A 288,358-nucleotide genomic window follows, 5' to 3' on the forward strand; every position below is an offset into this window, starting at 1 on the left:
TTATTGAAGGGCTTAAAGCCACATGCCGGAACAAATTTAAAAAAATCTGCCATATACTGTTATAGATAGTGTTGGTTTTTCTTTTCTGGGGAGAAACAAAAGAAAAATGTGTAGGCTGTTGCATTTGTGTTTGTTTCTTTTAAAACTTTTTAGGGGGATCCCCAGGTGGCTCAGTGGTTTAGCGCCTGCTGTTGGCCCAGGGTGTGATCCTGGAGACCCGGGATTGAGACCCATGTCGGGCTCCCTGCATGGAGCCTGCTTCTCCCTCTGCCTGTGTCTCTGCCTCTCTCTCTCTCTCTCTCCCTCTCTCTCTCTCTCTTTGTGTCTCTCATGAATAAATAAATAAAATCTTTTAAAATAAATAAATAAATAAATAAAATGAATAAAATCTTTTTAAATGGGAAAATATGTTAAAGATCAAAATAATGAACAGTGTCTTGTTTCTTCTTTTTACCATACTTTTCCAAAATAAATATGACTAGTACAGGACTCGTTAAAATTATTTTTGTTAAATAGAAACAGCTCCTTTTAGTGAGAGTCCTACTGATACAAAAGCCACGAAGAAGCAGCAAATTCAGTTTTTAGCCAAATACACAGTTAAAATTATGCTTCTTATATTTCCAGAAGCTTTTAACAATCATATTTTCTATGGTCATTTTACTCAACAGATTGGGTTACTAAGAATAGTAGACCTATCAGCAGATTAGAAGAAAAACCTGCATTATCTTGTCATTTTTAACATTTGGAATGTAGCACCTACACCTATGTTTTTGAAAAGCATTTAAAGAATTTTTGAATTATTTTTATTTTTTCCTAATAGTATATTCTTTTCTCTAGAGAAGATAACATTTGAATTTAAGTACTTATCTCGAAAAAATGTCTCTATTTCATTTTTAAATCAATTTACCATTTACTAAGCTCCCAACTATTTCAGAAAACTTTACCAGTCAGTCATTCAGTCAATCAACAAATGTTTAGTACACACCTGGTATGTACCAGGCACTGTTCTAGGCACTGCAGTGGGACACAGCAGCAGACATAGCAAAGTTCCTGACCTGAAGGGGGTTACATTGTAGTTAGAGCCTATGGACAACTAACAAGCAAGCCAAAAAAACGCTAGTAAATAAAGAAACAAACAAATTATTTTAGTCGCTAGTTAAGAGTTGTATTGTGACAAACATTTAGGAAGACACTGAGTTGAAGAGTGACTGAGCAGGAAGTGGGAATGCAGTGTGACTCCTTGAATTAATCATTTTCCCCCTTTGAGACTGCTTGGTCCTGTTACTGCTGCTGCACACCATTGAACTCTTTGAAAACAACATGCTTTCTTTGTACTGCAGAGCAATATAACATCACAAACAGAGTCATTTTCTCAAGGAGAAGTGAATGGAAATACACTAACTAGTTCAATCATATTTTCTGCCCCTTCCCTTATGCATCGCTCACTAGAGTTAAAGATGAAACTTCCCACCTGTTCGCCACCACCACTTACACAATGTGGTATGCCCTAAGGCATGTAAGGAGAATCAGATGCTGGGCAGAAAAAAAAAACAAAAATCATGTGTCCTCTATAGGTACTAAATAGAGACATGTGTAGGTGACACCATGTTTAAATGGATAAGAGAAAAAAAAGTATTAAGTTTTCCATTACAGGGGGTGCCTGAGTAGCTCAGTGGATGAGCATCTGCCTTTGGCTCTGGTCGTGATGCTGGGGTTCTGGGATCAAATCCTGTATCGGGCTCCTCGCAGGGAGCCTGCTTCTCCCTCTGCCTATGTCTCTGCCTCTCTCTCTGTGTCTCTCATGAATGAATAAATAAAATCTTAAAACCAGAAGTTTTCCATTACTGGTAGATTATAAGTGTAAAGCTGTCCTATAATTTGGTTCAAGTTGATTTCTACTTTATATATTTTATACATCTATGTACCTATATATATAGACATAATATATACTTATAATCATTTATATGCAAATGATAGTATTACCTAAAAACCAATCTCTTGCAGTATATCTAGGGAGTAAAGAATATAAGAATCTAATATATCTAGTATGGAGGTTCCTCAAAAAGTTAAAAATAGAACTGCCAAAAAATAAAAATAAAATAAAAAATAAAAAAAGAACTGCTTTATGATCCAGCAGTGGCACTACTGGATATTTACCCAAAAAATACGAGAACACTAATCCAAAAGGATACATGCACCCCTATGTTTATAGCAGCATTATTTACAATAGCCAAAATATGAAAGCAATCCAAATGTCCACCAAATGATGAATGGATAAAGAAAACGTGGTGTGTGTATATATATATATATACAATGGAATATTTTTCAGCTATAAAAAAGAATGAAGTCTTGCCATTTACAACAACATGAAAGGAGCTAGAGAGTATAAAGCTTAGAGAAACAAGTCAGTCAGAGAAAGACAAATACCGTATGATTTCACTCATATATGAGATTTAAGAAACAAAACAGGGTGCTGGGTGGCTCAGTCAGTTAAGCATCTGACTCCTGATTTTGGCTCAGGTCATGATTTCAGGGTTGTGAGATCGAGCCTCACATCAGGCTCTGCACTGGGAGCCTGCTTGGGATTCTTTTTCTCCCTCTCCCTCTTCCTCTGCCTCTCCCATCCCCCACTCAAGCTCTCTCACTGACTCACTCTCTCTCTCTCTAAAAAAAAAAAAAAAGAAAAAAGAAAAAAGTAAGAGAGAGAGCAGAGGCAAACCAAGAAACAGACACTTAAGTGTAGAGGACAAACTGACAGTTACTGGGGCGGGGAGGGGTATAGAGGAAATAGGTGATAGGAATTAAGGAGGGCACCTGTCATGATGAGCACCATCATGTATGGAAGTGTGGAATCGCGTATAACAAAACTAATAGGACAGTGTATGTTAACTAACTGAAATTAAAATAAAAACTTTTTTAAAACCCTCATGTCTGAATATTAGTTTTTCAGGTTAATATTTCCATTCAATATTAGTATTAATGGAAATTATTATTTCCATTTAGAAGGTGCTTTAGAATGTATAAAATACTTTCATTATATCATGGAGTCTTCAATAACAGTGATGTGAAATAGATACTATTATTATCTTCATTTTATGTGTAAAGAAACTGAGACTCAGCCTGGTGATTTGCTAGGAAGTGTTAGAACCGGGTGCCCAGGAGTTATGACTGAGGCCGCCGTGCTTTCTGCTGCACTGTAGCTACAAATAGATATTTCAAGAGGAAGCAGACACAAAAAGAAGTAGAAAGTTGATAGGATTGTGAATCTGATGCTATGGCTAACACATCAATGAGAAAGTAATCAACAGTGTCTTTTAGCAACAGAAGGCTGCAGGGATAAGACTGAAAAATGGGTCTCAGATTCAGTCAGAAAACTAATCAATGATTTTTTTTTTTTAAGCCAAGTTTCTAAACAGCAAAGTGGTGATAATAAAGTTTTGCATTTATCAAGGAGGAACTGATTTTTTTTTAATGGAGGGTTCCCATGCCAAGAACATGTTCAACTAATTCTGTGAACAAATAGACACAACAGTTCAATAGGTAGTCAAGATAGGTAATAAATTTGGGGAAACTCAAGAATGCTAAAAGGAACAAGGACAGTACAATAGAAATATAATGATAACAAGGAAAGGAAAAATACATTTTTCATGTGATGTTCCAACAAGCATTCTAAGGTAGAAAGTACCTTTCCGTGATCTGTTGGGAAAGAAGTATAGACACATAGAAGAGAAGGTATCTCAAGCTAAGAGTTCTAGACACCATAGCAAATGTTCCCCCAGCACTTATCTTTACTGGCTGGTGTATTTTTAGTGACTGAATGAACATAGGAAGGACCACAGGCTTCACCACAGGAAAGGTTCTTCAGATTTTCACTCTTATAGGAAACCCTTGCCATGGTCACCATAAACTCTCTGCTGGTGGACCTCTGGGGGAACTTGATGCTAAAAAGCATTTTGAGGAGGTCACTACCATAGAAAACTACTCAGAATCACTAGTTTTCTTTATTTTTTTCCTATTTTCGGACTCTCGGAATACCACTAGATAATATGCTTTTCAAGGACAGAACCAGAAGTCTCAGTCACACCTGGCACAGTGTCTAGCATATAGGAGCAAGTCAATAAATGTTTATTGAACTGAACTACATTATTCTAAAATGCAAACTCAGAGCACCCTGAGTCACTCATTTATTCGGATACTCAACAAAAGCCAAAAACGTGTGAGCCTAGATGCCGCTGCTTGCCAGTTCTGTGACTTTAGGTAGTTCACAATTTAACCTCTCCAAGCCTCAGTTTCCATGTCCATGATTTATTTAGAGATAACAGTTTCCTCCCTACTAACCCCACTGGTTTATTAGAAGGATAGAATCTGATAGTACATGTGAAGATAAACTAGAAGTTACCAAGTGCTGTACAAAAAAAAAAAAAAAAAAAAAAAAAACTTTACCTGTGGAAACAATAGTACCAAAATGCTCCAGTGGTCAGCAGGTTTCTTGGTCAAGCCTAAAGGCTGGGTTCCATAAAGGTAAGCAGGCTTCTTTTGAGCAGGTCTTCTTGATGTCTTTCACTTAGAAGTTAGTACTGTGAAAGTAGGAGAAAGGGTTAAAATGGGAATGAATAGCTTTTTTGCTATGTAATCAAAAGAAAGCCTCCAGTTCATATAGGTGGTACCAAAATATTCCAATAATACTAGTCACCCTCATTTTTCAAGCAGGACCATATGGCAGATACTACACTTGCAGTTTACCTATGTCATCTTCAGTTCTCATCACAAATTGCAAAGTAGATACTATTGCTCTTAGTCCCATTCTTACAGATTAAAGAAAGAAATGGGATTAAATAACTTGCCCAAGATTACAGCTAGTAAACAGCATTTTACAGTTAAGGAAATGAGCACTGAGAAACAAGTAACCTAAAACAGTATTTGCTCTTTCGTACTTTTCTCTCCTTTTTTTCAGCCTGCTACAACTCTAGCTGATACCTGTATTTCCTCTAAACTAAAATTTTCCAAAATGTGTTTTCTGAAATAGAAGTCCAGAAAACTGTCCCAAGAAAACTCACTGGTCAAATATGTTTGGGAGATGGTACACATTGAAATCCTCCCTTGTGGCGTGCCTGGCTGGCTCCATCAGTGGAACATGGGACTCTTGATCTCTTGTGAGTTCAAGCCCCATGTAGAGATTAAAAATAAAATCGTTTAAAAAAAAGAAAAAGAAAAAGAAGTCTTCCCTTCTGTGTGTCACAGTGCATGTTAGCACACAGATACCTCCAAGAAAGGCTGCAATAAGGAGCTTTCCTTTGAACATACCCTTGAGTCAACAGCTGTTGGTATCCCACAAAGCCAGAGGCCCACAGAATAAACTTTAAGAAAAGTTAAACGTTGAATAAGCTTAACAGTAAGTGCAGTAATCATTATGCCAGTCTTTATGCCACTATCCCAATAGACATGGAACACAATCCTCTCCATAAAATATATATAAAATTATTGGAAATATACAGTCAGTCTGATAATTTTCCTAGATGTGTTCAACCAATTTCCTAGAGATTCTTCAAGGTAATTTTTTCCTAACCCTGACATCAACTGATAATAATGAAAGACAACAGAAATTCAGGTCATTTTCTCATGTAAGAAATTGTACTGTGAAAAATGATTGAATTTATTTTATGGCACTGAAAATGATTATCCTAATAATTAAATATTAGTTTAAATTGGTGTTTTTAAACCTGTGTAATAAGCATTTCTACTTGGAGGAGAAGGTGATGTTGATCAAAACTACTTCTTTCCATTTCCTCTTCTAAAAACCAGGAGAAAAATGAAGAACATTAATTCATTTAGTCCTATCAGATAGGATTCTCCAGTTACTTAAGAGTTATTTAAAACTTCTTCCCAAAAAAAAATAAAAATAAAAATAAAAAAATAAAACTTCTTCCCAGTTTGGTACCGAACTATATCTGAACTTCAAATACTTTTTGAATCAACTCAAATAAAAAATACTACATTTTCTCCTTTTATTCTTGTAAAACATTAGGTACATTGCCTGTTTTTGTTACTTCATTGTCATATATTTTGTTAAAATGCCAGAGTTTAAATTATTATTATATGCCCATTAGTTCTGCTGCCTTGGGATGTAATGACTCATATTAGTAGTCTATGTAATAAAAAGGGTTGGTGAATTTTTACTGAACTGTCCTTTTGGGACTATAATTTTTAACACTCTCTAGAAGCTTTGCAAACCCTTTAGTGATAAAGTGCTCTTACTGTACTGTCTTTATCATTGACAAGTTGTTAAGAACCAGAACTGCCTATTACCTGTAAATGTTGAGCATGACACCATGTTGATCTGACAGGTTCCTTACTTGGAGAGTCACCAAGAATACATGATTAGAATGTCACCATCTTATAAGCAAATAAGGTGATTTTGTAATCTTGTGAGCAGTAATTTTAGACTGTTCTCTGCAATTTAGTAGATGAGTTCATCTTTTTGAGATAGAGTTACCAAACACTATCCAATTAATACAGACATATTCTTTTGCTAGGTTTTAAATCATTGAGGACTGTGGAAGAAAAGAAAGAACTGGTGTAGGCTAATAAGCTAGTACTTTCAGGAGGTTTTAATTCCTGATTTTGTCCAGAGATGAAAAATACGTCCTAAGCAAAAAATTTTATTCAGTGACACAAATTAAATATTATTATATTCTTTTATTAAGTATGGTGCTTTTATTATTATATTTCTATCTGAGGTATATTTTGAAGTATATTAAAGTTTATTTCTTTTTTAAATATGAATGTTGCATATAGTGAAATGATCAGATCTTCAGTATAAAAACTGTTGAAGTTTGAAAGATGTATATACCCGTTGTAACCACTACCCTGTTAAGGATATATAGAACATTTCCCTCACCTCCAAAATTTTATTCTTCCTTCCAGTCAGTTCTCCTTGCCCTCCCACCTCACCCCTGAAACCTCTGTTCTAACCTATCTCCATAGGTTTTTGTTTTTGTTTTTGTTTTGCCTCTTCTTAAACTTCACATAAATGCCATTTAGAGCTTATACTTTTTTGTATTTGGCTTCTTTCACCTGAGATTCATCCAAATTGTTTTATGTATCAGTAGTTCTTTTCAATTACCAAGTAGTATCAGTTTGATGAATATATCACAATTTATGTATCCATTCATCTTTCTCCTGTTGATGGACATTTTGACTGTGTCTAATTTTTAGCTATTATGAATAAAGCTTCTGTGAACATTTTTCTTACATGCCTTTTTGTAGAAATTTGTTTTGTTACCTATTAGATCAATAGCTAGTAGTAGGAGTGCTAAGTCATGAGGTAGATATATCTGTATTATTAAAATCTGTCAAAATTTTTACCAAAGTGATTGTACCATTTTGCACTCTTATGACAGTTCTAATTGAGTTTCTGTACATCCTTACCAACATTTGTGTTGTAGCCTTTCAAATTTTAGTTTGAATTGGAGTAAGCAGTCCATTTAAATTTCATGTAATTATTGATATCATTGTTTATGTCTCTCTGTATGTTATTTGCATTCTGTTTGTCTGGGTTTTGTGGGGGGGGTTGTATTTTATTTTAATTGCTCTAAAAGTCTTTTAGTATGCATTTTTGTGTTATTTTTTAATGGTTGCTCTAGGGATTAAAGGTTGATCTCTGCATCCTTATCATTGTCTACTCAGAGTTAACATTGTACATTGTCATGTAAAGTAAGGAGTTTACAACATTGTAATTCCATTTATCCTCTACCCTTTTATTTTTATACTTAAATGTATTTTAAAAGTTTTATTTATTTATGTAATGTGTACACCCAAAGTAGGGCTCCAACTCACAACCCCTAAATCAGGAGTCAGGTGCCTCTCTTGGCATATATTTTAAATCCATGTTCACTAAAACCACAGAATACATTGTTATAAATTTTGCATTAAAGATTCCTTTGGGGGATCCCTGGGTGGCGCAGCGGTTTGGTGCCTGCCTTTGGCCCAGGGCGCGATCCTGGAGACCCGGGATCAAATCCCATGTCGGGCTCCCGGTGCATGGAGCCTGCTTCTCCCTCTGCCTGTGTCTCTGCCTCTCTCTCTCTCTGTGACTATCATTAAAAAAAAAAAAGAAGAAGAAAAGAAAAGAAAAAAAGATTCCTTTGTAAAAATAAATGAAAAATAAGGTTCCATTGTATTTTTTTTGTAGTAGAAGAGAATATGGTCTTTATTTTTGCCCTTAGGTTTACCATTTCCATTACTGGGCATATCTTGTAGATTGAAGTTTTGCCAAGTATTATTTCTCTCTAACCTAAAGAACTTCCTCTGGCATGTCCCATAGTGCAGATCTGCTGACCACAAATTCTCCCTTTTATTGTTTACCTGAAAATATCTTTATTTTGCCTTTTTTCTCTTTTTTTATATTTTAATTCCAGCAGAGTTAACATTATTTCATCTTAATTTTTAAAACAATTTTTTTTTCTGTTTGGAAATAGAGTTCTGGGTTGATGAGGAGTTTTTTTCTTTCATTTTTTTAAGTTGTAATTTCCTTGTCTTTGACCTCTGTTGTTCGTGATGAGAAGTCAGCAGTCCCCTGTATCATTATTCTGCTGTATGTACTAATGTCTTTTTCACCCCTCCTACTTTCAAGATTTTTTATCTTTGAGTTGTAGTAGTCTTACTATGATGTGTCTATGTGCTTTTCTTTTTATTCATCCTGTTCACCATTTGCTGGACTTCCTTGACTCATAAATTAATGTTTTTCACCTAATTTATGATTCATGGATATTATTCATTCGAATGTTTTTGCTTCCCTATTCCTTTTTTCTTCTCCTCTGGGACTCCAATTACACAAAAGCTAGGTGGCTTTATGTTGTCTCACAGGTCACTCAGACCTTCTTTCTTTTTTTTTAACTATCTTTTTTCTTCGTTGGCTTGGATGATTCCTGTTCATCAGTTTTCAAGTTCACTGAAGCTTTTTTTCCGCTTTGTCCAGTTGGGTATTAGTCCAGCCAGTGAATTTTCCCTTCAGATATTATACTTTACAGTTCTTGTATTTCTAGTTGGCTTTTTTTTTTTTAAGGTTTTTATTTGTCTGTTAAAATATCTTTCACTCATTAGAGCCATTTCTTTAAGTTCTTGGACATATTTATAACAATTGCTTTCAAGTTTTGGTTTGCTAATTCTAATGCCTGGGTCATCTTTTTTTTTTTTTAAGATTTTATTTATTTATTAATGAGAGACAAAGAGAGAGAGAGGCAGACATAGGCAGAGAAATAAGCAGGCTCCGTGCCGGGAACCTGATGTGGGACTCGATCCCAAGACCCCAGGATCATGTAGGCAGACTCTCAGCCACTGAGCCAGCCAGGCCCTCTGTCTGGGTCATCTTTAGGTCCATTTCTATTGTTTTGTCCTGCCATCCCCACCCCTTCACTTCGGATCACTGTTTACTCTTTTTTTTCCTGCCTATCTAGTAAGTTTTTGTTATATGGACATTATGGTGGTGAGTCGTTGAGTTTTTTCGATTCTGTCAATGACCTTGAGTTTCTTCAGATGTAGTTTGACACTTTGTTATGGTGAGTTTTTCCCTTAGGTTTAGGTGAAAACTTTGGACCTGACAGATTATCTTTACTCCTTCTGGGTTTCACAGTGGAAAGACCAAGGGGTTAGTTAATCCAGCCTCTCTAAACTGACAGCCTTCTACCAGTTCCTTGGAGTCTTCTCCCTGCGAACACAGTTCAGAATTCAACTGAAAACAACTTGTACGTGGATTTCGAACTTCCCCTCTGTGGTAGGGTAGCAGTTCTGGTATCCCCCAGTTCCATCTCTGGATATGGCAGGCCAATAACTGCAGCCTTTTGCTTGGGTTCTAACCATTCTGTACCTTGAAGAAAAAAATTCTTTGGGGTGAAGAGCTACCCAGTGTAGATCCCCTAATTGAAAGGTTTAATCCCCTTCAGTATCTATCTGCTTTAGGTGGTTCTTCCATGTGTTACATTTTGTCCAGAGTTTATCATTATTACCAACGGTTAACTGACTAGTAGAACAAGAACCTTCAGTATAGTATTTTTAATGTACTTGTGTTGAACTATGGTTTTTTATGTTCTGAAAGTAATGCATTTTGAAAACAAGCAAACATGTGCTTATGTATAGGGGAAAAATGAGTAAAATAATCTATTCCAGGCTGTTATTTGTGGTTGGTAGAATGCCTGGTGATTTCTGGTTTTTTTCTTTCATGTTTTCTACTTTTTCTTAAAACAAACATAGGTTTAAGCAGTAAAATCCTTTCTTTGCTCTCCCAGGCATAGTTTATTTATCATTACTCTTTGTAATATTTATCATGATTCTTTGTAACCTTTGATATATTTAATATTATGATTTCACTAGAGTGACTGAAAACCTAGCAATATATCTGTATGGCAGATTATTTTTCTGCTTTTAGGAATAGAGAATTTGGGACAAATCAAAGTTAAATGGCTTATCTAGAATTTCATGCATATTGATAGAGTAGCCAGAAATAGATCTTAAATTTTAAGTCCCTCAGTTCAGCTGTGTAAACTATTTCTAGGCCATCAGCAACCATGTATGTAGTTAATTCTGTATTTTCTAATGGGTATGGAAGAAAATTGTCATAGTTGAATATAAGCCTCAAATATTTTAGAAACTTGACTTTAGACACTGATTTCAGTCTCCTCTCCATCAAATAAATATTTTACTAGAATTTCTAGCAAATAGAATACTTGACTGATTTTAAATTTTAATTCAAATAACCTTCCAAGAGCTAGCAAGGAAATCCCAGGAAGGCATGCCTTGAAATAGTCAGGAATTTTCTTCTTTCTGAATTGCAAGCTTCTTTATAAAATAGAGTCAAATGGATATTTGTTAGTCGCTGGCAGATATTCCTTAAACAGGAATATTTTCATCATATTCTTATGTTTTTATGCAGATAATTGACTAAAACTATCATAGAACATAGTGATAGAATTTGTGTTGTCATTCTGAAGTTTCAAATTGAAACCAAATGAAACTATCTTTTTAAAGATCTATAAAAGGGGCACCTGGGTGGCTCAGTGGTTGAGTATCTGCCTTCAGCCCAGAACATGATCCTGGAGACCCGGGATCGAGTCCCACATCGGGCTCCCTGCATGGAGCCTGCTTCTCCCTCTGCTTGTGTCTCTGCCTCTCTCTCTGTGTCTCATGAATAAATAAATAAAATCTTTAAAAAAAAAAATAAATAAAGATCTATAAAAAAAAAACAGAAATAAAAGGAAATAATTATTAAACCTTCATAGTTTTCTAAAAATAAATATATAAATAAAAATAAACCTTCATAGTTTTCACTATGTGATCCTGGACTCTATTCTGTGCTAGACAAAATGCCTTATGTACAACTGGCAAAATCGGCATACAAATGGTAGAGTAAAAAATATATCCTATCAGTGTAAAATCTGAATTTGATAACATAACAGAATTTCATTGTTGGTAGGAAATACATACTAAAGGATGTGATATTTATACCCTACTCTCAAATAGTTCAGAAAAAAATAGTATTTGTGTATATACATATGTATATATGTACACAAAGTGAAAAAGTAAATAATAAAACAAATGTCACAAATATTTTTAAAAATTGGAAATCTGGGTTAGAGATATGTAGGAGTCAACTGTATTATTTTTGCAACTTTTTGTGAGTTTGAAGTTTATTTTTAAAATAAAATTTATTTTTAAATTTAATACTTCTGGGTTCGTTTTCTTAGAATACATTCAAATCAGTGCTTTTCATTTCTCAGTCTAAAACCTCAGAATCACATCACTATACATAATTTATCACTAAATTTTATATTTTTAATAAAAGAAAATTTGGAACTTGAATTGCTAACCAAAAGAATATCCTCATGTTTGAATTTACTTGCAAAAATTGTGATGAATTTAGGTAAGTAGAAATAAAAAAAAAAAAAATACTGACTAAGCAGAACAATTTTATTAAGAATGACATAGTCACAAATGAATTTTATTTCCAAAGTTGTTTTAAATGATAATTGTTCATAAAAATATCCACTCAAATTGTGTATGTTTTCCACCATATGTAACACTGTAATTAAGCATCTGTCAACATTTCTAGTGGTTTTAAATTTGTATAGTCTTGCTCTGGGGCCTAAAACTTCACTATTTAAATTGTTTAACCAGAGACCTCATTAAAAAGTAAGATTTTTTCTTTTTCTTTTTCTTTTCCTTTTTGATAGGTTATTGAATAATACAAGAATAGTTAGATTAAGAAATATAAAGATTCTTATTTTTCCCCTTGTGAAAACCTAAAGTAATTTTAATCCAGAAGTTTTAATTTGCCTTGTAAGATTAATCCAGTTATTTTTAGGGGTAATTTTTCAAAGTGCAGAGTTACTATACTTCATAATGATACATCTTATTTGTCTTATTATATAATTTGATAGTTTTTAAGTACATAATCCTCTTTTTAAATATGTAATTATGAGCTGGTATCACTGTCCACAAGGCTGTCTGAACTATGAGAAAAGAATTTTTTAAATCCAGAGTTATGAATAGTAATACTGACTTTTAATGAAATTCTTTTTTATAGAACTGCTTTCTTTAATTACAACTTTAATTTGTAAGATACTCACTTTTCTGAATAAGTTGGATATTTTCTCTGTGGTCATAAAACTTGAACTGTTATAATTTAGGTAGGTCCACGGTAAATCTAAAATAAAGCACAAAGTACTATCAGTTATAAAGTAAATGCAGTGTTTTGACTTGCATATATATAAAATATAAGTTTAAATTTTAAGCAAAAATCATTCCCAGAATTTCAAAAAATGTTCTCTAATAATTACTGTGGGTACTACATTTCAGTGTCTTGGGAATTATGTCATCCCAGATTCTTAACATTTTCACTATTTCACCTTTAAAGACGAGAATCAAGATTTTTACAATTCAGCATATTTCACTGAGGCCATGCTGCCCTTCATCCTTTTAGCTGCTCTTTCATGTGAGGAAGAGACGTGAGTTATATGAAAGTGAAAATGTTGCTTTCTCTTACAAGATTTCTTTTACAACATTCTGAAAATGTTGTAAGTCTACAACAAGCTTATTGCACTATGTTGGAAGAAAACTATTCTTTTTAAAAATACTGATCTGGAGTGGATGCACAGAAGCCTCATGTTTAGGAAATGACCTATTGATTAGCTGTCTAAAGTTAGAAGCACTGACCTTGAGGCTTTTTCTTCAATAGGCTTGCATTTATGGTTTATGAAAGATTGCTGTCCATAGTCAGCTGAGAGCAAGTGCTCACTTCCCTCAGTCAGGACACATACGAGTTGCTTTTTTAGCAAAAACGATAGTGATATGAATCTAAAGAAAGAACAGGGACACAGATTTCTTAGGAATATTGAGCTAACCAATGACATTAAGAGTTATTTTCTTTTCTTTTTTTTTTTAAAGATTTTATTTATTTATGAGAGACACAGAGAGAGGCAGAGACATAGAAGGAAAAGCAGGCTCCATGCAGCGAGCCTGAAGTGGACCTCGATCCCGGGACTCCAGGATCACGCCCTGGGCTGAAGGCAGTGCTAAACCGCTAAGCCACCCAGGCTGCCCAGCCCCTATTTTTTATAGAAAGAGGAATCATCTATTGGGCACATACCCTGGTTAGGCTTCATAACCTCTGGAGTAGATATTAAAGCATATTGATGGCCCCAAAATAGAAAAAATAATGTCATCCAAGTTCTGCCAGATAATGTAACCTCAGACTTTCTGTTGCTCAAATCTTATTGGGCAAAAATATAAGTAATACAACTATCTAAAAAATAACCGAGTTGGGGGATCCCTGGGTGGCCAGCAGTTTGGCACCTGCCTTTGGCCCGGGGTGCGATCCTGGAGTCCCGGGATCGAGTCCCCTGTCGGGCTCCCGGCATGGAGCCTGCTTCTCCCTCCTTCCGTGTCTCTCCCTCTTTCTCTGTGTGTGTGTGTGTGTCTATCATAAATAAAAATAAGTAAATAAATCTTTAAACAAAAAATCGTTAAAAAAATAACCAAGTTGTATAAAGGAGCTACAGTCCATCCATTCCTTTAGACATGATTAATTTTTCTCCTGAACAAGCCAAGCTATTACACACTATCAGGTCACCTAAAACACATCATTTGGATCTCCTCTGATTTACTTCTCCCAAGTTGCTTTGTAGTGTTGTGTTGTAAGTCCTCACCAAGGACACCAGTATAAAAAACAGGTGTTCCCCACAACTGGTTTGCTTTTACCACCTAAATACAGTGCATCGTGATCAGTTGTATAACCTTCTTTGTATTGGTTAATAGGAAGCTCAGTCAAATTTTGGTCATGGTAACAAAGGGTTGCAGAAGGGGAGGTGGGCAGGAGGACAGGGTAACTGGGTGACAGGCACTAAGGAAGGCACATGATGAGATGAACACTGGGTGTTATACATGTTGGCAAATTGAATTTAAATAATCTTTTTTAAATTGGTCATCATCCATCAATTTTACAGGTCTTTGTATTAGTCAGCCTTATGAATTAGTCTCACCTTATGCTTGCCATTATCTGATTTCTCTTACTCCTTTTGTTCTTTACTCCTTTTTCTTCTGCCCTATTATTTATATATATATATATATATATATATATATATATATGTCATCTCAGATGCTTTTTTCAATAGCAGATATGGATAAGTAACTATTAAACAAGCAAAAGTAATTCTGCTACTATTTTCTTACATAATATTATTAAATTTTTTCACTATTAAATCACCATAAAGGTATATGGTGATTTAATAGTGTGTAAGTATAGTGTAAAAGTATATAGCTTTTAGCCCCCCTTTTCACAACTTGTAAATATATTTTTTCTAGTATATGGGTTATAGCATTCTTTAATAATGGAACTACTAAAGTGCTTTTGTCTTAATAATCTAGGTTTTCCTTCATTTGCAACTTCTTTTAGGCAAATTTTCCACAGTCCTCATTTTTCTACTAATGGATATAATTGTTGACCCAGAAACATTGAAATCTGACTAACTGAAGACATCTTTTTTTCAATAATCAACATCTTTCTTTTTTACTGTGCAGATGAATCCTCCACCTTAGTTAATCTTGTAAGTTGATTCATGGACTTTCCCATCAGTATGACTTTTTAAGTTTTGTCTGTAGGGACACCTGGGTGGCTCAGCGGCTTAGCATCTGCCTTCGGCCCAGGGCGTGATCCTGGAGTCCTGGGATCAAGTCCCACATCGGGCTCCCTGCATGGAGCCTGCTTCTCCCTCTGCCTATATCTCTGCCTCTCTCTGTCTCTCATGAATAGATAAATAAAATCTTTTTAAAAATTTGTCTGTGGAGTAGAAATAAAATAATAGATTCTACCCACCGATCAGTGATACCAAAGGATATATGTGAGATTATTTGGGAAATCAAGCCTATCCATTGCTACTTTAACAAGATCCAAGTAACAATTCTCACTGGGATTTGAAAATACTTCAGGGATGGGGCACCTGGGTAGCTCAGTTGGTTAAGCACCCAACTCTTGGTTTTGGTTCAGGTCGTGATACCAGGGTCCTAGGATCAAGCCCCATGTTTGATCAATGTGGAGTCGGCTTAGGATGCTCTCTCACTCTCTGCCCCTCCCCCTTCTCACACACTCTCTCTCTAAAATAAATAGATAAAATATTTTAATTAAAAAGTAAAAAATAAAATACTTGGGGGGAAGTACCTTTTAATTATATTTATAATTAAATGATAATTACATTTATAATGTTACTTAGAGCCAGTATGCAAAACAAAGAAGTGAGAATAACAGGTACTTGCCGAATTTTGTAACTCATGAAAAATATACTTTCCATCCATTACAGCATCTCAAACCTCAATGAAAAGTTTTTACAAACCTAGGGGTATCTGGGAGGTTCATTCAGCCAAGTGTCCAACTCTTGATTTCAGCTCAGGTCGTGATCTCAAGTCGAGATCAAGCCCCAAGTTGGGCTCTGCACTGGGCATAGAGCCTGCTTAAGATTCTCTCTCCCCTCTCCCTCTCCTACTCTCTCTCTCTCTCTCTCATAAAAAGAGGGAAGGAAGGAAGGAAGGAAGGAAGGAAGGAAGGAAGGAAGGAAGGAAGGAAGGGAGGGAGGGAGGGGAAGGAGAAGGAGAGAAGGAGAGGAGGGGAGAGGAGGACAGGAGAGGAGAGGAAAGGAATTTACAAACCCACAAGTATGTAATTCCTGAGAAGAAATTCCTTGAGCAATAATGAAAAATTTCAGCCTACAATTCTTCTGGACAGTTGTAGAAGAAAGAATCTGTCTGGAAAACCCAATTAGAGTTTTGGATTTTTTTTAAATGAAATTCAGTATAAACGCATTAAGGATTATAAATGTAAATAATTTTCATAACTGTTTCTAGTAACTATTTAGCCATATCTGATTCTGTTCAATCTTTGTTGTAAATCAGTCCCTAGTGGAACTTAATGTTAATTTAAGTGCTCATGAATTTTTCCTATTTGAAATATTATGTGGTCTTTAGTAATCAGTTCTGTCCAATATGTTTTTGTGTCATTTTCTAAACTAGTCCATAGTAGGAATTTACTATGTTTATATATTTGTAAATATATATGAGTAAAAATCAATGCATCTTTATCTGAATGGAAGATGTTATTCTTTCTGTACTAATGCTGTTGTAAAATAAGTTCAGGATCCTTTAGAGATTCTTGCCATGTGCAAGGCAGTTGCATCCTGGGATTTTTTTTTTTTTTTCCACTTACGATACTCAGAGAGGAAATCATTGGGAGAGAGAACTGGTAAGGAAATTAAAGTATTACCAGACAGCGTGAGGGCAACTCTAGGCTTGGAGGCTGAAGGGAACAAAAAGAGTCTATTTCTCCATTACTAACTAGTATGAAAAGAAATTACAGTGTAGGAGAGTAACTGACACTCCAGAAGCTGTCAGTGTCTGTTTTAAGGTAACAGAGAGCTTTCATGACCAACAGTCAGCAACTAGATGACATTACCTGACAGAGCTAGGTCTTTTTTTAAGTCTAACATCAAGAAATCAATCAAAATAGAAAACTTGGTCTTTTCATTGCCAGTTTTATGTTATTTATAATAATTTGCTTTTGTGTGATGTTTTACCCATTTCAATAATTAATGGCATAAATACAGTTGAGGCCATTTTAAAAGTTTTCCTTAAGTTATAGCTGGAGGAAACAAAAGCTCTAAGAATTAGAAAAAAAAAAAAACCTGTAGTTTTTTCAAATGATATTATTGTTTATTTAGAAAATTCAAAATCTGTAGATAAATCTTTTGGAGAAAGGTATAATTTAGCAAGGCTGCTGGATACTAAATCATCATACAAAAGTCAATTGTATTTCCATATGCCAACGACAAGCTGTTAAAGATCCAGTTATAGTAGCGTCACCAAATATGCAGCGCTAAAAAGCTAAGATATATCATGTTTGAAGGTGCAACCACTCAACATAGTAAAGATGTTATTTCTCTCCAAATTGATGTACAGGTATAACATAATTCCTGTCAAAAATCCCAGTGAGATTTTTTTGTTGATATCAATTTCTAGAGTCCCAAGACCACTGTCACTTCTGATACCAACTGCAACGAGATGTCCCTAAGACTACCTTCAGGTTTGATCATTTGCCAGAAGTACTCACAGAACTCACTGAAAGCTGTTACAATCACAGTGACAGTCTAGTATAGCAAAAGGGTATATATTAAAATCAGTCGAGGAAGAGACATGAAAGTCACAGTGTAGGAAAGTTCCAAGGATGAGTTTCCAATGGTCCTCATCCAGTCAAGTCACGAAGAGTGCTGTCTTCTTTCAACAACAGTGTGTGAGAATACACATGGAGTATTGCAAACCGGGGAAGCTCACCTGAGCCTTCGTGTCCAGGTTTTTCCTGGAACTCAGTTACATTGACATGGTTGGCCATCTGGTGGTACAGTGACTCTGGAAAATAGTGTGGCAGTATCTTTAAAAACTAAGCATAGAACTAATATTTAGCCAGCAGTTGCAGTCTTGGGCATTTATCCCAGAAAAATGAAGATTATCTCACACAAAAATTTGTGCGTGAATGTTTATAGCAGCTTTAAGCATAATAGCCAAAAAACTGGAAACAACCCAGACGTCCTTCAACAGGTGAATGGTTAAACAAACTAGTACATCCATAGCATGGAATAGTACTCAGTAATAAAAAGGAACAAGCTATCGATACAAAACAACCTGGATAAATCTCCAAAGAACTAGGATGAGTGAAAAAGCCAATCCCGAAAGGTTACATATTGTATAATTCCATTTATGTACCTTCTTGAAATGACAAAATTAGAGAAAATGGAAAATAGATTAGTGGTTGCCAGGGGTGTGAGAGGGGCAAGCAGGCATGGCTATAAAAGGGCTACATGAGTTATATTTGTGGCGATGGAAATGTTCTGTATCTTAACTAGAGCACTATCATATTCTAATACAGTTTTACAAGATATTATTTTTGAGGAAAGGTATAAAAGGGACACAGGATGAATCTGTTATTGCTTACAAGTACATATGAATCTACAATTATCTCAAAATAAAAAGTGTAATTATAGCTTAATCTAAAAATGAAGTTCAAATTCTCTAATAGAGAAAATGATAAAAACCTCATTAAAAAGCATTAAAGATGATCTAAGTAAATGGCAAAATAGGTCATGTTCATTGATTGGAAAGTTCAGTATTGTAAATATATCAGTTCTCCCCAGATTGGCCTATAGGCTTTAGTATAATTCCAAATAATTTAAGTGACGTGGGCAATCTATAATAACTACTACGTCCTCCGTCCTCTCTGCTTTCTTCCTCCTTCTGTTGCCTGCAAAACAAACATGTCTGCTTTTGAAAGCCTGACGCAGCAGTACAAATGATGGTGTGGTTACAAAAGTTCATACAGTGGTTTATCTCTGTAATTCAGAATGCCAGTAGCACTTTGCTTTCGAAATTCACAAGCTTTTACTGCCATGATCTTCTGTATGCCTCCTTTTCCTTAAATTCAAAATGGGAATGATCATTATGATAGTGCAAAAACCACAGAAAAGGTTCATGATCCTTTGCCATATTATATTTTTAATAGCATTTAATAAGCATCAGTTTTCTGGTGAATTCTGTTCCAGACTGTTGTTTATATAACAAACATCTATTAATCTTCAACCATGATTCCTGGAATAAAATGTTTTGAAGCATTACCCTCCACCAAAGGTTTTGGAGATAAAGCAAAGTATTTTTCATATATGAAAAACTAGGTAAGCAAAACAGGCATATGATAATAGAGTGTACACTATATACAAAATACTGAAACATAAAGAAAGGGAGTGGCTAGTATGGGGTAAAGCTAACCAAAGACAGCTTATTAGGGGAATTAAATATTGAACTTGATCTCTCTTTTTTTTTTTTTTTAAGATTTTATTTACTTATTCATGAGAGAGACAGAGAGAAAGAGGCAGAGACGCAGGCAGAGGAAGAAACAGGCTCCATGCAGGGAGCCCGACGTGGGCCCTCCATCCCGGGTCTCCAGGATCACGCCCTGGGCTGAAGGCAGCGCTAAACTGCTGCGCCACCCGGGCTGCCCTGAACTTGATCTTAAAGCAATCAGGCATACATCTTCTGAATTTTTTTATTATTCTAATGTTTTACTGATTTGTAAATCCTAGCTATATTTATAGCAAAATGTCTGTGTGCCTTTGGCCTATCACAGCCTCTCTTAACTTTAGATTTCTTACCTGTGAAATGAAACTGTTGGATAAGATTTTATCTACGGTTCTTTCTACGTCTTTACTCTTTTATATTTGGTTTGTTTCTCTCTGCATCTAAATTGAGACCAAGCCAATGACATCTTGGGAATACAAGCTCTTGAACAACTGCAGTTAAAGTCTTCTAAGAGTTCCCAGTCCTAACACTCCTCTAAACCTCCTTTGATGCTAGCAAATTGTATTTCCTAGATAAGCACATTTTAGCTAAAGAGATCTAGAAGATATTTGAGTATTTGTCAGTGCTTATCAGCTAGTCACTAATGGACTGTGGATCATCGCCTCATCAGTTTTTTAGAGTGAGTAAGAAAAACATTCTACTTCCTTCAGCTTCAGTTATAGAGTATCCAACTGTCATTATATTCCAATCTTAGAGGAATTTGTTTCTTAACTCCAGAAGCTAACATATATACTTCAACATAAAGGTATATTTATCAATCTGCATTTGACCCGTCTCTTCAGAACTTTACCGTGATAATTTCTTCTTTGGCTGAACTTCAGAATCACAGGTGTCCAGTCCCTGAGATTTTGAAAAAGTTTAAAAATGTCAATTGAGTGGGGCCTGGGGAGACAGGGGGATACTTACAGAAGAATTGAGAAATAAACTCAGAAAAGAAGGCTGGAGCCAGAGAGTGGAGAACTTTAAACCATATTAAGGAATTTCTACTTAATTTAACAGATCATGGAGAGCTACTGGATATTTTTGAACAGAGGAAGAGGCACATGACACAAATGATTCTTTAGAATTTTTCATCTGATAGCAAGCAGGGTACAAGATAGAGGAGAAGAGGTTGAATGCAATGAAATTAGGAGGAAGTTTCTGGATTCTAAATGATAGGTCATTAAATCTAGAGTGAAAACAGAGGAATTAGAAGGGACGATAGGGATTGGGAACACTTTGCTAAGGTCTAATTGTCAGGATTTGGTAACTGATTGGATCAGAAGGCTGGCCACAAACAAGGGGGGAGAAAAATCAAAGGTGGCTGAGAGGCTTTGAGCTGGAATAGCTGTGTCCGTTCACAGAAATGAAGAACTGGGTGGAAAAGCCTACACGGAGAGTAAGCCCAGCAGTTTCCTCTGGACTGCTTGCAGAAATGAAATGCCATGACGGCATATTCCCCATCCCAGTACCTCCTCACCCAGAGCCACAGTGCTAGGAAAATGCTTTTCCTAGTTCAACTCCATTTTGTATTCAGCTCTTGGAAATGGCATTTTATTGATCTCTTTCAACTCATACTGCATATTACTATTACTATATCATTAACTTCTTTATGTGAACTAGCAGTAAGTGGATTTTATACTCCGAAGTATGTAGAGGAGTGAGTCTGGAGAATGCTCTAGAGGTGGGTGGAGTCAGTAAATGCAATCAGGAAGGATTAAATCCTCATTTTAACTCCCCATAATCCATTCACCTTTCACCACATACCAACCCGTATTCTTTTTAAAAATACAAGTCAGATTTAATTCTCCTTTGCTCAAAACTCTACAAAACAACCCTTTCACTGCACTTGGAATAAAATCCAACCCTTTCGAGATGCCGGGATGCCGGATGCCGGGGTAGCTCAGCACTTGAGCGTCTGCCTTCGGCTCAGGGCCTAATCCTGGGATCCAGGATCCAGTTCCCTGTCGGGCTCCCCATAAGGAGCCTGCTTCTCTTTCTTTCTGCCTGTGTCTATGTCTCTCATGAATAAAATAAAATGAAATCATTTAAATAAATTAATTAAATCCAACCCTTCCACCATGGCCTTGGATAACTCCCCTGGCTTGGAGGCGGCCTACTATGAATCCTCTTCTACCACCACCCCCTCAATGCTCCAGTCACCCTAGCCTTTCAGCCCCTCAACTGTGACAAGCTTTTTCCCTCCTCAGCACGCCTGCTCTTGTTGCTCCAGAGCTCAGCCTATGGTAGTCTGGCCCCAGACCTTTGGCTGGCTGGCCATTCAGGTCTCAGGTCAGAAGTCTTCACCCAGTCTAAACTGATGACCACCTCTCCTCATCCCCCCCACCATCTTCCTCCATCTTTCTCCTCACATCCCCTTGCTGTGTTTTCTTCACAGCATTCTGACTCCGAAATTACCATGTTCGCCAGTCTACTTGTTTATTGTCTGTCTCGTGCACCAGCACATATGCCATGAGAGTGGAACCTTACATATCTTGCTCACCACTGCATCCTCAGCCCCAAGTGCCTGGGATACAATACATACATGTCTGAAGGTATAAATTAACCCCAGAACCTCTGGAAAAACCATCTGCCCCCAAAAAATATCATTTAGAGTAGACTCCACGGTTGAGAGAAGAGGACCACAGAAGATTTGGATATTTGAACGAGTAAATGGTTTGGTTTGGTTTTAGTTTGTTGTTGTTGTTGTTTAAGATTTTATTTGTTTATTCATGAGAGACACAGAGAGAGAGGCAGAGACACAGGCAGAGGGAGAAGCAGGCCCCCTGTGGGGGGATCCCGGGATCATGCCCTGACCAAAGGCAGACGCTCAACCACTGAGCCACCCAGGTGCCCCATGGTTTGGTTTTAAAATAAGGAAAGTATTTTGCAGTTCATTCTCTCTCTCACTCTCTCTCTCTCTCTCTCTCTCTCCCCCCCCCCAACTCCTCCCCTTCCCTTGATACATGCAGAGTCAAACTAGCAGCCGTTAGTCAAAGCTAGTAACAGAGAAGCCAGGAGAAAGAAGCCTGTCCAGTTTTCCCAGCCCTGTTGGGCAGAGCACTATTTGAAAATGGAGCCCAGCAAAGCCGTTTGCTGATGATTGTGTTGGGAATAATAGGATTAGGAACCTGTACTTATGGAAATAACTATTTTTTGGTTCTTTGCATTCCCTTGTTCAGGGTTCTACCATCTTACAATCCCTTAGTAAAGTTACTTTGGAAAATGACAAACGGAAACTGGAAAAGGGAGCCTTTGCCCACACCAAGGCTCAGATTTTTAAAGGGAAACAGCATCCCGGGAGGTCAGGCCTTGTGGCCACAGTAGGAGTAGTACATGAGACAAGAATGAAAAAGAAAGCACTTCTACACCAGCTGTGTGAGTTTGACAGGCAATTGAAACAATAAAAATGTGCCATTTTTGGTCGGTTAGGAGGTTGATTCGAGAGAGAGGTCTTCCAGGTTCCGTGTCAGGGACCCACGACCCACAGCTCCCGCAGGCTGTCTCTACCCTGCCTAAGAGTAAGTTTGCTTCCCAGAGTTGTCTTCCTGGGTCTTAAGATGCCCTGTGCCGCACCCCCACCCCACCCCTGACTCCCCTTCCATAGATGAGAGATCTAGAAAAGAAGCTGCAGGAGAGGACAGGATGCCGGAAGCTGCAAATGACCCAAAGTTTCTACCACTGAGCTTCTGCCTTTGTTTCAGCCTCTTACTTCTGGTCAAGCTTGACAACTTGCCCTCAGGTCTCAACACTATTTCAGCTTCGACCAGCATTGCGTTTTCCATGCAGTGGAAGGAGACCTGCCCATTTCTTACACAAGTAATTTGACACAGCAGTGCCCCATGTTAGCTCAGCTGTTCTTGGCATTTCCCTCACACAGTCCTAATGACCAGCTCACCCAATCCACTATCCCCAACAGGGGCTGAGTCTCACACTTGCCCCTTCTAACTTGGGAGAGACTCCATTAGGAACCCTTCTCTGTTCAAATATTGGTAAGTTGTGTGTGGAGGGGGTGGGGGAGGATTTCTAATGATGTTCTCCATTGAAGCTCTAGAATTCATTTCAAAATGAATTTTAGTAGTTAGATTTTATTTCTTTTGAGAAGGCACATTATTTTTCAGTGCTCTAGTATTTCTCTAATTCTTTATAACTCTCTAAAAATAACTGCTGCTGAGCTCATAAGTTCATTAGTTAATCCCAGTGGGACTCAATAATGCATATTACAGACCTCTTGATTTTTATAAATTAGATTTTCTCAAGAATTCCCTTACCTGTTATTATCAACATAGCTATATTGACAGGGTCTTCATTACTTACTAATTGCCCATATTTCTTTTTCTTGTTAAAGATCAATTTTTAAAATCAAACCTTGTCATTTTGAAGGTATCATAGACATGTTATCTTGTTAATATTAATGTTTCATATCTTTCTAGGATTTTTACCCCCCTTTATCTTAGGAAACAAAATTTATTCATTACCTTTTGTTTTAAAAACAAATTATTTTTTGTGGGGGGAAGGGGATTGGGGAATGTCAGTGAGAGGGTAGGGGCACATGCTAGTTTCCCGTGCCCTGAAACAAAGACATAAAAATTATATTTTGTATTCAAAAGTGACTCTGTCATCAGTTATATTCCCTATTCTAAACCAGCCATAAAATGTAAATTATGCATAGATTGTTGAAATTATTCCATGACCTTTTGGTCTATGACCATGTAGAATAAGGCGACTAGCAATAATTAGAATAGCGAATAGCTGACCAAGAAATTCTTCTAAATTATCTCTTTGGTGAGAACTTAGACTGTCCATCATTATACTAGTAAGCCTCGTTTCTGGCAAATTTGATGTGGTGTGTGTGTATGTGTGTGTGTAATATCACTTGAAGAATGATTATTTGCTTTCCCAGACATTTCTTCACTTTATTAAAAGATTCGTTGAAAAGGTAAATAACCCACTTCTTCCTTTAAAGAAATTCTATTTACAGAAATTATATTTACATATAAGTTTTTAAGACATCTACTGCATAAAATGAGGTACAGCTTCAGGCTAGGCTACATCTGCCAAAGTAAACATCAGGATTTTGGCTGCTAACTCACTAGCATATTTTGGCATAGTTTTTGCCCAAAAAAATGTAAGCACTAAGATCAAGTGAAAGAGGAGTGTGGACAAGGCAGACTTGTAAGAAACACTTGGATTGAAGTCATCCCAGGAAAAAGTAAACGGAATAGGCAAGAAGACACAGCAATGTTTTCTCCTTTCTTACTTAACCCTGTTCTTTGAGCATTCCATTCTCAGTGCTATTCCAGCCATTTTTTGTTTAATTTCTAAATGCTATTATATAAATGTAGCCTCCCTCTTTCTCAGTTCCATTACAAGACACTTTTTAAAAATATATAGTCTTTGGGGAAAACAAATGACACATTTTAGCAGTTTGATCTCTCTCATATCATTTACAGTCTCATACTTCATACTTAAAGTTTCTAATCCTTTTGACCATTTGTGCTATCTTTACCACTTTGAAATTTGCTACAGCTCACTTTTTTAAAAACAAGTGTAGATAAAGGATAAATATTCAGCATAGTATTTTATTGAAGATCTTCTGTCTCCTGCCTTTTGGTTATTTCACGGTGAATAACATCATTGACAAACCATATTTATGGAAGAAACATTAAGAAAGATAAAAGACATTTTCTACTTCATATAGGATAAAAGGTAGTAGAGTGTAGGGTTCAGATTTTAGGGAAAATTAATCTCTAATATAATAAAAAAAAAAAGAATTAACTTCATTTTTATTTAAGCTGACACTTGACCATCTAAATACCTCCCATTAAAACAAATATTATGCAGTGCTTTTACTATCTTGAATGAATTCTAAAGATAACATTATCCACCTACTTATAAGATAGCTAAATTATTATAATGCTCTAGTTAACACATAGAAGGAATAAAAGAAAAGTAACTCATAATAAAAATAATATTCATATCAATATTTTAAGTGCTCTAGAAAATCTACATAAGAAGGTAAGAAGGCATGATATAGTAGTCCTGTACATAAAATCACCATGGATTTACAGCTACAAATGCAAGCTGATGCAGATGTGCTGATCCACAACTCAAGCTTCATGGGCAGCAATGCCATCAGCGATGAGGTTTTCCTCAAATGGTAAACCACTCTTGGTAATTATATAAACCACTTTTGCTTATTAATATTCTGGGCAACATAAAGTACAGCATTCCTTCAATTTACATGGTAGTCAGATTCCTCAAAAATTCTGTATGTTAAAAAGATGCCAAAAGTACTTAGAGATTATTTGTTAAACACATCTAAATTCTAAGCCCATATAATTATAAGCAGGGTTTTCAACTACAGGAATAGCTGGTGGAACATTTGAAAACCATGTCCCTGGGTGGCTCAGTTAAACATCTGCCTTCAGCTCAGGTCATGATCCCAGCTTTGTATCAGGCTCCCTCTTCAGCAGGGGAGTCTGCTTCTCCCTCTCCCTCTGCCCCTCTCCCCTGCTTCTGCGCACACACTCTCTCTCTCAAATAAATAAATACAATCAGGAAGGAAGGAAGGTAGGAAGGAAGGAAGGAAAAAGAAAAGAAAAAAAAAACATGTGAATTGCAAAACAATTCATCATGCTCTATTGCCCTGCAAATTGCAGGATTTCCAGCTTCCCTGGCCTTCTTCTGCTAACTGCCAGTAGTTCTTAAAATCATTTTGACCACCAAAAATATCCCTACAATTTCGAAAATGCCCCACAGGCAACTACCATGCCCATTAAGAATCACTTATTGAAACTGGACAAAGGCACTTTTTTGTAATGAAGCACTGAGACCCTGTACTTTTTGATACTGAATTGATTCTATAGATTAGGAAACTGAATTCACCAAAGGTGAATTATCCAGAAAGAACAAGCCTGCCAATTCAAAACGATACACAAATCTTTTCCTGTAAACCTGGTGGGTATTTAATATGGGAAACCTTTTACTCCCTGTACTGTGGGAACCTCTCTAGATTAGGACAGTGGGGGTCTGAAAAGTTCATAGTCCCTAACAATAGGAGCTTTTGATTAAGGTAATACTGTGCTAGAAGAAATACTAGGAACCATATTTATATCCTTCAAATAACATGGTTATTTCTGAATAATTTTCCATATTACACATCATTGCAGCTTATCAATAATGGCTGCTTTTTTGATTGGCCAAAATTTTCCATTTTTATATCCTTTTATGAATAGATATAGTGTTTCTGCCCTGATGGAATAATTTTTCCTAAAGTAGTGTATTCTTCAACTACTAGAAAGCTGCTCTGAAAGTTTCCATTCTCCAAGCATTGCTTAGATAGAGGGTACTCATATCAATTTGTAAATATTGCCATTGAACTTTGGCTCGGACTTTTAAAAAATGGTCTCCAAACATGTTCTTGAAATGTGTACATGCAGCCCTAGGTGGATACACAATAACCTAATTTTCAAATGCTATTTTAATAAAATTATTAAAAACCGACTTCAAAAACTTTTGAAAAGAAAGCCATTTTTGTGTAAAATATTCACTTTACTACTCCATTTAGGGAGAACTCTCCCTCTCCCACTTGGTTCTCTATAATTCCGTTTCTAAGCCACTTTTGCTTATTACCTTTACTCCTAGCAATTTCCCTTCCTCTGACAGAGCACACATTCTCATTATTTATACTCTTAAATTGCAGGGGTAAATGTTGAGAGCCAGTGCAGGTACTCAGTTATCTCAGGGACTTTGGTCTTTTCAGCCCAGGACTAATCAAGCAGAGAGTCATCATAAGCTAAAACTAAAAAGCCTTTATAGTGATTTTATCACCAGGGAAATTTGTTCATCCTTCAGAAAGATTGTCACCAGGAAAGAAAAAAATAAAGGAGTTAAAATTGCTTCAGACCATTGACTCCTTAGGTCCCTCTAGATTCCTAGATTGAATTGGTTTTCAAGGGGTGGGAGGAATTATGAGAAGAATTCCCTGAGAAAGCTTACAAATTGATCATAGCCTTGGTAACACTAGTAAGTGTAAGTGTGATCACTATGAAGGAAATGCCAAATGAGTCTGGAAGCATGGGAAATGAGAAGGAAAAGAAGACAATTAACACCTCTTTTTCCTTTCTTTCTTCCTTATTGTTTTTGGGGATGGGTGTTGCCCTGTAGTATGTATCTGAGAATAGTCTTTCAAAAGGAACAAATACAATGGATTTTAAAGTATTTTATCATTGGAAGTGCAATTAGTTATTACTATAACGAAACTAGATTTGCAAGCACCCATAGAAATAGGAATAGGAATTTCATAAACCTAGCCAGAAACTAGGCCCCTTGCAAATGTATCTACAGTAGGTTCGTCTGAGCATATTTAGAACTGCTTGCTTGGGTTTGGAGAATATAAATGCCTCCAAATTCAAAAGAATTCAGTAAGATTGTCATATGAATAAATCAGCGAAAATCATAATAATAAATGTCTGGATGTTACATTTATTTTAAAGAACTTGAAAGTTTACACACCTATTGATGTGGGCAGGCATATATATATAACCCGCCCCCCCCCCTCAAGAATTCTTTTAAGACTTGTCAAAAATCAAGTCCGGCACTTTAAGGTTTGCCAGGATGAACCTACACTTGTCTCTCTCTCCCTCTCCCTCTCTCTCTCTTCCACTGAGTAACACTGAAATTTGCCCAAAATGAGTAAGCAGACAGAGAAATGACCTCATTTTTTAATATGAATATAGTAGTGTTGGAGGACGTTTGTCAAGGATAGGACTTCAATACTGGATCATCGTTCCCAGGGCAGGTTCAATAGGCCAAATCGCAGAGGACAAGGGGAAGGAGCATCCTTGTGAGGCCTATAAAGAGAGGGCTTCCCTACTAGGACCAGCTCCCACACCTAAGTCCCATGCACAGACTGTAGCTTTCTGCTCTCTGTCGACTGCAGCCATAGCATCCTTATTGTTGTAACTCCCAGATTGTGATACTGTCACAAAACTGTTGCTAGGCAACAAATGTGGTTACCAGGTCTCAGCGAATAGCTGAAGGGGAAAGCAAAGTGTTGCACCATTGTAGAGTAACCATAGCAATGACCTACTATTACAGACTAAAGAATTATCATTAACAATGTTAAAGTATCAGACGGAGGCCCTGAATCCCAAGACTTCCAGGCAGTATCTCTGCATAATTGAGCGATCTAGGAAGAGATTTCAACTGTTTCAAAGCTGTTCACTCATTATTTCTACGGTAGAGTCTTCGCTATTATTTTTACTTTTTAATTAAAAAAAAAAATTGTTAGGAAGAGACGGGTACAATGGTATCGCCAGGAGCCGGAGCCGGTGAATCTCGTCATCTGTGCTTCGGACTCCGTCGCCGGTACCTGTTTGCCCGGGCGGGTCCCCCTTGAAAACCAGTGTCCGTTATTAAGTCATCAGAGTGAAGCCACCGAGAGCAGCTGTACAGTAACATCAGGCTGTAGGGGACAGGCTCAGCCCGTGTCCTCCTGACCCAGCAGGAGGCCTCGATGCTCCTTTCGCAGTCAGTGCTCTGAAGCACTTTTTCAGCTTTTCTAAGACTGTCCCCGAAAAAAAAAAAATTTTTTTTTTAAATGGGGGAGCCTCCGGGACAGCGGCAGGCCCGCCCGTTCGGGGTCTGACCCTTCAGGAAGCGGTTCGGGTCGCGGGGACCCCGCGGAGAGGGGGCGGCAGGCGGGCGCGGCGGGCTGCGCGGGGGACCCCACGGGCGCGCGCGGGGCCGGGGCGGCGGGGGGCTCGGGGGGGGAGGGCGGGGGAGGGCGTGGCCCCGGCCTTCGGGCGCCTCGATTGGGCCGCGGGCCCGGGCCCCGGGGCGGGCCGGGGGGCGGGAAGGGAGCCGGGGCGGGGGGGGGGGGGGGGGCGCGGGGGCACAGGTGCGGCCTGCGGAGGCGGCGCGCGGCCGGGGGGGCTGGAGCTGGGGCGCGGGGCTGCGCGGGGCGGCCGGGGAGCTGGGGCGGGGGCGGGGGAGCCGGGGCGGGGGCGGGGGCGCGGGGCGGCCGGGGAGCTGGGGCGCGGGCGGGGGAGCCGGGGCGGGGACGGGGGCGCGGGGCGGCCGGGGAGCTGGGGCGCGGGCGGGGGAGCCGGGGCGGGGACGGGGGCGCGGGGCGGCCGGGGAGCGGGGGCGCGGGCGGGGGCGCGGGGCTGCGCGGGGCGGCCGGGGAGCTGGGGCGCGGGCGGGGGCGCGGGGCCCGGCCGCCTCGTCACCGGCTCCGCGGCGGTGTCCGCTTTGTTCTGTGTTGCAGGCACCGACCGTCACGAGCTGACGTCCTGGAAGAGCTTCCCGTCCATCTTCAAGTTCTTCAGCGAAGCGTCGGAGGCGAAGGGCGGCTCCCCGAGGCCGGCCCCGACGCGGCGCTCCCACCGGCTAAAGCACGAGGAGCTGTGAGGGGCGGCGGGCGCGGAGCGGGGGCGCGGCCGGGCGGGCCCCGGGCCCTCATTAGCTCGCTTTCCTCCCGGAGCGGGGGTCGTGAGACGGTCGGCTGCGGAGCGCGGTGCGTTATTTCTAGATGAGCGCACCTGCCCCAGTGAGGCGGGCGCCCCGGCCCCGGACCCGGCTCCGGCCCGGCGCCCCACTCGCGCCCCGGCCCCGCGCCGCCCGCGCCGCCCGCGCCGCCGCCCTGCCCCTCGGCCCCGGAGCCCGCGCGGTCCTACCGCCCGCCGCCGCGCAGCGCCGCCCGCCCGGGCCCGGCCCCGGCCCCCCCTCAATCCTGCCCTTCTCCTTTTTCCCCTTTTTTTGCCCCCCCCCCCAACAGAAGCAAACTTTTACTCTAGGTTCCAGGCTCCCATTTTAGGTCGATTTTTCCCAAAGAGACTCTTTACGCCTTTCCTTTTTTTTAAGGGAGTTCCTCCCCCCTCCCCCCCAACCTCTCCAGAAAAGCCAAATTTAAATTCAGAGCGTGCGCGCCCTGCTGCGCGGCGGCGTCCCGGGGGTTCGGAGCGTCGCCCCCCGTCCCGCCCCCCGCCCGGAGCCGGAGACCGCGCGGGCCCTGCCCCGGGGCTCGGCCTCGGCGAAGGCCCAGCTCACCCTCCCGGGGAAGGCCCCGGCCTCGTGGAGTGTCCAGCTTTGCCGTTAGAATTGACTCTGCTCCTTAACTGTCCGCTGCGCAGGGAGCGTCCGCCCTGTGGCGTGGATCGCACACTTGCTCCGCTTTTTAGATCTTAACGGGGAGACAGTTTGTCGTGGGTGACGAGGATCCCACCTGGCAGGGCGGACCCCGAGCCCCGGGGCAGCCAGGCCCGGTCAGGGACGGCGTCGCCCTGTCCTCGGGGAGGGAGCCTGGGGCTGCTCCACCCTTCCCTTCTGGAAGGCCAAGTGAGGCCAAAATGATTCTGGTTTTTAGTTTTCTGCTCCAGCAGAAAGGGAAAGAAAGCCCTGGTGTGAAAGATTGGCTGCTCTCGACCCAGTGCTCGGTTTTCAGTAGTCCATGTCCTCTGCAGGGTATAGTGCCCTACAGCGTCAACAGTTACTTTAATCCAGCTAATATCTGGCCAACACTGTGAAACGTAAGAGGCAAAATAAGTTGAGATTTTTGCTGATTTTTTTTTAAATTCAAATATTGAATCTCAACATCATCAATTTTTAATTGAATTTAATTACTAGTAAAGATTCTGTTTCTAGCAGGTGAGGGTCGGAATTTAATATTTTTTCATCCTTTTTTAAAGTATATGCAACGATATACCTGCCTTATTTGAGGACATGATAAAATGTACCCAAAAACGACGGAGAACTGTCTGCCTCCTCAGAAACATGACTTAAAATAACCACCTCATGGACAAGATGTTTTTATATGATGAACCGATCTCAGCAAGTTTTAAAACTGACAATATCTGTGTTTGGTATATAAGTACATTAATTCGTTCTTCTAGTTTTAATGATGGCAAATTAAAGTGATCCTTTTTCCACTGGTCATATATACACATCTTTTGATATTATTTTAGCAGAAACCGCGTAAGAGGAAAAATCAAAACGTCATTTTATCCAACACCTGGATAACTTAATATGTTGTAACCCAACAACGTCAAGCATGTTGGTCTGCAATCTTTTCTGTCTTAGAAGTAATGGTGAACTGTATACAATAATGATACCTTCCTTCCATTATTTCCACAATAATGAGAGGATTTGAGAATTGATGTGGATTGAATATATTTTTCAAAGTGTTATAAATGGTGTGGTGTTTTCACTATACGAAAGTATTCGCAGGAAAACTAATTTTAGTGCTTTTTAAAAAAAATCAGCACTTGTGCAGTGCTAAATTTATGACACGTGTGCACCTGAATTAGAGCAAAGTACATGTGTTCAGCTTATGCAGCAAATCACTCCTGTTCCTTCTCTGGAGTTTTCTCACTTCTCTTTTTGAAAACCTTTACTTGCAACCTGAGTGAATCACTGCTTAATTGCCTTTAATACTTTAAAACTGCTGGGTTGTTAGCCTTGTTTAACCATCTACAGAGAGCTATTTGCAAACTTAAGTTGTGCAAATGTAATTCCTACTTGTGGATCCGAGCTGCAGCAACCCGGAGAGAGTTAGGCAAACCATCTGAGACCTCCAACTGATAAGTGAGAAGATTCCTTGTAATGTAGGATTTTTTTTTTAACCTGTTGATTATGTGTCTGTTGGTATAAATGTAGTAATAATCATCCACCTCAATTTTCCTGGAGTAACAACAATCGGTTGGTAGTAGCCCGCCTGCTTGGAGGCGACAAGTGTTAACAGTATTTCTGCTCTAATCTTCTTCCCATTCTGGTATCTGTAGACAGGTTTTTAGGAAACTAGAGGCTTATGGTTAGGATGTAGGCTTTAAAAAAAAAAAAAAATTATATACCCAGTTCCTAGAGCAAACGGAATGGGAAGCAAGGAGTTGTTGATAAATCCGAGATTCAAAATAGTCCTGTTAAAACTTAAAAGCCAGATACTGGTTATAGGACTTTATAAAGGTACCTAACCACGCAGCCATTAAAAGTTTTCATGGATAATAGTGGGGGGGGGGGGGAATCTATTTGTAATAATTGCTGTTTTCTCAAGTTTCTGCCTTGTGCTTCGACCTGGATTGCATTATGGTTTATACAAAAAGGGGGGGGGGGAGTAAAGCACAGGACTTTCATATATATTATATATTTCTGTTTACCATTTTAAAATAAAAACAATTTTCCCAACAAGCAGCGGCGTATTATTATTGCTCAGAAGTTCATTTATTCGTGTACAGAGGTTAATAAAAGCCGAAACTTAAAAGGAATGATGGGACAGCACTCATCAATATTTTAACCCGTATAGCTCCTTTTATTACTATTACTGTTGCTGTAAGGTCACATCCTAACTTCACCTGCTTGCTTACTATTTGGCTTGTACCGTTCACAAAGCTAACATTTTTTTAAGGTGTTTGTTTTTAGTATCTAAAATACCCTTAGCTACAAGGGAATTTGAATCCATTGTTATCATTTTATAAAATACCTTTTAGTAATACTGTAAACAAATGTGTTTTCCAAAAGGAGTCTGATGTATTTATTACATGTAATCCAGAAATACCCTGTTTACATATATTTTATAGCTTTTCCTTCTTTAAAACCTGTAACTCCTTTGAGAGAGTTTGGGTGACAAAAATATGTTTAATTGCATTATCAAGGCTAATATGTTCAATTTTTCCACATGTTTCTCTGGATTATCTGGAGTCTCGATCCAAACACGTGTGTGTCTCCTGTTACACCATAGTTTATAACTGTAAACTGACAGGTTCCTATGATCCTGATTCATTTAAGAAAGATTACTATTACAGAAAGTCTAAAAATTTCTCAAAAACTTTCCCCATGCCTCTAAAGGGAAAAATGCCTTTAAATAAATGTGAGACATTCTCATCTTTGAAATATGGGTGGCAAAAAAAAAAAAAAGGATAATGGTGGTTATTTTATGATTACTTATTAGGGGCTGTAATAATATAAAATAAAAGACTCCAGGAGGTACTCCCTTTCAAATATTGAATACTTTCCTTCCTTCCTTCCTTGTATAGAGTGACTGAGTGGGAGTCTCTTGAATTGTTCGTCTTCCTTTTATCTAATATTCTATTAATCTCCAAAAAGATCAGTTTGAGTCTGGGAAAGGGTTTTTAATCAACACTTCACAGAGCTTAAAGCTACCCTACCTAAAGCGTCAGCTTTGTTAGGCGGTTTTAGATTTAAAGCATTGCAACTGTCATGCACTGTACTAAAAGTAAAGAATGTACACCAAGTGGAAGATGTTGAAAAGAGGGAAATAGCACAAAGTCGATTAACGGAGATTCGAGAATAGAAGTAGCCATCAAAGCATTCCAGCGTTTATCTCGAAATCTATGTAGAGTTAAAAAAAAAAAAAAAGCAACAATGATAGTTTTAAACCTCACACTTAGGAGGGATGAATGTTGATTTAATTGATTCATTTGGATCAATGTTTTTAAAGTTTCACACCACTGATCTTTCATGTAGTGATGTCTTTAGCAGTCAGTGGTCTGACATGAGCCTTCTCAGATTTCATCAGTGGGACTCTCCATGACATCTAAAATTATGCAACAGCCTGTGCAGTGGTAACTTTGGAATTGGGAGACCTCGATGCCAAAGAGCATGGTTAGATTGAAGAACTCTTGTTAATTCTTAGCACAAAGGTTTTAGAGAGTGGTAATTGTAAATGAACCATAAAGGTTAAAGTCACCAAATATTATATATAGTGGGCTTTAATTGCTAGATAGGAGAAAGTCATCCTGAAAGTTTGACCATTAACTGGATACCATGCAGAGACCAGTTATTTTCCTTCTAATGAAAAAAAAAAAAAAAAAAAAAAAACCTTGAAATTTGACTTAATCCATGAGGCCTTCCAGGCAACTTTTCCCAGCCCTTTGCCCTGAGATTTGTGAAAAACATTTCACTATATTCTTCGTATTGTTGGGTTGAGTTCTACTTGAAACAGACATGAAACATGTTTCTAGAAAGAAATCTAGGGAGGCCCTGCATCTTTCTTTCTAGATCATTCAGCTTTTCTTTCTTGGCTATTCCATAGGGTAATATGGGAGACTGTCATAGGTAAAATAATGTTGAACTGTACTTTGTAACCAGCCTGCAGTACCAATACAAAGAATCTGAAGTGAAAAGACAACCAACACCCCAAGAATGATATGTCTCTTTTTAAAGTTTACAATTTGAATAATGAACTTGGATAGAAACTTGGCAGGAAAACAAACCATGGCACCATCACATCACCAACCATTTTCACTTTTCTGTCCAATTTCAGAGTGCATGTGTTTGTGAGTATTTCACTAGATCAGTGACAGCTCTTTATTTGCATAATTATATGCTCTGGTCTGAAGAGAAAACTAACCCCCAAATTTCATGGGTCACCAAACTGCAACAATCAATGTTTTATCACGTATGCTAAGCAAAATCTAAGAAGCTATATGAAGTTTCTTGGGGAGTTTTTACTCCTCAGAAAATTAAAGAGTTTTCCTCTTCTGAATAGATTCAAAATCTTTCCAAGTTCTTTGTAACTGAATTCTGTTTGAAGGCAAAACTAGAGATTAACATGTAGATCTGGATCTTAGACTCACTAGCATTACTTCAAAGTGGCTTAAGAAGAGCAGCATTTTTGGAACACTAAACTTTTAAATTCTAAGTACTGCCCATGCTATAAGGAAAAAAATTATTGGTCTCATTATGATTAGTCAAAATGAAGCCTGAATTAACTACAATTGACTATAAAGTTGATTTCCTTCTTTGAGATAACTCAGGGTTTTTTTTTAAAGACCTAATAGAAAAATATGTATATATGCATATGTGTGTACACACATGTACATGTGCATACCCATCCATGGGGCATCCATATGCCCATCCCACCAGAAATAAACAATATATACAGCATGTGTATGTCTTTGCAGTGCCTGTGACATAGTAGGTACTCCATATATGTTGGTTATGAGGGTTGTCTGTAAACTTATTTTCTTCTAAATAAATTTTCATGTTCAAATTCTTCAAGGCACTGTCATAAATATTTTAAATGCCTCAAGTTCATTTGCATCTGTAAATTCTGTTTGTATATAATGTGTATTTGTGTGTAAGGTGGCTCTATTTCATTAAAGAAAAATTGATTTAAACTCTTGGTGTCTAGTTTGTAGGCAATCTGCCAGACTTGAAATACAATAGAGTATACAGACACATGCAGAGAGTGACTGTTTGTTATGGAGTTATTAAAATCCTGGAAAATATGTCTTTACCTAGGCACTTAAGGGATATACTCGGAGCATTATTTAATTCTACTGCAAAAGGACGTAGGCATGAATCTCACTTGAAAACCTATAATACATTACCCTTATATTTGAAGTGACCTGTTTGTAATGATATATTAACAGTTTCATTATTAGGCAATTCAACTGCCATCAAGAAAAATGTTAAGGGGAAAAAAAGAGACGTCCAGGGAAAAAGTTTAAGGATTGCATAGTTTTGAAGTATTTTATTCTATGAGAGATCTTTAGGTCAGGCATTAGAAATTTTCTAAAATATTCCTATTTTTTCAAGTGGGAAACTAACTTCTCCCAAGTTTTTAATCAGAGTTGAATTACAAATGAAAAAATTTTCTTTCTCTTTTAGTCTGAAAACTTAAACATCTGCTTATCAGAACCGCCATCCACAATCACCCCATCTCACCTTCTCACTGCCTTACCAAGGTGTTCACCTAGTTATACTGCTGCACCACCCCCATCATCTACCTCCCCAGAAATTGCTGTTTGGACTGAAGGTCTCGGATTCCTCTAGGTGAAAAATTCCTCAGAATTGAATCTGTAAAGACAAATAAATAAAGTTTAGCATTTTTATCAAACAAAATGAGTTGGTAGGCAAATGAGTTAACGCTGCTGTCTAAGCAGTAAAGACTGAAGGGGAAAAAAGCACGCGTAGAACCCTCCTAGATTACTGTTTAAAGATTTGTAGGTTGAAGACCTATATGTCTGTGAGTTAGATTAATTTGAATTTTCTTTTTTTAAGGTATAAACTCTTAAAAGGGAAATAAAAGACAATACCATATACCTAATTACTTTTTCCCCCTCTTTTTGACCTTTGTAGGAACCTTGCTGTGTAGGAGTTTCAGATGGGGCTCTCAGTTTTCTACTCTGCCTGGGACACAGAAAAATCTGTTATTTCCCACTGAATTCCACACATGAAGGGATTGACTCTGTAGCTGAAAGGCCTAGGCTATTTCTTTTTATCATTTTCATTCATTTTTGCTCAAGTACCACCTACTCCCACTGTGACTGAACAGGGTATTTCTGATCCAGTTCATCTTCATGTACCTCCAAAAAATTTTCCAAAGGTTTATTTTCTTCTTTGTTTTTTTAAACCTTAATTAAATAAATGGCTCTTTTTCCAATAAATGTTCACACCTTCTCTACCTACTCAGATCATCAGGATTTACCAACTGAAGAAATATTGATAGTTTATTGTGGTGGTTTTGTTTTTTGGTTTTTAGATGGTTTGTTGTTGTTTTTTATTTCTTTTCTTTTCCTTTGCCTCAGTAAATTACTTAATATCATCCCCTGGAATAACCAGCTCTAAAACCAGCTTTAAAAATAACCCGAGCACAGAGTGTCATGATTTGGCTTTCATACAGTTTTGAAAGAAAAACCATTAAAATTGCATTGATCTCACAAATATTGATCTAGTGCTTGATATCAAATATCAAATGAGATGCTGTCAGTTGCTGCTGATCATTGTGTCAGCTGTTTGAATTTTTGTCCTTTTCCTACTTCATTGTCACATGGATTCAAGTTCCCGAGGCTAAGTAAGATTTTCATGATCAACACAATTCAGATAAATTTTTTTTCCTGCTTTTCATATTTCTGGTTTAACCAAGCATAGGTAATAATTTACCTGAAATTTTGTTACATAATTTCATATATGTATTTATAGATAGACCCTTTAAAAAAAAAGTGTCTTATACAAGTGTGTAATAGCTTATATATTTAAAGTTTTGTGTGTGTGTGTGTGTGTGTGTGTGTAATTTACAAAAGTGTGATTGACCTACTAGGCAGGTTATGTTTCCATTTAGTTCTTTATACCCATTTTGAAATAATTTCTATCTGCATCCTCCTTTCTTCCTGGCTACCTGTCTTTTAAGAGACCAAATTTCTTTTAAGAGCATGCAGTTGTTAGAGTGCCATTTTAGAACTTAGAATGAAAGCTTAGCCATTTCAAATTTACACACACACACACACACACACACACACGCTACAATAGGTAAGTCGCTCTTGTTATTCTTGCTGACAAATATATAACTGCAGCATTTGGCCAGCGTAGAGTTAGGAGAATTATTTAAGTGAAATTGGATCTATATAGTTTTAATACTTTCTCAATAAATCCATGTTATCTAACAGGCTAAGTCATGCTCTGCTTCTATATCCTATCAAATCTGGAAATAGCCTAAGTGCCTTTGGATACGTGTGAAGTCTCAAGTCACCCTTTTTCTTCCCGCCTGCCTCTTTACTTTGTACAGAAAAAAAAATTTTTTTTGATGATTACATTACTTTAAAATATGGAACATTTTAAGGGGAAACCATCCCGTAATGACCAGCTAACGGGGCTGTCTGACTAACCAGTACAGACTGGGAGGTAGAGCGGAGCACTCCTAGAGTACTGTTTGAATTATACAGCCTCGTGCGTATTTTTCACATTCGCGGGAATTTAAAAAAAAAAGAAAAAAGAAAAAAAAAAATCCCCTGCCGCAGGAGTGGCTGGACTGTCTTTCCCCTTTTTACACCTGATCTTGGTTTGGGTCCCGCGAAGGGCAGCGCCTCGTGCCCAGCACCATGGACAGCGCCCGGCGCCCCCTCCCCGCTCCCCTCCGCCAGAACCCCGAAGCCGCGGCCCTCGCCGGACTCCTCGCCCCGACCACTCCCTCGCCGTAGGGAACTGGCTCTTGAAACCTTAGCATCTGAGCCCAAAGCGACAATGAGTTTAAAAAGTACACAGTTTGTGGGTGGAGAATCCCGCTTGCTCCACGCCCGTGCTAATCAGTGAGCGTGCCCCGGAGTTGACACACCAGTCCCCCTGCTCCCCGAATTTGCATCTACTTTAGGATGAAAGCAGCGCCACTCTCAGCCCTTTGGGTGGTGCAGGGTCATCTCACCCCCCACGACCATTCCCTGCCTCGCTGCACCACCTCCCTTCCAGGCTCCAGGTGAAGAGCAGCTGCCGCAGGAGCACCTTCTCCCCGGGCTGGTGATCTGTGCTCCAGGAGGCGCACATGCAGCCCCCGGGGCCCGCGGTCCCCACGGCTCAGCCGGGGCTGCTGCTGCCGGATGGGGGGTGGGGGGGCGCCCAGGTCCCGGGCGGTCGCCGTCCGGGACGGGGGAGGGGGGGGCGGTGCAAGGGGCGCTCGCCCGGGGCGCGCTAAGGAGCCTGACAGCAACGTGCCTGACTCCCTCCCGGCCACTACCGCTTCCCCCACTTGCAGACCTCACCTCCTACAGCTCCCAAGGTCCGCGTGTCTTCCTGTTTGGATATTTATTTATTTATTTATTTATTTATTTATTTATTTTACTGTCGCGTTAAAGCAAAGTACAAGAACTGGAGATCACTGCCTTGTGGCGTCTTTCTCACTGCACCGTCTCCCTAGCAACCCTGAAGTCACCACTCCTAAGACAAAACTAGAGTTTCCAAAGCTTTCAAATTGCACCTTGTTTGACTGAAACTCTCGCCTCACTTGTTGGGCTTTGAGTAAGATCCCTCCTCTCCCCCCTGGAACCCCAATCTTGTCATCTACTCCCTTGAACCGACTTTGAGGACGAAAATAATAAGGTTAGAGCAGGTGAGCCGGTCAGAAGCAAACTTGTACTAATTATTGATTGTGCCAATATACTTTCCAAACTAATTTCTTCCATAACTTTCCCAGAAAGGGCCAACAAAGAGAATTAAGGAGAGAACCCTTGTATTTTAAGTGTTTCTTTCCTCCTGTAAAATAGCCTCGATAAACCGCTTTCAAAATTGCTTTTGTAGAGTATCACGGATTACCATGCATCTCAGGATAAAATTATTCTCTACTTGGCATGCCATTGCAGTGAAAAATTTCCTTGAATTCCTCACTACAGTAGCAATTTAGCTTCAAAACACTCTATTTTTCTATCCCTTAAAACATACAAACATTTTATTAAATATTTCACAGATTAACCATTTAGAGTGTTTTCTCACACACTGCTGCTTTCACAAAGTTTCCTCCCCCTCCCCTTTTTTAGTGTGCAGAATCACTGCTGAGTTCTCTCCAAAGAGAATTTTCCTTCATAGTTTGGTCATTCTTGCGGTCTCAAGAGTTGTTTTGCCCAAATACTCAGATAAGTCTCTGCTCCTAGAGAAACTCGGCCATGCTGAGAGCTATTTAAACTACTGATGCCACCCTGCTACGAAAACTGGGGAGAACGTGGGTGGACGGACGAAGTTTGCAGCTGAAGTGAGCAGGGTAGCAAAGGGGACCTGTTGAATAGTAGTGACCCGGAGACTCGCAGATTCCAGATCTGAACCCTCAGCTGAAATAATCTGCATAATGTTTGCATGTCTTTGGCTGGTATATTTTGGGGGAGCTCATTCCATAAACTGAGCTTCCATCTTCGGATAAATGAAATATTTCATTCTCACCTTCCTAAGGTTCAGGAGCAAGAAAAGAGAATCAGGTGCAGGGTAGGACATGGGGTTTTCCTTTGTTGGTGCGGGAAAGTTGTGGAGATTTGGGGTGGAATATGTAACACTGAAACTCCTGGGTGCCTACCATTTGTTCTCTCAATCTGGGTTTTGGGGAGTTTCTTTCCTTCACTGGGTATTTCCCTTACGACTTGGAGGATGGGATAACTAAGATCTCTATCAGGTATTTATTACTTTTAATATATATATATATATATATATATATATATATATATATATATTCTTGACACAGCTTCAGAATGACTTTTATGGGTTATTCTAAGTAAATTAGAAACCCTCATACCTGGGTGGATATTTCAGTACCTCACTGCCAGAGAAAAATGTAGAGAAAAAAAAAAGCATAAGAAGCTCATTTTAAAAAGAAAGAAAGAAATAAAAACCACTGTGATTAGGTCCCACTGAAAGGAGCTTCTTCAACGATGTTTGCTAACCACCTGTATGTGTTCGAAGAAACTTTATTTTACAGCACAGATAGCCATCCCCCCACTTTCACCCAAGCTTTTCCCTTAATTCCAATCCTACTCTTCTGTAGGAATGCTGCTGTCCTGTCCATTTTTTCCCTTTCAAAATCTTGTAAAATAAGTTTTCTTGTCTCCTGTCCATTTGTCAATGTCAAATATACACTGCCTATTTAGTTACAGAAAAGTGTGTATTTCATATGTTATAAAAGAACAGCCTTCTTTATTTGGTTTCTTGGAAATCAATAATCTCTTAAACACTTGCCAAGATCCCTTGGGGAAGGGAGAAATGTAAACAATAACTACCAAACTTCAACATGACAATATCGCTTAAAATCTGCAGGATGTTCATTTGAATGCGGGGAGGTAGTGGAGACTGACTTCGGACTCCCGCGATTACACAGGAAGGTACCCGAGGTGCCTGATGCCCTCTCCATCCCCTGCAATTTACCCAAGGAACTGGATACCTTAAAGAGTCGGGAGGTAGTTCTAAATTTTCTTACAAGACAGCTGAGTAGCCAGACTGGTCCTCAAATAATTTAGCCAGGAGGCCACTGGATGACCACAGGGAGGTTGCAAAAGGCAGTTCTCCCCAGTAAGAGAAACACCATGATTTAGTCTTTCCTGACATAATTAAGGGCTTTGATAACACTCTTTTATTTTGTCTCAGGCAGTGAAAAAAAAAATCACCTACTCCTCTGGCGAATGAAACTTTCAAGAAACTTGAAAATAAATCGAGTTTAATTTCTGCTTTTTAAAGTGAGTTATGTATGCGAGGAAATGGAGCACGAAAACAGCTGAGCTCCACATTAGCTCTCCAGCATTTTAGCATTAGAAGGAAGACTACACCTCGTTTTCAACTTAGCCAACTTTTGAAATTACAGGTGTCCCCTGTAGATAATACCTGATTGGATTAAATTCCCAGGAGCTTCTAAATTAAGCTCTCAAGAAGATAAGAAAGTATATGAAATCTCTTGAGGAAATAGTTAGGAGGGATTTATAAGCATTTGAGGATCCGGTGATCCACTGGAAGCACAACTCACTCAAATTTGAATTTTCATGATCAACTTTCAACCCTGAGAAACAAGAGCCATTTGCTTAACTTAATCTGGAACATATGTTTGCAGCAGTAGCAGGTTTTTGGTGTGTGGCTGGGGCTGATCAAGTTGTAAATTTTCCGCTTTAGGTTTTCAGCGCCTGCTAGTTTCAGCCTAACACCTAGAGAGAGACTTTGCGGGGTTCTTCACCAAAGCAGCCAAGGTTTGATAAAAGGTTTCCAAACCACACAGCTCTGAGTGTTATTGATTTTCCCAAAGGTGGAACATTTCCCTACAAGTTAGTTCTCTAAATCCTAAAAGCAAGTAACAAGTTAAATTCTCTTTTGTTAAAGTGTTTGCAAGATGTCTGTATAGAGGTTGGGGTTTGGGTTTTTTTTTTTTTCTCCTTCCATCTCCCTTCCTCACCTGCATCCTCATCTTTAAGGGACACACAATAGTGTGGGAGCGGTGGGTGCAGAGAAAATGACATCTTCATTCGACAAAACAATATCCAATTCTTTCTGGCTCATCTTAATTTTTTTCCATCAGAAACTTAGAACTATTGATTTTCTGTCTCTTTGTGCTTCGGCACAAAGGAGTTTTAAAAGGTGTTTTGAATATCTGAGAAGAGTCACTAGTGTTTGAAATAAATATACATTAGGATCCATAAATCACCCTTCCTGTGAAACAAGCTCTGTGTAGGCTTTTAGGACCAATACCAAAACACATCTTCTGTGCGTATGAATTTCAGTATTTGGGTTTTAAACAAATTATGATACTTTTAAATCAATTAATGGTACACCACAAATGATAAATGAGAGCAATAAGTTCCCTAAGATCAGCCTAATTCATCTTGAAATGGGAATGGGTAGTCATGGTGAAGTGGGAGGTGGACCCTGGTGGTAAACCTCAAGGACTGCAAATATCCATCTGGACCTGCTGATTTATCTTCTTCCTGAAAACCTCAATCAGATTACTGGAGGAAAAGTTACTCAAGTGCTTTCTGAAATGCATCACAAAGAGTAATTGAGCCATAAATATGCCCTAAGTTCAGGTGCAGAGTTTCACTGAATTTTAGGATCGCCCCGAGTAAGGTGGGGAGCTGCCACCTGCGCTGCCAGCATCCGGGCGCGAGCGCGGGGTCAGACCCAGGGCGGGGGCAGCCCTGCGAGCCCCGGGCCCCGGGCCGGCTCGCCGATCACCCACGACTAGTTGAGAACAACGGTGCTGAGAAGCCGCTCGAAGTCTGAAGTGGAAGGTCCTGAGACACCGAGCGCCATCTAGCAAGCAAACTTAGAAGCAAAGTGCGCCGAGTCCAGCCCCGAGCGGAGACCAGGGAACCGGGGGGCCAAGAGGGGCCTGGGGGCGCCCGGGTCACCTGAGCGCCCCCCCTGCGGCGCCCACCCCTCGCCCCACCGGCCGGCCCGAGCCGACCTGACTCCGGAGGTGACACGGAGCCCTCTGCCTCCAGCTGAGGCTAAAGGGACAGCTGCTCACGGGGCTGCTTGGGGTCTCTAATTAGGACCAGCGGCCTTGGGGTCCCCCCGCCCCCCCCAGGCCCCCCCAGCCGGGGGTCTCCCTGCTGCTGCACCTTCCCTTCCAGCCGCGGACGGAGCAGCGCCTGCAGGGCTCACCTGGAGCTCACCTGGGGCTCACCTGGGGCTCCCAGGGCGCCCAGGCCCCCCCCCGCGCCCCGGAAAGCACGTCGCGGGGCAGGCCCAGCAGGACTGGGGGAGTCGTCCCGAGCTTGCGAGGCTGCCCGGCGCCTCCTGCCAGCCCGGCCGAGCCACCCCTGAGCCGCACAGGACACGGATTTGCTTAACAAGCCACGGAAGGTCATGGAAGCCGAACGCTGCCTCCTAAACATAAACAGTACAAGCTCAGTCCTCTCTGGGCACCCGGGTCCTTTGGCTGAAGAGAAGTCAAAGGTAGCTCGGATGCTGCCAAACACGCCTGTTAGTTTGTAGCTTGAGGGGAAAAACAGCACTTTTTCCAGTTTTTTCTTTTTAAGGTTTAAATGATGTTACCCAATTATATGAATATTCTGCGGACCTGGGCTAGCAGAACAAAGCTCCTGAGATTGTGATGCGAAGAAAGTAAAGAATAAGGAATAAACCTACTGGTTTCTGTATAGGCAAGAGCAACATATTTCCCTTGGAAAGCAGTCGATCCGAATTCAAAAGACCAAGAAGGCTCCTCTCAATAATACGTCTGCTTCCTAAAGTACTTCTGTTGAGCCCTTCCAGAATTTTACTTTCAGATTGGGAGTGGAGGAACAGAAATCCAGCGCACATATATGCTAGCCTTAAACTATCCTAATTTCCTGCTATTGATGATTGCCTTTGTCATAACTCATTGATTCACACTGTTCTTAGAACACAGAGCCGAGCTTGGGTTTTCTATTGTTCTGTCCCCTGCCCCAACCCCACACATACAATTTTTCCCAGTGAAGTGTTTTGGGGAAAAAAAAACAAAACAAAACAAAACAAATAACCACCATCACCACCACCACCAACCAACCACAAAAGAAAGAAAGAACCCTTAGAAAATGACTAGCACAACATTCCAGTTGAGTTTTAAATGCTACTCCCCTCTCAGGTTTACTTCTCAATGAAAACAGGCATAACAGATATGCAATAACAGATCTCTTTATTTTTCCACTATGCCATATCCTGGGCGAAACAGCCACATTGAGAATAAAGGAACCATTTGATAAGAATATGTTCAATGTGCTCATTAAAATATCTCCACAGGTTAGAGTATTTACAGAAAAACACACACACACACACAAAAATCATAACCCCTCCTCCAACAAACCTAAGCCAATAAAGAGAGGATCTGAGAGCTTAATCGACAATTTCCAAAACATCTAAGACATTTCCACGAAACCTCCTTGCCTCCTGATGCCTGAAAACATATGTAAGGCTCTCAGGATGGCAAGTAGATACAGTTCACACTGCCTCGTCATCCTCTAGGAAGTTCAGAGAAGTTCCCAGGCCAGTCTTGCCTCAGCTCACAATAAAAATTTGACTTTTTTTTTTTTTTTGGTGTCTTGTTAAATAGCACATTTCTCCCATCAAGGTCTTCTTAAACACTGAACCTTCTCCTAGACAGGGTACCCAGCTGTTTAATTTAACATTGATTTATTGCTTTTAAAAGTAAATTTACACACATGCCAGCAGCGCTCCGTTTTGTTTCCCCAGACTCTGAGATTTATTTTCTACTTAGCGCTTGTCTGACAAAACAATGTCCTTTAACTTTATTACACATCGATGAGGAAATCTGTCTTATTTTTGCTTGGATTTATTGCTGTGTTGCTTGTGGGGACTTTTGTGATCCAGAAAGGCTGAGGTCCAAAAATAAATAGAAAATTAAGCAGAGTTGATCACAAAATGATAGTCAAAACCTAGAATATGGCCCAGCGTATACCAACCTGCTGGGGGGTACGGGGAGCAGGAGGGTGAAGCTCCCTTCGTGAGGACAGTGACTCGGGAAGAAAACAAATTACTTTAATGGGCAGGTAGCATTTGAGAGTGAAGTAGCCAAATCTGAGTTCTGTAAAATCTCCAAGTTATTGGTTAAAATGTATTTGGAATTATGGGGCAGGGAGGTGCATCTGCAGGACTTCCCACCCAGGGCCGCCTTACCTCCGTGAAGAACTCCCAATTACCACAAGTTCGTGATGACTGAGCCCAAGGGAATTAGGATGGACTTTGAAGCAGCTTTTACGGTACACTTCATCTACATTTGGGTTTTCTTTAGTTCTCATTAAAAGGGCCACTTTCTTCTTTTCATTGATATACTGTCTTTGTGTCCTTCATTTCACACTCTTTTAAAAAGTTCTCTCATCAGATCAAGTGCAAAAAGGAGGGATGACATAATAACCATCATAATCATGATAACAACAACAAACAACTGGTACTGTGGGTTTAAATCTTTTTAAAAAGAAAGTTGTCTTCTCTCTAAGCCATGGCCCTTCGACAATTAAAAACAAAAATAGCCAGGGTTGAGAATGGACATAATAAAAGTGTTTCTAAGATCAAATTACAAATACAGGCAGGCTTTAAAAATCCATGGGTGAGAGAGATGAGTTGTCCTCTCCCAACCTGATTTTTCACAGAGGCATCTAATGATCACCTTAGAGGTGTCCAAAGAAGGGCACTATCTCTTTTCTGGTAAGAAGCAAAGACGTGACAGGTTTGGGTGCTGGGGCGAGGGAGGAGTTTGGAAGGTAGTCCCTGTCTTTCCCTCACAAACACACCGTCTTTAACCAAAAGACCTCTGCCCGGGAGCCTCACTCCCCTGCTGCCCCACCCCGTCTGGCCTGGGAGCCCCGACCCAGTTCACAACGTTTCAGCAAAATTATTTTTTTCTTCTCCAGCCCCAAAAGAGGCTTGAAAGTTAACAGATCGTTCCTTCTCCTGAAACCCATCAAGACCCGTCTTGCACACGCACTTCCCACCTAAAGACAGAAAGAAAGGGAAGGAAAAGGGAAAAGGGAAGAAAAAGAAGGAGGAAGAGGAAAAGAAGGGGAAGGATCTCGGTCTTGAAAAGGGGAGGAGTGGGAGTCACTGCGAAACCTGGAAAATTCTCCTATTCATATCAGGACTTTTTTTCTCTCTCTCTCTCTCTTCCTTCCCCCTTCCCTTTCCTTGTTTGCCCTTTGAAAAGGAGACCTGTCACTCAGAAGGGAGCTGTGTCCTCGGCCTCCCCCTCCGCCGCCCCCGCCCCCCGCGGCCCTGCCCGCGCTCCGCGCCCTGCGAGCGCTTCCCCAGCGAGAGCGGAGGGGACATGCGGCTCCTCCCGCGCGCGGCCCGCGGCCTGGGGCGGCGGGGCCCCGGCTCTCAGGAAGCCCCCTGCGCCCCGCCCGCCGCCCCCCTGCGTCCCTGCCGGCCCCGCCCCTGCGCCCTGGCCGCCGCCCCCCCGCACCCAGACCCTTGCACCCCGGCCGCCCCCCCTGCACCCGGGGCGTCGCCCCCCTGCGCCCCGCCCCCTGCATCCCGCCCCCTGCACCCCTGCCGCCCCCCCTGCACTCCGACCCCTGCACCCCGGCCGCCCCCCTTGCACCCCGCCCCCTGCACCCCGGCCGCCCCCTCTGCACCCAGGCTGCACCTCCCTGCACCCCGCCCCCTGCACCCCAGCCCCGCGGAGCCCTTTGTCAGACCCCCCGCTGCCAACGCGGGCAAGGGGAAGCGGCTCGGCTCCGGCTCCCCGGACGGCCCGAAAGCCCGAGGGCCGACGCCCCCCCCCCCCCCCCCGCCAGCGCTGGGCGAACCGGTAGGCGCGGCCGGGCCACCCCCTACGTTCCCAACCCCAGTCACAAAGGGGGGCAAGAGGCCCGAGCAGCGCGCGCCTCCGCGCAGGGGAGTAACCACTGGGCTGACTGCCCTCCTCCTTTCCATTCCGCCTCACCAGTTTCCCCGGCTTTTTTTTTTTTTTTTTTCCCTCTCTCTCTCTCTCTCTCTCTCTCTCTCTCTCTCTCTCTCTCTCTTATCCTCTGCCACGCTCAGAGGCTCGGTGGGTGGGAGTGTGTGTGTGTGTGTGTGTAAATGTGTGTGTGTGCGTGTGTGCAGTTAGGTGGAAATTTCATAAGAATATGTTCTACACTTATAAACTTGCCAGGATGGGGGAGTGTGCTCTCGAGTAAATGCACTGGTGGGAGAGTTTAGGCGACTTATTTGGGAGGAAATAGGGGGTCAGATTTGGTCTAAGTGGAACATCTGCAAAACATTCAAGCAGCTTATTCAACAAAGAATCTAGCCATTTATTGTAGAAATAATAAAAAGCCACTAATGATTATGGTTCCCACCCCTTCCCCCAAAAGGCCAAATCCTAATGAAATAATTCAAAGGTAGGCCTCATTTCCTAATAGTGGAATTAAACAACAACAAAAAAGAGCCCAACTAAACTTTCCAGCTCTGCTTTCTTAAGGGCCTGGGAACCTTGCTGAGAAATTAGGTAAATAAAAGGCGGGCTGGAATTTCTGTTGAGCTCAGGCTGCAGTGCCCCGACTTGCACATAGTTCTGCTTTGATACACAATTAAATTACAGTAAATTCCTCTTTAAATAATAAAATTTGGAAGACTCTTCAGGATTCGAAGATGTCTGGGGTTAAGTAGCTTTTAAACCGTCAGCTTCTAAATGGTTTGTGCAATGAATAGCTACCTTTAAATCCTAAAACCATTATAAATATGCCATACATCTGGGTGCCAGTTTATCTCTCCATATTTCTTTTTAAAATGAGGGAAGCATTCATAAAAAGCTACTTGGCACACTTTATTTTAGGAAAGCAGATGTTAATTTTTTCACGTATCATTTTATGACCAAGTACATGTGTAACGTTGGAAAGCATCCAGAACGCCTCTATTATTTGCTAAATGACTGTTAGTTGAGGCATATTATTCTCCGCCTAACCATGGTATAGGTTATATCAATAAAGTAAACATCTGTGATTTTTCTTTTTCTTTTTCTTTTTCTTTTTTTTTAAAGCAAGGGAAGGGGGTATAAAGAGTCAGTGTCAACGAGGAGTGGAGGGGGCTGGTTGGAAAAGAAGAGTCTGGGTAGGAAGAGCACACCTGCGTCGCAGCAAATGGGGTATTTATATTGTTCGGTGCAAAGCAGAGTCCCCGAGTCGGGCCCCCGGGGCTGTTTCCGAGGCGGGAGGTGGGGGGGGAAGGCCCCGCGGGGCGCGCCTCTGGGACGGTCCCCGCCGCCGGGGCGCAGGTAGGCGCGCCCCGCCCCGACCCCCGCCGCCCGCCGCGCTGCGCCGCGCGGCCCCGGGATCCCGGGACCCGGCTCCGCCGCGCTGTCAGCGGGGCTCGCAGCCTGCAAACGCGCTCGGGCCGCGTCCTCATTTGCCCTGCGTCGCTCGAGGACGCCGGCGCCCGGCATCAGCCAGCGGCGTGGTAATTAATGGAATACAATATTTATGGTCCACTGTATCGACTCGGAGGCGAGCGCGCCGTGTAGACAGTCCGCGGGGGTCTGACAAACGGGGGCTGGGGGAAACCAACGTAATGACCCGAGTATTTATGTCTACCCGGTGGACTCCCTTAAACCCGAGGTGTGCAACCTCGTGATCGATATGCATCTAGGCATCCCCACCTCGACAGCTGCAGCAGCATCCTCCCCAGCTCTCCCTTCCTGGGCGCTGCTGCCTTCCCCCCCCCCAAAAAAAAGGCCAGAGAGGAGGTTTTTAACATAAAACGCTGCAAATATGAAAAATAGGTCACCAATAAAATTGGTCTCAGCATGGAGCGTAATTGCAACAAAGTGCCGCCGAGTAAAACCGAGGAGCGAGCTGGCTGGGGCGGCACAGTCGCGAACCATCTGGTGTGTATTAAGCGCGGTGCTGTAAATATTGCTGAGAGCTAATGCATTATCGGCTCCTATAAGTGCACAGGGCCTGTAAGCTTTCCATATGTTAGGGTATGCCGACCGGGCCGGAGCTGAGAAGGGTGTCCTCTCCGTGATGGGCTTCCCAGGCATCGTGTTGCCCACTCTTTGTGGAATTTTGGTCAAAAAAGTGGAGGATATTCATTCTCAATTTCTCCTTCCCGCCCCCTCCCTTCCCTCTCCTCTCAGCTCGCTCTTTCTCTTTTTCTGTAGCTCTTTCTCCCAGCTCCCTCCTTCCATCCCCTCCTCCTCCTCCCTCCCTTCCCTCCAAGGGGATAGGACAGGCCCTGCTGACGTCACTTCACATCAGTAAAAGAGAGTAACTGTTTCAGAGAGAGGGAGAAAAAAATTCATCTGTTTTCCATCAGTGCTAAAGTTTTGCCTTTTTAATAGAAATGAGCTGCCCAGCCTGAGTACTCCTTCTGTTTCGAAGCTTCTTTTTTGGGGGGGAGGGGGTGTGGGGGGGCCGGCCAAAGAGATGGGGAGGTGTTCTTCATCCTGCGAGCTGAATCATCCTATAAGTGCTTCTAATGCCAGAATCAGTTCAAATAGATGAAACTCATTAAAATACGATGTAAAGATGATGTCTTCTAGAGACTTCACGTCCACACCTACTAGGCAACTTTTGCCAAGGAGGGTGGAGGGCTTCTGGCTCCGTGGCACTTGTGCTTTGAGTCCTGGAACTTCTTCCCTGCTCTCCGGCTCCTCTCTTCATAATTCCACCCCCCACATACCGAAACCGCCACACACAGCACAGCTAATAATTTTCCTGCTGTCACATTACTTTTCTAGGGAAATCAGAGTCCTCCTTTGCCTGACGATACCCCACATTTAGGAGTTTACTATAATTACCCCCTCTTCTCCTCTGAGCTCCCCCCTCCCATTTCCCTCAGCTACAAGTTTTTACGCAAACCCAGTGCTAGGAAATTGCCTTACCTTGTCCCACAGAGATCAGTTTCTGTCTCCCCCAAATCTGTCCTCACCTCTTGCACACCCCCTGTTCCGTGTCATCCTCCCCTTCCCCTTCTTCTCTGCCCACCTCTCCCTCTTGTGCACACACAGTACAAACCGCCAGCACTTCCAGTGTGGATAAACCTGCTGGTCGTGACAACCCAAGTTCAATCAGCAAATAAATAAAACTCTTACTTTTTTTTTTTGGCTGCCGGCTGCATTCCCCCTCCGGCCGTTGCCTCCTTTAATTATAGGAGCTATATTTCTTCCCTGGGAGACATTCGAGGGGATTTTTAGTTGGAAACTCGTTTCTGCTGAGTTATTTTGAAGCCAGGACCAGTGAGTGAGTGGCCCGTACCCACAGGCTTTGAGTGAAGTGCAGATTGAGACATATCGAGTTCCCTCTAAAAGGATCATTTCATGTGGGAGGTTGGACACAAAGTTTGCACTCGTGACTGGCATTCCAGTGAGAGACATGCATATTTTAAAACAACAAAGCAAGCAAGAAAGAAGGCTTAGGGGAGGGGGAAAACTTGGAAAGAAGTTACTAAGTGACAAACATCTGTCAACATGGGATAATTTGTACACTCCGATGTAAAACTATCTGCCTCATTTGATGGAGTTCAGGGCGCAGGATCTGGGACAGCACTGGATACGTATTTATCCCTGGGAGATGTAGTTAACTGAGACACTTAACCCCAAATAGGTGTAAGGTGATTAAAACCGCGTGAAACAGTGTAATCTTACAATGTCCCTTGGAATAGTGGAGGCCTCTAAAATTGCTCATTTCTGATGGTTAACACAAAACTAGACCCTATTTAATTTTCAAAGGTTGTACTTTACCTAAACAGCGGACTGATAAGGTAATAAGCAGACCCTGTATTGTGGGAAACCAAATGAATTTTGTCACGACCAAAACAAAACCAAGCAGAAGAAAGAAGAGAAACAAAAAAATCTCCAACAACCCCTGGTTGCTATGTTCTAGAAATCCTGAAAAGTACCAGCTTTACATGTGTATGTGAGCCAAACATATAAACATCCACCTCTCTGCATGTCAACAAGGAGAAATGGCAAAATATTTTCAGGGAATTTTCCCTCTCATTTAAGCTTGGAGTTGCAACAAACATTACACTTTAAGAGAGAAAGGCAAAAAAAAAAAAAAAAAAAAAAAAGGAACTTCCTTCTTTAGGAGGGAAGTTTTTAAAAGCAGAGTGAAAGACCAGGCAGGATCCTGAAACGTCTCTTTATACCCTGAATCTCCATCAACCACATGGAAGTTCAGGCTCCAGCTTCCACCGAGAAATCTTTTTCTCCTCCAGATCTGAAGACAAAAGGAGACGAGGCCTGGTGGTGAGCGGGATATCTCTGTTAGTTGTCAGCGCAGGTCCATGGGTTAGGAATGCTAATGAGCCTCTTGGCCAGCTGAAGACTTGGTTCTCTCGCACACCCTGACGCTCACACACACTCGGGCTCCTGCCTGCCGCCTGACAAGCACACAGACAGAGCCTCGTGCTCGATCCTGTCTCTCTCCCTTTTCCTCTGAGCCCAGAGATCGATCGCTGACCCCACGGTTGGGCCAACGCTTTATTTATCTGGCTGCGCAATGATATTATCAGCCTTAAACGTTATATACAGCAAATGTCCTCCTAAATCAACACAATAGGATAGCTTGCAGAGACCAGCCTGGTCTGTCTTAAAGAAATCCCTGGCTATCTCTCTTTCTCGTTCTCCCTCTCCCCTGCCTTACACACACCCCTTCTCCTTTCCACCTTTACAACTACGGACATTGTATACAATGGACTTGGGGATTTGATCCCTCGCTTTCAGCTTGGTCGGAGGAGGCCTTAGCCGACTAGGAGATGGATAGACACCATTATCCACCCATCACTGTGATCTCCATCAGGGGTTCCCTTGTCAGCCGGATCCAACTGCCTAGACCCACTCTATTCACATGACCCGGATTTCTCAAAATTGGGGTAGAAGGGAAGGCGAGGGGTGGAGAATCGAGTGTGCAACCTTGCACCGTGTTAATTGTTTTCTTTCCTCTCAATTACATTCATAAACCTATTTTCTGCATTGCATGTTATTTCTTTGTGCTTCAAAATTGAAACCACGTGCAGCCTTCTTCCCTCCGCACACACACAATAAATGCGCAGCCCCCTCCCCCAACCCATCACACAACTATTTACATCTTGGTTACTCACTCTGCGCTCCGGGCCCAGCCTGGGAGATGAAATTGGCCCCGTGGGATTAGGTGAGGCTTTGTAAAAGCATCTCTCAAATCTGCATCTCGGGCCCCCAACTGGGAGAGAGGCTCCTGGACTCCCCTCCCAGGCCTCCTCCCACCCCTCCTCGCACAGGTGGTTCTGGCTGACTCTGGGACAGCTAGCAGGGGGGACACCCCGGGAGAAGGGCTGCTTCAGGGTGTCCCGCCAGGCCCACCCGCCGTCCACCCCTCACCCTGGCCCTTGGGGCGCCCGCCGGGCTCAGCGGGGGGCCTCTGCTGCCCCCCATCCCGGGTCGGGGTGCCCCGGTCACAGCAGGAGCCCCCCACAGGGACCGGCTGCTCCCTGGGGAGCTCTGGAGACCCAGGTCCTCCCAGGCGCAGAAGTCCCACCAAAAATAAATAAATAAACCCCAAAGGGGGGAGGGGGAGCTTGAAAATGGATTCGCTGACAAGGAGAGATAATAAATGAGAGGCGCTTTCAGATAGATATCTCAGACGTGAAATTGCGCCCAGCTGGTTGTGTAAGCAAACAAATAGTTTCATGTTAGGAACTCTCAACTTGTGGCTTGATGAATAGAACACGACAGAGGTAAATGGGTCTTTAACTCATTTAGGAATACAACTCTTTGGCTTTCCAAGTAAAAGGCCCAGTGACGCCGCGGATCCTGAGCGGGCCCTGAGCGGGCCCTCTAACAAGAGTTTTATTAGTTTCCACTTGTGTCTTCCTGCCCACTCTCCCCACCCTCCTTCAGGGTCTCCCATTTGCAGGGACATTCAGGTGATTCGTTCTGGAGACTCGAGTGGCTTACAGGGGGTGATCCTGGCGCTGTAGGACATCTAAGGGCTGCCTGTGAGCTGACCGGGAGGATTTTTTTTTTTAAATAAACTTTTTGCACTCTCCAAGCAGATGAGCTCAGGTGGGCTCGGATAGAAGGGGCTCCGCAAACCCAGTGGCCCTGACCTCAAAGCTGGGAGACGGGGCTTGGGGGGCAGCCCACTGACACCCTCTGTGGCTGATAGAGTCCCCGAGCCGGCTGATAGAGTCCCCGAGCCTGAACCAACCCAAGGGGCAAGGCCCGGGAAACCCAGGGTTGTTCTGGTGGCCAGGAGGGACGCCCATCCCCACCCCGGGGGCTTCCCCCAGGCCTGGGCACAGTTTGGGGTGTGCTAGGGAGGGGGTTGAGGTCACATTTTAACTCCCTGAGGCCACTCTTTGTCCCCTGGCTGCGGACGGGGCACAGCCTCCTGCCCTAGAAATCCCCAGAGGAGAGCACATCCTAAGATGGCTTTTTTGATGTTTTCAGGAAAGCGTGTGGCTAAAGTAGTTTAACCCGACTTCAAAGCCCCCAAAGTTCTCAGTCGCCCAGCAAGTGTTTGGGTTAGAAAGGGGAGCGCTTGACTTTCAGATGTCACAGGTAATTCCGAGGGGGATGTCACCTTGTGTGGGCCACTCTCCCACAGTTCTGATGTACCTGCTCGGCCTTGGGGACCCTGCCAGGTCTGGTTCGCCCCGGCAGCCCGGTCCTACCCTGCCAGCTCCTTAGGGCCGCTGCGCCTCGGCCTCCCCAGGCCCCCACGACCCGGGCGCCCACACCTGCCTGCGGCCTCGCCCCACGTTCCACGGCTCCCCCTGGCGCTCGGCTCCAAGGCTCGGGCCTCTGGGCGGCCACCCAGGCAGAGGAGACTCCCTTCCTCTCCCCCTCGCCTTCTGCCCAGTGGTTCCAGGATCTGAGGGGACGCAGGCCGCGGCCACTCCTGGGGAGGCCCCACTGCACAGCGGGGCGGCCAGGGAGCCGCTGGGCCCTGAGCTCTTGGGCCTGGGGCTCGGGTCAGCCGGGCCAGGGAGCCCTGCCAGGGCTCCGGGAGAAGAGGGGGCGCTCCCTGGTTGCTGGAAGGCTGATCCCAGGGCTTGAACACTGCGCTCTCAGCTCCTGAACCTCGGGAGGCCTGAGCAGACTTGTGGGGCCCACTGCGCCCTCCGAGCTCCCGCAGCCTGCCTTGCCCTGCGGGGGGCACCCCCAGAGCCCCCTGAGTCTCCTGGGAGGCTCTGTCTCTCCGTCTGAGACACACAGAGACCTCTGAAGAGTGCAGGAGAGAGCCCCTGCCCACAGCCCCCAGCCAGGCCCGCCTTGACAGGGAGCGGGCCACCCCTTCCCCCTCTGGTCGCTCAGCCCCAGGGCCTCCTGTTCCTGCACCGAGTCTGTGAGGGGTCATCGAGGCCCTGAGGGGCGAGGCCTGCTCTCCCTGCCGGGGCGCTGGTCTGCTGGGGCCTCGGGCCCAGGCCCGGAGAGGTGGCCGGGCTCCTCAGGCCAGTCCGAGGCCCGCGACAGGCCAGTTACCACTGTCCCCTCTGGGCCCGGAGCCAGAGCCTGGTGCACCCCAGGCCTTGACTTCCGGGAGGGTCCCACACTGGCCACGTTGTGCTGGGGCCTCCATATTGAAATTAATTGAAAAATACGTTTCCGACCTACAAAAATGTTTATCTGTTTTCATCAGAGGGATCACACTGTAATGAATATATTTACATCTCATTTCAAGAAAGGCAGGAAGAATCGGTGAGCGCTCAGAGGCAGCTCCACCGAATCCCCTCCCCCCTGCACCGGGCCTGCAGCCCACCCCACCCCAACCCCCCCATTCCCTCATCTGGCAACCCGGGAGGGCTCTCTGAGACTTTCTGGGGGGCGGTCAGGGGTTTAAACGTGAGCTCTTCCCTTGCCCTTCTGGGCCTTGGGCGCTCAGTCCGCAGGACGGTCAGTCTAGGCTCAAAGACGGCTGCCCTCCGTGTAGTGCAAAGGCTGAGGCCCAGGGCGACCCTGTGAGGGCCGGAGGGCCCCGACCGCCCCTCACTCCAGCCACTGTGCCCTCCTTGCCTCCCTAAGGCTCAGGCCCAGTGGCAGGTGGACCTGCAGGGGTTTCTCCACACAGTGTGGCATTGCCCTGGCCACACCGCACCTAGAATATTAAAACCTCACTCAGGCGGCTTGGAGCTTGTTAATACATTTTTAAAGGAGTGGGGGAACCTGGAGGTTTCTCATCAGCAAATGAAAGCAAAACTTTGTCAATGACTTCTGAAAGTGAAGCACTTGCCTCATCCAAGGCCTGTTTGGGGGTGAGAGGTGGGGGAGGAGGTAAGAGGTGTTATTTCAAAAGATCTGCCTTTATTAATACGTTAGGAAAAAGCTCCCTTGGTAGTATGTGTTCTTGCAGCGCCGACTAGAATCCTATAAAACATTCATGCTCGGAAAGCTGTAACAGAGAGCAGCCCCCCACGCACACCCCAAAGAGAGGCCTCAGCGGCAGGTTTCTTCCCTGAAAGGGCCACTAGAGCCCAAACGCTGCTCCTGGAAAGAACCTGCCCCAGCCTGGCTCACCAGGTCCCCAGTTCCAGGTCCATGGCCATAAGTGCCACAGGGGGGCCTTTCCCTTCACCCAACTGAGCTTGAGAGCCCTCCAGGGCACCCCTGTCACAGAGGCTGGAGTGAAGGGTAAACCCCAGGCAGCTCTGCAGCGGACCATAAGGGGGAGCAGAGGTAGGTTTGGCAGCGTTGAGGCCCTAACTCTCTCTCCCAGAGCTGGGGAGAGGCCGATCTTGCAGTTATAGGGACATGAGGCTTCTGAGCAGCCCTCCCCTGCCCTCAACCCGCCTTTCAGCTCCCCACGCCTCTCTGCGGCCTCTCCAGCCGGGCAAGTTCCCACCTGCGGTCACTGAAGCCAATGGCCCCTGGACTCGGCCTCCACTTCCAACCGAGCCTACCCCGGGCTCCCCGCTTGGCTCTGTGCAGGGCACCAACCATCCACAAGGTCACGAGAGCTGCTGGGAGCCACCAAGGTGCCCTGCCCTCTCCCTGCCCATCCCAGCCCACACAGAGCCTGACCCTCTGCATTTACAAAACCAAGGCAGCGGCTTGGTTTGAGGAAATAAATCTAGACAACTTCGTAATGGACCTTAGAAGTTTCCACCCTCACCTCCCGTTCTAATCATAGTTGGAATGGCAATTAATGGGAGGGTTCTCTTGCACTCAGGACATCTGTCAAGTAACCAGACACGTGGGTTTTGCTAAATTCTTTTATTTTTTGTTTAAATTTTCACTTCAATTTTAATTCTTGAAGAACAGCCTCGACAACATATATCGCACTCATTATAAGAAGCAAAGGGTTATATCAAAAATTATTAGTATAGAATCACAGGAAATCTGGTTTGGAACCAGAAAAAAATACAAAACAGATATAGATACATAGACACAGGACAATTTTTTTATAATTATTTGGAAAATGTTATTTTCCCCTAATTCTTGTTTCCTTTTTTTTATGTGCATACGATGTTTAAATTTTACAAAAAAATGAAAATAAAGACTAGTATTTTACAAAATGAATAACAATGTTTGGGGTGTGTGTGTGTGTGTGTGTGTGTGTGTGTTTCTACATAGAATTCAGTCCACTTCCATGTGTGTTGTTTTCTGTACAGAATATATCCACATCCGTCCACAGTAAATCCTGGAAGGTCCATTAGTCTCCTTCTGTTTTATTAAAATTCTCATGGTCCTCTCTTCCAATTTTTTTTTTTCCTTTTCTCACCAGACACAAGGTCCTTTTTCTTTCCTTTCCAACATGTTCACAGATCTGATCCTAAAGAGAGTCTCTTTCTCCTGGTTTGCAGCTCGGGTTGCATTTCTGCAGGGTGGGCTGCTCCTGTCGGCCCGGCCCACCTCCCCCCTGGCTGGCTGCACCCTGCAACAGCCGCCCCGGATGTCCCCGCAGCTTTGGAGTCCATGGCCCCCGCCGGTCCTCTGAGTCTCTAGGGAGGCGGGGGCAGGTGGGAAGCGCCCAAGGTCTAGGAGCACTGGATGGACATGTAAGGCCAGTTGAAGCTGCTCCCAGACAGTAACATATCCCGGATGAGAGTTTCGATGGGGGTTTTACCTACCAAACGGACGAAGAAGAGCTGCTCGATGACCGAGGAGGACACGGTACGCAGGGAGGGCAGTCGCAGTAGGAGTTTGCCGAAGCGGCTGGGCTGGTTAGGGTACTGGCTCCTCACATACTCCTCCAGTGCGCACTGCGACTTCTCCTGCAGGCTCTCGATGTGGGCGGCATCCGACAGGCCACAGGCGTCTGGCCGTGCAGCCACAAGGAGGAGAGAAGAGGGGAGGGCACACACAGGTTAGTGAACAGCAAAGGCACAAACAAACCATGAGAAAAAAAATTTTTTTTTAGGTTGATAACAGGGGGGAAGAGAAATAGGAGGGAAGAGGGGGGAAAAATTCTCCTCTCCATACCTCCCCAAGCCTTCCTCACCATTCCCTCCCCTCGGCCCCCAATACAAATAAAAATAAATCAACAACTCCCCACCCTCGCCCAAGCCTAGGGGAGCTGGAGACAGAAGAACACACATGCAGAGGCAGCAACCTCTCTAGTCCCTTTGTTTTTCCTCTTTCACCTTTGGATTAAATAATGTACGATGCTGGAGCCATGTTTGCTGTGCGAAGCAACCTGTCCTCCGCCTGCAGGGGAGCATCTTTCCGCTGTGCTCATTAAAGGGAGGACTTTTGCCCCTTTTGCCCCTGATTTTGGGGTGTGCAGAAGCCCTGAAGAAATACGTAGCCTGGAGGCAGTTCTTACAGGCTTCCTGGAGTCCTCCCTCTCAAACCCAAAGGACCCCAACCAAAATCCTCAAGGAGAACCTAGATTGTATAGTGAACAAACAGCTGGGGGCGGGGGCGGTGGTGGTGGTGGTGGTGGTGGTGGTGGTGGTGGTGGTGGTAAGGAATCATGGGCTGGCAGTGCGGGAAATCAGATCGAGCCCATGCTCTAGCAGTACAGGATTTGAGATCCACTATCTGAGCAAGCGAGAACTCTGCAGCAAATCCTTGGTGAGAGTGTACGCTTCTATCTGTGCTTTAGATCAAGTAATTGAAAATTGGTCACATCTCTGTAAGCTGTATAATAATCAGAAGGAATATGGCTCAGTTACTCCAGGCTGCGGAAAGGAGACATCTTCCACGATCAGACACAAAGCTGGGCTGGAGGCAGCTGCTGTTGCTGCTTCCAAACTGGGAGGTGGGGAGTTGAGGGGGGGATTTGGGGAGACAGGCTTCCTGTCACAGGACCAAGGGGGAGAAGGCACTTACACACAATGACAGCATCTTAAAACCTGTGTGTTTATCTCCTATCAACCAGGGCTCCTCATGGTCCCCTAAAAATCTTTCAAGACAGCAGTTTATACTGTATCAACTAACTAAAGGCAAAGAAATGGAGGAGAAGGTGGAATGAAAGGAATGAAGTGAAAGCTTCTTCTCTTAGTTCAAACACCCTTGTTATTTGTTACATTAATAATAAATATTTTTTAAAAAACAGGAAGATCACAGAGGAGCCCTTTGCCAGTCAGGAGGTTGACTCGAGATCAAAGGTAGAGTTTGCTAATATATAAATCTGGGAAGAAATTCATGCATAGCAATGCCCCCAAAAGGACGTTATATAATCGTGAATGGGCAAGTGTGACCCTAAGAAGTCACACCAAACGATTCAAAGTGAAGCCCGCGTCTGCTTCTGAGTTTCTGAGCTTTATGTCTTTCTATTTCAAGAACTGGGATTTACAAAGCAGTCTAACACCTTCATCTACAAGGCAATGGCCTTGAGCAAAAATACAAATAAAACTAGTGCTAATTCAAGAACTTCTGAGGCAGGTCTCCTTTGACCCTAGATCCAGAATGGGTTCCTCTCAGATGTCTAATTACTCCTGCCAGCCACTCGGGTGCATCCACACTGGCCTGACCTGGGAAGCCATTGAGATTTTATGGTTAGCAGGGCCAGGGCAGGAGCACTTTGGGGCTTCGTTGCTGAGAGAAGGGGCCCCCCCAGGTCTGCCCTTGGCCTTGCTTGCTAACCTGGCCCTGCTGAATGGCCACCATGCAGACTCATATTTACATATATCTTGCTTTACATGCATTATCTGCCCATTATGCCACAGGATCCCTTTCAGCCTCAGACAATGCAGTATGAAAAGGACCCACTGGTACCCCAGCAGATTTTTTTTTTTAAAGACCCATATGGCATCCCCTCAGGTCTGTAAAATATTTATCTGATATTTACCATTAGGGCCCTCAGAGCGCAAGGACACTACCCTTCTCCCAGCTAGGCCGCTCCAAGAGAGAGAAGCCCAGGAAAGGCTTGCTTGGGCCTTGTGCTGGCTGCTTGGATTTCTTTCCTCCTTTGAAGGCAGAACGCCTGTAGCTGGGCCTGGCTGCCAGGTGCCAGCCGGCCAGCTCTGTGGCCTCCCTCCAGCAGGAGTCCTACTTCAGGCCTGGATTCCCACCCTAGTTATTCATCCCTACTCCGGATACTCCCAGGACAGGACTCCCCCCAACTATGCACGGACAGTATGAGCGCTCAGATCAATTGGCTGGTGGTGGCAGCAAAGCTAGGTGAGCAGGGAAGGGGGGGGCTGTTAATGCAGGACATATTTACATTCTACGAGATACACCCGAGATAAGAAAAGGAGGTGAATCCATGTCTCACTTTTTATGTGCTAGTGTCAATGTGGGAACCCTCAACATTTCTTTTATAGTATATGGAAAAGAAATTATGTAAATAAATAACCATTACTGCTCAGGCCCTCCCGGCTTAGCCTTTGTAGTGTAGAGAATGTATTTCATGGTGTGCATTCACAAGAGTTTAGTGTTCAGGAAATATAGATGTAATCAGCTGCCATAACTAGAAATCAAAGTTATTATTGTGCTGAAAATGGATTTATTGTATTTATGTTAACTAGATGGCTCCTTTCAGAGGAGGTCCCATTTATTTGAGGGAATATTTAGGTGTATGAATTAATGAATTTTTTTAAAAAGTAAGTTCAGGTCATGACCTAGTCCTTGGATGCTGTCCAGAATATTAAGGATTAAGCATACCATCCGGAGGCCAAATGTGAAAACCACCACAGGGAACCCCCGTGCCAGCTTCAAACACTTAGCCGGAGCAAACCTCGTTGGACAATATGTCTAAAACTGTCTTTTCCATCATTCAAAGTTTGCTTAAAAGTTGGATGACTTTGAGAAGGCTTCCCATGAATTCCCTTCTGGCTAGCAATCAAAACAAGTTTAGTCAAAAGTGGAAATGTGTTGTATGGAGGAGGGGGGGGTGAATTACTACTGACAGCTCCATTTCCATTTTCAGATATTCTGTTTGCAATTTTCCAACAAAATAATGTTATTGTTCACTTCTCAGCCTCCCTCTGCACCTTGAAGACGCAGTTCGGAAACTTCTTTGGGAAAACTTTTTAAAAAGGGACACCTTTTTTTTTTTTTTTCCACGGGGATGTTTTAGGACGGAAAGTTGAAAGAAAAGCATGAATAATTCCACAATCTTCCCTGCAGCCAGCACAGTCCTCGCCTCTCTCTGGGAAAGGGCAGGAGATCAGAAAAGTCAAGGGAGTTCAAAGAACCTTAGTAGGGGACAAGGCAAAGGGAGGAAAGACCTTTCCTGAGAAGACCTCTGTCCAGCTCCAAGTCACATTTCTGCTTCAAGACACCTCACTGGATGAGATTTTAAAACCCCAGCTTCCCCGACACTGGCTTGCTTCCTGATTAATTTGGCTAAAGAGCCGGGGAGTAGAGAGCCAGCCAGGCCCCAGGCCTGCCAGAGCTAAAGCAGCCCGGTCGCTGCTTCCCAGGCTCTTTGTCACTTTTGAAAAACACGTTTCCATCAAGAAGACTTATTAAGATAAAATGCATTCAAACACTGAGGAGGCTATTCAATAAATCTTCCATTTGTTTTAAGGTTTGCACTTTATCCTCTTGCAAAGAATAACTCCCTCTCCCACTAGCAGACCTGCATTTGCACTGCAAGTAAAAGGGGGGCAGTCCAAGTCCACGGCTCTGGCCACCCTGCATACAAATGAGATGCTCTTGTCTAAATAAATTATCTGCTGCTCAGATCGATATTAATACTACATTTGCTACATTACAATATTGTGCAAATTTAAGAGTCATTTTAATACAATGTAAATACGATTCTTCACGCATGAAAGCCAGGAAATATTGATAGATTATACCATTGCTTAACTGTTCAACAAGGCCTTGGGAAAGGGGTTTTGCCATCTTCGCTCAGGAATGGTTTTAATTTGGCCTTTGGAGGTCCTGGCTCTAGGATAGATTTATTAGGACGGTTTATTTGTTCTCTGAATGGAGGAATTAAAAACAATAGTGCCAATAATGGGAGTAAAAGTGCAGCTAACCCTACTCACAGTGGGCAAGGCCCCGGCCCCAATCTGAGTAGCTCTGTTCCCCACCAGCCTCCTTTCTGGCTTTGTTTATATTTCCCCCCATTACCTGCTGTCCCGGGTGTTTATATGTTTCCCTCTTGCAGGTTACAATAATAAAAAGCGGGCAGTGTTCTCAGAGGCTCTGACTAGAGCCTTCAAAGGCAACGTTAATGCACTTTCCTGGAAGTTAATTTGAACCATCTATCATAAGAGAAATTGTTAACATGCATGTTACCACCACCTACATTTAATTTGATATTTTTAAGGCACTCTGTTAAATTTCCAATGTCCGTGCGTTTTGCTGGGCTACGAGATTTCTCTCCGGAGGGGGCGGGGGGCGGGGAAATCCTCCCATTCTTGCGGGTCCTACAGGATTCCTTTTGTGGTTGTTTTTTTGGTTTGTTTTGTTTTTTTTGCTTTTTTTGTTTTTTATCTTTCTTGTTTAGACTGAATCCGTTTTTTTACGACCCTCAATAACCTCAGCAACTGCAAACACGAATGGTTTCCGATAAGGGAAAATCAGGCAGCCATAAAGCGGGATTATTTATGATTTATTTGCGCGCCTCCTTCCCTCTGCAGGCCTGCGCGCGCCTCTCCGCGTCGGGAGCCCCTCGCGGGGAGCGTGCCGCGCGGAGGAGCAAGCCGCGTTCCCACGACCGCTGCCTCCCCTCTCCTCCCCGGGAAGCCTGCACGCCGGCGCGCACACACGCGCGCACTCGCACACACACGCCCCCCCACCCCGCACACACGCGCAGCCGGGCACTTCCAACGCCCCCTCCCCGCGCACACCCAGGCCGCGCGCCCGCCGCCCCGGGGCCCCCGCCGCCCGCGCCCCCGCGCCCCCGCGCCCCCGCGCCCCCGCGCCCCCGCCGCCCGCAGCGCCGCGCCCCCGACACGGCCACCGCCTCGGCCTCGGCCTCGGCCTCGGCCTGGGCGGCGGCGGCGGCGGCGGGGCGCGGGGGCGGCGCGGGAGGCCCGGGAGGCCCGGGAGGCCCCGGAGGCCCGGCCCCGCGGAGCGCGGCCTGCCTGGCTCCCCGGCGCCGCCTGCCCTCCCGGCGACCGCGGCCTCACCTGACGTGAACAGCACGATGGCTTTGAGGCAGCTGTACTCGGCCGAGTCGACGTGCAGCGCCTTGAGCTTCTCCACCTGCTCCTGGAAGATGCGGATGTGGTCCATGAAGGCCACGACGCGGTCGGCGGACATGGGCGAGGCGTGCAGGCCGGCGGCGGCCAGCAGCGGCGCCACGTGCAGCGGCATGGAGCACTGGGCCGCGTTGAGCACGAACAGCTCGCTCCAGGTGAGGCGCAGCAGGGACACCTGGTCGGTGATCTGCAGGTCCGGGAAGAAGGGGATGTTTCGGGCCCACTCGACGGCGCTGAAGAGCAGGCGCGCGGCCAGCTCGCAGATGTTCTCGATGCCCATGATGTTGTTGGGCTGCATGCATTGGCTGCCGTAGCGCGACGTGGGGTAGGGTTCCGCGCGCAGCAGCAGCGAGATGTAGCCGGACAGGTAGCAGTGGCCGTTGAGGGGGTCCCCGTTGGTGAGTGCGTACTGGCCTGGATTGGGCTGGGTAGGAGGCATTCTTCCTCGCTGAACCGCTGACAAAAAGAAAGAGAGAAAAGAGGCAATGTGCATCCAGGGGGCTTGCGGACCTCGGCGCGCCGCCGCGCCCCCGACACAATGCGGAGGCTCATCCTGCAGCCCCGCGCGCCCCGCGCACCTTGCCCCGCGCCCGCCCGCACTCCCGGCCCGCGCCCGGAGGCGGTGTGGGGTGCGGGCCTCCAGCTCCGCGGCTCCGTGTGCCCGGCCACCGGCTGCGCCCCTGGCCACCCCGGCCCCGCCAGAGCTAGGCCTGAGCTCAGGGACACCTCCCCGCCCCCCCCGCCCCCCAACCCCGGTCCGGCAAGGCCAAGGAAGCGCCACCCAAGCCCTCCACCACCAAGGTGCAGCACACAGGTTTGGTGAAATCCCACTCACCCCTCCAGAATGAAACAAATCAGAGTAAAACAAACAAAAAAGAACAGGCGAAGCCAGAGAGAGGTTGTGGTTCTAGGCAAACGCCTAGCCGCCTCTTCATTTGCAAGCAAGCAGGGTTTTGCTCAAAATGTTTCCATATTCTCTCAAAATGCTATAGAATTATCCTTAAAATAGATACAAGTTACATAACCACTTACAACTTTTGAATATAAAACAAGTATCCTGCACCCCTCCCCTGCCCCCTCCTCCCCTTCGCCCCACACAAAGTTCACTGTTAAAAGCAACAGAAAATTGAAAAATTCCAAGAAAAGAGTTGAACTTACAGTAGCCAAACATTATTGAAAAAAGTGGGAAATATAATTAATGTCTGTCCTGTGAGGTGCCACTGCAACCTGCAGCCAGCTTTTGCCCAGTGAATGCACGAGCTTGCAACTGCAAAAACACTGGATTCATTAACCATCTGAATGCAAAACGTAAGCATGCTTTGAGTTCTTAAAGCTGACCAAAGTTTTTTTTTTTTTTTTAATGTGTATGTTTTACTTCAACAGTGCCAGCGTTTTAAATTGCCATGTAAACAAAGACAACTTTAGGAAAAGTTAGGGCTACTGAACTCTCCCCCCCCCAACAAATTAATATAGATATGTCCATGTACACATAGCTGTCTTATTTCAGGTTGTGCACTATTTTCTTAAGTTTGCTTTGATTCTAATTTTAATGCAAGCCCCAATGCAATTTAAGCTCTTGAAACATAACAGCTAGAATACTTTTTTCTAATTATAGTTTTGAACTTGGCAGTTATTTTTCAATTAAATGAGAGCACAATTCAGTTTTTTTTTTTTTTTCAGATGCCTACAAAATCTCCCTGGAGCTAGAAATGAAGTCGTCATATTTGCCTGCTCCTTGAGATCTGAAGGAATTCAATTTCTTTTCTTGTGGCATATAAAATATAATTTTAAAGTCAATTACAAGAAGGAGTAATCTGCATTCTGCAAAATTGACTGGTTCGCTAATTTGACTATAAGACATCTTTAATGATTGTCAGGAGATAAACTTTAACTGTAAACGGCTAAATATATTTATAAGAAAAGTGCTGCATCCCTTGCCACATGAACATGAAGCATATCTAAATACAACATCAAAAGTTGTGTTAAAAGAAACCGAACCCACACAACACAGAGATTAAATGAAGTGGAAGCTCATGCCAGCTGCAGTCTATGCATTATAGCCAAATCAGAAGGATCGGTAAATGCCGTTGTAAATTGTAATTTGTATGCAGTATTTAAGCGGAGGGTGGAGTTTGATGAAGAAATAAAACGAGTATCATGCTTTTAAAAAAATGACACAACTATGAAAGGACGGTTCAGTCACAAACTTTCCTTTCAAAGTAGAGGGGTGAAAACAAGGCCACAGCTCTGGAGGAGGCGGCCCCAGCTCGGTGAAGAGGAGAGGGAACCAGTGAACAGGCCAGAAGCCCCCCTTCCCCCCTAATTAGACCTACAAGTGCAATAAATCTCACTCCTCTTTTTCCAAGCTAAGCTTCCAAAAGGATGATGCAGCAATGAATCCATGGTTCAGGGTCCTCCAGTCCCCGGCCCTCCCCAGTTTTTAAATAAAGGGTATGATGAAGAAAGAGGTGGAGGGGAAAGTGGAATGAAAAAAACACACAAGAGTTTTCTGGCGGGGGGGGGGGAAATAAGCACCCCCTCCCCGAGTTCATGCCAGCACAGCCCCCAAGCATCCTCACGCACACGCGGGAAAGAGACACACACCGAGCACATCCAAGACAGAGGAAGTAAAGGGATTTTAAGCCACAGCTCACGATCCCAGGGACACAATCCTGAGCAGGCAGCAGGAGGGGTGGAGGAGCCAGGGAGAGGAGCGCAGGCCGGGAGGGGGAGGCAGCGGCAGCGAGCTCGGTTGGGGAGGGGGGGTGACGCCGGGGGAGGAAGGCAGCGGGGACAGGGGAGGCTGGGACGGGGCCGGGACCGCAGGAGCTCCAGCCCCAGACAGCAGCCACCCCCGCGAGAGAAAGAAAGAGAGAGGGCCGGGGAGGCGGGCGAAGCTCAGGGAAAGAAGCAGAGAAGAAATATTCACCTTCCCGCCTCATGCCCACTTTGAGGCACTTCTTGAGGCGGCAGTATTGGCACTGGTTGCGGTGGTGCTGGTCGATGGGACAGTTCCTGTTGGCACGGCATGTGTAAGTTAAGTTCCTGCGGACGCTCCTCTTGAAGAAACTTTTGCAGCCCTCGCAGGTGAACTGGCCGTAGTGCTTGCCGCTCGACTTGTCCCCGCACACCACGCACTCGATGTGCTGCTGGCTCTGGCCCGAGCCGGGCGGGCCCTGGCCCTTGTCCCCTGCCGTGCCGGGGGTGGCGGGCGCTCCGGGCTGGCCCGGGGTCTGCGGCGTGTGCGGCGCGCCCGAGCCCGCCTGCTGCTGCTGCTCGCCGCCGCCGCCGCCGCCGCCGCGGGCCGCTTGCGCTGCGGGGTTGGGGCCGCCGGGGTTGCCCCCGGCCACGTCGTCCTGCGGATCTCGCCAGCTGCTAACTACCATTGCCATATCTTTGGGCCCGGGGAGCGCTGGGGGGAGCCGAGCTGCTCGCCGAGGGCCGCGGGGCGCGCGGGCGCGCTGGGAGGGGAAGGGGAAGGGGAAGGGGGGAGGGGGAGGGGGCGGGGGGCCCGCCGGGCGCCCCGGGGTCGCGGGAGCCGAGCCCGAGCCGGGCGCCGGCCGCTGCCTCCGCCGCCGCCGCCGCCGCCGCCGCTACTGCCTCGGCCGCCCCGCTGCTGCTGCGCGCCCGCCCGCCCTGCTGGCGTTTTGTTGTGGTTCCTGCTGTTTTCTTTCTCTCTTTTTGCAGCCCCCCCAGGCTCTCTGGCTCCCCCCCCAACACCCCTGCTCCCCTCGCCCGCTCCCCCCGCGCTCCGATCCTGGGGGGGCCGCGCTCTCCTTCTCCCCCCCTCCCCACCCCCCCCCAGCCGAGCAGGCTCTCCCTTCTCTCGCTTTTTTCTTCTTCCCCAAGTTGCAAAATCAGAAATGGCACAGGCGGCAGCCGGGAGCGGCGCGGGGCGCAGCGCCGGGGGCGGCGGGCATGGGCCACGGCGCGCGCACACACTCGCCCTCCGCCTCGCCCGCACCCCCGCGCACACACACACACTCGCACACACACTCGCTCACCCGCGCCGGGCGCCCGCCCGCCCGCCCGCCCGCCGGCCGCTCGGGCTACACGCTGCGCGCCGGCTCAGCCGACATAGAGGAAGCCGGCGAGGGCGGCGGCGGCGGCGGCGGCGGCGGCGGCGGAGGAGGCGGCGGAGGCGGCGGCGGCGGCGGCCGCGGCGGCGGCGGCGGCGGCGGCGGCGGAGGAGGTCGCGGCTGCAGGCGCCGCTGGAGTCGCCGCCTCAGCTGCAGCGGCGAGCGCCGCTGGAGGAGCCGGGGCCCGGGCCGGAGTCCGAGCTGGAGTCGGGGCCGCAGCCGGAGCGCGAGCCCGGGTCGGGGCCGCCCGCGCCGCCGCCGCTGTCCCGGCGGGAGCCCTGGCGGGGCTCGGGATGGAGGGGAGCGCGGAGAGCCGAGCAGGGCGCGGGGCGAGGCTGCGGGCGGCGATCAGGGCGCGCTGGTGTCGGGGGGCCAGGTCCAGGGCTGGACGCAGCCAGCCATTCAGGAAGGCAGCGCCGGAGAGAGGGAGGCAGCCGGCGACGAGGATCACACACTTTGCTCTTTTTGTTGTGCCGGTGGCGCCGGGCTCTCGCTGCCTTCTTCTTTCGGGAGGTGACGGAGAGGGAGAAAAATACGAGATAATTCACGCCGGCGACGAATTCGCAGCGAAATCGAAAAAATAAAAATCAGAAGAAAAAGAATCGCAATTTAAAAAAAAAAAAAAAAAGCGAGAGACATCCAAAGTAGGTCGAATAAATAATCCTCTTCTTTTCCTCTTTCTTGCTCCTTCTTCTGCTTCTTCTGCTATAACACACAGAGCTAGTTAAAAAAACCCTGGAGATCGCCCAAAAATGTTCTTTTTTTAGTATTTTAAATAAGTGCTCTTCAGCCGGGAACCAACACCCTCCCTCCAAAAAAAATCATATATGTATAAAATAACGATAAGAAGAATACGAAGGGGGTGCCTCCTCCTCCTCCTCCTCTTTTTTTTTTTTTTAAGTTTAGCCCTCTCTCTTCTGCAGGAATGGAGTAAAAGGCAAGGAGGAGGGAGAAAAAGAGAAAGAAGAAGAAGAATACGAGGGAAACAACTAATAGAATATGTAAGAAAAGAAAAGGGAGAGAGGAGAGAAGGGAAGAGAAGAGAAAGAGATTGAGAGAGATTGAGAGAGAGAGGCGGAGGAGGAGAAGAGAGAGAGAGAAGGGAGAGAAGAGAGAGAGGAGAGAGAGAGGAGAGAGAGAGAGAGGAGAGAGAGAGAGACCCCAAAATTGAATGCGTTTAAACGGGAGGACTCGCAGAGCAATGTTTCCGAAAGGGGGATCTGCGCGAATGTCTGTATATAGTGAACTTTGACACTACTATTGAAACTGACACGTTTCTATGGAGATCGCTGCCTTATATGGAGCTCGTGTCAAGGAGCCAAGAGAAGGGCTGCTGGCAACTGATAATCAAAGGCGACTGACTGGTCAGAGCCCTGAATCGGGGGGGAGAGAAAATGGGAGTCTAAGGTTAGCCAAGCCTCCAGCACGCCATTGGTTGGATAGCCCCTCCCCCCTCCTCTTTTTCTTTCTTTCTTTTTTTTTCTTCCCCCTCCCTCTTAGCTACCTACTGACGGGGATGGTGAGGGGAGGAGGAGGGAGAGTGAGGGAGGGGGGTGTGCTTCTGACAAGCGCAATTTACATTGAGATCGCCCTGCGCTGCTATTTACTCTGAGACCTGATTAGTATGGGTCGTCTATGGTCACACACACACACACACACACACGCACGCACGCACACCAGAGGGGGAAGGGATGGCGAGGGGGAGAATGCCTTGCAATGGGTAAAAGGGAATGAGAAGGAAATTATTTTGATTTCTTCCGAAAAGTTTTTAAAATTAGGTCTCGGGAGCGTGAAGAGAGTGTCTTTGAAAATGTTGGGGAAATTTTTAATGAGAATTAAACTCTCACCATCTTAATGATTCACGAAATATACTGGGTTTGGATTGTTTTCTTCGTTCACACTTAAGCATATTCCAAGTGTGGATTCTGCTCATTTTATATCCTTTTAAGAAACAAGGTAGGGACTTCCTTTTTTTTTTTTTTTTGGCCCAAAGTACGCGTTGGTTTTTAAAGGTTTAATTATGACAAAACACACTCCTGGAATATGCAGCTATTGCCACAAAATCAATCTGAATCAACGGCTCCTATTCATCCCATGATGATTTTAAAAATAAACTTTACACCCAATCCGATTTTTCCTTCTTCCTTTTTTTCCTCTTTGATATTCTCAGGCTGTTCCAAACTTCAAACAACGCTTAAATAATTATTAATAAAACAGTAGTAAGTCCTCGTATGCGGGGGTTTGGGGGGTGCAATTAGAGCAGTCAAGTCGGAGTCCCAGGAAAAGAGGGAAGGGGCGAGCGACCGACAAGGGAAAATGGGAGATGGGGAGAGGTGGGGGAAGGGGAGTGGAGGGGGAGGAAGATGGGGGAGAGGGTGGAGGACGGGGGAGCGGGAGGGACAGAGGCAGGGAGAGAGAGAGAGAAGGAGAGATTGAGAGAGAGGGAAGGAGGGAGAGGGGGAGGGAGGGAAGGGGAGAGAGGGAAAGGGAGAGAGAAGGAGAGGAAGAGGGAGGAGGAGAGGGGGAGAGAGGAAGAGGGAGGGGGAGGGGGAGGGGAGGGGGAGAGAGGGAGAGGGAGAGAGAGAGAGAGAGAGAGAGAGGAGAGGGAGAGGGAGGGAGGGAGGGAGGGAGGGAGAGGGAGAGGGAGAGAGGGAGAGAGGGAGAGAGGAGAGAGAGAGAGAGAGAGAGAGAGAGAGAGAGAGAGAGAGAGAGACACCCCGGTTCCCGAAGGCGATTGGTCGCGGGAGGAGGGGCGGGCAGGAGGAGCGGTCCCGCCGCGGGGCCTGCAGGAATCGCTGGCTCCGGCTGCCACCTAGCGGACGGGAGCCGCGCCCGGGAGGCGCACAGCCGGCTCTCTCCTCCCCTCCCCGCAGGCAGCCTGCGCCTTTTCTCCAAACGGAGACAGCACTTTGAAAATTCTTTCAATGGATTTTTTTTCCTTGAAAGATCGTACTGGGGAAAATGATACTTCTATTAGTTACATATTCTCCAATAGCACACTGGCACCCCCCTCGTTCTGAGATCGCTCCCTAGGCAGGCTCAGGCGGGCGCGGAGCTGCGCGGAGTGACAAAGCCGCCGCGGCCGCCGCTGGGGGTGGGAGCCGCGCTCGCCCGCCCCTCGACTCGGGAGAGCGTAAAAGTTTGTCTCAGCTCCAGCATCCCGATCCTCAACACGCCCTCAGGTAAAGGTGGGAGTAAATGGCCACGCTGTACTGGCAGAGGTAGGGCTTGCTTTTTGATACTCGTTCTCACTTTAAATTTCACCAGGGAGGGGTCGGGGAAGCGCTGCGTGTTTGGGGTGCGTTTTGCGCTCTCCGGTCTCTCCAGCCTGCAAGTCGGGAGTCCGCGGCCGCTTAGCGACTAGCGACGGTCTTAACGAGCAGAATAAAGCCTTTTCCGTGCCTGCCCCACAGCCCCTCCAGCTCGAATAATGGAGAGACAGTCCGTGCACTCTGCAAGCGGCGGCCCATTGTACGCGGCCGGCGGAGGGGAGGCGGCCGGGCGGCCGGGCGGCGGGGGCTCCCTGCCCTCGGCCCTCTCCCCGCGGACGCTCTCACGTCTCCTGGTCAATTAAAAGGGGGGGGGGACGAACACGATTAAAAGACCAAAAAAAAAAAAAAAAAGGAGAGAGAGATAAAGAAAGAGAAGAAAAGATTAAAAAGAGAAAGAAAAAAGGAGAACAAGCCTTCTATATATAAATTCTGAATTTTACTCCCCGTGTAGCACAGAGGCAGGCAGTCGAGGGCAGAGGAAGCGGCAGAGGAGAGGGAGCCCGGGAGAGGAGAGAGGCCGTGGAGAGGGACGGAGCCAGAGGAAGAGGAGGCGGAGGCGAGCGCCCGGGAACGCGAGGCCCCCCGGACGCCCTCGGACCCCGCACCGTGCGCCCTGGGCGCCCGAAGCCGCGCCGGGCCGAGTCCTTCCCACCCAGGCAAGTAACGCAACGGTTCTCGTTTCTTTTGAACCCGGGGCCGGCCACGCGCACAGGTCGGAGGCGGGCGCGCGGGGCCTCCGCAGGCCGGGGCCGCAGTGCGGGCGGGCAGGGCGGGACGAGGGGAAGTGCCCGCGGGGCCTGCTCGCCGGCCGGCCTCCCCGGCCTCGCCGGCCTCCCCGGCCTCCCCGGCCTCCGTGGCGCCCGGCTGCAGGCAGCGACCGCGGCCGCCGCGCCCTCGCCCTCCCGGAGCCGGGCACCGCGCAGGCCGGCGGCAGCCCCGATTCCAAACGGGTCTCCCCACCCCCATCCCCGCGCCCCTGCCCCCGCCCCCGCCCCGCGCGGCAGGGGCGGGGGGCGGGGGGCGGCGGGGGACCCCGGGGCCGAGTCCTGGCCGGGCTGGCCCTGCGGCCCGCGCCCCGCCGCCCACCTGCGGGCGCCGCGTGGAACGGGATCCCCTAGCGTAACGCGAGCGATGGCTGCCCCTGTGATGCGGGCGACAGTGCCGGCGCACTCCAGGGGGACCCCGAGCCGCTCCCCCCGGCGGAGCACCCGCGGCGCCCCGCCGCCCAGCCCGGCTCCCCGCGCCGCCGCGCAGCGCGGGGGCGGGGAGGGGTCAGCCCCCGGGGTGGGGACCGAGGGGTGTGCGGGGAACCGAGAGCCTCGATTGGAACCGACGCGAGCGCTCTCCCGGCGCTGGGCAGGGGCGCGCGTTTGCGTCAGAGGGCGCGCAGGGCTGGCGCAGGGGGCGGGGGAGCCGACGCCGGGGCCGCGCCCTGGGGCTGCGGGGGCTGCGCGGGGAGCCGACGCCGGGGGCCGCGCCCTGGGGCTGCGGGGGCTGCGGGGGCTGCGGGGGCTGCGGGGGCTGCGGGGGCTGGAGACCCGGCCCACCCCGCCCCGCCCTGCCCCGCCCCGCCCCGCCCCGCGGGGTCGCCCTGGGTCGGGCCGAGACTCCCCGGGAGCGGCGGACCCTATTCTCCCCCACTGTGGGCTCCGTGTGCCGGCCCCCGCCCCGAGCTTCCAAATTTGAAAGAGGCCCCGGCGGATGGGGACGACTGGGGGCCCTGAGGCTTCGGGCGAGGCCACCCGCTCCTCCGTAGGAGGGGAAGGAGGGGCGCAGTGCCCGGCCCTGGCCCCGGAGGTGGGGGCTCTTGGTGGTGGTGGTGCCCAGTGGCTGGCGCAACTCTCTGCTTTTGGGGAGCGGGGGACAGATCGCCCTCCTGCCGGCTCTGCCTGCTACATCTCTGTCTCAAGAGGGGGCAGGCAGGAAGAAACCCAGGTGTTCCGTTCGAGGAAAGGTGCTGGCCCCCTCTGGGACTCGTCCAGCCCCAGCGGACCTCGGGGCTGTCTTCTCAGGGCCCTTGTGTTCCCCACCGCGCGGGCGCTCTCGGGCGTGCCTCCACTGGTGCTCCCAGCCTCAGTCCTAGCAGAATGGCCTCCACCGAGCCCCTGGGGGTCAGCTCAGGTCCTGGGCCGCTCTGCTTTCTCCCTTTGAGGCTGTCCTTTGTTACCGGTTCAACCTGGCACACTGGTCCTGGGGCCTTAGGCACCCCACGCTCAACCAGGACATAAGTTATCTGTTGTTGTTGGGTAGAACAGAAAAATGATCAGATTTTCTGGGAGCATATAGGTCCCCAAACTGAAACCCCACCCAAGAGTCCAGGCACACGCAGCTGCAGGGAAGGCAAACACAGTCGCAATATCCACCCTTCTTTCACTCCCCTTCTTCAGCGCTCTTTCCCTCCTTTCTCACTCATGCCCTTCATGTCCATTGCCTTTAAGTGTACGCTCTCGTGGATGTGGCTCTTGGACCTAGACCCGCTCTGGCGCTTGCCTCAGTACCCTTCTTGAGGCTGCCAGGTCACTAGTGGCTTATATACTGGGTCCTCTCCACGGTGCCTCTCTACTGGTGAGGCCCATCCAGGGATGGGAAAAGGCTCACCAGGGTCTGGACTCCCCAGCTTCCTTTCTGAAGGCTTCCTCTGTCTAGTCTCCATAGGCCCATTCAGGGCACACAGTCTCCAGTGTGGTTCCCCTAAGAGATGGTGAGAAGTTACCCCTCTGCTTGGGAAAGAGGAATCAGGCTGTAAAGCTTAAAACTTCCCTTGTGGTTTGCTGGCATCATGGCTCAGCCTTCATCACTTTTTAAAAAGATCTTCCACACAACACTTGATCTCTCCTAGCTGGATAGCCGGCAAACACTTAGGACCTGCTGGGAGAAGGAGAGAAGCAAAGATTGGTGGCTGCATGTACTGCACTGACTTGCATTCTTGGAGCCAGAGTCCGGATCCAAGCAGACTTTCTGGTGGATCAACACCCCCCTACCCCAAATCTTTCTTTCCAGGAAGGCCCAAAGCATTCTTCATTAATCCTGACCTTTTTGATATTGGTATTTTGCTCTTCCAAAACTCACCAGATCATTTCTCTTGGCTTTTTGGTAAATCACAGTAAACAAAGGTGGTGGCCTTGAGAAAATATTTTCTACATCTAGTTCAAGGGTGATGAGATGCTACAAATGACCAGGTATGTGTAGACAGTCATCTCCTGTACCTCTTCCCTACCCCTAAATTGTTAAAAGTGGTGTTTTTCTGTTTAGAGAGACCAGAAAGCAGAAATAACCGTGTGTTATCACGCTCATCTGGAGAAATGAACATGCCTGCAATCATTGGGAGAAAGGTCAGTTCTTCTGCTCTTACTGCAGACCTTTCCCAAAGATCTTGTTTTAAAGGTGCTGAATCAATTAGTCTCCCTTGGCATGAGATTAAGGCCGGGCAGAAAACAGTTAAAGAAGATATGTTTAAAATGGTCTTCAAAATGATACTTTGAAGAAAAGGGTGGAGAGAGGCACAGTAATGCCTGCCCAGTGTTTCGTGATTATTAATAAATCAAAATGCAAACCCAAAACACGCCCCTGCCTATATCAAAAATTCGCCCCCCTGCCCCAAGACTGAACTCAGTATATATTGTGGCTGCCCAGCCGTAGAAAGTTCTGCCTTTGTTGAAGTGAAAACAAGGATGGAAAGGCCAAAGTGGGAGCTGGGCTTCTGCTGGACCGCCTGCTCTGAGCCTGCCCAGGTTGAACCACAGATCAGTAGGCTTGCATATTCACCATCACTCTGGTAGCCTGGGCAGTTTTTCTTTGTCACCAAAGGTGACAAAGAAAAAAAAAAAACCCGTTTTACCTTATAAAATGGTTTACATTTCTATCACAAGCCAGCCAGTTAAAGCACGTGTTTTGGAAAGAGAGATAAGGGAAGCAGTTCCCCTTTCTGCTTGGACCTCCAGTTAAGAGGGCCAGGAGTAGCCACGGGAGGATGGCAGGAGAGCTAGTGCTGACCTTTGGATGCAAATCAAGCCTTTTATCGGAGGAAAAGTGACAATCATTCCTAGCACACTAGAGAAGCCAAGGCCAAATATTTACTTTTTGTAAAAATCAAGCCTTCGCTATCTAAATGCATTTATGCAAAAGAAGGAAAGAACTGGAGACTTTTATGCTACAGAGTGTATTTCCTTATTTTAAATGCTGGACTAGAGTGAAGAATAAGTGCATGGTTCTTTTTCCTGGGGGAAATGGGCCGGATTTGGATGAAGAGTTGGAATTTTGAAATGATTTTGAAGCTTGTTAAAGTTCCCTGACAATACAATCCACCACACCATATAATAATTTCTCTTAATAGTTACCTGTTAGAGCACCTATTTCTTTTACTTCAGGATTAGCCCATGAGAGTAGATCTGAGTTGGACATTTACGGATTAAAGATTGCTCAAATATGTTTAATTCTTTAATGTCACTTTTAAAACTATCTATAAGATAAACTGGTGAAAAAGTATTGACTTACAAAGCCACCAGATCTGTTGGTAACCGTGGTCATTTTACAATAGTAGTATTTACCTATCGGAAAGTTGATCTAAATAATAAAGCTAACATTTCCTTCTAAACTGTCAGTGGAAAGATATGTTTATTACAGTGTCCTCCATCGGCGGTGAGAAGGGGGTTAGGTAAAGTTTAAATGAAAAAGAATGAGCACAGTACACCACTGATATAAACCACATGGAGCAGTAAATAATTATGCCCTCTCTTATGCTATGTCTATTTTATTTACCTGTTTTGGAGGCGAATAATAAACCTAGCCTAACTATGGGAGGAGTTAATAAAGTATTCGAAAGGCATGATCTAACAAAACTTGAGAATAGTTCTGTTTTATTGTTAACCCTTTGCAGGAAATCTTCTGAAGCTGAAAAGAAAAAGGAAAGGGCTTTTGTGTTAGTTGATCCTTGGCTATTCTAGGGCTCAGGTTGGTGTGAAAGGGATGAGGAGGTCACTTGAAATCTCCTTTTATCTACTCTTATTTTCTCTCTGGATCAGCAACTTTGAATAGACATCATCTAATCGCTCTTAATGGAAAGAAACTATGGGAGCAATGAAATGCCTTTACTCCAGAAGTGAATACATGTGTGTGGATAGCTAGCTGAGCTTGCGTAGGGCTATGTTTCTGCACACATGTGCTTAGAGATTTTTCGGAGTGCATAGATATATATATATAAAAGTTTCTGGGGGCAGGGTTTGATTGGGTGGGTTATTTTGCCTTTACACACACCCCCACACAAAGATTCTCTACCAATCCTGGTGATACTGTCAGCTGACTCTTCCTTCAGCTTTTTCTTGCTCTGGGTCTCTGAGATGTCATATTTAAGTCCCCCCAAAGAAAGCAAATAACTGAGAGCACGATGGACAGTCTTTTAGTGAAAACATTTTATTTTCTTTGTTTTCAACTGGAAGTTACACTAACCGGGGGATTTCTTTTCAGAGGGTAGAGATTGTGTGACAGGTGAGAGTGATGGGTTAAGGCGAGACCATTACTTTCAATAGCTCCCCAGCATTTTTTTCTTTTCGGCCTTTCTTGGGATTAAGTTGGTTAAAACACAATAAATAAATGGAAAACAAGAGTCCGCCATTAGGCAGTTTAAAAGTTGTTCTTGCTATGGATACATATCTTTAAATCTTTGAAACTGAGAAACTGATTACAATTTGTTTTGAAATTAGAATTCCTCTTGTAAGTCTCATACGCTAACTAAAATGCCACCTAAGTTGTCTTCCATAAGTATTACATTGACTTTAAAAAAGAGGAACAGCCCACAGCTGAAGTATAAATGACTATCCAGAAAAGGACATTTGATTTCTAGGACTGAAAGCACTGGGCTTTACCTCCTAAGAAGCTCTCCGCTCTCTCTACCAACCGCCCTCCCTCCCCCAAGTTCTTTTAAGTAAGATTCACATTGCTCCTAGAGCCTGGGTCACTTTGCTGTAAATTCCTTTAGAGGAATACATGGTTACCGAGGCTACAGGTTCCCATCTCAACATGCCAGCCTCCCTGCCCCCTGCTCCAGATTGCAGAGACCCTTGGCTGTCAGGGCTGGGACCTTGAACCCCTCCCATCTACCCCAGCCTACAGGAGATCGAAGTTCCAAAGTTTGAGGTTGGGAGGGAGAGGATTAATCCCTCTTTAACTCCTCTCCTTACCGTCCTCAATTCTGAACCCCAACAGATCCGTTTCCTGGTGTTTCCTGGTGAATAAGAGGGTAGGAGCCGCCCTGTCTAATAAAGATTAAATTAAGTAGAAGAATCCCAGCCGTTGGATATTTGGAAGCTCCGGTGGGGCGTCAAACCGACGTTTAACACATTTTTTCCACTCACTGTGCACAAGTATTGTATTCATTGGGCTTAGCTTTAAAAAGGAAAGAAGAAAAAAGATAAGGAAAGAAAAGAGAAAAGAAAAAGAAAGAAAAAAAAAAGTCCAGAAGAAACCCCAATATCAAGGGTGAAGTGACTTTATGTTCAGAGATGCTGCAGGCAGGAGCAGGGCTTCTTGACTTTTCTGGTCTTTTATTTCCTCGAACTACTCCAAGAATTGGAGCCTCCCTCTGCCCAATGAGGGCTCAGAATTTTGCTGTTTTGGTGGGACACCAAAACACCCTTATCCTTTAGGGACAGTCTGGTGGCTCAGGATCAGGACTGGGTGTGTGAGAGGAAAGGTGAGCTCAGAACTTAGTCACTTTCTCTGTGCTTACTTTTAACCAAGGTTTTGGTAGCATGCACTGAGCAGTCTCCTTCAGTTACTGCCCAGTAGGAGAGACAATGGCTTTTTCTGTCCGCCGTGTTGAGCGAGCTGGACACTGACCTTGAAGCTGGGGCGGCCAGGCACTCCCTCCCCTGGGAATCCTACCGGCCCCCAAATACTGGCCTCTCACTCCCACCTGCTTCTTTAGTTCCAGGGCACAGTCTGGAGGGGCAAAAGGCAAGTCCCTTCGTGCCAATGCCTCGTTCCTGCAAATACAACACTGAATAAATTAACCTCAAACCAGCTAGTTGGGGTGTAGTAGTTTAGCAGGACTAATTGCAGACAATGGAGCTGAAATGACTTTTCCAATTAGCTGCTGGTTGGAGTTTAGTTGGAGGAACTGTCAGCTCCAACGATGGGTAATTGCTTTATTGCTCACAAAACTATCATCTATTTAGAACATATGTGCTAATTACTCTGGATGGGCGTCGAAAAAGAGACCATAAATCTAATAGCACTTAAAAAAGTCTATGGTGCTCGTAAGCAACCCCAGCCCAGGTTGGCGTGATGGATGGCTGTCTTTCAGGAAGGCGAGGGTTTGGACTAGAGGCACCGACGGGATGCTTTGGTCACATCGCGTGCATGAGAGCGAGGGACCAGCGCAGCTGCGCCGAGGTTATAAATCACTGTCATCAAAACCAGTCCCCTCTTTCGCGGCGCACTTTTTTTTTTCATCTTCGCAAAAGATTACTTTAGAAATCTTTTAATTGGATTACGCTGGGAAATTAATCTCCTTTAGCCTTGGCTAAATTTATTGTGGTCAGTGTCGGGAGGAAAGCCCTGTAACTGCAGTGAGGGCCACGTCCCCTATTCCCCCTTCCCTTAGCTCTCGGGGCCTCCCAGCTGCAGACGACAGCCTTGCCCCAAGTCCTAGGGAGTGATGGGGTGAGAAAGAGCGGAGAGACATGTCTGTGCAGAGGTCCGCGGCGGTCCCTGGTGAACCCTTTTGTCCTAAACGCGACGTTTCTGTCCCGGATTCCCTAGCTCCATATCCAGCATCCCTATACAACCCTGCGCCTTCCTCCACAAGGGGGTCTGGGATTCTGGGGGGAGGAAGAAGGCTGAAGTGGCGGGAAGAGGAGGTGAGGTTTGCCGGAGGAGGGCTGCCGGCAAAACTCATTACTTTGTCCTCTTGTCATCCACGCCCCTCTTCTGGCGGGGAGCTGCGGGTTTGCGAACATTCTCCAGTCCTCTGCGCAAAAACGCATGGCTGTTTTTTTTTTTTTTCCTTTATCTGGCCTTTTCCCTGGCACAACTCTGGAGACACCTGCCCCGGACCTGCACAACGCTTGGCGTCCGAGAGCTCGGGCCCTCCCGCTTCTCCCAGGCTCCAGGCGCAACGTAGGGTGGGGACCTCCCCCCGGTCCCGCAGCTGCGAGTCCTGAACCTGGTCCGTCGCCGCTCGGGCAGCTGCTGAAGCTGCGGGTCTGGCCCCGCCGGCCGTTTATCTCTGCGGGAGGTGACAACATCTGCCTGAAACGGGATACCTACTTTTGCAGCTCAATTTAGTTCCTAATAGCAGCCCTTGGAGGTGTGGTTAATTGATGGGGATAAAGGCGTAATGACTTGACGGGGAGACGCCAATGATCCCTTAATATACTTTTAAAAGAACCCCCCACCACCCCAACCGTCGGCGAGTCGTTGCTAGGTGCGAGTCTGAGACGCGGATACGCAGGCGGCGAGCGCGGCGCTAGTGCCTTCCTATTTAGAGGCTTCCGTAAGGGGGGAGCCCTGGCTCCCAGGGCTGGGGCACCTGCGAGCCACCAGGGCGCGCAGCGCGGGCTGTCAAGGGGTGGTCGCGTGGCCGCGGAGAGCGGAGCGTGACGAGGACCCGGGAGAGCGCGGGATGACAGGTGACCGGACCGGAGGGCGGGGAGGAGCCCCGGCCGCTCCTCCCCGGGCCTGTCACTCCAGCGGCCCTTCCCGGGCGCCGGGCTGGGTCCCCAAACGCCCAGCAGTTTGTTCCGCCCTCCCTAGGGCTGCCCCTCATCCCGCCTGAGCGAAGTGATCCAGTGGCTCGGCGGGAACCCGCGGGGTTCCGCTGTCTGAACAACCTTAGACGGACCCGAGGACCCAGAGAGACACACGTGCCGCTGTGTGTGTGTGTGTGTGTGTGTGTGTGTGTGTGTGTGACGCCCGAAAACGCAGAGCCTAAGCACGTGGCCAAATTGCTGCCGGGTTTGCGGAGGGCCGCGGGGCCGGGCGCCCTGGGTGCCCTCGCGGGTCGGAGCAGCCCGCGCGCACCACCTGCCCAGACGTCGGCTCGCCACTCTCCTCTGCACCCCCTCCTTCTCCCGCCTGATGTCTCTTTGCTCGGTTGCAGTTTGGTCTCCAGAGGGTCGAAAGATTGTATTACACCGAACAAACCCTCAATTTAGGGTTCCCTCAGGCACTGAGATGAAAAAAAAAAAAAAAAAAAGCAAAAATCCAGATCGCCTTTTTCCGTCGGCGAGCGCGCGGGCGCGGGGGAGGCCCCTCGGGTGCGGGCGGCTGGGGCCCTAGCCGCTTTTGGGATGCGCCGTTCCAGTCTCCGGGAGAAGGATGACCTTGACGCTGCAGGTGTGAGCTCCCTCTGGAATCGGAAGGAGAGACGACTCCAATCATTGTCCCGATTTCATGCTAGTGAGAGATCGCAGGTGTGGCGGCGGCGGCGGCGGCGGCTATTGTCTGCCTTCCTCCCTGAGCCCACGTGCCGGGCATCAAAGAGTCCCAGGGAAAGGTTCGTTTCCCCAAACTCTCTTGCGGGCGAGGCCCTGGGGGTCAGACATTTGAAGGCACGTAATTGCGAGCCTCAACTGCAGAGTGGGCCTGTCTCGGCATGGCCCTGCCCTTCCACCGTGACTGTCTAACCTCATCTACCCCATCTGCTGTGGGTCCGCCCTCCGGGAGGTCGAGGAAATCGAGGAAATGCGACCTCACTGTCGCCCCGCCCCCCTCGCCCGTCCCGCGTCCCCGGCAGGCGGACGCCCCCAAGGCTGTGGTCCCCAAGACGCTCAGGCGGCCCGGAGTCCGGGACAAGGCCGCAGGTGCTGCCCCAGGTGCGGTGCACGGCCTGGTCAGCCGCCCTGGCTCAGGACCCCCCCGCCCGCCATGAAGCCTGCGGCCCCCGGACCGACCGCCAGGGCCCGATCTGTCGGTGGCGCCCTCGGAGCAGAGCGGCGGGAGGCCGTGGGCCCTGGCTCCCGGTGGGGAGGGGGCTCCCCTGCGAACCGGTGCTGCCCTCCGCCAGCCGGGCTCCCCCGTGGGCCCCGGGGCCGCTCCGTCCGCTTCCCCTCTGCTCCCCCCGACGCGGGGGTCCCCTCCGGCAGCACAGCCGCCCGGGCCAGCGGCTCCCGGAAGCGAGGCCCACATCCGGGCGCGAAGCCTGGCTCGCCGCGCTGGCTTCCGGGCGCTCGACGCAAGCGTGTGGCTGCGCGCGGGGGCCGTGGGGGCCGTGGGGGCCGTGGGGTCCGCGCGCCGGGCCCCGCCCGAGGTCAGGGGTCGCGCTGCCGTCGGTGCCGCAGGTGGGCTGTGCGGGATGCGGAGACCCAGGCCCAGCCAGGCTCCCTCAGGAGCGGGGGCTGCAAACTTCCCTGCAAGGGGGGGGGGGCGAGGAAGTGCGGGCGGCTTCTGGCCAACTTTGTGAAGTTCGGAGACTCCCCGTCGTCGTCGTCGTCGTCGTCGTCGTGGAAGGAGGCCGCCTCAGCAGGTGGGCGCGGCGCGGGTTCGCGCCCCCGGGGCTCCAGCGCTCTGCGCCTGCGCGGGGCGGCCGTGCTCCCAGGCCGTCTAGGGGCTCGCGGGGCCCTGGGCGCCCAGACCACCTGGGGCGGGGGGGGGCAGAGCTCTAAGGAGCAAGGCTTGCGGCGCGGCCCCAAAGTTTCCTAGTTTCAGGAGGAACTCGGTCTTAAGAAGGCTTACAAGTCCGTGGGAGAGAACTTTGTGGCCTTTGGTGTTTTCGGAAAACCTCTCTCCACGGGGCGGGAACTGCCCGGGGGGTGGGGGGGAACCTGCTGTGTAGTTCATGCCAACTGTTTTGGAGGACCCCGTATTTATCATCTCGCAAACGAGACGCGTGGGTATGTATCTCGCCATCAGTACACTGAATAGTATGTTCCTTCAGACAGGGATGGAGAAACGGAAATACCACCAGCCTCCAGCCAAACCTGGGAGGACTGATTGCAGGGGAGCTGGTGCTCCAGATGTTGCACTAGAGGCGCTGCGAGTGTGAGCAGGTAATGCGGGCAAGAGTGACATTGTTAACAGAAAGCATCTAATTAACAGTGACTTCATTTGATTGGAAGGATGAAAAAGCCTTTTTAAATCAATCCAGATTCACTGGCCTAAGCTCAGCCAATTTATGAATATGGAGCCTGACTGGGCTCTGCTTTCTTTCAAAGATGTCATCTTAGGGGTAATAGCATAGGTGAAGTCATTTGGTTACACTGTGGAAACTTTTATAGTGCCTTCCTTGGGAATTTAATTCAGTGCTTCTTCATTTTATTAGGAACAGACTGACTCCATCAACTCTGCTCTCCATGTTTAGAGGCAGGACTGCTTGAAGCAATTAGGTTCACCAATTAGCATAGTTTTACTGACCCCAGCAGCAGCACCACTCCTTAGATTATCCATTTCTTCAAAGTCAGGGGGGAAAGCTGGAGTACAACATGCTTCCCAGGTGTCTACGTTGGGAAAATAAGCCCACAAGCAGGGTAGCACAGCAGTGCAAAAAGCTTTCCGATAGTCCCCAAGTGCTTCAGCAACTTTGGTGGATTTTTCTCCCCTTTTCTGATTCTGGATCCCGTACCACCTCCTTACTTTCACATAGCTTTTTTCTCTTTTTAATTTAAAAATTTTTAAAAAAGATTTTATTTGTTCATGAGACAGAGAAAGAGAAAGAGAGGCAGAGAGAGAAGCAGGCTCCATGCAGGGAGCCCGATCCCAGGACTCCAGGATCATGCTCTGGGCCAAAGGCAGTGCTAAACCACTGAGCCACCCAGGGATCCCCTCACATAGCTTTTAAAGCCCGTCTCCTTTGGTTGTATTTTGGCAGAGTTGGTTTTGAGAAAGTGAGCTTCCCCCCTTCTTTGATGTACACCTGCATGCTAACAAAGCATACACAATGTTAGGGTCTAGAGAGAGAAATCCCAGAAGGCTCCTTTAAACATCTGTTAGGTGACAAGATAAGGGCTCAGGTCTTTGGGTGTGTGTATGTGCATGTGTATGTTCCCACGTGTGTACATGCTGCAGAACCTATGAGGAGAGGTCACAGGTGGAAACTGGGAGATAAATCCTTGCTTTCCCTAGTTCTGAAGGTGTACCTGTGAGGCTCTGCTCCAGTCCCCTCACTGTAACCTCAATCAGTTGGTGCCCAACATCTTTAGTAAGAGCAAATGTCTGGAGCTCAACACAGTCTAGGAAAGAAGGGGCTTTGCTCTTGCCACTGTCGTATGTAGTGAAGGGATTACATTTACATAGCTGTTGTTTCTCGCTCCCCTAAAATATATTTTTCTCTGTAAGATTTTACTAGATTGAATTGCTGACAGTTCATCAGTAGCAGCAACAATGTAATACCCTAACCTTATTAAATCAATAAATACTAGATCCAATATTGAATTAAAAATGTATCAGCATGGCCAGGAATTGCAGTCATATGGCCATGCACTGCAGAATCGAAGATGCCACTCAAAAATTGACGAGGTAGCATTTATTTAACCTTTTTTTTTTTTTTTTCTATTTTTCATCTGTGATTAGATATTCTGGGTTTTAACATTTCAGGGACCATTGTGATAGGTTTTTTGTTTTGTTTTGTTTATTTCTTGGAAGTCCTTTTCTCTCATGTCTCACATTTAACCACAAAAGTGATGCATGTATTTAACAATAGTAATTTACTGTGACTTTCTCGTTCTTGTTCTGAGTTTCCATCTAGGAAGTATAATTCCACTCAGAATACATTACTCCAGTAAGACATACTCAGGTGCAGGAGTTTCTACACAGGCATGAATAAATTTAGGTGTTCTTTTGTATGTATAAATAAATATACTCAGTGTGAATGTATTGCTGTACGTTGATATGTTTATTTTTTAAAAAAGAAACCACTTTTAATTTCATCTTTCAGCATTGTTGATGACATTAAAAGCTAAAGAACTGCTTATTATTTCAAAGCAATTTTTTTTTCTTTTTAAAGATTTTATTTATTTATTCATGAGAGAGACAGAGAGAAAGAGAGGCAGAGACACAGGCAGAGGGAGAAGCAGGCTCCATGCAGGGAGTCCGATGTGGGACTTCGTCTTGGGACTCCAGGATAACGTCCCAGGCTGAAGGCAGGCGCTAAACCGCTGAGCCACCCAGAGATCCACAAAGCAAGTTTTTTTATAATTTGACTTGCTGTTGGAACTTTTATGGCTAGAGGTGAAATTAAAATGTTCAAGTCTTTAAACTTAACAGAGTACTTAGAAAGTTACACATATTGTGAATGGTTATATTTTATATATGAAAAAGATACTTCATATGCGGTTTACCAGGAATTGGTCAATTAAGTTGTAGATTAGTGGCTGCATATAGAGTTAATCCCTGCTGAAAACAAGGAATGTGCTTAACACCTGGAATTTTAATGGAAAAAGTAATATTACTCTAGCTAGATATTTGTTTATACTGATTAATGATGCTAATTATTTAAAAACATTCATCCCCTATTGATGTCAGCTAGGATATTTGGTACTGAATTCTGAAGATAAAGTCATTGGGCCTTGGATTCACTACACTGTGAAAGAAAAAATCTTTATTTGACGAAATAGGCAATCAACTGAAATCTATCCTCTTTAAATAAACTGATTCCTCAGTATTTTCCCAGTGTTGGTGTAAGTTGTTGTCTGTGATGTCCCCCAGGGCTCTTTCCTCTGCTCTCTGATTTGCTATATAAAAGCAGCTCTGAATGATGGATTACTGTGTCATTGCAGCCTGCGAAGGATTAATTTGTTTCATTGATTTCTCTTTAGGCAGATTGCCAGAATTTGCTGCTTCCCACCTTTCCTCAAGACTTCTAGAAGTAATAGACAGTAATAGCCTAAGACAAATCAGCTCCTTTCTGTAAAAATAGAATCACGAAACCAGGAATCCTAATAAGAGCCATGGCAAACTTTTTATTGGCCTGTTGGGGAGAGCAATTAATAGGCTACTCTATCTGGTTCAGAGATAGTTTTAATTGAAACATTTCTTTGACTTGGTGACTTAAAAATCATCATGTTAATAGTTCTTATGTAACCATTTATAATATTTGTCTCATAAAAATTATCTCTAATTTCTAAGTATCTTATTTGACAAAGGAAAAGTGTTGTCTGTGTGATTGACACACACTTTTTTTGTATGCCAGATTTTAGGATCAAGTAATATAGCAACATAACTTTAAGTTAATTTATTTATAAATACTTATAGGATTATTTGATGCAAAGAAGTTTTAGAAACTTTGAACAAGGACATAGAATATTAGAACATAGAAATAGAATTGTTTAATTGTTTACAGAAAATATAACTTTGTGATTAAAAAGCTGGTATTTGCTTATAATAATTTGCAAAAGTTAGAAATGACACTTGGTGTATTTTCTCTAAGCCTTTTTCCTCCTAGCATATACATGTTTTATTTATACATATGTAGATAGATATACCACTTTGTCTCCTGCTTTTTTCGGTTGGCATCATACAGTGAAAAATTTGCTGTATAATTAAAATTATTAAAGTCATTATTTATTGACTTTAATGTTTTAACATGTATGATTTAATTAGTCATTGTTCTACTATTGTAGAGTTAGATTTCTAATTTTCCATTATTGTAAATAAAATGATGATGAATGACATTTTAAATAAATCTTATTCATCCTTCTGGTTATTTCCTTACAATGTATTATTACAAAAGAATTTGCTTAGGTGATGGTACAGACTGTTTTTTAAGGTTCTTGATATCGATTCCCAGATTGTTTTTCCAGAAAGGTTCTTCTGGTTTATACTGATACGGTTTAAAAAATTTCTCTGTAGAGGCAGCATTCTAATTTATATTACATGAGCAAAGAAAACAGAACAACACTCTTTCCTTGTCTTCTGAAAGCAGTGGCAGCATTTTGCATATACTTAGTCTCTCAGAAGTATTTTCTCAACTGCAGATGTGAAATAGGCTGGTTATACAAATCTATTTGTTTCCCTTCTGTAGTGCTGAAAATTATATTGATTTAATGATCTCAAGTTATACTTTTTATGCAATTAGTTGTGTGGTAAAAACTAATATTGTCATGTGCTAATGTCTTTTTTCCTCTATTGTGCTATGATAGTAGTCCATGCAATATCAGCAAGTTTATGCTTTTCCTGTGCTTTGCTGAAAGGAAAAAGGAACATCTGTTTCCATTATATATCTGCATCATAATGATAACAATTAAATAGCTTTTATGGTAGTATACAGTAAATATATTTTGCTGAATGACCTATACTTTCTTGTTGGAAAATTTCAGAGATTTCAGAGGGACTTAGTTTTTACAGGTAGGTTCCATGTAAAGGTTTAGAAAGGCCTCTGGTTACTTTAGGTAAATCACTGTAGTCTCAGTAAAAACAAACAAAGAACCCTGAAGATTAAACACTAAGCTATCAGATGTGACTCCTGAAAGTATTTTTTTAGGCAGATGTTTAGAGTACAAATTATTAGGTACCTCAGTATTCTTAAGTCGCTTAATCATGCTACTAATAATAGAGTTCATTTTGTGTTTTGTGCTGTTTGTGTACTTTTAATATTTTACTAGGCTGGAAAGTGGAAATAATTTTATATAGATACATGTGTTCTTTTGTGTGTGTGGGTGCATATACAAATATATAAATATATTTACAGCCAAGCACTTTTTTTTCCATATATTAGGGGGTCATACTGATATTTACCTTTTAAGCTCAACAGGAGAATGTTTGATGCCCATGTACTATTTCCATTGACCTTTAATATTCCAGAGAAATGTTTTCATTTATTTCATTCAGCTTTTGGTTAATGATGTTTGGTGGTCAATTAAAAAATGATTAGAAAGTATTTCAGACAATATGTGATATATAGAGAAAAGTAAACAGCCCTGTACTGCAGACTTCGTTTGAGAAATAAAATATTACCAGTACAATCGAAGGTCTTCCCGATGGTATTCCCTTAAGGCTTCTTGAAGAGATAATCATCATTCCAAATTTGATGATTATCTTTTTGCCTTTTACGCATTTTCTTTAACATGTCAAAAAACTTGACGTAACGATTTGTCCTTTTAAATAAATTTTAAAATGTTGGACCTCTGAAGACTGTTGGAACGTTTATAGTCTAATCACCTGTGAGTGGTCATGTTTCTCTGCTTTCTGTCCTCTTCTGTGAATTTGCAGATGGATCTACATGTTCTTTGGTGTCCTTCTAGCCATAATTAAAGTTTTTTTGATTACCTCTTATTTTGCGTATGAAATAAAATAAAACAAATAAAAGGCAAAGGCCCAGAGAAGTTTAAGTAACTTATCCAAGACCATATAGTAAATCCAGAGCCATGAATAAAACTCAGTTCTCCTGACTTCCATTCAAAACACTCTTTTCTTCAGTCCACATTGTCATCTTTGGGTACTGGCTGACTGACCACTGTGGTAGCCTGTGATTAAAGACCATCTACAGGCTTATATAACTTGGTGACCGTGAATGCAGGAGAGGGTTCTCTCTTAGACAAATTTTTCTGTGGGGAAAAACACTGAAGCCTTATCAGCCTGAAAGCTACTTATAGAATGAGAAGACTGTATGTGTCCTACAGAGCCTGTGATTTTCTTCTTTATTTTCTGGACTTCCCTGGAAAAAATGGTAGTTTGGGTACAATAAAACTGTCTATAGGTTTCTTACCCTGGAGTCAGTTTTCTGATCTCTTCATGGCATCTGGACTGGGAAAATAGGAATGGACACAAATATAAGTGTCTCTTTACATATACATGTATCTATTTTTCGGTATATTTTGACAGTTAAGACTGACAAATCGCTTTTTTTTTGTAGATTATGCGATGGTCAGATCACAAACGACTTTCTATTTGAAAGTGAGTTTGTTTCTTGTTTCTATTTAGCAACCAACTTACCAGAGCACTAAAGTGAGAATAGCACAAATAGAATAACGTGGAAACACGTTTTTAAAATCTCTGGAGAAAAACCCTTTTCTAAAAATGGCAGCCTAGAATTACATGCATGTACATTCTCTTTCAGGTTTTTACTCTAACAAATTTAATTCATTCTTCGTTGAGATGAGTAAGCTTGAGTCATAATATTCACACAGTGCCATGTCTCGCCTATGAAAAAATATCAATATAACTAGAGATGGAGTTAATGTATCCTATTGTAAAACTATCTTCTTCCAAATCTCTTGCCTCAAGACCAGAAACTTGGCTTAACAAATATTTGCTTCCTTCTATAAATATGTACTAGGAAACTTGCGATAGTAGTAATCATTCTTTTAAGGGAAGGTGAAGCTACTAATAGTAGCTTTGTCAGTGCTATAAACATTCTCAGGGTAGTTGTGTTTTAACTAGCAAACCAGGTAACATATTTTTCTCTATTTTAGGTCAATTATCTTATGTATTCAGCAGCTTCTAGTAGGAAATTTTCCCTAGCATGTTAGTTTGGGGAGGAGAGAACCAATGTAATCAGATATCAACATTCAGTACACTTTTTATTTAGCATTGCTTTATTTGCTCACACTCACTAAATATGATTTCTTTCATTTCTGTACCTTTTCTGTCTGGAGAGAAAGCTCTGTGTATATATATATGTGTGTGTGTGCGCGCGTGCGTGCGTTTGTCTGCCTGCCTGCCTGCCTATAAATATTTCAAAGGCATTTCTTGTCTAGTTGAAAGTTCTGGTGAACATCTGTAATGTGTAATATAAGGAATTTTCTACACTGGTTAGATAGCCCTTATTGCTCTAGCAGGTTGGTGAAACTCAACAGAAAAGGTGTAGGTAGAGGAAATTAGCCCCTGACTAACTTATTTTCTTTGTGACTATAATAGGAATCTGGGCAGTAGTGGTGAGAATATAGATTAAACACCAAACCAGCAATGCTAAAACCAGAGATGCCAGTGAGACACAACAGTCTATAGTCCATATATAACATTTTATTTTCTTAGTTCTGTATCTCCTTGAAGAAAGGTGATAGGCTATTTACAGAAACATCCAAATATGGAAAAAACGGTATAGATGTATGTATTTATAAAACATATATATACTACCAGGATTCAAGATTATAGTTACTTAAATATCTACACTGTTTCTTCTCAGTCCTAATGACTTCACTTTAGACTGAGTTGAGATTATTTCAAAACTATCATTGGCTGTGTATTTTCTATTGACATAACCAATACACAATTTCCTGATGTGGTCTCAGAATTTTTCTGTGGGCAAAACGGTGATTTTTCTTTTAATGTTAGATATGCATGTTGTAAAATTTTGTTCATGGCGTGTTTTGACATCCCAGCCATTTAGGATTTTGCCATTATTTGATTCTTATGAGAATTTTGTTATGCTTATTGTTCTTGAGGTATGGATAGTTAACACCTATTTATTAAGTTCGTGCCACGCTTACTGCATATGAGGTAGATAAAAGCATAGTCATTGCCCTTTAGGGGATAATTATTGATACGGTCTTTTGCCAATAATTAACAGATTATATTCTCTTAATATATTTGTGATTTTTAAAAATATTTCTACATGAAGACTTTAAGAGAAAAAGAAAGTATATTTAATTTTCTTTTTTTTTTAAGATTTTATTTATTTATTCATGAGAGAGAGACAGAGAGAGAGAGAGAGAGGCAGAGACACAGGCAGAGGGAGAAGCAGGCTCCACGCAAGAAGCCCGATGCAGGACTTGATCCCGGGACCCCGGGGTCACGACCCGGGCCGAAGGCAGGCGCTAAACTGCTGAGCCACCCGGGCTGCCCTATATTTAATTTTCTATTGCTGTTATTTACCTTTTGAAAAAATTCTTAGAATTATAATTTAGAATTGGGGCACCTGCATGGCCCAGTAGGTTAAACATCTGCCACCAGCTGGGGTTATGATCCTAGGGTCCTGGGATTAAGCCCCACAATGGCCTCCCTGCTCAGCAGGAAGCCTGCTTCTCCCTCTCCTGCTGCTCCCCCTGCTTGTACTCTCTAACTCTTGTTCTCTCTCAAATAAATAAATAAAATCTTTTAAAAAATTATAATTTGGGATCACCTAAAATGATATTACTGTGGTATCATGAATAAATTGGGATGTGGCATTTGCTAACTTTAAATCATTTAAAAAATGTTTTATTTATTTGAGAGAAAGAGCATGAGCTGGGGGAGGAGCAGGTTTTTTAAAATAGTTTTTTTTTAAAAGAATATAAGATCTAAGAATTTTTCTTAGTACTCTATTTTGCTTAAGTATGCCAATCTAATTATCTCTCTGTAAATAAAAACTAATTGTGGGTACCTGGGTAGCTCAGTCTGTTGTCATCTTCTTTCCATGTGGTCATGATCCCGGAGCCCTGGGATTGAGCTCCATATCGGGCTCTCTGCTGAGAAGGGCGTCTGCTTCTCCCTCTGCCCGTCACCCTGCTCATGATCTCTCTCTCTCTTAAATAAATAAACATAATCTTTAAAAAAATGTTTAAAAAAGAATCGCATAACTGTTTCTGAAAAGCAGCCTTTGTGCTATTTTTTAGCAAGAAGCAGGTTCATTTTTAAAAAATTAAACTACAAAGTATATTTAAGTTAAAGTTAGGAACTACACTAAGTATGAAGGCAAAACATTTTTCATAAATATTTAGAAAAATGCTTTTTTGGTCTTCACATTAGCTTTGTTGGTAATATCATGGAATTTTAGCTTTGGACATGTTTTTGTAGCATTACACATGAACATGTTTTTATAGCTCACCAAAGTTTATTAAAAGATGCTAAGAATAATTACCATTTGCCTGTCTCACAAGAAGTGGATTGTTGATATATTTGCCAACAAATTTGGCCAATGTAGATAGCTGTTTTTGATAAATGGATTAACGAAAATACCCTTATCCTCTGTATAATAATTACAGTCTTTTTGGACTTAATTATGTAGTTTCTTCTCTCTCTTTATATGTCAATGTAGGTATAAATTTCAGTTTATAAGTATTGCAATAAACAGTTGAAGTATAATTTGTATGTTGTGTAGAGTTTGCCTGAGATAAAGTCCTTTTGAATTTTGGGGATTGATTGGGTTTTGCATTGTTTATATATATATTTCTCAAAACAAATATACAAATTTTAAAATAAGTCCCCTTTATTTGAGTTACACTTTTTTTTTTATATAGATTTTATTTGTTTTATTCATGAGAGAGAGAGAGAGAGAGAGAGAGAGAGGCAGAGACACAGGTAGAGGGAGAAGCAGGCTCCATGCAGGGAGCCCGACGTGGGACTCAATCCAGGGTCTCCAGGATCAGGCTCTGGGCTGAAGGCGGCGCTAAACTGCTGAGCCACCTGGAATGCCCGTAAGTTACACTTTGGAGATGTGTATTTTATAAGACTCATATTTTAAAAAAAGACAAAAAACACATCAGTAATATCTGGTAGAGGATTACAGTGGATTGTGCTATACTATTAAAGTCAGTCTCATGTTAGTCTAAGTTGTAAAGGTAGTTGTCTTAGACTGGCTAGAACTTAGTGACCTGAAAGAATAAGAGAGTGGTGTTACAGAGCTTTGAAAGCAACGTACGGACTGATCTGTGACAGAGCCAAAAGTCACCAAGATCCTATTTATATTTCAGTTTTGACAGATAGTTTTAAAATTCTGAAAGTCCTGCATCATATAGTAAGGAACTAGCCAAGGCTGTATTTTTATATATGTAGTGTGTATGATGGAGAGCTTTGTTCTTACATCAACTTACCTAATAGTTGTCCTCCCCAAGAGAAGTGTATAATATTCTTAATTTATGAATTTTACTTTTTATATAAATAATAAAATACTCTTACTATATGCTAAGCATATTTCATATATTATTTAATCCATTTATGTAAAATGTAAAATTCTCATTTTGCTCGTGAAGAATTTGAGGCTCAAATGTGGTTAAGTAATTTGCTCAGTCAAGTCACATAGAAGATGAGTAACACAGCAAGGATTTGAAGTAAAGTGTGTGTCATTCCAGAGCCCATTCCTGATCTATGCTGATTTCACTTTTTCATATCAAGCAACTGATTATATTACCTTTTGATTATAGGTCAAATTGTATTCTCACAGGCACATAAAAAAGCATAGAGCAACTCTTTTGCAAGACAAAGGAAATCTATATAATTTCATGTTTTTTTTTCATGTCCTGGTAGCTATAGGATAATATTCTGTTTGATTATGTGCTGTTGTATGTATAAATGGTACTATCCAAATGAAACTCTGTCCTTAAAATTTTTTGGCACTAGGTTGACTTAGCTATTGAATAGCAAGAAAATTTATTATTTCTGACTTGCAGTCTTTCTTCAGAATGTTTTTGTCTTTAGTGACTTCTAAGGGAAAAAAAAGTCCTGGTTTCCCTTAGTAGATGTATTATTTTGCTAGGGCTGCTGTAGCAAAATGCCATGAACAGGGTAGTTTAAGTACCAGTAGTTTAAGACAACTATCGTTGTCTAGTTCTGGAGGCTGGAATTCCAAGATTAAGGTGTCATCAGGGTTAATCCCGTTCATGGCTATGAGGAAGATAATCTATTACAGGCTTGTCTCTGAGCTTGTGGTGGTTTGTTGGTAATCTTTGGTATATCTTATAGATGCATCGTCCTGCCCTACCTTCATCTTCATGTGGTGATCTGTGTGTGTGTGTTTCTGTCTTTGTGTCCAAATTTTCCTTTATAAAAACACCAGTCATATTGGATTAGAATCTACCCTAATGACCTCATCTAAAGTTGATCATCTGTAAAGACCATCTTTCTAAATAAGGTCAGATTCACAGGTACTTAGAGTTAGGATTTTGGTATATTTTGAGGGGACACAATTCAACTCATAACAATAAGCAATTTTTTCTGAGATGATAGATTTTAAAACTCTTTAGTATTTTTTTTAAAGATTTTATTTATTTGAGAGAGAAAGCAAGAGACAGAGCATGAACAGAAGGGAGGGGCAGAGAGAGAAGCAGGCTGCCCACTGAGCAGGGAGCCCCTGATGTGGGGCTCGATCCCAGGACCCTGAGATCACAACCCAAGCCAAAGGCAGACCCTCAACTGATTGAGCCACCCAGGTGCTCCTTCAGTAGTGGTTATATACATAAATTTGTAGTTGATCAATATATTGGTGTAATTATATGAATGGATACCCATAAATGAGTCATGTCTGAATATTTGTGTTGGAATAGGACTGATTTTGCTCTAATATCCTTGTAAAAAGCTGTAGAAAGAACAGATTGGAGACCCATTTAGGAAGGCTTTCAATAAATAATATGATCAGTTATCACAATGTATAGCACAGACAATGAGCTTTTGATGTTTCATATACAAAATCAGCCTAGCTGGTGGTATGAAGTTGGGATTTAGATATTCAGAACAAGAAGATGCTACAGAAACAGAGAGGACATGGGTTTAGGTTCTGATGTAGGAATGAGTATTTTATGTATAGTGGGCCATGGTGGTGAAGGAGAGGCTTTGGGTCAATTATGTTGTAAAGGAATCTCTGGCCATTTTGGGTGAATGCCAGTTTTAAGTTTCAAGGAATTGCTGTAGGATTTATTTTTAATTTTACCTTGTAGAGAATGTGAAATATTAACAAGAAGAAAAACATGACCTGTATCCCCACTACCCAGAGCTAGTTGTTATTCATATTTTGACATCTTGATATAATTCTTATGAAATTCCTGCCATGCTTTTTGATTGAGATTATACCATATAAACAGTTTTCTAAAATAAATCAGCACCTACAGTCTCTAAATATCTATCTGAATTTGAGACCCATTGGGTAATAGACCTAATGATCATTGATGATGAATGGGGTCATCATAATTCCATAAACTATTAGGTCAAGACAGTTTTGTCTCATGTGATTTAGTCCTTTGCCTTCAGTCTTGTCCTTCACACTACTGCCAGGATCTTTTTAATGATGACATCACTCTCCTGGCTTACCTCCTTCAGTCAGACAAAGGTCCAGCTTTTTAGCATAATAGGCATCTTTGTGAACTTTCTCAGACCTCTTTCTTCTCATTTGCTACTCTCCAAAAAACTTCCTGAAGTTTTCAGAATATTGTGTACCCTTTTGAACCTCTATAATTGTTCACCTTTCCCCTCCATTGACTCAGCACTTGTGATAAGTGCTGAGTGCAACAGGTTAAGTGACGAATCACTAAATTCTACTCCTGAAACTAGTATCACACTATATGTTAACCAACCAGAATTTAAACAAAAATTTGACACTAAAAAAAAAAATGTGGAATATATATGTGTGTGTGTATATATTTATATATATAATGGAATATTAGTCATTCATAAAAAAAGAATGAAAAGTGAAGGAGAAAAAAAGAGGAACAAACCAAGAAACAGACTCTTTAACTACAAAGAACAAACTGATGGTTATGGGGGGGGGGTAAGTTAGTGGGAGGACTTAAATAGGTGATGGAAATTAAGACTGTCCATTTTCTTTTTGTCCTCCTGTCCAGCAGCTGCTGATTTTTTAATATTTCACATGACATTTCCTCTCTAAAGGCTTTATTCTAAGCCAATTTTCCCTTTCTTTTAGTTTCTGTAGTACTTTCTAGAAAACTTGCTATAAATTGATTACAGGATATCTTGTGACTATTTTCCATCTTTATCTTTCTTGTTTTTTTCTTTTTTTTTTTTTTACAAAGTTTTTACTTAAAACTATTAAATATTAGTAATATTAGTTTCAGGTATACAGTAGAATGATCCAAAACTTCCATATAACACCTGGTGCTCATCACATTAAGTGCATTCCTTAATTTCCATCACCTATTTAAGTCCTCCCACTAACTTACCCCCCCCCCCCATAACCATCAGTTTGTTCTTTGTAGTTAAAGAGTCTGTTTCTTGGTTTGTTCCTCTTTTTTTCTCCTTCACTTTTCATTCTTTTTTTATGAATGACTAATATTCTATTCCATTATATATATAAATATACACACACACACATATATATTCCACATTTTTTTTTTTAGTGTCAAATTTTTGTTTAAATTCTGGTTGGTTAACATATAGTGTGATACTAGTTTCAGGAGAAGAATTTAGTGATTCGTCACTTAACCTGTTGCACTCAGCACTTATCACAAGTGCTTTCCTTAGTACTTTTCATCCATTTAATTCATCCCCTGCATCCACCTCCCCTCCAGCAACTCTCAGTTCTGTATGGTTAAGAGTCTGTTTTATGGTTTGCCTCTCTCTTTTTTCCTCCTATGTTCATCTGTTTCATTTCTTAAATTCCACATTAGTGAAATCATATGGTATTTGTCTTTCTCTGACTGATTTTACTTAGCATAATATACTCTAGCTCCATCCACATTGTTGCAAATGCTAAGATTTCATTTTGTTTGATGGCTGAGTAATGATACTCCATTGTATGTATGTATGTATGTGTATATATATGTATACCACATATATGTATATATATCTCACAACTCTTTTTTTATCCATTTATCAGTCAATGGATGATTGGGTTCTTTCCATAATTTGGCTATTGTTGGTAATGCTGCTGTGAACATTGGGGTACATGTGTCCCTTCAAATGAGTATTTTTGTATCCTTTGGGTAAATACCTAGTAATGCAATTGCTGGACCATTGGTTGGTTCTGTTTTTAACTTTTTAAGGAACCTCCATCTTGTTTTCCAGAATGGCTGCACCAGTTTGCATTCCCACAAACTGTGTAAGACGGTTCCCCTTTCTGCGTCCTTGCCAAAGTCTCTTGATCCTGTGTTGTTCATTTTAGCCATTCTGACAGGTGTGAGGTGGTATCTCATTGTAGTTGATTTCTGTTTCCTTGATGATGAGTGACGTTGAGCAGCTTTTCCTGTGTTAGCCTTCTATATGGCTTCTTTGGAGAAATGTCTGTCCATGTCTTCTACCCATTTCTTAAATGGATTATTTGCTCTTTGGGTGTTGAGTTTGTTAAGTTCTTTACAGATTTTGGATACTATTTATCAGATATGTCATTTGCAAATATCTTCTCCCATTCCACATGTTGCCTTTTAGATCCAGTTGGTTGTTTCCTTCTCTGTGCACAAGTTTTTTATCTTAATGAAGTCCTAATAGTTTTTTGCTTTTGTTTCCCTTGCCTTAGGAGATGTATCTAGTAAGAGGTTGCTATGGCCAATGTTAAAGAGATTGCTGCCTGTGTTCTGTAGGATTTTGATGGTTTCCTGTCTCACATTTAGGTCTTTCATCCATTTTGAATTTATTTTTGTGTATGGTGTGAGAAAGTGGTCTAGTTTCATTCTTCTGCATGTTGCTGCCCAACTATTTGTCGAAAAGACTGTCTTTTTCCCCATTGGATATTCTTTTCTGCTTTGTTGAAAATTAGTTGACCATAGAATTGAGGATCCTTTTTCTGGGTTCTGTGTTCTGTTCCATTGATCTGTGTGTCTGTTTTTGTGCCAGTACCATGCTGTCTTGATCACTACAGCTTTGTAATATAACTTGTATTGTGATGGCTCCAGCTTTGCTTTTGTTTTTCAAGATTGCTTGGCTATCTGGGGTCTTTTGTGGTTCTATACAAATTTTAGGATTGTTTGCTCAAGCACGGTGAAAAATGCCGGTGGTATTTTGATAGAGATTGCATAAAATGTGTAGATTGCTTTGGGTAATATGGACATTTTAGCAATATTTTTTCTTCCAATCCATGAGCATAGAATGTCTTTCCTTTTTTGTGTATGTATCGTCTTCAGTTTCTTTCATCAGGGTTTCATAGTTTTCACAGTATACCATCTTTGCCTTTCTTACTACACTGAATTGCTTAATGGCAAGGAGCATGTGTTATTTATGCCAGTATCTGTGGCACTTAGTATGGTACCTAGTAGGTATTTGAGGAAAACATCTGCTGAATAAATTATCTTTTCATCTAATACTGTCCTGCCAGTAATAGTGAATATAGATAGAATAAGTGATAATTTTTAGAGTGACAAATAAGGGAGTAAGATGACTAGTTCATTTCAACTTATAAAAGACTTATCAAGCATTTACAGTTTGTAAGTTATCAGTTGGGCATTGTGGAAATGGGAAACTAAAATGAAGAGGAACTTTAAGAGTTTGCAACCTAGTGGAGGACTTCCAATTTTGGTGAGTTGGTTGGGAATTATGGTAAGAAACACAGTGAAGAATTGTTTAGGGGAATGACCCATTAAAGCAGTTGTGACTGGAGACATTTGTGTAGTGCCTTTAAATTAACAAAGTTTATTTGTTTACAGGTGGCAGTGGGCAACATCATGGGTTGTAGCAGATGTTCTCAACATTTCTTTTGAAACTTCTTTATATTGCCTTGCAAGAGGAGCCCTAGAGCCTCATCCCTGGGGTAGCTACTATGCTCTGGTATGATGCTGTGCTGTTCTATTTCATCCTTCCTGTTCTAGCAGAGGATCTAGGTTAGAATTTAGTGGTTTCTTATTGCAGACAATTATGTAGAGCTGGAAGTAGAATGTTTCAATTATACTGATATTGTGATTTCTTTGAGATTATTTATTATGCCTTATTATTCATATACTTGTTCACAGAACCCCCAAATAGTGAGTGCCTAACTCATCATAGATACTTAGCATTGTGATTTTGTTTGAATTGTATCTAGTTGTAAACAGTTCCTTACTGATTTTTAATAGATGTTAATCTAATTTTTATTCTTTTAATTGATAAAGAAGCACATAACATCATCTTTACTTCTACTTAAAAAAACTATGTCTTCAGGTAATGTTTAACCAGCTTCTCAACTCTTATGAAGGAGATTCAGCTGGCAACCCATAAAATTCTATTTCAGGAATATTTAATTATAAACCTCTGTCTATATTAGCATGAATAAACACTGTAGCTAGTAATGAAAGTATTTTTCTTCATACAAAATAGTATTTTTCAGAATTCTGGGAAATGTCAAAGCAATTTTGGCTGTAGTCATGCTGCATTTAATGTTATTGAGAATGTTGCTAACATTAACAAAAATATTCCGTAATTTCCTCAGTTATTGCTACTGGTGATGAGGGATGTAAAGTTGGCATGCTTTCATGTTTTGAGCAAATCATTATACACTTTTGATTTTACATGTCAGAAGCAATCTTTGTTTTAGGTAAGATAGCTGAGAACATTTTTACTTAGGGATGGAGGTCAGGCTCTATTTGTATTTTTAGGCCAGTGCCTTATAGAATATAATGAATGTATCAGAGTAAATACATGTACAGTTTTGTATGTAAGTATTATAGCATTTATGTATTTCTTTGACCTTATTTTTAGTTCATTAAAACATAGTGATTTGGGACCAAGGCATAGGTTTCATTTCGGTGTTAATAATTTTATTTTCTGTGACCACTGGTAACACTCATCTTGCAGATGTAAGCTGTTGTCCACCAGGGAGCTTTGGCAAGAGAATTGGCCAGATCACCAACTTCATCTCCACTGTAGAAAAACAACTTGAAGCTCATCTCTGTTGAAGGTGAGTTAGTATCATCTTCACACAAGAGAGATCATGCTAGTGTTATTTGATGTTTTCAGGGTTATCAAGTGGCAGTTTGGTTTAAACTTTGTTTTATGGGATGTTGAACCATCATATTTTATTACTTAAGTGTAAAGATTCACACAGAAATCATCAACCTGACAATGAAAAGGGATGGAAGTAACAATTTGGTGTTTATGAATATTCCTAGAAGTAATTTGAATTCCCTCCCTTCCTCCTTCCTTCCTTTTAAATGTTTATTTTTAAGTAATCACTGTACCCAGTATGGGGCTCAAACTCATGACCCTGAGATCAAGAGTCACATGCTCTCCCAAGTGAGCCAGCCAGGTGCCCCAATTTGGGTATTCTTTCTCACCTCCATTCTTGTTTCCAGATAATACATGCTAGCCAAGTTATAATTCATGACTTTTATTTGAATGAATATTGGCTAGAGCAGAATCACATATGTTATATATTTATTTAAAAATATATTATGGATTTCAGGAAATTTCATGTAATTGCAATGCCAATATAAAGATACTGTTTTCAAATACATTATTTGTTCTTTGAGATAGTAGTCTTAATGCTGGCCACAGGCTTGCTGTCTTGGAGACATAGTGGATCACTGTACATGTTTAGTATTATTACAAGAAGTAGTGGGCATATCTAATTGTTTAATGCATATTTATTAATCATCACTTCATTTTACTGTGCTAATTTGTGACTTGACCCAGCCCTACCTAATCATGAGATATGTGTATATATGAGTGTGTGTGTGTTTGTATAACATTACATATAAGTGACTTGATACAGTTCAGATGTTGCTTTGGTCCTCTTTATTCAAGTTGTTTTTACTTGAATCATCTTCATTGTCAGGTTGTTGAAGTCAGTTTCCTTTTATAGCCCTACTTATTGGTATTCTCCTTTTTTAAAAATGTTATTGTTATCTTTTAATTTTTCTTCTTTTGGGGCATAAAAACATTCCAAGGTTAAAGACTAGTGGGGCTATTGCTCACTGACTTCAAAAGGAAGGTCTAGCTCTAGGGAGGAGAGCTTTATAGGTATGATGTTCCATTATAACTAGCCTTAGCTATACCAAATGGTTTGTATGAGGCCATGAAATAAAAAAAGGAATAATGTGGCACTGTGTTTGGAGAAAAAGTTTGTACAATTTTCTTTTCCTCAAAAAAGCTCTAATATTTCTGTAGTAAGATTGGGCTTTCCCTTCCCATGCCTTATAAGTAATTATTAAATATAATGCAGTGTGTCTTTAAAAATCTTGTTTCTTGAAAACATTAAGTTGACTTGTCTTAGTATTATTTTTACATTAAGCCTCAAACATTTTTAGTTGGACTAGACTTTGGAAATTTCTTTAGCATTATAGTGCATTAGGTTATTTAGTGTTTAAACTTGAGTTTGTCTTAACTAGAATAATTTCTATTGTAGTTATTATGATAAAATACTACTTGTTGAGTAATTATAATTCTAATTGTTATTAACATTAGTAAAATTAATTAAAATTAATTTGCTCAGCTCTATTCTGAGTACTTTTAATATGTCGTTATATCTTTACAACAGTTATATGGGGTAGGAATAATAATCCTAGGTTTATACACAAGGAAACTAAGACTCAGGATTCAATGATTTGCATAAGGTTGGTAACTGACCCAGACTTTAAACTATCTGACCTCAGAGATTCTATTCAAAGCTCCTGTTTATAATTTGGTGTTAAGCTGCATGAAAGGTTTATGTATGTCACTTGAGAATGGGCTATTTCACTTCTGAGGCAGTCTGGTTAGTTCACATATATTTTGTACTACTTACTGAGGTACACCAAACTGTATCTGGCAGAAACATTTGCTTTTGTGACTTTATGTGGACATAACTTTTTAAAAGAAGATTTCTTGATTTATGTTAGAGATAGAGCATGTGTGTGCACTGGGGCAGGGCAGGGGGAGGGGCAGAGAGAGTCTCAAGCTGACTCTGTGCTAAAGGTAGAGCCCCATAGGGGGCTTGATCTCACAACTTGGAGATCACAATCTGAGCTGCAACCAAGAGTTGGGTGCTCATTCTGCTGTGCCACCCAGGTGCCCTAATGTGGACATAACTTTTGACAGTCTGTTAGTATTTTGTGTATACCTAATGTTGTGTGTGTATGCTGTACGCATGTTATCTCATATATAGATTCTTTTTTTTAAGACTTTATTTATTTGAGGAATAGATAGAGAAAGAGTACAAGCAGGGGGAAGAGGCAGAGAGAGAAGCAGACTCCCTGCTGAGTGGGAAGCCCCTCATCATAGGGCTCAATCCCAGGACCCTGAGATTCATGACCTCAGCCAAAGGCACATGCTTAACTGACTGAGCCATCTAGGTGCCCCAACATGTATGGATTCTTTTTTTTTTAATAGATATTTTATTTATTTATTTATTCATGAGAGATACATAGAGGCAGAGACACAGGCAAAGGGAGAAGCAGGCTCCACGCAGGGAGCCCGATGTGGGACTCGATCCCAGGACCCTGGGATCACAACCTGGGCCAAAGGGAGGTGCTCAACCACTGAGCCACCCAGGCACCCCAACATGTATGTATAGATACTTTTAGAGGAATCTTGACAATGCTTCCTTGGAAAGCCTGGTGTATCTTTAGCATCTGCCACAAGTGGAAGAATTGCTGTTTAACATATAAATTTGCTAGAGGCTGAGATCCTTGTTCTGGGGGATTATTCACATATGCATATAAAACAGGTAGGCTAAAATGGTGACATTAATTTTCTAACAGATGTATAATAAAGTGTGAAATGTTAGTTTGACCATTGTTGAGGAAAGCCAAATGCATAAATTTTATAGACATTATAGATTTTCTTTTCTTTTTTTTTTACAAATAGAAACCATTGAAAGATTTTAGGATGCAGATTGTGTTGTCTTTAGCATATGTGTAAAGTCTTTTGTTAGTGGCCATTGCATATTGCTTCAAGTTTACCTCCAGCAGTCCTCTTCTTTACCAACTAGTGTTATGTATACTCCTTACATATCTACCTCAGTTAAAATGAATACCTTGGGGGTGCCTGGGTGGCTTAGTTGTTTAAGTGTCTGATACTTGATTTTGGCTCAGGTCAGGATCTCAGGATTGTGAGATCCAGCCCAGTACTCTGCACTCAGTGGGGAGTCTGCTTGAGATTCCTTCTCTCCCTTTTCACCTCCCCCGTACTCTCTCTCAAATAAATAAATAAATCTTACCCCCTTCCTCCCCAAAAAGCCTAAATAGCTTGTAGTTACTCTACAATAATTAGGTATTGGGCACTTTTGTCTTCATTAATATTTTCCTTCTTGCCATTGTGATCTTTTCTCTTTGTTCCTGTTGAATACCAACTTTTTAGTCAGGATTCGGGTATGCCTTTTTTCTTTGAAGGCTTTCCTAACTACTGACCTTTGTCATTGAACCTTACCTTCTTTGAACCTTTCTAGTACAAGTTTCTATCTAGAATCTTATATTTTGTATTTGTATTTATATACCTTTATATTTTATTTTTATATTTTATTTATATATTTTATTTTATATTTATTTATATATTTTATTTATATTTATATTTTATTTATATATTTTTATGCACTTATGTACATATCTGTTTCTTTCTAACTAGACTGTAGATAGACTGTAGATTTTTTAATGGCAAGTACAAAGGTTATGTGTCTAATTCATGTTTATATCCCCAGTTTTTAGCACAATACCTGGTAGATATAGATGCTTAGTAAGCACTTATTAAATAGATGAGTAAACAAATGGTTCAATTATAAAGGAAAGAAAAGATTATCCTCACAGTTGGTGTGATAATGGTGATAAAGTGCATTCCAAGGTGGAGTGCTGCTACTCTTTTTAGGGAATATTCAGTGTTGAAAATAGTATCTTTCCTGAGGTCTCACTGTAATCTTACTAGCTTCTAGAATCAGTATAGTGTATGTTTCAAGTTTTGTTATCTTGAACTAACCATGTATTATTAAAATGTATCCACAAAATTTCAATAGGTGAATTTTTTCATGAATATTTTAATAATAAGTATAATAGGTCTTGACTTAAGGATTCTCTTACTTCCCTTAAGGAGATCCACATGTGCTTTGGTGTTATAATCAATCTAAAGTTGGAAAAGGACCCTTCTGCTTGAAAATGATGAAAAAATATGTCAAGGAATGAACCTACTTGTTATTACATTTAAAGTTCCATTTGCTTTAAAACCATAATTCTTATGTTATGGAATTCTGGTTAAAATGGTTACAATGGCCAGTATTATCAGAATGACAGATTCTAACTAACATAGGTTAGTAGTTTTACATTTTGAAAAACACTAATGTGTCATATTACTCCTTTAGTAATATGCAAACTTTAGGTTGGTTCATATTTTGTTTATTTATAATTATTAAGATTATATTAGAGAACAGATGTTCTTTCACCATCAGCTTGCATTAGATTTAACTAAAGAAATATACAATGAAGATAATAAAAAGAAGCTTAAGGCTTCTGATATTGACTATATTCTGTTAGGTGAGCTTGTTTTAGGCTATATAGAAACAACTTAATATATACTGAATTAAAATTTGCTATGCTGAAAATAGCATATTCACTAAATAATTTAAATAAAATGATATAAGTGTCAAGGGGATTGAATGGAATGAAATTTTCTTTGCTTAAGCTCTAAACAGGCTTTTAATTTTGTAGGAAGACATTAAATACTGGTCATTCAACTTGTATATCCTTTAGCCTATTTCATAGTCAAAAGCTTGTAAGTAAATATATGTGCTGCTGAGAAACAGTGATCAAAAATGGCAATAAAAGTCACATAATGAAATAAGAATACTAAAAAAATGCAAGGATTTTACTGTAGCTCATTATTCATTACATTTCTGACAGTCTTCATGATTACAAATCACTTGATTGACTAACTAGACATTCTCAAAGTGAATTATGAATCAGGTTCATTTTTTCCGGTTGATAGTTGGCACATGCTGTAACTCTTGCACTTTGTGATATATCAAATTCTTGTAACAGTAATAAAAGATATAATCAACTCTTTATTTTAGGAAAACTATACTGCTTTTTCAAAAACTGAAATGCAGTTGCTAACATTTTAACAACAGAATATAATCTCTGCTTTTGTATCCTAAGGTGGAATTCACAGTGATGACATTATTTTTCAGATTAAAATAAATCTATAGACTGATTTTCCATCAGGCATAAAACTCCAATTGATATCAGTTTTATAGGCTTCTTGGGCAGTTGCTTGAGCCTAGGTTACATAACAGTTGCTTATCTTAGTACTTAAAAAATGTTTTTAACATTTTTCTTTGAAGGAAATGCAGTTTCCCTAAATACCTAATTTGTAATGAGGCCATGATGTTGCATACTTTAAAATGTGGAGCATTTTAATGGTTATTAATAGAGGGGGTCTTTTTTTAAGTTGGGAAAAGGGTCTATAGTGACCTGAATCTTGATCTTTCCCTTCTGAAACTTAATCAAGGGGGGTAAATTCTGCTTTCAAATGTATTCTCTTCTCTTTGACTTAATAAGAATTCTTCATGCATTACTTCACTGGCAGTTGAGTGGCAGAAAATTCCTGTAGTACAACTGCATTTGCTTTAATCCCATCCACTCAAGCAGTTGAAAATAAAATGGGTGTTCCTTAATGTGATATATTCAAAATTTGAGAATCTTGCACAAAATTCAGTCATTGCCTTAGCAAAAGTGAGATTCCTTCATTGAAAATTGTCAGGCATGGGAATGTAGAGCCCCAACAGTGTTGTTATGAGGTCCTCTTACTAATAAAGATTACATACAGTAAAGCAATTTTGTAAATTCTGTAATTCGGTAAAGTGTGAAGGCAAAATCATCAAAGTTAGTGGAAGCTTTGCATATATAACAGTCACAGAATTGTAGTGCTTTGCTTTTTCCCTATGTGAAAGCAGAGTAATTAGTATTTCAGGATTCCAGTGCCTTTTGCTTACTTTTTTCTTTTATGAATAAGATTTCTTTATACCTAAAATTGTTTTATTGTTATTTAGTTGCAAAAATTATTTTATTGGCCTTCCACTGTCTTTAAAATTATTTTATAAAATATTTTTTGGAATGATATCCATCTGCTATATTAACTTATATGAAAATGTGGAATAGTAATGTGTAATTATGTATAATTTTAGAAATACAATCATAAGCTTTTTTGAAAAAAGACTTTATTTATTTATTCATGAGAGACACACAGAGAGAGGCAGAGACATAGGGAGAGGGAGAGGCAGAGGCAGGCTCCCCGTAGGGAGACTGATGCAGGACTCGATTGCCCTCCACCCCCATCACGGCCTGAGCCAAAGGCAGATGCTCAACCACTGAGCCACCCAGGTGCCCCCAATTATAAGCTTTTTATTTTAATGTTTTCTTCTTTTTAAAATTGGCTCAGGTTTTTGAATTTATGCTTTAGCCACCTTGAAATTTAATTTTTAATACTCTAAGCATTAATTATATGCTTAATAGTTAAAACTGCTGTTAAACATCTTTTATGGGATAAAAATTTTATTTCTGATTAGGCAATGAATTATATATATAATCAATTATTACATCCATTTAAAAATTATGACCAAAAGATTAATCCTCCATAGATGTTTTTAACAATATAAACCATCATGGTAGAATTGGAATTAAGGACTTAGAAATGGAGAGACAGAGAGTCAGTTTATTAATTACAGTAAAAACTTTAAATCTTTTATAACTTCAGTAGATTTTGTGAAATGACCACAAACTAAACTGAGATAATAAAATACTGCCATTTTCCAGCCTGGCTTGATTCTTTTTACTTCTTTAACATAGCTAGGTATACATTTGGACTCTAGCAGCATTATTGAACTTCTTCATGTGGTTTGAGGTAAACAATATATGATAAAATGGACTTTTATTTCTCTGACCTGGCAACAGGATTTGGGAATAGAGGAAGACTGGGGTGGATAGGAGGAGACAAAAAAATACGTTTTCAGGCCACAGAAATGGACTGAATTATTTTGATCATTTGTTTATGTTTAAATAAAAGAAATTGCTAGGTTATCTCCTTTTTGTAATGTATAACCTGATTGCTTTCCTTAATTGTTTCCTTTGAACAATTTAGTATTAGAACAGTCATCGTGAGAGGGAATGGGAGTATCTGGAGATATGGGAAAACTGAAGGAAAATATTTAAGAAGGAATTTCTTGTATTTGTCTTTTTCGGTAAGTGTATAAAGGGATCAAGATATTCAGTATAAGTAAAATTAACCAAAAGCTTGTGTTCCACAATTTATACTTTAACCCTTAATAATTATTCTCCCTCCCTTACTGCACACAGGGTACATGACAATAAAACTTCTGTAACATGGTCCAAATGTCTCAGGTTACATTTCTCATTATCAACATTACATTGGTATATCTATTCTAGTTTTTATGTTAAAAATGATATTTTGTATTTTGGTGATATAAAGTGAGGTTTTTTGTTTTTTTTTTAAAGATTTTATTTATTCATGAGAGAGAGAGAGAGAGAGACAGACAGACACAGGCAGAGGGAGAAGCAGGCTCCACGCAGAGAGCCTGATGTGGAACTGGATCCTGGGACTCCAGGATCATGCCCCGGGGCCAAAGGCAGGTGCTAAACCACTGAGCCACCTAGGGATCCCCTAAAGTGAGTTTTTAAATTGGAGGGGCACCTGGCTGGCTCAGTTGATAGAGCATGCAACTCTTGATCTTGGGGATTGTGAGTTGGAACCCCACACTGGGTGTAGAGATTACTTAAGAATAAAATCTTTGTAAGTAAATAAATAGATAGATAGTATTGAGTATTTTTGGTTAAATCCTTCATTGGCCTGGATGTGATAAGCTATTTCTCTTCCTTAGGCATATGCTAAAGGGTAGAACTACAGATTTATAGGTATGGAGTACACAATTATGATACCTTACTTTTTGTTATATGAACACTAATATGGTATAAGTACATTCTATATGATTTCAGTGTCTATGCTGTTAATGTTATGGATAATCTTTAAAAGATTTCTCTGTTTTAGAATCTCCTTTTAGTTGGATTTAATGATAATGTAGTTTTGATTCTGATAAATCTGTATTATTGTGCAAAAACTCAAAGAACATGAGTGTTAAAGGTGATAGATATGCTTATTTATATTTATGCTTTATTTTAAGAAAGTGGTTCACCCATTTGTGCAGACTGGCAAGTCCAAAATCTGCACGGCTGGCTGGCAGGCTAGAAACCTAGGAGGTAATGTTGCAGGCTGGAGGCACAATATCTTCTTATCTAGGATCATTGGGTTTTGCTCTTAAAGCCTTCAACTTATGAGATGAAGCCCACCCATATTATTGAGGATAATATCTGTTCTTTAAAATCAACTCATTTATATGAGTTGGTATATGAGATGGTAGCAGTATCTACAGAATACTTTCATAATAAGTCATGGATTAGTGTTTTATTAAATAATTGGGTACTATATAAAGTATAACCAAGTTGACATACAAAATGAAACATCACGTTTGGCCCTTAAAAAATATTTATATCACAAGCCACAAAAATGGCTGGGGTCAGGCTGTCAGACTGTTACCACAGAACATATTAGGCAACTTCTTGAAGTGAGAACTATCAATTCCAGAGATAGTAGCTGATAGCCATTTGCTTATTAAGAATTATTGAGTGTTCTTTAAGTGCTATTTGAAAAGAACAGCATGCAAAACCACAAATGGACTGTACTTTCACATATACTGATTATTTTTTAAAAAGTATTTTATTTATTTATTCATGAGAGACACACAGAGAGGCAAAAACACAGGCAGAGGGAGAAGCAGGCTCCACGCAGGGAGCCTGATGTGGGACTTGATCCCTGGACTCCAGGATCATGCCCTGGGCTGAAGGCAGGCTCTAAACCACTGAGCCACCCAGGGATCCCACATATACTGATTATTATTGATGCTTGGGACAAAAAGTGGTTGTTAACCCAGAGACAAACCATTTACTAAAACCCAAATTTTACTGACTTGCCTTATATAAGTTTTTATTACATAAACCTTGTATCTCAAGGTCTAAAATTGTCAACTTTCTCTTTAAATAAATAATTTATATTACTTTGATACTTTCTATAGGGATTTCTAAGAACAGTTTTGGAAATTTTTCCTGTCACAGTCCATCGGTACTGTGAAACTGACTGTTTTTAAGGCACCATTCCTGTTGGGTAACCAGGGTCATTGAAGGATCTCAAGATGGCTGGATGAAAACTTGCCATAAAAGCCATTGACAGGGTAGCTTTGGGGGAGATCATATCTCAAAACCAGAAGGCCATTGTTAACTCCCTGAAATCCGTAGTGAGACTCATCTCCAAGTTGGCTGCTCTCCCTGAAAATCCACCTGCTATCTATCAACTGGGTTTAGTACAAAGCCAGTGTGGTCAAGGCTGGCTTGGTAGATGACTTGGATAATAAGTATAATGCCCTGAACTTTCCTGTACCAGAGGATAAATATACTGTTCAGATGGATGCTGAAGAAAAAGAAGATGTGAAAAGTTGTGTTGAGTTTTTGTCTCTTTCAGAGGCCAGGTTTGAGGAATATGAAAAAGCTGGAGAAGTTGAAGAACATAAATCCATTTGATCAGATGATCATTGAGGACCTGAATGAAGTCTTCCCAGAAACCACATTAGACAAGAAGAAATATCCCTGTTGGCCTGGCAAGCCAATTGAAAATTTATGAACTGATGTGGGGAGAAAGGTCTGGCCCTTGCATTATAAACACAGGACACTAAAAATAATTTTATGATAACAAAAAAAGTAAAACATCATGTCCTTTAATCTAGAAGTAGAAACTCTGGTCTGTATCCGTTTACATTGACCTTATGTTTATTGACTGCCATAATAATGATAAAAGTTCAAGAACTAAGAATTTATATGCTAGATACTTTATGAAACTTCTAATTCCTTCAATCATAGTTCTGTTTCAGAAATGAGGAAACCCATGTTCAGATAGATTAAATGACTTGCCCGTGGTTGTACAAGCAGTAAGTGATGGAACAGGATTCACACTTTATTCAGATGCTGTTTGAATCTGAAGCCTGTAGTTTTTCCTACCTACTCAACTTGTATTTGTATGAAACTTAGCAAAACTACTGGATCTTTTGGGATAGGATAGCCTATATACTTACGTATTCCTTAATATGTAAGGAGCCATGTTAGTTTTCATTGTAATTTAGGGCTTATTTAATAAAAGTTTCTGTCTTCCATAGTGTATATAACTTTTGCCAAACGATGAAAATATGTCATTTTTTGTCTTGGTTGCCCATAAGCTTATGCCTATTATTAATACTCACTTTTAGTGATTTTCTCATCTGTGGTTCCTCATGTAATTATTTCCTGTGTTCATTTAGTTGCTAAGCTCTTCCTTTAGTTTTAAATTAATATGTTATATAATAATATTTTAAATTATAAATCACTACAGTCTTTTAAAGATTCCTGATAGACAAAAAGAATATAAAATATTATTTTATTATCTCATTGCTTTGTTCATTGATGTGTCCATATACCTAAAAAAAAAATAGATAACGAGTAAATAGATGTTAGTGAATGAGTAGATTCAATTAACATGTATCTCCTAGACATCTAGCTGATTCCAAGCGGAATTTAAATTTACTTACACTTAATATATTTGCTGACGTGGTTGACTTTGCTGTCTTACTTTATGCCTTCTATTTGACATGTGTTTTTCATTTTACTCTTCCTTCTTCCTTTCTCTGGATTGACATGGTGATTAATTTTGTGTGTCTACTTTGCTGGGCTGAAAGGGTATCCAGATACTTGGTCAAACATTCTTTGGTCAGACATTCTGGATGTGTTCATGAGGGAGTTTCTGAATGAGATTAACATTGAATCAGCAGACTGAGTAAAGCAGATTGGCCTCCCAATTATAGGTGAGCCTCATCTAATCTGTTGAAGATCTGCATAGAACTGGACTATTTAGCTTTTCCTGCATCTCAAGCCAGCTGTTTTTCAGACAAGAAAAAGGCCCGGTTCTCAGGCCTTTGGGCTTGGATTGGAATAGAACATCAGTTCTCTCCTGGGTCTCCAGCTTACTGACTGTAGCTTTTGGGACTTGTCAGCCTTCACAATTTCATTAGTCAATGTATACATCCATCCTGTTGGTTTTAGTTCTGTTTCTCTGGATATCCTTAAGTTATAAAATTGATAATTTAAATTATTTTTTCATATTTCCTCTAATTTAGAAGTTATATACTCTTTTCTGTTCATTTGTTGGTTACTCTGGAAATAATAATAAACATAATGATTTTAGTCTAAAGTTAATCAGTACCTTTAGCCTCCTTTTGGATCATATAAAGACTTTATAACACTTTAACTCCATTTCTTCCCCTCCTGACACATTGTTATTGTGCTTTATATATTTTTTAACCCCTCAGACTTTATTGTTACTATATTATGTATTTTATATTTATGTTCAAATATGTATTTGTCACTATATTTCCTGTTGTTTCTTCCATGTTAGATCTTATATCTGGAATACATTCCTGCTCCTAGTAGTTTATTATTGTTCATTTCTTTTAGAGACTATCTGCTGATAACAAACTCTATTTTATTCTGACAAAGCCATTTTATTTTGTTAGTTTAACCATACTGTGCTGAGTATAAAATTCAGGATTAGCAGTAATTTTGGTCATTATGTTTAAGATCTCATTTCATTGTTTTCTGGTTTTCACTGTTCTTTTTGTGATGTAATTTGTTGATCTGATTTTCATGTATGTATGTATGCATGTATATATGTATATATAGCTTTGAGGCATATTTTGTATATCAGATGATCCACCCATTTCAAGTAATTCAGTGATTTTTAAAAGTAAGTTTAGCAGTTTTATGCTGAGTTGATTAGTTTTAGAATATTTCTGTCACCCTAATAAGAAACCTCATGTCTATTAACTATTTATCCCTGTCCTCCCTCCTTTATCCCAGATAACACTAATCTATGTTTTTGTCTCTAAATTTTCTTTTTCTGGAAATTTTATATAAATCAAGTCATAGAACATAGATCTTTTGTACTGGCATTCTTTCATTTAACATAATATTTTTGAGGTTCATGTATGTGGAAGCGTGTATTAGTAATTAGTTCTTTCTTTTGATGAATAGTATTCCACTATATGGATATACCACATTTTGTCTCCATCAGTTGTTGGACACGTAGGTTTTTTTTTTCAGGTTTTGATTATGAATATGAATAATGTTCCTAAAAGAATTCATGTGTGAATCTCTATGTATATATGTTTTCATTTCTTTTGGGTAAATCCCTAAGAGGAGAATTGCCCTGTAATTTGGCAGATTTATTTTTTATCTTTTACAAGAGACTTCTAGACTGTTTTCCAAAGTGTTTGCATCATTATATTCCTACCAGTAGTGTGAGGACTCCTGTTTCTCCACATTCTAGCTAACATTTTTTATCTATTTTCTTTTTTTTATATGAGTTTGCTTTTTATTTTAAGATTTTATTTATTATTCATGAGAGACACAGACACACACACACACACACACACACACACACACACACAGGCAGAGGGAGAAGCAGGCTCCATGCTGGTAACCCGATGATGTGGGACTCCATCCTGGTTCTCAAGGATCATGCCCCAGGCTGAAGGCGGTGCTAAACCACTGAGCCACCTGGGCTGCCCCATCTATTTTCTTTTTTTAAAGTAATCTCTACACCCAGGCATAGGGCTCAAACTCATGACCCTGAGACCCTGAGATAGTGTCCCTACTAACTGAACCAGCCAGGCATCCCTATTATCATCTAATACAAAAAAAAAAAAAAAAAATTATCATGGCCATACTAGTGGGTGTGAAATTGCTTCTTATTATAGTTTTAATTTGCATTTCCTAAACTAATGGTATTGAACATCTTTTATATGCTTATTAACCATTCATATATATTCTTTGGTGAAATGTTATTTTTTTTTGAAAATTTTACCCATTTTTGAGATTGAATTGTTTGTGTTCTCATATACAAAGGATTCATTGTTTTGTATACAAGTCCCTTGTAAGATAAAATTTCGCAATATTTTCTCTCATTTTGCTGCTTCTCTTTTAGTTTTCTTATTGGTGTCTTTTGAAGTGCAAAAGACTTGAATTTTGGTGAAGTCCAATTTATCAAAATTTTTTGGTGTTAAATTTAAGAAATATTTGCCTAATCTAGGGTCTTAAAGATAATCACCTGCATTTTCCTTTAAAAGTTTTAGTTCTCACATTTAGCTCTGATTTATTTTCTGTTAATTTTTGTATATAGTATGAGATAAAGGTCTAACTTCATCTTTTGGCATATGGATATCTAGTTTCCTAGTATCATTCATTAAAAAGGCTATCCTTTATTTCTGTGAATTTCTTTTACACCTTTGTTGAAAATCAGTTGACCATAAGTATAAACATTTATTTCTGTACTCTCACTTCTATTCTAGTGATCTACATGTCTATCTTCCTTTGCCAGTACTACATCATGTTGATAACTGCTGCAGTAGTTTTATATTAAATTTTGAAATTGGAAAGTATAAGTTGTCCAGCTTTGCTTTTCTTGGTCAAAATTGTTGTAGTATTCTCTATGAATTTTATATAAATTTTGCAATTTTATATAATTGGCAATTCTATATAAATTTTAAGATTATCTTACCAATTTCTGCTAAAAGGCTGCCTAAATTTTGATAGGGAATGAATCAATCTGGGGAGAGTTGCCATTGTAACACTATTAAACTTTTCTACTTCACAAACCTGGCATCTGACCTTCTTTTGAAGGTAACCTTCCCCGCCCCCCCTCTTCCCCTGCCCACTGTGATTGCTTTAAAGGTCTTGCTCTTTCCTTTTAGATTTAAATAATTTCATGTGATGTCTTTAAGTGTGGATTTCTTTTTATTTATACTGCTTGGGAATTTTTGGCTTCTTGATTATGTGAATTGGTGTCTTTGATCAGTTCTGGAAATTTTGTTGACTTCAAATACCATTTTTTATAAATCTAAAATATGATCAATTGAAACATGCACCATTTATACATCACCAAAAGAGAAAACAACGTTACTAATGCCTTAATAATAGTATTATGCAGGGGTATCTGAGTGTCTCAGTGGTTTAAGCATCTGACTCTTGGTTTTAGCTTAGGTTGGATCTCAGGGTGGTGAGATGCAGCCCCATGTTGGGCTCTGCACTTGGCAGGGAGTCTGTTTGAGATTCTCTCCTTCTTCCTTTGCCCTCCCCCTGATCTTGCTCTCTTGCTTACACACTCTCTCTTTCAAATAAACAAAATTTAAAAGAATAATATGTGCTGTATGAAATGGTCATGCTGATCCCCATTGCTTAGAAATATGTCATTTTCTCAAAGGATTTGGCAAACTTTTCTTCATTTGCATTGCTTTGTGCATAGTTTTTTTACCTGTCTCTCTGTAAGAAAACATAGCACAATTTCATATATTTGTATCTTTCTTTTTTAGTTCCTGTAAGTAGTTACTGCTTTTTCAACACGTACAGGTCAGTTCAGACTACTATAACATCCCATAAACTGGGTGACTTAAATGACAAACATTTATTTCATAGTTCTTAAGTCTGGGAAGATCAAGACAAAGGTGCTGACAGATTCAGTGTCTGGTGAGGATCTTGCTCCTGATTTGCAGATGGTAACCATCTTGATATATCCTCACATGGTGAGGAGAGAGGTCATTTTTCTCATTCTTTTCTTACAAGGGTACCAATCCCATTCATGAGTTCCATCCCCAAGATCTTTTTTTTTTTAAGATTTTATTTATTTATTTATGAGAGATTATACACACAGAGAATGAGAGAGAGGCAGAGACACAGGCAGAGGGAGAAGCAGGCTCCATGCAGGGAGCTCCATTTGGGACTTGATCCGGGGTCTCCAGGATCATGCCCTGGGCCAAAGGCAGGAACTAAACCGCTGAGCCACCCAGGGATCCCCCCCATCCCCAAGATCTAATTACCTCCTAAAGGCTCTACTTCTAAATGCCATCAAATTGGGATTAGGACTTGAACATATGAACTTTGAAGGGATACAGGTATTTAGCCCATAGCACAAGAGTATAATGACTCCTCATTTATGGCAGTTGTTTCAGTCATGGATACTTCTTGCTTCTCTAATGTCAGGTTGTATGTCTGTGTATATTCTTTAGCTTCTCAACTTTTTTTCTAAAGTTTATTATACATTGTATGACATTTATAATTATGTATAAAAATTATACATAATTTTTAAAAAGATTTATTTATTAGAGTGTGTGAGCAGGAGGAGGGAGAGAGAGAATCTCAAGCAGACATCCTGCTGAGTGGGGATCTCACACCCCCACATCATCACCTGAGCTGAGATTAAGAGTCATGGGCTCAACTCATTGAGCCAGCCAGGCACCCCTACGTTGCAGTAATTTCTTAATGGCAAATCATAGTTTATTTTCCTTTCTTTCTTTCTTTGGTACTGAAACCTGGGAGAATCGTTAGTTTTTAAAAGTTTACTTTTTAGAGTACAACATGGAGATTTAATATACACATACATTATGAAATGATTACCACAGTCAAGTTAATTAACATATCCATCACCCTAGAAAGTTTTCTTTTGTGGTTGAGAATGCTTAAGATCTCTCTTAGCATAGCAGATCACATATGTACAATACAGTGTTATTAACTATAATGGTGTACAGGGGATCCCTGGGTGGCTCAGCGGTTTAGCGCTGCTTTCGGCCCAGGGTGTGATCCTGGAGTCCCAGGATCGAGTCCCGCATCAGGCTCCCTGTGAGGAGCCTGCTTCTCTCTATGTGTCTCTCATAAATAAATAAAATCTTAAAAAAATTAATGGTGTACATTAGATTTTCAGAATTTATTAATCTTGTAACTGAAATTTCATACCCTACGATGAATGTCTCCTCATTTCCCCTACCCCTCTCTGTGGCAACCACTGTTTTACTCTGTAGTCTATGAGTTGGATTTTTTTTTAATTCCACATAAAAATGAGTTTATATAGTTTTTGTCTTTCTCTTTAAGACTTACTTTACTGAGCACAATGTCTTCCAGGTTTATCCATATTGTTGCAAATGAGAGTTTTCTTCCTTTTTGATGACTAAATATTCCATGGTGCATACATACCACACTTTTTAATCCATTTATCTGTGATGGACACTTGTTTCTTAAATTGGCTTTTGTGAATAATGCTGCAGTGAACATGGTGGTGCAGATATCTCTTTGAGATAATGATTTTATTTCTTTTGGATATAAACCCAGATGTAGGATTCCTGGATCATATGGTAGTCCTTTTTAAAGTAAATTATACCTCCAATACCAAGAATTATATGCTCTACTGTATAGGCCAGTCAGGCACCCAACAGGTGGTAGTTCTGTTTTTGATTCTTGAGGAACCTCGAACTTTTTCCATATTACCTGTCTCAATTTATATTTCAATATATATTCTCTTTTCTCTATTCCCTTGCTAAAACTTATTTGTTACCTTTTTGATGGTAGCCATCCTGACAGTTATGATATAATATTTCCTTACGGCTTAGATTTTCCCGGTTAGTGATTCTGAGTATTTTTACATACCCGTTGGCCATCTGGAAAAAAATGTCTATTTAAATCCTTTGCCCATTTTTAAACCAGGTTATTTGTTTTTATACTGTGTATTATTTACTTATTTTTTTGATATTATTCTCATCAAATATATGATTTGCAAATATCCATTTTAAACAATATTCGTTTTCCTTTGGAGAAATTCCATTTCATTCTTTTCCTAATCTGCTTTTTTACTTCTTGTAGTTTACTATACCTGTGTATATTTTTAAGTATGCCATTCATTTATTTGTAAATGTAGTAAGCATAGTTTGATAATTTGTATGTGACAGTTGTAATATTTAAAGTCTTAATGTGTCCCTTGCTGTTGTTTTTCATTTATGTAAGTTTTTGTCACCTGATGCTTTGTTTCCTTGTATTCTTGATTATCTTTTTCATTGCCCTTCCAAAATTATTTGGAGAGTTCTGGAGGCTTAGAATAAAGCTACCTTTCTATAGAGAGGATTTACACTTGCTTTTGCCAAAGAACCTAGGACCATTTAAACCAAAATTACAGCTTGAGTTTTTCTAGTCATTCAAGGGTGGTCAGCAAATCCCCAAAAGGCCAGCCTATGAGCAAAGATTATCAGTAATGGTAGGCTGGGAGACTTATGGTTTCAGGCCTTTATATTTAAGTCTTTAATTCATTTCAAGTTAATTATTTGAATGATAGGTAGTAGTCTAGTTTTGTGTTTTTGCATGTGGCTGTCCAGTTTTCCCAGCCCTATTTACTGAAGAGCCTGTCTTTTCCACTTTGTATATTCTTGGCTCCTTTGTTGCAGATGAATTGACATGTATTTGTGCGTTTATTTTTGGGTTCTTTATTCTGTTCTGTGTGTCTTTTTTCATGCCATTACCATACTGTTTTGATTATTATAACTTTGTAATATAGTTTGAAATCAGGGACCATGATGCCTGTTGCTTTGTTCTTTCTCAAGACTGCTTTGGTTATTTGGGGTCTTTTGTGGTTTCATATACAATTTTAGCACTGTTCATTGATTGATTGCCATTGGGATTCAGGGTCTTCTCTGGTTCCATATGAATTGTAGGATTGTTTGTTGATTGATTGTTTACCATTGGGATTTTGATAGAGATTGCATTGAATCTGTAGGTTGTTTTGGGATCATATGGACATTTTAATAGTATTAACTCTTTCAGTCCATGAGTATGAATATCCTTCTATTTATTTGTGTCTTCTTTAATTTCCTTCATTAGTGCCTTAAGGTTTTCAGTATATAGGTCTTTCACCTCCTTGGTTAAATTTATTCCTAGGTATTTTATCCTTTTTAATGTAATTGTAAAGTGATTATTTTTTAAATTTATTTTTCTAAGAATTTGTTATTAGTGTATGCAATAGATTTTTGTATGTTGATTTTGTACCCTGTAACTTTACTAAATTTGCTGATTAGTTCCTACAGTTTTTTGGTGGAGTCTTTACGGTTTTCTATATATAAAATCATGTCTGTGAATAGTGACAGTTTTACTTATTCTTTTTTGATTTGGATACTTATTATTTGTTTTTCTCACCTTATTGCTGTGGCTAAGATTTCTCATATTATCTTAAATAAAAGTGTGGAGAGTGGATATCTTTGTCTTGTTTTTGATCTTAGAGAAAAATTATATAATGTTAGCTATGGACTTTAAATTTATTGCTTTTATTATGTTGCGGTACATTTACTTTATACTTTGTTGAGAGTTTTTTTAAAATCATAAATGGTTGTTGAATTTTGTCAAATGTTTTTTCTGCATCTCTTGAGATGATCATGTGATTTTTATCCTTCAGTTTATTAATGCACTGTATCATCCTGATTGATTTGCAGATGTTGGTATATCCTTGCATTCCTGGAATAAATCCCACTTGATCATGGTATATTATTCTTTTAATGTACTTTTGAATTTGACTAATATTTTGTTGAAGATTTTTGCATCTGTGTTGATCAAAGATAATAGCTAGCAATTTTTTGTGGTGTTCTTCTCTGGTTTTGTTATCAGGGTAATGCTGGCCTTGTGAAGTGAATTTAGAAATATTCCCTCCTTTTTAATTTTTTGGAAGAGTTTGAAAAGGATAGGTGTTAAATCTTTAAGTGTTGATGATGTGTTTATGTTTCCTTATTAATTTTCTATTTCCCTGAGAAATCCATTGATGTAAGTGAGGTATTAAAGTCTTCTACTGTTATTGTGGTGCTGTCCTTATGTTCCTTTAGGTCTGTTAATTTTTGCTTTATATATTTGAGTGTTCCTTTTTTAGGTATATATTTACAAATGTTATATCCTCTTCTGGGATTGACCCCTTTAATCATTATAAATAAGGATCATATTTTATATGATCAAATAATGCCCATATTTTTCTTTTTTTATAATCTTTTTTTTTAAGTTTATTTTATGTGATATGGCTACTCCATCTTTTTTTCTCTTTCATTTCTGTTTGTGTGGAACTTCTTTTTTCATCCCTTCACTTTCAGCCTGTTTGTGTCCTTAAATCTGAAGTGAGTCTTTTGTAGACAGTGTATAGATTGGTCTTGTTTTTTTATCCATTCAGCTACTTTTTATCTTTTGATTTGAGAATTTAGTCCATTTACATTTAAAATAATTATTGATAGATATATACTTATTACCATTTTGTTAATTGTTATTTGGTTGTATTTTAGTTCCTTTCAGTTCTTTCTTATTCTTTTGCAGTCTTTCCTTGTGGTTTGTTGACTTTTTTAGTGTTTTGCTTAGATTTCTTTCTTACTATCTTTTGTTTATATACTTTAGATTTTTGGTTCTCATGATGCTCACTTATAACAGCCCCCCCCGTGTGTGTGTGTATATATATATATACACACATATATATCATATATATATGAAAAAAAACCCAACCCATTTTAATTAATTAATTTTTAAAAGATTTTATTTATTCATGAGAGACAGAGAGGAGAGAGGTAGAGACACAGGTAGAGGGAGAAGCAGGCTCCATACAGGGAACCTGATGTGGGGACTCAGTCCTGGGACTCCAGGATCATGCCCTGGGCTGAAGGCAGGTGCTAAGCTGCTGAGCCATCTAGGTGTCCCCAACCCAACCCATTTTAAATTGATAGCAGCTTAGGTTGTTTGTTTTGTTTTGTTTTGTTTTTCCTTTCACAGTAGGCTCCATGCTTAGCATGGAGCCCAATGCAGGGCTTGAACTCATGATGATCCTGAGATCAAGACCAGAGTTGAGATGGAATTGAACATTTAACCAACTGAGCCACTCAGGCATCACTGGAGCCCTGGGTGGCACCATCCCAATAGCAGCTTAGTTTTGAATGCATTTTAAAAGTCATATTAAAAAAAAAGTCTTATTTACTCCCTACCCCACATTTTATGTTTTTGATGTCATTTATTTTTATTTTTATTTTTATTTTTACTTTTTATTTAAACATTTTTAAAATTTAAATTCAGTTTAGTTAACAAGTAGTGTATTATTGGTCTTAGAGGTAGAATTTAGTGATTCATCAGTTGCATATAACTCAGTGCTCATTACATCAAGTGCCCTCTTTATTGCCCATCACCCAATTACCCTGTCCCCCCACCCACCTTTAACTGATAATTGTAATTACACTTTTTTTTTTTACTGTTTTTGTCTTTTAATTTTCATAGTAACTTTCTAAGTAAGTAATCTACTACCTTTTCAATATATTTACTTTTACTAATGAGGTTTATACTTTCATATTCTTAATACTTATTAATGCCCTTCTTTGCAGCTTAAAGATGTATTTCTTGTAAGGTTAATTTAATGGTGATGACCTTTTTGGCTTTTTTTTTTTTTGGCCCAGAATACTCTTTATCTCTTTTTCTATTCTGAATGAAAACCTAGCTGGATAAAGTATTCTTGGTGACAAGTTTTTTTCCTCTAGCATGACCTGTAAAATTTCTCTCAATATTCTGTTGATAATCTTATGAGGGTTCCCTTGTATGTGACCAGTTGTTTTCTCATGCTGCTTTTAAGATTCTTTCTCTTTAATTATTGACAATTTAGTTATGTCAATATGTCTTGCTGTGGATATTTTTGGGTTCCTCTCATTTGTAACTTTCTGGGCTTCCTGGATCTGAATATTGGTTTAGGGAAATTTTCAGCCATTATTTCTTCAAATAAGTTTTCTGTTCTTTTCTCTCTCTCCTTTCCTTCTGGGACTTCTATAATATGAATGTTATTTCATGTGATACTGTCCTATTGGTCCCTTAAACTACTTTCACTTTATAAAATTCTTTTATCTTTCTGTTGCTTTGTGTGAATGAATTCCACTGCCTTTGAGCTCAGTGATCATTTCTGCTCTGATCTAGTCTGCTGTTGAATCCTTGTAGTGTGTTTTTTGGTTCAGTTATATTCTGCAGCTCTATGACTTCTTTTTGGCACTTTCTTATGTTTTGTATTTCTTTGTTGAAGTTCTCACCATGTTCATCCATTCTCCCAAGTTAGTTGAACATATTTGTGACTATTTTTTTTTTTATAAATAAATTTATTTTTTATTGGTGTTCAATTTGCCAACATATAGAATAACACCCAGTGCTCATCCCATCAAGTGCCCCCCTCAGTGCCCATCACCCAGTCACCCCCCACCCCCTGCCCACCTCCCCTTCCACCACCCCTAGTTTGTTTCCCAGAGTTAGGAGTCTCTCATGTTTTGTCTCCCTTTCTGATATTTTCCACTCATTTTTTCTCCTTTCCCCTTTATTCCCTTTCACTATTTTTTATATTCCCCAAATGAATGAGACCCTATAGGGGGTTTGTCCTTCTCCGATTGACTTATTTCACTCAGCATAATACCCTCCAGTTCCATCCATGTCGAAGCAAATGGTGGGTATTTGTCGTTTCTAATGGCTGAGTAATATTCCATTGTATACATAAACCACATCTTCTTTATCCATTCATCTTTCGATGGACACCGAGGCTCCTTCCACAGTTTGGCTATTGTGGACATTGCAGCTATAAACATAAGGGCGCAGGTGTCCTGGCGTTTCATTGCATCTGTATCTTTGGGATAAATCCCTAGCAGTACAATTGCTGGGTCGTAGGGCAGATCTATTTTTAACTCTTTGAGGAACCTCCACAGTTTTCCAGAGTGGCTGCACCAGTCTTTGTGACTATTTGAATTCCTTATCAGAGATATATTACTTATCTCTGTTTCATTAAGGTGGTTTTTTTTTTTTTTGAGGTTTTGTATTCTTTCATTTAATATATATTTTTCTGTTTTTTTTTTTTTTTTTTCTGGGAAACACTCTGGGCTTGTTTCTATGTATTAGGCAAAACAGTTACCTCTTCTAGTCTGGAAGGAGTGACCTTGTGTGGGAGATAAACCTTATCTTTTAACCTTGCTCTAGCTCTGGTTGTCTTTCAGACCTTTGTGATTATCTAAGCAGCCTGATTTATACTAGATAAGTCAAGGTGTGCCAAGACCTGTCAGGGTTCCAAAGGAAGGGATCTCAGTCAGCACCTATTTTCAGGCTGATTGGAAACGAGACCCTCAGGCAGCAGCTTTTAAAGTCTGCAAGTATATACAGTCCTCTGGAACTTAAACCTTGCTGACTTCCAGATAAAGTGTTCTGGATGTGACCTCTGGGTGACAGTTGCAAAAACTGGGACTTCAGACAAATATGTAAGCTCCTTTTTGGGAGGTACTATGGAGCTATATTAAATCTGAGGATGGCATCCCCCTGCATATGTCCCCTAAGCTGCTCTGTAGCTTCTGAATGTGTGGCAAATCTGAAGTCTGCCCCTCGGGCTGAAGCTCCAGGAAAGGTAAATAGACCTTTCCCCAGGAGGACTGGGGAATGTTTCACTCTCTGTCTGTGCAGTGCCCTGGGGGTGGGTGGTAGCCTGCCAAGGATCATCTCTGACTATTTCAGTCCCATGGAGCCCAGAAATGTAACTCCTCCTGGCTACCAGAGCCACGTGATCACAGTGTCCCTTTGTATGCCCGCTGGCTTTAGCGAGGAATTGGGAGAACGTAGGGCCAGCATGCACCCACTAGCTTTTGCAGGGCAGCAGGAAACACTGGACCAGGATATGCTCACTGGCATTAGCAAGTTCAAATTACCATTTTTGTGTTCTCCTAACTTGTAGCACCTTTTTTCTGGAGATAGTCCCAATGTGCTTCGCCTTCTCTGGCACACACTTTAAGATTAGTCAAATGAATCTCCTTCACGTAGAGTCTAGACATTTTTCAAACTGCTGCTTTTTTCCTGGGCCCCATGGGTTGTGAGTCTGTCCATAAGTCGTTTGAGTGCAAAATCTCAGTTCCCTACAGCTCTTTGGGTCTCTTGGACCTGAGCCCTGGTTGTTTGCAAAGCCAGATGTTTTCGAGGCTTATCTCTCTTGTAGGTCTCGAGGCTGTGGTGCCTTCTTTTTTTTTTTTTTTTTTTTTTTTGCTGTGGTGCCTTCTATGGAGAGTGATGAACCCCTTTCTCCTCAGGGAGCTCAGGATTTGTGAGATCTCTCCTGATTGTGGGTTGACAGCTTGGTGGTGGTGGTGGGGGCGTGGTGAGACTGTGCCTTTACCTTTCTTAGCCATCTTGATGTAGCCCTTTTACCATTTGTTGTGAAGGAACTTTGAAGCTACATTCCAGGTCTTTTTTAGAGGGAATTGTTCCAAATGTAGCTGTAAATTTGGTCTGTTTATGGGAAGAGGTGAGTTCAGGATCTTTCTATGCTACCATCTTGGACTGCCTGTAGAGATAATGAATTTAATCAAGTACTTTCTTCTTTTTAAAAATATTTTATTTGTTTGTTTGTTTGTTTGTTTATTTATTATATTATTTATCCCTGCGATCTGGGGGGAGGGGCAGAGGGAGGGAGAGCATCTCAAGCACACTTCGAGCTGAGCAGGGAGCCCATTGCAGGGCTCAATCTCATGATCTGAGATCATCACCTGAGCTGAAACCAAGAGTCAGATACTTCTTGGACTGAGCCACCCAGGTGCCTCTAAATCAAGTAATTTCTGGGACACCTGGGTAGCTCAGTGGTTGAGTGCTTCTGGCCCAGGTCGTGATCCTGGGGTCCTGGGATCAAGTCCAGCATTGGGCTCCCCTTGGGGAGCCTGCTTCTCCCTCTGGTTATATCTCTGCCTCTGTGTCTTTCATGAATAAATAAATAAGATCTTAAATAAATAAATAAATCAAGTAATATCTTTAGGTAACTGCCTAATATTAAGATAAAGCAACTGAGACTGGAGTTACAAAAACACATAAATAACTAAAAGATTGTGTGATTTTTGTTATGTACTTACATATTTGCAGTGTAATAGTTGAGAATAACTTGTAATATTCAGGTTAAAAATTTATGCTTTTTGCGTCTTCCATGTAGTCCTGATTATACCACTTGTAGTTGATGTACCATTGCTTTCACATTTTGTATGGTACTACTTTGAAGTGTATGACATAAAAGCGAATTAAAACATTTATGATTGCTACACAGTCCAGCACGGATTTCAGCCAGTGAAAATGTTGCAGTTTGGATTAATTAAGAGGCGTCGGAGACCCATGGTTTCTGTGACACATCAAGGTCAGTTGACCTGGATATGTCTTGCCAAATTTTTTCTGTGGAATAAATATGTTGTTTGTAAACAGGATGACTAAGCATTCACTCATAAGATTTTAAGTTCACAAAGTATGAGACACCTGGGTAAAAGGTCAAATGTGAAAGGTTATTAGCCGTTTTGGGCCTATTCTTGTATGGAACCTTTGTCTGCCTTAGTCTGAGGTCTTGGAAATAGTTCACACAAGGTTTTTTGCCAAAAGACTACTGAGATTTGGCTCAGGCAGGATTCTAGTACAAAATCCTGTTCTCTTTTTTTCTCACTCTTTTGTGTGTCTTGTTGTCCGAGGTTTATGAAAATTCAGGGAATTTTATAGAAGCTAAGTATATAAATGAAACAACCAAAAAAATTCATATCTTATATAAAATAAATTTAGAATTTTCTTTTTAGAGACAGAGGTCCACAAATTGAATGTATTATAAGTCTTTGAAAAATTAATTGCAAATTACAGTTTAGAAAAAGAGTAAGAAAAAAAAAAAAAAAGAAAGAAAAAGAGTAAGTATATCAAACTAACAAAGAAGATTGAAAATACTGGCAGAAAAACTTGGTGGCAGTTGTAGGCTTTTTAAAAAGGTCCTATATATTCATTTTACCTGAGCCTCTAGAGCAATCTTTAAATACTAGTGAGATACTTTAATTAATGGGATATTTTTCTGTTATCTGTTATACTGTTGAATGTTATTTGCTCTGTATTCTGTAGCAAAAAAATATAATTAGTCTTCAAAACTTTTTGTCTTGCTTTAGATTTATTACCATTTTTATTCTTCCTCAGAGTAAGAATGCATTCCAGGAATAAAAAAAAGAAAGTGAATGTTAGATTTACTTTCTCTGGCTTTAAAGCTTAACTGGAAGAGCCTTCTGCAGTTTTTTGGTTGTCATACTTGTCTGCAATAGTAGTTTGTTTTCTCATGTTTATATACTAATTCAGGGTTACAAGTTCTGTGTTGGTCAGTTTTGGTATATTTTCATTCTTGGGTTTGTTAATAGAGATGTAGGCACTGGATATATATTTTTAAATTTTTATTTATTTAAGTAAGCTCTACGCTCAGTGTAGGGTGTGAACTCATGAACCAGAGATCAAGAGTCATGTGCTCTTCTGACTGAGCTGGCCAGGTGTGCCTTACCACTAGACTGACTTTTCTTTTCTTTTCTTTTCTTTTCTTTTCTTTTCTTTTCTTTCTTTCTTTTTTTCTTTTCTTCCTTCCTTCCTTCCTTCCTTCCTTCCTTCCTTCCTTCCTTCCTTCCTTTTCTTTTCTTTTCTTTTCTTTCTTTTCTTTTCTTTTTCTTTTTTTCTTTCTTTTCTTTTCTTTCAGATTTTATTTTTATTTATTCAACAGAGAGAAAGCAAGCACACAGACAGGAGGAGAGGCAGGCAGAGGGAGAGGGAGAAGCAGGCTCCCTGCCGAGTAGGGAACCTGATGCTGGGCTTGACCCCAAGATCCTGAGATCATGACCTGAGCCAAAGGCAGATACTTAACTGACTGAGCCACCCAGGTGCCTCACCACTGAATTTTCTTAGGGTAGAAAAAAAGTAGGCAAGGGACAATGAAAAGATGGCAAAATAATTATTCTCAAATCCAAAGTATAGACCATTTATCAATGAACTTTTGTATGGTAGCAATTAAAAAGAGATCACCCAGATAAATGGAAAAACAAAAACATTTTATTAGGGATCCCTGGGTGGCGCAGCGGTTTGGCGCCTGCCTTTGGCCCGGGGCGCGATCCTGGAGACCCAGGATCGAATCCCACATCAGGCTCCCGGTGCATGGAGCCTGCTTCTTCCTCCGTCTGTGTCTCTGCCTCTCTCTCTCTCTGTGACTATCATAAATAATAAATAAAAATTAAAAAAAAAATTAAAAAAAAAACAAAAAACAAAAAAACATTTTATTAGGAAATTTAGAGTAACTCCTAGTGGAAACTAAAGCATGCAGTTTGGATCATAAACAGTGATACCTTGGCTTTCCTTATTTAGTTGTACTAATGAGCATAGGCATGGGAAGGATTGGACTTTCCAGTGTGTTTCATAATGTCTGATTTCTTTTTTCCTTGTAGAACAATGAAAGCCATTTATCTTAAAAATTTTTTTAAAAATATTTTATTTGAGAGTGAGAACATGAGATAGAGAGAGAGAGAGAGTGAGAGAGAGAGAGAGAGAAAGAGATCACAAAGGGTGGTAGGGGGATGTAGAGGGAGAAGTAGACTCCCTGTTGAGCAGGGAGCCGGATGTGGGACTTGATTGCAGGACCCAGGGATTATCACCTGAGCTGAAGGCAGATGTTTAACTAACTGAGCCACCCAGTCATCCTAAAAAAAGTTTTAATTTAAAGTCCATTTGATTAACATATAGTGTATTATTAGTTTCAGAGGTAGAGTTTAGTGATTCATTAATTGCATATAATATCCAGTGCTCATTACATCAAGTGCCCTCCTTAATGCCCATTATTCAGTTACCCCATTCCCCATCCACCTCTACTCCAGTAGCCCTCAGTTTGTTTCTTATAGTTAAGATTCTCTTATGGTTTGCCTCCCTGTTTCCATCTTATTTTATTTTTCCTTCCCTTCCCCTATGTTCACCAGTTTTGTTTCTTAAATTCCACATATGAGTGAAATCATATGATATTTGTCTTTCTCTGACTTATTTTACTTAGCATAATACACTCTAGCTTCATCCACATTGTTGCAAATGATGAGATTTCATTCTTTTTGATGGTTGAGTAGTATTCAATTTTGCACACAAACACACACATGTACACACACAGACGCACTACATCTTCTTTATCCATTTGTCTGTTGATGGACATCTGGGCTCTTTCCAAAGTTGGGCTATTGTTGATAATGCTGCTGTAAACATTGGGGTGCATGTACCTCTTTGAATCTTTGTCCTTTGGGTAAATATCTAGTAGTGCAGTTGTTGGGTCATATTTTTAACTTTTTGAGAAACCTCCATACTGTTTTCCAGAGTGGCTGTACCAGTTTTCATTCCTATCAGTGGTGCAAGATGGTTGCCCTTTCTCTGCATCCTTGCCAACACCAATTGTTTTCTATATTGTTCATTTTAGCCATTCTGGCAGGTATGAGGTGGTATCTCATGATGGTTTTGATTTGCGTTTCCCTGATGATGAGTGATATTGAGTATCTTTTCATGTGCCTGTTGGCCATCTGATGTCTTCTTTGGAGAAATGTCTATTCATGTCTTCTGCCCATTTCTTAACTGGGTCATTTGTTTTTTGGGTGTTGAGTTTGATTATGTTCTTTATAGATTTTGGACACTCTTTATCAGATATCATTTGCAAATATCTTTCCCCATTCCATAGACTGCCTTTTACAATTGAAAATAGAATTGATTGCTTGATTTCTCTTTCTGCTACTTCATTATTAGCGTATAGGAATGCAACATATTTTTGTACATTGATTTTATATCCTATGACTTTGCTGAATTCATATATCAGTTTTAGCATTTTTTTAGTGGAAGTCTTTCAGGCGTTCTCTGTTTTTTTTTTTTTTTCCTTAGAGCGAGCAAGAGCGAGTAAGTGTAGGAGAGGGGCAGAGAGCGATAATTCCAAGCAAGCTCCATGCCCAGTATGGAGCCTGACACAGGTTTCAATCTCATGACCCTGAGATATTGAACTGAGTCAAAATACAGAGTTGGTTGTTCAGCTGACCAAGCAATGCAGGTTCCCCAGCTTTCAGGTTTTATATATAGAGTATCATGTCATCTGCAAAGAGTGAAAGTTTGACTTCTTCCTTGCTGATCTGGATGCCTTTTTAAAAAATCTTTTTGTTTACTGACTGCTGAGGCTGGAACTTTGGAACAACAGTGGTAAGAGTTGGGGACATCCCTGTCGTGTTCCTGATCTTAGGGGAAAAGCTCTCAATTTTTCCCTATTGAGGATGACATTATTAGCTGTGGGTCTTTCGTATATGGCCTTTATGATGTTGAGATATGTTCCATCTATCCTTGCTTTCTTGAGGGTTTTTATCAATAAAGGATGCTGCTTTGACAGATGCCTTTTCTGCATCTATTAAGAGAATCATGTGGTTCTTATTCTTTCTTTTATTAATGTGGTATATCATGTTGATTGAATACTTTCTTACATTTTTCTATCTCTGTTGAAATTCTCATTTTGTTCTCGGGACCTTGGTAAGGATCTTTATGACCATTATTTTGAAATCTTTCTTGGATAGATAACTTATCTCTGTTTCATTAATCTCTTTTTTGTGAGTTTTATCTTATTCTTTTGTTTGTAACATATTCCTTTTCCTTCAATTTTCATGACTTTCTTTATTGGGTTGCAACATTTAACAAAACAAACCCCTCTCCCAGTCTTGACAGAGTTGTCTTGTGTCTAAATGAGCCTTACCATTCAGCCTGGCTCAAGCTCTTGGTTCTCTCAAATCTTTACAATTGTCCAATCCACCTTATTTGTTCTTTGTTGTTCCAAATAGTTGAAGGTGTGCCAAGACCCGTTTCTTTTTTTTTTTTTAATTGGAGTTCTATTTGCCAACATTTAGCATAACACCCAGTGCTCATCCTGCCAAGTGCCCCCCTCAGTGCCCATCACCCAGTCACCCCATCCCCTCCCACTTTCCCTTCCAATATCCCTGTTCATTTCCCAGAGTTAGGTGTCTCTCATGTTTTGTCACCCTCACTGATATTTTCACTAACTTTCTTTCCTTTCCCTTTATTCCCTTTCACTAATTTTTATATTCCCCAAATGAATGAGACCATATAATGTTAGTCCTTTTCTGATTGACTTATTTCACTCCGCATAATACCCTCCAGGTCCCTCCATGTCGAAGCAAATAGTGGGTATTTGTTGTTTCTAATGGCTGAGTAATATTCCCAAGACCTGTTTCTATGTGGGTATTTTCTTGTTTGTCAAACGTGTACTTCTCAGTCAGCTAGTTTTTGGGTATCTTTTGGAGTGAATTGCCTTATATATAGTTGAAGATTAGCTGAGTCAATGAGAGTTGATGAGTTCAGGGTCCACCTGTATTGCCATCTTGGACTAGAAGTAAGTTTTGATACAGAATTTAAAGGACATCATCTACTTTATATAAAACTAGTATCCCAGCTTACGTTTAGCTCTTTGGAGGCCATTTCTTCAATAGCACAGATTTGAATTTTTTTTTAATCATTTTTTTTAGTATTCATCAGTGGATATATACACACAATGGATTATTATTCAGTCATAAGAAATAAGGAAATCCTTTGATTTGTGACAGCATGGACCTTCAAGGCATATATTATATGAAATAAGCCAGATACAGAAGATAGTGCATTAATCTTTTTTTGGGGGGAAAAAAACATTTAATGCAAATATTTAACCACTGGAACATACAAATAAATAAATAAGCTCAGAGAAGCTAAGAAAAAAAAAAAAAAACCCAAGTAGAGATAACCACCCATCTCCCTTCAGTCCCAGGTAATCCATTTTCAAAATACTGATAATAAAATACACAAACTATTATAAGAAGATACAGAACATTCAACATAACCCAACTTAAGATAAAAATAAAACCAAGGACAAACCCTAATGTGAAGATGTGATAGTATGGTATCACATGTGGAATTAAAAAAAAAAATCCCCAAACTTCAAACTCGTAGGACTAGAGTGGGAGAGGCTTGGAGCTAGGGGAAATAGAAATTGGCAAAAGAGCCCAAATTTTCTAATATAAGATGTATAATGCCTAAGATCTAATGTGAGCATAGTAAGTAACATTTAAAAAAAGATAAAGATACTGGATGGAACTGGATTTTATTCTGTCACAAGTTCCGTGATTTATGTTGGCCAAATCAATTAACATGAGTCAGTTTTTTAAAAAAAATATTTATTTATTCATGAGAGACACAGAGAGAGAGAGAGAGGCAGAAACACAGGCAGAGGGGGAAGCAGGCTCCATGCAGGGAGCCTGATGGTGAGACTCGATCCTGGGTCTCCAGGATTATACACTGGACTGAAGGCAGCACTAAACCACTGAGCCACCTGGGCTGCCCCGAGTGACAGTTTCTAATCTGTGAAGTGGATATAAGGCTAATGTAAGGACTTAATGAGCTAGTTTATCTAAAAGAACTTTGTGAACTTCAAAGCTTACCTACTGATTTTACTAAGTATGAAAGTTTTGAATATTGGTACAAAATAAGGAAGGAAAATCATTTTTCCCCTCTTTCTACAAAATCACAATTTATTATATATATATATATATATATTTTTTTTAAAGATTTTATTTATTTTTTGACAGAGCACAAGCGAGGGGAACTGCAGAGGGAGAGGAAGAAGCAGGCTCCCCACTGAGCAGAGAGTCTGCCATTGGGCTCAATCCCAGGTCCCCAGAATCATGACCTGAGCTGAAGGCACTTAACCGACTGAGCCAGCCAGGTGCCCCTGTTTTTTATATTTTATATTAACAAATCTGCATGAATAAAAGTGAAGCTAGAGTTTTAATGTAGTATTTCTAAATTTAGATCTAGGATTCCTGTATCCTCAAAATCTTTATAACATAAATTAATTTCTTATTGAAAATGATTAAATAATTCATCTATGATCACTTTGGCCTTGACTCCATAGGAAAAGAGAAATAGACAGTTGTAGGTACTTTGAAGTGAATAAATTATTGAGGGGAAAAAAAGATTTAAAATTTTTTTGGTACAATCTCTGTGTTAATTAAGATAATTGCCAAATTCTTCACTTTTTCTATATAATCTAAGTGTTACTGAGTCAGTTGTAAGTGTTAATCTTTTTTTAAACTTCTTGATGTCTTCATCTTTCTTTTAGCATATATGTGTTGGCATTTGGCCCCTATCAGCATTACTGTAGTTACCAGTAACTTTGGTGAGCTTCTTCCCTTTAATATAGGATTGCTTTAGGAAACTTCAGTTCTTTCTTATTTTTCCAGCAGTAATAACAGCACCCTTATCAACTGTTATTTGTATTATGTGAGAAATAACTTTCTAACATCATTAATACAGGCTAGCCAACATATGTTGAGGACCATACAGTATATATACATATGCATATACACATACATATGAATATATACATAATAATTTTCTTTATTACTCATTCAATTTTGAATTGTACTAAACCAAAAATAAGAATTGTCCTTTATGCTGTTCATTTTTTTAAAGAGATAGAATTAGTTATATCTTCACCATTTAAATTCATAAAGTATAGAACGTTGGAATTTCACACTGTTGGATTGTTCCTCTGAGGTATTTAGAGGATACTGATATAAACATTTATAAGTATTAACATCTCATCTGTTGATGAAGTATTGTGATATTTCCAGATGCTTGATTTTGCAATTTACATTCTTATTTTGGTCAAAGAATTATAAAAGTCAACTTTTTCCCCCCCTTTGGACTAGGAAAATGTAGAAGCTTTATTTTGCCACAGAAGGAGAGTACTATATTAATCTGGTGTTTTGGTTTAGACCGTCATTTATGTTTTGCTCATTTAAACAATTTCCTTTGTTTTTGAGGGAATATGAGAACTTATTTGTGCTCATCAGAGTCTTTATAGCATGTGGTGCAAATACACTTAATAATGGGTTGTGTTATTCTTGAAAATTTTCTTGACATTCATGGGATGAGAATCTGGTCCTAGATTAGATACTTTTTAACTTAGATTAAGGCATTCTTTATTTTAGTAGAATAAACCTATACATTTCTTCTTGTTGGATAAAAAAGGAGAATAGTAATACAATTAAAATATTTGATCTTATTAGAATTTCAATTATTAGTCTACTTGTTTAGAAACTTTCCTTTGGATAAGTGAGCATGGTAAATATGTGAAAATGAAACTGAATCTGACAACTTTTTCGAGTACATTTGGAATTTTCTCTTTAGAAAAAGGAAAATATGGAAGTGTTCATTAACAAAAAAGTGGAGACTAACTGAACAAATCTATATCCAATCTTAAACTATGCAGAAGAGACAACTAAAATAAAAATTTAAACAACCTATAGTTTTTGAGCATGGGCAAACTGTCATAATAATATGTGTATATATATTTCAGTTTTTAAATAGGGAGATCACATCTTTTCTGTGTGATTCACATGAGTTTAATAGGATCTTTATATTACTATAAATAATAGTGAATGTGAATTTGTCTCTTAAAAACTATGATTCTTAACATTGAGACTATAGATACAGTAATGCTCAGTTTGTCTTTCTATAAATAGAGAGGGCTTTTAAAGCTTCATCTAGGAGAAATGTCAATTTGTGTATAGTCATCATTCATGAGTAATATTCTAGAAATTCTTAGCTTAGACTTCTTAAATGTTATTTTACTCTAATTTTTCAAATAATATATTGTATTTTAAGTATTCTGAACAAAATATGTAGTAGCAGTTGTAGAATCCTTTTTTATGAAGCATCACACTTTTTTTTGTAGTTGGATATTTACCTTTATATCAATTATTAAGAATTATTGGGCAGTAGCAACAGAAATTGCTATTGGGGCTCCAAATTGCATGTCTAAACAAGAAAGCGTTGTTTCAGAGGGTCTTTTCTTTGAAAAATTTAATATACACTTATGTATACTTTCATATTATTTTATAAAAAAAGATTTTCTCCATTTCAGAGAGAGAGCACACACATAAGCATGGGGGAGGGGTGGGAATTGGGGAGGGAGTAGAGGGAAGCAGATTCCCTACTGAGCAGGGAGTCAGATGTGAGGCTTGATCCCCTGACTCAGGGCTTATGAGCTGAGCTGAAGACAGATGCTTAACAGACTGACCCACCCAGGTGCCCCTAGTTTCATATTCTTTAAAATAGACTAACAAATAAGTTATCACCAAAGTATATGGTGTCAAAACAGAAATTAAGGGTTCTCAGTATCATAAACTGTGGGCAGTTTTTTGAGTTTATTTCCACACATGTGAATGTTAGTGTGGATATGTATCTTCAAGTTTTCCATTTTATTTTTATTTTTAAAGATTTTATTTATTTATTCATGAGAGACAGAGAGAGAGGCAGAGACACAGGCAGAGGGAGAAGCAGGCTCCATGCAAGGAGCCTGATGTGGGACTCGATCCTGGGACCCCAGGATCACACCTCGGGCTGAAAGCAATCACCAAACAGCTGAGCCACCCAGGGATCCCAAGTTTTCCATTTTAAAGACTTACATAGCGGACTCAAATTATACATTTGCCTTGAGATTTGGCCAAATAAAGAAAGTATTCCATTCAATGAATCTGTGCTGGGAGTGAATATGAGATGTAAATCCTCTGTTACTGTTGGTTTCAGCTCCTTTGTATGCATTAGATTGTGTTTCTAGGGTTTAAAAGCATATGTACACACAATACATATCTTTATATATACACACACATACACATATATGTATACAGGTATATATACATAAATGTAATTTAACACAATATGAAATGCAAGCCAACTACTTTATCTGGGATTCAACTAAAGAAAAAATATAACTGGCTATGAGAGGAAGTCTTCAGTGTGTGTTGTGCAAAAGGATTCTGATTATATGCAGATTTTTCTTATGTGCTGACTTTAGATTCTAATTACTGAGAAAGAGGTCATTGAAATAGTGTTTTTTGTTTAATTTATAGTTTTTAATAGTTTTGTAGACTGTTTTAATCTACTTTAATAGATTCCTGCACCAGCCTGTACCATGATGATTTCTCAGATGTATATTGTAGGGGGCCCAAAGAAGCATATAATACTGTGGGTTAAATTGTCAGCTTTGATATTGATCCTCTTTAGGCTCAGACCAGTTTCTTTACTGCTAATTGTACTCTCTATTTTTACGTGGATGTTTGTTTTTGTTTTTATACACTGTCACAAGTACTTACAACATACATATCGTTTAATTTTGCCTGCCACGTAATTACTAAATATTTGAAGAGTATATGAAGAATTGTGTTGTAGATATAATGGTTCCCGTTTTAATGGTAAAGAAACTGAAGTACAGTTGAAGGCAAATGTACTGTCTTAGATGACAGGATCTGGGTTCATTTTCCATTTCTGAGATTACATGACTTTGGAAAATCTTTGTCTTTTTAGTCTCTTTTTTCTCATCTGGGGTTTTGAGGGTTATTGGGAGAGTTGGATGAAATCCCCCAAGTGAAAATATTTTGAACTGTAAGTTTCCATATAAATAAAAAGCCAGGATTACAGTATTCTACTATATTACCAATTGTAAAGCCATCAGTTTGAATCCACATTACTAATATTTATCATAAATGTAATTTTGCAGGATTCTTGTTATCATGAGCCCAAAACTTTAGAGGTCATTTTATGCCTGTAATATATTGTAGAAGTCCCTTGAATGAAAGTTTCTTTTATTTTTTTCCCCCTAGTTCAAATTTATTCAGGTTTGTAAACTACAAAAACAGTTATGTAACAGGTTACCCACATAGTTTTATTCTTCCTGCTTTAACCCGATCTTTCCTAGAATATGGAATAAAGAATCTTGGTGACCAGTTCGTCTATTTCGTTCATCTCTTCTGGAATGAAGAAAATAAACTTGATTAGTTATGACATGTAAGTTTTCTGGCATGAGTATATGAAATAAATGATCTAATTATTGTTGCCCAGTAATATTTTAAATCTATAAGAAAAATACCCACTTCATCTTTCTTAAATTTGTTTTCCTTTCTGCTATGATTTGAGGATATTCTGGAGTTACTTGGCTGGTTTTTTGTTTTGTTTTGTTTTTTTTTTTTTTTTAGTCTTAAATATCTAATTCAGCATACTTTGAAACAATGGGATTATACTCTGAAACTACAATAAACAAACAGAAATTAAGCCATCACAAGAGAAAATATGAAATGGAAGTATATAATCAAATAAATGGGAAAAATAAGTTTGAGAAGGATTGTAGAAGACTAACAGGAGATACCACTAGTGTGTTTCTTACTTAGTGGTTGTTTTCTTTCAGGAAAAATCTTATCAGCTGGAGAGTCGCTCTTTTCTTTGAAGTAAGCTCTGGTTTCTCTGAAATCAGATTTTGTATTCCCCAGGCTCCACTCTGCAATGCCAGCGCAAACATACATTAGCAGCTGTACAACACTTTAAAGAGTTAGCAGGAAGGTATCAAGCAATTACTTATTCCATTTTAGACCTTTAGAAGTTTTTAAAAAAAATTCTAGAGTTTTAGGGAGAGGAAAAATAAGACAGTCTAAATACACTTCATGGAAAAAAATATGTAAAGTAATAAAGTAAATTAATTGAAAAGATTGCATTCTATCAGTGGGAGATTCAGGAAAATATTCCTATTGTTTTTATAAACAAACTACTTGGTTTCTTTTTCTAGTTTGGTAGATAGGTGCTATTCTCGTGAGTCTTTTGTTAAGTAGTGCATTGTACAGTGAAGTAATTCTGGATTAAATAGATTTTTTTGATGATGTGAAGGGTTCAGATTGTTCTGTTCTAGTTTCTAAACCTCACGGAGATTTACTGTTGGTTTAATTCTTAGTATTGCTGCTATGCATTTCAAGTATCTAATTTTATATTACTGTGTGTGGTACAGTGAAAAGATGGGGTCAGAATATTTGGGTTACAGTTTTGGCTTTTCTACTTAATAGTTTTGTGTCTTTGACAATCATTTAACTTCTTTGCCCTTGGAGTCCTCATTTGTGAAAGAGGGCTAATAATACTTACCCATATAACTCATAGGATTACTATCTAGCTTAAGTGAGAATTTATGTGAAAATGCCTTGTAAATTGTAAAGTGCTGTTTGATATATCACTTAAAATACTTTCTTTAGAATGAGAAGGGGTATAAAGGAAAAATTAAGTTATTTGTTATTATTTCTGTTTACTAACATTCATATGAGAAATACCAATCATAATCTTTATTAGGTAGAGTGGGAATACTCCAGAAAGGCAAACTGCTTTGTCTATTGTCAGTAAAGGCTTAGAGAGAAGTTTAATAAAGGACATAGATATTAGGTCATGTATATTCTTATATTTGAAATTGAGTTCAGCTCTAGAATCGTGTAATATTACTTTTTGATCTTATTTATCTGTATACCATATATGAAAATAAATTGAGTGTCTATGTACTTGTGTGTAATATATTTACAATGTAATGCATGTATATATTGTCTGGGTGAACCAAAGTACTGTAGCAGGCATAAGAATAGATAATTCCTTTTGAGGAGAAAACTTCACTCATTCATTCATTTTTCTGTGTTATTTTTTATGCCAGGTACAAGTTAATTGTCCTGGCTCCAATATTTGACTGCATTAATTATGAAAACTTGGTTGTCAGTTTGTTGATAGCATGGTTTTTGGTTTCTATTTATATTTTGAACCATTTAAACAGATCCTCAGAATCCTCCCTGGAAGTAGATATTATTAAGGATGCATTCTGTTTTCAGTTTATTATCTTTAATTTATACATTAAAGAGACAAAATTGGTATACAAAAGAGATTAAAAATGGTGTATTTTTTGGATGTAAAGCTGCAGTTTGATGAATGTCTTCTCGTGTTATGTTCCTTCCATTCAGTCACCAATTTTTCAGGCCCAGTAGCAAACAAGAGAGATTTTTCTAAAAGTGAAAGAAGCAATCAGTATTTTGTTCTTACTGTTGTTCATTTATTAACACATATTTATTGATGACTTGATCCAAGTCAAACAGTATGATAGATCCTGAATATAAATTAGTAGGAAATTATAATCTAGTAGAGAGCATGAACATTAATCAAATAATTTCAGAATTAAATTAAAATACTTATAAATACTAAGGAGAGGCATGTAGTTTTATGAGAAGAGACAACAGTTGAGAGAAATAGAAAAATTAATAAATTAATATTTGAATGATAAAAAGGAGTGAGAAATTACCCTATGTAGTTAGTCAATAACAACATTATTACATATACATATCACAAACTTCTAGTGGTGAGAGTTTTGATGAAATTATAGACAAGTAATTTTTCACTGGCTAGGTATACTTAAACAATTTTGATGTAATAAGGAATTATATAAAATAGTTTATAAAAGTTATGTTAAAAAATAAAAAATAAATTAATTTGACATACAACATCATGTAAATTTAAGGTATAGCATGTTATTTTAGTATATTTCTTCTTTTTTTTTTTTAAACACAGTGTCCTTTTTTTTTTTTTTTTTTTAAAGATTTTATTTATTTATTCATGATAGAGAGAGAGAGAGGCAGAGACACAGGCAGAGGGAGAAGCAGGCTCCATGCACTGGGAGCCCAACGTGGGATTCGATCCCGGGTCTCCAGGATCGCGCCCTGGGCCAAAGGCAGGCGCCAAACCGCTGTGCCACCCAGGGATCCCCTATTTTAGTATATTTCTATATTCTATATTGTAATATGATTGCCACTGTAGCAAAATTTACCACATTACATAATTATAGATATTATGGAATCTATTCAATAATATTGTTGTCTGTATTTATTATACTGCACATTAAATCACCCTGGTTTATTTACCAAAAAATAAAAATAAAAAATAAAAACTGGACCATAAGAGTAAACCCTCATGGTTTTATTTTATATGCTTCCAGGGGTGAAATAATTCCATATGCTAAATTATTATCTCTTTACACATTCTACTTTCTTGTATATGGTGTTTCTTTGCCTTGAAAACGTTGGAAAATACAACTTTAGGCAGCCCGGGTGGCTCAGGTTTAAGCAACACCTTCAGCCCAGGGCCTGATCCTGGAGTGCGGGGATCGAGTCCCACATCAGGCTCCCTGCATGGAGCCTGTTTCTTCCTCTGCCTATGTCTCTGCATCTTTCTCTCTGTGTCTCTCATGAATAAATAAATGAAATCTTTAAAAAAAAATAATAATTCAATATATCAATCTCAAGACGCCCCAACTAAAATATTTCTTGTGCTTAAATGGAATAAAATAAACATTTTAATAACATTTTAGTGCTTATTGATTAGTGAAGGGCAGATAATTTACAAATAATCTCAAATTTATATGATATTAGTGTTTTCTAAGTTTGCAGGCTGTGTGACAGTACCTCTCACTTTATTACTTGTAGAACTCCCAAATACATTTCATTTTTTAATGAATACCAGAGGTAAAAATTCCTTGGTAGTTTGGAAGTTGGGGAGAGGAAAAAATGTATATCTTTGAGTTGTATATTTTAATTATGAGGTAAATGCCCTTATGTTCATTTTGTTTCCATCTCTTGTTTGGCAATTTTCAATTTAGATTTATCAAATAGTAACAAATTTTTACAAGTTCAGTATATGGTGTAGAATATGTAGTATTAAATGTTAGTAGAAATACTAAGCTAAAAATACTCCTCTCATCTCTTTCAATCCTTTGTCATTAAAAAAGTATTCCTTTATGTAGCTCTGTATTTAACAACCAGCAGCGTTATCCTGGCTTTGAATATATAATAGAATATGAAAGGAAAGTTGAATGTTTCAAACTACATTGTAATTTTATATTCAAATACACTGTAATCTTATCTCTTAACTCCTGGTTTATGGTGGTCTCCATCAGAGTTAACTGTTATAATTAGGATTAATGAAGCATAAAATGCTTTCCCTCCCCCTTTCTGAGTAGGGGACATTCTGTTCCCTAACTTTCTTTCTTTTTTTTCCATTTCCTAATTTTCAATCCTTGAAATTCAAGCTTAAATTTTACCCTATGCTAAAAATTTCTTATGTTCAGTAAGAATATTACCCATCCCCCATCAAGGTTGGGAAGTTAATTTCAGTATACATATTTTATGAAAGATGATAAAAATCAGAAATGTCTCAATATTTTACCACAAAATAAATTAAAAAGAGATAATTACTATAATTTCTAGCCTTTTGTACTACCATCCAAAATAACATCAGTCTTACCATTTCATAATAGTCATGCTGCTTAACACATCATAAATAGTTAAACTTCTCTTCTTTGCTCTAGATGTTTCTGTAACACACTTTGTGATGTAACTAAAAGAAAAGTTGGGTATGTGAGTAGCAAAGGAGACCCAATCCTTCCTTCCATGTTCCTTGATGCCTTGGATGCGTGATGACATGGATAGATCACTGAACAAATTGAGATCTCGGGTTAATGTTACACGTGTGAGTAGTTGTATTTGCCTCTCTTTCTCAAATTAGTCAATTTTAACACATAGTATTTTGACATATTTGCTTTATATAATTTTGTTGTTTAAGATCACAGAGACTGTTGAATCCCTTCACATTCCATTCCCACTCACTTCACTTCTCCAGGAGTAACCTCTAAGTTTTTATATTTCTATGTATGTATGTACCCATAAGTCATATACACCTGCTCTGCCAATATGGTAGCCCTCAGCCACATGTGACTTTAAATTTAAATTAATTAAAATAAAATGCATTCAGTTCCTCAGGAACACTAGCCACATTACAACTCTTTTTTATATGTAGCTTAGGCTACTGTATTGGATGGGGCAGATACAGAACATCTTCATATTGTGGAAAAGTTCTCATATAAGTTTGCATGTTTTAAACTTCATATAAATTATATTTTACTATTCATATTATGGAGCTTATTTTTTTTCTCAGTATTGTGTTTCTGAAACTTATCTATGTGACTTTCAGATTTATGGACATTTAGACCATTTCCAGTTTTTAATTTTATTTATTTATCTATTTATTTATATTTTTATTGGAGTTTGATTTGCCAGTGCTGCAATGAGCACTTTTATGCATGTTTCTTTACACATATGTGTGAAAGTTTTTTTTTAGGATATGCATTTCTTGGTTGTAATCATTGTCAGCTTTACACGATGTGACCAAATCATTCCCTAAAATAGCTGTATCAGTTTCTGCCTCAACTAGCAGTTTTCTTCACATTCTTGGAGATACTTAGACTACAGACTATATAAACTATTGTTATCAAATGTTAGTTTGTTTTAATTTTGGGTTTCCCTAACATTTGGTGAGTACGAGCAACCTTTCCTATGTTTGTTGGCCATTTGGAATTTCTTTTCTGTGAATTGCCCATTTATATTTCCTTTTTGTTGTTTTCCTTTTGATTTAGAAGTTCTTTATAATAACTCATTTTTGATTGTATGCATTATAAGTTTGTCCCATTCTGTGTTTTATCTTTTTACTTTGCTTATGGTTTCTTGATGTATAGAAGTTTTAAAATTCATTGTGTAAAAAGTTTCAGCCTTTCATGTTAATGCTTGTACTTTTTTGTATCTTGTTTATGCACGCTTTTCCTTATTTGATGCCTTATGACTAATTTCTTGCTTTTTCCCCTAAAAGTGTTAAATTTTTGCTTTCTAGATTTGGGTTTTTAAAATCACCTGGGATTTATTTTGTGAGCCAGTGATCTCATTTTTTCCCCATATGTGTAACTAATTTTTTTAGATCATTTTTTAAAAATAATTTTTCCTTTTCCCAGTGATTTGTATTGCCAACTTTTTCATTTTCCAAATTGCCATATATAGAAGCATCAGTCTCTGGGTTCTCTATTCTGTATGGTTGATTTGTTTATTTTATATCTTCTGAATTGTAAGAGCTTTGTAATATGATGATGGCTATTTAAGGTGTAAGTCTTGCCACCTTGTCCATCTTCATGAAAATTGTTCTATTTTTGGTATCCTCTCTCACATGTGAATTATAGAGTCCTATTATCAAGTACAATCCCCTTATGGGATTTCTACTGGAATTGAATTAATAGAGTAATTTAATGCAAATAGACATTTTCATGAAACTTAGTCTTCCTGTCTACCAACATAGTATATCCCATTCATTTGTTTTCATTTATGCCTGACAATAAAGTTTTATAATTTAATTTATAATATAATTTATAAATTGCTTTATAGGGATCTTACTCCGATTTTGTTAGACATGCTCTTAGGTACATTATGATTTTATTTCTGTTGCTAATGAGATTTTTAAAATTACATTTCTACTTGGTTACTGTTTGTGCATAGGAATATTATTATTTGTATTTTGATCTTGTATCCAATAACCTTGTTGAACTATCTCATTAATTTTGATCTTTTATGTAATAATTTATCTGAAAATAATTTTTTAGTTCTTAGGCTTTTAATAATTTTTAAAGTTGCTTAGGATTTCCTTACTTATTAGGAAAAGGTGACTATAAGCAATATGTAGTAACAGGCATCCTCATCTTGTTTCTAACTTTAAATGCTTTAGAAATTTTCTCATTAAATATCAGTCTAAGGAAGTTTCTTTGTATTCTTCTTTTTTTTGTTTTTTTTTTTGTTTTTTTTTTTTAGTTTCTTTGTATTCTTAACTTGCTAAGTGGTTCTTAATAAAAGGTGATGTATAGATGCTGAATTTTGTTTCCTGTGGAAAAAAAAGATCTTTAAAAGAGGATATGAGGTTTTTTTTTTTATATGTTGATGTGGCAAATTACATTAATTAATCATTGCGTTCTTGGGATAACCCTTACTTGATCATGAGTAGTTTGTATATATGTGTGTATGTGTGTGTGTGTGTGTGTGTACATACGTAGATAGATATGTAGATGATGTATATAGACAAATGATTATTAATTAAATTTGCTAATATTTTGTGTAGAATTTCTTTTATTAATAGTAAATTTGAATGCTCTATTGTGTTTTCTTATATAGTTTTTGTTATTTTGACCTTTAAGGTGATATGAGCTTTATAAAATGGGCTGAACAGCTTACTCTATTTTTTTCTGTTCATGGAATATCCTATTTAAAATAAGGGTTATCTTTTTTCAAGATTTGATAATACTTGTCTATAAACAACAGACTTGGCTTGATGCTTTCTTGTGCATAGATATTTGGCTGCTGATTTAGTTTTTTGATGTTTATGAATATATTTGGGTTTTCAGTATTCTTGAGTCAGATTTTGGTTATTTATACAGGATGTCTCAAAAGTCTTAGTGCAGTTTTAAATTTGAGTGACTTAAAGAGTATACATGCCACAGACTTGTATAATTATTTCAATGTTTATTTAAGTTTATTTTTACATTTTATGGTTTTTGAAACAAATTAAAATTTTCAGTCAGTGTTTGCCATCGTTTAACTATAGGAACTGAAACAAAATACTATAATTAAAGATTTATTATTAAATTTCTTTATAGATTTTTACTCCTTTTTTTTCTTGTACAATTTATTTGAACAAATCAGTTTATTAATTTGTAAATTTTCCCTTTGTGTTGAGGATTCCGAAGACCACTCCCAGGCTCACGGATTCACTAGGAGGACTCCTAGGATTCAGCATATAGTTGTACTCTAGGCTGTTATGTATTATATAGTAAAAGGGTACGGAGCGATATCAGTAAAGGGGAAAGGCAAACGGGGCCAAGTCTGGAGGAAGCCAGGCATGAGTCTCCAAGAGACTTTTCCTAGTGCAGTTACACAGGTTGTACTTAATTCCCTCAGGAATGAGTTGTGACAGCTATGTGAAATATCCAAAAGGAAAGCTTACTTCTCAGTGCCCAGGGTTTTTATTGGAGGCTGGTTATGTAGGCATCTTCTGCCTGGTATGTCCCAAAATTCTCAATTGCAGAGGGAGAGCAGATGTCGAGCCTTAGCCCACTTGTACAGATAGGTTAGGCACATTAAGCAGTCTTATCAGTTCTGAGAATGGTGGGAACTCTACTGACATACACATTCCCAGACACTAGCCAAAGAAGGGTCAGTCTTGCAAACAGACTTTTCTAAGGATAGTAAGGATAGTGGTTTCAGTTTTGCTGTATTAACTCTTTTTGTACACCTACATTCAGGATTGTGCTAACTGCATCTGAGATGTTGTTCAGTGTGGTCCTCTGTTTCTATTCCCTGTAGACCAGTACTTGGGTCTAGAGGCTGACACAGCCTTGATTTTTTTTTTTTTTGGCAAGAATATTTCATAGGTGGTGTTGTACACTTTCTTCCACATCATAACAGTAGGCATATAGCATGTGGTTGCTTTTTTTTTTTATGTCTGTGATGTTAAGATTGACCAGTAGTTCCAGGTATTGTCAGCCTGATGTCTACATTGTAGAGTTTCCCCTCTGTTATTTGCCCAATGATTTTAGCGCCTGTTGATGACCATTGCCCAGATTCCTCCTGCCAGAGTTGTAAAATTCTTCTTTTTTGTATATAATTGCCCTCATCAGCTGTTCGGTCTTTTTTTTTTTTTTCCTAAAATTTTATTTAATTATTCATGAGAGACACAAAGAGGCAGTGACACAGACAGAGGGAGAAGCAGGCTCCCCACAGGGAGCCCCATGCGGACCCCATCCCAGGACCCCGGGATCACGACCTGAGCCAAAGGCAGATGCTCAACCGCTGAGCCACCCAGGCATCCCACTATTCAGTTTTTCTGAGGTACAATTAATAAAGAAAAGACAGGACAAAATTGCATGTTTTTTTTGCCTTGTACTTACTGGTTTTCAGAATAGTAAGTTGGTTCCCTCGCATCCTCCAAAGGCAATTATGAATATTTATTTTTTATTATTGCTATGAACATATGGATTTTTAATATTTAGTTTTTTAACCATTGATAGTATAAGTGTCCCATCTTTTACCACCTCCTTAAGTTACCTCTTGAGCCCTTTTGACAACACTATCAGCTTTTGATAACTTGTTTTCTGGTACAGTAAGATATTTCAGGCTCATCTTGTCTGTTTTCTACCCTAGAACTGGAGTAAGTTTCTATCCTAGTTCCTTTTAGTGCAGAAATTATATTTAGAGACCACATTTTAGATAATGGGGTGCTCAATTGTCTGCACTTGTCACTGTTTCTAGGCCTTTTTATTTTTATTTTATTTATTTATTGTTGTTTCTAGGCATTTTTAGTGGAAATATGAACAGCTAGGAAATACAAATTTTTTTTTTTAAGAAAAATACTTCATGAGTATATCCTGATATTTCCATTTCAAATTTGGGATTACAAGGGTTTTTAACTTTTCTTTGTTTTTTTACTTGTGGTTTTTTTCTCTTATGCCAAAAAATATTGATTCTTGGTGACCCTAATGCAACTAATTGCTCTTTGTGTATTAATATCAGCATAGCAACACCAGTGTCATTTCTAATATAATACAATGACTGAAATAGTTTACAACTTCCTTGCAGTTCTTTGGGTCCTTATTGTATATCCCACTGATGATTTGTAATCAAATTACTCTGTTTTTAAGTCATTTGAAATAATTGTTTCCTGTGTGTTCATTAAATCCATTGACTTGATACATGGATTAGTTTGATTTTACTTTCAAATTTTGGGGAGGACTTTTAAATTCTTGATTCCATTTTCTTATATAATTATATCAGATATTTACAATTTCATAGTAAAAACTAGAACATAAGATAAATTTGTAAAAGTTGGCTTCTATCCTTCTATCCTTCCTTCTACCCTCTTTTTTCCTTTCCCACAAATGAATAATTTATTAGCTTTTGATTGATACCTGTCTTTTTTTTAAAAAATGAAACCAAATGTATGTGTTTGTATATTTATATTTCCTTTCTTAGATAAACACATGCATACCAATATTTCCTGGAGACCATACCATAATATTATGTAGAAATTCCTTATTTGGATCTGTTTTTTATCTGGCTTAGGATTATCATACCATGCATGTAATGTAAATTCAAACCTCAAACCTATCTTCAGGTTTTGCTCTTTCATGGGAGACTTTTTTTCATACATAGAGCTTTTGGCAGAGGACCAGCTTCCTTGCTTCTCTTCTGAGCTTATGAGCAGAGATTTTTTAACATCCCCCCCTTTTTTTAATAGAGTAAGCAGTCTTTTAGATTATCTGATTTTTAATCGAGTACCCCAGTTATTTCATTCTGACTCTGACTATCCCTCATCTGGACCGTAAAATCTCAGCTACAGGCTCTTACACCATTTCTACTCCGTTCTTCTTTATGTTGTTATGCTATCCGCCTGGACTCTTGTGACTCTCATTTTGAGTTCTCTCTGTTTTTGGAGCCTGGATATTTCTAAGCTATGTATTTTTTGGAGCTTCTTTGTGTTTGGAGCAGGAGAAAACTCACCTTGTCATATTCCCAGAAGTAGACCAACAGCATTTATTTTCTATCCCTCTTGTCTGTCATCTTTTTTGTAACTAACTGAAGGAATACACACATGTACTCACAAATACAGAACAAGTTTTTTTTTTTTCAGAACAAGTTTTTAAGACATGTCTTATAACTAAAATTATGCCGTTTCCTACCAAACCATCCCCCCTTTCTCTTGCTTGAAAAGATTATTGATCTTCTGTAATAGTTATTATAAGTGTTTTTTAAGTACAGTCTCTTCCTTTTTCTCTTTTCTGTCTTGTTTTCTCCTTTTTCCATCTCAATAAATCAAAGAAAAATCTGTATTGAGAATCCAGGTCTATTAATCTTAGTGCTTCTTTCTGAAGGGCAATAAAGTCATGAGGCTTTTACACAACATTATAGTGAATATAAATTCTTTTTAGTAAAAAAGAAAAAATACCAATGTATAATTTGTGCACAAGTGCAGATTCTTGTTTAGGGGTATTAAGCTGTATCCAATAACATTTATTCCTATTTGATTTTATGTCTTTGTTTCCCTGGTGCTGCCCTCTAACTTGTGTCCTCCCTGTTGCTTTCTTTGATTCTTCCTTATTTGCAGTGCAAGGGTTTCATTAAAACTCTATCAGCTATTGGCATGCCAAGGAGGAACTTCTGTATTTCATACATTTCACTCAGATATTTTCCTGTGCCTCTTTGCAAATTAAAATATGGAGGCGATATTAATATGTAGTAAATAGCCTAGAAATGTACAAGTCATAGTTATTCAGATTATTTAAAGAGATTTGTAGCTTTCAGACAAATTCTCCTTCAGGGATGACATATTTACTTAGAACTTTGACTAGAGGTAAGAACTTTGCAAAAGTATTGGAAAAATTGTTTCAACCATTTTTGAGTTTCTTAAGTGATAAAGAGTAATTTCATTCCTACTTATTTTTGTTAGCTTATAACTCATATTATTTAGTATAATGTCTTAACCAGAGTGAAAAATAATGCAAGAGACACTATTTAATCTTTCTTTATAGACTATTTTAAGTGGCTCCAAGGAAAGTTAACTTTCAGGGTACCCCAAAGGATATTATCATTATGGTTTTCTTTTTTTGTTATAAGACTTGCTTCTTTTTAAAAAGAACACTTAGAAAATCCAGGGGAAAAATGACATACAGCATTTAAACCTGTGCATTGATTAGCAAACTTAAAAGTGAAATGTTTTCTAACTGACCCTTGAGTCAAATTATACGAAATCATGCAGTGTATACATTTACTGACATGTTTAGTGAAAACATGAGGAATGTGAGAAAGCTAATAAGAATTTTAACTTTTTTTTTGGTATTCCAGGCTATGGCATTTGCTTTCATTTTCTTCACACATTCATGATGTCATCTGTGTCAATGTTTTATCAACTTAGATTTATAAATATGTGTCACATTAAATGTACTTGAGTATAGTATATACATTTGAACATGAATTTGTGGAGACAGTAAAACACACATCAATTATAAGTATAAAAGATTCAACAAGATAACAATCCAAGTTCCTGTAGTTGTCACTGTTTCAGAGTGATGTGAAATTAAGGAAAAAAGCTCCATTTTACATCTAATTGAGTTTGCTAGAGCAGTATCATTCATATGTTTAAAACAGGAACATGTCTTTTCTCAGAACTTGTAAACCAACTAGCTCAAAGATAGCTTGGTGAAGAGGACACAACCTTTGGTTTTAGGCAGCCAGAGTTTTAATTACAGCTCTGATGATGAGACTGGGAAGTTTTCACACAGGAACCTAAACAAACAGCATAATATCTCCATTGCTATCTGTCTTGTTTCCTGCTTCAGCATTTTTCATATATGTCCTACACATTGCATTAATAGAAACTCAACCAGAAAACTGGGTTTTGAGTTTCTTGGTATCCATCACAGTCTGTAGTAATGACTACTATGAATCACTGAGGCATATGGAATAATTTTATCTTTATTTTTTTAAGATTTTATTTATTCATAAAGACACACACACACACAGGCAGAGACACAGGCAGAGACACAGGCAGAGGGAGAAGCAGCCTTCATGCAGGGAGCCTGATGTGGGACTTGTTCCTGGGACTCCAGGACCACGCCCCGGGCCGAAGGCAGGCGTTAAACTGCTGAGCCACCCAGGGATCCCAAATTTTATTTTTAAAAAAGTATTCTACTGAATGTATTACAAAAATTTAAGAAAGGGGTACATTTTAGAAGTACACTAATAAGGACAGACTATTTCAGAGTCATTGGGTTTCTTCTCATGTAATTTTTTCTGTATGTAAGCTGCTTTACTGAGAATGGGCACCATTCTCACATGAAGCCATGTGTATTCACAGTAGAGAGGAAGCCAACTAAAGCAAACACTTAGACAGTGACCTTTGTACATGCATATTGCATATCCTCCTTTTCTGGCAAGGAAATGACTGTCTCTTTATCACTCATCTAGGGATCTTGAATCCTATGAAGGGGACACAGGAAAAAAATTGTTGTGCTTTGAGATACCTAAGATGAATATTCACTCAATATAAAAAGAGAAGAGCATCACAAAAGTCATCGTATGTAAATTAAGAGTGCCTAGGAGCAATTATTTTATATGGCAAAACCAGTGAGATATTAAAAACACCTTATATTTCTCTTTTCAATTCATGAACACATAAATGTACCAGAGGTGTTTATCTTTTAAACGTATGCATATATTAAAAGAGGATGCCTTACTATTTCTGTATACTCAAGGTAGGGAGACATAGAGAAAGAAGGGAATAGTAGTAAAGTGTTTGACAAAAATGGGGATTTGAACTTAGAAAGGCTAAGGCATCCCATAATCCCAATTCTAATTTCTGATTGAATAGATTTCTTGCAAAAATATATTTTCCTGAACTCTAGAATTTATAGGGCGGGCTTAGCTAACATTAACAGCACAGCAATTTCCTTTTCTCACAGACAAGCCTGCTTGATCAAAGCAAGACATAAACAGAATGCTTTGCTCATTATTTATATAAACACAAAATGAAATGTGAGTTTTGTGTTTACTTCATATTACTGTCTATAAATGAATAAAGGAATTCAGAGTTTATTTTTGTGTGTTTCACTTTGATTTTATTACCTTTCAGGATACCTAATAATGATATTTAGAAAAGAGATACTTAGTCTTGGGGAAATAATTTGTTTTTTCAGCATGGAGATACTGAATTTCTTTATGTTCAGATCATAGTCATGTTGTTAGCAATACCATTTATCTTCTATAACAATTTTGAGAAATGTATGCTGTATTTGTTTTATAGTACTCAAGAAACATTCTTTACTTTTTTGAAGTTTTTATTTAAATTACAGTTAGTTAACCTACAGTGTGCTATTAGCTTCAGGTGTACAATGTAGTGATACAACACTTCTATATATCACCTGGTGCTGGTCACAAGTGCACTCCTTAATCCCCATCACCAACTTAACTCATTTCTCCACCCACATCCCTTCTGATAACCATCAGTTCTCCACAGTTAAAAGTCTGTTTCTTGGTTTGGCCTCCCCCCTTCTCTCTTTTTCCCTTTTGCTTGTTTGTTTTGTTTCTTAAATCCCACATATGAGTGAAATCATATGGTATTTGTCCTTCTCTGACTTATTTCTTTTATTATTTTTTTGTATTTTTTTAATTAGAGTTCGATTTGCCAACACATAGCATAACACCCAGTGCTCATCCTGTCACGTGCCCCCCTCAGCACCCATCACCCAGTCACCCCATCCCCCCGCCCACCTCCCTTTCCACCACCCCTTGTTCGTTTCCCAGAGTTAGGTGTCTCTCATGTTCTGTCTCTGACTTATTTTGCTTATTTTGCTTAGCATAATACTCTCTAGCTCCATCTATGTCCTTGCAAATGGCAAGATTTCATTCCTTATTATGGCTGAATAATACTTCACTCTGTGTGTGTGTACACATGTGGGCATGTGTATATCCATTTATGTATATGTATGTAAGTTTATTCATCTATCAACTGATGGACACTAGGGCTGTTTCCATAATTTGGCTATTGTAGATAATGCTACTGTAATCATCAGGGTACATGTATCCTTTTGAATTAGTATATTTGTATCCTTTGGATAGATACCTAGTAATATTGCAGGATTGTAGAGTAGTTCTGTTTTTAACTTTTTGAGGAACCTCCATAATGTTTTCTGCAGTCGGTGCTCCAGTTTGCATTCCCACCAACAGTGCAAGAGGGTTCCTCTTTCTTTACATCCTTGCCAACACCTGTTGTTTCTTGTGTTGTTGATTTTAGCCATTCTGACAGGTGTGAGGTGATATCTTGTCATTCTTTACTGATTTTAAAGTTGTGAAATTCAGAAAATGTATTTGAGGAGAGTATTTCCAAAATACTTCATAACTAGTTGAGTAAGTAGTGTTTTGAAATAAATTTATTTTCTCTTAAAAATTAAATGTCCAGTAATAGCCATATTTGTATATATAAATATACCTTATTACAAAATTTTGTATAGTACAAATATTTATATATTAAAGATGAAAATCTTTGGGAATACATTTTTCCCCAAAAAAGAATAATAAAGTAAGTATTAAGATTCTTAACTTCTCTTACCTTACATGGTCTTGACCAAGCCTGAGTTCTCCTGCCTCTTGGTGAAAAGTCTGTAAACATTTACATTTCATTACAGAAACTATGTACTTTTAAGGGTCACATCTTAGAATTTTGGAGAGGTTCTCACCCTGTTTGCATTTTCCTCATGCACTTGGCTTTATTTTCTTGCTTTAAAATAATTGTAGTTTAATGCTAGGTTTAGATGTATAATTGTACTTTTTCTTAATGAGAAAAGACAAAAATGAAGCATAGAGGAGAGATTAAAGTAGAAGAGACTAAAGTACTGAGAAGAGTCTCTTGTATGAAACCCTGTGTAGACTGTAGATTACATCCACATAAATACAAAATCACAATGAAAAATGCATAGTGTTTGAAAGGATCAAAGAAAACCACACCAAAACTTATAAGCAGTTATTTAAGTAGACCATACAATATGTGACCTTTTGCATCTGCTTTCTTTCACTTAATGTAATGTTTTTGAGGTTCATCCACATTGTAAAATGTATCAGTTCTTTGTTCCTTTTTATGGCTGAATATACATATACACAATATGTACATACTCCCAATTTGCTTATCCATTTATCCACTGATTGGCATGTGGGCTATTTCTATCCTTTTGGCTATTGTGAATAATGCTACTATGAACATTCATGAATAAGTTTCTGTATGGACATATGTTTTCATTTCTCCTAGGTATATACTTAGGAACAGAATTTCTAAATCATACGGTTATTCTGTGTTTAATTTTTTGAGGAATAGCCAAATTGTTTTCCATAGCAGCTGTACCATTTTGCATTCTCACCAGTAATGGGAAATAAGACCTACCAAGCGGTCTTATTTCTCTATATCCTTGCCAACACTTATTTTTATTAACTTATTCTTTGATTAAAACTAGTAGATATGAAATGTTTTTTCATTATGCATGTCTGCAATAACTAGAGATAGTGAAAATCTTGTTATGTGCTTATTGGCTATTTTTGTATCTTTTTTGAAACTATGCAGGTCCCTTTCCACTTTTTATTTGGGCTTATTTGTCTCTGTGTAGACTGTAGATTATATCCACATAAATACAAAATCACTACTATAATATTGAATTATAAGGGTTCTTTTTTTTTTTTTTAAAGATTTTATTGGGATCCCTGGGTGGCGCAGCGGTTTGGCGCCTGCCTTTGGCCCGGGGCGTGATCCTGGAGACCCGGGATCGAATCCCACATCGGGCTCCCGGTGCATGGAGCCTGCTTCTCCCTCCGCCTGTGTCTCTGCCTCTCTCTCTCTCTGTGACTATCATAAATAAATAAAAAAAAAAGATTTTATTAATTAATGAGAGAGAGAGAGAGGCAGAGACACAGGCAGAGGGAGAAGCAGGCTCCATGCAGGGAGCCTGACGTGGGACTCGATCCCTGGTCCCCAGGATCAGGCCCTGGGCTGAAGGCATCGCTTAAACCCCTGAGCCACCCAGGCTGCCCAGGGTTAGGGTTCTAAGGGTTCTTAATATATTCTCATTATTAATCCTTTATCAGATACACGATTTGCAGAATTTTTCTGTTCTTTTTTTTTTTTAAGATTTTATTCATTCATGACAGACACACACAGAGAGACAGAGAGACAGAGAGAGAGGCAGAGACACAGACAGAGGGAGAAGCAGGCTCCATGCAGGGAGCCCGTCATGGGAGTGGATCTCGGGTCCCCAGGATCACACCCTGGGCCGAAGGCGGTGCCAAACCGCTGGCTGGGCCACCGGGGCTGCCCTTTTTTCTCTATTCTTTAGGTTGTTCTTTGGCATTCTTGATAATGTTCTGTAATGTACAACAAATATTTTAATTTCTATGAAGTCAATTTTGTTTTCCACTCTTACTGCTCACACTTTGGGTGTCTAATCTATGAATCTATTGCAAAATCTGAGGTTATGAAGATACCCCTCTTTTTTCTTCTGGTAATTTTACAGTTTTAGTTCTCATATTTAGGCCATTTACTCAAGTTAATTTTTGTATAAGAAGTGAGGAATGGGTCCAACTTCATTATTTGTATGTGATTATCCATTTATCCTTCCACCACTTATTGGAGACTTTTCTTTCCCTGTTGAATGGTCTTGTCAAAAAACAATTGTTTATGGATGATTTGGTTTATTTCTAGACTCTCAATTCTATTCTGCTGGTTTCTGTTTCTGTCCTGAGCTCAATACCACACTCTTGGTTAGGGTAGCTTTGTAGTATTTTGAAATTGGGAAGTGTGAGTTTTTCACCCGCAGTGTACTTTTTGAATATTGTCTTGGCTACTCAGAGTCCCATGTAGTTCGATATAAATTTGAGGAATTCTCTTTGTGGAGTATTGTCATCTTAACCATAGTCAGTCTTCCAATTCATGAACATGGGATGAATTTCCATTTATTTAAGGCTTCTTTCTTTTAGCAGTGATTGTATAGTTTTCAATGTATAATTTGACCTTCTTGGTTAAATGTATTTCTCAGTAATTTATTCTTTTTAATGCTATTGTAAATGAAATAATTTTCTTAATTTCCAGATTGTTCATTGCTGCCATGTAGAAACACAACTAATTGTTGCATGTTGGTCTTGTACCCTACGACTTTGCTGAATTCATTTATTACTAGCTCTAGCAGGTTTGTGTGTGTGTGTGTGTGTGTGTGTGTATGTATTTGTGTGGATTCTGTGGGATTTTGTATATGTAGAATCATGACTTTGATATATAGAATCATAACTTTGCAAGTAGAGATAGTTTTACTTCTTTCTACTTCTAAAAGCCTTTATCAGTCAAGGATGCATCTTATTTCTTTTTCTTGTCTAATGGCTCTGGCTAGAATGTCCAATACAATATGGAATAGCAGTGGTCAAAGCATGAATTTTTGTCTTGTTCTTTTTTTTTTTTTTCTTGTTCTTGATCTTAGGGTAAAAGCATTCCTTCACTGCTAGGTATGATATTTTAACTATGGGTTTTCATAAATTCTCCTTACTGCAGTGAGGAAATTCCCTTTTATTCCTAATTTTTGGGCATTTTTATCATGAGAGAGTTTAGAATTTTGTCAGCTGCTTTTTTGGGCATGTATTGAGATGATCATGTAGTTTTAAAAAAATTATGTTAGTGTGGTGTGCATTACATTGATTTTCATATGTTGAACTGCCATTGCATTCCTTATTTATATCCTGCTTGGTGACGGTGTATAATTTTTTTAAAAGTAGGTTGCACACCCAGCGTTGAGCCCAGCATGAGGTTCAAACTCATGACCCTGAGATCAAGACCTGAGCTGAGATCAATAGTCAGACTCAACCTGCTGAGCCACCCATGTGCTCTGATGGTGTATAATTTTTATAATGTGCTCTCGGACCTTGTTTGCTGGTATTTTGTCGAGGAATTTTGTATATATTCAGGAGAAGTATTGGTGTGTAGTTTTCTCATGGTATCTTTGGCTTTGGTATCAGGTTAATGCAGACATCATGAACTGTGTTAAGAGTTTGCTCTCTGTTTTTCGGGAAGAGTTTGAGAAAGAATGTTGCTAATCCTTCTTTTAGTGATTAATAGAATTCACTACTGAAGCCAAATGGTACTGATTTTTCTTTTGTTGGGCTGTTTTAATTAATTGATTCAATTTCTTGTTACTGATCTGTTCAGATTTTTTACTTCCTGAGTTAGTTTGATAATATGTACTTTCCTGGGAATTCATCCATTTTATTTAGATTGTCTAATTTGTTGGTATAAAATTTTCATAGTATTTTCTTATAGTCCGTTTAATTTCTGTAAAACAACTACAGTTCCTCAGATGTATACGAAACTGCAAGAGACTTTGAGTAGCCAAAACAATATTGAAAAAGTAAGTGTAGTAGTGTCTCTGCTTTCATCTCTTATTATAGTTATTTGCCTTTTTCTCTTGTTTTTCTTAGTCTAGCTAAAGGTTTCTCATTTTTTCCAAAGAACTGACCTTTATTACCTTTATTGCTTTTCTCTTTTCTGTTTTGTTTCTCTAAGCTATAGTGTTTATTATTTTTTTCCTTTTCTCAGCTTTGGGTTTAGTTTCTTCTTTTTCTAGTTCCTTAATATGTGAAGTTGGGTTGTTGGCTTGAGATCTTCTTTTTTGAATGTAGGTGTTTACAGCCATAAATTTCCCAGAGAACACTTCTTTTGCTGCCCTCTATATGTTTTGGTATGTCATGTTTTTATTTTCATTTATCTTTTTAAAAGATTATTTATTTATTCATGAGAATACACAGAGAGGAGAGAGAGAGAGGCAGAGACACAGGCAGAGGGAGAAGCAGGCTCCATGCAGGGAGCCTGACATGGGACTCGATCCCAGGTCCCAGGATCACGCCCTGGGCTGAAGGCAGCACTAAACTGCTGAGCCATCCGGGCTGCCCCTATTTTCGTTTATCTCAATGTATTTTTTGTGTCCTCTAGTGATTCATTACTTGATCTAGTGGTTGCTTAAGAGTATGTTGTTTAATTTCCAGGTGTTTGAGTTTTCCTTCTGGTATTGATTTCTAGCTTCATTCCATTGTGGTCAGAGAATATACTTTGAATGGTTTGGTACTTTTTAAATTTGAAAATTGTTTTATGGCCTAGCATATGGTTTATTGTAGGGAATGTTCCAGTGCAGTTGAGAAGAATAGATATCCTGCCATTTAAATGTCTTTTTTTGGGTCTCTTTTCTCTTTGTTTTGTTATTGAAATTCCATATATGAGTGAAATCATACGGTATTTGTTTTTGTCTGATTTCTTTTTTTAATTTTTTTATTATTTAATTTATTTTTTTCTTTTCTTATTTTATTTTTTTAATAAATTTATTTTTTATTGGTGTTCAATTTACCAACATACAGAATAACACCCAGTGCTCATCCCGTCAAGTGCCCCACTCAGTGCCTGTCACCCATTCACCCCCACCCCCTGCCCTCCTCCCCTTCCACCACTCCTAGTTCGTTTCCCAGAGTTAGGAGTCTTTATGTTCTGTCTCCCTTTCTGATATTATCTGACTTCTTTTACTTAACATTATACCCCCTAGATCCATCCATGTTGTTGCAAATGGCAAGATCTCATTTCTTTTTTATGGCCGAGTGATATTCCATTATATATAGATCTCACATCTTCTTTATACATTCATCTGCCTATGGACACTTGGGTTGCTTCCATATCTTGGCTATTGTAAACAATGCTGTAGTCAACATAGGGGTGCATATCTTTCTGAATTAATGTCTTTGTATTCTCTGGCTAAATACCAACTAGAGGAATTACTGGATCATTTAATAATTTTATTTTTATTTTCTTGAGAACTCTCTGTGCTTTTTTCCCATAAGAGCTGCACCAGTTTGCATTCCCATGAACAGTGCACTAGGGTTCCTCTTTCTCCATGTCCTCACCATACACATTTATAATTGTTATATCTTTGTGATGAATTGATCCTTTATCACTATAAAATGTCTTTGTTTCTTGCAACTGTAAAATCCATTTTGTCTCATATTAATATTGTGAACTGGGCTCCCTTTTGGTTACTATTTGCATGAAATACCTTTTTCCATCCTTTCATTTTCAACTTGTGTTTTTGGGTGTAAAATGAGTCTCTTATATGCAGTTTATAGTTGTATCATGTTTTTAAAAAGATTCCTTCCACTAATAGCAGTATTTTATTTTTTAAATTTTAATTGAAAAAGATTTTTAATTGAAATTCTACTTAGTTAACATACAGTGTAGTATTGGTTTTAGTAGAATTCAGTGATTCATCACTTACATACAACACACAGTGCTCATCGTATCAAGTGCCCTTCTTAATACCCAACACCCATCTATCCTATCCTCTCCCACCTCTCTCCATCACTCTTCAGTTTGTTTTCTATCTTTAAGAGTCTCTTATGATTTGTCTCCCTCTCTTTTTTTCTTTTTTTCCTCTTCCCAATATGTTCATCTCTTTGTTTCTTAAGTTCCACATATGAGTGAAATCATATGGTATTTGATTTTCTCTAACTCACTTATTTCACTTAGCAGACACAATCTAGTTCTATCCATGTTGTTGCGAATGGCAAGATTTTGTCATTTTTTGATGGCTGTATAATATTCTATTGTGTATATCTATATCTATATCTGTCTATGACGTCTTTTTTTTTTAAAGATTTTTATTTTTATTTTTTAAGATTTATTTATTCATTCATTCAGAGAGAGCAAAGAGAGAGGCAGAGACACAGGCGGAGGGAGAAGCAGGCTCCATGCAGGGAGTCCAATGGGGGACTCGATCCCGGGTCTCCAGGATCACACCCCAGGCTGCAGGCGGCGCTAAATTGCTGCGCCACCGGGGCTGCCCTGTCTATGACATCTTTTTTATTCATCAGTTGATGGCCATTTGGGCTCTTTACATAGTTTGGCTCTTATTAATGCTGAATAGCGGTCTTTTAATTGATGAGTTTAACCTACTTACTTTTATAATTATTATTGGTTATAAAGCACTTATTTCTGCCATTGTGCTCTTTGTTTTCTACGTGTCATATCTTTTTTTTTTTGTTCCTCAATTCCTCAAGTGTTGCCTTGTTTTGTGTTTGATTTTTTTTTCCTAGAATACCATATTGATTCCCTCTTCATTAAAAATTATTTTTGAGTGTAGTTGACACACAGTTTTGCATTGGCTTCAGGTGTATTCATTTATTTTTATGTATATTTTTAGTTATTTTTTTAGTGGTTACCATGAGGATTATAGTTAACATCCTAAATTTATAAAGATCTTATTTGAACCTGATACCAACAGCTTAGCTTCAGTTGCATGCATTGACTATTTCTCTCTAGCTTTATCCTCTCCTTTACATTTTTATTACAATTTGCATTTTATACATTGTCCATTAACATAGATTTATTGTTAATAATATAATTATTGTATTATGCATGTCCTTTAAATGATATAGGAAATAGGGACGCCTGGGTGGCTTAGCGGTTGACCATCTGCCTTTGGCCCAGGGCATGATCCTGAAGTCCTGGGATCAAGTCCCACATAGGGCTCCCTGCATGGAGCCTGCTCCCTCTCTGCCTATGTCTCTGCCTCTCTCTGTGTCTCTCATGAATAAATAAATAAAATCTTAAACAAACAACCGCAAAATCTTAAAAAAAAGATAAAGGAAATAAAAGGAGTTATATACCAAAAATGCAATAATACTAGGTTTTATATTTACCTATGTAGCTGTCTTTATCAGTGATCTTTGTTTCTTTGTATGGCTTTGAGTTACTGTCTAGCCTCCTTTCATTTCAGCCTGAAGTACTTCTGTTAGCAAAACTTATGGAGAAGATATACTGGTAGTGAATCCCCTTAGATTTTTGTTTATCTAGGAATGTTCTAATTTCTTTTTCATTTTTGAAGCATTGTTTTGCGGAATACAGAATTCCTGGTTGACATTTTTTTTCCTTTCAATTCTTTAAATATATTATCCTCCTGTCATCTGGCTTTCATCATTTCTGATAAGAAATAGGCCATTAATCTTTCTTGAGGATACCCTTGTATATGATGAATTGCTTTTCTCTTGTTGCTTTAAAGATTCTTTGTCCTTCCACAATTTGATAATGTGTATTGGTTTTCTTTGTCCTCCTTAGAGTTTGTTGAGCTCTTTGGATGTGTATATTCATATCTTTCATCAAATCTGGGACGCTTTTGGACACTCTTTCTTCAAAAATTTTTTTGCTTTCTTTTTTCCCTCTTCTCCTGGGACTCCCATAATATTTATATTGATATGTTGATGGTGTCCCATAGGTCTCTTAGGCCCTGTTCATTTTGTTTTATTTCTTATTTTTCTCCCCAAACTGGGAAGTTATAATTGCTCTGTTTTCATACGTGATGATTCTTTCTTTTGTTTGCTTATGTTTGCTATTGAACACCTCTTATTAATGTTTTTATCTTTTGTACTTTTTAGCTCCATAATTTCTACTTTGATCTTTCAGTAATTTCTCATTGTTGATATTCTTTATTTGTTCATATATACTTTTCTTAATTTATCTTGGTTCTTTGTGGCTCATTGAGTGTATTTAAAGTAGTAAATTAAACTCTTTGCTTACTAAGTTCAGTGTCTGGGCTTTTTTAGGATGGTTTCTGTCAATTTCTTTTTTTCCTATGAATAACATTTTCCTGTTTGTATGCTTTATAATTTTCTTGTTGAGATCAGGGCATTTTGAATATTCCAGCATACTTCTAGAAGTAAAATTCTTCCCTCTACGCCAAGGATTGCTACTGTTACTTGATGAAGGCTGCAGTAATTCATTTATTTAATGACTTTTCCACATTGTTTTTTTGCAGAGTGTATTTCTTCTCATGTATGGTGACTGAAGTGTATATTCTATTACCTCTGCGGTTAGCCAGTGACCTGACAGTTTTCCTTAAATACTTGGATCCAGTGAGACCAAAAAATTTTTTTGAAGGGTGTTATGTCTCTGTGACTCCTTCAGTGATGTCAGTGAAGCAATCCAATGGGTTGAACCAATGGCTAGGCCTCTGTGTTGGCTCCTCAGTGAACTGCCATGTAGATCAACACAGAACTTTGGTTTTTAGAGGAGAAGGTCCCTACTGTCTGCCCTGATGCCAGAAAGCTGCATCAGGAATTTAGGCTATTGTCCCATGGTAACTTTTGACAGGGCTTCTGGATTGTAGCTGCTCTGTGTAATGCTGAAATTCACCAAAACTTAGTCTGTTTCTTCATCAGGTGCTCCCCTGGATGCTACAAGTGTTCACCTAGACTCTAGAGTTCTGAAATAGTTGTTTCTAACAGATTTTGTGTTTGTTTGTTTGTTTTACCTGTTCAATAGTTGTTTTGGTGGAGGAGGGACTGATTCTAGAGCTTCCTACTCCGTCATTGTCAATGACACCACTCCTTGCTGTGTTCATTTTTAAAAGTGTTCCAATTTGAACAATAAGTTTTATAGTCACCCATTGGTAGGTAAATAACAAAAGCAAGGTATAAAAGGAAGTTCTTAAAGAAAAAATGAACAGTGAGGATCATTAAAAAATATTTATTGACTACTCAAAGAAGATAAGCTGTCAGATGAATGCTACAGGTTTTTCCTAGTTTTAGGTATATATAGTTTCTGCCCTTTATTAAGTTTTTATAGTAGTCCAGCATAGGTACAGTGAATGCCTTTGTTTTGGTTTTTTGTTTGTTTGTATTTAATATCTGCCTTCTATTTCTTTTTTTTTAATTAAGATTTTATTTATTTATTCATGAGAGACATACAGAAGCAGAGACACAGGCAGAGGGAGAAGCAGGCTTTCTGCAGGGAGCCTTATTTAGGACTTGATCCCAAGACTCTGGGATCACACCCTGAGCTGAAGGCAGATGCTCAACCACTGAGCCACCCAGGTGTCCTCTGAATGCCTTTGTTGTCAGAGTTTACAAATCACATTGATTTCTATCATGAGTTTAGATGTGGGGTATTATGACATGTAGACTAAGAGGTGGAATCTGTGTAACAGCTGTATCTCTTATTCCTGACAGGAGTACCATATTGTCTGTCTTTCTACTTGATCCCCTTCTCAAATCTGTAGGTGGGTCATGAACAATTGCTTCATGGCTGTGTGCAGTCTGCAGGCCTTATGTTGTGTAGGCCTGCTATAGACAATGCTCTTTAATTGGGCAGAAAAGTTGCTGCATTGGCTTCCCTCCCATTTCAGAAAGCTGAGTACATGCTGTTACTGCAGCATTTTGTCAATGCCAGTGTGAGGACCAAGATCCCGGGATTGAAAATCAAACTAGGGGCTCCACATGGTGGTAAAGACCGCTGCATTTTGACTATTCAGTCTGATTATAGTCATATGGAGGTGATTTTATGAACATGGGTTAATATGCTTTTACTCATTCTGGCAAATCACTAGGCTTCAACTGATTTTAGAGTCCCCATTAAAGTTTTTGGTAACTACTTGGAAAAGAAGTATAGTGTACATTTGGGAAAAATACTTTCAATGAGAGATCTTGCATTGACTGGCTGGCTGACAGTCTCTCCATCACTCCTACACATACTCAGAATGCTACAAGTGACAGCCAATTTAATAATTTTAAAATATAAGTGAATAAAAGTGGAAAAGTGAAAATGACTTGTTTACCTTTTTTGTTATGTATTAAACATGCATAAATTAATGTTAGTGAAATTGAGTAAAATAATTTCCTATTTCTCTAAGTAGACATATTTTATGGTTGAATTTTATTTTATTTTATTTTAATTTTTTAAAGATTTTATTTATTTATTCTTGAGAGATAGAAGGAGAGACAGAGCCAGAGACACAGGCAGAGACAGAGCCAGAGACACAGGCAGAGGGAGAAGCAGGCTCCATGCACCGGGAGCCCGACGTGGGATTCGATCCCGGGTCTCCAGGATCGCGCCCTGGGCCAAAGGCAGGCGCCAAACCGCTGCGCCACCCAGGGATCCCTATGGTTGAATTTTAAACTGTAGAAAGGGGTTTGTGGTGGAAGTCCCATCAGAATATCAGCTGTATCATATGAAATGATTGCATATAGTATTTTGATAGTATCAAAAAATTTATTCAACATATTTGTAATTATAATTAAAATGTCTAAATTATAATCATTCACAAAATAGTTTTAATCTTTTCCATAATTTTCCATGTGATTTTAATGTTGTGTACATTAGTATGGTGCTTGAGCTTAATATTACTTTTGCTAGCATTAGAATTGTTAGCACCGTACCTTTGGTAATGCACATTTGAATATTTAATTATGTTGCTATAAACAGCTTTGCTAATGTTATATTTTCAGTGAATATGATAGGCCTTCTGTTAGTGCTGGCATTTAAACAGTCTTGCTTTCTATTTTCCTGTTGTATATACAATGCAAAGTATTCCCACCTGAGATTTCCCCAAAATTTCACTTGGGAAACAGAACAAATTTGAAGGATGTTTTCTGTATGTTGCTCAAATCAAGCTTTGCTTTGAATCAAGCCAAATGATGAAAACATAGTCCAGCCTTCTTTCCAGCAGAATGCAATTACCTCTAAGGCCTATAGTAAAAAGACCAACTAATTGAGAACACTTGTCTTTGTTTTCAGTTAGCAAAAATTCTTAATAAGAATGTCCATTTTCTAAATTCAAAAAGGTGGGTTTATTTTTAATGAGTTAAAAGTTGGGAGCTCTGAAAATTAAAGCTTATTGCAGGTTACTCTCTTCCTCAAGGGGACATATACTACTGCTGTGCTCGTGTGAAGTAATAATGAGATACCATAAGCAAACAGTAGATGATTCATGTCAGATGGTTCTTCAATAACGTTAGGGGGGAAAAAGCAGCTGATGTATGGGATATTGAAGGCAGATTAAGTTGTTAATGTATATTAGTATATTCTTAATTTCCTTTTAATTGAAAAAGACATATTGACTTTAATTAGAACCATTTCACAGGAACTGTCAATTAGCACATGTCAAACTAGTTAATTCAGAACAGAATTCTTTTAATTAGGGTCTGCTTTCCTTTAACTATGGGGCCAATGAAATCAGCCTTTCCTTATCTAGATTTTAAATGTCTCTAAGACATATAATACAAATGTAGACTCTTATCTATTATTAGAAGCCCATATGGATAACATTAAAATGATGATGCTGGCATTGTTCATGCAGCACAAATCAGAGTCCCTTTATGACTGTTAGAAAAAAAATGGCTTTGAACAAAGACTATTTTAAATACCAGATTTATCCTACTTTAAAGAGACTACAAAATTTATGACATGCATGTTCACATTTAAAGTATTATTTAATACGTCTGCTCAAATAAATGGGCCTATTCAAACGTTTTGTGTGTTCTATCAGCCGAAGACACATAAAACATTGTCAAGCCATACAGCAACATTTTTTCCTTAAATGAACTGTAATCAAAAAGGGAAAACAGACTGAATGATTTTTTTTGCACAACATAAAAATAGCATTGTTAACTTTCATTGCATCCCAAGATTTTAATACGAATAGTTGATACAGTGACTAAACCACTAGTAGTGAGCTAATGGGATCTTAGTAATCAGGCAGTGTAAAATCTGAAACTTGGCTTTTTAAAAATGTAATGTGGAATTGGAGCATTTTAGTTACATTTGGCATGAGAATGAGCACGAACAGGGAGCTTACTGGGGCAGGGCTGTATGGTGTTTACCTACAAAATAGGTATACTCAATATTAAAAGATTTTTTAAAAAATATTTTATTTTTTTGAGGGAGAGAGAGAGCGAGCGAGCGAGGAAGCAGAGGGGAGGGGCATAGGGAGAGAATCTTCAAGCAGACTTCTTGCTGAACATGGAGCCTGATGCAGGGCTTGATCTCATGACTCATGAGCTGAAATTGAGAGTTACCCAAGTGCTCCAAAGAAGATTTTTAAGTGGTATATAAAGGAAAATTAATGTGAAATCTAGCTTACTTTATCATGTAAGATTTAGCCACTGTTTTACTGAGTTAGAGTAAGCATGGATTACAGGAATTAATAAAGTATTTAATAAGTGAGAGTCTGAATTCTAAAGAGAATTATCTAGTATGTATCCTCCTATTTGTTCATTTGTGGTAGGTACATATAACTTAGCCATGGTGTTCCTTTCTAACGTGGGTAGTGTAACTATCAGTAGCTGCAATTGTGGCAGTTGAATTAAATGAATTGTAATCTACTTTTGGTTAATAGACAAAACAACAAGAACAATAAACAGATGAAAATAATGCGACCAAAGAACCGCTTTTTTTTTTTTTCCAGAGTTGACCTCTTTCTTCTGAACTGTTCTTAGAGGTAGCTCAGCTCTCTACTGTGTGTTTGAGAGATACAGCTTAGTTTTAGCATGTCCATATTTTGTTTCAATCTGTAGCTTTTAACTTTTTTTTTGGTGCCGTATAGTCACTTGAATCTGTGATAAAAACCACTCCTCTTACCAGAAAAATGCACATAAGCATACATGCACTAAATGTTCAAGGTGGGAAATCTTAATGAAGAATAACTTGGTATAGCCCCCTGAAGGATGAAAGCTTAGTTTGTTGTAATTGACTATTTGTAGTGTTGCAGGAACTATGCTTGGTCTGGGAATGCAACAGAGAGCTACCTTAACATCTGAATAACTGTGGCAAATTATTTACACATTTTTAAGAAATTGCTATGTGATGTTTTTTTAAGATTTTATTTCTTTATTCATGAGAGACATACACAGAGAGAGAGAGGCAGAGACATAGGCAGAGGGAGAAGCAGGCTCCATGCAGGGAGCTGGATGTGAGACTCGATCCCTGGACTCCAGGATCATGCCCTGGACTGAAGGCAGGTGCTCAACCGCTGAGCCACCCAGGGATCCCCTGTGATTCTTTTTTAAAGTTTTAAATCTTTTTTTACTTTCTGAACTGATTAAAAATTGACCTGTATTTACAGATCTTATACAAATTGTAAATGTGATAAGATTGGCAGTTTTACATAAAAATTGCCTGAAAAATGTTATTATTAAAATAATAGATGAGACTAATTTTATAAGTTTAATTCAACAGATTTTATTAATCATTTCCACCTTAACTATAATTCTATTTGGTTAATAATCTTAAGTGATATTACTTACTACTCTAATTTTGATCCGTATTTTTCGGTTTATTTGCTTAAATTATATGATTTATAATTATTTGTGAAGAAGACATAAGGTTTACTGATATAATTTTTATGAATTAGTCTTATTTAAACTCTAAACTGTGCAAATAATCTTGGGTGGGGTGCTAATTAATTTCCTGGTTATCCATGAGTCACTTATCCATTTGTGCCAGGGTTTAAATTTGAACACACTTTTGAGAAGTATCAACACATGCATAGTCTGTTATTCCACTAGTCTTAATTCCTTTGTATCATCAGAGGGGTAATTTTTGGGGTGTGTGTGTGTACACATGTTTAATCTTTAAGAGTCTACTGTAGTGTTGTTGAATATGTGTGTATAAAGTCTATTACTTAGTGTGCTTTAGTCCCACTTTGCTCCTGATTGTTTGTAGCAGTTTATTTTTTTTTTTAAAGATTTTATTTATTTATTCATCAGAGATGCAGAGACAGGCAGAGACACAGGCAGAGGAGAAGCAGGCTCCCTGCAGGGAGCCTGATGTGGGACTCAATCCCAGGACCCAGGATCATGATCTGAGCCATAGGCAGAGGCTCAACCACTGAGCCACCAAGGTGCCCCGTTTGTAGCAGTTTATTTATTTTTTATTTTTTTATTTTTTGTTTGTAGCAGTTTAAATTGCTTTGTCTACTTCAGCACATGTAAAGTTGACCTTCGGTGCATTCATCAGCAACAAAAATTTTGACCTTTAGAAATTTACAGGATACATGAGCCGTAACTTAGTTTAATGATCTTCATGGTATAGATGGTATAGGTTTCATATGTTGGTAGAAATAGGCAAAAATTATTCATAGCATAAGTTTGTGAATCAAAACCATAGCCGTTGAACTCTGACTTGGTTAGCAGCATTTTTAACAGATTATTTAAATTATTAGGAGCTGTGGTTTCAAATAGCTTTGTCCAAACAGGAAAATTATAGAATCACTGATATGCTTATGTAAAGGGAAGTGCTTCTATTTTTTATTTTTATATTTTTTAAAAGAGTTTATTTATTTATTCATGAAAGACAAACGGAGAGAGAGGCAGAGACATAGGCAGAGGGAGAAGCATGCTCCTTGCAAGGAGCCTGATGTGGGACTTGATCCTGGATCCCGGGATCATGCTCTGAGCCGAAAGCAGATGCTCAACCACTGAGCCACTCAGGCGCCCCGGGAAGTGCTTTAGACTAAAAATTTTAATTGTTGGATTTTAAGAGTTAAATAGAAATTTTCTTAATTATTTCATCCAGTTTTAGATCCTTAATCAATATAGTATTGATTTTAATAGGGACTAAATGTACCATCCTGTATATGGGATTTCTTTCTCCATATATATGTAACTATCTCCTGTAACCTCTGACATACACACATCTTTCTACTAATGATCAACTGTTGTCTAACATATTAATCATATAATTTACTAAATTTAATTTTTAATATTTTGAGTGAGAGTTTGTTCATTCATGTATATTTTGGAAAACAACAGGGAAATTATGTGTGTGTGTGTGTGTGTGTGTGTGTATACACATATATTTTGTCAGCCAGCCTCAGGTTAGTTTGGTTGAATAGCCCAAGTACTTATTAAAAACCTTATTTTCAGGAACAGTTAATAATAGACATGTTCTTGTTGAACATTAGTTAAAATGTTTATTTGCCGTTCTCTTGACTATGTAGAATCTGTTAACTAGTAATTCTCAGTAAATTTGCAGTTGCCTTTTTCAAAATTATTTAGTGTTTTATAGTTGTAATATTTTCAAGACTGTTATCTTTATGCAAGATGAACAATCCCATCATTACAGTTATTTAATTTCTTTCACTGATATCATTAGGGGTTCTGGTATAAGGAAAAGCTGGGTTCAGATTCTAGTAACACTATTTAGTAGCTTTGTAAACTTAGATAACTTGTGTAATTTTTGAGGTTCAGTCCTCTCCTCTTAAAATGGGGGATAATAACATCTAATTTATAATGTATGGATTAAGTAGAATATGTAAAGGGCTTAACATCTCGTCTTTTACATACTCAGTATATACTGGTTCCTATCCATTTCTCAGTTTCATTGTACTAACTGCCTCTACTGAGAAATTTATTGTTAAATAAGTTTATCCCTAGTTGGAAATACAAATTGTTAACATGAATGCTCTACTAATTTGATAGTTAACAGATGTTAACAGTGGAACGGTACCTCTGTCTTTGGTGCTTCTGGAGAAGCCAGCTGATGACAATTGTCTACTTATGACCAGGAGTCCTTTATTCATCATTTATGTGAAATATTTCATGACTATCACTCAGTGAGATGGCTTCTAACAAAAACTGTTTGTTTATAATAGTTCAATATAGAATATTCAAATATTATTATTTTTTTCTTCAGTAAGCCATATGCCCAGTGTGGGGCTTGAACACATGACCCCAAGATCAAGAGTCACATGTTCTAAAAAAAAAAAAAAAAAAAAAAAAAGAGTCACATGTTCTATTGACTGAGCCAGCCAGGCACTCCGAAATATCCTGAAATCAATATTAGCTTCTAAAAGTGTGAAAAAGATATATAAGAATAACCTATAATGTACCAGCTAGAGGAAATCACAGTAAATATTTTGGTGTATTTTATATGTGTGTGCTGAGAATTTTATTAGGTCATTACATTTTATTCATAATTGTGATTTAAACAGCTGCACAGTATTCATTTTTTAAAAAGATTTATTTATTTATTCATGAGACACACACACACAGAGGCAGAGACATAGGCAGAAGGGAGAAGCAGGTTCCTCGCAGGAAGCCGGATGTGGGACTTGATCCTGGATCCCAGGATCATGCCAAAAGGCTCAACTGCTGAGCCACCCAGGCGTCCCGCATGGTATGCATTTTTAAACTAGGTTCTTTTTGAAAATTTCGCTTTTTTTCCTGCTCCAGTAAGTAAATTTAGACTGCACATCTTTATATATATATATATATATATATAAAGATTGGGTTTATATATATATATATATATATAAATTTTATATGCATTTCTTATTATTTCTTTAGGATAATTCTTAGGTGTAGAATTTTTGGTCAAAGAGATTTAACATTAACATTTGGTATAAACCCAAGTTGCTTTCCAGAAAAGTATCAATTGATACTCCCACTATCCTCAAATAGGAGCTTCTGACAAAAGAGTGCATTGCTCTTTGAATATACAGGTTAGCTAGTTGCTAAGTCAGTTGATTAACGTATAGTTTTTGGCTAATTGATTTTTGCCTAATTGATTCGGTTTGGCACTAATTTAGGAAGATGCCAGATAACTTTCTAATCACCCAAGTGATCTTGCCTGGGATTTTCTGAAAATAGGTTTTAATTTAAAACTAATGTTTAAAGTAACATTTGATATTTCCCACTCAGAAATATCAGAAAGGGAGACAGGACATGAAAGACTCCTAACTCTGGGAAACGAACTAGGGGTGGTGGAAGGGGAGGTGGGTGGGGGGTGGGGGTGACTGGGTGACGGGCACTGAGGTGGGCACTTGATGGGATGAGCACTGGGTGTTATTCTATATGTTGGCAAATTGAACACCAATAAAAAATAAATTTATAAAAATAAAAATAAAGTAACATTTGGTGTAAGTGGTAGCTGGTATGCCAATTTGACTTAGTCATATCTTGATTTTTATACATATTATGAGGTCTCTTTGGGGCTAATTTCTATAGCAACTTTTAGAGGAAAATGAGATTCTTCTAATGTGCAATTAAAGTATTTGCATTATTGGCAATATATGTAGAGAAACTTAAGGGTGAAAGTCAGCTCATTTTATTTTGTAGTAAAATCAGAAATAGGAAAAATATGCTAACATGATAATATCTAATGAGGGAAATGTTCCATGCAGATGTCTGTTTTTCTATTAATCCCTAAAATGACTCTGTGCTTTTATTTATATGGGTAACATCAGATAGAAACATATTACTAGGAGTATATAGCCACTTATAAAAAGGATAAGCACAATATGAGCTTAGAATTTTAATAAATTCTGTTTTAAAGGTGATTTAAATCTTTAGATAATTTAAGATTTGAGATTTCAACAAAGATATGATGTCTGTGTATGCTACTTCTGAGAATTACTTAGATACTTTTTTCTTGTTTAGCTGCATTTACCACAGCTTGTAACATCAGGAAATCAGAACTGGGTCCTGTATGATGGATCTTTTATGGGACACAGAGAAATATAATTTTACTAGTTATTTTTAAGCCTCTATCTAGACACACTGCAACTGCTAATATTTTTATGATAGTATGCAGATAACAAGGTCATAATCTCTCAAGCTAACAAAAAAGGCATGTGAAATGAAAACAGAAAACATAATTTTTGTTTTCGCTGTTGTCAGTAGGAATTTTCAGTTTTCTTTGTACATTGGGCACCTTTTCATGTTTATTGTACTACACTGATTGCGTTATTGCATTTCATTAAGTTAACACCAACTTAGTGAAAATGAAAACGAGTATTTTCCTTCTCTATTGTTTTAGATTTCTGTCTTGTAAATACTTACCTTTTATAGTTATAAGTTATTTCAGAATAGGAAATTTTGTTTTAAGCTAGCTAGGCTGCTAAATAAGCTAATTTGGGACCTTTCCCTTCACAGTTAGTAAATGTGTCATGGTATTAATACAGACAAATACAAACAGTTGTTAAATTCTGCATTTGTCATTTTCTCTACTGAATACATGTCCGTGAAGACACAGCTTTGGTAAGGGCTGGGAGAGACATAGTCAGAAATGATCACCCTTTTACATTAGTAATAGCATCCTTCAGTCTTGAAACTTAGAAAAGCAAGTAAATAAAGTCACACTGCTTGCTACACATATTTTATACAAACCCTATCAGATTTGATAGTATTCTAGTCTTGAATGTACAATGACAGAGACGGGGAGTGTGGGAGTGGGGAGTTGGAAAGATGAAATAGGGAAAGACGTAGAAGGGAATAATGCTGTAGGCTTTTGATTTTTAAATTGTAGAAGTACATTATTTTTCCTCAAGTCTTGAACTTACGGTTGTAAATGAACTTAATTTAAGCATAGTTACCCAAATAATGAAATAAATAATTTATGACTTGATATCTTGTTTGTTATTGAGTATATTGATTAGCTGTAAGTAGGTCATCTTGCAGTTTATAAATCTTAATGCTTTGTCATTTGTGAATATGCCTAATATTAAAAAAATAAGCCCATTTCTCTTTGCTCTCTAGGATTAATGGGCAAAGCATGATCTTCATTATGAATCTCTCCTAAAATTGTGATTTACAGTTTACTTTCTCTGGATCAGTTTGAATTACAAAGATCATGCTCTACCTGTAATATGGGAGGTTTTCTAAATGAGTAAATTGATATTCTGGGATAAGATATTTTGGGAGGTAAATGCTATTATGTTGGCTGCTGCTAATGTGTTAGAGATTATTCTTCAAAAATCTGGTTGAATGCCAGTGTCATTGGTGAGGGGTGAGGATACACAATCATTTATAAGCCTGATTGTACTGTTTTGTCAGTTTTCTTTCTTTCTTTTTTTTCTTTAATATTAATAGGCATCAGGATCAACTTTAAAAAAAGGTAATGTCAGTCTTAGGATTTTAGCAGATATACTTAGTGAATATGTCAGGAGTTTTTTAAATGGAGTGTGAGTCTAAAAGTCAAAGATTTTTTTTTGTACAACACGTTGCTTATAGTTGATGTGATATTTGAGCTTTAAAATGTGTTAAGAGGATAGATTGCATGTTACATGTTCTTGGGACAGAACAAAGACAAAGACACAAGAGAAATACTAGGAAAGTTTTGGAGATAATAGATATGTTTATAGTACCTTGATAGTGGTGATGGTATTAGGGGTGCTTGTGTAAGTCCAAACCCATCACAATGCATACATTAAATATGTAGAATTTCTTATATATTAATTATACCTCAATAAAGATAAACAAGAAAAAGCATGTTGATTGTATTTTAAAGATATAGTCTGGAGAAGGAAGAGAAGAAAATTAAAAAGATGAAGTCATAAAGCATTCAGTTCTTGATGTAAGAGTTTGTGAAAGGAATGGCTTTATGATTCTCTGTTTCAGTCTATTGCCTTCATGATGAGTGTGATACTGCTGATAATGATGTTGGTGTTCTTTTTGGCATTTAAAGGAATATCAAATATATTTTTAACAGTTTCTCATTAGAGAGCTTTTCTTCTGCTGAGGCTACTGATTCACAGGAAAAAACCTCTTTGAGTGTAATCTACAAGTGAAAAACAGTTTATGACAGAGGCAGCAAAAGAGGAGGAGGTAAAGAGGTGGCAAAAGTGGGTAGACATTGAGAGTAAACATTAGAGGAAGGAAGATGAAGGAGAATGGATGGGATTAAAAACAAAGATTTTTCTCCTTTGCCTTAAGACAAAAGCAACCAGTTGTTGCTTGGCTTTCTTCCTTTTGCATCCATTCTGCTGATCATACTCCAGCTATTAAAAATCTAATTCTGGTGCTAGTCCAGTTCGGCCAGACTTACCCTTTCTATCAGCAGATGTCCTAAATTCACATGGCCACCATAACTATTACTGGTCTTTGTATTTCTCATTCCATCGTCATGTTTTTGAAAGCTTTCTTAAATATTCACGTATTCCCACTTAGTTAATTAAAGAGATTCACTGTCAATGATAATTCAAGTGTCACTTTATGCCAGGCATGTTCTAGGCTCTAAGCTGTACAACAGTTAATGAGATGAAGTATCAATTCTTATCAAACGTACATTAAAACAGATAAGTATCTATTTAATTTACTGTAGGGAGAAAAAGAGATTAAGGGGATAGAGAATAATGCAGTATACTATTTTGGAAAGGGTAGTTAAAGAAGTTTTCTCTCTGGAGGTGATATTTAAACAAATCTGAATGATGTGAGACAAGCTATATGAGTTTTACAACAGTATGCAACTGGCAGCAGGATGAGACAACTGCATAGACTTAGATTTGATGTTTTCAAGGGTCAGCAAGAGTTCGGTGGATGGATGGGGAGAGTGTGGGAAGTGAGATTAGGAGTTGGGCAGAGGGAAATAATGAAAAGGCTGATAGACCTCAGAAAAGCTCTTGGGTTTTATTTGAAGAGTGATGTCAAGTCATCACACTTGAAGGGTTGAGATCAGGGAAGCAAGGTGGACTCACCTCAGGCTAGGAGTAGTTTTTCAAATGACAGCAGAGCTGCAGGGTATCAGGAATATTCTTAGGCACTTACTCAGTTGAATTTACTAATACAGTTACTGCAATAGAAATGCAAGTGGTTGTTCAGAGACAGCTTACATTGAGTGACATTACTGAAGGTCTGTTTTACCTTTGGAAGAGTACTACAGTACCATGATGGGATAGATGACTATTTTCCTAGAAAGATTTCATTGATTTGTTCTTCTAGAGGCCAGTAGAAGTGAAGTCAGTGGTAGCTAATTCAGTAAATATTTTTGTGGGCTTATTAAATATTGAATACTGTGCTGGATGCTGTTGCAAATGTTAGGCTGTGCAGGTATTTGTCCCCATCATATGGAGAAGAATATTGAAGCTCAGAGGTCCTATTATGGTGCAGATGCTGTAACTAGTTGGTTACAGCATAAATACTGAATATTCACACTAAAGCAGGCTCTTTGCCTGAATTGCTAGGATTAATTGCAAAGGTGTAGATCTGGGTATTAATCATGTTTAATCAGACAATGTGCCATTAAATTTCTAAGAATATATTAAAGGAGTATTTAAAAGCCATTCTTTTATTTCAAAACACTATTTTTCTGGAGATAAAAGGACTACGTATGTGGTTATTTTAGAAAAATGAGAAATACAATTTTTAAAACACATACTCACACACTGTGACAGCCTCTATGCTTCCACCTTATTAATGCCTCAGATAGACACTTTTCTCAATGTAAAAAAGTGGATTCTGGTAGTACTGTTATTGTATTTATTTAAATAGTTGCAAAATGAATAAACTTTACTCATTTTGTTTAGTGTTACCAATCATTTACATTTGCCCTAAGATAATTTATTACTTGCAAAAGAAGTTTGAGAAAGTTAATAAATGTGTTTGATAATTTAGTCTATCTAATGAAATTGTTACAGAGGTTCTCTGAAGAACTTAGTTCTGTAGTCTCTTAAATAGTAGTGATTTGAAGTCTTATGTTCTGATAGCCTATTTTTAGGGCATATTATCAAATGTAATATTTATTTGGTGTAATTCATTTAGAGAAAAAAATAAAATGCTTCCCCTTTTCCTTGATAACCTCCCAGCTTACAACAGACTGTAGAAGTACATCTCGGTCTACCAATGTCAGATGTTCAAGGAATATACTTTTTGTTATTTTCTTGAAACTCAGTTTCTATTTTGAACTTCTATTCTGCTCAGGTGACTGAAATTTTAATCTTAATTAGGGGCCTCTTTTTCTTTTTCTTTTACCTCTGCTAATTCTTGGATGGGACTCCTTGGTGGGTCTTACTAGACATCTGTATCTTTCCACAGTGGTGGAATTTGTGGAAATGTTCATCCTTTCATTTTGTTTCTGAAGTTATGGGTCATCATAGGTTACTGCTCATTCCTCATTCTCATCCACAAGGTATTAGGTGGTAAACCAACTCTTCTTAGAATTTCTCTACTATTGATGACACTGTAGTGTTTCTTGGCCCCCAAAGTCCACTAAAATATGGAGAATTCTGTGAGCCTGCCCCTTGTCTAAGCTTTGCTGAGCCTGAGTGGGGCCTGGGAAATTCAGAGGATAATATTCTTGTTTACCACTTAAATTATCTCTTCCAGTTCTGTGGAATCTTTCCCCCTCCCTGAGTCTATATCTAGTAAGTAGGATGCAGATTGCCTCTGTTCTCTTGTAAGAACACTGACTAAGTCCATGTTCCTTTGACTCTTCTTTTCCCCATTCAGGGAATTTTTGTCAAGTCTAGAGGATAAAGAAGTCTTTTTTGTTTGTTTGTTTGTTTGTTTGTTTTGTTTTAGGGTCATCTAAATCTGTTTTCTGTGCCAGATGTTGCAAATACACGGGCTGAGTTTGACCCACAGAAATGCATTTTACTTGGGAAGTGTTTCAGAAATTGGGAAAATTCACATGAAAATCTGAATTCCCAGATTTTTTGGGGGTAGGGCAGAAAGTGATCTGGCAACACTGGACCCACATTTCTATATGGTGAAAATCAGTTGGAGCAATATAGTGGCTCCCAATTCCCAAATTCCCTTTTTTGTTTTGTATTACTCACCTGCCTGACTTGGTAGGCATGTTTTGAATCTTTCCTATTAATCTCAAGGCCCAGGATTTTGAAATTCATGGGTTAGGAAAAAGACTTCTTATTTCTGCTTTCTGCTGTCACTGCTCTTCCTGAGGCAAAGTGAACCTTTGCTACTGCGTGAATGAAGAATCTAAGCATAGGGGAAAAATTAGCTAGTGTTTAGAAGCTGTTAAACCACTACAAGATATTATCAGAATTTTATTTTACTTAATTAGAAATGTTTTGTCAAGTTGATTTTTAATTTATTTTTATTTATTTATTTCTTCATAAGAGACGGGGAGAGAGGCAGAGACATAGGCAGAGAGAAGCAGGCTCCCTGTGGGGATCCCAAAGTGGGACTCGATCCCAGGACTCCAGGATCACGCCCTGAGCCAAAGGCAGACGCTCAACCACTGAGCCATTCAGGTGTCCCTGATTTTTAAAATTCATTTTTATTGAGGTATAAATTACGTAAGATTCATCAATTTTAAAGACAAAACCCAAACTGTTTTCCAAAGTGATTGTATCATTTGACATTCCCATTAAGCTATGTATCAAAGTTCACCTGCTCCACAGTCTTATCATTTAGTGTTATCAGTATTTTAATTTTAGTCATTCTAGTGGTTATGTGGTTACATCTTATTGTGATTTTAGTTTGCATTTTCCTAAATGATTAAGGATGTTGAACATCTTTTCATGTGCTTATTTTCCATTTGTAAACATTTTTTGAGAATTATTTGTTTAAATCTTTGGTCTATTTTAGAAAATTGACTTACCTTATTTTTGAATTCTAAGAGCTCTTAGGTATTATGGATAAAAATCCTTTATCAGATTAATCTTTTGCAAATATTTTCTCCCATTTTCTTAACAATCTTTTGAAAAGCTAAAGTTTTTACTACTTTAAAAAAAAATTTTACTTCTGATAAAAGCCAATTTGCTGATTTTCTTTTTTTGATGGTTCATGTCTTTTGTGTCCTATCACAAGAATTTAACTGAGGGTCACAAAGATTTTCTCATATGTTTTCTTCAAGAAATTTTATAGTTTTTGCTCTTAGATTTATGTCTACAATCCATTTTGGGTTAATTTTTATATAAAGTGTGAGGTGTAAGGGTAGAGTGTAATTTTTTTTACATGTCAATATGTCGTTGTTCTGGCTGTCTTTGTTAGAGACCACTCTTTCCTCATTGCATTAATTTGATGCATTTGTTGAAAATTGGTTGACCATAGATATATTCTAACTTATATTCCATACCATTAATCTATATGTCTTTCTTTTACTCAGTATTAGACTATTTTGGTTATAATAACTTAAACGATAGTCTTGAAATAAGGTAGTTTAAGTCCTCTGACTTTGCCGGTTTTTTTTTTTTCTTTTTTCAAGATTCTTTTAGCTTTACTAGGTGTGTATTTTCATACAAATTTTGATTTAAAAAATTTACAAAAAGTAATCTCAAACAACAATAACAACAAGTAATCTCTAGCCTCAACCCACAGCCCCAACATCAGGAGTCCCCTGCTCTACTGACTGAGTCATCCAGGTGCCTCTTTTCATATAACTTTTAGAATAAGCATGCCAATTACTACAGAAAAGCTTACTAGGACTTTGAGTAAAATTGTACCAAATCTATAGATTAGTTTGGGGAGAATTGGATCTTCTCCATAAAGGTGGTGTATATCTCTTTATGTATATAGATCTTTAACTTTTATCAGCAGTGTTTTGTAGTTTTCAGCACAGATCTTGCACATGTTTGTTTTTATTCCCAGTTATTTCCAGGTTTTTTTTTTTGTTGCTATTGTTAAACAGTATTGCTTTTTGAATTTCAGTTTCCGGTTGTTTGTGCTATGTAGAAATAATACAGATGCTTTTGCATATTTACTTTGAATCCTGTGACCTTACTAAATTCATTTATTCTAGTAATTGTTGTTGCTTTTTGTAGTTTCCTAAAATAGGAATAATAATACATAATCAAACCATTTATCGAAAAGGCAGTATTACTTTTCCTTTTTAATTTGTCTGCCTGCTTTAATTTTTTTTATCTACGAACTTTAGTACAGTGTTGAATGAAACTGGTTAGAGTATACATTCTTGCTTTGTTCCCCATCTTGGGGGGAAAAAATCAGTCTTTTTCTCTATGTATGACTTTAGTAGTAGATTTTTTTTTTTCTAGATTACTGTTACTAGGTTGAGGAAGTTCCTTTTTATTTATAGTTTGCTGAGACCTTATTATAAATGTTTTTTTTAAAAAAATTTATTTACTTGACAGAGAGAGAGAGAGCACAAGCAGGGGGAATGGCAGGCAGAGGGAGAGGGAGAAGCAGGTCCCCCACTGAGCAGGGAGCCTGATGCAGGACTTGATCTCAGGACCTCAGGATCATGACCTGAGCATAAGGCAGACAACCAATTGAGCCACCAGGTGCCTCTGAGTATTATATTTTGTCAGATTTTTTTTTTCCCCATCTCTTGAGATAATCACATGTATATTGTCAACATGGTGAATTACATTGATTTTTCGTAAGTTAAAATTTACATTTCTGAAACAGATGCTTTTTTGTCTGTATTTTGGGGATTTTCTTTCTTTTTCCTGTATGTGTGTTTTTTAGTTAATATGATTGATGAATTATATTGATTGATCTGGAATGTTAAACCAGCCTTGCTTTTGTGGGATAAATTCAATTTGATCATCATGTGTTATCCTTTTTATATATTGTGGGATTTGTTTTGCTAAAATTCTGTTAAATTTTGCATTTCTGATTCCCGATGGATGTTGGTTTTTGGTTTTCTTGCAATATAATTACTTGGATTTTTAGGGTGACTTGGGAAATGTTTCCTTTGGTTCTAGTTTCTGGAAGAGTTTGTGGAGAGCTGATAATATTTCTATCTTGAGGGGATCCCTGGGTGGCTCAGCAGTTTGGTGCCTGCCTTTGGCCCAGGGCGTGATCCTGGAGTCCTGGGATCAAGTCCCGCATCGGGCTCCTGGCATGGAGGCTGCTTATCCCTCTGCCTGTGTCTGTGCCTCTCTCTCTCTCTATGTCTATCATGAATCAATCAATAAATAAATCTTAAAAAATATTTCTATCTTGAATATTTGATAGAATGCATCTTTGAGGCCACATGGACCTGGAATACTTTTTGTGGCAGTGTTTTAAAAAGTGTAGGAGCACTAAGCTTTGGTCATTTGTATCTTTCAAGGAATCTGTCCATTTCATCTGAGCTGTCAAATTTACTGGCATAAAATAATTTATGATTTTTTCTTACTATTGTTTTAATGTCTGTAATATCTGGTGATTTACCCTTTTCTATTATTGGTAATTTGTATCTTCTCTTTTTTTTCTTGACTAGTCTAGCCAGTTTATCGTTTTTATCAATCTTCTCAAAGATCCAGCTTTTTATTCTATAGCGTTTTCTTTATTGTTAGCCCTTCTTCTATTTTGCTGCTTTCTACTCTTTATTTCTTCCTTCTAATTTTCAATTTAATTTGTTCTTTATCTTTCTTTTTCTTAAAGTAGAAAAATTTAAATTATTTATTTTTAGATTAAAAATTTTATTTATTTATGAGAGACACACAGAGAAGACATATGCAGATGGAGAAGCAGGCTCCCTGTGGGGATCCTGATGCGGGACTTGATCCCAGGACCCCAGGATCATGACCTGAGCCAAAGGCAGATGCTCAACCACTGAGCCACCCTGATGCCCCTGTAGTTTCAATTCTATTGAGGGAAGAGAACTTACTTGGTATGTTGGTTCTTTTAAATTGAGCCTTTTTATGGCCCAGTTTATGAGATATTTTGGTGAGTATTTCATACATACTTCAAAAGAATGTCTATTTTACTGTTGTTAGTTTTAGTGTTGTTGATTCTTACATATCAATTAAGTCACGTTGTTTGCTAATATTAATAGCCTTAGTGATTTTCTGTATATTTGTTCTATCCACTTACTATGAGGGGCATTGAAATCTCTAGCTATAATTGCATAATTTGCCTAATTTTAATATTGTTTTGTGTTCTTGATGCAGTAATCCTTTATCATTATGAAATGTTTATTTTTATCCTTGGTCCTATGTCTTGATCTGTAGTTTACCCTATCTGATATCAATACATACTCTCCAGCTTTCTTTCGATTAGTGCTTGTATGATATATCTGTTGCACTTTTTACTTTTGAACTATGTGTGTCTTTATATTTCAAGTGGATTTTCTATTTTTTTCCTTCCTTAATTTAAACTCAGTCTTTCAACCTCTAATTTAATTAGTGGTATGTTTGTAAATGTTTGTAAATCTTTTAATTTTTTTCGTTTGTCTCATCCTCTCTTTTGTGGATTTACTAGCTATCTACCTCTGTGATTTAAAATTCTAGTGATTACTGTGGGTTTAAAATATGTCTCTTTAGCTCATCACAGTCCACCTGTAAGTTATACCACTTCACATATAGGGCAAGAACGTCACAAGAGTGCTGTTGTCATATATTTAACTTCTTTGTATTTTATAAGTCCTATAATACATTGTAATTGTTTTGACTTAAATAATCAGTTATATTTGAAGGAGATTAAAAATGTGAAAAAATGTTTATTATTTTTACTTACATATTTACATTTCTGATACTTCCCATCCCTTTTTGTAATATTATATTCCCTTGGGTATCATTTTTTTTCGGGATAAAGAACTTACTTCAGCATTTCTTATAGAGCCAGTTTGCTAGCATTGATTTCAGACAGTATTTACCTGTCTACAAAGGGTCTTTATTTACTCTCATTTTTTGAACATATTTCTTCTGGGTACAGAATTCATTTTTGGGTTTGTTTTTATTTTCAGTACCTTAAAGTTGTCACTTCATTGTCTTGTGGCTTGCCTAGTTTTTGGTGAGAAGTTCTCCGTCATTCTTTATTCTCCTGCACAAAATGTCTTTTCTCTCTCTCTCTCTCTGGCTATTTTTCAGGCTTTCTCTTACTTATTGTTTCTTTATTTCTTAATTATGTTGTGCTTTGTGATGATCACTTGTGGTTTTCTTTAGGTTTATTCTGCTCAGGATTTCTTGAGTATTCTTTTTCTGTAGATTTATATTTTTCCCCAAATTTAGAAAATTTATGGTGATTATTTAAAAAATATTTCTCTTTTCTCTCATTTCTTCCCAAGACTACAACTACATGTATATTAGTCCACATGATATTTTCTTATAGGTGACTGAATCGCCATTCATTTTTTGAACTCTTTTTCTGTTTGTGCTTCATTTGGAATAGTTTTGTTGTCTTCAAGTACACTGGGTTTGTTTTGTTGTTATTTTACTTTTGTTTTTGTTTTTTGGTGATCTTTATTCTGTGATTTATCCTACCTAGTATAATTTTCATTTCAGATTTTGTAACTTTCATCCCTAGACTTGGATTTTTTTAAAAAAATATCTTTTATTTTTATTCATTATGTTCATGTTTCCCACTACATTCTTGAACATATGGAACATACAATCATTGTTTTAATCTACCTGTCTGCTAATGCCACTATCTCTGTCATTCTGTTGATTTTTGTCCTCTAGGTTTCTATAGATTGCTTTTTATCTGGTTATGGGCTATATTTTCCTACTTCTTTAATCTTATTGATCAGATACCAGACATAATGTATTTTATATTGCTGGGTGGTGGATTTTGTTATATTCCTTTAAAGAATGTTGGACTTTGTTCTGGCATGCAATTAAATTACTTGGGATCAGTTTCATACTTAAGTGGTTTGCTTTTGAACTTTGTTACAGCTTCCAGAGAAATCTTTAGTACTAGCTATTAGTCTCACTAACTTAAACTTGTTAGTACGTTAATCTCAGTGCAAACTCTATTGATACTTCATGTGTTAAGTTGTCTCTTCACGCTGGCCTTATGAATTATTCTTAGCTCAATGTGACTGTGGGAATTGTTTGTGCTATTTTTGGGTGTTTCTTTCCTTTGTCTTGAGAAGTTTGACTTCATGCATATGAAGATCAATATTCAGCCAAAGATTTGAGATCTTCTGTACATCTTCAGAGCTCTCTTTGTGTTTAGCTAACTTCTACCCCACAGATTCTAGCTGTGTCAGATTACCCATATGCCTTTATTTTTATTTTTAAAGATTTTATTTATTTATTCATGTGTGTGTGTGTCAGAGAGAGAGAGAGAGAGAGAGAGAGAGACAGAAAGAGAAAGAGAGAGAGGCAGAGACATAGGCAGAGAGAGAAGCAGGCTCCATGCAGGGAGCCTGATGTGGGACTTGATCCTGGGAATCCAGGATCATGCCTTGGGCTGAAGGCAGACACTCAACCACTGAGCCACCCAGGCATCCTGGGGCTCAATGGTTTTAAAGTGCAGCAGGATGGACTAGTCAGTTCAGCTCAGTCAGTGGGACTTGAATGCTGCACGCCTGGCCACAGCAAGGTGGCAGTCCCTGGGCTTATTGGGGAGCCTAGGAGGCAGCCTGTTTCAAAGGCTAAAGTGGAAGTCAGGAGCATCCTGCTGAGGGAAAATGTCTTCAAGAGCATGAGAGCTCTAGATGCAGCTGCTTATATGGCTAGGTGACATGTTTTGGTACCTAAAACATGTTACCTCTTGGTGAGGTGTTGGTGTCCTTAGCTGTGCTGGAGGTGGGCCCTCGCCTGCAGTTAGTAGGCCAGGTGGGATGGAGAAGACACTTGCTCCTGCTGTTCTCAATACCACCTCTTTTTGTCCCATTTAAGTCCTGGTTCCTCTGGGGCAGAAGGGGCCAGCGATCGGTGTCTCCTCCTCAACTGGAAGCCGACCCAGATGCCTTTCTGTCTCTTAAGCTCATTGCTTAAGGCACTCATTTATATTCCCTATCTCTGCTCTTAAGCCTAAAAAATGCTTCCAGGTAGTAAGGGCAACTAGAGGGCTCAAGCAGTTTGTTTTCCTTCTTTCTTTCCTTCTGTGCTGTGTGTTAGCCACTGTCTGAAAACTTGTTTTATATAGTTTATTTGGTTTACTAATATTTACAATTATAGGGTAATTTCCATAGTGGTTAATCCCTCATGGGTGGACGTGAAAGTGCTTGTCAAATTGTTTTAAGCGTTTTGTTACTGTTCTTCAAAAGTAACCATTTTATCATTTTTTTGTAGTTTTGATAAAAGTGTCAATGAATTTTAATAAAGTTTTACTGTATTCCATCCTACAGTATAATTAATTGCTTTAAACCAGTATATGTTTTAATAGAAGCAGTTTTTAGTTATCTTTATAATAGAAGACAAGAAATGGCATGCATTATATAAAACACTAGGTAATTTTAAATTAATTTCCAGGGGTCTTTGGCATGCATTACGTGATTTTGAGGCACAGTGAAATTACCTTGCAATCGCGTAAATACATGTCAGTAGAGTCTTTCTCTTTAGAAACTTAAGCCATAAACAAAGTAGAGATCTCCCTGCCCTCAAGCGTGCTTAATCATGTCAAAATTATGTATTGATTAAGTTAGTATTTAGATTACTTTGGCTGAGAGTACCCCATGTGTTGGTAGGGAAAAGGGAAGTATGATTCTGAAATATGTTCAATAGTAGGGAGAAGCCAATTTAGAAGTGAAATTTGTTGTAGTCATAATCAAGAAATGACTATATATTACACTTTTAATTTACCAAGAATTCTGTAGCTATCAATTTTCTTCAAAAATCTTCTTCTAAAAAGCTTTTGTGAATTAAATTTCGATAGTCTTTTTAATATGGTTGCTGGGTTCTCATCATTATGTAAATCAACTCAGATTTCCAATTCATTCCTATTTTGTTAAAATGGAGTAATTAGTAATTCTGCCTTAACTAGGAATATTTTTTTCTTGTTTGCATTTGTATTTTTAAAATATTTTAAGTTTTTATTTTAATTCCAGGTAGTTAATGTACAGTGTTATATTAGTTGCAGGGGTATATAACATAGTGAATTCAGTATTTCCAGACATCATCCTGTGCTTATCAGTACAAGTGCATCAACTATTTAACTCATTCTCCTACCCACTTCCCCTCTGGCAACCATCAGTTCTTTATAATTAAGAGTCTGTTTCTTGATTAATCTATCTCTCTATTTTTTTCCCTTTGCTTGTTTGTTTTGTTTCTTAAATTCCACATATGAGTGAAATCATATGGTATTTATCTTTCTGTATCTGACCTATTTTGCTTAGCATTATATTCTCTAGCTCCATCCATGTCATTACAAATGGCAAGATTGCATTTTTCTTTATGGCTGAATAATACTCTGGTGTGTGTGTGTGTGTGTGTGTGTGTGTGTGTGTGTATATATATATATATTTTTTTTTTTTTCCCTAGGATCCCGGAATCACAATCTGAGCTAAAGGCAGATGCTCAACCACTGAGCCACCCAGGCGCCCCTAGGAATATTTTTTAAATACCTGGGCTGTCATATTCCTAAAATAGTTGTTAGATTATTACATTCATTAGTGACATATACAGATAGAAGATCATAAATGCAATCAATTCCTTAGTGTTAGAAACCACAAAGATCAGCTCTACAAATTGTTTTACAGAACACTAATGTCTTAAATGTGTTAAGTAATTTGTTAAAAGAGTTCCATTGTTAGGGACGCCTAGGTTACTCAGCAGTTGGGTGCCTGCCTTCAGCTGAGGTTGTGATCCCGGGGTCCAGGATTGAGTCCCACATCGGGCTCCCTACAGGGAGCCTGCTTCTCCCTCTGCCTGTGTCTCTGCCTCTCTCTCTCAGTCTGTGTCTCTCATGAATAAATAAATAAATCTTTAAAAAAAAGTTCCATTGTTATTTTTTTAAAAAAGATTTTATTTATTTATTCATGAGTCACAGAGAGAGAGAGAGGCAGAGACACAGGCAGAGGGAGAAGCAGGCTCCATGCAGGGAACCTGATGTGGCACTCGATCCCCGGTCTCCAGGATCAGGCCCTGGGCTGACAGTGGCAATAAACTGCTGACCCACCCAGGCTGCCTGAGTTCCATTGTTAAATAAGTTTGGGAAACATTACTTCCTATATTTCTCTCTTAAATATTCATTATGTACATAAAGATTCTAGGAAATCTTACAGTAAAGAAACCTGTTTGATTTTTAACTCAACATTTTCCACAGTTGTTTGACTACCGTTTCTAACCACTTTCTATTCATGAATACCTCTTTACATCTCTTGAGAACACAATTTTGGAAATGCTGTCTAGGTGATGGTGCTATATCTCATTTAGTTACATTGTAGCTATACCTGGACCTGTAGAGTTATCAAAAATGTTAAAGAAAAGTTGGTTGAGAGTTTGGAAATATTTTGTCAGCTGAAGATTTTGCGTGAACTAAATTAGTAATTTTGAAGTACAAGTTTTCTGAGCAACTTTCTTCAAAAAAAGAGTGTTTCAAAGTGTTGTAAAACCAAACCTCATAGGGCATCTTAGAGAAGAACCAATTATTATAAAAAATAAGCTTTTGATGAGCAAAGTGTAAGTGAGAAACACACGAAATAAATTGCATTGTATATATGTATATAAGTATACCTGGAGCTAATATATGTATATATACCTGGAGCATATAAATTTTGAGAAATGGCTTAAAATAAACTTTGACTAAATGTATTTTGGGTTTTGCTAAATTCAGACATTAAAAAGTTTAGAATGTGTATGTTCCTCATGAAGTCATTCATTCCTAACTTAAAATTCCAGAAAGGAGTTATATAAAATGAATGTTTGTGCTTAGAATGTGCTTCACAGATCTTTTAAAAATTTTTTTTAAAGATTTATTTTATTTTTAAAGATTTTATTTATTCATTCAGGAGAGAGAGAGAGAGAAAGAGAGAGAGAGAGAGGCAGAGACACAGGCAGAGGGAGAAGCAGGCTCCATGCAGGGACCCCAATGTGGGTCTTGATCCTGGGACTCTAGGATCATGCCCTGGGCTGAAGGCAGGCACTAAACTGCTGAGCCAACCAGGGATCCCCTAAAGCTTTATTTTAGAGAGAGGTGGGGAGGTATATAGGAAGAGGGAGAGAGAATCTCAAGCAGAATCCTCCTTGAGCATGGGGCCTGACATGGGGCTTGATCGCATGACCTGAGCTGAAACCAAGATCAGGTGCTCAAATGACTGAGCTACCCAGGCACCCCTACTTCACAGATCTTGGTATGCTTCAAAACAAATTTTTTGAGGTTACTAGTCTACTCGTAACACTTTTAATGGTCTATCAGAACTATCTGCTTAAATTCCAGGTTAAACCACTCATCTCCCAAAACATAGACATGATATTTTTGTCTTTTATTTAATTTTGCTAATGAACAGAGAACGTCTTTAAAAAGTTGTTTCCTTTAGGTGCCTCTTACTTTAGCAGTTTGATATTTGGTCTTAGTACACAGCTCTAATAGGTATCTCTTTATTTATGCAAAACAATAATCAGTAATGCCAGCAGGCCTCTGGAAATAGAATTTCTTAGGTTGTGTTTACTCTGCTGGATTCAAAGCAGTAGTGCAGAAAATATTGTAATTCTGTAGAAACACGTGCTCTTGCTTCTTATAGAGTATAAGATTTACAATAAAATTGTTATAAAGTAGTGAGATTTATAATAAATTGTCTTAGTTGATTAGTTTCAATAATTATAATACCTTATCTCTCTCAAGTAAAGGTGAAGAAATGTTAGGTTTAATAAACACATTAGGAGGTGACCATTAGGAAAATATAGTTAATGAATGGTTTGGTGTTAGTATTTTACAAGGTTAAGACACATTTTCCTACTGAGTTATTATAATAACAAAGGAGAAAGATACAGTTATCTATGTTGTAGCTGTAACTAGGTCTTAACAGTTATATCAGACATTTGGAGTGTTAGTTGAAAGAAGGAGAATATTTTGGTAAACTTGTTCAGATTTAATGAGAGCTTTTGGTATGGTCTACTTTATGATGCTTACAAGGAATGAGGGTAAACTAGCTTTAAAATAACCCGTTATTAAAAAAAATATAACCCATTATTTTTAAGAAGCCTTGGGTAAATTTTACTGTCTGTTATGAATATGCTTGTTTATATATTATGCTTTCAGGAAGTACTAATTCTTATATTGAATCCTAGTTTTCTAGCATGTAGAATTGCTCCCTTAGATATTTTATATAAGTAGTTTTTAAAATCCTAGTTTTTGTATCCATTTATGTAGCAGTAATAAAAAAGTTTTTGTAGAATATATTTGTGAATATGAGGGTCTTATATTTTCTACTTGGTAGAAGTGTTTGTTCTCAAGCTGCCTGCTGGCTGTGATGGTTAATTTTATGGCTCAACTTGACTGGGTCACAAGGTGCCCAAATATTTGGTCAAACATTATTCTAGGTGTGTCTATGAAGGTATTTTTGGGATGAGATTAACATTTGAATTGTTAGACTGGGTAAAGAAGATTGCTGTCTGTTTTTTTGTTTTGTCTTGTTTAGTTTTTTTAAGAATAACAAGGTTCATCAACCTTCTGCCAGTCATGAAGAAGAAGAAGAAGGAGAAGGAGAAGAGAAAAGAGAGGAAGAGGAAGAGGAAGAAAGAGGAAGAGGAAGAGGAAGGAAGAAGGAGAAAAGAAGAAAAGAAGCAGAAGAAAGGACTCAAATAAAATCAGAAATGAAGGAAGACAAATAACAACTGACACTACTGAAAAATATAGAGGATTCTAAGAGAATGTTAAGAAAAATTGTATACCAAACAAACTGGGCAACCTAGAAGAAATGGATGAATTCCTAGAAGCATCTTCCAAAACTGAATCAGGAAAAAATAGAAAATTTGAACACACTGATCATTAGCATAGGAATTGAATCAGTAATCAAAAAACTCCCAGCAAACAAAAGTCCAGGATCAGATGACTATGTAGGTGAATTCATTCAAACATTTAAAGGAGAGTTAATACCTGTCCTTCTCAAACTATTGCCAACAGTAAAAGAGGAAGGAAAGCTTCCAGATTTCTTCTGTGAGGCCAGCATTACCCTGATATCAAAGCCAGATAAAGACACCACAAAAAAACCAAAACAAAACTTAGGCTAATCTCTCTAATGAACATAGATGCAAAAATCAAAATATGAGTAAACCAAGTACAATAATCCATTAAAAAATCATTCACAAAAAAAATCGTAACAATCAGGTGGGATTTATTCTAGAGATAAAGGCATGATTCAATATTCACAAATCGATCATTGTGACATATTACATCAATAGGAGAAAGAATAAAAATAATATCATATCAATAGAAGCAGAAAAAGCACTTGACAAAGTTCATAAAAACTCTCAACCAAGTAGGTTTGGAGGGAACATATATCAACATAATCAAGGGCACATATGAAAAAGTCTCAATTAGTATTATACTCAGTGATGAAAAACAAAGAGCTTTTCCTCTAAGGTCACAGATATCTCCTTACACCACTTTTATTCAATAGAGTCCTGGAAGTCCTAGCCACAGTGATCAGATGAGAAAAAAGTAATAAAAGGCATGCAGTTTGGTAAAACTGTCACTATATACAGATGACATGATACTATTGTAGAAAACCGTGAAGACTCCACCAACTAACTGCTAGAAATGATAAATGAATTCAGTCAAGCAGTGGAATACAAATTAATATATAGAAATCTTTTGCATTTTATACACTAATAATGTAATAACAGAAAGAGAAATTAAGAAAGCAGTCCCAGTTATAACTGCACCAAAAATAATAAAATATCTAGGAATAAATTTAACCACAGAGGTGAAACATCTGTACTCTGAAAAGTATAAAATATTGATGAAAGAAATTGAAGACACAAATAGAATGATATTCCATTCTCCTAATATTTGTGTGGAACCACAAAAGATCCTGAATAGCCTTTTTCCTTGAGAAAGAGGATTAATGTTGGAGGGACTACATTCCAGATTTCAAGATACACTAAAAAGCTGTAATAATCAAAATAGTATGGTGGGGCACCTGGGTGCCTCAGCTGGTTAAGCATGCCTTTGACTCAGGTCATGATTTCATGGTCCTGGTATCAAGCCTCATGTCAGGCTCCCCGCTCAATATGGAATCTTCTCTCTCTCCCTCTGCCCCCCACTCCTTTATGCTTGTGCGCGCACTCTCTCTCTCAAATAAATAAATAAAATCTTAAGAAAAAAAGGAAACAGTATGGTACTGGCACAAAAATAGACACCTGGATCAATGGAGCAGAATAGAATCCAGAAACAAACCCATGATTCTATGATTAATTTATCTATGACAAAGGAGGCGAGAATATGCATTGGGCAAACGATTGTATCTAACAGATGGTGTTGAGAAAACTGGACAGCTGCATACAAAAGAATGAAATTAGACCACTGTATTACACCATACACAGGAAAATAAACTCAAAATGAATTAAAGACCTAAGTATCAGACCTGAAACTGTAAAATCCTAGAAGTGAGCATAGGCAGTAATTTCTCTGGCATTGTCTGTAGCATCATTTTTCTAGTTATGTCTTCTGAGGTAAGAGAAAGAAAAGCAAAAATAAACTGTTGGGACTACATCAAAATAATAAGCTTCTGCAGAACAAAGGAAACAGTCAAGACAACTAAAAGACAAGCTACTGAATTGGAGAAGATATTTGTAAATAAATGACATATCCAATAAAGGCTTAGTATCCAAAATATTTAAAGAACTCATACAACTCAACACCCCAAAATCAAATAAGCCAGTAAAAATGGGCAGAAGGTGGGGCATCTGGGTGGCTCAGGTCAAGATCTCAGGGTTGTGGGATTGAGCCTTACATCACTCAGTGGCGATTCTGCTTGTGATTCTCTCTCTCTCCCACTGCCACTCTCTCTGCTCATGTGCTCTTTCTCTCTCTAATAAATTAATGAACCTTAAAAAAAAGGCAGAATCCATGAACAGATGTTTCTCCAGAGAAGACATACAGATGGCCAACAGACTAGTCAACAGTGTGAAAAGATGCTTATCATCACTAATCATTAGGGAATTGCAAGTCAAAACCAGAATAAGATATAATTTCACACCTGTCAGAAAGGCTAAAATCAGGGGTGCCTAGGTGACTCAATTGGTTAGTGTCTGGCTTCAGCTCAGATCATTGTTCCAGGGTTTTGGGATCAAGTCTTGCATTGGGCTTCCTGCTCAGTGGGTGTCTGCTTTCCCTTTTTTTCTGCTGCTCCCCCTGCTTGTGTACATGCATGCTCACTCTCTTTCTGTGTCAAATCAATCAATCAATCAATCTTAAAAAAAAAAAACCCAAAAGGCTGAAATCAGAAACACAAGAAAGAATAAGTGATGGCGAGTTTGTGGAGAAAAAGGAATCCTCATGGACTGGAAACTGGTACAACTACTGTGGAAAACAGTATGGAGGTTCCCCAAAAATTTTTTAATTTTTTTTTTAAATTTTTTTTTTAATTTTTTTTTCCCAAAAATTTTTTAAAAAATTACCATATTATCCACTAATCCTACACCAGATATTTACCCCCAAAATATAAAAACATTAATTTGAAAAGATATATGCACCCCTATATTTATTGCAACATTATTTACAATAACCAATATAGAGAAGCAACTCAAGTGTTCATTGACAGATAAATGTATAAAGAAGATGTGATATATAAATATAGGATGGAATATTAGCCATAAAGTTAAATCTTGCCATTTGTAGCAACATGGATGGATCTAGAGGGTATAATGCTAAGTAAGATAAGTCAGAGAAAGACAAACACCATATGCGTTCACTCATGTGGAATTTAAGAAACAGAACAAAGGAATGAACAAATAAAACAAAGGCAATGCAGACTCCTAAATACGGAACAAATGTGGTTGCCAGAGGAGAGGTGGGTGGAGGTATGGGTGAAATAGAGAAACAGGATTTAAGAGTACACTTATCTTGATGAGCACTGAGTAATGTGTAGAATTGTTGGAACACTATATTGTATACCTGAAACTGGTATAATACGGTATGGTAATTATACTTGAATAAGAAAAAAAGATTGCTCTCCCTAATTTGAGTGGGCCTCATCTAATCAGTTGAAGATACGACTAGAACAAAAAAAAACTGTGTAAGAAGGAGCTCCTGCTGCCTGAATGCTTAAGCTGCCACCTAGATTTTTTTCCTTTTGAGACTGACTCTATGAATTTGGCTCTCTTCTTGGGTCTCAAACCTGCTAGCTTTTAGACTAGAACTTATACCATTGGCCCTTCCAGTTCTTAGGCCTTTGGACTTGGCCTGGAACTACACTGTTGGCTCTTCTGAGTCTGCAGCTTACTGACTACAGATCTTGGGACCTTTCAGCTTCTATAATGACATGAGCCAATTCATTATCTTAAATCTTTTTTCCCCTCATTTATTGGTTCTGTTTTCCTGGAGAACCCAGGTTAATACATCTGCCTTCCTGTAAGGCTAGAATAGAGCTGTGCAAGTAGTATACTTAAGCTATCGGTCGTTATGAAGAGTTGAGTTTTGTGACAGCTAGGGAAAGGGCAGAAGGAGAGGGAGAGAGAGAATCTTAAGCAAGCTCCACCCCTAGCTTGGAGACCACCATGAGGCTTGATCTATGACCCTGAGATCATGATCTGAGCCAAAGTCAGGACTTGGGCATTTTAACCAACTGAAGCACCAAGGCACATATTATTTTGCTTAGCTATCTCTATCATTATTTTTAGCCATGCCCAGTCACTATTGAGAGTAGGTGAAGAGAGTCGTGAGGTTAGTCATTTTTTTGTGAAACTCAATATACTGCATTTAATAACAGTTTTAAGTATAACGAAAACCATTAAAATGTTCTTAATATTTTTTCACCCCATGAAAATAATTTTAGTCCATCTTGTCGGGTGACTTTAGACCCTACAAATGGAAAGCCAAGGAGGCTTATTTGGCTTATTAATCTCCTAAAAGGAGATAATGTTTTATTTTAGAAGTTGTAGTTAAATCTCTGTTATAGGTCAGCAAATTTTTTTCTGTAAAGGGCCAGATAGTAAATATTTTAGGTTTTGTGGGATATACGGTCTCTGTTGTAACCCTGTCATTATAATGCAGGAGTAGTCATAGGCAATACATAAATATAGGATTGTGGCTGTGTTCCAGTAGAACTATTTATAAAAACATGTGTGAGCAGATTTGTCCTGCAGGCTCTAGTTTGCTAACCTCTGTTATAAAGAACCTTACAAAAGTTATCACTACTATTTGTTGAGCACTAACAGCATAGTGGGTAATGTTAAAGGCACACTGCATTGTTTAATCCTCACAGAAAAGCTGAGGCTCAGAGGTTTTAAAGTATTTATTTGTTAATTTGAGAGAGTGAGAGAATGAGCACGAGCAGGGGGAATGGTAGGGTGAGAGAGAGAAGCAAGCTTCCCGCTGAGCAGGGAGCCCACCATGGGATTCAATCTTGGGACCGTGGGACAATGACCCGAGCCGAAGGTAGATGCTTAACCAACTGAGCCACCTGGATGAGAAGATTTTAAATTATTACTTCAAGGTCACATAGTGAGTTGCATAGTCATTATTGAAACCCAGATTTATCTCCAAATGTGATGCTATTCTTTATATAAAGGAAAAACACTCGGTGAGTTTTAAGAATTTTGCTTTATATACTCTAAATACTCTAAAAGAACCAGAGTATTTAGAGTAAAATATGAAAGAGCAAAATATAAAGTTTTAGAGCAAAATGTAAAGTTCAGCAGCAGTGATTTTATTGGAAATAATTTTATAGCTGATAGTTCAGATATTGGCCAAGAAAACTCTGAAAATTTAAATTAGTATAACCAATTTCCATGTCCTCAGTTTCTCCCTCAGCTATCATTACTGCTGGGATCATAGGCATTCTTGAAATCTGCCATGGTGTACCAGTTGCCTTAAAGGTCTCTCCTTTTTTACTTTGTTGGATGGCTACACTGGCTGTTCTGGGTAAGGTCTTAGAAAAAAGCATTCTAAGTTTCTCTTCTTAAAATTCAGAACCAGAGACTAGAAATACCTCAGTCCTTTGGAGAGGATAGTGAGCAATGATGAGGATATTTGATCCTAAAAAGTTGATGAAGAAATTATCCAGTTTAGCTGTCATCTACCTTCATCGTCTTAGTGCTCCTGGTCTTGAAACAAATGATTATATTAAACTCATAAACATAACATAACAGGTCTTTAGGAAAAAATGCATTTCTCTTTTCTCATCAAAACTTCTGATAGTCCTGAAAATGTAAACCTAGGAATGGGAGGGCAAGTGTGTATGAGTATGTGGTAGGAGATAAGAAAAGCTCTACAATCTAAATTCCTGTCCTTTTTTTTTAAACACTGTGATTCTTCTTCTGATTTTTAAAAGCCTGATCTCATTATTTATTCATTTATACCAAACAAGTTATTTGGTACTTACCATGTGCCAGGCATGAGGCCACCAATGAGAATATAATGAGTTTGACACACTATCTTCAAGGAGATTGCCATCTAGTTGGAGAGATAAAGAAATATGTAAAGAGATAAAGAAAGAAATATGTAAAGATAAAGAGATAAAGAAATAATTTAAGTACTGTGTATTAAATGCTAAAACATGAGTAAGCACACAGAGAAGACATGTAATCCTACTTTTTGGGAATTAAAGAAGGCTTCCTAGAATAGATAAAATCTAAGCTAAGTCATGAAGAAGAGAAGTTAAAGCAGATAAAAAGCCAGGATAAAGATCATCTGAATTTTCTCCACCCCAGTCAACATAGTTTACCTGAGTTAAATCTGAATATCAGGCATTAAAAAAAAAAAGAGCCCTCTTTATTGAGTGCGATAAATCAAAAAGAAAAGACAGATGTGAGACTAATCACACATCTCAAGCTTAGTCATAGGAAGGCAATATTTGCTTATAGCCTGAACATTCTTTTCATCAGAATAAATGTGGCTGGCAACCAATAGATAATAAAATAATTATGAGATATAACAGAAGTGAGGAAATTTGTATATAGGACAGAAAGATCATTGTTTCAAAACTTCCACAACATATTAGAAATTATAAAGGGTAGCTGTGGCATAGAGAACAGCTAAAGAATGAAAATAAACTTCATTAAAAGTTTAATAATGGATATATCAAAAGGAAGAAGAACTGAAATGCTTACAATATGCAAATTATCATATGTACAGAACCCTTAGCTTTTGGTCAATTTGGAAAACAACAAAATGAATAATGTCTTCTTATGGACAAAGGTGATATAGGAGTAAAAAGAACTATTGTTATAAAAATGAGCCTTTCTTAGAGATTAGGAAAAATTAAAAAGATGTTAAATGGAAAATGATCTGTAATTTTAATCTTTGTGGGCATGGTATGAAAGTAGGTACAACTAAGTCAAGGAAAGTATGTTGACACAAGAAACTATAGGCATTGTATAAACATGGTACTTCTTAAAGTTCTGCCACAGAAAAAGTGAAATAATCAGTTGTGGTTGGAATAAAGGAATAGAAGAATAGATAATTTAATGACCACTTATAACAGTTATTGCTCTCTAAGATATAATAAGAGGAATAGCCAAATGTAGTGCTCTAGAATACGAGGTGGTTGGCTAAGAGTCAGGAAGAAGTGTTAGTCTAGTTGGTGTAGGCTTGGATAGCTGTGCAGGTACCCTCTGTTCCAGGTCTTCTCTTTTGCTGTCTGCAGAGTTCAGGCATGGAAGGGCTGGTGTTTCTGACCTTTAGAACATTTTGTATTTTAATAATAATTTATAAAACTTGGAAAATATGCAACAAATATAGAAATGTTGGTATTTTAGTAGAATTAATGATCACATCTGTCTTTTGATGTGTGTTTTAATTTAAATCATTAGGCCTGTGATGATTTCCCAGTCACATATATTATTAAAAGGATTGACTGTCAAGAAATGGGCAGAAGACATGAAGAGACATTTCTCCAAAGAAGACAAACAAATGACTAACAAACACATGAAAAAATACTCAGTATTACTTGGCATCAAGGAAATATAAATCAAAACCACAATAAAATACCACCTCACACTGGTCAGGATGGCTAAAATGAACAATTCAGGAAACAGCAGGTATTGTCGAGGATGCAGAGAAAGGGGAACCTTATGCTGTTGATGGGAATGCAGACTGGTGCAGCCACTCTGGAAAACAATGGAGAGGTTCCTCAAAAAGTTAAAAATAGAACTATGATTCAGCAATTGCACCACTAGGTATTTATTCAAAGGATACAAAAATAGTGATTCAAAGGATCACAAGCACTCTGATGTTTATTGCAGCAATGTCCACAATAGCCAAAATATGTGAAAAGCCCAAATGTCCATTGACAGATGAATGGATAAAGAAGATGTGGTATGTATATACAATGGAATATTACTCAGTCATCAAAAAGAATGAAATCCTGCCATTTACAATGACATGGATGGAACTAGAGGGTATTATGCTAAGTGAAATAAATCAGAGAAAGACAAATACCAAATAATTTCACTCATGTGGAATTTAAGAAACAAAACAGGTGAACATAGGGGAAAGAAAGGAAAAATAAGATTAAAAAAGAGAGGAAGGCAAGCCATAAGAGACTCTTAACTATAACGAACTAGGGGTGGTGGAAGGGGAGGAGGGCGGGGGGTAGGGGGGAATGGGTGACGGGCACTGAGGGGGACACTTGACGGGATGAGCACTGGGTGTTTTTCTGTATGTTGGTAAATTGAACACCAGTAAAAATTAATTTATTAAAAACAAACTGAGGGTTTCTGGAGGGGAGCTGAGTGGGGTTGAGTGATGGGCATTAAGGAGGGCACTTGATGTAAAGAGTAATGGGTGTTATATGGAACTGATGATTCACTAAATTCTACCCCTGAAACTAACAATACATTATATGTTAACTAAATTGAGTTTAAATGAAAAACTGAAAAAAAAAAAAGATTGAGTGTATCTAACATTTTTTTATTCTTTTAATGGACTAGATTTTAATATTCCTTGTATTTTTTTATTGGAGTTCGATTTGCCAACATATAGCATAACACTTAGTGCTCATCCCATCAAGTGCCCCCCTCAGTGCCCGTCACCCACTTATCCCATTCCCCGCCCGACCTCCCCTTCCACTACCCCCTGTTTGTTTCCTAGGGTCTCATGGTTTGTTACCCTCTCTGATATTTCCCACTCATTTTCTCTCCTTTCCCCTTTAATCCCTTTCACTATTTCTTATATTCCCTGTATGAGTGAAACCATATAATGTTTGTCCTTCTCCAATTGACTTACTTCACTCAGCATAATACCCTTTAGTTCTATCCACGTCGAAACAAATGGTGGGTATTCGTCGTTTCTAATGGCTGAGTAATATTTAATGAACTAAATTTTAAACACTGGAACCACAATTCTGGCCAATGAAAAGCACAACGAAAAGCATTATTCTGACAAGTAATTATAACAAGTAAGATATAGTATTTTTATTTTGTAAAATAGTATGCATACATATAGTACATGCAAGGACTCAGAATATAAGGCTGATTTAATAGCAATCAAATTTTAGTAGAATTTACTTGATTGTTATATCTTTCTTTTCAGCTGGAATATGGTATCTTAAAGATCAGACAAATTACTCATTCTGGGAACAAAGACTTTTGAAAGCTGTCAGCTAACTGACACTTATGATGAGCATTTATTTCAGGCTTATAAAACATATTAATCAAACTTGTTCACAGCATGGTGGTCCAAAGAGGTTTATTTTATTTTTGAGAGATACTTTAAATAACTGAAGAGCACTGGAAACATGAATACAAAAATGTTTTTTTTTTTTCCTTCAAAATGAGTAAATACTTTTCTCAGGCTTAAAGAATGAAGCATACTGCAGGAATCTGTTTATTACAAGACTATTTGCAAAAGACCTATGCACCATTCATTGAACCTTGAAAAACACTTGAAAATATGGGTTGCATTTGCAAACTTCAGTGTATGACATGGAAAGCTGGCAAGCTGCCTGGCTTCTACTTAAAGGATTGTCATTCTGGGAAAAATAAATTTCTCTAACTAGACAAAAGTCAATGTTTTCATGTTTTACTGCAATCAAACTGATAGAGCTGACAATTTAATGTCTCAACACTTAAAATATCTGTGGATAATCAGTTACCTCAATCAATCATAAACACAAATCCTTCTATTTTCGAAGCTTGTGTGTCTGTGACTGAGATGTAAAGCAGTTTGGTGAGCCCCTGCCCCCACAACACCTCATCATCTATCCCCCACCATCTTCCCAATATTCCTGATTTGTCTTTAGTTATGCAGATATTTATACACATTATGCATCTGGAAATAACTTTTAACAACTCAAGTGTGATCAAATTTAGAAACTTTTCTTTCACTGTCCTGTTTTATTTAATTTTTATGTGTAGTTTATAGACTGTATGCCTGTCAGAAAAATGTGGAAGTGTGCTGGCATTCGAGTTGAAGACATCATTACTAGTTAAAAAAAATGCTCAAGGCTTTTTCAAAGTGGGTGCTGAGACATACATTTCCTTTCTCTGACTCCAGGGGATGCTGGTAGCTACCCCAAACAGACAGGTATTTTGGGGTCATACGGTGTTTTGCTGGCCCCTTAGGATTTCCTGGCAAGCACACTGAATGGCTCAATTCTGGAAACTAATCATAATGATGACGGTGATAAAGCAATGGAGGCACTGACAACAACTTAAAAAGCTGCCTGAGGAATTGGATTCCAGGTTGCTCTACATTTGGCAGAGCTGACAGGTTCAGTTCATGAAGCTTTGGTATTGATAATGATGGGAAACTTCAGACAGTTTTAGAAATCTGTTTCTATTAAGATATGCCATGGTGTTTCTGCAACTCAAGAACAAGTTTACTGGGGCACACCATCCTTTTTTCAACATGGTAAGAATTGATGTGAGTGGTTTTACATTCCTAACAGGTAATTACTCTGAACTCTCAATAAGCCAGATTCCTTGTTTGAAGTATTCTTTTACATATTTTTTTTGTGTATGCCATATATGTGGGTACTTGTATATAGAGACATATACATTCACCACCACTGCTTCCCTTTTTGTCTCTTTGATTATTTGAGGGCTTTGCAATCAAACTAAGCAGAATTTTAGGACCCTTGGGGCAGCATCTTTTAGTTCTCCATCAGGCTACGTTGCAAAACAATCAATCTTGCTCTTGCACTCACTTGGCGGAAGTGCTACAACACGAATTGTGCAGTGCTTTGCTCTTGCCATGAAGCCTGGGTGACAAAAGTTTTTACAAGAAGCTGACTGTATTTGGGGTTATGAATATGCAATGACTCTCATTAGTATTGAAGCGCCAGAGCAGGGGCTGACATCCCCCGCCACTTTGAGTTGCTGCAGAATCGGCTAATGAATTGTCTTGCTTTTTCACGCACACAGTCTGCTGTTGTGGCTCCTAAGTTCCAAGGGGAGTTGCCCAGTTTGTGAAGACCATTGACTGCAGAAATTAATTGTCAAGAACTACTCTTGATTTTGTGAAATAATGTTTAGACAGTGCTTAGATTGTCAAAACAGAAAAGTGCTGAACTTTGCATAAGGTAATATCATGAATAGGAAAATTTAGTAAGACACGCAAGAATGTATATATGTTCTTATATTCACCACTGTGTATCGATATGCTTCTATCCTGGATCATTGTAGAGTTAATTTATCAATATATAGGTGAAATCTAATCCACAGAAGGCTGACATTCTTTTGGTGTGTCTATTATCCTTCCAAATAGAAGAAACAGATGATAGAAAATTTCCAAAATGAATAGGGTTGAAACACAAAGCTATTCCATCAACTCTTTACCATATTCTTTCTTTCTTTTTTATTCCTGGGTCTCTGCCAAACATTTTGCAGCTCATACACATACCATCTTTCATGAATATGTTACTGATAAGGATATGTTTCTAGCCACTGATTAAGATATCTGAGCTGATTTGTAGTGTGTAAGAAGATGCAAAAGTGCGCAGAAACCATTTAGAACAGTCCCTTTTCAGTAGCATAAATTAAATGTGTTTTTCCACACCCCCCCTTGAAATTTCCTTTCAACTAACAGAGAACTTCTGTGGCTTGCTGCAGATTGTAAAGGATGGATTGAATTGAGATGAATAATATATGCTAAAAGGTAAGGGATATGTTGTGAGCTGTGCAAATAAGGCAATGAACAAAGAGTAAGTCCTTACATTAGGTGCTTGTTGTACAGTCACTTATTTTATCTGCAAGGTAAAGGCATTATTTTTGGAGAGCTTTAGAGAGTAGTGTTATTATAATATTTGTTTGACCCGTTGCTGGAAATAAGAAAAAACTAAAGCCCAAGAACATACACATGTAAGAGTACCAAGTATGAGTATAGCTTAAAATAAATGCAGTCTGACAAAAGTGGCCCAACTATCATATGTCAAACACTTGTTACCACTGCTGCCCTTAGTAACTGCACATGACTAAGAACAAATCAGTGATAAAATCTCAATAAAGATGAAACCGGTCTGGACCTTTGCAAAGACCATCAGTCATTCTACAGACCTGTAATATTATTTATTCAAGTAGTCCTTGGCTTGCTATTAATGGACGTAATACACCCTCTACTTCTAGAACGAAGTCACCAAGAGACTTTTTTTAAATTGGACACATCTCAGAACCAATGAGATCTGATCACATAACAATTAACTGGATTATTCAGTTTCCTTCCTAAATGTGGGTTCTAATACTTCACTATCAGCACAGGTCTTGAAAAATTTAGTGTTTTAAAGTACCTTTATAATGCCAAGAACTTTCTTATTTCTCTATGCTGTTTTCTTAGGTATCCAAACATTTTTAATCAAAAGGCAAAAGGTCTACCTGGGTGCATTAAAATAATCAAATTCCACATTCAGCTCATATGGAACACACTAAGGTTTTACAATATAAAGGTGGAAACAAATCAGCTGAAATAATTATATCTAAGCATAGAGTATTCAAATTTAATGGAAATATTAACCAATATTTGTTACTATGAATATGACAATCAAAGTGAAAATATTTTAGTTTTAATTGCAACTGTGGTAGTTTTGATTTGGCGCTGTAATTAGCATCTGCATTCTAGACTATGTGACTGCTGTGAAAACATTATTTATGGAAGGTTTATCCAAATATAATTTGGTGCTTATTACTTTTATCAAATGTTGAAGTCTAATGAAATAAAATGCAAAAACTTTTGCTTCTGAGAACTGTGCTGACAATCATTTATTGTACCTTCTTTTCTATACATAACAACAGTACAGTTGTAACAGCAGGCAAGGCAATATGTTAGGTGGTTTCTATTCATATTATGTTAAGTTGCCCTGCTACATACCTGCAATAGAATTTGGGTACTTACAAGAGAACAGCAAAAGTATGTATGAATTTAGGCTATCATTTGATTCCTCTTTCTACATTCTGTAGCATCCTTACCATAATTAACATTCTGATACAGTTTTATGAATTGGACCAAGAATGGAGTATTCTATAGCAGACCAAGCACCAGGAAATTAGAGACATATACTTGCTCCAGTGTGTCCCCCCACCCCATATCTTCCTTCCTCCCCAACACAGACTCACCTCACAATGCTGGCGGCAGGGTGGGGAGAATGAGAGAAGTGTTCAATCTTTGATGAGCTTACCCAAAATTTTGCCAGCAGAAGATATTTTAATTTGAACACTTATGTAATTTTGAACATTATATGTAAGTTTTGTGCTTTATGGTTTATCATTTTCATTTTGATTTACAGGCGGATGGGGAGGAGGGCACCATAATTTTTCAATCTTTAAAGTCTCTAGAGATCTTGATCTGAACTTGGATGGACCAATGAATTTACCATCAGAAAATGCTTATAAATTTTCTTGTCAGTCATAAATTAACATTTGTTGAGTATAATCAGGGTGCTGGGAGTGGGGAGAAGCGGATTAGGAAAATACACAAAGTAGAATCTTGGGTATCAGGAAATTTACAGCGTAGCTGGTATGAAAGATTGCAGGGGAAATGATGGAGATTCATTTACAGGGCTTAGGTATCAAGAAATGTAGATTGATTTATGAACAGGAAGTATGTAAGTGTTTCAGAGCTGCCATTGAGATATGAGAACATCCTTAGGAGGGGTAACTGTAGAGACATCTTATAGGAGTCAAGTTCCTACTTGGATTTTGGAAGTTTAAAGATTTTATTAAAATGTATTAAATTTGGCTTCACTTTGAAACAACTTCAGAGTGTCTGAAACTCACTTTATATTGGTTTCAGTGGCAACATTTCCTTCAGAAGTGATACAATTTGAAGTTTAGAATTGCGTGTTTATAATATGTTTTTCATTTTTCTCACTTAAAAAATCATATCCTTAGATAGGGAGAAAAAACCTTCTTTACTATAGCTACTCCTTTTAAATGTAATAACTAAAAGAGGGAGAGAAATGCATTAAAGGATCAGGGTAACATCATTTTGAACAACCTCTTTTCTTCCCTAGCTTCTTCCCCACTAATCTTACCTAAGTATATGTATACCTGTTGATTCCATATTGATGCCCAGCAAAATAGAGATTCCTGTCCTGTATCACCCGAGATAGTCATTATATACCTTGGTGAGTGAGGAACTGTTAGTCCTTGACTGGGTCCTTGAAAAGTGATGTAACTAATACTAACCATAGTTCTGGCTCTCAGTAACATTGTGAAATTATTTACTAGCCCTTGCTTGCTTTCACAATCTTCTTACCTCTCTCCCCTTTTCCTCAGATGTTAATGAAGGAGCCTTGAGGTTACCCCCCCCCCCCAGGTGATTTGCTTGTCTTATAGGAGACCGTGGGGTTTGATGAGTATTAGGTGTATGGAAGGCACTGTGCTAGGTGCTTTACATTATTTATTTATTACAACATAGATAACTGGATGTAAAAGAGTGGTGTAGAGAAATGTAAAAAATTGTCAGGATCACACAAGTAGCTAGGTTTTGAGTCCTAGTGTTTCAGACTCCAAAGCCTATGTTGTTTGCACTACAGCAAAACATTTTAAGACCTAGAATAATCTATGCTGAAAGTTCAGGCTTTGTGCCAGTTACACAAGAAAAATGCTTCTGGCTGGGAGCATTGCCCTGGTGCCCTTCAAATTAGATGAGGTGGATCTAATTAGTTCTACTAACTCATAAGGCCAGTTTTGTATAGTTGCACCTTAAGTTGTTTAAATGTAGGCTTATTTGAAGGAGATTTTAATCTTTGTTTTGAATTTATTCAATTAAATTCAATTTAGTGAACACTTATTGAATGCCTGGTCTTTGCCAGTCACTGTGCTAGTGGTACAAAGACCGTCTATTTAGGTAGACATTATCACATTACAATACTATTCCCTGAATGCTATAATAGAGGCATATGCAAGGAATCATGGGAGCATAGGAGGGAATAATTAATTTGAGGAAGGGTGTCAGTAAATGCTGTGTTTGGGCAGAACCTCAAAGGACAAGAAATAAAAACTTGCCAGAAAGATAGAAGGAGGTTGATAACTTATTTCAGGTGATGGGAACAGCATGAGCACATGTGTGAATATACCTGGCATGTTTGGGATATGACAAGAATGGTGGATTGTATCAATAGTCATGAATTTTTCCTTCTTCTATGTCCAACTCCTGGCAATGTGATATTGAAGGTTTTTCCATTAAGAAGTGAAGTCTGTTTCTCCATCACTGCTTTTGGTTGACCATGTAACTTAGTTTGGCTGATGGACATTAGTAAATGTAAAACCAGTAGAGACTTGAAAAGTACTTTGCACACACTAGGGATTCTGTGCTTGGAAGCCTGAGACCATATTGTGATCAAGCCCAAGATACCTTGCTGGAGGATAAAGTGGCCACGTGTAGGAAACGGAGGCTCTGGCTGGCAGTCTGCTGACCACTAGAGATGTGAGTGAGATCATCTTGGACCATCCAGCTGATCCACCATTTGACCATAGACACGTGAGAGAATCCACGGGAAATCCAGAATGACCCAGTTTATTTGCATAATTATGAACTAAATAAAATGTCATTTTAGCCACCAGGTTGCTACTTTTGCTATGCAGCAAAGCTCATATACAGAGGGTCTGAATGGTGCAGGGAACGTGGATAGAGGCAGTGGCTGAAGGTGAAGGAACATATAGCATTTACAACATCATGTTGAGAAGTTTAGATTTTTGTAGGACCATACTTCCCAAATTTCACTGATTAAAGTACCAGTTTCTTTAAAAATATCTGTATGCTCCCTGAATTAGATTTTTATTTAAATTGTCTGAGTTTTATGCCAAAATTATTTTAAAAGCTAACTTAATATTAAAACCACAGTTTGATGTGTTACTTCCATTTTTCTAAAACTTATAATTTATAAATACTTAAAACATTGTGTTAGGAAAACTCATCTTGTATATTGTGAGCGCTGCATTCTAGGATTTCCTGCTTTAATAAGTATGAATCAGGAGCATGTGGAGAATAATTTAAAGTAGAGAGGCTGCCGTTGGGAGGCATGGAGAGGCTACTGCAGAGGTCCAGGTAGGATATGGCACATGGTAAACAGAGTTCAGATGTGTTCTGGAAGAGAAAGGACCTGGTGACAGATTTGATGTATGTAGGGGTGGGAATGGGAAGTGTGTAATACCCACTGAATGGATACTATTAAGAAATAGAAAAAAAAGATAATAAAAAAGATAATAGATGTGATGTTGCACTGAGTTTGTTAACGCAGATCGTTTGAAAACAGAAGTCTACTAAACAAACTATAAACTATATGTGTGTCCGAACTTAAAATGTTCTTTTTTGAAATCATCAGCACATAGGTGATAGGTAGTTGAAGTCACAGAAGTGGGTAAGATCAAGAGGAAGTGTTTATTTAGTACAGAGGTCTTTAGCTTTTTTTTCTTTTTCATTCTCAAACTCTTAAGGCATATGATTTATCTCAGCTAGAAATAGTAGTTCATTTGGTAAAGATTCTCAAGTGGAGGTAGAGAGTGTCATATAACTTGAAAAAAGGAAAAATGTCCCTTAGGTGATTTTGATAGACTATTCTTCACCCCTTGTTGATTTAGAGTGAAATGAGGACAGTGCTGAGGGAGAGGAATTAATAAAAAGGTCTCAACAGCCTGAGCGATCTATCTTTTTAAGAGGGAGGGAACTTTTACAGAAGTGAAGGAACTTTAAGATGAAGGGGTGAGCCATGATACTAAATTCTTCGGAGAAATCCAGTAGTATGAGGATGAATCTTTAATCAAAAGTGGCTCATCAAATGTAGTATTGGCATATTATAGAAGCACTGTAAATGTTTGGGTGAATGATCTTTGTAGAATTGTTTTATGTTTGAAATATTCCATGAGCCTTAAATATTTAAATCAGACAGGATTTATAATTGCACTGTTTTGGACTTCATTTTTATTTAAAAAACTTTTTATTTAGTCATGAGAGACCCACAGAGAGAGGCAGAGACAGGCAAACAGAGAAGGAGGCTTCCTGCGAGGAGCCTGATGTGGGACTTGATCCCAGAACTCCCAGGTCGTGACTTGAACTGAAGGCAGATGCTCAACCACTGAGCCACCCAGGTGCCCCTGTTTTGGGCTTTAAAATCAATGGATTTGAAAATACTTTGTTTCTCTGTCTATGGTCATTGTCTGAGAAGGGTTCTCGCTTGGGCTCCATTGTCCTGATTGTAGTGCAAAACAATCTTTGAGCCTGTTTTCAAGAGATGAGAGTCAACATCTTTGTTGTGGCCACTTCACACGCGGGCCTCCTTGTCTTTTGCCACCCATGGTTCCCAGAAGTAAGTTATTTGCCTTAGGATGATGTGGGTTGATGGAATGAATATCTGTAATTCGCAGAACTGGAATGTAATCAGCCTTTCTGGTTCTCAGGTAATTTTTATAGTCATATCAGCTTTTAAAATGATGGTTATTATTTTTTAAGTGACATAAATTTCTACCAGGCTTTCCCTGCATCTCAGGAGAGCCTGTAGATCAGGGCAGCAGTTTCCTCAGACCATGATTTGGTGCTGGTGCATCCTGCTTAGAGCATACTCAGCGCACACTGGTTTGACATCTGGCAGTCACGATTCCTGTGAGATTGGCTTCCCTGCAAATGTGCCCTGAAAGCATCCCTGCTGTGCCCCTTCTGTCCAAGTGTAAACACATCACAGGAAATGAACAAATAAAGACCCAACTTTTCTGGAAGGAATCAGGATCCCCTTACTGAGCTGGAACCCTGGGGTTTGGTGTCCAGCTTCAGGAAATTTGACTAACCATTTGGGTAGAGGCTGTTGTCTCGTGGCACCTTTGTCGCTTTCTGCTTCTAAACTCCCATGTGCTGTCCATTGCGTCTGTTCTAAGTCATCCCGCTGAGGAAGATAGCTTCAGGACCTTTAAAATCTAAAATGAGGGTTGACTTTCACTGTAGATCCATTAGTGCAGCTGGGTTTAGTTATTTACAGTTGTAAATTTGGCATTGCATTTGCTGAGAGAGGGGACTCATTTAACAGTAATCGAGGCCGTCTAAAGCTAAACAGACAAGTAATTGAATATGCATTTCCCCTTCTTTTCATACGAAGATAAAAATACCAAAATGATCAAACTAGGTATGTAACAAGGAAATGAAGACATCAGTATAAACGAGGCAAGCCTTTTCACCTCCCTCTTATTGTCTTCCCAGTCCCCTTTTTGTCCAGCCTAATGGAACACATTTTAAGTAAAAATACATGCACCGCTTTGCTTTCTGTCTGCCTCCCACCACAAACAGCAGGTCAGCCCCTCTTTCAGATCCACTTCAAGGAAGCACAGACTTGAAAACTCTGCCCCATGGTTTTGTCTGAACTGGCTGCCACTCTGCAGCACACACTGGGTCCAGTCGCTGGAGGGGTGGAACCTGAGAGGTGAGCGAGCGAGCAAGAGGGAACACGTTGCTGAGTGGGTCAGGTGGGCCTGTGTGGAAGGATATAGGTGAGCCAGAAACTAATGGGAGAAGAGGGGCCTTCGCTAATTTTGATGTGGGGACATCTTCTCTTCCATGCCAGGGTATTTGAATATTTGGCAAACAGCTGGCTGGGCTCTGGGGGAGCACCTCTTGATTCGCCTTGTCAGATGTTCCAAGATAAAATGAGGCAGCCAGCACGCCAGCACATAGCTCATAGCCTTGCAGTCAGTTTTGAATTTAGATTTGAATTGTGATAGCAATGTCATGGTGGCACATGCTTTGAGAAAGTACTTATAGAGAATAATTGAAAGATTCAGTGTGAAGCTTCTGAAAGCCATAATTTAAAGTCCCAGAAGCCTCCACATTACTTTCACCATTAAAATTTAAAGTGACAGAGGCCCAATTATGTATGGTTATTTTCTTAAATAAAATCATATTTCTACCCCAAGTGAAAGATTCATCACTGCCCACTAATCTCTGTCAGGACAACCAATCTCAGTTGCATCTTGTGTCAGCAGCGATGATGGTTCAGAGTATCCTGGGGCCAGTGAAGCGATGATGCAGAAGCAGAACTGGAAGCCCTCTGCGGAGGAGCTGGACCTGAGGAGGCTGATTTGCTTGACAGTCCCCATTGTGGATCCTTTCTGGTGACAGCTTCCACATGTAACCTAGTGCAGTAGGACTTTAATAGCATTGGAGAAGCAAAGTAGGAGGCCGTAGCACACATTTGGCAAAACCTGAATGACGTCAAAAGCTGTTAAGAGGGGGCAGCTGGTTGTAAAGCTGAATCACACAGAGGAATGGGGACTTGGAACATAACTCTAAAACCTGATAAAACAAAACAAAACTTCGGGGCCTATTGAAAGAAACGCAGCTTTCCCCACTTCTGTTAGCTCACAGCAATCAGTTTACCAGAAAAATTGTTTTGCCAGAATTTCTATGGCCATTGACCACCAGGGCTTGGAAATAGATCAGTGGGAATGAAAACATTTCTTGTTCAGAGATTTTAGTTTCAGTCAAAAGTATGGAGCCAGATTTTAGACTATGCATCTTTCCACCGATTTCTTCTTTCTGTTTGATTTTACTTTATGCTGCATTGTGACTTGGGAAATACAGTTGTAATGGTAGCCAGAATTGCGATGAAAAAATTGCACAGGGCCTGTCAAGCTTAAAACCACTGTTATTTATGAAAAACTTTATTTCTTAGGGTTCCCAGGGACAAAGGAGCATGTGAATCAACTAATATTATGATGCACGATGTTGAATGATATAGCGAGTATATCTATCTATATTGCTTAGATAGCATGTCTTATAAATAATAAATCACAATTTCTCAAAAGTTTCACAGTACGATAAAACATTTATAAATGGGTCTCGGCTCTGCTAAGTTTTGTTGTAACTTTAGCACAACAGCCCTGTGGCACCTTGCAATTTTAATTTTTGTTGCCTGGCATTAGCCCTAGATTCTTTCTACCCTTTTATAAAACTGGTACCGTGCTGTGAACTCAACTTCCCTTCCTTCATCTCTGCCTCAACTCACTGAGGCTTTTTCTGTTCCTTCCCTTTTATTCATGCCTCCATAAGAAGCATTCACTACACTTGTGTTCATGATTCTGTCACTGTGCTTAGACTCTTGCTGTAAATTATTTTGCTTCTCCCCTTTTCCACATTTGACATTTTGTTGGCCTCTTCCTTGAGAGAGAGAGAGAGAGAGAGAGAGAGAGAGAATTCCTTCCCTGTATTCCCTAACTCTATTTTCTCTTTTTCTTCTTGACTTCTTTTTTGCCTTTGCTTTCTCAGCATTCACTCTTTAACCTGTCGTAGTCTAGATTTAGCCACTACAGGTCCAACTTTCTCAAAGATTGCTCATCACTCTGCCCTAGAGAGAGAGAGCAACTTACCTAACTGGTAAATTTGGGGTGAATAAGTGGTCCAGCGTAGCCTACTGCCACCTTCCTCCTTGGAGAAGGGCCTGCCTACCAGGAGCCTACATTTTTTTTCTGAGACTGGGAGCCCACCCCAGCCCAGCACTGTGGAAATGGGTTAAATCTGTAGTGAAGACAGTTAGGCTTGTTTGGCTATTACCCCCCTCTACCCTAGTCTCAATCAGTAATTACAGATGTATCCTAGCCTCTCATCTGTTTTATTTTTATAATATTTCTTAATTTGTTTGCAATCCAGGAGAAGAAGAGAGTCTCAACTTGGGGGATTGCTTAGAAACCTAAATAAGATAGTGTGTACAAGTAGAAAGTTAGTCTTCCTTCTCAATCTCATTTTCCAGAGGCATGGCCTCTATCTCTGTTTCTGCACCTTTGAGGACCAGAAAAAAAGTTGCTGTATAGAAGCCAGGAAGCAGCCCTTACTAAGAACTAAATCTGTTGACACCTTGATCTTGGACTTCCCAGCTTCCATAACTGTGAGGAATATATGTCTGTTGTTTCAGTCACCCAGTCTATGGTATTTTGTTATAGCAACCCAAGCTGACTAATTCTTCCTGATTTTTCTATGCATATGCAAATGTATGTATAAGTATATAATAGAAATATTTTTACCTGAGTATCACGTAACAGAAATATGCATACCTCTATACTTACACCTATATATCTCTGAAACAGGTGTTTTTGTTTCATATACTCTTTCTCTATATACATTTATTTGTAGACATACACAGTTGTATTTTTCCAAAAATAGTAACAGACTCTGTATTTTGTTCTGCATCTTCCCTTTTTCACAAACACATTTTTATATTAGTAAATGGAGACATGTATTATTATTATTAATGATTTTAAAAACATTTTATTTGTGTAACTGAGAGAGAGCACAAGTAGGCAGAGTGGTAGGCAGAGGGAGAAGAAGCAGGCTCTCTGCTGCGCCCAGTTCAGGACTTGATTCCAGGACCCTGGGATCATGACTCGAGCCAAAGGCAGGAACTTAACTGAATGGGCCACACAGGTGCCCCTGTATTATTATTTTTAATGGCTGCACTGTATTCTGTGGTTTAAATGGTCTTTAATAAACCATTCCTCAACTGCTGGCGGTTTAGATCCTTTCACACTTTTGAGATTATAAACAGTGTTGCAGTGAACATGATACTGTTTTTATTTTTGTGAATTTGTGCTAGTATTTCTGTAGGACAGAGTCCTAGAATTGGAATTGCTAGATGTCTCATAAGATTTAATTGACTGGTAGTGATCAGAGACTCACGATGGGAAGGATTCTGAGAGAGCTCAGACTTTACCCCACACTCACTCTGACTTTGAAAAGTTCAGAGAATGAGACTCTATATTCTCCCCAGTAATGCCTTCCAGTGACTTGAAATTGAAATAAATTGTTAAAGAAATAGTGATAATTTTAATGCTCTGGCCAAGAGAGTTGAAAGTGAAAGTGAAAGACTGAATCCTAACATAACACTTTGGTGAGCTTGTTTTGCACACCAACCAACCAGTACAAGATAGAGGATTATCAGAGTTATGGCAGTCTCAGATATTTGGATTAATTTCCATTCATATGGTAGGAATTTTATACTTTTATACTTCATGTAGTGTAACATTGGGAAATTAGTTCACTCTGAGTGTCCAAGGCTGCAGACCCATCCTTTCAGATGGCTCAGCACACTGGCCACCTTTAGCTTTGACTATCACTAGGAAGCACATGCCTTGTTGAGTCTAACCAAACTGCAAATGATCTTAAATCTGGTTCTACCATGTACCTCACAGAGCATGGGACCTAAAAGAGTTGGGCTGTCTTTAACCTGGATTGTTTTACTTCTATCCCAAGGCTATTTCTTTTGCTGTAAGAGAGGCATACAACAGCTCATTTACAAGCTGAGCTAAAGAAGAGAAAAAAACCAAAGCATGATGCAACCAGAGAGAAGGATCCTGCCTGCTTCGGTAGCCCTGTCCAAAGCAGGTAGGATTTGTTTGGAATCTTTACAACACTGTGATGACCTAGGTGGGAAAATTCTGACTTGGCTCTCAGAGCAGACATGTGCTTGACTGTCACAACTTGTCCATTTTTCCCATTCATGGTGCACATGGAAGCATGTCTTCATTAGAAACAAGTGCAGTGTGAGTAGCAAAGATGACCATATTAAACATCCAGGAATTTTCACTTAATGTGCATATTTATACAACACTGCAGAAAAGACTAGGGCTGCCTGGCTATATTAGATCATTTCACTGCTCACCAAAGAGATTTGAAATGGACTTTTAATTATTATTGCCGATTTGCTATGGCTGTATTCCTTAATATGAACATCTGATTAGGATTAATTTTCTTTAATTGATGAATAGAGCGCTTAAAATTATAGAGTTGAACTTGTTGTAACATATTGGCATATGTATGTACTGTATTGCACTTTTTGTGCAACATGTATTAAGACTTTTTGCTGAAGTACAAATTATAGACACTTAACCTGTTTTAGTTTTGAGGTCACTGTTCTTCCTTCCTTCACCTTTGTGTGGCTTTTTACATTTGTTAATGGAGATAGAGGAGAACTAAGTGACTATTAAACTCTTTTCTATATACAGTAAAACCCATTAACATGGACCTCACTAAATTTGGAATTTATGATAATGAGAGCAGGGCTGGGTTAAAGTTTACTTTTGCATTGTCTCTGAATCAAAGCTTTGCTGAGCTAATAAATAACATTAAATACAGTTAAAGGGGGATGGCACTATTGTTTTATAAAGCAAGCTTTTCAAGCACTCTAGAAAAAGGCCTTGAAGAGAGGTAATGAGGCAGTGTGGCAAAAGGCATAGTCCAAGGACAGTGCCACTTTCTATCTACGTGACCTTGGGCAAATTACTTGGCTTTTCTGTTTCTTTTCCCTCACCTATAAAATGGAGATAGTTTACCTAATTTATGGGGCTGCTGTGAAGATTAGATTTAATGTTTAGAAAGAGTCTGATGTGAAGTATATACTTCATAAATGTCAGGTAATAACTACCTACCTAAAATAATTGGTGAGCTAATTTCAAACACCATTTTTTCACTAAAGCAACAGTCTTCCACACTTTAGAGTTTTGTTAACCTAATCTGAAGTATTGCTTTATTATTATTATTATTGATTGAAGGAAACACCCAGCACTTTGATGTGGTGATAAAGAGCTTTGGAGTCCAACACACTAAGGTTTGAAAGTATTTCTGAAATTCATTAGCTACATGTCCTTAGACAAATTACTTAATATCTCTCAGGTTTTATTTTCTAATTTGTAAAAATGGGATGATAATACCTGCTACAGGACTTTTATGAGGACTCAATGAGATAATGCATGTAGTGTTCAGCCTACTGATTTTTATGTAGTAAACTCTCAAAACATCAGCTCTTGCTATTATCATGATCTTTTGGACAACAGTCTGTACTTTACACTTTTTGTTAATTTAGACTCGTCTTCAATTCACCTAACAAATTTCACTCTTGATATAATCTCCATTCTAGATGAGGATTTTTAAATACATAAGTAAATTATAGAGAAGCAAAATGGCTATATATAGGTAGAGTGAAAGAGGAAAGAATAATATTTTAAAAGTGGAAGCACAAGGCTTTAAATTAGACTTAAATTACTGAATAATCAATTTGTGCATAATCTTTGTGTCCTTTTTGAGAGGTCTTTATATCAGTCAGAATAGAACTGTCTTCTCTCTCTCTCTCTCTGTGTATATATATACAGAGAGAATGTGGTGGACTGGTCACCAGCTCATATCATTCATTGGAGAGAGAGTAGCAGTTAAGTCCATGTTCAGTTCTATTTTCATCTTGCCTTCCCTCTGTGTTTCATAGGCTGTATAGATGAGAAATGTAAGCACTATAATGTCCTGCATAGAGACTGTAATCTATCCTCCCCTAATGACAGGCTTACACAGTTTGTCAGAATCCATCACCTTAACAGATCAGACTGAATTACTTCGATGACTGGCAAATGGGTGGTACTCATGGTGAAGTGAAAGCAGCCAGGTGTGTGTGTTTATTAAGTGCTCTTCAATAGAAATAAATGTGTTTTACTGAAAACTCTCATCCATGCTATTTTTGCAGAAGCAAGAAGTGCCCATCTTCCTTTGGGAAAACATAAGAATGATTTTTCTCAAGATTCTGAAATACTGCAATACAAATTCACAACCATAAACATGTTATAAAAATCAGGTTTTGTTTTTTTTCCCCCTATCATATGCATGTACAGTAGAGCCTTGTAATAAGAACTAGAGGGGCCAGAACCATTAATGTTGGGGCTATGTGCCTTTGACTTTCCAGGGATGCCTGATTTAAGCAGGTAATTTTTTTTAAAGTAAAGTCCGTTCATTAGGTTGACAACCAATGGTTTAACGAATAAGAATTTTCATATAAATAAATTCACAAGTCAGAAAAAACCCTTTGTCAGACCATGTTTTCCAAGATTTGGGTCAGAAAATGTGATCACTATAATGCACACAGTGTTGGTTAGTTGCATTATTCAGATCTTTATTGGAACTGCTTAATGGTTAGTTGTTAAGGTATGGCATTATGTGTCTAGATTTGGAGTATCAACAGGAATAGCAATAATACTTTTTTATTGAATTCTTACTAGGTGCAGACACTGTGCTAGAAGCTGGGGATATAATGGGAAACAAACAAAAAAAAGAGTCTCACGTTGTTAACAATCTATGAAGTAGGTATAGACAAAAACAACTTCATAGAGTGTAAATAATTTGTCCAAGTTTTGATAGGTAGTACGTGGCAGAGCTAGAATTACAGTGCTGTATTTGCTACAGCAGCCTAGCTTATGTTTCAGTTAAGAGACTTTGAAAAATAGTGGCTTAAACAAGCTAGAAGGAGCTCCTGACATTGTAGAGATGCCATATCAGCCCTGGACTGCTTAAATTTATACAATCGGGTAAAGGAAAAATAAATTTCTATTTTACTAATCAGCCATCCCTGGGTGTTGGCTTCATTCACATGTCTGAAGATACATAATAATTCTTTTTTTTTTTTAAAGATTTTATATATTTATTAGAGAGAGAGAGAGAGAGAGAGAGAGAGCGCACAAGCAGAATGGGGAGAGGCAGAGGGAGAAGCAGACTCTCCACTGAGCAGGGAGCCCAACAAGGACACAGTGCTAGATTCCAGGATGCTGAGATCATGACCTGAGCCAAAGGCAGATGCTTAACTAACTGAAGCACCCATATGCTCTCATAATGATTCTTTTTAGCACTGGGTTTTATATACAACTCTGATGAATTACTGAACACTACATCTGAAACTAATGATGTACTATAGGTTGACTAATTGAGCTTAAATTTGAAAAAATAAAGGCATTTCCTTAGATGTTGCACTTCTAACTTCTGTTCGCATTTTACTAGCTATACCTATCTGCTGGGAAGGTCTGAAAGTATATCTTTGGGCCATGTACTTCTCAAAATTCAGGAGTTCTATTAATAAAAAAGGAGAGAATAGGGTATTAAGGGACAATTGACAGTCTCTGCATCAAATGATAATTAAGAACATTGTTTCAAAATGGAGTTTTGATATAGACTTAGACAAGTGATAAATGATCTCATGACTTTGGGATATGCTTACATCCATTATACATTTACATATGATATGTGTATGATATATTTAAATACAATATGTGAGATATTATGAATAGTACATGGTTCTTCAGAGGACTCTGGTTATCTACAAATGCTAATTCAAAATTTCACAATAGAAGAGGCCCACTGGCTTTAATCTTTGGCAGAAAGCCTTGCAAAACCCTTGGGATTTATCTTGTTTGCATTCTCACTCAAAAAGATCTCAAACTCAGAGTTCTGTGTTGTAAGAGATGCATTCATAGAGAGATGGCTTTATAGAAATAAAATTACTCTGAGGTTTTGAGTGAAGCATGTATTTAATACATAAATCATAAACAACCCTGACCCTGAACTTCAGGGTTTCCTAGAATTCTTGGTCTATTCTTTTTTTTTTTTTTAAATTTATATATTCTTTTTAAGTAGGTCAATGTGGGACTCAAACTCATGATCCTGAGATCAAGAGTCACATGCTCTACTGACTGAGCCAGCCAGGTGCCCCTTCTTGATCTATACTGATAAAATTTCTACTTTTACCATAGAAAAATCAATTAACAAGTATTGAGAATATTTCTTAGGAATATACTTAGTAGTTATGTTGAGATGAACCCACAGATCCTTACTTAGGTATCTTCTGGGGCCACAGGAGGAGATAAGCACAGGGTAGACCTCAAGACCTCATAACGTTCTTGTTACCTTGGTGCTGCCCACCCCTCATCCCCCAACACCCAAGCCTAATGCAGTCTCATATGAACTTAGCTGTCCATATGGAGCTGCTTGGAAATATTGTGTCTTGCAGACAGATAGATGTCTTTGGTTCTTTTTCTTGGGTCCAACTCTTTAGGTCCTACTTTACTAGTGACTAGATGAGGCCGGAGAAAAATGAAAAAAGAAAAAAAAGTTTATGTTAGAGCTGGTCCAATTAGTTTGTCCTAAGCCTTATCTTGGGGAAGAGTTATTGGGGAGCATCTACTAAGTGGGAGGCAATTCTAGACCTGTTTCGCTTCATTGGCACATGGAAGTAGAGAGAAGCAATCTGCAGAGAGTGAGGATTCCAAGAGATGAACCCCACAAAGAGGGAACAGCCTACAGAAGTTGAAACTTTATCCTTTTTCTCCGTATACCCAAAGCTCTATCACCTATTAAGAAGTTTAGTTGAGTCCAGTAACTTGATTCAGTCTCCTTACCTCTCTTCCTTCATGGGTGTGGGTTTGGGGAGTGTATTAAGGATGGGGAGAGAGGGAAGTGGAACTTTGCTTTAAAAGACACTGTAACACATACAGGACATGGCCTTTATCCTGGTCCTCAAAGAACTAATTGTCTGGGAAGCTAATGTACATGAAACATTTAGTGAAAACCAAAGCACTTGAACTATGTGTTAATTGATTATTCGAGAAAGAATCCAGATAAGGGATAAATCAGTGTGGATTTGTTTCTTGAGGAAGGCTTTCTGGATCATGTCACAAGTGAGGTGCCAAAGGATTAAAGGAACGTATTAAGAAGGCAATAAAGAGGTGGTGAACAAAGATTCATAATGAGCTTAGAGATCAGTGAACTTATGTACCTGAGGCAGAGGCTTAATTTTGGAGACTAGGGAATGAAGTGGAATAGGATGGTGGGATACTTCAAAAATCAGGCATATTTTTTTTTAATTTTTTATTTATTTATGATAGTCACAGAGAGAGAGAGAGAGAGGCAGAGACACAGGCAGAGGGAGAAGCAGGCTCCATGCACGGAGAGCCCGACGTGGGACTCGATCCCGGGTCTCCAGGATCGCGCCCTGGGCCAAAGGCAGGCGCCAAACCGCTGCGCCACCCAGGGATCCCAATCAGGGATATGTTAAGCTATAGATAGTCAGGTGAGTTTTTTTCTTTTAAACTTAGTGTTAACCTCTAAGTTTTTATGGGACAAAGGGAGGATAAATTAATAAATTACTGGCTAATTGAATGAATGAATAAATAAATTGTATTGTAAAGACACTGTAGATATTATAACTAGCCTCTTACATAGAAATTTGTCTAAGCTGGGAGTTTGGGGTTCCTCTGCAAGATCTCAGCAACATAGGTTGCCAGGGAACAAGAGAAGTCAAGACCAGGTATCACAGCGACTGGGAGCCTGGCTGTGCTCCCGTTAGCCAGCAGTCTAGTCCTCAGTGAACAAGAAGAAGTGTTGGATCTGAGGAGATCCAGTTCAGCAGGAGATTTGGTTAACTAGAATGTGGAGAGCAGGTAAGACTGAGTCAGGAATGGTGCTGTCTTGGAATTTGGGCAATGTAATCATAGCTGGATTCCAACCGGCAGCTTGAGTTCTGGAATAGACTGGTGGACGGTGGTATCAGGGCCCTACTCAAGTAGATTGAAGTACAGGGCAAGGCACAAGGTCTTGAAGGAAAAAGGAAAGCTAGCCAGGGCAAACAGTTCAGGAGACTGGGCCAATATGTGTGGAGTTAGCAGGGCAACGGGGGAATGATGATGAAGCTGTGTGGAGTAAGCTCAGGGCAATTCAGTGCATTTGTGGCCAAGAAAGGAACACCGTTGCTGCTATCTGGTGTGGTGTGTGTGTGTGTGTGTGTGTGTGTGTGTGTGTGTGTGTGTGTGGTTGCTTCTCTTTTGCCTGCCTGCTGAAGATGCATTGAAGATCACAGCTGTGCTGAGCCTCTTAAGTAGATCCTTCAGGGGCCCTACCTCAGACAGATCTTGGAACGAATGGCTGAAGCGGAGGCCCGGTGGAGGTAGCATCACTTGGAAGGAGTTGACTACAGCACAGGAGACGGAGGCATAGCTAGGAGCCTGTCATATCCCAGGCTGAGGAGAACAGGGCTTGGCAAAGGGGTGGGGAGGACTTAGTAGAAATTCAGAAGCAAAGGGAGCTGCAAAAGACATTTCAAATTAAGAAGAGGCTTCAGTGACAAGTTTGATATAATGGATAGGGAAAGAAGAACCTAAAATGATTCCAGGTCCATTTTAAATGCTCATGTACTTTGACATTTTTGTTCCTGAGCTGAAAGGTGTTGTATTTCTTCTAAACCCAAAACACTTTTATTTGACAGAAGACAAAAACAAAAGTTATTTACAGTAGTGTTTTGCTCAAATAATTCAACGGGATAACTGTGCTTCTGCTCTAGGTTTATCTCCCAGCCACACCATGCAGAGGCTGCTCCACTCGCAGCCTCCCGATCTTGCACAAGGGGAGAATGCCAACCAGAATTCAGGAGCATGGCTCTCTCACCCTTCACCCCTCACCACCTCTATTGCTCAGCGCACCATCGGAAGGAAAAGTCCCACCCTAGTTGAGTACACTTCCAGCATCCCTTGCTATAATCATCTTCCCACACTCACACCAGACCTGGGCTCACAGACGTGGGGTGGGGTGGGAGATGCTGGGCAAACAGCAGCTTCAACTAATCTTGAAGCCTCTGTGTTCTTTCTTCCCAAGCTGAGCCTCCGGAGGGTGGGGATCCCCGATCCCCTGGGACATGCAAGGAGAGGGTGGGGTGGCAAAAGAGTGAGCCTAGGAAACTTGCCCACTCACAGAGAGCAAAGTTCCCTCTCCTTAAATAACCAATCCCCATTCCCCCAGCAATAGGCCAGGCCACTGTGAAGTCGAGTAGAGCTGACAGGTATTTTCAACTGACGTATCCCTTTGGCCTATTATTTAAAAACCCAAAGAAATGAAGTAAATTAAATCAGTGTGTTAAGGCTAAGCTTACTTGTGTGTTTGTTGGCCTTGTATCTCAACTGTGGTGGGTCTGCAGTGGGACATTTCAGAGAAAAAAGAGCCCTTGAGCAGGTGAATGGATAGAAATATTCCTTGCAAAGATGCTTTTCTTTCCTGTTCTAAGATAGTGTTGATAATGTATGTGTGCCTGAGCGTGACTGAAAAGCCTTAGGTGGGGCCTACCTGGGTCTGTGTGTGTGGCTCTCATGGGGCCTTGGTTGCTGGAGGAGATGTTTGAAGTGTTTATCCCTAACCTCTTTTACTCACCTGGTTAGTTCTGAGCCTTTGCTGACTGAAGAGCGCTCCTGTCTGGCTGCAGGGCTTCACTGCAGGGGGCTGTGTGCGGCTGTTGGTTCTCAGCCAGCCACTCTGCGGCTCCATAATGGGACATAGGCATGGACTTCCCTCTTCGTGAATGGATAGGGCTTGGAACTCAGGACAGGTTTTATTCCTATTTCTAGAGGTGAGGACAGAAAATACAGATTCCTTACCTGAATGGGAAAATTCTGTTTTCAAAATGGTACAGGTGTGTAGTATTTTTTATTTTATCGGGCTTGGGTCTATAACTGCGGTGGCATGGATTTCAAGGTCGTTATATAAGGTAAGGAGAGAAAACTCGAACCAGCCTTATTACCATAAAAGATCCTGGTTGTACTTTTGAAGGGTTGAGCTAAATAATTTTAGTGATCAGCGGAAAACCAACTGTTGTACTTCTAAAAAGTTGTTCTTAGAAAGGCTTGGATTAATGATTTGTTTCCATTTTGTTCACAGATATACTGTCTGTAGGACAGGGGTAGACTGAATACCTGCTTCACTGAATACCTGCTTCACAGCACCTTTCACATTTTCTTGTTGGAAAGTCAACCGTTGGAGAATCATCTTGTTACCATCAGCAAAAATGCAAACAAATCAAGACATTAAGAATGCCACAGTGGCCAGCAGTTAATGATGCCAGTGTTACACAAGCTTCAGCAAAGTTTTCAAGACAGTGTGCCTCACTAGCCAGGAATCAGGGAAGATTGAACCTATCCTTTTTGTCTCAGCTGTTCCTCAAATCAGTGCAACCCCTCCAAATTAATGTGAATTGAAACATGCATTGCCTTTTCAACTTAATTGAGTACTTACTATGGGTGAATCACTGCACAAAATAGGGGAGGGAAAATGAGGGAGACAAGTAAGATGTGTTTCCTGCCTTCAATGGATTTACAATTAGTTTCAGGGCACTTTTTTTTTTCCCTGCTGCTCTTAATTAAGTGTGTTTCTAAGATAGAAAACAAATGAATGGAAAAGTGTATTCTGTAAGTATTTTAAATCCCTTTAATAAAAAACAAAACAAAACAGTCTAATGTGGGCAACTCAGGACATCTTAATTCCATTTGTTTGGACTTTTGATAGGTAGGATTTATTTTATTCATTCTGTAAATATTTGGTAGACTTTAGAGATATTAACACATTAGATTTGGAATTAATTGAATTCAATTCTCCCCCCACTCCCAAGATATAGATTATCTGTTGAAAAATATATTGTGTTTGTACATTTCTTGCAGAGTGGGTAGGTGAATTACATCTGTTGTCTCTGTAGGCCTCTACCTTCTGTGCCTTAGGAGCCTGACATCATGTGAGCTATTAGCTTCGGGAAAGGGGGAGATTTGGATCAAACTTGGGAATGTTGTTCATGGACCCAGCATAGGGTTGGGATAGGGGCAAAAGAGACCTGGGCAATGACTCTGTAGGAAACTTTGGCTATTTTGGTATTCATGTGTTGTCCTCTATGCTACAAAATTACGTTTTTTTTTTTTTTTTTTGAAGACTTATTTCTGATCTGGGAATAAGTCATGATTCTTCCAGTGTTAAGATGCTAATATGACTGTAGACATTAGACATTTTATGTGGTGTATGTAACACATTTTTGTATGTATGAAGCAACAATAGACATGTCTTTGTCTTGAGTGGTGTCCATCTGAATGGAAAATGTGCCAGCTTTTTTTTTTTTAAACATCATCAACAGGCTTCTTAATTAAGCTGCCACTATATACTGCCAATAGCACTGTGTGGCATTTGAGAAATGAATTGTGAAGTGCCGTTTCCCTCTTATTGAATAAACAATGTTGCTCCATATAAAATGGATTTAAAGTGTTCTTTGAATGGGACATTATATTGCTCCCTAAAGAATTTGATGAGAATTCTCATACTCTCCCTTTTTACTTAATTTCCCAAAACTTTTATTTTGCTCCTCAGTAAGGAATAGTTCTAATTTGACCAGTGACTTAATTACATGATTCATCCTTAATAGGATGAATTGCCCTGCCCCCAAACTCCTGATACTGGATATTTGTTAATCTGAGTTATGAAACTATATTTTACTACATTGTAGGTATGTACTTCATGTTCTGGGAAATTTTTTGGAGGGACCATCTCTATGTTCCTGGAACCTGGCACAGTGCCTGGTGCATAGTAGGTATGTGTTGAGTAAACATTTGGTGGTCAAAACATGTGAAATAGCTTTTTTCTGTGATTCCTAAGGCTCTATGAAAGACAGAGGGGTCTTGCTAACAAAGTAGCACCTTCATCATTTGTAGCTCATAGTCAATCTAGTTAGGATACGACCAAATTAACTGGGTTCTTCATCTTCAGTCTAGTCCACTGGGCTGCTTAGTGGGTGTCTTGGATTCATCAGTTTAGGCCTGTGATTTGTTCTAGCATCCACTGTGCTTCCCCTGGCCCTTGGCCAGCTCAGTAGGGGTGGGCCTTTGGAGGGGCTTTTCTGCTTCTCCTCTGGTTGTCTTCCACTAGAAGAGCAGTCACTCTATTCACTGGGTATTCACGTCATGCCAGGCGCTGAGCTAAGTGTTTTACACATATCCTCTCGCTTAATTATCTCATTTAAACCTTACAGCAACCATTTGAAGTAGGCATTATCTACTGCAGAGATATGTATGTGTCTTGCTTAAGTCATGGGGATCTAAATCCAGATCTCTTAGATTCTAAAGCCTGAACTATTAACCTCTCCCCTCTGCTGCATCCCAGGAGAAATTCCCAGTGCCTGGTGGTGTGGGGGCAGATCAAATCTGGATGTAGTCCAGATTCATTTCATTTAGTATTCCCAACCAGCAAACTGTCTAACAGATAAAACCCAGCAAATCACAGTTGTTTTGAGAATGGGGGAGGGCAGAGCAATTGGGAGAAAGCAAAGTTGGAGACAAACCAATTTGAGTCAAACCTTTAGCCTTTATCTCATAATGCTTTTTTTTTAAACTTTCTTTTTTTAACATGGCCTGACACCATGTGATAAATCAAAGCCTGACGTAATTGACCCAGAATTGATCCCCAAATGTCTTTTGGGGGAACATGCTTCAACTCTGGTTGTTGATTCTGAGAAATAATTGCCACCCTAGAAAGGTAATTACATATGCCATTGTTTATACACATAATGGGCTCAGAATGCATATTCTGCACAGAGGGAAAGAATCCTGCTTGCACATTAGGGGTGTGTGCTATGTATTGTGTCAGAATGCCACAAACAGCATGTGAACTCCCTATTACTGCTTCTTTCCCTAACGTGTGCGTGTGTGCCTGTGTGCATGGAAGGGTGAGGTTAGGAGTGAGGAAAGAGATGGGCCGTGGAAGGCTGTTTGTTAAGCTGAGTGACAATGATTTCCTTTTCCTTAATTTTTTAGTTTACCAAAACATCTTCTGGATCTGATTCATTTAGCTTGGTCTGGTAAAAGGATTGTTTTCTTCCTGCTTGGCATATGCTTATTAATGAGTTCTCATATTTCTTTCCATCAAGGGCTGTTTACTTTGTGGAAATCTAAAGTGAGAATCATTCTCCACAACATCCTCCTAAATGCCCTGGTTTTGACCACCCCTTTAAGTACACCAAACAGTCAGCTAAAATGGTAGCTTGTGCCTTTCCTCTCACTATGCTTTCTGGTAAAACATAAGTGGGATTTAAACCACAAATGACCAATTAAAGCACTTCATGCCTTTTTCCTATAGCCATAAGACAGTAGTTATCCTAAGTAAATATAACAAATAGGCTATTTTGTGGTAGTCTAACCCTAGCAACACACACACACACACACACACACACACACACATATAACATATATATATATATATAATATATATACACACACACACTTTTTTTTTTTAAATCAAAGCCTTAAAAAAACAATGTCATGACTTTTTGTAGTATGCACAATGAAAGAAATACATATGTATTCTGCTATGGAACTAAGCATTGTTTGAGGCCGAAGCAATTCATCCTGGACTGTTCTCCGCTGCAGTGTCCAGCAAATTGCATGACCTGCTTGTTAGACTTGACAATAGCGTTTTACCTAACAAAGGCCTCTGCAGCTCTGAGCAGCAGTGGAATGTCAGAACGAGCACATTTCACACACAGATGTGCAGCCATAATAGCCTCTAAGAAGATGCATGTGGCAGGGAGGTGAGGGTGGGGGTTGGGCGCTTGAAGTGTGTGTGTGTGTGTGTGTGTGTGTGTGTGTGTGTGTGTGTGTAGTTTGGGGGCCGGTGGGAGAAGCAGGCCAACAGTTAGCAGTAGGGACATGGCCCCGCTGACCACATTTAATCAGCCCTCTGTAAACAATTCAACATTTTCATTGTTCTCTAAAAACTAATAAAGAGAAACAAGCACTTTTCATTCATCTTGAAGTAATTTTCTGTCAGGTTGGAGCCCCTTGTGGCCTCCAGCTTGTGCAATGCTAGCTGTGTGATACAACAACTATTGCAATTTATTTTACAAACTCTGGTCATTCACATGTCAGTTAGTGTTCACCAAGCCGGCATCTGAAATTGTGCAGTTAACGAGTTTTACAACATTTCTATCAAGAGAAACTGTTTAGCATAACTGACTCTTAAGGAGTTATTATACCTCTAAAAATCCATTTTAAGGGGCATTATTTAAATAAAATAGAAAAACGGTTCACTGCCTTTTAAAGGGGCTACAAAAAAAGTCCATCAGCTCCAGTGCAGTAATCCTCAGCTTAAAGCACTCTTGAGAGTACTTCTGGGAATTGTCAGCATAATGAAATGTTTTGTGAAATGTCCAGATAGATTCCTCTACTCAACAATTTTACTGCACCATATTTATTTTCCTTCCAGTTTTTAAAGAAGTGAATGACTTTTTGAGAGGATGACTCTATGTTGTGTAGATTAACTGAGCACATTATTACCCAGGTTGTAGCAGAAGTGATGGTTCTGTTTGCAGCGTTATCCGTACGCATCTGCAAACGGGGGCAAAGAAGAGAAAGGCAGATTTTCTCTCCTTAGTACGTTAGCTCTGAAAGGGTTAAATCACTACGCGGCCTACAGATTTTGTTTTTTCCTCAGTGCCACGTTTCCTCAAGCTTTTTAACAACTTCAGTACAACACAGCCCCTGTAAACAGTTTCTTTAAACTTTAAAAAATGGACTCTGTTTTCTTACCCTAAATATAAATGCAGGAAAACCCACACGCTTGTACTTTGGCACATGCATAATGATGCATATCATTTGAATCTGGCCCATTTCAATAGGAGATGCTATTGAACATTTTACTTAAAGAACAGTAGATTCCTCACATTAATTGAGATGGCCAATGACCCCAAACCAATTAATGGCTAGAGTCCGTAATAGAGCACTATATGGCATAGCAGTAAGTTCATTTAGCATATTATATTACCTAAAGGGAGTAGAAGCCACCACTTGTAATGTAAATGGCTTAATGGTTCTTTCTACAGTGAGCAAGGCCAGGAGAAAAATTGTATTCTGCTGTAACAAGAGATACTCCATATCCCTGGGAGGTGGATCTGTAACAGGGTACATTTTCATTTTGCAACAAATGGTCCCCTAATTTTGTAGACTGATGTTTGTGCACAGGACTTTGATTTTCAGAGGGAGACAGGCAGGTGTTCTTGGGCCTGTTAGCTGTATCTGCCCATAAGAAGCACAGTAACATCGGTGAGCCAAATACAATTTGACATAATTCATACCTTTATTGCCTCCTACAGAATGATATTATTTCATGCTGGCACATTAATGTTTCCAGCACAATACTGTCATTCCTGGAAATTTTACCTTTTGAAGTTCAGATATTGAAGAATGAGTTTTAAAATTCTCTAACTGCCTTAGATTTGGGAAAAATGCAACTTATTCCAAGGTCAGCGTTTTTTTGCTCTTTTTGATATTTGGTGGCACTGCAGATAATGTTCAGATAATGGGGAAAGGTCATAGCTGAAAAACTCTTACCTCTTCTTGGCCAAAGAGTTTGTTCCTCTTCTATTTCCGTGTTTGCAAGTAAGATTTCATCAACTTCTCATGTCATACTTGGCTCTTATTTGTTCCCCTAGTGATGTAAAGTCAGGAGATGTTGACAAAAATGTTTAGATGATGGCACTTGAATCTGTTTGATGTAGTATTTAGATCTGTCGTGATATTCCAGCATTCCAAATTAGTTAGGTCAGATGGAGGATAAAGTTTCCTGTTGCTGGCATAACAAATTACCACAAATTTAGTGGCTTGAAATCACACAAGTTTATTAGCTTACAGTTCTGTAGTTCAGTGGTCTCTCTGGATTAAAACCACTTGTTGACAAAGCTGTGTCCCTTCTGAAGGCTCTAGGGGAGTAGCCTTTCCCTTGCTTTTTCTATCTTCTAGAGAATGCCTGCTTTCCTTGACTCATGGCCTCTTCCTCCATCTTCCAAACTAGCAGTGGTAAGTCGAATCCTCCTCATATGGCATCTGACTCTGCTCCATTGTCACCTTTCTTTTTCACTGACTGCAGCTGGAAAACGTTCTGTACCTTTGAGGATTCATGTGATTAGATTGGGCCTACCCAAATAATATAGGATAATCTCTCCATCTCAAGGTCCATATCTCAAAACACATCTTCAAAATCTCTTTTGCCATGCAAGATACAGTATTTATAGGTCCTGAAGAATGGGACTTGGACATCATTGGTGGGAGGTGGGAGTTAATGGCATTGATCTGCCTACCATGTGGAATCTCTGAGAGTTCTTTCTCATAGCAATATTTGGAGAGTTAATTGCAGTTCCTAGGCATCTCCAAACTTTTAAAATCATGCATAGAAATAGTTTTAAAAGTTTGATTACAGGGGATCCCTGGGTGGCTCAGCGGTTTAGCGCCTGCCTTTGGCCCAGGGCACAATCCTGGAGTCCAGGGATCGAGTCCCGCGTCTGGCTTCCGGCATACAGCCTGCTTCTCCCTCCTCCTGTGTCTCTGCCTCTCTCTCTCTCTCTCTCTGTGTCTTAAATAGATAATAAATAAATAAATAAATAAATAAATCTTAAAAAAAAGTTTGATTACATATCCTAGGATAGGTACATATCCTTCTAAACCATCCTACTATTATCTATATTAATAGTATATATACTGTTAGTAAAGCTTCATTTCTTTTTGGCATATAAATAAGAAACGATCTTCTCAAGGTTTCTTTGCACCTCAGTGTGTCATCTTGTATGCCCCCAGGGCTGTGTGCCCCTAATTTTGGAGGAGAAGGAGAGAGGATGAAGTTTGGGTTAACTTATGTAAATGTGGTTCTTTATTCTTTCAGAAATAGAAATAGTCCAGAGTGAGGAAGGGATTGCAGAGACTTTTTGGTAGTGTCGAACTACTTTTTGGGTGAGGAGTTAAGAGTAGAACAGTATAGAATGTAACATGCCCAAAACTTTCCTGAAAGTTTATACCTGCCAATTACAGAATTATAAGACATATGCCATTGTATAAAAGACTAGAAAGAGACTCTTCACCAAGAGCTCTAGAATAAGAGGGTGTCTCATCGAATAGCTACTCATGTCAGTACAGTTGAAAATCCCAAGAAGCCAATTGTTCAACAAGCGTCTTAAACACTCATGGCAAGGTCCATGTGAAACTGAGCTGAGAGAAAGGGTGATTCTGCTAAGTTCATTTTAAATCATAGTTTTTGATTTTGAAAACATCTGCATCCCACCAGCCACTCTTGATCTCCATGCCATATAGGCCTGTTACAATGTAGGAAACCCAGAAATTGTGACACAAGCTGACTCTGTTAAGTCCCCTTGTGTTAAAATGTGAGATGTTTTTAGAGCAGTCACCCTCAAAAAATGGGATCTTGCTAAGGTATGCTGACACACCGCTGAAATCTAAAAGAGCTTCTGTTGGCAAAAGAAAGTAGATTGCCACAAAAACATACATCTATTAGGAAACAAGTCAATGAGTGTTTGGCAGTTGCCATAAGTGTCCCGGAAGCAGTCAGGGCAGTGTATTTTATCTTAACTTTTTCCAGGTCACTTCCATTCTCTTCCTGAAAAGTAGGCAGGTAGTCTTCCTACATCCTTCACTGATAGTTTCCATCAGTGATCTCAAAATGTAACCGATAACGTGTCAATGATCACTGTAGAAAGAAGTTAAACATTACAGTAAAATTTCCCCATTGAAACCCAATACAGGGATTAGCAACAATAGGGAATCTGTTTTATTTGCATTTAATTTGTACCTTCACACTATTATCTCCTATGTTTTAGTTTCAGGAAATGTGGTCTCAGGCTATTATAACCACATTTCATGCTGCTGTTGCACTGTTATTTGATCTCTATGGTTGGAAATGACTTACTGAAAAAATAAAGCTAGCATACTTTATTTTAATTATACCAGTGCAGTGTCTAAATAAAAAATGTACTTTATATTTAATGTGGAGCACAGATTAACAGTTTTATGGGACATAAAATCTATCTATATCATTTTCTATTTACACATTAGTTATATATCTTTCTCTCAGCAAAACAAATGCCTATGGTGTGAAAACAAGGAAGGAGAGCATCGAAGTTACAATCACATGGGCAGTAAATAACATCTTAATTGGTCTGGAATGCCGGAGTTTGATTTTTTTTCCGCCTGGCTTTTATTTATTGATCTCTATAGCTTATTTATCTTTCCAGTGATTTGTACAAGTCTATCTCCTTTCCTCAATAAGCCAATGCGTATGGTGGTTTTATATTGCACATCCCATCTGGGGAAATGGTCTAGTGAGAGAAGTGCAGTTGCTCCTGGAAAAGCCATTATTTAAAAGCTCTTGTAGAGGTAACTTCTTAGGTTTTATACTTTGTCTTCTGGAAAAACAAAGGAAAAAGAAGTGTGGCTGTTATGAAGTTGCCACCCAATGTATGTTTCAACAATTCTCTTCTCTCCCTTGTTTGGCAGCAGTAAGAAAATAAAGAAGGATTTATAGTGTACACTGGGAAATGTTTTCTAAGTGTTCCTGTACACGATTTAGCTCCTAGTGAAGGAAGCAGACAGGAATGGATTATGTATATTTCATACATAATATGTAAACTTTGGGTTTTCCTCTGTATGCATTTCTGCAGTTTCAGTCCTACTATCTTCTTAAATAGCTCTTTAGGATAAACTACACTTCAAGTGACACATTATGCCCCATAGTGTGGTTGAGAACTGGCAAATGTAACCATTCTCAGGAAAACTAGTTGGCAAAAGGTCCAATACTTCTAGTTTGTAGCTATCCAGAGTTAAAGCGAACCCTGGAAAATTAGTCATTTTTTTTCCCTCCTAAATCAATGATCCCCTTGTTCATGTCAGCACTTCCAGTGTTTGTCATGATTCTGTTTGGTTGTCTTGATCTCACAGAATATTAGAAAAGTGCTCTGAAAGATTCCCTCTGTTGATAGCTGAGAGAAAAACACGTTTACAGATGGCAGTGCTATACTTACACTATGCAAGTGATGCTTTGCAAAGTGATTCTGTAAACATATTCCAAGGAAGAGACTCTGCTATCCCATCATCACCCTAATATAACCTTAAGTGCTTTAAAATGAGCTAATGAAAATTTGGGGCAGGTCTTTTAGAGAATGCATTTGCATTTGACATAATTAGTGGTAGGCAGATCTTACTACATCCAGAGGGAATCTCAAGACAACTGCTTGGTCGACTATTAGTGCTTAATTTCTGAATGTCAAACCCTGCTCGTCTTAATTTCTAGAGAATAAGCTCAATTGAACTTGCTCCCCAGTTATGCAAAAACTGCTCAGATAAAACCAAGTGGACACCAATGTAATGAATGTGGTTATTAAATTGTTTCAATTGAAAGAACCCTATTCTTACACCATCATAATGGGAACAATTTATCCCCACTGATCGGGCTGTCTCTCTCTTTCTCTCTCTCGCTCTCTCTTTTTCTGAGCTCTCTTTGATCTTGAAGCATATTGCAGTGGTGTGTCCTATTGAAAAGTGAAACTGGGGCAATTTTAATGCTTTTGTACCTTACCAGTGCTCTATTTTTTCACTGTTTAAAAATAGCTGTTAATTATAAGTGCAGTTTAAATGTCTCAAGTGACCCAGAAATGCAGGTTGGAATGAGACAGATTGTGTGTCTCATATAAAACAGATGTACTCTCACAGAGCATTCTGAATTCAGTCTTCTCTCTGTATCCTTCTCTTGGGTTATTTCAATCAGGTATTGAGCTGGTCTAGCCCTGTGCTATAAAATCCCATACATTTGAAGCGGGGGGGGGGGGGGGGAAGCGAATCTCTCTCTCTCTTTCTCTGCCCTGTAAAGAGCCTCTTTTGTATATCACTCCCTAGTATGTGGGTGAATATGGTTTTTGGTGTTAGATAATGGGACAAGGACCACTTTCCTGGCCTGGAAGACCATATGATTTTTCTAGAGCCCCATTTTGCCTGCCCCCTGAGTCAGGAGGGTGTGGCTTAAAAAGAACACTGCAGTAGTGATAAACATATTCCTTGAGGTCCTTCTTCAGCTTGATTCAATAGTGCCTGAGGACAAATTACTCTGCTAGATTTCAAAGATCTTTGATTCTTCACTGGTTTTAGAAACTTGTGTTTTTAGCGTCTTGCTAAGACTTACATGCTGGAGATGGTTACACTGTTAGTGATGTTTCAGGGACCAAGGCCTTAACAAGCAATGTACTAACTCAGTAAAATCATGGTTTTCATGTATTCTGCTACAGTCTGAACAAATCTGGTACTTACCTAATTATATGTGCTTGTATGTATGTAGGAGATTTGAGGATGTTCCTACTTAGTGAAGTTACAAAAAGTGGTCTCAAAGGTGAGTTTAAGATAAAGTACATTCCAGTGTTTGATGATCTTTCCCAAGTTTCTTAAAAACTTTGGTACGCATCCTGAAGCCTCATGAATCTGAACATTTGGACAGTGAGGGCATTCAAAACTCATCCCCTCCTCCACTTGGATTGAAATCCCATGGTCTTGTATCCCCTGCTGTTGTGATGGAAATGTGTTTCAGAAGGAGGAGGCAGTTTAGATGTGCATTGGCTGCCTATCTGCTTCTAGCTAGAAATGCCCAACAGAAGAGTTCTTCATTGCCATAGCCACCACACTGAACATAGTCATGGTGTGGGCTTAGAGACCGGTTCTTTACATTCTTTCCAGATAAGTTGTAGACATTTTTGTCAAGTTCTAAATGAAGACCCTGGTTTGAACATTTGTTAATGGCTAATTTTCCAAATCAGTAATTCTAATTTAATTGATTGATTTGACTCTACTATAATCATTCTAATTCTGATCATTCTAATTTGCTCACTAGGATTTATTCCATTTGGTGTTTATTGTCTTATAAATGACAGTCTAAAACACTTGAGTTATGGTTTCATGCCAGGTTGGTGGTTTATTTTCAGGAAGAGGGAAAGGTATGGCCTCAGGTCACTTTAAGAGGATCTATGTTATGCAGAGTTGGTGCTGAAAGTGAGTTCAGAAAAAAGCATTTTTAAAGTCCGTATCATAAAAATATTACACTTAATGAGGTACATTTATATTGCTTTTGAAGAGGAATGATAACATTTATGGACACAATACAAATCATACTTTTTTTTTTTTTTAGTTTCAGGGGTAGAATTTAGTGATTCATCAGTTGCATGTAACACCCAGTGCTCATTACATCAACATACTATTTCTAAGTAGAGTAATTCTGAAAGTGGAACTGTTGGGAAAGGCAGTCCTTTGTGTGTAGTCTTCGAACTCCCACTCATCTGCAGGGGAATGGGCTGTGGGCCTGGAACTTTACTTCCCAAGAGATAAAGAGTTTCTCACAGCCTGAAATGAACTGGTCACCTTGTGAGGAAAAATCTTTCCCTGTTTCAGACTCAGTATGTGTTCCTTTGTTCTGCTTAGCAAATGTGTCATATGGCTGTATCTTTTCCCTCAAGGGAGGGGACAAGTCCCTTCATCCTATGGCCCAAGATGGGTGTGTGTAGGCTAATGGTCCTGTGGCTGGCAGGAGTTACCATGGCCATGAGGAACTGATGAAGCTGAGCTTACTCTGTCTTTTCTTCATGTGAGTAAAATGTTGCTCCATCTGGTCCCTGACTGCACTGAATTTTCCTTGGCAACTCAGATACTAAGAGGCAGTGGGCAGTGATGGTCTGACTTCACCTCTTGGTGATAGGCAACAGATGCCACTTCTCAGTAGAACAGATTACTGTAAAAGGTATATGGGTTTGGAAATGTTGTCAGTCCTTTGTTTCTAAACAGGCTATTGGTGACATGGAGTGGAAAATGAAAAAGACTGGTGTCTAACTGGGGTCGTCGCTAGCTGTTGATCATGGATGCTGAATTGGCACTGGGGTGATGAAATCCAGATCTGGATAAAAATCTGGATTGATGGTAGGTGCAAGGATAGGTTAGACTCTAGGTAAAACCTGGTTTTGCGGGATCAGCAGGCTAGAATGGGAATGTCCTACTTTGGAAAGCCAGGAATTAGAACTGTCCGTGGAAGTGACAAAAGAATGAGGAGAAGAGCAAGCAGTGAGCTGGAAGCCAGATAGACATTTAAGACCAGGGGAGCCTCCAATTCCAGATGTCCAAATGAGGAATTAGTCCAAAATCAGGCAATTGCCAGCAACCAGTCACCTGGGTTGCTGAGGAGGAATGGCCAAGCAGCATACCTCCACAGGTATGAGACCTTGGAAACAAATAGGACTATGATGGATGAGGCAGCTTTCTGACTTCAGGTGCCAGAGGAAAGGAGAGACCTTAGATCCACAGGGGGAGCAAAGCCGGGAGGGAATTGCATTCTGGCTTTGCTGAAGTGAGAGCTGACTTCTGGGAGACAGATGTTGAAGGTTGGTGTGTCTCAGGAGTCTGTAGGAGCTACTTACTAGCTTTGTTCTCAGAGTCCTGAGCCCCATCTCCCTGACAGTTCTTGTTCTCCAACTCTCTCAGAAATTTCCCAGTAATAACCTGGTTCAAGCCTGATTTTAGATAGGACATCTCCAATAAAGGCAGGAAAGCACTATACCAAAATATTTACAGAGGTTATGCGGTGGTTAGGGATGTTCTTAATTTTCTCTTTCATAATTTTTATGTATTCTATACAGTGATCCTTTATTACCTCTGTAAGAATTAAAAATATAAGTTAGTCTCCTTTTAAATTTTGTGGGTTTTTTCTAGTTTTATTGAGATGTGACTGACATAAACCTTGTTTGAATTTAAGGTGTACAACATAATGATTTTTATATATGTATATAATGAAATAATTACAACAAGTTAACAGCTTTCACTTCATATAGTAATATAAATTTTTTCTTGTCATGAGAACTTAAGGCAACTTTCAGACCTATAGTATTGTTAACTCTGTCAACATGCTATACATTATATCACCAGAATTTATTTATAACTGAAAGTTTGTACCTTTTGACCATCTACACTCATCCTTTGTCCCCTACACCAGCAACCACCAGTCTGTTCCAGCTTTCTTCCTCCTCCTCCCTTTTCTTTTGCAATTCTTGGGAGTGTTGATTCAAGAAAAAGAGCTGAATCTCAGTAAAAGCAGTGAGCTTTGTGGCATTTTAACTTGTCCTGATCACAATCCCAACTCCCTATCTTGGTGGTAGCCTTGAAAACCACCAGTCTACAATCACAGTGGAAACTAGCTGTATGGCAGCCAACAGCAGGGCCAGAACAGTATTAAAGCAACTTCCAAAGGTCAATCTGCAAACGTTTGTTTGTTTTATTTTAAATTTAATTAACGTATAATGTGTTATTGGTTTCAGAGGTAGAGGTCACTGATTCATCAGTCTTACATAACACCTAGTGCTCATTCATCAAGTGCCCTCCCTAAAGCTCATCACCCAGTCACCCCATCCCCCAACCTCCCTCCCCTCCAGCGACCCTCAGTTTTTTCCTATGGTTAAAAATCTCTTATGGTTTGTCTCCCTCTCTGATTTCATCTTGTTTTATTTTTTCCTCTCTTTCTCTATGATCCTCTGTTTTGTTTCTTAAATTCTACATATGAGTGAGATCATATGATCGTCTTTCTCTGATGGACCTATTTCACTTAGCATAATATCTCTAGTTCCGTACATGTTGTTGCCAATGGCAATATTTCATTTTTTTCTGATGGCTGAGTAGTATTTCATTCCATAAATATATACCACATCTTGATCCATTCATCTGTTGATGGACATCTGGGCTCTTTCCATAGTTTGGCTATTGTGGACATTGCTGCTATAAACATTGGGGTGCAGTTGCCCCTTTAGATCACTACATTTGTATCTTTGGGGTAAATACCCAGTAGTGTAATTACTGGGTTGTAGGGTAGCTCTATTTTCAACATTTTGAGGAATCTCCATACTGTTTTCCAGAGTGGCTGTACCAGCTTGCATCCCACCAACAGTATCCGAGGGTTCCCCTTTATCTACATTCTTCACCAACATCTGTTGTTTCCTGACTTGTTTATTTTTGCCATTCTGATTGGTGTGAGGTGGTATGTCATTGTGGGTTTGATTTGTATTTCCCTGTTGCCAAGTGATATTGAGCATTTTTTCAGGGATCTGTTCACCATCTGTATGTCTTCTTTGGAAATGTCTGTTCAGGTTTTCTGCTCATTTCTTGATTGGATTATTTGTTCTTGGGGTGTCGAGTTTGTTAAATTCTTACAGATTTTGTATACTAGCCCTTATCTGATATGTCATTTGCAGATATCTTCTCTCATTCTGTCAACTATCTTTTGGTTTTGTCGACTGTTTCCTTTGCTGTACAAAAGCCTTTTATTTTGATGAAGTCCCAATTAATTTTTGTCTTTATTTCCCTTGCTTTGGAGATGCGTCTAGTAAGAAGGTGCTGCTGCTGGTGCCACAAAGGTTGCTGCCTGTGTTTGCCTCTAGGATTTTGATGGATTCCTTTCTCACATTTAGGTCTTTCATTCATTTTGAGTCTATTTTTGTGTATGGTGTGAGGAAGGTTACATTCTTCTGCATGTGTCTTTCCAATTTTCCCAACACCATTTGTTGAAGAGACTGCCTTTTTTCCACTGGATATTCTTTCCTGCTTATTCAAAAATTAGTTGACCATGAGTTGAAGGTTCATTTCTAGGCTCTCTATTCTGTTCTGTGGATCTATGTGTCTGTTTTTGTGCCTGTACTGTACTGTTTTGATCACAACTTTGGAATAGAGCTTGATGTCCAGAATTGTGATGCTACCAATTTTGATTTTCTTTTTCACCATTCCTTTGGCTATTTGAGGTCTTTTCTGGTTCCATAATAAATAAATCTTTTAAACACAAAACCTAAGATACAGACACTAAATCACCAATATATAGATACAGCAACTTATTATGTTAAGAATTAAGCAAAAATAATAAATAGAATTCTACTAGAATGTCACCTCACTGCTTCTTCCCTCTTGACTGCCTTTGCTGCATCCCAGATGTTTTGAACAATTGTGTTTCAATTTTTGTTTCCATGAATTTTTAAAATTCTTCTTTAGTTTTCTGGTTGACCGATTCATTCTTTAGTAGGATGCTCTTTAGCCTCCATGTAGTTGAGTTCTTTCCACATTTCCTCTTGTGATTGAATTCATTTCAAAACGTTGTGGCCTGAAAATATGCAGGGAACGATCCTAATCTTTTGGTACTGGTTGAGACCTGATTTGTGACTCAGTACATGATCTATTCCAGAGAGTGTTCCATGTGCACTTGAGAAGAATATGTATTCTGTTGCTTTAGGATGGACTATTCTGAATATATCTGTGAAGTCCATCTGATCAGTGTGTCATTCAAAGCCCTTGTTTCCTTGTTGATCTTCTGCTTACATAATCTGTCCACTGCAGTGAGTGGGGTGTTAAGGTCCCTTACTATAACTGTATTATTATCAATGTGTTTCTTTAATTTAGTTATTAATTGGTTTATATAATTGGCTGCTCCCATGTTAGGGGCATAAATATTTACAATTGTTAGATCTTCTTGTTGGATAGACCCTTTAGTTATGATATAGTGTCCTTTCTCATCTTTTATACAGTCTTTGGTTTAAAATCTAGTTTGTCTGATATAGGATGCCACTCCAGTTTTCCTTTGAGGTCCATTAACATGTTAAATGGTTTTCCACCCCCTCACTTCAAATCTGAAGGTGTCTTTGGGTCTAAAATGAGTCTTCTGCAGACAGCATATTGATGGGTGTCGCCTTTTTTAATCCATTCTGATACCCTATATCTTTTGATTGGGGCATTTAGTCCATTTACATTCAAAGTAACTATTGAAAGATATGAATTTGTGCCATTGTATTACCTGCAAAGTCACTGTTTCTGTCTGTGTTCCTTTCTGATCTATGATATTTTTAGTCTCTCTCTTTGCTTAAAGGATCCCTTTTAATATTTCTTGCAGGGCTGGTTTGGTGATCACAAATTCTTTTAGTTTCTATTTGTCCTGGAAACTCTTTATTTCTCCTTTTATTCTGAACAACAGCCTTGCTGGATAAAGTATTCTTGGCTACATATTTTTCTCATTTAGCACCCTGAATATATCATGCCAGTCCTTTCTAGCCTGCCAGGTCTCTGTGGATAGTCTGCTGCCAGTCTAATGTTTCTGCCCTTATAGGTTATAGACCTCTTGTCTTGAGCAGCTTTCAGGATTTTCTCTTTGTCTCTGAGATTTGCAAGTTTCACCATTATATGTTGGGGTTTTGGTCTATTTTTATTGACTTTGAGGATGGTGCTTCCTGGACTTGGGTGCCTGTTTCCTTCTCCAGATGAGAGAAGTTTTCCACTATAGTTTGCTCTAATATACTTGCTGCCTCTCTCTTTCCTCTTCTTTCTGGGATCCTCAGTTATTTTAATATTGTTTTACTTTATGGCATCTCTTATCTCTGGAATTCTTCCCTTGTGATGCAGTAGTTATTTACCTCTCTTTTTCTCGCCTTATTTATTCTCCATCATTTTGTCTTCTATATCACTAACTCTCTCTTCTGCCTCCTTTATCCTAGCAGTTCGAGCCTCCATTTTTATTGCATCTCATTAATAGCCTTTTTTATTTTGAGTTGATTAGATTTTAGCTCTTTTATTTCTCCAGAAAGGGATTCTCTGGTGTCTTCTATGCTTTTTTTTTCAAGCCCAGCTAGTATTTTTATAATCATTATTCTGAACTGTAGTTCCGACATCTTACTTATGTCCATACTGATAGGTTTCTGGCAGTCAGTACTGCCTCTTGTTCTCCTTTTTGAGGTAAGTTTTTCCATCTTGTCATTCTGTCCAGAGAAGAATAGATGGACAAGAGAACAAAATGGAAACAATGATCCCAGAAAAATTCTACTAATAAACAAATCAGAAGAGACCTGAAACTTAAAGAGAGAGAGAGAGAGAGAGAATATAATCAGACAGGTGAACTGAATAGAGCAATACACTGGATCATGTATGTATTTTGGTCTGTTAGAAAACTAGATCTCAAAATTGTAACAAAAGAAAAACTTAGGGATGCCTGGGTGGCTTTGTGGTTGAGTGTCTGCCTTTGGCTCAGGGCATGATCTCAGAGACCCAGGATTGAGTGCCACATCGGGCTCCCTGCATGGAGCCTGCTTCTCCCTCTGCTTGTGTCTCTGCCTCTCTCTCTGTTTCTCTCATGAATAAATAAATAAAATAAAAAAAGAAAAACTTAGATATGTACAAAAAATTAAATGCAATGAAAGCATAGAGTGTAACTGTAAAAATGAAAATCAAAGGACAAAAAAAGGAATATAAACTAACAGGTGAACAGAACTAAACAATACAGTGTATTCTGAATGTATTGGTCAGTTTGTTAGAAGAAACTACATCGCAAAACTGTAAAGAAAGAAAAACATATATATTCCAAACTAAAACTGAAGACATTGAAAGGATAGAATATAACTGTAAAGATGAAAATTAGAAAAGACTTAAACAAACCAGAAAAAAAAGAAGAAAAAAAGAAAAAGAAAAAGTGAATTATGATCAGATAGGTGAAGGGAACAGAACCATACACTAGTTTCTGGGTGTATTTTGACCTGTTAGAAGAAACTGCATCCCAAAATTGTAAAGAAAGAAAAAAAAATATGTATACACACAAATATATATATACACACACATATATATACACACAAATTAAATAAAATTAAATACAATGGAAAGATAGGATGTAACTAAAAATGAAAAAATTTTAAAAAGAGTTGATAAAATAAGAAATTGGTTGAAAAAGGAAAGAAAAAATTAAAATTGAAAGACTAAAGAATCGTCTTGAATTCCATATGCTATATTCCCCTAGCACCGCAGTTTTCAGTTCTCAAGGATCAGTAACTTGGTCTTGACAGAATGTTCTTGCTGATTTTCTGGGACAGGGGCCTGCTGTGCTGATTCTCGGGTGTCTTTGCCCCGGGCAGAATTGCACCGCCCTTGCCAGGGGGCCAGGCTAAGTAATATGCTCGGATGGCTCTATATGGCTTTTGTTCCCTGAAGGCTTTCTGTGCAGCTCTACAGGATGCGTGTGAAAATGGAGGCCTCCCAATCTCCAGCTCTGGAGCCAAAAGCTCAGGGCCTCAGTCCTCAGTGCGCCCTCAGGAAGAAGCAGCCAATATTCCTGTCTCCCTAGTCTCCATCCCCATCTCCATCACAAGCTCACCCAGCCTGTGATGGAGCGTTTCTATCTCAGGCCCTAGACCCGATTTGAGTCTCCAAACCCTGCAGCCTCCAGAGGCTGCACACCAGGGTCGCTCCTCCTGGTGGAAGATGGGGGTGGGGAGGGTTCTCACTGGTTCTCTTGCTTGCTGGGCCCTTGCTCAGAGAGTGGTGGCTTGACCATGCCAAGGCTCATGGTTTATGGCAACCCCGAGTGAGAGCCCACTCCTGGGCTTGCTGATTGTAGCCAAGTTCCCTGCTCAGATGGCTGGAAACTCTGCCACACTCGGGCACCCCTGATGTTTCTCTGATCCTGGGGATCCTGAGGCCACACTGTCCCACATAGGATTCCCTTCTGCTTGGACACCTGAGTGCCTTTCAGGCAGGGACATCCCTCACTGGAGCAGACTGCTAAAAATTCTGATTTTGCAGTCCACTGCTCTATCACGTTCCAGTAGCTGGCTTAGGAAGCCCCCACCCCCACCCCCATTTATCTTCCCATATATCTCCTCGGATTCACTTTTCCATACCTCTTACTTTGCAGAAAATGGTTGCTTTTTTTGTTGAGTTGCAGCTATTTTCTTAGAGCTCGGTTGACTTCACAGGTGTTCAGAATAATTTGATAGCTATCTAGCTGCTGGGACCAGATGAAACTAAGGTCTCCTATCCCTCCGCCATCTTGGGCTCTCTAATTTTACTTTTCTTAGTATTACTTTGGCTATTCATGGTCTTTTGTGATTCCATACAAATTTTAGGATTTTTTTTTCCTGTAAGTTAATTTCTTAGATGACACTGTATAAAGAGTTAGGACTTCTGAGTAAGACTGACCTGAATTCAAATACTGAATTCTCTTTTACCTCTTAGCTTTATGACCTGGGCTAGTTACTTGCCTTTTAGAACCATAGTTGGCTAGTCTTAAAGAGTGGATAAGAAGACAAGAAGACAAAAATGATTATTATTCTCCACTCTTCCATAAAAAGGAGGTAACTTACCCTTCCTAGGAGAAAAGGGAGAAACTCTTTGATCCTCACTCTTTCTCACTTTTCCCATTGGGACAAGGAATCTTTTTTTGAGTGGGTAGTTTGCTTGACCTCTCTATCTCTCTTCCATTTCCTTTTTTTTTTTTTTTTTCTGCTTTGGACTAAGCTTACAGAAATAAGTCTTCTGTTTGTGGAGGAAGCCTCCCTTTTGGAGGGATAACGTAAGAAGCCCATTTGACAGCAAATCCATGTCAAGTTTTCTAGTTCTGTTTTTCTGGATTAAAGTAGACATTTTAATCAACATTGGTGTGATCTCTGGGTCTTATTTCTTAGTTGCATCTACTCCCAGGGTGCCAGCAGCTAGTAAAAACACCAAGAATAACACCACCTGTATCCTTCTAATATTTCCATGGCTTGAAGTTTGGAAAGCATATATGAAGTGCCTAGCATTGTGCCTGGCAAATAGTAGTAATTCAATAAGTGGAAGTTAATGGTGGTCGTTGTCATGGTTGCTTTCTTACTATCATGACTAATGATGGTCATGGGACATCACTCTTCCTCTGAACTGGCAAGTCTTTTTTCCTCCATTTTCATCTGTTATGGACTAATCTACTTTTCCTAAAGATCTATCCTTCCTGTTGCGTTACTACTACAGCTGTTTCCTTCCCTTTTTACCAAATACCATTGTTCATAAGTAGATGCAGAGTATTTTTTTCTGATCTTTCCAAGGGTCTAAGACTGTTTTAGGACTGTCTAGGTATGTGGAAAAGGAAAATATTAAGAAACTTTACCCATGAATTCTGAAACAGGTGAGGAATTTTGTAATGATCCCACTCCTCACCTGCCTAGGTCCTGCTCTAGCTAGCAGAGCTGATCCTGGCTCTGTTTAGGAGGACAGGAGGTATTCAGCTAACTCAAGCATTAATTTCCCCCAGGCTGCCATAGCCAGGCTGTTTTGCTTGAGATCCAACTGTAGGCAATGGATTCTTCCATTGGCTATAGCCAGGGCTTCACCTTGATTGATAGCTCCTTGAGTTGTGTCTGTTCACTCTCTCCCACCATTCTCCTCAAGAAAGGGGCTCTGTCCTCTGTTGCCTGTTCTCCTGCCTTCCTACATGGCCCCACCATGCTTGTTTATAGCCTTGGTACAGCTTTTTGGCAGCAGGGCAGTTCCATTCTGACCTCATTATCTTCTTTGCCTGATTTGTACCGCTCACTCACTATCATTGTGTGGATGTCTTCCTCTTGTCATCTGCCGTCAATGATGGCTCCAGTGACCTGTCCCATTCCATCATTCTTGAATTTTAAGAATCATGCTTAAATCCTATGTTTTTCTTCTGACCTCACTTCCCTTGTCTCTCCTAATCCCTTAGGGTGTCCTACCACACTGGCTTCCTCAAAAAGCACCCTACCCTCTCCCATCATTTACCCCTACATTTGCACTTGTCATCCCCTCAGCCTGGAGTAGTCTTCCTTCAGAAAGTCACAAGGCTTACTACATCATGCCTTTCACATCTCCATTCAAGTTTAACTCCCTAGAAAGGCTTTCCTTGACCATCTCCCTACACTCTCTATCACTCTTTGGGCCTTTTCTCTGCTTTATTATTATTTTTTTCATTGCATCTTTAACTACTGGATCTCAGATTATTTTTTCATTTGCTTGTTTATTATCTGTCCCTACACCCTGCCTTACCCAGAATGTAAGCAGGCTCTATGACAGTAGAACTTTAATCTGCTTTCTTCAGCAGGTACAGAGCCTAGAATAGTGCTCAGCACACAGTAAGTGCTCAGTGAATCACCTATTCTTTGCCAACACAATTCCATCATTCTTAATAACCGTAGTTGACTATTAATAAAATGAAATGTGCTAGGAATAAAATTAAAAAAATCTTATTTTCTTGAAAAAATATTAGGAGTATTGATTAGTAATTTCTTATGCAATTTTATAATCACCAAAGCTCAAAAACAAAAAGCTCTAGCAAATCCATTTGGTCCAAAACCTGCCCTTGAAAATCTTATGTGTGAATTTATTTATTTCATTTAATATGAATATTCATGTATTTTAGTACCACAATATTAATGTATTTGATTTTAGGGTACTTCTCTACTCCCTTAATATAAAATGCGGTATATGCATTATACCAACCTTAAAATCTGAAAGTTCTTAGTTTAAAATATACCTAAGCCCCAGGCTTTTCAGACAAGGAAGCTCAGAACAGTTTTGCAATTGTTCCTTTTTAGTCTCTTCTCAAGGATGTAAAAGAGGGGAGAGAGAGAAGTAAAGAGGTGAAGAGAATTAGCACAGGGGTAAGATTGGGGAATAGTTTGGGGGAATTGGTAGAGAGAAAGAAGGGCTGACTTTATGAGTAACTTTGGGGAATGTTAAGGAGATTTTTAAGGAAGTAGTTCTGCTGCATATCATGCAATGCAATTCTCCTATGCTACCAACTCCAGACCTACTGTAAAAACTAGCATTATTTTTTTTTGCTTTTTATACTTATATTTTTATTTTGGATGCCTCACTGAGCTGAGATCAAATTCAAAGCATCTAGCACATTTCTGGTTCCATGAACATTCACAAGAAATTGCATATCTGTTACTGGTTTATACTAAAATGTGAAAACTTCATTGTATTCCTATTCTGAGAGTTCTTTTCTTTTCAAAGCACAATAATAATTCTGGTTCTTACCAGAATATTAAAGAAACTCTTTAGGTAGCTATAAAATTAATCAAATTAATACGTCGCACATAGAATAGCAGGTTGAAGATAAATTTGGGCTGGTGTTCAAATATTCTCTATTAGACAATTGTATTGGGTAGATACTATGCCAGGAACTTTCACAAATGTCAAACTCTAAATCTTAAGGGACACTGCTGATATTTATTTCCCCATTGTGTTTAATCAAATGTTAGAATATTTTACCCATATGATATTATCTCAGCATGAAGTAGAGTGATTTTTTTTTTTTTGCCATATCATGGTTAATTTCCTGTTTGTAAAATATTAAGATGATTGCATTGGTCATTTTTCTTCTGGAAATTTTGGCAATATGTAAACATAGGCTTAATCAGTTTATCTGGATTGATAAGAAATTGTCACTTAAATTTTTCTCACTGGTTAAAACAGATTCTACTTTGTAATGCTTTGTGTGTTTCTAGTATTTTTATGGTGTGGTAAGTATGAATCGCAGGGCCCTGCTCCTTCAGTTGGTATTTCCTGTCTTGCTATTGAGCAGAGCAGACTGCCTGTGAGTGAGGGTGAGAAAGGAAGGATCCATGCTTGGAGAATTAGGTTCCCCTACTACCAATGAGAGACCACACCATGTGAGTGGAGGGGCTAAAATGAAAAAGATCCACGTTTCTGAAGCTGATGGTGTCTTGATAATCATAGATAACTGCTTTAAATTAATTTTAGTTGGTGTATTAGAAAATACAAAAATTTTATATACTGGAGGCAGGCACACTATGGCTAATTTATATAATGTGACAAGAAAACTAGCGTTTGAAAACAAATTGGTAATTATTGAAGTAATTTTTGCATCTCTTTTCACTCTGTCTTGGGGAATTAGCTTTTGGGTATTGCCTAGGTAACAATATTTCAATTTCATTCAAAATGATCACTATTATGATAGTAAAGATCAAATTTCATTAAATCTAGACACATAATACTTTTCATTTTGAAAACCCAAACTCATTTCTTTTTCTTAAAGGAATATTCAATATCATTCAGTACTAAAAATTATAATGCTAATAACAAATTTTTTCTCATAAGCTTGATAGATACTAAAAAATTGTATCTGTGCCTGTGCAAGAGGGCTTTAGATATATATACTTTTAGTTCTCACAATAGTCCTGAGAGATGGAAATTATTAAACTCATTTTGCAGACGTGAAAATTGAGACTTAGAGAGGTTAAAGAACATGCTCAAGATCACCTGGATAATCAGCAGCAGATTCAGGATTTGAACATGTGTGTATCTGTCAAAGACTTTTGAAACCTTCCAGAATTCCATACTACTTTCTCATTCCATGTAAACCAAATGATGGTAGCTCACAAGAGGCATGAATATGTTGAGTGTGATCCCGGAAGGAAAAAAAAAAGCCTAAATCTAGATAATGATAGGAAACGATGGCCTATAAAATGTAAAATATGAGTGATGTTAGAAAAGCTTCACAAGAGCTAGAATGATTGATTAACAGATACCTTGCAAAGGTTGCATGTGCAATCTCTAAGATTTAATTATTTCAGAGTTTACATATTTCTCTTTGTACTTTAATTAGGCTTCTTTTAAGACCATGGGAATTCAATGAAAATGAGCAAGATTGGAACTTTGAGATTTGGTCAGTGAGAATATTTCTCTTATGTAAAAGCCAGCAGGATTTGAGGATGAGGATGAGAGCAATGAATCTTCAAGCAGAATCTTCTTCACTCAATCTTCAGAAGTGAGTGGGGGAGCATTGTTCCCCTTCACTGCCACCTCTGATATCATAATGGAGGCAAGGGACCATGTGGTTTGAAAACAAAACATTGCTTTGTTCCACTGCTTTGACTCAATGAGAATAACAATATTCATTTTGTTCTGAATTTTAAAGAGCATTAAAAGAACGCATGAGATTTTGATACATATCAAAAGAGGACCTGAGCTTCAAAAATGTGAAAAACACCTTGCTAGAGAGAACTTCTCATTCTTTTTAGATTGTTTGCCTTCTGATTTACTGGAGCTCAGAGCCCTAAGCATTTGACCTGCTTCTAGTCTGGGTCTCTGAGAAAAATGGGGCATCTCACTTATTACAATAAAACTTTAATAAGATAAAATACAACTTAAAAATTCATAAATTGGTAATTTCCTCCATAACCAAGGATTCCATTTTGAAACTTCGAAGGACAAATGATGTACCTTCTGATGAAAGTAAAATGTTATCTGAATCCTCTTTAATCAGCCTATTTGGGCCTTCCTGTGAACATTTGGGTCATTTTCATGGCTTTTGGTCAGTTTGGTAATAGTTTGGTAAAGTTCAGGCATTCATTGTTTTTGAACAATTCATGGTTTCTTCTCGCATAAGGTGGTTTAATAATAGACACCAAATTTTTGTCTACATCTCTGATCTTTTTTGCTGTCTTGTATTAAGTCTTGATGTATACTCACCTTCCTTTTCTCTTGTGAAATTGAGCTGCTATTTATTTATTTAATTTATTTATTTTTAAAGATTTTATTTATTTATTCATGAGAGACACACAGAGAAGTGCAGAGGCATAGGCAGAAGGAGAAGCAGGCTTCCTGCTGCGAGCCTGATGTGGGACTCGACCCCGGGATCACAACCTGAGCCAAAGGCAGATGCTCAAACACTGAACCACCTAGATGCCCTGAGCTACCTTTTATAAACTGGAGACACCTTATAAATATCTCTGTTCCTGCCTTGTCACTCCTAACACCAATCTGTGTCCTTCACAATGAGTTATCCCATGACTTTTTATAAAGGGACCATGCCTTTCCACTCTCCATTCGAGAAATAAAACATATGAGAACCATGTGATTAAGGAGGGGGCAAAGGAAGGAACTGACATTTGCTGAGCACCTCTGATGTACTGCTGAGTGGCTGGGCCTTCCATATGTAATCTTATGTTATCCAGTAGATACTAGAAACATTACATTCACTGTATTTATATTATGATGGTATTGATTCGGTTCTAGGCTCTTTGGAGCTACCTTCTGAAGAAGTTTTTTTGCAATTTTGTTTGTGTGTAATTAAGAGAGAGAGAACGTATTTGTTCTAGTTGAGTATGTACATGTTGACAGATCATGGTTGGTGAGTGCAGGTCAGAATGTCTCCAGAAGTGCATTGTTTCTGGGTGTTGATACAATGAGGGCCATGTGGATGGCATGTGGAAATTCAGAGGCAGCCTCAATCAGCTCTTGGCTTGATGGGCTATGCCTGGTGACTGATGCTGCATTGAACAGACAGGGAACAAAATTGATATTTTAACCGCCTGGTTAACCGGATGGTATCATAATCCCCCACTAATCCTTAGTGCCTTTCCCAGTATTGATTTAGGTTTCCCTTAAGTCCATTTGTCAGAGCAAACCAAGTTAAGCCAACTTTGGGGTCCCAGTCTGACCTGTCATGATGAACAGGTATTAGGAGGCAGAGGGGTATAGTGGAGTGGTTCAATGTGCTGACTCTGGAGGGAGGCTGCCTGCATAGCCTGGTCCTACCACACACTGCCTTTGTGACCTTGGACAAGTCACTTAACCAGAAATATTCATTGGAGCTATAAAACGAGTATACTAATAGCACCTACAGTTGTATGCCTGAAACTGGTACATGCTAATGTCAATTGTACTTCAATAAAGAAAATATTTTACAAAGGAAAAAAGGTAGCATGTACAATGCATGTAAAATACAAAGCACACTGCCTGCTGTGTTGTTAGTGTTCACTTGGCATTGAGGTAATAATAATAATTGTAATAGTAATAACAGCAACAACAAATCATTATTATTAGAAGAAGAGCCTCAATGAGAATAAATCAACCCCATAATTTCAAGGAGGAAAGTTCTATTAAAATTGTGTCCTCTTAACTTCTCATAGAATGATAATTTATACATTTAATAATCTTAATTGTCAGGAAACTTTTCCATATTTTTAACCTAAATCCTGAATTCTATAGATAGGTTCTCATTCATCTTGAACTACCTGTGGAGATTGTTTTCCTTAGAGTCTTCATTTTCTGTAAAATTTTCTTCATCTTTCCCAAAAGGCCCAAATTTCATTAGATTTTTGGAGGACATGGAATGTAAGTTTAACCCTTGCAATAGCCTCATTGTAGTCTATTTTGGCACTTTAAATAAATTCTTTAGAAGAAATATATGCTCTTTCCCTTCATTTTTCATGGTCATTTTATAATGGAATGAGCCATATGGATTTAAGTGTATCACGAATCATTCTTTGGCAAGGGCAGTTGCCTGAAAGACAAAGTTAAATCTATTTAATGGAATATTTTGGAAAAGAGACAAAGAAAAGTCATGTTGGGCCAAGATTTTGTTTTGGGCATATTTGGGGGACAAAGTTATTTCATAGGAACTGGCTTTATTTTTCTTATTCTTTCCTTAATGTGGTTGCATAATTCATGTTCATGTTAAGTGTTATTAAAATAAATGTAACTATTTTAAATTTGATATGCACATAAATTCTTTTCTTTCAGTGGATGCATATATGGTTGAAAAATTTCACTGTGGGGCAATTCATATCAGTAGAGACAGATCTTATAAGATGTCTTCTTACTTCAGTCACAAATCAGAAGGGCTTCATGCTATACCGCAAGGAAGACGTGCACATGCATTATAGATTCTCTCATATTCTAGAAATTATAACCAGGAGCTCCAGGTAGCTTTGAAAACTCTTTCAAATTATCCAATACTATAGACCAGAGTTTTTCAAGCTTTAAAGTGTGGAGGAATTAGCCAGCGAATCTTGTTGGAGAGCAGCTGCTGACATGGAGCCTGAGTCTCTGCATTTCTAATAGGTATCAGGTGATGCAATTGCTGCTGGTCCTGGACCCACGTCGAGTAACAAGACTGTGGACTTCCTATCCTCTTTCTGACTTTTACCCATCTCAGATACACGGTTTTCTGTATTCAAAAAAGTGGGGAGTAACTGAAGTCAGTCAAAAGGTATGAGGAATTAAGAGATCACATAGGTAAATGTGAGCCTCAGACCCCAGCTTGGGTCACTATAATTATGATATCTTTGGACAGCAAGTGGATATGAGGCAGCTCTTCTGGATTATGGTTCCTTTCTTTCACGGTTCATTATTCACTATTACCAGTATTTTGTTTTTGCCATTTCTGTATCTTGTTTCTTTGACAAAGAATGGGAAGACACTGCAAAAGCTGGTGATCCAAGGAGGTTCTGAGCTCAGAGAAAGAGAAAGATGTGGTCTTCCCAGGAAAATACAGACCAGTCCTGAAATTTGGTGGAATCACTACAGTGTTATAAGCAAACATTACCTTCTATTATCATTATATGCAGCAGAGTGCCTAAAAATAATGGCAAATATATAGGAGATGTCCAAAATGGAATTTGTTGAATTCCAGATTTGTGTAAAAATGGTCATTTGCACTAGTGAACAATTCTGAATGAGGATCTGAGGTCTCTGCATTAAAATGGGGTAGCGTTATGTCTGTTATGTCTGTCAGGGGGATGGGGAAGTAGGTTGGGATGGCATCTCACTTCTCACTCCCAGCAGGACTGGGGAGCTATTGTCGTTTTAAACGTTGGTTAAATACACTGTCCTTCATATTAAAAGAGAAGCCAAGCTGAGAATTATTAAATATCAGAGTTAGTTACCAAGGGTGATAACTTTGGAAAATGTGAAAAAACACTGCTGTGTAACTCTCTTTAAAAGCAAAACAAAACTTTTCCTTGGTTCAACTTTGTTGAAAGTGTGGAAAAAAAGGTATAGCTGCTTTAAAAGTCTTAAGGGAATAGTAGTAACTTTTACAGCTTCAAAGGGTTCTGGAATGAATGATTAAAAAAAATTGTTGTCCAGAGCTCCTCTTGCTGTTTGAAAGAGAGGCTGCTCTGGTTTTTCACAGTGAGTGCCCTGGGCTGTTCACATTGGATTGGTGGAAGATCGCCTCACAGTGTTCTTTGGCCAACTGAAAGGGAGCTGCTGGTAGTCAAGCTGTGTGAAAGAAATAAAGTGTATCTGTGCCAAGGAGGCAGAGACAGACATCCGTGTAGGAAGCTATAAGACAGGACTCAGAGACTCTCAAGTCCTGCCTTTCCTTCGTATGAGAATATGGGTTAAAAACTGCTGTGGCAACTCCTCAGCCCAAGATGGTTGACAAAGTTGTCATGACTATCTAGACCAGTGGTGTTTTCAGTTGTTATTATTATTTTTGTTTGTTTAATGTGGAGAAAAAGTGTTTTTTTTTTTTTTTTGAGAAAAAGTGTTTTTGGTAAGGAAACATAATACTAGATTAAGAACTGTTTGATGTTGTCATTTCAGCCTGCTCTAGCAAAAACACCATAGACGGCATGGTTTGAATAACAAACATTTATTTCTCTCCGTTCTGGAGGCTGGGAAGTCCAAGATTGGCATATTTGGAGACTGGTGAGGGCTGGTTTCTTGGTTGATAGACAGCCGTCTTCTTGCTGTGGGCTCATATGGCAGAAGGGGCGAGGAGCTCTCTGGGACATTCTCCAGGTTAAGACTAAATTGCTATGGAAGAGAGAGTCTGAGTGTTTTTAGATAAAAATGGAGGGAGATACTTTCTTCACCAAAGGCTTCATGCTTTGGGGGAGCAGTAGTTCCCCCAGGCAAAACTGAGGTGCAACCATCAGAAGGGGAAGAGAGGTCAAGCTGGTAGAGAAACAGATGTACAGAGCTGGAACTAATAGGCAAGAGCCGAGAGGATGGTTCTTCCCATTCCAGGATAGATTGGAGTCCATGATTTAGCTGTTGGGCTTCTCTGCACTTAGTGCCTGTTTAATTGTGTTGCCCCTGTGTTCAGCTTTAACAGGTGTTACTTTTCTCAGTAGGTGCAATTGCTGAGGAGATGCTGATTATTTATTTACTTGATTTTGTTTTGTAGCCAGATGAATTGCACTTGAAGGAAAACTAGGAAATCTGTCAATACCTTGTTTAATACTTCAATAAATTATATCTCATTCGATCATTTCAAAACCATTTATTTCTCCTTCCCTCAATCTTTGTGTACACATACACATGTACACACACATGCGTGCACATACGCACACACACACACACACACACACACATTTCTGGGGAGCAGTTCCAGACACAAAGTGGAAACGATGGAAGGCAGTGACAGTTATGAGTGTTTCTCAGGGCCATAGACATATTAATCATCAAAGTGTAGGAGGGAAAAATGTGAATTTTTGTGATTCTTGACTCTTCACTCTCAATGTCTTAGTTCATAGGAATTAATGGCATGGATTAGCTAATAGGATTTAATACTAAATTGGCCCTGTTGGCAGCCTTCTATATGTTTGACTCTGTTGATGATAGGGGAAAATGCTTTTTACTGAAATTTATACAATTTATTACCCCCTCCTAGATCATAGGATGCATGCAATATGTAATCGCAGAGTCCTCCTTAAAAAGCAGCAAACCCCCTTCCTTTAAGTTTGTGTAAAGAAAATCCTAAGCAAAGTTTAGTTCTTTAGCTTAAAACAGAATCGTGGGACAACTGTCTTTTGCAAACCTGTGGCAATCACATAAGTGGCATATGAATGGCATAATTCTAGGGGTATTTTGGGGGAATATGTAGCCTCAAAAATTTGAGTTTCCATCATCCGCTGGTGGCCGTCTCCCTTAGTAACAAGGGCTAGCGTTTACTGAGCAGTTGCTATCTGCCATGCACTGTGCTAAATGCTTTTTTATGACGAAGTTCAATTTCTACAAAAATCTTGAGATCTGTGCCATTATTATCTCAATGTTACAGATGATGAAACTGAGGCTCAAAGAAATAAAGTATAGAGTAATGTAGGGGAGAAACCTGGATTTAGACTCAGGGTGCAGTCAGACCTTTGCTTAAGTTCATAACCACCATACCACATTGTGTTTTTCTTTTGCTATAGAATAAAATTTAAGAAATCTATTAGCTCATTACCCCCCACCCCCCGATTTTGTTTTTCCCATGGCCCTTCTCCCACCCAAGCTGCTTTCTTAAAGCATCTGCTGCTTGAGAAGGGGTCACTGTAGTAGAACCCTTCATGGTAGACATGAGAAGTGAGTGAAAATGTTGACTTTTGAGTTTTGGAAAGATCTAGGCATATGACAAGATGATTTGGAAGGGTACAAGGATATTTCATTATCAAAGTCAGAATCCGCTCACTCTTGTAATGTTTGCTGGTAGGAGAGGGACTAGGTAAAAAAAGAGAAGGTAGGGCAGCCCGGGTGGCTCAGCGGTTTTGTGCTGCCTTCGGCCCAGGGCCTGACCCTGGAGACCCTGGAATTGAGTCCCATGTTGGGCTCCCTGCATGGAGCCTGCTCCTTCCTCTGCCTGTGTCTCTGCCTCTCTCTCTGTGTCTCTCATGAATAAATAAATAAAAAATATATATATATTTTAAAGAGAAGGTAATCAGGCTGAGCTAAAGGGATGTTTGTGAGTCTTGAGAAGAAGATTCTCGGACTGTGTCCCAGCTCAGAGTTGAGAGCATTGGTGGAGTTAAGAGAGAATACCTGATGGGTTTGGAAGGCCACGAAGAAGCCTGGGTCCTCTTTCAAGAAGGGCTCAGAAAGGGAACAAGACTCTGTTTTGTTTTGTTTTTCACTGATAGGGAGAGAACAGGGCATCTTTTGAATGGGATGTCTGAACTTGAGCCCCTTGAAGAGACCCTGAGCGTCCTAGCCTAGCTTTAGATCCATGACACATTTTTCTAGATTATAGAAAGCTGCTAGATGTGCCCAAAGAACCAGGGCTCCTGAAGATCCATGTAGTCAAGATGAGGAGGGGAAGACATTGTGGCTCTAGAAGAGCAGAATACAGGCAAGAAGATGGTAGCTCATTGTATTTTGGTGTTAAGAAAATTCCCTTACTCTACTACCCCACCACATCCTGGCAGTAGATAAGCCTCTTGAATTCAGACACAGGCTCCACACAGTTACTTTAAAGGGAATTCTGTATTGGCTGATATTACATTTTGCCACTTGGTGAAATAATGGTTTAGGTAAAAATTAAGTTTTATAAAAAGTGTAATATTTCTATCTCTTATGTAACTGTGTTTTGCCTGAGATTTGTTTCCTCTACTTTCTGAAGAGAATGACAAGCCCTTTGCTTATAAGTTTAACAAAATTGATTAAAACAGAAAGAAAGTACCCAAGAACTAAATTTAGGTCAAATCAAATCAATGGAGTAAACCAATTCTCTATACACAGGTAGTCCTCAGTTTGCATGGTTCAGATACATATGAATTTCAGTTATCACAGCATAGTAAGATAATGCCAATCCCTCGACAAAATAGAAACTTCTATTACTACAGTTGTATTAACCATGAGTAATTGCCTAATGTACAAACTTCACCGCTACCCATTCAGTTCCCAAATCATGATGTTAAAAGCAGATGCACATCATGATCAGTAACCAATCACATCACTATATTCAGTGCCTATTGGTGATTGGTCAGTGTGCATCGATTACACAGACAGCAAAGTGCATAGTGGTGTTGTGTCTTTGTCTCCTAAGTGATGAATCCAATGACATTTTAAAAGTATATATTATTGAAACAGAGGCTTGGCCAACAAATATGGAAGTGCAGCAAAGAAACAAAAAATCATGACCCTGGAAGTGGAATTAGAAAGTGATTATGAAAAAAATGATGAAGGTGTCCCTGAGGAGCTGATATTGGCAAAAAACCCCAAACCTCAAAACTGAAAAACTCACATTAAAGTACTCTTGAAAATATTTACATATATTTAAATCACAAGGAAAAAAATGTTGAAAGCTGACCCAATCTTAAGAAAGAGTATGACAATTCAATAAGACAGAAAAGAAATATGCTCCATATCCTGTTATACCATAAGAAGAGGGAAAGCACTGTTTAATCCACTCTTGATAAGACTTTTACAAAAATAAAAACTTTAATTTTCCGTGGAGTGTTTTAAATCAGAATGTATAAAGGAAACAGTAATTTTCTACTGTCTTTCATATATATTTATGACTGTTAGTAAAAGGTGATTTGTTGTTCTGACAAAAATTTTTAGAGGTCATTGAGCAATTGTGTTTTTCCCCATTGGTTATTAAAATGCCCTGCATGGTTTCAGTTTGCATGGCCACTTTTACAGTGCCACATTATTGTGCAATGTGGGTACTGTTTGTATACAGGAAGGAACAAATGTTCTTCTACATGCATATTTAAAATCAACCTCAAAATGTCACCATCTCAAAAAAACTGCACACCTAAAGATTCTCTTCCTACTCTGAAGGTCAAGAGTTGCCCTGAAATTGGTATTCTCATCCTGTAGACAGAGAAAGAAAAATGTGCTGTAAACTGGGATCTGAGGTCTTGGGAATCCTAGGAGCAGAGTTAGTAAATTCCTTGTCACCAACAAGCACTCAGTGTTCATATATCCTTCTCTGTTGTTTAATAGTCATGTGTGGTACAATGGTTGCCATTGCTCATTTTTGGTATTGTTCGCATATCATCTCATAAATGGACTGATGGTCATTGTGTGGGATGTTCACAAACCCAGTCATTGCACTCCAGTCATTACTACTCATTCTCCCTGTCATGTTTTATGTGGGAATATGCCTTGTGGGACATGAAACAATCAGACACTTATATTAACAGAGAGGATAACAGATGTGCTCTTCTTTTATTGTCTCTGGGGTTCTTTTAGATCATCTGAAATGACTACGTGAAGTTTAAAAATATTTTATTAAAAATGCTTAATGCATGAAAAAAATTGTGTTTTCCACACATAATGTTTATCAAGACAACCTTCAAGTGCTCTTAAACAAAAGAAAGTTTAAAGCTTTTACATAAAGGGCTTTATAGGTACAAAATTATTTTGCCTAAAAACCCTTTAAGTATAATTTTATGTGTAACTATCAGTGTCTATAAGGAAAGGAAGAAAAGAAAAAAGGAAACTGGGGAAATGGATATTTGTTTGGTTGCTTATAAATCTTAGTCTTTTGTAAGACTAGTAAGTTTATTCTATCATCTCATGAAAGGCATATAAAATAGGTGTGTGTGTGTGTGTGTGTGTGCGCGCGCGTTTTGTTGGAACATTTGAAAGTATGCCAGAGTATTAACTATTTCCCATTTTTTCCTCTTCATTCTACCCCATGGCACATATGTGAAGTATTATAGTTCTTGAGTATGGAAAATTCTCTTTTATATTTCCGGGGCCTCTTCACTCAAGAAATTCCAGGCACATTCCCAATATTTTAGTCATTAGCCTATACAATTCTCTATTAAATTGGTGCCAACTTTTTATTTTAAATGAAAAAAATTGGGACCGTTTTTATTTCTACCCTACACAATGATGTAGTAGATTTGTAAGAGTGTTGCTAACTATAATACCTTTAAGGAAATGATTTATTTTTTTTCAGCTTTCAGAAAAATCACACCACACCAGTGTTGACTGACAAAGGTCAAAGTGGCAGTCCAAATGCTGGCACTGATTAAATCCATTTGCACATGTGTAAAGAATGAGGCTGTGACCCGAGATAGTCTCTAACTTCTGAAGCAAGATATTACTGAATCTTAGGATCTTAGAGAAGGTAGACTTCTTAGAGGCAACTCATAATTTTATGAGATGATGAAACTGAGGCTGAAGGAGTTAGCTCTGGCACAGATAATAAATTGATGAGTTATTAGTAGATTGGACTTCTTTTTCTGGATATATCAGAGTTAACCTCCTACTGTAAATAATTATAAAACTGAACAAAGGATATGAGGATAAAATTTTTCAGGCATTGGAAATAGCCAGCACAAGGCTATGATCCTTGGATAAGATAAAAGATAAGTTTCATGTTTAACCCAACTTTCTAATTGGTGGTACCTTTCAAACTGTGATTCAGGGAGGTGAAGCCCAAGTGGAGAGTAGTAATCTTGCTTGCTAAGAAGGCAAAGATCAGAGTTCACATCTGCTAAGGTGGCTGGGATATGCAGGCCAGGGTCCCAGAAAGGAGGATGCTGAAAGAGTTGAGCCCCAGAAGTCTGTATGTATATTCTCCTTGAGTTCTTTGCTGAGAGTTTGTCTATGAATGTGTAAGGTAAGAATCTGTAAAGCCTAGCAAAGTGAGGCTAGTGGGTCAGAAGGCTGAGTGGAGCTCCCATAATTTGTGCAATTTTGAAAGATACTGAAGTTCTAGCCCAGCCAAAGTCATCTGACTTTCAGTTGAAACCTCCAAAAGGCCATGCTTTAGGAATTAGGACCACAACTTAAAGGCCACATCCTCAATTAGAGAATACACTGACAAAGCCTAAAACCAAGTGTGACTGGATTAAGAGAATTTTCCACTAAATTATCTAACTGCCACAATTATACTCAATATATTTAAAGGGAGACAAACTCCTTACCATGTATTACTTACAATATCCAACATATAAAATATTAAATGTGTGAAGAAGCAATAAACTGTAATCCACAATAAAAGTCAACAGAAACAAACCCTAAAATAGTCAAGATGTTGGAATTAGTGACGAAGATTTTATAAAAGCTATCAGAAATGTGTTTGAAGATTTAAAGCACAAGGTGGTCAAATGAATGGACAGAAAAGGAATCTCAGCATGAAATAGAAAATATGAGAAAGAACCAAATGAAATTTTAACACTGACAAATAAAATATATGAAATAAAAACTTCACTGAGTGTAACAGTAGATAGGACAACATAGATGACTCAGGAAGCTTCAAGAAATATCTGTAGAAATTGCTTCACCTTAAGAATACAGAGAAGAAAAATTAACAGGAGGAGAATAGAGCCTCAGTGATCTGTGGGAAAACAGCCAATAGTATAAGACACACTGAACTAAGAATTAAGAGAATGACTTAAGAGAATGGGTCAGAGAAGCCATTTGAAGAAATAATGGTCCCAAATTTCTTAACTAGATTAAAAGCATCCATTTATAGATCCAATTCAAGCACAATAAATAATTTTTAAAAAGCCTATACTTAGATACATAATAGTAAACTTTCTGGAAACCAGTGATAAAGAGAAAATCTTGAAGAAGGAAAAAGATAGGGATGGAGAGAGGAATGAAGGAAAGGAGGAGAGAAGGCTATAAGGAAGGAAGGAAGAGAGGCACCTGGGTGGTTCAGCGATTGAGCGTCTGCCTTCGGCTTAGGTTCTGATCCCAGGGTCCTGGGATAGAGTCCACAACAGGCTCCCTGCAGGGATCCTGCTTCTCCCTCTGCCTGTGTCTTTGCCTCTCTGTGTCTCTCATGAATAAATAAATAAAATCTTAAAAAAAAAAGAAGGAAGGAAGGAAGGAAGAGAGAAAAGGCATTACATGATGGGGAACAATGACAAGAATAATGACTGATTTCTCATCAGAAAGAATGGAGGTCAGAAGACAATGAAATACCTTTAAAATTCAGAAAAAAGACACTTGTCAGCCTTGAATTCAATATGTGTGAAAATATCCTTTAAAAATTGTACTGAAATAATAAGCCATTTTTAGATGAATGGAATTTGAGAGATTTTATTTTCAACAGATTCATACTAGAAGAAATGCAAAGAGAATGGAAGAAAACTTCCTTGATGTGATGAACAGCATCTTCAAAAGAAAGAAAGAAAGAAAAAAAAAGGAAACCCTACAGCTAACATCAACAATTAATGGTGAGAAACTGAACTGGTCTACCCTGAGATGAGGATCAAGGCAAGAATGTTCACTCTTATGGATGTTCACTTTCACAAGTCCCATTTAACATGTTATTGGAGGTCTTAGCTACTGCAATTAAACTAAAAAAGGAGCAAAGAAATAAAATGAAAGTGAATTAAATGAAAGGGAATGAAAGTTATAAATATTGAAAAGAAATTTGAATTTTTTTTGTCTGTGGATGACATAATAGTGTATAGATAATCTTCAGAAACTAACAGAAAAACTACAAGAACTAATAAGCGGATTTGTAAAGCCATAGGACACAAAGTAAATAGATAAAATTATTTGTATTTCTATATTATAGGAACAAAAAATTTGAAAATAAGATGTAAGGAAACAAAATTTAACATCAAAATTCATAAAAGAAGTAGGCATAAATTTAGCAAAAGATGTTCAAGACACTGAAAACTTCAAAACAATGCTGGCAGTAATTAAAGGAAATCTAAATAAAGGGGAATTATGCATTGTTCATGGAAGGAAGACTCAAAATTGTTGAAATTTAACTTCTGTCCAAATTGATCTATGGATAGAGTCAACAGAATTCCAATCAAAGTTGCAATAGCTTTTTTGAGAAAGCAGCCAATTCTATAATTTGTATGGAAGTGAAAAGAGCCTAGAAGAGCCAGAACAGTTTTGAAAAAGAACAAAGTGACAGGAATTAAACTATCTGATCTCAACACTTACTATAAAACTACAGTAATCAAGACAGTATATTACTGGCATAAGGATAGAAAAATATTTCAACAGAATGAGGTATAGAAATAGATATGCATATATATGGTCAATTGATTTTGACAAAGATGCCACTGCAGTTCAGTGAGGAAATGGAAAATACCTGCAACAAATGGTGCTAGAACAAGTAGATAAATGTATAGAGAAAAAAAATGAGTTTTGACCCCTTGTCATGCTGCTTTACAAATTAATTAGAAGTGGTGTATAAGATTAAAGATAGAAGCATAATATTTCTAGAAGAAAACTTAGAATATCACAGTGAACTTGGAACAAGCAAACACTTAGAATACAAAAAGCGTGAGCCACAAAAATTTTTAAATGATTAAAATAGACTTCATCAAAATTAAAAACTTTTGATAATCAAAAAACACCATTAAGAATAGAAAAGGCATGCAACAGACTGAAATAAATTATTATAAAAATATGCTGCCAAATGATGTAACCAAAAAGACCTTAAGGACTCTTACATGTCAATAAAAAAGACAAGCAATTCTATAAATATGGGCTTAACTAGATCAAGCACTTCAAAAAGAAGATAGACAAATAGCCCGTAAGCACCTGAAAATGGGCTCAGAATTAGATTTCATCAGGAAAATGCAAATTAAAACTACAGTGAAGTAGCCATAACTGAAACGGCTTAAAAAACAAAAACAAAAACGACTCAACACACCAAATATTGGTGAAGATATGTAGAAATTAGATCTCCCATGCATGACTGATGGGAGTAGAAAATGACATGAGTTGCAGAAGCTATCTGGTACTTTCTTATGAAATGAAATGTACATGAATAGCTTCTATAATTGCACAATTACACTCCAGTGTTTTTAGCCAAGAGAAGTGAAAACATTTGTCTAAAAAAGAATTCTACACGAATGTTCATAGCAGTTTTATTCAGCATAGCCTCAAATTGGAAATGACCTTTGGGGCATCTGGATGGCTCAATCAGTTGAATGTCTGACTCCTGGTTTCAGCTCAGGTCATGATCTCATGGGTCGTGGGATAGAGCCCCGAGGTGGGCTCTGTGCTCAGTGGGGATCCTGCTTGAGATTCTCTCCCTCTGCCCCTCTCCCCATGTGTGTGCTCTCTCTCTGTTTCTCTCTCTCTCTCTCTCAAATAAATAAATAAATAAATAAATAAATAAATAATAAATCTTTAAAAAAATTGGAAATGGCTCAATGTCCATCAACAAGGGAATGAATAAACAGACTGGCATATTCATACAACGGAATGATGCAATGGACATGATGAACTAAGTAAGGCTAGTAAACACTATGAATGAAAATATGTTGAGGAAAAGGAGCAAGACTTAGTGAGTTCATGCTGTGTGAGTCCATCTGTGTGAAAGTCAAGAAACGGTACAACTAATCTATAGTGAGATTTTGAAATCGAAACGGTGGTTGTATTAGAGTTTGAGGGGGTTGATTATTATAAGATTTATGAGAAACTTTATGGAAGATGGAAATTTTCTGTATCTATACTTAAAGCTTGTTGGTTATATGAATGTTTACTTTTACTTATTGAACTATACATTTAAGTTCTGTGGATTTCAATGTATGTAAATTTTACCTAAATAAAAATAATTAAAAATTTTATGGAATCGAAGACTTTAGATTTCCTATGAATAACAAGATAACATATTTTAAGATTACTAGTTTCTTGGGTACTCACACCTGCTTTTATCTTGTTATGAAGTTTTCCTATCACATTTACTCTGTGGTTTTGTTGGAGGAGTGAATGGGGTTCTTTCTTGGAGAATATTACCCCCCCCATAGAACTCTGGTATCAAATGATAAATTGGAAATTGAGATAAAGCAAAATGATCTAAGTTTAGGAGCCTACAAATTGGTATTTGTTTGAAACATTTGTAAAATATGTGAGAAAAAAAAAAGCCATTTTAACTAAATGAATCTTACAACCCACAAGCACTGGGTGGGAGGTAAGATAAAGTCATGAAAATTGTCATCAAAAAATGGTTACAAGCTCAGAACAGCTATTTTAAAGTAAGCATTCCTTTCCTACCCTGCCCCTAATCTTCTCGTGTGTTAAATTCAGCTATCTTTTTTAAGGGTCCAGAGACTTTTTCTAGGTCAGTAATGATTCTGTTCATGGTTGTATTTTATTGTATGCAGAAAGGGATCAAGATCCAAAGAAGGTGATATAGGTCTGTGAGAACCACAAATTAGACTCACTCTCTTTGGGTCTAAAGAACAGTGGCATGGCCAGTTGTAAAATCTGTTCCACTGCGTGGCCCAGGCTAGGGAAGAAGGCCAGGTAATTAGTGATTAGTGATGCAAATGAAATCAACCATTGACTACTCTTCTCCTACTGAGCATAAGTCAGTGCTTAGAGGACTCTGCATGATCTGGCCTCTTCTCTCCTTGCTTAGTCTGCCTCGGCCACATTGGCCTGTGATTCCGAAACAGGCTAGTCACATTCTTCTTTCAGTACCTTTGTGCTTGCTCTGCCTTGATCTCCATCTCTCTTCCTCCAGATAACCACAGAGCTCACTCTTTCACCTGTTTCAATTTTTGCTTAAATGTCTTCTTCTCAGAGAGGCCTACCAGACTCCTATAGTTAAAACTGAACCTCTCTCTTTTATCTGACCCCTTACTTGCCTTCTATCCTTAATACTGTCCCATAGCACTTTTGTCTCCTATTTTGTATTATTTACTCGCTTGTTTAGTTTATTGTTTTTCTTCTCATACTAGAATGCAAATTTCACAACAGTAAGCACTACTTTTGAGCCCAAAGCAGTGCCTGGCACAAAGTCAGCGATGAGCATTTATTGAATGATGGAGTGAATAAATACAGAGGTGTGAGAGCCTGTCTGACCCTAAGCTCTCTAACCAGACTCTAGGTTTTGAAAGCTGGCTGTGCTAGTTCCTGGCTGTGTGACCTTGGGCAAATCACAGAGAGCAAACCTCTCTGGTCCTAAGTAAAACTAATACCTACTTCATAGGAGTGCTTTGCAGATGAAATGAGTTAATACTCTAAGGCATTTATGGAAGTACAGTACCAGCATGTTTAAGTGCTCAACAAATATTAGTTGCTGCTGATGTTTGGTTGACTATGGATAACTTTCCTTGTTCAGGCACTCCTCAAGGTCCTGTGTGCTGTTATAAGAGAATTTAAAACTAGAACTCTAACCCTCAAAGAATTCATAATTGAATTTTTATATGGTTCCTTTCCCCCAGAAAGCTCTTTCACACTTCAGCCCGTTTCACATATTGAATTTCAATTTATTCTTTAAAAGCCGGCTCAAAAGTGATCTCCTTGGTGAGGCCACCCCATCTTCTCTAGGTGAAGTAAGCTCTCTTTGCTCTGAATGCAAAGCATTCATTTATTCATTTGTTTGTTCTGCAAACATGTACTGACCAAGTATGTAATCAGGGGCCGGATTAGGTGCTAGGGCTATTGAGAAGACTAAGTCATGGAATTTGACAACGAGGGGTATGTATTTTGTTAGCAAATGCAGACACACACAGAAATAAGGGCAAAAAAGGTGCCGTGAGTTCGCTAGTAGGCAGTGTGCTGATGTGTTTACATCTCTGTCCCATCTTTTGGATTATGAGCTCCTGTGTACAGAATCTCCACATTTCAGTTGTTCTTTGTATCACAAATCCCTCTACAGTGCTTCTCTGGCACATGGTATGTACTTAAACGTGTTCGCTGAAATGATTGACGTAATAGAAGGAAATAACAGAGACAATTACACAACAGAGACAATTAAAAGAAATGATGATGAGGCTGATGATACTAATAGCTAATACTTGCTAAGTACTTACGGAGTCAGTTACCTTTCAAAGTACTTCACATATTTTATTTTAGTTTCATTTATATAACAGAAATAGCAAGGTATTATAATCTGTTTTCTGTGGATAAGGAAACTAAACAACTTGTCCAGGTACAGAGCCATGACTATAACTCAAGATTGTTTGCTCCCAAAGGCTATTCTTTTTAAAGATTTAATTTATTTATTTCAGAGAGAGAAGGGGTGGGTGGGTGGGGAAGGGCAGAGAACGAGAGGGAAAGAATTTTAAGCAGATTCCCCACTGAGCGTGGAGCTCAACCTGGGGCTTGATCCTACAACCTGTGAGATCATGACCTCAGCTGAAATCAAGAGTGGACCCTGAACCACCAGAGCCATCCAGGTACCTCCCAAAGACTATTTTGCCCACTATTCCATTCATGAGTAAGATGATGCCTGGTAACATTGTGGAAACCTTTTGTGGTCAGCTGCTCATATCTGAGTATTTGGTATTTCTTCTCCTGCTATTTTTCTTTCTTCAAACTCTACAGACACAATTATGGAGCTAAAAGTTGTGGACCAGCAACTCCAGGGAGTCATGTTTCAATTAGCAAAGTTGAAGCCGGTGTGGTCAGCTCTCTGGATTCTGATATACCTACTCTCTCCTTTTTCTTCTTCTTTTTTTTTCAGTGTAGTTTAAAATGTGCTGATGGAGAATTGGGCTGCTGACGGTAGCACCAACCTACCCATCAAAAAGAAGGAGGCAGTGGGGAGCAGTTAGGAAGAACATAGAGATATTCCTTTCCATTTTTTAAAAGCCTTTACTGGCAGAGAGAGAGCTAGGAAGATAGGAGATGGTCCAGGGGGGCTTTGCATTTCATGACTTTAAAGGTACTTAGTGTGGGGCAAAAAGTTATTTTTCTTTTTTGGCTTCTCTAAATAAGGACAGACTTATCATCTTAGAAACAAAGATGATTCTATTTCAGTATCCAATGAAATGTCTAGCTTAAAAATTGTTATATACTATGCTTTGTTTCAATGAATACCTATTTAGTCAGAACTTTTCAGAGGATACAAAATCATGTAATTTCAATGTTCACAATGAGGCCAAATCCCCAATTTTTTCTGTCAAGTGAAGTAATCTGGATGACAATCTGAGACTGTTTTAGCAGACTTTCCTTACGAACATGTTGATTGCAAGATTCGAGTGTACTTCATTAGGATGGCAATCTCCTCGAGGACTCCATAGACACAGAACAGAATAAACATCTTCAAGAACTTTTTTTTTGAACAAAAATCAACTAGATCTGTTAAATTAGTGAGGAACAGAAATGGTAACGTGCAAATTTTTAAGCAACTTGAGGAATGGGTTTACTTTGAGGCAAATGAATTACTTACTTCTTCAACCCCAACAGGGACAAAGATCATTGAATTTAAGCCATGTTCTAAAAGGCAGCTTAAAATTATGTTCTTATTGTGATTTTTCTTTATGAAAATCCATACAGATCAATATTAGCAGAATTATTATAAGATGACAAATGTGATAACATTAAGTGAAATGGCAAAGACACTCTGAGGGTAAAATTAGAGTAATGTCTGCTATAGTGACTTATAGAACATCAGGATTGCTAGTAACTTAGAACTGATATTATAGTATTGATGGTGATGGTATCCTTTTTTATAGCTTTTTTTAAAAAAATTTATTTATGATAGTCACACAGAGAGAGAGAGAGAGAGAGAGAGAGAGGCAGAGACACAGGCAGAGGGAGAAGCAGGCTCCATGCAGGGAGCCCGACGTGGGACTCGATCCCGGGTCTCCAGGATCGCACCCTGGGCCAAAGGCAGGTGCTAAACCACTGCGCCACCCAGGGATCCCCTATAGCTATTTTTTATAAAAAGATTTTATTTATTTATTTGAGAGAGAGAGAGAGAGAGCACCAGCAGAGGAAGGGGCAGAGGGCGAGGGAGAAGAAGACTCCCGGCTGAATACGGAGCCCAATGCGGAACTCGATCCCAGGACTGCGGGATCACGACCTGAGCCAAAGGCAGATGCTCAACCACTGAGCCACCCAGTTGCCCTATAGCAAATCTTAATAAATTAATTTCCTTCAATGATCCAAATTTCACACATTAAACAATTGATTGTGTGGGGGTCTATGTTCAGAGACTGTTGTACTTATATTTGGAGATACAATAGTGATTTTGTTCTTGAATATTAGATGTGAAAGTTGAATTACCTAAGCTTATATTACATCCAGTTTGTAACACTATTTGTGTAGTTAAACTCTGATTTTGACTGGTTTTGAGATTCCTATGACTCTTTCTCTCAGAACTCAATTGATAATATGACCATATTGCTTTCCATTTAGCTTATCACTCCTGGAGCAGAACTACTTTAATCATTAATTATTATGCCAGAATGTAAGCAGCATGATAACAGGAAAGGGAACACAGTATGGCTTTAATGTCAGAACAGAAGAGACATTCAGTAATATTTGCTGAATGAATGAATGAATGAATGATAACTTGATAGGACATCTTCATATCTGGTAATCATTATACTAATCAGCATTTATTGGGTACTTATCATATCTTAGATACATTTTTTGATTTTGTACATATTTGATTCTCATAAAAACTGAACATCAGACAGTTTTAAGTACCTTGCACAAGTTCAGGCGGCCAGGGAGTGAGTAATAAACTCAAACCCAGCTTGCTCTTTCTCTGGGTCTGTGGAAGCTGCTCTTTTCCCCTTGCTCTGTAGTATTTTTCCCATCCCTTTTTGTTTATCCTCACCAAGGAGTGAGCTCTGCAGACTGGATGTTGTTCGTGGAGTGTGTGAGTGGATTGTTCTGAGCTCTGCTGTCTGGTCCCTCATGTGGGGTCTGGTCTCCTCTTTAGCTCTAGGGCTGTGAGGTGGATTTTAATGGGCACTGAGCCATCCCTGAAACAAGTGCTCACTAATGCCGATCTACAAACGTTCCCTCTTCCTCCTTCCTCTCCTGGGGATTTATTTGTGTCCGGAGCATGGGCCTTACAAGCAATGTGATGTTTTCTGAGCCTTCTTTACCTTGTTTGTAAGATTAAAGGGAGATGCCGTATCGGAGCTGTTTGGCAAATACCTTTCAAATTGGAAGTCTTTTTGGCTTTGCATTTTTAATTGTACAGACAACAGTATACTGGAGTCATGTAGAAAATGTCTATAACTTGGCCTGGTTGATGGCCCTATTTACTAAACAGCATTTAAAAATCAGATTAAAATTCACAGCCTCTTCTACTTCATCTCCGCCCTTTGCTCTTTGCCCTTTGCACCAAACCAACCCAATCAAACTTCATAAAAAAAAAAAAAAAAAAAAAAAAAAAAAAAAAAGACCAGGTTTGGATTTTGAATCTAGAATGCTTTGAACCAAGGGAAATGACTTATTTGTTCACTTTTAGTGTGTCTGTTTATGGGGACCGGATTCCAATGCCATTAGTACATGTTTACTTACTTGGCTGCCAGAGCACTAGATATCAAATATCAAGGACACTACTTAGGGTTACATGACCGAGGACACTGTCATGGCTTCTTGTCTTTGTGTCTCAGGGCCTGAGAAAAACCTTCTTCTCAAGACCGTGTCCTCTCGCTCTTAAATTTATCATATTAGTGATACCTAAATATTAAGAACAAACATCAAAATGTGCAATGAAACTGTTCAATACACTAACAAGTAACGAATAGTAAAGTTGTTAGTCTGTTTAATAACATCATTACACATAATAACACTCCATACCCCATTAAGGGAAAAATTAATATGATTCTCCTTCACTCAACTCTTTTACACCTTAAAATGGAAAACAATTAGTTTTAGGCAGTTTTTGTTGCACAGGTTTCTCCTCCAGCTTGGATGCAGCTGTCAAACTTACTTCTGCATTGACCTATAAAGAATGAAAAGCAAGTGGATAATAAACTTACTGCTTAGATTCAGAAGCATGTGTCAGCTCTGCAAGTATTGCTGACTTAGCCCTCCCTCCCTTCACCTCATTGCCTTTTCACTTGCTGAAAAAAAAAAAAAAAAAAGAAGTCCAGATTCTCCTACCTCAAACAGACTTTTTGAAAATGGTATGAAAACAAGAGCCTGCTGCCAGAGGGAGCAGGAGCCGCCAGTCCTGTTGCCACCATCACGGCGGGCTGGGGCTGCTGGACAGTGATGGGCCTGATTGACAGAGCCAGGCCTAACTCTGCGTGAAGGCCAAGGGCTCCAGGCCGATGAAACACCTCTGGAAATGTGCCCGGTGGAAACACAGAGCGGCATGGGTCTCATGCCAAAGATTTTCGGGACTGGGTCCAAAAACATCTTCTGCAAGAGGAAATGAAAGAGGAAATAACTTGTTATTCCAAAGGGGTGAGAGGGCTGGGGTGAGAGTTGAAAGAAGGGTTGAAAAGAAAGAAAGAGAAGTGAGCTGTGAAGGTGAGGATATGCCGAAGAGGGGAAGGGAGCGGCTGGAGCTGGAAATTTTAATAAGCTCACAGAGATAAGGAGGAAGTAGGGACTGTTTGGAAGGCAAACACACCATAATGGAAAGGGCAGCCTTGCCAAGAATAACAATGGCAAGATAATTAAAGGAAAAGGCTAACAGAAATGTGAGGAAAAAGAGAAAACGCTGAACAGGTCTTCAACCGAGAACATTCCAACTCAGCATTTCGTAACTGACAACATCAACAGGAAAAGGAAAGCATTGCCTTCTGCAGCGCCGCCCGCACAGATATCCTACCCTGTGCTGTTCGTGTTATCTCTCTGTTTTTTGTTGACTCAGGTAGAGTGGGATACACTGGGTGGGGTGAGACTTATAACCTCCCTTGTTTATCTCTCTGGATCCAGTATGTTTTGGATATTTGTTAGAAGGCCGCAATACCAGGATACTTCATTGACTTCCTAAATTCTATTATTTTGCAGTGTTACTACCTGTGATTTACTAGGCTATAATTCCGAGTCATATACCTCCTGTATACATAAGATTTTCTAGAGCTCTTTTCATGCTAGTTAATGGAGTACCAGAAAAATCATTTAAAAGACGATCAAGCTTAGTAAGTGGTATACTAATCCACACACAACATGACAGGGCTTGGTACTCTACCCCCTTCTGTGCTGTACATGGTTAATGTCCCGCTCAAATTTGCGTCTCTTCCAGCTCTTGAGCATTCCACAACTTTCTTTCTGGACGTGAGTAAAATTGTTCGGAAGACCGGATATACAAAGAGGGGCTTACAGAGATCACCAGCAAATAAAAATAATATTGACTTCTTAGAACAGAGATCCAAATTAGACTTTTCATTTTTGTCAAATGAAAGCAATGCTAGGGGTCTCCTGCCTCAATTATGACCAGATGTGGTGTTTATATGTAACTTCATTTATTGAAAAGAGTATGAAAGATGATCAGGGAAAATATATTTTTCGAATGTCACAAAATTCACCAGATCTAATATCGTTTTAACAAAATTTTCCCAAAGGAAATTTGTTAAATTTGTTGTTTTAGGTATGTATGTATGTAAGTGGATACACAATGTTACATTAGTTTCAGGCGTACAACATAGAGATTCCTCAAGGTAGTGCATTACACTCCATGCTCACCCCGAGGGTAGCTACCATAAACTGTCGCTATTTGCAGGTGACGTGATAAAATCCTAAAGACACCATCAAAAAACTACTAAAAACAATTAAAGAATCCAGTACAGCTGCAGAATAGAAAATCAATACCCAGAAATGGTAGTGAGTCTATGCACTAATAAAGAAGTAGCAGAAGGAGACAAAATACCTAGGAATAAACTTAACCAAAGGTTGTTTGATATGTATCCACATTTGTAATACCTCATCACGCCATTCCAAAAATGTGTATTAATATGTGAAACCTTAGGAATAATATGTGACTGAACATCCTAACCACTGCTTTATTTCCTCTCTTTGGGGTAAATATTTGTTAAGTTTAACTTCACTTAATGTTTTAAAAATGTTTTCACAGGTTTTCTTTTCTTAACAGTTTACACAGGAATCTATAAGATCTTAAAATCTTGACATCTTTTCCTTTTTTGTCAGGCACAATTGGTGAGAAATAAAATAAAACAGAAAGCTTAACCTTGGCTCTTTTACCACCAGAGAAGCCTGATAATTTAGCAATATTATCTGTATATCCTCAAAATTTAAAGAACCAAGAGAGATGACATTGGAATGGACAATCTTTACTTATTTACTTACTCATTTATTTTTTAAAAGCTTATTTATTTATCCATTCATGAAAGACACACAGAGAGAGGCAGAGACACAGGCAGAGGGAGAAGCAGGCTCTATGCTGGAAGCCTGATGCAGGACTCGATCCCAAGACCCTGGGATCATGACCTGAGTCAAAGGCAGATACTCAACCGCTGAGCCACCCAGGTGCCCTGGAATGGGCAATCTTTTTTTTAAAGGCAGGAGCTCTCTTTGGTTATCAGACAGGCAGTTATACAGGAGCCCTGGAGCTCCTCTCTAGATTTGGCTTTGTCACAGAACCTATTGGTTGGAAGGAGCAAGCCCAATGAGAAAGGAGAAAAAGAAGGGCTTCCTTCTAGTGAGCCTGGGGAGATGCACACATGGAAAAAATGGAGAATGAGTTCCAAAAGGATACTAGAACCGAGGAAGAGTTTATGCAGACCCACCAGGAGAAAGGAGTACTGAAGCAAACCCGGAATCCAGTTATAGCAAACAGAAGAAAATCCAGATGCATTTCTTTGTCTTAATGTCCCAAAAAGATTGCCTCACTTCTCAGGAAGACTCTCAGTGGGGTTGTTGCTGGATTTTGGAATTGAGAATGTGGCTCTCAACTCGTGGGCCAGACTAATAGTGTGAGAATTCGATTCATCTGGTTGCTGGTGCCCTCTGCAAAGGGATGTTTACTCTATAATTTTTATTTATTTATTTATTTTTTTAGATACAGACATTTGTTTGAAGGTTATTCTTACTACATTGGAGGATAGCAGGTACATATTTGGTTTCTATTTTTTTTAAATTTTTTTTCTATTTATTTATTTATGATAGTCACAGAGAGAGAGAGAGAGAGAGAGAGAGAGAGAGAGAGAGAGAGAGAGGCAGAGACACAGGCAGAGGGAGAAGCAGGCTCCATGCACCGGGAGCCGGACGTGGGATTCGATCCCAGGTCTCCAGGATCGCGCCCTGGGCCAAAGGCAGGCGCCAAACTGCTGGGCCACCCAGGGATCCCATGGTTTCTATTTTTGATATATGTAACTTGAACTGCGATCTCAAGGAATGAAAAACCCCTTTTCAACACACTTCAAAAATAAAAGCTAGCCCTCAATTCTTTATGGTACTGGAATGGAGTGGGTCTAGAACAATTGAAATATGGAATACCTGGGAATTTCAGATGTACGAAGAGCCTGAAAAGTGGAATCTCCTAAATTGGTATCACAACTCTTAATCGAAGAATGGGGAGTAGAGGCTAATACAGTGACACAACAGACATACAGTACAACCCTTTAAGCACCAATGGAAAACTGAAGCTTGAATGGAATATTCTTGACTACTTGCTTCCTTCTATCTTTATTTTAGGAAAGGTTGTGAGATATATGCGTGGCTCAATTGGTGAAGCGTCTGCCTTTGGCTCAGGTCATGATCCTGGGGACCCTGGGATAGAGCTGCACATCTGGCTCCCTGCTCAGTGGGGAGCCCGCATCTCCCTTTCCCTCTGCCTGCCACTCCCCCTCTTCCTGCTTTTTCTCTCTTTCCCAAGTAAATGGATAAAATCTTGAGAAAAAAAAAAAAAGAAAGAAAAGGTTGCTTTTAATCTCACCCAGGGCGGGTCACTCATTCACCATTGTGTTTCATCCCTATTTCAGCATCTAGCTTATTCTTTTTGCACATAGTTGGGGCTCAATTTGTTTGATATGTCATCAAATTGAGAACAAGATCTAGATGTTTCTTGTGACTCAAAGCTCCTTGGTAAATTTTCACAGTAAATTTTCAGCTATAGAGAATTATGTGAGTAGTGTTTAAAATGAAATTTCATTAAAAGTCTCTGGGATGCTGAATGAGGATACATTAAAACCAAGTTTTATCTTTCTTCCAAGTGGGATCAGGAACAAACAGGCATTTATCCAGGCACGTGCACCAGACCTCGTGACAACTCAGAAAATGCCATTTACTTACTGCTCAAGAGGAAGGTAAACTCCAAAAAACAGAGATCTCCAGCCTTTTGTGTTCTGCTCCTATCTTTTAGGCACCCAGACACCCTCCTAGAAGAAATACATTTTTCATGAATTCTCTTAGGACCATCTGACAAAAATTAAGTGCTTTTTTTTTTTTCTTTCTGGGAGCAGGTTTTTATTGGTGTCTTGATCTTCTTGTTCACCAAAATGTCACAAGAAAAAAAAAATGTTCGTGAAGCCATCTCTCCCTTTGGCTTCAGAGTGTGATTGGCTGACAGGATGCATGAGGGGAAGTTTGTGGGAATGGCAATTATCTAATAACAGCATTTTAAATACATCCTTATTTTATGGGTTTTGTTTGGAAACTACTTCCTTACACTGCAGGTTTTATTAGTACTTAAAAACAAACTTGAATTTCCCTGCTTCTTGGGCAAATAAAAAGCGGAATCTTAATTTAGTCTGGTTAGTTTTTTATTGTATGTAAAATTTGAACTGATTATTTTAATTTCATCTGATTAAAACATAAAACTGTTCTCCCTACCACTTATGAATCTCCTCTTTGGTTCTTGTTTAGAGGAGGATGGATTGTCCTCCGTTACAGAGTCAGAGAGGCTGCTCTGATTGGGGTAAACCATTGGTAGTTCCTCTCGGAGGATCCATTTTTTGTGATCTAGAAATAAAAGAGGATCAGGAACTTGACTGGCACCTTCTTGAAAGCAGAGGGCTTGATACCTTGCCTTCTAAGTATCAGAAAGAAGAAGATAGTTGAATGAGTTTCCTGTTGTTGCTGTAAAAAAAATGACCATAAGCTCGGTGACTCAAAACAATACAAACTTATTTTGTACAGTTCTGGAGATCAGAAGTCCAAAATCAGTTGTTTTGAGTTAAAGTCAAGATGTTACTAGGGCCATGCTCTCTGGGAGAATCTGTTTCCTTGCCTTTTCCAGCTCTTGGAATTGTATTCCTCTGCTCCTGGCCTCTTCCTCCATCTTCAAAGGCACTGATTAGCATCTTTTTTCTGGACTCAGCTTCCCTCTGCCTCTGTTACCTGGCCTTCCTTTCTTTTATAACCAGATCTCTACTGGCTTCTTATAAGAGCTTGTGATTATAATCCAGGCTAGTATCCCTATCTCAAGATCTTTAATTTAATGATATCTCCAGAGTTCCTTTTTGCCATAGAAAGTAACATTCTTAAGTTCCAGGGATTAGGATCTAAATATCTGGAGAACCCCTATTAAGTCTACTACAATATTTGAGCTTTTTCTTTTTTTTTTTTTTTTTAATTTTTTATTTATTTATGATAGTCACAAAGAGAGAGAGAGAGGCAGAGACACAGGCGGAGGGAGAAGCAGGCTTCATGCACCGGGAGCCTGATGTGGGATTCGATCCCGGGTCTCCAGGATCGCGCGCTGGGCCAAAGGCAGGCGCCAAACCGCTGCGCCACCCAGGGATCCCTATTTGAGCTTTTTCTAAACAGAGTAGGGCCTGAGTCATGTTGTATTGAGTGGGGGATGCCCCAAAAACTCGATTTTTTTTTTTTTTTTGCTTTTGCAAAAATGTATGATACAATTGCTTCAATGGGAGAAGTAGGGAATTCTTGAATCACAAACACGTGATTGCTTCTCCTGTAGGAGTTTAGGAAATAAAGGTGTTTTTGTAGTTATAAGTGAATTGCCATGAAAACTAAGAAGATAGAGCTTTGAGGCATGCAATCATCTCTGTTTTACATGAGGACTCTGAGGCCATGGTGACATTATAAAACTTGCCTATGATCACACAGGGAGTAAGTGGTGAAATTTGGATTTAAACTCAGAGCCCATGTTTTACCTGCTAGACCAGAATGGAGAGTAGAGAGTGAGCTGAGGCCCAAAGAGAAATGGGTAGAGGGAGAGGTGGGACATGGTGTTGGCTTCTCAAGTCAGAGTCATAACCTCCTAGAGTTGGAAGGCAACTAGACTTTCTAGATTTCATGAGGGGGTACCTTTCAGTCTGGTACGTGGGGGTACCTAGGATCCAACCTAGGTTAGTCTTGTTGGTATTATCACAGCTAGCAGTCTGTCTAAAGAAGAGCTGTGGAACACAAGGCTCGTGTCTGCTCAAAGACAGGAGGCAGGTGAGGGCCTGACTCCACATCCATTCTCACCTGCTCCAGGTCTCATTTTCTCAGTTCCTTTCTTCTCGCATCATCAAGATCACCATCATCAAGATCTCGCATCATCATCACCTCATTTTGCTCTGGTCCTTTCTCATCAGCCTGCAAACTTGTTGAATCTTCCTCTTTTGTTTTATTTTCTTTTGGCATAACCTTCCATCATGCTGGTACTCAATTTCCCTCCTTCCAGTTACCACCACGTTTCTTGAAGGAGTAATTCAGTCTTGCCAAATGGACTTTCCCGTACTCACTTCCCATGTACTCACTTCTGCTCCTCCTCTGGCCAGGGTTTCCCTCCCACAGCTTCTCTAGAACCGCTCTCGTAATTCACCTGCGTCTTGCTAGTGGCCGAGTCTACTGGTCTTTTTCCAGTTCGTAGGCCCAGTGACCTCTCTGCAGTATGTGAGACCACTGGTTACTCTCTACTTTGCAGAATCCCCATTTTTGTGTTCCCTCTCTGAGTCTTTTCTTCATTCCTTTTCCATTGCTTAGATGTTAGAATACAGATGAGTCTGTCTCTGGTCCTCTTATTTCTGCACACTTTGTCCTTGCATCTCTCATCTGCTCCCATTGGTTCAGCCACCAGGAATGTGGAGAAGACCTCCCAATCCAAACCTGCAGGCTGAGTCTGAGGCCCATCCTTCTCACAGCTTCCCTTATATCTCCTTCTGGATGTGATCTGCAGAACTGCAAACTTATCATCTCAAAACCGAACTCAGTGTCTTCTTTTCTAAATTTATTTTATACCTTCTCAATTTGTCCTGTTTTATTTGTATACCATCTACCTGATATAGCAAACCAAGAAAGGTGGAGTCACCTCCTCTCTCTTCATTTTAACATCTAATGGTCATTAAATCCTGTGTCTTTGGCATCCTTGTTACCACCTCCTAAACCTGGGCCTTTATTCTTGACTACTTGGTTATAATAGGCTAACCTGTCTCTCTGGCCAGTCCTCTTCAACGTCTGTCAATGACAATGTCCAAAGTGATCTATCATCAGCCACCATCAGGAATGTCTTTTGTCCCTCACAAAATCCTGCTAAATCTTCCAGACCCAGCTAGAATGTTGAGCCCTTCTCTGTGGAGGAGGAATTGGCCGCCTTTCTTTCCACAGGTGGAAAGAACCCCTGGGTTCTTGTTCCGGGTCTGAACCCCCAGGGGACTGAAGGTCTTCCGGGGCTTTGTCTTGTATCCTCAGAGGCTGGCATGGGACCTGCCTCCCAGGAAGTGCTCATGACTGTCTGTTGGACGAATTGTGGAAGCCGTACAAGAAGATGGAGGGATGAACCAATGAGGCTACAACAAGACCATTTTCAAAATGAGTGAAAGACACTTTTCTATGTCATATTTTCTTCTCTCTTCCACAGTTTGGATTTTCGGGCTCATTGACCCAGACCATTCCTTTCAGTGCAGTGAGGAGAGAAACTTGGGGAGAATCATATAAAATAATTAAATTAGGAGTCCCTAATTAATCATTTTGTCTCCCAGGGGTTAACCTCTTACCTAAACAAAATTTTCTGAAAGCCTCATTCATACTTTGTAAATTGGAGAAAATACATTTACTTGGCCTTTCAGGACTTCACAGGTGGTTTAGGCTATGTTTCTATCTTTTATAGGATCTGCAGCTATAGGTAGGAAACTTCTGAAGCATGTTTGCATACTGGCTGAGGTCCTCTATTAGAAACCCCATGTATGTTATGAGAAAAAGTAGGCAGCTGTCAAGAAGAAAGGAAACTAACATTTACTGAGCCCCAAATACTTGGCAAGCACTCTGCCAAGTGCTTTCACAAACATCTCACATCTCAAAAAAACTTTGCCTGGAAGGCAAGACAAGACTGAGATGTTCACCGAGGGCCTCTGCCATCAAGTCAATATTTTGTAAATATTTAGTCACATTTATATGAAGACTAGGCTGGGCACTGCCCGTGGGAAGAGCTGAGAGGGAGGATGTTGCACAGGCTCAGCATCCTCTTTATTGTTCGTGGCGATTCAGCTCTGCTGCAAGAAGCAAAGCAAAATCCTGCATCACTGGCACCTTTCCTCCTTTGAAGGCAGTTTATGCTCAGTTATTATAACTCATGGACATCTCTTACAATCTCACTCCACCTTCCCACCCCAAATGAAACCATTTTACTTGGAACGTAGATGAAGCCAGGGCCACAGAGACTGCAAATAGCAAGTTTGCCATGTAAGAGTAGGGCATGTAGCACTCTGGGGCTGGTAGGGTACCCTCCTGCCCCCACAGCATTAGGGATTCAGACTCCCCGTAGATGGTCGTGTGCCCTCCCTCTGGCAGGATTTTCATAGTCCTGGTCTGGGAGGGCTTCCTACCATATCCACGTTCCATCCAATGGGAAGGAGAAAAAGGGATGGGGGAAGGAGAGGCCACTTCTCTTCTTTTTCCACGCACGTGATTTGAAAGCTCTGCTTAACCTCCCTGGCCCAAACCTCGACATGGGACTGCTTTAAGATGATACAGCCTTCCCAGCTTGGCCACCTGAAAAGGAGGGAGAATGGATATTAGACATCAACTATTATTCCCCGCCATACGTTTGTCAAATAATGTGCTTCAACTATATGTCATAGTCTTCATGGGAGGAGCTCTGTATCTGTGTTTCCCCTTCTGGTTATATTCTCAGAGTGATGCAAACGTCAGGGAGATTCAGTGTCCTTTTTAGATTGCAGCTTTTGGCCACCTCCCCGAGAGCCCACTGCCTTGGCAGACTCAGCTGTAGGCAGTGTGTTCTCACCTCAAAGATGAGGTCAGAGAGCCTTAGTGGGATGGGTTGGTTTGTTTTTCTCTGGGGTTCCCCTGGTTCTCCCTTACCTTCAAAACTTAGCAAGACAGATCTTAGCCACTTAAGAGAAGCTCTCAGACTCTGAGCATAGATAGCTCCTACAGTCACACACTGATAGGGCATTTATACGCAAGGACTGGTTCCCGGATTGCTCTTACAGGAGGACCTCCTGGAAGCTGATAGAAATTAGGACACTCCTTCTGTTGCCCCTGGTTACTTTTGAATGTTTAAAAATTATTTTTTGTTAGCATTCAGTCTCAATTCTCTTTCTGCCTTTTCTCCATGCCAACGTCTACAAAAAAGTTCTCCCTTTTGGAGGCTTTCCAGTCATTGTATGGTGAAGCAATTGAAGAAACAACCGCGTAATCACAGCGGTTGTCAGTTCCTGGGGCCTGGCCCTGGGCCCTGCAGCTCACATTCGGGAGCAGAGACATTAAGGAGACACTCACCCAAACTACAATGTTCAAGGCACCAAGTTTATGGTGAAATTCCAGACTCTTCCTCTGGGTACAAAAGGAACCCAGTGAAAATGCTGTCATCCTCAGGACTGACACATAGCCCATTCCAATCTTTTGAAACGAGCCGACTTCACAGAAGCCAGCATGGCCAAGCATTGTGAAAGGCAAGGGCAACAGTCTTTGCTCATTTTTTCCTCTCTTTGTCCCAATCTTTGCTTCTTTCTTCCCCTTCTTCATCTTCTTCTGGAGGGCTTTCTTAAGCTTGGGTTTTCTGAACCATCTGAAACAGCTGTCTTCTGTGCTGGCTCTGTTCTAAGCGTCTTATCTCTCTTAACCATTCAGTGCTCACCTATAAGGGTATTAGTGCTCCCATTTACTAGGACAGGACACTGAGGCACAGAGATGTTAAGAAACTTGCCGGAGATTGCACAATCGGCTGTGGCTGTTTGAGCCTATGTAACTTGCCTATGGCTGTATGGGTGGTGGAACTGGGATCCAAGCCCAGGTCTTTGGTTCCAGACCTCCATCTTTTCTTATCTACCATCCTTAGAGTGAAATATGGTCCTTACAATTATGTGACCACTGAATGGGGCTAGGGCGCTCCTGTCTGTGACCTGTATCTCTTGTAGAAGCCCCCCCACGCCCCACACCCAGGTCGGAAACACTGATTTAATCTCAGTGGAGCATAAAGGCAGCTGTTGCACATATGCTGCGACATAAGGCACTAGAGAAGCATTACCTATATTTCATATCCTTGTTCAAGTCTCCACTCTCCCATTCACCTGCCAGCATAAGGAGAGTGGTTTTCTTTTGCACAAGGATAATCTGAAATGCTACTTTTGCATCAGAAAACTAAGAGGTTCATATATCCTGCCTGGATGGGAATGTTTTTCAGTCTCAGAGCCTATAAAAATATTGTGGCATGAACGGTTCAGCTGAAACAACAGAATGCTGGGAAAATGAGTCTGCAAAATGTACTTGAAATATTAGTCATCAACATGGTATAAAACACCATTTCTCCCACAGAGGGAGGCCTGTGCCTGGAAGCTAAGTGCACTTTTGCCTGCAGGACCAGGTGGGGATTGTAGGTTTATGCTTTGCAAACTCTTAATTACTCAAACCCATCTACTAATATGAAGATTAAAGACTAGGGAATATATCTCATTCCTCTGAGCTTCCTGATATTTCTTCAAAGGTGATAGAAAACAGAAGTGTCTTTGTACTGTAAAGACATGGGAATATATATATATATATATATATATAATAAAAACTGTACGTAAATATTATATAAAATTTATACATACATATTTTATATTATATAGAAATATATAATAAAATTTGTATTTATATCATATATAAATATATAATATAATGCATAAATTATATCACATATATAACTTTTTATATATTTTTATACATCTTCTAAATACAAGTACATATAATGCATCTATATATACATACAAAAGCCAGTGGTGCAAAGGTTTGTTTTTAAATTAACCTAAACAATAGGTTCTGCAACGAATCTTTGTTTCAATAAAAACTTAAGACAAAAAATGTCAATTAAAAGATAAATACAAAAGATATTAAAACTTGCTGAGGGCATTAGTTTGGGTGTCTTGTGGAGATGTGGATGGGGGGGAAAATGTGGCTTTCATTAAAAATGATGATTAAAAATCTTTTTTTTCTTAAAATTCTCTTGAGGGTTTCCGCAGAATTTCAGCCCAAGTTGCCAAAGGTTTTTATTATTAGGGAGACTTCTCATCCTGACCTGCTTAAGCAATAGCTTTACATTGCACATCTGCATTTTGGGCGGGTGAGTTCAGGTTCTAGACGTGAGTCTGGTCCTGGGTGAACTCTCCCCCCACCCCCCGCTGCCCCACCCCATGTCTTTCGCAGGAGTGACTGTGTGGTCCCTGGCCACACAAGGTGCAGGCCCTGAGACCCCTGGGCTCCTCTGCCCGCCAGGGCCTGGCCAGGCTCCCAGCAGAGTTGAGGCATCACCGGGGCCGCTGACGTCCACAGCACAACTCGACACATTTTATAATCATGGATTCAGAGAGCTTGCGTGAGCTGACCGTGCTGGATCTTTCCATGCATTCTAAACACAGGGCATTGATGCTCTGCTTTAATTAGCAGCCTCATTGATTCTTGAACTTGCCCACGTGTTCTGCTGTGGTGGGTACACACCTCATTGCAGCAAAGGGCGGCACAGAAAGAGTCACTTGTCAGCACAGCACATTTTCTGGATGCCAGCAGGTTGGCCATTCGTCAAGGCGCCAGCATTTGTTGACTGCTGGTAATGGATTTCTGTGTTTGTTTTATGAAGATTTTCATGCTCGTACTTGGAAGAACTTTGGCAGCCCTTAGGTGAAGGCGGCTCAGAGTGAGATGTGAACTGGGGAGCAGCTCTCCAGCCCACGGTGCCCACAGACTGCTTGCTCCTTCCCTGGGCTGGTGGTTCCTGAAACTCCTAGAGACCCGGTTTGCTTGGCTGAGCTAGAAGCCATCCTGTGCCACCAGGGCAGCCCTGGCTCTCAGAGGTGTCCTGGCAACGTATGTGCGGCATTATTTCAGGAGTCCTAGGCTGGGCAGCGTGGTGGGGAGACCTAGAATTACAGGGGGTAGGGGAGGATATTTCCTCAGGGGTCTCAGAGGTGCTGGGGCCACAGTTATATCCAACACCCAGAGGCTTTTCAAGATTCTGATCGAAGACCTTGTGGCCAGTAGCTGGGTCTGGGGCATCCTCTCTGGTGCATCTCAGTGCAAGCCTGGTTTTGTGGGATGAGCACCGGACCGGGAGTCCTCAGGGAGCAGGAGTCTGGTGCTTGCTTGGCATCCCCTTGGATGCATGACCTTGGCTGTGTCCCTCTCTGGGTAGCTATAAAATGCAGCAGCTGGATGGAAGTTTCTTAGGGTAGCTGGTTTGGAGAAGTGGTGATGGGAGCCTGCAGGGGAGGCCGCTTTGCCCCTCTCCAGCAGCACCCTGGCTGGAGTGCCATGAGCCGCGCTGTCCCCACATGCCACAGAGCACTGGGAGGGACTGGCATGGGCCTGGCAGGCAGAAGAGACCTCATGGAGTGTGACAAATGAAAAATTTTAAAACGACATTTACTTTTACAAGTCAGACATTTAAGTGGGTCCTTTTTATGGAGCATTTTCAATTTTTATATCACCTAAGAGACTTCTGCATTTCTTACAATTCTTCTGCACATTAAAAATGAATTACAGTCTCATCCATTTTTAGAAAAGAATTTTGAGGAATTTGTAAAACAGACAAAGTCCGCACGTGCCCTGAGACAGTCCAACAATCTGAATGAGTCCCCCCCTCCCCCTGATTGATATACTAGCACCAGTGACTGAGGAAAAGAAATGAAACATCACAATTTTAGTATGAACCTAGTGTTTGGTATCATTTGTAAATATTTTTACTGTCTCTCCCACTGTTTAATGTGTTTCTTGATGTTTCTTTGGGGAAAGTCATGTGGATAGAAATCAGCAAACAGTGGGGCCAGTGTTGGAGCCCAGAGTGCCCGGGGAACCTGATGTGTCCCAGGGTCGTAGCCCCCCGGGCCTTAGACCAGCCTCTGAGCTAACTGGTGTGCATGTATTTAATCCCCACAACAGTACTGTGAGGAAGCACTGTTTTGTCTTGTGCATCTTAGAAGGATGCACTGCAAGGGCAAGGTGTGTGCCAAGGTGTTAGGCTGTGAACACTGGGTCCTTGCTGGGTCCTTGCAGGACTGTCCTGGTGGCACCCGGGAGGGCCTTGGCCTTCCCGTCTGGCTTCAATCACACAGCACTTAAGGACCCACTTAAATGACTGATCTCTCTGAAACTACCCTAGGTACACGGAGGTTTCTTGAGAAGAGGATCCAGGTTTGCTTTTGCATCTAACAGGTCCCAATTTTATACCTGTTGGATGACTGGGTTGAACTGAACAGTGGGACCCCTTTGCATCCTGCCCTTGGGGAAGAATTTGAGAAATCGAGGCCGACTTTGTCCCATAGTTTGTAGGACTAATGTGGGTAGGGAGCTCCCATGGCCAGGTGGAGAGCGTCGGACTCCAGAACGTGGTTAGCACGTGCCTGACCTGGACAATGGCGATGGGCAGGGTAAGGAGAAAAGTCTTTATTCTGAGTTTATGTGGATTGGGGTGTGGTTGCCTGTGGCTCCTGCAACCAGCGCTGAAACCAGTTGTGGAGGTTTCCCCCCAACACGGTTGGACGCCTTGCCGGGGTAGCCACAGGTTAGAAAGCAGCAGGAAGATGGGAACCAGGCCTGCGAGGGGTCTGGAAAGCCCTGGAACAGTGGAAACTACAGGGAGTGCTTACCTCACGGGGAGAAGGTTTCACCTGCCCTGGTAATGCTGTAATTCACGCAGTCTTTTGTGAATGAGGAAGTTAATTTGTGGATATTTCGGTTCAGAAAATTCATTTTCCTAGTATTCCATGGCATAGATGAAATTTAGGACACGATGCCCTGATCACAGTTATTTTAGGACGTTACAAAGAGAATACTATAAATACTGTACTCTATCAGTTCTCTAGAATGGGGGCAGGAATTCGATTCTCTCATTCACGATGATTTTCCCAGCACTTAGAACAGCACCAGACATTGTTCAGGGGCCGGGAAATACTTGTCAAATGACTGTGAATGGATGAAATGTGTAGGTTCCTAAAAAACCCTGCAAGCTCCCGGCAGAGCTCCTTACGTTCACTAGTGATGCTTTATTTTAGTGATTTTAAACTAAAAAAAAAAAAAAAAAAAAGAATCTTACATACAACTTGAATATATAAATAAACATGTTTTTAATGAATAAGTCCAAGTATGTAACTTTCCCTTATTTTACAGCTGATCGATAACTATGGAGGTGTCATGTGACAAACCGACAATCTAAAAGTCAGGACTACTGTCATACAGCAGCCCTAAAATCCAATTTCTTTCTGTCTTCTATATCGCTTGCCCAGTACTGTATCAAAAAAATATTGGTTCACCCAAAAGTAGTTTGCCCTGCAGCCCCAGGATACTCCTTAGTGGAGCTGACTCGGAAGCTTGTGAGAACGAGCAGAAAATGTTTCCAAGTTGAATCGTTAACCGTATGATACCCATTTGCTCATAAACCTCATCATCAACTTGCCGGATCAGAAGGGCTGCAACGGTCGTGCAAGCGCTAAAGGAATCGACGATATGGATGAGTGGTAGGCATTCGTTGGTCACTGACCACCAGTCAGGTTGCCATGAAGGGAAAGTGCCTAATCTTGGCTGTGGGTAGCGTACTGGGATATCTGCTCAAACCCGAACGCTCGCCCCTGCCTACAGAACCTTGGAACTCCAAAGAACATGGAGGGTAAGAGGGCAGAAGGTAGTTAGGTAGCAAAAAAGCCTCATTAATGAATAGGACTTGGTCTGAATGAGGTTTTCACTCATTTATCCACGTGTTCGCTTGTTCATTCCCAAATATCTGTGGAGTGTCTACTGTAAATAAAGGGCTACTCTCTTCAAAGAGGTTACGATCTAGCTGCTGGAGATATAAAATCTAGATTAGGGAACATGGGGACTGCAAGGGTAGGATAATGTAGTTCAAATCACTTAGAGGGGGTACAAGGCCAATAACTGGTATGAGGTGGAGGTGGTTAGTGAAGGTTTCTGTAGTGGCCAGTTCTTTGAATTGCTTTAAAATATTAAAATAGTTAGGAGTATGCTTGGTGTCCGTCACTTGGCTACAGGCACACACACATTATTCAGATTCACTGTGTTTCAGAACAGATTCAGTTTTATAAACTCTTGAGTAGTCAAGAAGAACATCAAAGAAGAACATTCCTTGACTGAGATCTTGTGGGCTGGCCCTCACTGCATGCCATCTAGTTATGAGTGGCTCAACCTACTGTGCGTCAAACTGGAAACATAAATTAGGCCAGCCTAATTTACACACCTTATGAGTGCTTTGAGTTACGGGGCACACTTTTTGTTACCCAATAACTGCAGGTCTACTTGAATTTAGAATCAGCTGCCAAGTAAATATTTAAGGTTGAATCCTTGTTGCTAAGGATGCTCAGAATCCCTGGATGATAATGGTGACTTTATTTCTACTCCCCAAGTCTGGGGAACACGAAAGTACTTGGGGAAATAAGAAAGGAGCACATTTCAAAACATAATACATTGTTTATAGAGCGAAGACTATGCACTACAACCCATTTCACTTGAGGACGCTATGATTTTGACACAGGAGGGAAAACCCTGGAATTTCTGTCGGTGCAGCCCACCCGCATTTCCTTCCCAGGCTACGGTGGGATCATCGTGGCTGAGACGATCATAACTTCCAGGAGACAGAAGTGAATTAACAATCACTTAATTATTAGTCCCCTTGGGCAGCCCCAGTGGCTCAGCGGTTTAGCGATGCCTGCAGCCCAGGGTGTGATCCTGGAGACCCGGGATTGAGTCCCAGGTCAGGGTCCCCGCATGGAGCCTGCTTCTCCCTCTGCCTGTGTCTCTGCCTTTCTCTGTCTCTATGAATAAATAAAATCTTTTTTTAAAGATTTATTAATTTTTTATTTATGATAGACACAGAAAGAGAGAGAAAGAGGCAGTGACACAGGAGGAGGAAGAAGCAGGCTCCACGCCGGGAGCCTGATGCGGGACTCAATCCCGGGACTCCAGGATCGCGCCCTGGGCCAAAGGCAGGTGCCAAACCTGCCTTTCCAAACCTTTCCAAACAGGACTCGTCTCAGGCTTCCCTGCACACAGATTGCAGTGATGTGGGCAAACAGCTTTGACAAGATACGTGGCTTTGAGAGAAAGCAGTCTGAGCCTGCAAGGACATGCACGGTCCCTGGCCTCGGCGGCGTGGTGGCAGGAGCCCTGGCCTCCGGCACCTGCCCGGCAAACCCAGGTCTGGAGGCCCCCCCGCTGCAGTGGGGCCCGGGATCTCATGCTCCGAGTCAGGCTTGGCGTCCGACGTGTGACCATCAGACGGTCATTTTCCATCTAGATTCTAGGAAAAAGAAAAAAAAAAAACAATCTGGCCCAAGGCTTTCTTTTCCATACCTTCCATATTTAAGTTCCCAAAGCACTCACCGAGCACTGTTTGTATGCAGAGTGCTGTAGAAGGACGAAGAACAAACTGGACACTGTCACACTCTTGCAGGAGCTGCCTTCTAAGTCGGAGCTGCAAGTTCCTGATGTAGGTGCTTACGACACAGCAGAGGAAGGACATCGGGTACTTCATGGGAGTGGAGAATGAATGGGGTATCCTTTGGCTCTTCCCACTCTGACTTTCAAAGGGGTGGTGGCCCATAGCAAAATTCCCTTGTTTTCTTTTTCTTTTTTTTCTTTTTTAAAGGTTTTTTATTTATTTATTCATGAGAGAGAGAGAGAGAGAGAGAAAGAGAGAGAGAGAGGCAGAGACACAGGCAGAGGGAGAAGCAGGCTCCATGCCAGGAGCCTGACGCAGGACTCAATCCCGGGTCTCCAGGATCAGGCCCTGGGCCAAAGGCAGGTGCCAAACCGCTGAGCCACCCAGGGATCCCCTGCCTTGTTTTCTTTTTATAAAGTTTCCTGCCACCACTAATCTTCAGCCTCCTCTGGTTGATCTTGCTCTGGGTTAGCTTCCTCTTGTGCGAGGCTGTGGGTCTAATCCTGAACCCCCAGCCTGCCTGCTTCTGGTCTTCACCCAGCAGCTCCTCCCACCGAGCTGAGCCCTGGTGGCCAAGGCCATCCACTGTCTTTCAAGACGACAAAAGAAAAAGTGAAACGAGTGAATTTGAATTAAGCTCTCCAAAAGTAAGAGAATACAATGATCTGTCTTTTGCTCTTAAAATTAAGGACTCTACAAAGGTCTCCAGCACTTCCCCGAAACCTAAGACAAATGATAAATGTCAACGCTGTGATTTGGCCTGTGAAAGGGAAGGGAAGATGGAGGGAGTGTGCCCGTAGGGATCTGAAAAAGTAGGAAAAGATGCGGATCCAACTTTAATGCTCTCCCAAATCCTGAGAAGCAAGTTCTGTGTGGCGAGGCAGTATGTGGGGCTCTGCGATGGCAGGTTCCTGCAGACCCCGAAGACCCCAGCATTGTGACCAGGGAGCCTGGGTTCAGCTCCAGGTGTTCTGGGTGATCGTGAGCAAGTGACTTAGCTCCCTTCTGCCTCAGGTGCTTCATTTGGTTACAAACAAGCAATAAAAATAAGGTGCGGAAAGAATTTGGCACAAAGCAGGCTGTAAATAAATGTTAAAACCCGCCTAGCTAGAGATGACATTTTCCTGCCCCCTTGCAGGTAGGTGTGTGTCTATGTGATGACGTTTTGACGGTGAGGGGAAAGGATTTGTGCAGTCACTGCCTTGCTGGCTGAAAAAAATTTATTCACACTCAACTTCCCTTGTTTTCTATTCCTCTGGGATGGAAACGGATTTGAAGGTCCCCCCCCCCCCCCCCCCGCTTGGACCAGGCCAGTGAGGACGAGGGTCATGCAACAGAGTGAGGATGGGAGGAGTCCGGGTTGCTGAATGGTCAGAGCTGCCCTGTCGGCTGTACTTGCGTGGACTGCACTGCCAGAGAGAGCAAAAGGTCTATCCCAGTGTTAAAAATGAGCTGCGGTAGTGGCTTACTTTTACTTTAACCAATACAGACTTTTTTGGTGGGATAGTCCTCAGGTTCCAGGCAGCTTCTGAAGACAGGCATTGAGGATGTCCAGATCTGCAACTGGCAGATGCAAGCTCTTAGGAGACACAGCTTGGGCGTCTTCCTGAAGATTCCTTGCCTTGGCCTTCGAGCTTTCATGATACCTACTCCCCCAAACCCTCTCTCCTTGTCGGGTGACTCAGGGCCAGCTCACAGTGCTGGGGTGTCCATGGCAAAGGTGTGAGTGGGAGAATCAGGCCTAGTCAGTAGCGGGGTGAGTGGCCCTCTTCAAGGGTGCATATCTCTGTGGGATTGCTGACCTAAGAGGGGAGCCAGAGTTGGGTGTCCTGCGAGATGTGTACTGCTTGCAAGGGAGCATCACAGCTCTTACTGTCAAAATAATGCTGTGTAATAGTTTACTGTAGGCAGGAGAGTGGCTCCCCCAAAATGTTGGGGTCCTAGTTCAAGGAACCTGTGAATATGTTAGGTTATAAGGCAAAGGGGAGTTGGGAGTGGAGATGAAATTAAAGTTGCTAACCACCTGACCTTAGGGTGGAGGGAGAACCCTGTGTCGTCCAGGTGAACCCAATGTAATCACATTCATCCTTAAGAGTGGAAGAGAAATTGGGAATAGAGGACCAAGTAAGGTGGCAGCGCACAAAGAACTTTCTGCTCTGGGTGTTGAAGGTGGAGGAACGGGGGCATGAGCCAAGGAAGGTGGAGGGGCCTCCAGGAGTTTGCTATTGGCTGAATGCGTCCTCTCAAAATTCACATATTAAATTGTAATGGCTAATCATAATGAGATGTAGTATGAGGAGGTGGGCCCTCTGGGAGGGGATTAGGCCATGAGGGTGGATCCCTCATAAAAGGGATTAGCACCCTTACAAAAGAGACCCCACAGAGTTGCCTCGGCCTTTCTGCCACGAGAGAGGATTCGCCTGGGAGTCTGCAACCCAGGGAGGACCCTCACCCGCCCATGCTGGTCCTCCGATGTTGGACTTTCAGCCTCCAGAACTGTGAGAAATAAATTTCTGTCGTTTATAATCCCTCCTGTCTGTGGTATTTTGTGAGAGCAGCCTGAGTAGACGAAGATAGAGCTGGAAGAGGCAAGGAAATAGATTCTCCCTTCGGCTTCCAGAAGGAACACAGCTCTGTTGACACCTTAATTTTAGCCCAGTGAGTCTCATTTTGGACTTCTGACTCCCAGAACTATGAGATAATAAATCTGTGTTGTTTTAAGCCACTACATTTGTGGTAATTTGTGGCAGTTGCCAAGGAAGACAAACCCCTGCCCTAATAATTAACAGAGGTGATTATCAGTATCCGGGGACTCAGTTCTCAGCCGCAGTTTTCAGGGATAGGTCCTTTTCCGATGGGCAGTTTGGGGAATAGTTCAGAACAACACCTCAAGAATGGACAGGTAGTGACAGGAGGAGACCTGGAGCAGTAGCATTTGGAGCTCTGTTCCCTTTATGGCAAATGAAGCTGTTTTCTGACCTGCCCCCCACCCCACCTTCTTACTTATGCTTTCTGTCTGGCCTTGCTCTATTTGCAAGGGAATCACCAGCCTTTTGTAGAAAGGTGTGACCTTTCTGTATACCCATTTATAAAAGTGTGGCGGGTTGAGAATCGCTAAAATAGCACGGAAAACAAAAACCAGTGTGGTTTAGGATTATTGCAGCAAAGGTTAATACACCAAATAAAACTAAACTCGGTCAATTATTACAATAATATGAAAACCAAAGAGCTCTTCACATGCTAGCTTCACCTTCAAACACAGCCGTTTAAGCCTATTTATGTCATTTAAAATTATACATGGTAAAGTATGCAAAACTGTAAAGCTACCGGTTTGAATTTCTAATTTGAATTGTCCACATTATAGGGTAGAGTCTACTCCTGATTTAGGAGTGTTCGTCGTAACTATTTAAATACGATGCCTGGTAATCTTAAATGCTGAAATAGATGTTGGAATCAAAGGGCAGCTTCCATTAGCCAAGGTTGTTATTACATTTTTAAACCTTTGGCTTTTAACGAAGCATAAGGAACGGAATAGCACTACTTGGTTTCCTAGGTTCCAGACCTTCTAGTAAGTAGAAATTAACGAATATTGTCTAGGGAGGCAAATGAGAGAAGCAGGAAGAGCTGATTTGTAATATCTTGGAAGTGAAGTTCAGAGTTTTAGTCAGAGATGCGTGTTCAAGAAAAATGCTAGTAGAAAACCAACACCGTCTCCCTAACATGTGCCACAGCTTAATACAGAAAGCTATTTTTATTGTATAAAGTGAAACATAATTGTTTTGAGCATTTTCTTAGAGACTCTGTAACTAAAGAAAAATAGAGTACAATGTACTGTGTTTAGTGACACAGACCCATCTTTACGTCTGCTTGGATTTGGAGTCTCTCCATCTCCGCACACATGTCAGGGGAAACAATAGAGAGAAATGACAAGTGTGAATTTTGAGCAGTGAGAGAACTTAGGGAACTAGGAAAGACCATAGCTAATGTCAAAAGGTGCCGAGGCAATGGCCTGTACCATTTAAAAACGTGTTGCTTCTCCGAGACCTAGACAAAGTGAAAGCAATGAAACCAGAAATCCTCCTAGATCAGTTCTATGATTGTTTTATTTAAAAGCCCATCTTCGAAACTTTGGCAGCTTTCTCATGTTCTTTGTAATATTTATTGCATAACAGTGTTCGTCTCCAGGAATGTGTACACTTTTCCAGATCACTGAGGCAATGATTCCCCCTATGAAGCCCTGAAGTGTGAGAAGCTAAAGCTGCTTCCAGTGTTCATTTGATCCTTGTTGCTCTAGTTAATCGGGAGTTTATGGAGGGATCTCAGGTGCCAGGGCCACCATTATAGGGTTGTTTTAATTTTCCCTGGCATATTCGACTGCATTTTCCCATTACATCTGGCGCCGCTGTTGCTATTGTATTGAACATTCTCGTTTTTGAGGAAGAACGTATATAGTGGGAGACTAGATTACCTCTCCGACAATGTGTTTCCAATGCGTCCTATGTACGAAGAGAAACTTTCACGGGCATCAGAAAAGGTAGGTGCGGTAATTGAAGTTTTAAAAGAACATCTTTGCAAATTTGGGTCCTCAAGCTCATTTGGACCTCATTATTTACAGATGAGTAAATACAATTTTATTTTTAATTGAAATTGAAATATAGCAGTAGTTTGTTTTTCCCCCATACTTCTTTTCCCCCCCAGGCAGCACATTTTCCAGGTAGTGCCTCTGACCATCATAATCATTGACGCCAGGCTTTGTTTAACATGATCAGAAGGTATTTTGATTTTGTTCCTTCACTATGGAAACTGCTGTTTTGGGGCTTCTGCTCTCTCCGATGTCTTCCACGCCGACTGAACATCTCCACCTGGATAGGATGATGGTATCCAAACTCCCTTTGTTCAAAACTGAACTCACCATCTTATTCCTTATCCCCAAATCCCAAATGGGTTCTTCTTGATGTTATTAATTTACATCACTGTCTACTCATTTACACATTCTGGAAGCCCGAGAGTCCTCCTCCCATCCTCTAGCTCCTCCACAAGTTACAGAGCCCAGTGGATTCCACTGTTTGATTCCCTCTGCTCCCCGCTCAGCAATTTAGCAGCTGTCCTAAGGCCAGCCAACAGCCATGCCTGCATTCCTTTACTAGTTTTCTTATTCCCTAGTTTCAGCCTAAACCCCTTCTGTTCTCTCATCCACCTGGAGGTCCGACAGATCCATCTGAAATGCAAATCAAATCCCATTACTCCTATTTCAAATTCCTCTGGGGGCTCATTGCCTGGAGGACTCTGCTCAGGTTCCTTTATGGAGTCAACAAGGCTCTTTAGGATTTGCTCTCCATCTATTTTTCCAGCTTAGTTTCCATTACTACTATTTCTGCCTCCGTATATTGAGATACTCATCCTTATGGTACTGCTTACGAGTCCCTGAAAGTACCTGCCAATACACACCCCTGGGTCTTGGAGGGCACTAGTTCCTCTGCTTGGAATAAATGCTCCCTTCCCATCCTCCCCAACCGAGATCTCCCCCTTTATGTCATCGCTGGACTCCAATACTTAGAATGCAATGTATTAATTATTTTGTCTTCTTGACAGCTATCTTTTAAAAGTTTTATCATTTTTGTCTTTATCCTTCAATTCTTTAAACCACTTGGAATTCATTTTTGTGTATTGTGTGATACAGAGGTTCAACTTCATTTTGTTCCCCACATGGATAAGCAATTGGCTGGACAACACTTACTGAGACATTTCCTCCCTGATCTATAATGCTACTGCTTCACAGCTCAAGTCTATATGTAAGTGTGTATCTGCTTGTAGATTCGATATTCCATTCCTTTAGTTTTCTTTCTAATGTTCTGTTTCACATTGCCTTAATTAACATGACTTTATAATATTTTTTGATCACTCATAAGGCAATTCATTCATTTTGTTTTTTTAAAAAATATTTTATTTATTTGAGAGAGAGAAAATGCACACATGCGATTGGGGGGTGGCAGAGGAAGAAGGAGAGAGAGAATCTCAAGCAGATTCTCTGCTGAGTGTGGAGACTGAGGTGGGACTCAATATCTTGACCCTGAGATCATGACCTGAACTAAAACTGAGAGTCTGATGTTCAATGGACTGAGCCACCACAGAAGGTGTCCTGACCCATCCAATTTTTGTCAGAAGATAGACTGTTTTTTTAACCCTTGATCTTCCATGCAAGGTTTAGAATTGGCTTGCTGAGGTCCATCATAAAAAATTTGGGAATTTAATTAGAGTTGCCTTTAGTCTATACATGAATCGGAGGAGAATTGGCATCCATATGGTATTCAGTCATTATGTCCATGAAGATGGCAAATCTGTCCATTTTTTTTAGATCTTCTTTTGTGTTTTCTAATTGAATTTTCTAATTTTATTCATAAGGATATTAAAAATCTTAATTTATAATTAAGTCTGGGTTTTCTATATACATTATTGCATTATCCGAGAGTCGTGATAGTTTTCTTTCTTCCTTTCAAATCTTTTTATTTTTTTTCCATGACCTTTGATATAGCATTAAGTAAAAGTTGTATAGTGGGAAGCTTCATCTTATTCTTCATCCTCTGGCTTCTGTCAAGATTTTCTCTTTGTCCTTGATTTCATGTAATTTGAATACAGCATACCTGGGTGGTTTGCTCTTGTTGCTGTTTTTATTATTAAAAAAAATCTTGCTAATTGTTTTTAAGATTCTTAGATCTGTGGTTTGATGTCTGTCTGCCATTAAGATGGAAAGTGCTTGGCCATTATCAGTTCAAATATTCTTTTTCCTTCTCTTATTTTTGATATTATAGTTTTGAGTTTGATAAACCTTTTGAAGTTGTCCCACTGTGCTTGGATGTTCCGCTTCATTCTGTTTTCTCTTTGCAATTCAGTTTGAGAACTTTCTATTGATCTATTTTCCTCAAGTTGGCTGCTTCCTTTCTCAACTGTGTCAAGTCTACTGATCAGTTTATCAAGACCATCCATCATTTCTTTTACTGTGTTTATAATTTATATCATTTCCTTTTTATTCTTCCATATGGTTTCCCCTTCTGCACTTAACATTACTCATCTGAACTCCGTTATTGTTTACTCTTTCCACTAGACCCTTTGACGTATTAATCGTGTCACTTTAAATTCTGTTTGATAATTCCATTAGCTCTGCCTATCCGAGTCTGGTTCTGATGACTGCTTTATCTCTTCAGATTGTTGCTTTTGTTCCCCTGCCTTTTAGCATCCTTGTAATTTTTTTTGTTGTTGTTGTTATTGTAAGCAGAGCATAGTATATCAGAGAACAGGAACTAATTTAATAGGCCTCTAGTGTGTGGATTTATGCTACTCTTGCTAAAAGTTGGATTGTGTTTAATGTTTGTTATAATTACAGTTCTGGAGGCTTCAAAATCCTCCAGCAGCCTTGTTTTTGTCTGCTCTCTTTGCTTTACGGTTTCCCTATGTACTGCTCCTCAGAAAAAGCCTGTGTCTTGCAGCTATTATGGTTAAAATCCATGATTATTGTACAGGTTATTGTTGATATGGTGGTGTGGGAGGGGGAACATACTATAATCTTTTTTTAAAGTAATCTCTCCACCCAATGTGGGACTCAAACTCATGACCCTGAGATTAAGAGTCATAGGCTATGCTGACTGAACCAGCCAGGTGCCCCAGTAAGCTTTATGTAATCTTCTGATGAACTCTTTGTTTTTTAGTGGGCTTGTGTTCAGGAGCTGTGGTCTTCATAAATATTTCCCTCCCCCAGTGGTTTGCTTTTTATTTTTCCTGCTCCGTACTCTGCCCTGGCTGTAGCATTTTGAGTCTATTTCCTTGAAGCCCTGTCCCCTGTCTACTATGATTTTAATTTTTTCCCCTTGAGTGAGACAGGAAGGCTGGAGGGGGCCTGGAATGAGGAGGACTGCCTTTACCTTATCAGAGATAAGGTTTCAAAATTGTGCTAAGGCAATGTCTTTTGCCTTGGAGAGTAGCCCTGTTTAATGGAGAGGTCTCTGAATGTGTTCCATAGGGACTACTCTTCCCCTCTCCTTACCAGAGCCACAGGGGAATCTTACTCCAATTCTCAGATCCTTAAGTAAGACTTGGAGTTCCTGGAGAGAAAGCCCATTAAAATCCAGGAGGACCATTCAAAGACTCTGTTCCCAGGAGAAACACACCTCGGAGTTAGTCTCATGTTGGTCTACACTGCTCCTCCAGAAATTATCAAAATTACCATTTAATTTTTCCTATCAGTCTGTGGCTCTGGCTGCTTCTGCTGTATGAAGCAAGTCTGGGCTGCCATATCTTGCTGGATGTGCCTCTCTCTAGGTTTTGGGGTGGCACTCTGTCTTGCAACCTCTGTTATCTGATAGATCCAAGAAAAGTTTTTGATTTTTAGTTGGTCCCGCTTTCTCTTCTTGTACTGGTGGGAGTGACAGCTTCCAAGCTCCTTACCTCTTGAAGCTGAAATGACAAGTGTCAGTTTCATATTCTTGATAGAAACTGAATTGATGATTATTATATTTTGTATGAAGCAATTAATTAAGTTTACTAGTATTTTATTTGAAATTTTTTAAATCTATGTGTGTGTATGAGATTGGCCTGTAATTTTCTTTTCTCTTACTGTCTTTGTTTGCTTTATGGTATCAGGGTTTTATAAAATCACATAAAATTAATTGTCCCTTCTTCCCTGCTTTTTCTATTGTCTGGAATTGTTTGTGTTAGATTGGAATTATTCCCTGAAAATTGTGTAGAAATTTTCTGTAAGGTTGTATGGGCGCATTGTTTTCTTTGTGGGAAAAATTTAAACTCTTCTTCAGTGTCCTGTATGGTCATGGGGCTACTTGGCTTGTTAATACTTTTTTGAGCATACTTAGTTAAGTAACGGTTTTCTGGGAATTTGTTCATGTAGTCTAAGTCATCACATTCATGGGCATAAAATTATTCATTACATTTTCCTATCGATGTGTCTACTGTTTTCTCTCCTTGTGTCTTGCCCATGTAGGAGGATCATAATTGGACTGGAGGTAATTTTCTTTAGGAAACTTCTCTGGTAATTCAACATGTGATTAGGTCACAGCTGAGTTTTAGAAAATGAGTAAAAATGAGTTTTTACTTCCTGTCACTCTCTGATCAGGGTCATCTGTTACCAACTCTAAGAGTTGTATCAGCCTCCAAATGTTTTCTGTCATTCTGTGGGATATGTTGGACCTTAGCCTAGACTATGTGTGGGCCTATAGATTGAAAATGTCTTTAATAATTGGATCTTTTTGATAACTTAACATTTGATGAAGATCTCTGCAACCAATTTGGCTGGATTCTGCATGAGGCAGTCCAATTCAGAGGCTGCATTTAGACACAGCCTGTGAATCCAAAGTAACATGAGCAAAGTTCTAGTCACGCCATAGTTTGTGGCTGCCAAAATGTGGACACGGAAGCAGTTATTTTAAAACTTGATAAGCAACACAGCATTTTGGAGGACTGTGGAATAAAATGAATACTTCTAGTTGCCCAACTGGAAAAGCATTTGCATGATTATTTACATCCTTATCATTGAATGCCCTTTATCTGATCATAGGATGTATGTTTTGGGTAAGAGTTCTCTTTAAAAGCATAATTTATATTTTAAGTAAGGTAATTTCTTCAAGCAAGATTTATGTTCTAGGGATTTTTCTATGTTTAGTACTGTATTCTGGTGGGATTTAGTAATCTTTTTTGTTAAAAAATGAGGATACATTTAATTTTTATCCCCTTTAAAATATCATTTATACACAAATATAGGCTATCTATCTATCTCTCTATATATTTAGATACCTAGATGCCTTAATAAAATATTCTTGTATTATATTTTTTGAGGGGGGGTATAATTTATACACAAGTTAAATTGGGAAGTTGGAAACTTCTTCAGTGTTCATGTAATGTTTAATTTAAATTATTTCCAACCACAGCCTAAGTCTCATGCTGCTATGGACAATCTGTGTTTCTTGGTATATGTTCCAACATTTTATTTAACAAAATAGAAATAGAAGAACAAATATAAAGGCACCAAATGTGAAGTATAGCTAGAAGGCTTTGACAGACATAACAGCAAAGCTACTTCATCTTTACAGCATTTGATTCAGCGACATTGTAACTCTGAAGATTTCATCTTTGAGCATTTAATTCTGTAATTTAAAGAACAACTCAGTATGACATAAAAAGGAGAAATGTCCAGTTCAATCTTCATGCACACAAATCAAAGTATGAAGTGACATCCGCTCTAGCAAATTCAATCTTGGTCTGATTCTGATTATTTCCGAAGAACCTCCTCTTGACGCTCCAACCAACTGCCTCAATTAGTTGAATTTAAGAATATTAAGCCTAAGTCAGCTTGGAAAGAGAATTATTAATGATTAAAAAAATATAGGCTATGTTGATAAAATATGGTATCTTGAGATCTTTAAGGTACACATTTATAAACAAAGTGAACCACATTAATAACTAAAATTGCCCTCAAATTAGTGGATAAAACTGAGACTTTAAACATTAGGAAAAAAACCAAACCTGTCAGATGATTAAAAAAAAAAAACTTGACCAAGGTAACTACTTTATTTTATATTCTCTTACATAGATTCCTCAGAAAACAGATAAATGCTAATGGTTTATCAGAAGGTACAATCTCAGGGAAGCTAGAGTGAGGGACACCTAAACCAGAGGCAGGGAAGGAAAAAAAGCAAGTCCAATGTGGTGCATTGTGGAACTGCAATAAAGGAAAGAGAGATGGTTGTTAGGTCATGCAGAATGTCTCCAGAAAGGCTGTATGGAAGAGTTGACTGCAGAGATACGGTTGTTCTTGAGACAGCTCTTTCCCACTTCCTGTTATCTTATTGCTTTATATCAAAGGAATTAACTGTTGTGAACTTCTGGGAAAGCCAAGGTTCTTCCTCGTCAGTTGGTGATGTGTGTGAAATTTCAGCTGGCTTTTTTCTACTATGGGAAGACCTAAATCTGTCCTAAGGTAGCTCCCAGCAGAAAGCAAGAGAAGTAACTGAGGCCAGGGTTGCAGGATGGTGGCTGGAGGGAGAAGGGAGTACTGGGATGGTGCTTAAATTGGTTCGGTTAGTAGTACACTTGTGAAAAGAACTTGTGTGTGTGTGGACGTATGTTTGTGTAAGTGGCAAATTTAAGGCTATACATGGGTATGTCTGACTAGGGTTATCAGTAAGTGTAGAAATGGAGGGCAGATTGTTATTGTAGAAGAGCTTGTGACTGAGCCTAAAGGAAGAACCCAAATTGTGTCAAAGTTAAGAAGCCTTTAGATGTTTCATTGGGAGCAAAAGAGATGTCATGGTAAGGCCAAAGTTTCTGAGTGGCACTGTGTTGGCAACTCTGTTGGTGTAGATCTAGAAGGAGCATAGGCGGCAGAAGGTTGCAATGGGGTAAGGTCTCTGAGCAAAGTTGGCCGGGAGGCTGACCTGTGGCAGTAGACTGAGAAGATATAGCCAAAGGAGAATGCAAAAGGTATTGGGGCAGTCGCCATGTCTTTCCCCATGGGCTTAGTGACAACTGTGTAGGCATATTCTCACCTAGTCTGTTTTCCACTCATTCTGATGATTGGTTTCTTAACTAGACATATATGCTCCATTTTATCTGTAGAAATTTAAATCTTTTCAGTCTTAAAGAAATGGAAAATGAGGAATAGCAAATGATCAGTGTAGTACAATTTTGAAAGGCAATCTGCCAACTGACCAAATCAAGAGATTCTCATTTTTTGTCTACCTGGTTTCTATCATGTAGAATCTATTTGATGCCAGTGTTATTTGGAAATACTGTTGTAAATGCAAGGACCCTTTGTATTCAGCCCAGTATTCATTTTAGGATGATTTTGGAAAATCTCTCATATTTTACATCTGGCTGTCGGCTTTCCACTTTAGGAGGATATGACCAACCAGGTGGATGGTGAGACTAAGTTTAGTCATGGTAGGAGCAAAGTAGCCTTCTTACATGCCATTTTTGAATGACCTCCTCACAGGGGGTCTTTATATTTTCAGCGGTGATATCTAGGCCAATCATCATTATAATGTAAAAAGGCATCCCAATTTTGTTCATCTATAACATGTTGAGAATCTATTTTATCCTACTCAGTTAGTAGATCTGCTTATGGAAGGTAACTTAGAATATAGTTTTGTTTCTGGGTGGACTGGTAAATTGAATGCAGTCTATCAAATAATAAAAGAAAATGTAAATGAGACCTGTTAAAAAATAGTCAATGTTAAAATGTTTTAGTGCAAATTTTTAGGAGGTATTCATTTATATTATTGAAAAAAACTTCCTGAAGTCAAGAAGAAGATTTAAAAAATATTTTTATTTATTTACTCATGAGACACACACACACACACACACACACCCCCCTGGGGGTGGGGCGGGGAGAGGCAGAGATACAGGCAGAGGGAGAAGTAGGCTCCCCATGAGAAGCCTGATACGGGACTTGATCCCAGGACTCCAGGACCACAAGCCCAGCCAAAAGCAAACACTTAACCACTAAGCCACCCAGGTACCTCCAAGAAAAAGAGTTTTGTGGATGAATATGACTTGGCTCCATGACTACAAGATGGAGAATTTAGAAGTGCAACCTTGGGTCATGTGAATGAAGTGCCATTTTGCAGAGGAAACATCTTACGCATCCGGACATTAACAAATTATGGACATTTCCACTTTAGCATTCAGAGAATACTTTTGGATTATGAAGGTGATTTTTGTGGAAATAACAGGAGTTCATAGGAGGCGTAATAAAACTGAAAAGTGTTCCCCTGTCCCATTGCTCATTCAAACATGTTCTGAGTAGATCTTCTCTGCCCTTTGGATGAAATTTGGATCAAGTCCATGACTTTCCCATTTCCTCCCAGAATATCAAAAACCTTTAGCCCCTTTTTAGTCATAAAACCTATTCTCTTGGGGATCTCTGGGTAGTTCAGTGGACTCAGCTACTGAGTGGGTAGCTCAGTCCCAGGTAGTTCCTGGGACTCCAGGATCATGCCTTGGGATTGAGTCCCATGTCAGGCTCCTTGCATGGAGCCTGCTTCTGCCTCTGCCTGTCTCTCTCTCTCTCTCTCTCTCTCTCTCTCTGTGTCTCTTATGAATAAATAAATAAAATATTAATAAAAAAACCAAAAAACCAATTCTCTTTCCAAGTTCCATGTAAGAGCAAAACTTTATACTTCCTATCAAATTAAGGCTTCTCCCCTCTCCCAGCCTGGACCTGTTTTGGTTGAGGTTTTGCAATGGCAGGCAGGTATGGAGAACAACTCTGTTGTCTTATGTTTTATTTCTTTTCTCCATATGCACCCCATTTGGCTGCTTTGTTTTTCCAGGGTTATGAAGAGGATGGAAGAGAGGGACTATTCAGGAAATCCCTTAGTCTGATATTGGGTTTTTCTGGTCTTAGTGGTTGTTTGAAGCTGATTTTTCCCTGAAGGGGCACTTTTATGGGTCTCCTGGACATTCATCCCATTGATAATACCTGAGTAAACTTTCCTGTGACATAGGCAGTGAGTCTTCTATCTTCTAGCTAGCTATTTTAAATTTTTCCTTTAGGGCCACGGCATGCAATAGTCCATCATCTTCATCCCTGGGAGAATCATGTCACCTTTTCAAACAGTCCTCTTGGACAAAAAAATGTTTCAGGCTGGTTCTCTCATCATGGCCAATACTAGATTTGTGCAAAATGTTGACATATTCTTGCCTCTCCCCCCATGTTTGTTATCCCAATTTCTTTTCAATAAAGCTTGCTTTCTTGGTTGCCATCAGCCACTTCAGCCAATTTCTCCCTTGTAGGCTTTTTCTTTGCATGATTCAATGATTGGTTTATTGGGTCCCTAGACTCCAGGGGAGAATGGCAATCTCCTCCCACCTGACTTGAAGTGAGAAGAGAGCAGTTTCTTTCCTTCTCCTACTAAGGTAGTGGGAAGGAAGTTGCCATAGCATCTAATACCTTTCTCCAAAGACATTTTCTTTAATGGCCTCTTAAATCTCAAACATTTTCTACCTTTAGTGCATGGGCTAAGGGTCACAAAATTGGCTTTAGCCAATGACCTCCTTTTTTGCATGTCAAAATGCATACTGCTTACATACATAAGTAATTCAACATTTCACTCTGGAAACTGGAATATCTATGATCAGTGTTCTCTGATCCATACCAGAAACTACAATAGACATGGTCCATTTTTAACATCCTAGTATATCAAGTAGACCTAAGCTAAAGAATTTATGGTCATATTCACATTTTCTGCTTTTTATGTAAGGATTTAGTAAAAACTGCATTAAGAAATACTAAAACACGTTAACAGAACAAGAAACCAAATAGGGTGCCCCAAGACTGTCTTACTTTATCAACAATTCATGTTTCATATTTAAAAATAATAACCAAAAATAAAGAATGGCTAAATAAAACACTGGGTTTAAAATTAGTTACATTTATTTTTGCATTAGCATTTCTAGACTCCAGTACAGACCAGACACAATGCAAGACATAGAAACAAATATGAGTGAGAGAATGTTTATCATTGTGGAATGAGGCTAGACAGGGCAAATGATGATCTTTGAGAGGAAAAGCTAAAAGCAACAAAATAAAATGTTTCCTTGTCTTTTCTTAGAATGGCCTACATAGGCAGGACCCAAGTGGAAAGCAGGTTGGAACTGATAGTGTGTTTTCCTTGGAGATAAGTAAGGGTAGATTCTTAAGCCACTCGCAGCATAAAAATGACTCCATATAACTTTTTCCATGTAATTTTTAGAATAAGAAAACTCACTTGAGTTCTAATTTAGAATTCCAAAAACTCTCTCCCTTTGCCCTGGCTGCAAAAGTGGGACTGGTTATTGTTCATGAAAAGCCCACATTCCTGAGGAGTTGGGTGAATTAGATACACCTTGGAACTAGTAATTAGTTATATTTCAACATTTGTGTGAGAGAAGGTGTCTTTCTGGGTCAGTCTTCCCTCAGTTTTCGGTTGAGGGAAATGTAGCCCCCACTTGGTGAGAGCAGAACAGCCCAGGCTGGTGTACACGGTGTACTTGTGTACTGTCTGCACTAGAAGTTTATTGTTCTTTCATCTCCCTAAACCCTCTGAGGATTTTTGAAATGATTTTTTTTTTTTATTCAACAAATGAGCGTATGTAGGTTTTGTGTAAAGTTTCAAAGGGCTTCTGGACCTCTTGAAGCCCATCTATGGACTTCCTTTCTCATACTATGAAAAACAAAGCAATCAGTATGTTCTCATAAAAGAAAGCTTATATTACTATGTCCAAGGGAAAAGTATACTAGAATTGTAAAGGATAAAATTTTACATATATATGTGTGTGTGTGTGTGTGTATGTGTGTATATATATATATATATATATATATATATATATATACACACACTATTTATTTGACAATAATTTACATTTATATGATGACAGATAAAAGCAAAGAGAAATTAGAATGACTTCCAGAAAAAAGGATAGACAGAAAAGATAGATCCATACAACTCAGTGTATCAACTTAAAAAAAGATAATCTAGAGAAAAATTGATCTACTTATAAATGAAGGAGATATAATGAATGGAATAACTGCTTTAAAAAATTGTGTCTCTAACAAGAAAAATCAAGAATCAGAATCTAGTCACCTAGGAAGTACAGGAGACATTACAAGAATAGCCATTTCTCATGGGTGAATAGGAAAATAATTTTTAAGAACGCCAAATCAATAGGTCTGAATAATGGATTATTAAGGAAATGGCCATTATTCTTACAGAGCCACTAATAATTATTTTTGAAAATGAATTCTCAAGGCCAGATGATTGAGATATATACAAAATAATTATATTTTATGTTGATAAATATATACATACCAAAAAATATGTCCATACCATTTTTATGTTTTCCAAGGGCCTAATTTTTCATTTATTAGTACTTCCTCCTAGAAAACCCTTTGAGATATAATTGTCGTTGATACTGAAAATAGTTAAGCCCTGCAGTATGGTACTGTGTACATTCTTTCTTTATACTGTGTAGCCCTAATGAATATGGAAGGTGTTAGGTAGCATTGGAAAGAGGCTCTTGAGGGGGTTGCTGTT

The 288,358-nt window shown here is 39.5% G+C and overlaps 2 protein-coding genes, 2 long non-coding RNA genes and 1 pseudogene across 12 annotated transcripts in view; 3 read left to right on the top strand and 2 right to left on the bottom strand.

Moving 5' to 3' along the window:
• LOC121489517 overlaps positions 1–13,467 on the bottom strand; it is a 29,692-nt gene extending 16,225 nt beyond the window's left edge. Inside the window, exons 1-3 of the long non-coding RNA XR_005987352.1 lie at positions 13,207–13,467; positions 12,621–12,697; positions 4,444–4,577 (exon numbers count right to left, since the gene is read on the bottom strand). This is a non-coding gene — a long non-coding RNA (uncharacterized LOC121489517). The remainder of the gene's footprint in view (positions 1–4,443; positions 4,578–12,620; positions 12,698–13,206) is intronic.
• Positions 1–36,071, top strand: part of FAM172A (family with sequence similarity 172 member A) — a 418,896-nt gene extending 382,825 nt beyond the window's left edge. For 6 of the 7 annotated variants that reach the window (XM_041752634.1, XM_041752628.1, XM_041752630.1 and 3 more), the window contains one exon: positions 29,693–32,607. In XM_041752634.1, coding sequence (XP_041608568.1) covers positions 29,693–29,835 — 143 coding nt within the window. In that variant the 3' untranslated portion in view covers positions 29,836–32,607. Of the gene's footprint in view, positions 1–29,692; positions 32,608–36,051 lie in introns of those variants that run through there. The other variant, XM_041752632.1, reaches the window with a different exon arrangement.
• Positions 36,072–56,266: 20,195 nt separating this feature from the next.
• On the bottom strand, positions 56,267–66,005 carry NR2F1 (nuclear receptor subfamily 2 group F member 1). The gene is made up of 3 exons (XM_041753137.1): positions 65,543–66,005; positions 62,542–63,069; positions 56,267–57,326 (listed from the first exon to the last, which is right to left on the bottom strand). The coding sequence occupies exons 1-3, from the start codon at positions 66,003–66,005 to the stop codon at positions 57,046–57,048; spliced, it is 1,272 nt and encodes a 423-aa protein (XP_041609071.1). The 3' UTR covers positions 56,267–57,045.
• Positions 66,006–80,834: 14,829 nt separating this feature from the next.
• Positions 80,835–212,965, top strand: LOC121490063. 3 transcript variants are annotated; one of them, XR_005987492.1, is made up of 7 exons: positions 80,835–80,949; positions 96,115–96,235; positions 97,238–97,340; positions 131,942–132,030; positions 136,370–136,554; positions 203,388–203,519; positions 211,641–212,965. It is a non-coding gene; the product is annotated as an uncharacterized LOC121490063 (long non-coding RNA). The 3 variants fall into 3 exon arrangements; XR_005987494.1 differs by having other exon boundaries at positions 136,394–136,554; XR_005987493.1 differs by lacking the exons at positions 131,942–132,030; positions 136,370–136,554.
• On the top strand, positions 106,602–107,571 carry LOC121490062 (annotated as a pseudogene).
• Positions 212,966–288,358: the final 75,393 nt, after the last annotated feature.

The sequence above is a fragment of the Vulpes lagopus genome, chromosome 4 (assembly GCF_018345385.1).
Source record: "Vulpes lagopus strain Blue_001 chromosome 4, ASM1834538v1, whole genome shotgun sequence".
NCBI classification, from domain to species: Eukaryota; Metazoa; Chordata; class Mammalia; order Carnivora; family Canidae; genus Vulpes; species Vulpes lagopus.

What these genes read in the sequence shown, in the direction of transcription:
- NR2F1 (XM_041753137.1), bottom strand. Translation starts at nt 66,005, where the DNA reads ATGGCAATGGTAGTTAGCAGCTGGCGAGATCCGCAGGACGACGTGGCC. An exon ending in AGTGGGCATGAGGCGGGAAG is followed by an intron (nt 63,070 to 65,542) that starts GTGAATATTTCT and finishes TCTTTTTGTCAG; the next exon opens with CGGTTCAGCGAGGAAGAATG. An exon ending in CATCGTGCTGTTCACGTCAG is followed by an intron (nt 57,327 to 62,541) that starts GTGAGGCCGCGG and finishes CTGCACGGCCAG; the next exon opens with ACGCCTGTGGCCTGTCGGAT.